At 43.4% G+C, this 288,358-nt stretch overlaps 3 protein-coding genes across 10 annotated transcripts in view; 1 reads left to right on the top strand and 2 right to left on the bottom strand.

Moving 5' to 3' along the window:
- The window catches only part of GNAI2 (G protein subunit alpha i2), a 124,515-nt gene extending 5,395 nt beyond the window's left edge, over positions 1 to 119,120 (top strand). The window contains exons 2-9 of the mRNA XM_028718643.2: positions 66,569 to 66,611; positions 69,885 to 70,026; positions 74,789 to 74,949; positions 102,937 to 103,065; positions 112,958 to 113,087; positions 113,269 to 113,422; positions 116,731 to 116,956; positions 117,949 to 119,120. Of these exons, the coding sequence (XP_028574476.1) occupies positions 66,569 to 66,611; positions 69,885 to 70,026; positions 74,789 to 74,949; positions 102,937 to 103,065; positions 112,958 to 113,087; positions 113,269 to 113,422; positions 116,731 to 116,921 (950 nt within the window). The 3' untranslated portion in view covers positions 116,922 to 116,956; positions 117,949 to 119,120. The remainder of the gene's footprint in view (positions 1 to 66,568; positions 66,612 to 69,884; positions 70,027 to 74,788; positions 74,950 to 102,936; positions 103,066 to 112,957; positions 113,088 to 113,268; positions 113,423 to 116,730; positions 116,957 to 117,948) is intronic.
- Positions 119,121 to 120,347: 1,227 nt separating this feature from the next.
- Positions 120,348 to 131,439, bottom strand: GNAT1 (G protein subunit alpha transducin 1). 2 transcript variants are annotated; one of them, XM_028718644.2, is made up of 9 exons: positions 131,113 to 131,439; positions 129,709 to 129,751; positions 128,637 to 128,778; positions 127,968 to 128,125; positions 126,854 to 126,982; positions 125,614 to 125,743; positions 124,590 to 124,743; positions 121,776 to 121,972; positions 120,348 to 121,175 (listed from the first exon to the last, which is right to left on the bottom strand). In XM_028718644.2, exons 1-8 carry the CDS (start codon positions 131,216 to 131,218, stop codon positions 121,782 to 121,784), a joined length of 1,053 nt encoding a protein of 350 aa, XP_028574477.1. In that variant the 5' UTR covers positions 131,219 to 131,439; the 3' UTR covers positions 120,348 to 121,175; positions 121,776 to 121,781. The 2 variants fall into 2 exon arrangements, with proteins under 2 accessions (XP_028574477.1, XP_028574479.1); XM_028718646.2 differs by lacking the exon at positions 120,348 to 121,175 and having other exon boundaries at positions 121,787 to 121,989.
- A 7,928-nt stretch (positions 131,440 to 139,367) lies between these two features.
- On the bottom strand, positions 139,368 to 262,345 carry SEMA3F (semaphorin 3F). 7 transcript variants are annotated; one of them, XM_028718636.2, is made up of 19 exons: positions 261,717 to 262,345; positions 250,887 to 251,046; positions 179,588 to 179,748; positions 177,865 to 177,927; positions 175,647 to 175,766; positions 173,836 to 173,925; positions 167,434 to 167,527; positions 164,152 to 164,271; positions 157,185 to 157,324; positions 155,830 to 155,944; positions 153,078 to 153,147; positions 152,085 to 152,229; positions 149,723 to 149,945; positions 146,578 to 146,666; positions 145,994 to 146,035; positions 145,447 to 145,604; positions 144,881 to 144,948; positions 143,947 to 144,080; positions 139,368 to 142,868 (listed from the first exon to the last, which is right to left on the bottom strand). In XM_028718636.2, the coding sequence occupies exons 2-19, from the start codon at positions 250,996 to 250,998 to the stop codon at positions 142,434 to 142,436; spliced, it is 2,379 nt and encodes a 792-aa protein (XP_028574469.1). In that variant the 5' UTR covers positions 250,999 to 251,046; positions 261,717 to 262,345; the 3' UTR covers positions 139,368 to 142,433. The 7 variants fall into 7 exon arrangements, with proteins under 7 accessions (XP_028574469.1, XP_028574470.1, XP_028574472.1 ...); XM_028718637.2 differs by lacking the exon at positions 261,717 to 262,345 and adding an exon at positions 261,551 to 261,680; XM_028718639.2 differs by lacking the exon at positions 261,717 to 262,345 and adding an exon at positions 260,495 to 260,719.
- Positions 262,346 to 288,358: the final 26,013 nt, after the last annotated feature.

The raw sequence follows: 288,358 nt of genomic DNA, 5'->3' as shown, positions 1-288,358 counted from the left end.
TGCCTGGATACTAATTGCGCACTTAATGTTAAAACAAAAACCCTGGGATTGCTTGTTAATTTCAAGTCATTACAAGAAAGCGCAGGAAATATGGCAAGTAAATTTTTTAAATAGACTTTTAAAACAGCAGCAACAGGGAAGCCGCTAAAGCCTTTGTCATGACTGGAGTGGTGCTCCATTAGTCTGTTTATCAGAAAGCCCTTGTTACGAGGCTGGCTTTCTCTGTTGAAAATGATAATTCTGCTCAGCTTTCAAAGCAGCTTTCCAACCAGAACAAAACCATCCAATGAAACCAGAAGCAAATACCATAAAACAGTGGCTTCCCCAACCTGGGCATTTGGACCACAGCACTGAAGCTTAGGAGAGTTGTCCTAAACATCTGGAGGGCACCAGGTTGGGGTCTAACCTTTCAATGTTTACAGCAGCACACTGCACAGCAAATGGCCAAAGCCCAAAGACTACTGTAGCTCATCAAAGCAGGAGCTTGGTGGACTTCTTTAGGAAACAGGTTCCACAAGAGGAGGGTGGGCTTGTTGCTAAGATAGCAGCAGCCTGCGATCATAATACAGTGGTGCTTCAGGTTACATACGCTTCAGGTTATAGAGTCCACTAACCCAGAAATAGTACCTCGGGTTAAGAACTTTGCTTCAACAAAAATCGTGGTCCTGCAGTGAGGCGGCAGCGGGAGGCCCCATTAGCTAAAGTGGTGCTTCAGGTTAAGAACAGTTTCAGGTTAAGAACGGACCTCCGAAACGAATTAAGTACTTAACCCGAGGTACCACTGTACATACATAATGGAAGGTTTGTATCAGGTATGCCTGAAGAAGTAGACATAACCTATGGCTATTATTATTTATAACAAAAGCTAGTGGGAGTGGAACTGCTCTAGCGCAGGGTTTCCCAAACTTGGGTCTCTAGCTGTTTTTGGACTACAGTTCCTATCATCCCTGACCATTGGTCCTGCTAGCTAGCAATGATGGGGGGTTGTAGTCAAACAACATCTGGAGACCCAAGTTTGGAAAACTCTGCTCTAGTGGAAGATGAGCATCAGCCAGTGATCAGCATTATCAAATGTGGGCCTTCAAACACAATATTGAAGTTTCTTAGGGTGGAGGGAAGTTTTGCTTTTTATATATACAAAGCAATCGGGTTTCTGGGCAGAGGACGGCAGTAGCTTGCTCAGCACAAGTATTATTTTTCCCTGTCGATGCACCTTGGCTGCTTTCAGGAAAGTAGCTGAAGTATTCAGATACTTGACTACAGCATTAGTTCCTTATTATCATGCTGGCAACTTTTTTTGTGGTGTTGCTTCAGAGGTGTTCTCAGCATATCCTCTTTCATATTAAAACTTTCCGATTTCTGATCCTCATGCATATTCAGCAGTCTTTTAAAAGGCTCTTATTGTCTTGATTTTTGCTGTTCTCAGACACATAGGGACCCTTGTGCTGCTAAGTAACCAACGTGTGATTTAAACCTTCCATTTCAGGACACTTTCTGCTCATCTGGTTTTAAACTATTTTTTAAAACAACAACCACCCTTCCATTTTTTACTTTGCATTATGTAGAATTCAGGCTTGTTCGTTATTAAACATATGGTATATGAAATTTATTAGTTTTGTAACAATCAATTCCAGCAGGGCCATATGTTAATACTGTATCCCCAAACTATTGCGGCTCAATAAATCAAACATTGTCTATTCAAATCGCTCACCTCCAGAATCTGGGGGAATATTGAAATTACCCATTTTTTTAAAAAAGGAACACAATGTACAGTAGAATGCATCTGTTATAAATTACCCCCCTCAATGATGCTGTGTTGGTGTGAAACTTTCCAGCTGTGTTGTGATAGCCTTAAGAAGATGTGTAGAACTGCTGAAGGATGTAATCTTTAAAGCACTTACTTCAAAGTAGTCACCTTGACTTCAGTGCAGTGACTCGTAATAAGTGGGTTGAGAATTGTGACCTTACAAGATAAAAATAACCAATGTCAAGGGTTGTGGGGGGGGGGGGGTTGTGGGTTTTTTTTGCCACATCAGAAATTCCTCTCCTGTCTTTCCCCCTCTCTGTTATTTATAATGTATGTTTGAAACAAAGAAAAGTGTCTATGAATGTCCTGGACCATGAAGCCTGTAGAAGGTTTTTTGCAAACAGCATTTCATAGTAGAAATTTCCTTTCCTTACTTGCTTCTTTCCCCTTGTGGCTTTTGTGTCTGAGCTCTTTTAATTTGGCTTGCCTCTTGGGGGTGAGTAAACAGCTTTTAAAAAATAATTGGCTTAGCCATTTCTGATGTGCTTGGTATGCTTCTATCTCTTGAGGACCCAAGATTTTTATATTGAAAAGAAAAATCTTGAATTCCGCTTAGCAGCCAAAAGAAAAACTACTGATGAGATGGGGAAGGCAAATGCACAGAGTATTCATTTTACTTAAGTTTTTATTTCCAGATTCATAGAAATCATTTTTCTGGCAACAAACTATGTAGAATCATTTCAGCCAAATTAATTTCTTGGATTGTAATTGAAATAGTCTTGTGATGGAAGAGGATTTGGCAACTTGTTAAATTTATATGTTCTTTTGCAATGCAAAGTGAGCAGCTCTCCAGATTTCTTCTCTCTCTCTCTCTCTCTCTCTCTCTCTCTCTGCGTGTGTGTGTGTATTTATTTCCTGAAAGCATCACCTAAAAGATATAGATCAGGCATAGGCAAACTCAGCCCTCCAGATGTTTTGGGACTACAATTCCCATCATCCCTGACCACTGGTCCTGTTAGCTAGGGATGATGGGAGTTGTAGTCCCAAAACATCTGGAGGGCCAAGTTTGCCTATGCCTAATATAGATATTATTGAAATGGGCTTTAAGGAGCAAAGTATTGAACAAAACTGGTATTGGAATTGTAAGTACATGAAGGTCCCACTATAGGAATGCTTGTGATCCAAAATCTCAGTTATGTGAACATAAACAATTATACCCAAATCTCACTACGCAAATGGCTGATTCAGATATCCAAACAGCCAGAGTTTGTCCATATCTTTGTTTGCGTTTTGTTGGTCAGCTGCAACCATTTTGGACAGAAACCATGGAGTGAGGGAGAAAAATCAGACAAATTGGAACAGGAGTACTCAAGCAAAGCAGTTTTTCCTTTGCCTTTTGCTGGTTGACTGCAACAGTTTCAGGCAGAAACAATGGAAGGGAGGGTGGAGAATGGGAGGGAAGAAAGGAGAGAGATGGGAGAAATCATGGATTAGAAGTTTCCCCATAGGAAGTAATGGAAATCGTCAGCTCGTTATGAGAACACTTGCCTAACAAATGATTTCCTGAAAAGGATTGTGTTCAGAAAGCAGGACCTGTGTGTACAGAGGCTAGGTTCCTGTGTACCACAAGGATGAACCACAGCCAGCTTCAGGGACATGTATTCTGCTTCTGTGGTTGTGAGACTGGAATCTTCCATTTTCATTTTAGGTTTGCCACGGTTTAGTGTTACATCTGAGCCCTAAACTGGTTGATTTTATTTTTATTTTTGAAACAAAGCAGTTTCATAAACCATGGTTTCAGTTTGGGTTTTTCCTCTAGCTAAGGCATTCTGCCTAGGTTCATTTAATCTAAAACAGAAAAACTTCCAAATTTCTCATGGCCACAACAGATCAGGGGTGGAGATTTGAGTATAAACATAGCCACACACTCTGTCACACATTCATTTCATATAAATAGGTGCTGCCAGTCTCTGCCTTGTTGGTGTTCCTGGAACATCAAACCACAACTGAGAGGGTCTGTAGTAATTTTGTGTGCATGATCTTAAGTGGTTGACACAGCATTGACATGATCAAGTTCAATGATATATTAATAGTTTCCCCCAAAATGAATATTATTGTTAAGACTTGGCAGTTATTGATTTATGTATTTTCTTAGTTATACAAGGTTTCTTAGAAACTAGGTCTGTAGCATTTTATTGTCAGTTGAAACATTTCGATTGACAAAAAAGGTGTCTTGTTTAATTGGACACTGACTTTAAAATGTGTTAAATTATTTTTTAATATTCATGAAAACTGTAGATGTGTTGAAGGGGAATACCTCTTCTAAGACATTTCTTGTTTCATTATCTAAAACCAAAGATGCTAATTCTAGTGCTTTTTCATTATAATTATTATTTTCCCCCCATTATGGAGATCTATCAAGTAAAACTCCTGTGACTAAATTTTTAAGGTTGAGTAAAACCTCATTCTCACTAACTATGCAAATATTAATGAGACGGTTTTGCATTTTGTCAGCTTCCAGATATATACATAATTCTTAGTTGCCACTTTCTCATAAAGACCCAATCTTTTAGGCTACAACCCTATGACCTTTCTCATAAAGACCCAATCTTTTAGGCTACAACCCTATGCACACTTCCTCGGGAGAAAGTCCCATTGAGCTTAGCAGAACTTTATTCTGAATAGGCCTACATAGGAGCGCATACTGCTAAGAACACAAGAGCAGCCCTGCTTTCTCAGACCAGTGGCATATCTAGTCTAGCATCGTCTTCTCACAGTGGCCAGCTAGATGACTGTGGGAAACCTGCAGCAGGACCTGAGCACAAGAGCTCTCTCCTCTCCCCATGGATTCAGGCAACTGGCATTGAGTATACTGCATCCAACTGCATCCTGTGGAGGGCAGAGCATAGCCATTAGGGTTAGTAGCTGTTGAGAGTCTTACACTCCATGAATTTGTCTAATCCTCTTTTAAACCCATCTAAGTTGTAGGCCATTGCTGCTTTCTGTGGCAGCAAGTCCCATAGCTTGTAATTTGCATACATATCGATCAGACATTCTTAGAAGCTATATAGTGGTACCTCGGGTTACATACGCTTCAGTCTACATACGCTTCGGGTTACAGACTCTGCTAACCCAGAAATAGTACCTCAGGTTAAGAACTTTTCTTCAGGATGAGAACAGAAATCATGCTCCAGTGGTACAGCAGCAGCAGAAGGCTCGATTAGCTAAAGTGGTGCTTCAGGTTAAGAACAGCTTCAGGTTAAGAACGGACCTCCAGAACGAATTGGTACTTAACCCGAGGTACCACTGTACAGCTATTTTTCTACTGCCTCAGATCTGTTGCAAATAATAGAGCATGTAATTATCTATGTGATGCTTCAACTTCCTCGAGCACTTACAGGCTTTGTGCATTGGTTTACTAGAAAGATTTTCCTGTTGACCATGGTATTGGTCTAAGCAATCTCTCTCCCTGCCCCATTTCTGAAAGTTTTGTTTTAGAAGATAAATTCTTTTTCGGGGTGTGGGGTATGGGACCTTTCCTCGTGTGAAGCAAATACATGTTGACTGCAGCACAGCTATCTTGAGCAGCTGCTTATTGCTTGGTGGAGTCTCTTCCAAAGAAAATAATCAAGAATGTGTTCAGTTAATGCCTTTTGTTTTTATCCGAGGGGAGTAGCGTTGGTTATGAAGCTGTTTTAGTCATAGGGGAGGGAAGCACAGTCTTGCTCTTGTTTGGCCCCCTCCTTAAACTGCCTTTGTCTGAGAGTGTGGTTGAAGCCGCATTTTCCTCTGCTAGGTAGGGGTGTCTTTAGAGGCTAAAACTAGGAGCTTGTAGCTTGCTCAGGCTTCAGGTCCTTGGGTTATAAATTCTTTTTCAGATTCTGGTTTCTTGTAATTAATACGTTCAGCAGAGCTACAGATTGCTGTAATAATCAACTTATTCCGAAATAGGCACCTAGTGTATTTCTACAGACAACCCCTCTTTATCTTTTTGTAAGCTGCTTGTTACAAGAATAATTCAATACCATTCTGTTCTGCTTTGGAGGCTTGAGCTCATGTCTGTCTACTGCACCAAAACTCACTTGGAGTTGGAGGCTATCCTAATTTCCTAAACTATGGGATATGCAGGGATAATACATGTTTTCTGCACAGTGTTTGAGGAGGGTTAATTTTCTGTTTTGGCCCTATGGGCCAAACATACACAAACTGGCAAACTAAGTAATACAAAGCAGGTTCTAAGGCTGGTTTACAAAGCAGAGGAGGAATTCACTATTAAAAAATCTATTCCAGTAGTTGTGGTCCCATCATAGCCATTGAGGAGAGTCTAAGGAATGAAGAGATCAGTGATGAAATTCTTTTCTGCCTTAGAACTCTATTGTTGTTTCCCCTCCAAATCTGATATCTGGGAACACAACAAACCATTTGACCTGTGCATTTGGTTTTGCTGAGTCCAGATGTTGCAACCGTCAGACCAAATTAGGCTTCAAAGTGAGGTTTTAGAAAACTGAAGTGTTTTTATAACCTTAAACCAATAAAAATGTTCCCATTAAAAACATGAAATGTTTCTTTTGAAATTGCTGTCGAACCTGCTGTTCTACATTTGGATGTGGAAAAATAGGAAAGGGGGGATACATACATACACCCCCCCAAAAAAACTGCTACTAAAGTAAACTTTTAGAATTCCATTTCCCTGGGATTTATGACACAAAGTTAGAGAGCAAAATGGAGACACATATGGGCAATTTTTCTCTGCACCCATATTGTAAATAGGTAGCTAAGGCTGCTTCCTGATAGCAGCTGCTCCCTGCAACCAGAGCACAAACACAGGAAACACAACCAGAAGTAATTCAAAGAACTTCTTGCTAGCTAGGGGTTTGATGCAGCAGTCACCGTGACAAGTGCTGTTAGTTAATGTGAGTCTTTTGCTTCTAGTCCATCTGGACCAGGAGTAATAAAAAGGGCATAATCCTTACCTAATATCTAAGTATTGGGCATGTTGAATAAGTCACTCACAAACTGCTCTGTTGAAAGCATCTTAAGAGCAAATAATCTTGGTGGTCTTGGTTCTATTAAGCAAAGACCTAAACAAAGTGGCTTCTGGGGCATATAATCTGGTGTTGCCCACCAGACCACTTGGAAGCCTAGGAATTGGTTTCATGGAATGTTTAATGAGTTTTCAAAATTCCCATTCAGATCAGGTTTGTGAGATTAATAGACTTTTTTTGTTTTTGTTTACCTTGTTTGGTTTTACACTCCTCTTGGATGGTTAAGAATATACCGGGCTAAATTACATTTTACTGCAGTGACACAATAGCATTTTGATAGATCGTAGGAGCTGAAGTCTCTTTGTGGAGGCCAGCAATAATAAATAGATTTGCAGGCATTTCTCTGTTAACCTTGGCACATGAGGCTTCTTACCAGCAATCATGTTGCACAAAACATTTAGCCACTGTTGTCATTCAGTCCTGTCAGTTTGAAGTACAGTGGTACCTTGGTTTAAGAACTTAATCTGTTCCGAAAGTCTCTTCTTAAACCAAAGCGTTCTTAAACCGAGGTGTGCTTTCCCATAGCAGTGGGGGACTCAGTTTACAAATGCAACACACACAACAGGAAGCGGAACATGTTCTGCTTCCAAGGCAAAGTTCACAAACCAAAACACCTACTTCTGGGTTTGCAGCGTTCTTAATCCAAGTTAATAAACTAAGCTGTTCTTAAACCAAGGTACCACTGTATTGGGGGAAAGGAGAAAAAGAAGCCGTCTATACTATCATGTCAAATGACATCCTGTTCTGAGAGGATTGGGCTTCTGTTGCTTGGATTGCCCTGTGTCCCACCTTTCTGGGGCAGGAACTGATCTAAAGTCCTGTTTGGGTGTATGTTCTCCTTGCATGTAAATGAACATGCAAGAGGGAGCAGGAGCACTTTGCCAAGCCCTGCCCAGGCAATCACCTTTACCCAGTTTAGAGACCTCCATGAGTTCTGGAATTCTGAAGCAGGGTGTCCACTTGTGGAGGCTCCCCATGAAAATTAGAAGAACCCCTGCGAACTAGGATTTTCAATTGATCCAGGAACATTTTGTGAGTCTGCGCCAGACTCATGGGGGCCTCTAAACTGGATAAAAGTGATGTGTTGGAGGAGGCAGGGCTTGACTTTGTGATCTTGCGCCCCTTCCTGTTTTTGTTCTCCTTGCATACAAATAAATGTCAAAATGGGGCTTAAAAGAGTTCAGCAAGAAATACCTTCATTTAGAGGGTTCATATTGACTGCACAGAATTCCACTTAATTAGGATCTTCTTTTGGGCCATGCATTTCGGAGGGTCTTCCTTATTAGCATCACGGTAATCGCTAGTATGAGTCTACGGCTGATGCCTCTTCCTTACTCTTGGTGGTGTGATGTATGCTTTTTATTCACAGAACGTTTTCCCCTATGGCTCTCTGTGAACTGTCTGAACCAACTGCTGTGGTGATAGAAGTTAATATAATTCATATATACTAACAATGTCAGTAACTATTCCCCAGGAATTGTGTATTTGAGGCCTTGCAGGAATTCTGTGAAGATGTTGACCCTGCCTTCTGGGAACTGTGTAGAGTTTTATCTAAGGAATGGCATTTAATATTAAAACTGTCAAATATAATTGCATTCTGAATATGTTGCAAGCAATGGCTCAAGATCCAAATACCCTTTCTCCCATGCGGTTAAGCAACATACTCTGAAGCCCTGAACATGTCTCCCCTTCAGTACCTACTAATATTGAATGTAAATATTTTAATTTACTGGGATTTTGTAATGCTGTTATCAGATGGCCAGTGGTGATCATAAGTCTCCTTCTGGTATATTATATTCCCCTGGACACTCACCTCTCTTTTCTCCCCACACACTGAGAGATTTTATTGGATGAGGAGGAGTCTCTCATTTTTAATGCCAGGTCTATGTGAGCTGAAGAATCTTGGGTGAGGTGTGGGCAGCTACCCCCAAAATGTTCATTTGCATAGCTGCTTTGTAATACAGTCTTACCTTGGATCCCAAACGCCTTGCAAGTCAAATGTTTTGGCTCCTGAACGCCACAAACTTGGAAGTGACTGTTCCGTTTTGCGAACATTCTCTGGAACCCAAATGTCTGACAGGGCTTCCATGGCTTCCGATTGGCTGCAGGAGCTTCCTACAGCCAATCAGAAGCCACACTTTGGTTTCCAAACGTTTTGGAAGTCGAACGGACTTCCAGAATGGATTCTATTCGACTTCCAAAGTAGGACTGTACTGAAAGCAGGGGAAGGGGGTAAACCCATGGTCAGCTGGAAATGCCCCCTGCTTGCTTTAGAGTGGCAAATCTTACAAAGTTCTTTGGAATCTCCTTCATAGCAGTTATTCGTGGCTTGTTATTTCTTGGTTGCTTGTTGCATTTCTGTCCTTCACCTGAAAAAAGGGATTGCATTATTGTCAGCTCAGGGCCTTTTCATTGGCTCTGCTATAAGAGCCCAGCTGAAATCAGGCTTCTCTCTCCACTGGCCTCTTCAGAAGCCATGCCATCAGACTGCAGGAGAGCAAGAGGGGTGGAGCAGCAGGGCCAAACCCACCAGCAACTTTTGACTCCTTTCCACAATTTCCTTCCATTCTGCCTGTTCATTACAAGATCTCTGTAAGTAAGGATTAGTGCCCTAGCTTGGGTTTTTTCCTTAGTACAGTACTTCCCAGCCCCAATTCTCTTGAATTGCGTGAGCCTGAGGGCAAGGAATGTCTTCTCATTGGATTTTGCAAGTTGCTCAGAGAGGCTTTTTTCCAGTTTAATGGTGGGATAAAAATGCTAATGGTGACAATTTTATATGTATCATACATAATTATCATGTGCATCATCATTTCCTCCTTTTGATAGCTTCCCAAGTCTCTTCTGCTTTCCCTTTTTTTTTTTTTGCCATGGAGACATGGTAGAGGATGGGCCTGTTTTTGTTTCTGGCTGTTGGCTCAGGTAATGCAATCTCAAGAGAAATGCTCTTTGAAGAATTTTTGTGTGCTCTGAAGGGGTTTCTCCTTGAGTTTTTCTTTGTATAGTACTCAGCTGGGAGTGCAAAGAGTTCTCACATGTAGGAACTTCAGTGCACACACTCAGTTCAGAAAAAAAGAGGCGTCTCTTTGTAGCTGTTGCAGCATTGTGGAAGAGAAGTAATAGCTGCACTTACTGCCTGGTTCGAGAATTTTGGCATGCGACATAATCATTAAAAGCTCCATTGCTAAATATTCTGCTAGATCTCTGCTTTTAGTGGCAGCGTATGCCACCTGGTCCCTGGCTTGTTGATGGTGACTTTTAATACCTCTCCACCTGCTGCAAAGGCTGGTTCAATGTAGACAGGGCCTAGGCCTCACGTTTCTGAGGGAGCCCTAGTCCTTGGATTCTTTTGGATTGTCTGTGACTCACACCTAGCTTCAGGCTGAAGTATGGCTTTTGAATGTGCAATTATTAATGCTGATAAGCTGCCCCCCCTTCTAGCTTTTTATTCAATGAAACGCTGGCTCCATTTCTGTTCAGACATGTTGTAAAAGGGGGAAGTCTTGGCCCATTTCCTCCATTTGAATAAACTGAATAAATTTGCGTGGATGTGTGGAAGCTTTGGAAAAGACACCAGTTGCTGCTTGTGAATAGAATAGGATGGGCAGAACAGGGTGTTCAGCATATGGAACTGGGAGTGGAGACCTGTTTTGCTTTGTTTTTTTTTTTTTTTTAAATGGTTTCAATCAATTTGGTGCAGTGGCAGTGTGCATCACCTGATTCCTGAACTGTAAATATTAAGGGGGTGGAAGAGAGGTGTTTTTACCTATCTTCTGCATGCATTGGTGGTCAGGATGTCAGATTAAAGGTTGCCTTACATTGATTTGGATCAGTGGTAGCCTTATCCATCAAGGATGACAACACTGAGCTATAATGCACAGAATTTACCTATGCCTGTTGCCTAATACTCTGTAACTGGAAATTGCACTGAATGAACCCAGGGCTTCCTGCCGACAGAACTGGAGCACTTCCCCTTGATAGACTGTCACTTTAAGACAACTGGCAGGTGTGTTGCTTTGCTTGCAGGGTCTAGGCACTGTGTGACTTAAAGCAGCAGCAGAAACACAACCATAGGTAGGCCGTCAGGTGCAAGACTACAGGCAGAAAGAGTCTGCCTTCATAATGTGAAGATGGAGATAGGGATAAAAAAAGGGTGGAGAATGCCAGTTGTTGCTGAAGGCAGTTTGCCTTCTACCAGTGGGAAGAGGAAGTTCTGTCTGTCTTCTTGTACTGTGCATCTCAGTGCAGCTATATATTTCCTTGTGGAATTTAAAAAAGAAGTCTTGCCTGCATGCACTCTTCCTGCCCTTAATCTCTGCGTTCAGCACCTAATGTGTCCTTTTATTAGCACCCCCCACCAATTTTAATTTCATGTTCCCTTCCTGATGGGAAGCAATATTTTACTGCAAAAGAGGAGCTTTGACGTGCTGCAAACATATCCAAAAGCATTGCTGGTGAACAGAGTTGTAAAGCAACTGCTCTTTCTTCATTTGTGACTGTGCCATTATTCTACAACAAAATGTTAAGAGCCGAGCCTGCTGAGCATGACTGAATGGTTTCCTGTCATCAGGCCTCTCATTATTACCCTCTCCGTCAGCTGAATCCGTCTGCAAGGGCAAGAGGCATTCAAATACTTAATAATTTCGCAGCTTGAGAAAACATTTCTCCTGTTGCATCTTGGTCTTTGCTTAATTCATTGTGTAATTCAGCTGGGTACAATAATTTTTATAGCGTCACTGAACTAATTCCCCTCCCCCTCCCAGTCCCAATCAGGTGTGTTTTTCAAATCTGATTTGTTTTAACTCTGGGTTTCAAACCCTGTGGCTCAGTCTATTTTTAATGCTTGGATCACTCATTCACTCCATGTGCACCATTGATTGCCTGAGAAATGTGCAACATACTCTTGTGAGTGTTGCAGCTTCAGGAAGCACTGGAAGTTTTTGTTGTTGTTCCTTTTGCAGCATACATATGAACCTTTTACCAGAGAATAAACATGATCCCAAAGTACAGCAAAACTCCCTTTAAACTTCTCAAATGCTCCTCTCTCTCTCTCTCTCTCTCTCTCTCTCTCTCTCTCTCGGACTCTGAATGTTAGTTTCACACATTTAGGTAAAAATAAGAAACTATTTGTTGTTGGACCACTACTTGATATTTTGAGGATTAAAAGAATGCTCTCCTTTTTTCTATGAAATGAATGCCTTCTACTTTATTTTGTAGAACTGGAATACATAAACTTTCAATCGTCTAATTTGATGCTGCTTGCAAAATAATCCTGACTCAAAGGCAGGCAGAGGTTGTCTGGTCTCCCATGATCTAACCAGTTTATAGCATCAGATGTGAATGTAACCTGACCCAAACCCTTGTTCAGCAGATCACACCATTACCTGTGTATTGTTTCCAGCTGGAGGAATGGAGTTCATTCAAGCCAATGAGATTACAGTCTCCTTAGCCTTGTGCCTCTAAATATCGTTTTCTGCCTGCCTTGGCTCAGCAATCTCATCAAGAAATGTCGGGACATCACATGCTCAAACACAGTATTTCTCTTACTATAATTTGTAGAAGCAAATGATCTGCAGCTCCAAAAATGTATAAAACAGCAGTTTACTATGTGTATAGCAACCTGTAGAATTCAGTTTTTTCAGTAAACCTCCGAAGAGGATACACTGCGCAGTTGTGCAGAAAGGGATGTGTAGTTTAATAAAAGTATAGTACTAATTGTTGGCCACCGTATTCTTGTCCCTCAACATGAAATGTGGACCTTCTTGTTGGTGCTGGGGAACTCTCTACATCCTCTTGCAGCTTGGATTTGCAGGCAGAGGAGCAACTGGAAGAGATTTAGTTTAGTCTTTACAGGCTAAATGCCTGAAGCGAGAATATGTAGGTGGGTGTGCTAATAACAAGTTATGTGGACTGCAAATGGCTGTTGAGTTGCCTGCTAGTAACCTTTATTTCCTTTTCTTAAGTAAGGGTGGTCAGGAGCAGGAACCAAGTTAAGATATGGTACATCTGAGTTTAGTTTCTATCATGAATCCTGCCATATCCCTAAAGTGCCTGGTGTAATTCTTGCCCTAGCACTGTTGCCTTAATGGTTGTTACTAGAACTTTACATCACAGTTGCTTGGCTAATCTATCCCCTTATTTCTTGTAATTTTCCTTAAAGACTTGTCTTTTATGCATCTCATAAAAATAGTGATTTATTATCATATATCTCAGAGCAATGCAATGTTCTCATCTTTATGTTGCTTATGTTGATCCCTTCCTCTTTGGATAAACAATCTTTTCTCCTCTTAACCCCGTGTTGAACAATGGAGACCTAAAATTGGAAAGGGGTGCTTCTGGGTTAATTGTTTTGTGACTGTTGTGTTATTTGCCCACGCATGAGGCCCAACTCCGTAACCCCACTAGGGCAGAGAGAAATGGAATTACAGTATTACCAACACAAGAAAAAGAACCGGTAGACAAAGATCAACAAATGCAAGAGTCAATAAAAAGGCAGAGGATGCAAAGGGATGCGACTGAGAGAACAAATCTTGAAAAAAAGGAGAGGAGAAAAACTTAGCTGGTGCAAATTAAAGGCAAACACAGGGAAACAATTTTATTGGTATTGCAAAAATCTAAAACAGAAGATGAAACTATGTTAAAAAAAATCCTGCTAATTGAATGATGATTTCTAACTGCATGCTTGGCTGTCCCAGCCCACACTCTGACGATGTGGTACAGCAACAAAGCTGAAAGCCAGTATTTCTGACTGGGGCTGATGGGAATCCAACAACATAATAGAGGTTTGCAGGTGCCCCATCCTTGCTCCAAACTGTACAAGTACACAATAGCAGAATTAATATATGCATGTTGTGTTGGGTTCTCATGTTTTGTTTGCTAAGCGGATTCCTCCCTCTCTGCTCTAGTTCCTTTATGGGGGTTATTTTCCTTTGCCTTCTATTCACATTTATTTCCCAACGTACTGCAGAAGTTGGTTAAGCAGTACTTCCTTTGTGGGTCCAGCCAAACACAGTTAACATGAGCTTCAACACTTAAAACAAACCCCACTCCCCCCACCCAAAACCCTGCAGTCATTCTCTTCAAGGTCTTAGTAAGAAGTCACAATAGCCAGACTAACTGCCCGCAGAATGTTGTGGTAGACAGCACAACATTTAGAAACAAATCATAAAAAAAAAGAAAAAGAATTACGGTAAGTGTTGAGGGGAAGGGATAAAGAGCATCTTCCTCTGGAGAGCCACAAAATCAGGGTTGGGCAACCTGTGGCTGTCTAGAACAGTGTTTCCCAACCTTGGGCCTCCAGCTGTTTTTGGACTACAACTCCCATCATCCCTAGCTAGCAAGACCAGTGGTCAGGGATGATGGGAATTGTAGTTCAAAAACAGCTGGAGGCCCAAGGTTGGGAAACACTGGTCTAGAAGTTGTTGGGCTGCTCCAGTCGCCCCGACAATTGGCCTGCTAAATAGATGTTGTATGGCTGCTGTAAGCAAGTAAATAGGAGGGCAACTTCAGTGGCTGCAAGAGCATAAGAAAAGCCTCTAGACCAGTATCCTGTTTTCAATGGTCATCCAGATGCTTGTGCAAAGTCCACAAGCAGGGCCTGAGCTCAGTAGGACTCTCCCTTCCTGCAGCTTCCAGCAGTGGGTGTTCAGAAGCATACCATCCCTGACAGCGGAGAAAGAACAATACCCATCAGGGTTAGTAGCCATTGCAGTAGCCTTAACTATGCAACTTCCTTTCCCTGGAGATGTTCCCGATTTCAGAAGCATTGTGCAGTGTTCTCATGTGGCTTAGCTTTTCCTGAAGTGGGGGCGACTTCTGTTATGGATGGAACATGTCTCTGTTTTGTGGAGTTGGGACTTCATTGTTTGCAGATACCTTTCTCAAAACCTCTTGCTGTCGTTGGAAAGGCATTACTTTACCACAGGAAGAAGAAAGAAGGGAGTTTCCTGCTGAGAGCTGAGCTCTTGCTCTTGACGCAAGCCTGCAGGAAACAGCTTGTGGACTGGCAGCAGTCACAAGATTCATGTCTAGTAACCATGAGCGTAAGTCATTGCAGATGCCTTGCAAGAGGTGGCTGTATATGCCTCACTTAATATCTTGAAAAGAACATGCTTGACTTTACAGTTTTTTAATAGCATTCTCTCCTAAGAGAAAATCTCCAAAGAGCTAACATGGTTCTCCAGAGAGGCACTTGGTTTGAGCTAATTATTTTTAAACTCACGTACTGGGTTTTTTGTCTTTATTTCACCAAGTCATTTGTGGAAGATCATTAGGATATCCTGCCCTCAACCCACCCATTCCTGGGCTGTGGCCTCTACACACTTATTAGGGAGTAAGGACTCCTAAATTCATAGGACTGGACTGCTAATCCTTCTCAGTGACCTTTAGTAATCAAAGTCCCTGCCATCTATGAAGATGTTTGCCCTACCGAGGAGGAATTGTCTACTGAAAGCAGCTTTCAGCCGTGGGCATTTGTTCATTGATTGCACAGGAAATAATTAATGCAGGAAGCCTGGGTGAGGCAGCGCTTTCTATTCCCCCACCCAAGCTTTAAATGAAGTTGTGCCAAACAGGCAGTACTCTTTGTATTTGTCAGAAATGGTTACAATTGAATGTAACCCTTGCAGCCCACTGTTTCCATTATCTGACGCTGAGCTTTTTAATTGCATTCTCTCATTATTTTATTAGTTGGAAATGCAGCTCCGTGTGGAGGAATCCCCTTTCTGAAAGCACCATGCAGCCTCCAGCATCAGGACTCCAGCTGCATGGTACTTCCACCAAGGGGATCCCATTCCATTGTGCTTTTCACAGTGGAGGGTGACATTTGACTCTGAGACTGAGGTTGGGTGTGGCCTGGGAAGAGGGGATGCGACCTGAAAAGAGAGAGAACAAGGGAGAAAGATAGAAAGAAAGGGAGTGTGCTGGAGGGTGACATTTGACTCTGAGCCTGGGGTCCCGTCCCCCCCATTAAGTGGGTAAAGTGGCTTGTGTTCGGGTGGGGGGGGGGGAAGTGGCTCAGTTTGAGGAGTAAGATGGATAGACCTGATAGGGCATGAGGAAGAGCAACAAGTTTAGAGGAGGCATATAATTCAACACAGATCCTGGGTAAGCACCTGGACCCCTAGAGTCTTGTACCACTCAGAGATTGGGAGGGGCATGTAACACTGGTGTGAGAAGTGGGATGAATAGAATTCTAGCTATGGCTGAAGTTCTAGCTGGGGTCCTTATACAGACTTGAGATGGTCCCAGCATGCACATATTCTGGGCATGTGAGCAGTTAGCCTTCAGTCCATCTTCTCTTTTTCTTCAGCGAGTATTTTTATTTATTTATTTAGAGAGGTTGCTATGGTTTTCTTTTGCAGATGAGCTGATTGGCTCTTTTTTTAAAAAGAGAGGAAGAGCAATGACCAAATGCCTCCAATCTGAGACAGGAAATTGTCTAATGGCTTTGCAAGCCTGTACTAGAATTGTTTTGGGGTTCTTTTTTCTTTCTCATCAGAGGAGGTTTTGTTCATCCTGTCCTCTTAGTTACCACCCCTCCCTGTTTTGTTTTTTGTTCTTGGCATAAGATGAGCATAGGCATCCAAGAACCAGAAAATATCAATAATCGTGGTGCAAACCCTCATGTAACGTTTTCATAATTTGCAATCCCATCAGAAAAGGGACCACAATCTACTGGGTACATTTCCTCATTGCTGCCTTGAATAATCTGTGCCAGTTTTGCTGGTATTTAAATTATTTAGTGGCCCTAGTATTGTTATTGTTCATTAACTTTCCAAGTTTGTGAAAACATTTATTTTTCATTTGAACAAAACAAAGTGCGTGTCCCTTCCTGAAAAGGAGAAATGTGCATTTTGATGGCTGTAAATATTACTAGTAATGAATGAGTCCCGTGGTTTCATATGTATAAAGATTTAAACAGAAGCAATTATTAACAGGGCAAAAGTTTCCTGCATTGCAGGGGGTTGGACTAGATGACCCTTGTGGTCCCTTCCAACTCTATAATTCTGTGAAATAAATGGATGGGATCCAGTGGTGGCACAGCCTCCTCCCTTTGCTTTTCAAAGGTGCTTCTCTCATGGCAAATTGAGTAACCTGATAAAATGCCATCCTTAGTAAACAAGGTGAGCAGCACGTGGGTGGCTAATACCAAATTTGGTTGTACATGTATCAGTATACAGTCAAAGTAGTCGTAAAAATAGTGACTTGTAGCCTGCCAGACGGAGTTTGAACTTACTGATGCAGAAATATGAATCCTTAAGTGACACTGATTTGAGTTGCAGGATTGCTCTTCATAAGGGGGTGAAGAAGAAGTCTGTCTTGTAGGATGTAGGGCTTTTCTCTGTGAATTGAGTAAGGTAAAGGTAAAGGGACCCCTGACCATTCGTGGCCGACTCTGGGGTTGCGGTGCTCATCTCGCTTTATTGGCCGAGGGAGCCGGTGTACAGCTTCCAGGTCATGTGGCCAGCATGACTAAGCCACTTCTGGCGAACCAGAGCAGCGCACGGAAATGCCATTTACCTTCCCGCTGGAGCTGTACCTATTTATCTACTTGCACTTTTGGCATGCTTTTGAACTGCTAGGTTGGCAGGAGCAGGGACTGAGCAACGGGAGCTCACCCTGTCGTGGGGATTCGAACGCCAGCCTTCTGATTTGGCAAGTCCTAGGCTCTTTGGTTTAACCCACAACTCCACCCGCGTCCCTTTTGAATTGAATTTTGAATTTCTTTCCCCATGGTACACAGGCAGTTATGGAAGCTATTCTGTAATTTACTATCCAATAATTGATTTTCTTATGCTAAATACTTGTTTTGCCGGATCAGAAAAAAATGGGCACTAGGACTCTTTGTAATATGCACTGCAAGTGCTACTTTTGATATTGTCTGCTTTTGTTTAAGAGATGGAATTCAGAAGTTGAAATGGAGGAAACGTCTCTCATTGGTGCATACAAATGCTAGGGAAACAGAATTGCATAACTGACGCAAGAAGGAAGAGCTGTGGTTAGACTGTCTTCACTCCACCTTAGTTCTCAGTAGTGAGCTCTGTAACAAGCAACATATGTAAATGAGCAGTTTCTCCTTTTTGTGTGGGCTAGGTAATATCTTCTTCAAAGGAGAGCACATTTTAACTGAGAACATTAAGCACAGCTTTAAAAGGAGACATAAAATGATGCTTTCATTTTAGCAGGGCTGTTCTGTATTTGATATGGAAGGTCTGTTTCGGGCACTGCATGTAACTGCTCAAGATATATCCTTCCCTTTGTCCTGAGTTAAGACACAGCATGGGAGGAGATACAGGTTACAGGAGTTTGGCTGTCTGTGATAGGAAAGAGCAGTTTCTGGAAGGGCAGGGCTTCCTGCGTCAGAAACAGGAAGTGATTTGGGGTCTACCTCTTTTCTGGGCGGCCAAACAACCATTTGTGTTTACTGGTTAGTCCTCCAGTTGTCTGCTTTTAAACTTCCTTTAATTAGTCAGAGAGTCTGGTATTTTGGCCGGTTGCATAATACCTTGTCTTTGTGTCAAACGGTTGCAGCTCAGCAGAAACAGATGTTCCACGCGTGTATACAAATAAGACCCTATGGAGCATAAGCTGTTAAGGAGGGAATTTTGTACATTTAAACGTAACCTTCATCAGCATAACCTCATCTTTTCTGTGAATAATATTTTGGCAAATGCAAAGCACAATACAGTTGGTGTCTAAAGTTAGCTGGCTGATTCACTGTAGGTTCCCTGAAGGGGTACTGCCACGAGTACGGGATGTTATTCGGCCAGTGCTGCTCCTATTTCTCCATTTTTTCATCCATTCCGGCTTGGAGGCCAATAAATGATGACTGTTAAAGTGTTAGCACAGCCGACCATGTCCTATTAACACCCTGTGCTGGTATTTCTCTCCCTCCCTCCCTCTCCACCACCTCTCTACCAGTTTACACACAGACGTGAGAGACGTTTTCTGATGAGTTTACGTGCTGTCCACATAGGTACTAAAATGCTTTCAGAGCAAACAACTTTGCTTGTCTGTCAGCCTAAAGTAATATCAGCCCAGGAGCAGCATAATCTATGTGCAACTTTTAAAAGAGATTCTTGGTTTCCTGTAGGTTGCGGAAACTTGCTCTCCAGATGTTACTGGATTGCAACCCCCATCAGCCCCAGCCAGCAACATCTGGAGGGCCCAGAGGTCTCTCCTTCCCTGCTGCCCACGGTAGAGGCAAAAGTTAATTGAGCTTGACTATATTGCTCATCGTTTGTGTTATAGATATATAGCTAGGTTATATATAACTTGGTTTTACATTAAGGGCAGTGTCGACTGGTGTTGACATTGGGAGCTGTGAGGAAGAGGGAGCGATTTGTTGATTTAGATGGAAATTTACCATGAAACATTTAGCAGTGATGTCTGCGGAGCTTTGGCACATTTCCATATCTGTTTTTTTAGACTCCAGAAAGTAAAGAAGATAAGAACAATTAGAGGTGGGGGAAGCTCTGGGAGATTCACCTGCAAATTGGTTCAGTGATTGGTATTGTCCATACTCCTAATTCTAAAGCGCTAGAGGGCCAAACATAAGATCCTCTTGAAACCTCCTCCTTTATTACAAGAATGTAAAGGGCCACAGGCACAGTTGTGTGTGTTTTTTTAAAGACTAGGCAGCCATTTTCCCCCTCTCACTGGTAGCATTATCAACTTTGCCTGTGTTACCATGGTCTCTTTGTAAACATTTGTGCTGATAATGTGAGAGTATTGTGTGTGTGGTAACTAGATAGTGATTTTGCTTTTCATTTCCTGAATGTCAGTGAATCCATGAAAGTTTGGGGGTGGCAGAGGTTGGTTTGATGAAATGTTTGGTTCAGTGAAGTTAGGGTATCGTTTTATTATGAGATTTTAGCATATGTATGTTCTCGGAAGGTCACTTTTTGCGATATAACGGATGAGAATTATGTATCGTGTTTGGTCAATATTTGAGAACAAGAAACTCTCTTTGCTGAATTCTAAGATCAACACTGTTGCAGAGTTTTTTTGTTTTAAATTCTACGAGGAGGAGAGGGAGCATGTAGCCAGACAGCCAGAGTTTTTATTTGAATTTCCTGCTCTGACTCTTGAAATGGCTACTTTTAAAATCACAGTGATATGAATTTAATGATGGAGAGGGGAAATTAAATACTGCCTGACTCAGCTGGATCACTCCAAATGGGTATCCTTGTAGCCTACCTGTTGTTTCTTCTTCAGACTAGCCCCATAGGAGAAAATTAGCATTATTCTCTATATATGGAGAGGGGGGTTTCTTTTTCTAGGCCACTTACTGAGAATTACTTCCCACATGCTTATTTCCTACACAGATACCACCATTTCTGTTCTTTCAATTTTTTCAATGTTTAAAATAAATCTCAATGTAGTCATGCTTCAGTGCATACTTGTTACTGGGGAAAATATGGAAATAATCTTGGAGTTTCTGTGTTGTAACTTTGGTTAGCAAATAAAGACTAATGGATTATCTCTGTGGCCTGATGTAATGGAAATATAAATACTTTATTTGGAGAGATGCACAATGCATCTCTGTCCATATTTACTTGGAAGTAAATACTACTTTGTTCAGTAGGACACTCACTTAAGTGAATGTGTGTTGGAACTGCAGCCTTGGGGAATAAATATGACTTACAGAAAAGCAATAGTGCCTTTTTGTGCTACTGCTGATTATTTTAATAAAGGTGCCATCTTTTTGCATTATTTGTGGTGCTTTTAAATTGGTGGCAGATATTTCAAAGCTTTATAAGTAACTGTAGACATTTGCTGTGTTATGAAAGGAGTTGAGGGAATATGATGTGTAGAGAACTCTACCCTTCACTTCTCTTTTAGTTGCAAGCTGTATGTTAAATGCAAATGTATGTAACAAAACCTTCAATTTTTTAGAAATGAAAAGCAGCCTCAGGCACCTGCTATTTTGAGCAGAGGAGAGAGTGCTCTGCATATGTGAATTTGTTTTCCCATTATAATTTTTCCTGCTCAGATTGTGCCCCCTCTTCCAGCTCCCTTGTAGGCTTCTAAGGGTCAGTGGGAAACTGGAACCCTGTGGAGAAAAGTGGCTAATGGAAGAATGATTGACTATGCTTCTCTCCAGCTTCAAAATAACAACCTCCTAAGGCTGCTTCTTGGTTGTTCAAAACAAAACAACTCTCTTGGGGCATCACTATACTCAGTTCCATGTAGTTTGCCCCACAGTCATTTTGGAATATGGTGGTCCTGTCAAACCTATTTCAGTTTTGCTTAATTTTGCTTTGCTTTGTTTTTGTTTAGCAATCCATCGGATATAGGGGGAAGATTAAAGTAAATTGTAGATACTTTGTATAAGTTGCCTCAACTCCATGAGACAGGCTTGAACATAAATATTATTATTATTCTTCATCATTTTAACAATAGTCTAAAGGCAGTGTACAACACAACAGCTGAAAAAAGGTTAAAATACAAAGACCAGCCACAAATTTAAAGCAAAACCAAAACAATACGAAATATTCACGGCAAAGTCCCATTCATCTAGCTGGGACAAAAACATCTTAATTGTTTCTGGAAAATGCAGATAGTGGGCACCTGTTGTATCTTGACAGGAACGCTATTCCACAAAACAGGAGCAACCCCACTAAAAGGTCTGCTCAGAGTTATTGTATGTTTTGGTTATGTAGTGTTCCCAAAGACTAACAATGAATGAATGAAAGAAAGATAGACAGATAGATAATGCATGTAACACGCTGGCCATTTAAAGACAAAAACTATGGATTCTATACCTGCATGGTTGGAATGTCATCAAACTGGACATGAGTTCATGCTTACAAGTCTACTACTGTATAAGAGAAATTAGTGTCCATATTAGAGAAGTTAGACTTCCATCCGCAGCTTGTGCTGCTGAATCACACCCCTGAATCTACCGGTAGTTTCCCCCAGTATGCATTGATACCTTCTTAGAGTTGGTCACTGATAACATGGTTGAACTGTTAACTGGTGCTACATGTAAAGACTTGAAAGTGCAGGGAACATTTAATCACTTCAAGGTATGCTCTTGCTTAAATTGGAAGATTGGAATCTTCTTTTAGCTAGCAGACTGGCTAGAACAATTAGCCACATAGTAATGGGCACTGCCCTTAGTGGGTGTTAAAATTTCATAGAAGCCCAAAATATATCACAACCCACTCTTCCATTTAAGGAATTTCATGACATTTCTAAGGACTTTTCAGACATGAGTAATTCTGTGAATAGGCAAAGGAATTGTCTCCTACCCCAAACACAACAGTTCTGCATGTATTTGAATGTTTTAGCACCTATAATCTTGTAGAAAAGGAACAACTTTGCTAGGCAACATACCACAAATGCTGAAGCTTTCAGTGGCAGTGTTATGCTTTATACGAATATGCACCCAGAGCTTGTTAGCAGATTAAATTCCAATCCTCTTCTGCAGTTATTTAGATATACAAACTGATTCTAAGTGCCAAAGAGAGCCTCAGATAATACAGAAATATATTTTTGGTAATTCCCTGCTGTCCCCCATCCCACTTAATGGAAACAGATGACTTTCAAAAATGATTAATGGGGGGGGGGGCGTTGTTGTTTTAAGCTTGTTAGCAACCCATGAAGGAATGATGGAAATGTCAGAAACAAACACAAGGAGATCATATCTTAACCCAGCCATCTGAAATACCCAATATGGAGTTATAACACTGCACTATAACCTGTGCTTGTTGATGATAAATAACTAGTATTTTCCATCTTTGCATGGCAAGCACTGGCATCTGTGTCTTGATTGTGAAGTGGTGTCATGCCAGGGAAAACATGACTGCGCCAGAAGGCAATCCAGAAAATAGTCTTTCCTCGTAGTCTTTCTGTGCGAGCTAACTGTTGCTGCTTCCTTTACTGCCATTAATTTGTTCTGTGACCTGTTACCTTAGCATTGCTGCATGCTCTATGTTACATAAAAAGCCAATGGGTAGCCTCTATAACCTGTTAAAATGTTTTACAAGACACTGACAACCTAACCTTTTAGACAGTCCTCCCTTATTCTCTCCACCGTGCTTTCAGTAGAGAGGAGTTCATCAAATAGCACCAGGGTGGGTTACATAAATAAGTCACAGTCTAAAACAGCAAATAACATAAACTTCAAGTAAAACATCAGTTAATATCAAATCAGCAGCAATAACAGTAATAGCAATATAGCAGAAGGGAGGCAGCATACACTTATCTGCTCCTCCACATGCAGCTGCTGGGTGAACTTGGGCTAGTCACACTTCTCTGAAGTCTCTCAGCCTCACTCACCTCACAGAGTGCTTGTTGTGGGGGAGGAAGGGAAAGGAGAATGTTAGCCGCTTTGAGGCTCTTTAGGGTAGTGGTAAAGTGGTAAAGTGGGATAGGGACGCGGGTGGTGCTGTGGGTAAAAGCCTCAGCGCCTAGGGCTTGCCAATCGAAAGGTCGGCAGTTCGAATCCCCGCGGTGGGGTGCACTCCCGTTGTTCGGTCCCAGCGCCTGCCAACCTAGCAGTTCGAAAGCACCCCCGGGTGCACGTAGATAAATAGGGACCGCTTACTAGCGGGAAGGTAAACGGCGTTTCCGTGTGCGGCTCTGGCTTGCCACGCTGGCCACATGACCCGGAAGTGTCTCCGGACAGCGCTGGCCCCCGGCCTCTTGAGTGAGATGGGCGCACAACCCTAGAGTCTGTCAAGACTGGCCCATACGGGCAGGGGTACCTTTACCTTTTAAAGTGGGATATCAAATCCAAAACTCCGCTGCTGCTGCTGCTGCTGCTGCTGCTGCTGCTGCTTCTTCTTCTTCTTCTTCTTCTTCTTCTTCTTCTTCTTCTTCTTCTTCTTCTTCTTCTCCTCCTCCTCCTCCTCCTCCTCCTCCTCTCCTTGGCTAATTCTTTACTTGCTCGTTTCACTGTTAAAATACAATAGGGTGATATCCGGCAGTGCCATCCAGTTGCAGAATGGACTTCCCTTCCTTTACTCTTTCCTACACCTCCCATGTGCCCAGTGGTTCTGCTTCAGAAGGTTGGAGGACCCCCTGGAGCAGATTTGGTGGCAGAGGTAGGGATGGAAAGAGAATTCCTTTCATGCCTCATTGCCTCTCTCCTACAAATTTATTTGCATCATAGTTTTAAGGTGGTGGCCTTTGATATCCATACTCTTTAGTGCTCTTTAGCCACACGCTGCTTTTCAGAATTGCAGCCCCAAGTAAATCCTATTGGTGTGCTTCCTAACTGTTTGCTGTAAATATCCAAATGTTGCAATTATATTCTGTATCTGTGTTGCACCTTTAAGCACGTTTTGCTGAATGTGCATCTAGTTACTTCAGTGCTACGCCAGTGTTATACTAGAGGATGTTTTCCCCAAGGTTCTTAACATGTTTTAAAAGTTTCTTATCTATTTCATTAACTCCATTCTTTAAAAAGGCTTGCATGTTTTCTGAAGCATCTGTTTTCCTTGTACATCATACTTCCTGTTCGTGCCTTTCGTTGCTCTGTGTCGCCTGTTACACGTTGTTCCCCTTTCTGTACCCTCTCCTGTTGTACTTCTGTATCCTCTTATTGGTCTTCTAAACAGTGCTTTCCATCCTGTTTCTGGCTCAAAGAATGGCTGCTTACTTCCTCTTCTGCAGCCATTCTTATTTCATAAACTTGGTGCATTGTTTCTCTTAACATCTTCTTCACAACTTTTCCATCTTTGATCTGTGACATGCACAGCTGATGTAATTTTGATTGCAAGCAGAGCAAAAACATGCCTGTGTAAAGGAGAGCAAAAGGTGCCATTGCCTCAGTTGAAAATGGCAAGTATGACACTTTTGATTGCAGTAGCTGCAACTTAGATGAGCGAAATCCAGTGTTGCAAGAGTAACTTCCCTGTCCCCTCTTCCTCCCTGCATGTGACCCAGATCTGCTCCAAATATTTCCCCAACCCTCCAGAGCAGATTTTAATTGGGGCTTTTTTAGTTTTAATTTCCCACTTCTTTGCTTTTAATCCTGAACCTTAATTTTGTGAAAAGTTGCTCATACTTTTTTTTTAAAAAAAGTATAACTAATTTTATATTTGCTTTGCATATTGAACATCACATTGTTGGTGCCAAATAATGGCCTAGAATTGTTCCTATGAGTAAAACGTGAAGGAATTGGAAGGTCTCTTACCATTCTATGGATTTTTAGAGTTCTATACTGTTCTGCTCCAGGGACAATGGTGCAGGAGATGAGTCCAAGCAGAAGTGTTATATTATGGTCTTCCACATGTTTACCCAGCAGTGAATCCAGATGATTTCAATGGATCTAGTCCACATGTGTGCAAAGGATTGTATCCCTTGCTGAATTTGGAATTACTGAACTTTTTTTATTCCTGAAAAAACAGTGTTTGATGAAAAGTTGAAAAAACAATTAATTTGATGTTACAAGCACAAGCTAGAAGAAGCAAGGAAGCCTCAATGAAGTAGAAGAATCTCTTTTAACTTTTTCAAGCAAGCATATGCAACACTTCCTACTATGGTAACAATTAACAGATTGTCTACTGTGTTGCAGTTCCTCTTTAACTTAGGTCAGGTGTATTTGACCGTCTTTCTATAAGCACCAAAGAGGCCTATCAACTATAATTGTAGACTGAGTGCCAAGTTGTTGCGTGGGGTAAAGAAATCAAATTATGAAAACAACCATTGGAAGTTTGGGGAATGCTGTTTAGCATATTGTAGCAAATAGGCAAACCCTAATTCTTTAAGCATGCAAACATTGATGCACTGAGCTACTAATTAGGTAGCCATAAAGGACTTTGGAAAAGAGCCGCTTTGAACAGAGTCTGGCCTTCTGCCATAGACTAGTGCTGGGTATACTTTTTAAATATTGCATTGGATGCCATAACTGTACACAGAACTCACTGCAGCTAAATAATTGAATTTGCTTGCAGAATGTTGTTAAAAGATTAGTGTTGCGTTTTAGATCAAACCATCTGTTCTTTCAAAATATACATCATACGGTTCTCATTACACTTTCAAAGGAGTAATGGCATTGGTGGTATTTTGAGGCATTCATGGTGTACGCTTTCCGATTTAGGAGATTGGTGCTTTATTGATGAACCTATGAAAACTAATGCACTATATGGCGATATTTCCTGAACATCATGGAAGCCCCTATGCTGCTTGGTAGTTAGAAGAGCAGCAAATAACCATAGCAAGGCTGGCCATAAAGTGAGTTAGTAACAACGGTGAAATGCCTTTAGTATTTCAATCCACGTTGAAATATTCATGTAGCCATTTCATTAATTACGGTATATTCCCTTTGTGGTTAAGTTTGTTCTAACAGCCTTAACGATTTCCATTTCTCCAAGTCTGCTTCTTAATTTAATGAACTGTGCTTTTGCAGCCTAGCTCTGTATTGAATGATGCAGTCAGTAGTGTGCATTTTCTTTGAGAGAGACAGACAGACAGACTTGCAGGGGGAAATGCGCTGCTGATCTCTGCGCATGAGCAGTTGGTAATAAGCCCTTACAGGTGTTGACTCTGAAGTCATGAAAAATTCTGCAGTGAAAGTTTTTTTTACTGTGATGGGGATTATCATGCCTACCATCCTTCAGGTGTGTTAACTGTACCAGATTTATTCCTAGCATGTATCTGAGCACTGAAAATAGGTAACGTGTGTGTGTGTGTGTGTGTGTGTGTGTGTGAGAGAGAGAGAGAGAGAGAGAGAGAGAGGTGTGTGTGACCTTGAATCCAAAGGTCCCTGTTAACTCACTATGCCCATGAATTGGGCCATCAGTGATGTCAATATTTTCCCTTCCATTGGTACCAGTGAGGAAAAGTAGTAAAGTTAAACAACAACAAAATGTTGGGAGGGAAAAGTCACCCACAGCTCATGGTCAGAGCAAACCAGCAGGACTCTGGATGTAGCTCCAGAGAGGATTTCCCCTCATGTATTCTTAGGATTGCTCTGACCCTCTTGAAAAGGTGAAGAGGCTAGCTCATGTCCAGTTGCTTCAGAGTAGTTCATTTAGCACATGACTCTCCTCCTGGCTGCCTTTCGTCAAAAATCTTGTGACTCCGGTTGGAGCTGTATAAACAAACTAGCATAAGATCAAATGTTAAGGCCATTAAGTTGACGCTGAAGGAAGTTGCTGGTGTTCCTTCTTTTTGCAGAACAAGGATAGAAGTACAGTCACACCTGATGTTACATTTGCTTCATGTTACGTTTTTTCAGGTTGCGTCCTGTGGCGACCCGGAAGTACCGGAAAGGGTTACTTCTGGGTTTTGCCGCTCGCGCATGTGCAGTAGCGCTAAATTGCACTTCACGCATACGCACAAGCTCCAAATCACGCCACGCACCTGCGCAGATACAGCACTTCAGGTTGCAGGCTTTTCACATTGCGAACGGGCTTCCGGAATGGATCCTGTTTGCAACCAGAGGTACCACTGATGATAAAAGAGAGCTTTATATTGCTGCCATTGGCCCCATTTTATAGATTTTCCCCATCTGGATCTGGATTTCACTGTTTACCTTGACTGTCATCTAAAGAATTGAGTCTGTCCTGCAGTCTGTATGATTAACCCAATGTCTGCATACTTATCATCTCTCAATCCAAGTAATGCAGCTACCAAAAATCACACCAGAGTAAACCAATTGGTCTCCAAGGTTCTTCAACAACCCTTTAAATCCATTTCCCCCTTGTAATTAAAGGTATAGCTTGATTCGTTAGATGCAGAGAAATGAGGAGACATTGTGGGGGGAGGCACCCTAGCTTTATGCTATCTTGGGATGGTTCATTCTCACCCTTAAGGGTGGACCTTGCTGATGGTGGTAGTCAGTAGTTAGCCAGGAAAAAAATGCATTCTTTCTTTATTGTGTTTGGACAGATAGATTCTAGAGATTCTAAATTAGGTTCTTTGAACTTGTAACCTTTTGTCCCTGCCCCACACCTGCACATAAAGAAAAATACGCAGGAAAAGGAAAATCCAGCTCAATGCAATTTCACCCTACAGCTGCTTAAAGGTTTTTCATCGGAAGTGTTTGTTTCTTCTTGATTTTAAGCTGCTCCGTATCAGGAAAGGCTCTCCCTTCCTTGCTGTATGGCTAGTTTCCAGGTAATTGTTACATTTGGAGAATGGATGCTGCTTATTACTTTCTGGGGATTTGGGCAGGTTTTGTTTTTTTTGCACGTCTTCATGTTTCCCCCTGCATAAAACAGGCCAGACGTTTTGCAGAAGCTTTGGGAATAGTGAAACAGCAGCTGGCCCAATCTCCTCTGTAGCTGGAGTCAGCAGTGGAAGAAAACCAACCTTCATTGTCCCTGATAACTGCAAGCACAGTATTTAGCAGTGTAGTCCCCCCAAGCTAGTATGTTTGAATTCTGCCCTCTGTGTAATTAAATGATCAGAAGTCAATATTTTATTACCATTCACAACAGATACAGTATTGAAATTAATGGGGTGGAAATCAGGGTGGCAGCGTTGATAGAGCAAGCGTTGGAATTGGACCTTGTTCAGATTCATGCTTGTTACATTATTGGGTGGTCCATCAACATATCCCACTTTGCAGGATGGTTGTGAGGATAGTGTCAGATAACTCCATGTACACCAGCCTACTTTGTTTGTTTGTTTGTTTTTTGAAGGTGGAGTGACATGCAGATGCGATGGGTAGAATAAGTAATCTCATTGCACAATAAAAGCAAACAAGATTTGCCATTTAGAATGGGACACTTGGTTAGGTTAATAGAACAATTGCCCTACTTGCTGTTTCACTTTTAAATCGCTTACCAAAGCGCAATAAATATTTAATGTAACAAATGAATAATGAGTGAGTCTAGTGCTCCATGGCCATGATTATAAGCAAAGTGGCATTGTAGTCATCTGTAGCACCTTCCATGCTATGCTCATGTCTTTCTGTGTTCCTTCTTATTTACAAGCAGTGGGCCTGTTGGTACGGCATGCTGTGTCACTGAGCCTTCCTTTGGCCTGTCCTGCAGAGTCTTGTCCTTGCTTCCTCGTCCTCTGACTTCACTTTTGTAATTTCCTCCCTGGCCTTCCGCTATGTCTGCTTTCTCCATATTCTTTGATGCCGTTTTCTGATTAAATCTGGTATCTCAGTGAGCCTTCTTTACCCTTGTAAGTGAACCATGTGCCTCTGAGACATTAAAGGACCTGATAAAGGCCCCAGATTGTTCTGTCCCACCCAACACACACAGTTGCCCAGCTGATACATGAGCTGATGGTTAAGGAATACATGGAAATGTGAGAATTTAATTCCAAGGCCAAGAAGCAACTGTTGCTAAATTAAGTATTTTTTATTCATTTCATTTTTATTCATTTCATGGAAATTCTTGCCCGAAATGGGCAGCGAAGGTCCACAGCAGTGACTCTTTATTTTTCATGATGTAAGGCTAATAGCAGATTGGAGATGGCAGAGGTTGTTAGACTACGACTCCCACAATCTCTGACCATTGACTGTGCTGCCTGGGACTGATGATGGAAGTTGGGAGTCCAGCAACATCCAGAGAACCACACACAGTTCACCTCATCCTTGGCTTAGGGGAAAGGGTTATGCTCGCCTTCCACCAGCACTGTGCTCAGATTCAAAGCCCTCCTCACTGGTGCTCTTGATTGAAAATAAAAACACGGAGAGAAATAACTCTGGGTCCCCTGCATCACTTTCACGTTGGCATGTTAAAGGCACACTGCCCATGCTTGTAGAACCACACATTTTGAGGGCTCGAGTTGCTTAATGCTTCTCCTTTTCTTACACAATTTCTTTGGAGAATTCTGAAAGTGAATTCTTTGGGGCCTGGATTGCGAGGGCACAGGTCCCTTGTCAGCTGGGGCTTCTCCTTGCACTTGCAGAGCTGGTCTCACTGTCGTCTCCTGTTAGACATCTGCGTACCCATTGGGCTGGACGGGCCTTTTCCAGGGGCGGATTTAGGGCAGCACAGCTGGTTCTGCTGCATTGGGCATCACAACTATGAATTGAACAGAAGGGAAGGCAAGAGGTGGTGTGTGTGTGTGTGTGTGTGTGTGTGTGTGTGTGTGTGTGTGTGTGTTTTAGCCTCTCACAGGGTGCCACTGAAATCTGAATGACCCATGTCCTCCCCTGCTTTTGCAGGCTCTTTGTATGCTCTCGTGAGATGTCTGTGCGTCACGAGTGCAGAGCTTCAGCACAGAGCAAGAGGGAGTGCCTTCCAGCAGTGGCAGCCTCTTCCAGAATTGCCATGCAGAGAGGAATGTGTTGTACTGTTGTTCAGTAGCAAAATGTACCAGATAAATTTATTCTAGGCTTCACAGCTGATTAACATAGATGCCTTAAATCGGGGGGGGGGGGGGCAGACCATACTACTCACCAAAACAGTCCTCCCGTGCAAGTCTCAGTGATGCACAGTGGAGTTTTCTGCTGCCGACTTTTCCAATCTGCCGATGTCTAATAGAAAGCCAAAGAGTGATCCATTGCAGCATCCCCCCCCCTTCCTCAAGGCCCCTATGAAGCACAGTGTGGCTGATTAAGATGTGAGTGACTTAACGCCTTTGGAATGTTGAGCTTCTCCAGCCTTTCAATGTTAAAGCAATCTCATGTTGCATCTCTCTGTGCAGAGCACATTAGATGCAAAGATGGGGGTGCGAGGGGAGAAGCTGTGATGGCTTGCTTTCCTAGAGGAGGAGGGCAATTGGGGAGTGGGAGATGAGTGTGTCGAAGCATTAGTACTAGCTGGGAACCTGATTTAGCCCATTTCTGCTCTGGCTTCTGAAACAATACATTTAACATTTTTAGGCTCACCAAAACAGAATAATACAATCATAGAATTGTGGAGTTGGAAGGGACTTTAAGTGTCATCTACTCCAATCCCTTGCAATGCAAGGGCTATCTATCCATCTCTCTATATGCAAACCCTTTCATATTTTGCAAACTTGCAAACCCTTTCATATTTTGCTTTTACTAGCTTTAGGGTAGAGCAATAAAATACGTACGGTAGGCATGGAAGTACTGGCTGCTGCTGGCATGGCACCCCCCCCCCACGTCAATTACCCCCACCTGAAGTGACCTCTGATACAACATACTCGGCTGCTTGGTAAGACTGTGTACAAAATCCTTTATCCTGAAAAAGAAGTCCATGTGTATGTGGTGCAATAGCTTTTCTCTTTTCGCATACTGCTTTGAGTCTTCTTCTTCTTCTTCTTCTTCTTCTTCTTCTTCTTCTTCTTCTTCTTCTTCTTTTTCTTCTTCTTTTTCTTCTTCTTCTTCAAGAAGCCATCTGAATAAGGGATAGTCTGTGATAATTCCAGATGCATAAATTGAGTGTGGCAGTTTCTCAGGGAAAACTCTAGCAATCTCACTTGCTCACCAAGTAAGCATATGACTGCTTCTGCTGCTGTTAATATTATCTATGAATAGTGTTTTCAGTTCAGAGATAAGCAGGTCTAGTCTGTTAGAAGGGTGATAAGGAAACGGTGGCCCTTGAAAAAAGTGCTTGATTCACATTCAGCAAACTACAGACAAAAATAGAACCTGGTCTGCAGATTCCTGATTTTGTATGCTTTCCAGTGTAGTAATGTTGCCCTCATGGTGAAGTGCAAGAGTGCTGCATTAGGAATGTTTGTACAGTGGTACTTCTAGTTGTGGACTTAACCTGTTTTGGGGTGCCTTTTGCACCCCAAAAAGTCCGCAACTAGAGCGCCTCTTCCGCGCATGTGCGCAGCGCAATCGAGCACTTCTCTGTGTGTGTGAAGCGTGCAGATCGTTTCTGCGCATGCACGGGCGGCAAACCTGGAAGTAAACACTTCCGGGTTTGCAGCGTTCGTAAGCTGAAAGTCCATAAGGAGAGCGGAATGCAATACGAAGTATGACTGTATAGTTAGGTGTATCAGACATGTGATGGAATTGCCTTGTTGGAATATTCATAACTCTTTCTGCAACCCCAGCCTATATTTCTAGGGCTCATTTGCACTTCCAACTCCCTTAGCTAGCGAAAGTGTATGTTTGAGCTGCCATTTTCTTAATATATTTCACCAAAGATTTCAGGATGATTTCCGGAGCTAGATTTCCAGATGGCTCTGGGGGGTTCCCCGGCTGATTTGACAGACTGCAATCATCATCCGAGGCCCTTCACTGTGTGCCTCAGAGGGTGGCAACATGAGAGCATTCCTTTTTCTGTGGTAGCTCCCCCTTTGTGCAATGTTCTCTCCAGGGAAGCTTGCCTGGTGCCTTCATTAGATATCTTTAGCTGCCAGATGAAAATGTTTCTCTTCAACCAGACCTTTGGGTTTGGCTGATTAACATTCTATGTCCTTTAAAATGTATTTGTGGGATGGGGGGTTTTTTTTTGTTTTTGTTACATATTTTGTGTTCTCATTTTGTATTTTTATGTTGTGAATCACTCTGTGATATTCAGAGAAAGGGCGGTATACAAAATTAATAATTAAATAACATAAATAAAAACATAAACATAATAGTTTTGTAAAAACAGCATTTAAATCTTAGTTCAAAACAGCAACAAGTCAAAATTCTGAAAAGTTTCAGAAGTTTTAAAAGGCCTTCAGCTTTGCTTGTTCTGGTTGCTAGTTTGATCCTTCTGGGATAGTCAGAGGAAATAGTCAGAGGAACGCCTCCGAAAACACCCACCCACTTTTAAAACTCTGGTTTTTGATTTTGATTTGCTGGTTAATCACAACCCACAGTTAATTCAGATATCATGCCCCAAACCACAGTTAAGCTTTCTTAACCATGGACTGGCATGATGACTGAATAATTAACCTATGGAATGAATTACCAAAAATAATTGTGTTTGGCCTGCAGCACAAATGGCTTTTAAAAAGGATTACAGAAGGTTGTGTACAATGGATCTAACCATAGCCATGATAAAAAAAGAAACCTACATGTTCAGAGATACTACTTACTTTGCCAGATGTTAGAGAATTGGGATGATAATCTTCACCACACTCCTTCCGAGCTTGCCAGGGGCATCTGGCTGGTGACTAATGGAGATGCAGAATTCTAGGCTAGACATATCTTGTTGTAATATCTCTTTATGTATTAAATCTTATTTTGCCAGTCATAGCATACTCTGTCCTGATTTTGCAGCTCTTTTCTTCTCCTCTGTTGTGTGGATGGAGATACTGGAGCTGATCAACGAGGGGCATGCAAGAGATGTCCCAGTGTGGGCAGGAGTATTTTGTTCAACCCAAACTAATGCAACTTGATTTATAAGGCAAATGAGACTATTTGAAAGGCAAATCAAAACAAAAGCTGCTTATTCAAACTGTGCTGTGGGTTTATTTTATGCACATGGTCCCTAAAGCAGCAGAATTTGTTAAAACGGTAATAGTTAATTAATTATAGTAGCATCCATAGTCAGCAGGATGATAGAAATTTGCAAACAGAGGGAACTGCCCTGAGGAGTTTACAGCCGTATGATTTAGGAAAAAAGCATGAAGCAGTTACTAAGAGTAACTGCAGAATTGTACACACAATAGCTGATTTATCCCAGCTGTTTATCATTGACTTGGGTTGCCACTTTGGCTTTAGTCCCAGTTTTGTAAGAAGGGCTATAAAGCTACCATGGAATGCAGGAGTTGTGGGGCTGTTCTGGGGGGCATATGTGTGAGAGTTACTTGGATGAGAATGACATTACTGAGAAGTGGTGCCTCATTTGCAACTGTCATGAATGACAAACTGGTAGGGCCGGTCCTGGCAGGATCTGCCAGAAGAAGAGGAGGAATGGGAGGAGATTACTGAGCAGGTTGATAGTCTGCTAGGTGACATCCCAGCAGAAGAGGCAAAGTCCAGCCTGATCCTGAGAGTGAGGTTGCTTTGGCAACCAGGGTGGCGCATAAGCCTGAGTCAGACAGTGGGCTAGCTGAACAGACTCAGGTCCTGATATGCTCCACCGGCTGCACTGGCCATAGCAGACTCACCTTACTCATGGGAGTGCCCACTTGCTTGCCCAAGTCTCATCACTTGGGATGAGAACTATGCAAATAACATTGCCTGCCCCAGCCTTCAGAAGGAGAACCAAAGGGATTGTTGAGTGAACAACCTATTGAGAGTGGCAGCCAGGGCACAAGCAGACAAGTAGCGGAACTGCATTGGCCAACCTCTGAGCTATCAGGTATTGGGTGGGCTGGAAGGAGCAGCTTGCAGGGGTGGGAGCCATTATCAGTTGGCCACCCATCTATACAGGAAGATACCAAGCTGATCTTGCTGCATTATTTATTTTACAAGATTTGTAGTTTGTTTCTGTTCAAATTATGCTCAAGTCTCATTACAGTATAATGAAATATGCACATGTGTGCACACATGCATGCATAAACCCTTGATAGACACAAACAAACATTCTTTGAATGGGGCGATAGTGGGCTGTCCTTCAGCTCTGCAGCCTCAGTTCTAAATCACAGGGGGCAAGGAGTGTTTTTGGACCCTTTTTTCGGTGGGGGGAGCCTTTTAGTAAGAGGCCGTGAACATCATACCTCTTAGTCTTGAACCTTAACGTACTACGTTGAATTTGAAGTTGCTTTTTATTGGCTCAGATTTTTCACTCTGCTACAAGCGTATATTTTCCTGCAGTAACTTGTAGCTGTACCTGTTGCTTTCACCCTCTGTTGAGTGCGTGCAAAATGAACTAAGAAACTAGAATTGAAGAACAATAATAATGTTTCACTCTGCATGTAATAGAACAGTGTAACGAAAGATCCCAGTGATAATGAAAGCTGTTTTTGGCCACCACTCGAGAACTTGGAGCCTGCAGTAAATAACAATGTGCAAACATGGATATAAAAATGTGTTACAGTTGTTGTTGGAACAAGTGTTGTCATTTGGAAATGGATTCAAGTAGATCCCGTGACACAGTGCCTTCTGATAACCAGAAGTCCATCATTAAAAGTTTAATGTTATTTTAAATTCCTCTCTAGCACAGTTTCCTCTTCGGGATCTATCAGTTGTGCTAGTAAAAAAAAAAAAGCAAGTTTCAAACATTCTGTCCTTGGTTTTCATGTGATTTTTTTTTAGCAATATTTTTTTATCTGTATTCTTTCCTCCTGAATTTATTATATACCTCTTCAGGTTTCTCATCATGGCTTGATTGCAAATGAGATCACTTGGCTAAAAATTGGCTGATGTGCGCTTGATCTGCCAGCTGTAAAGAAATCTGACAGTTGTGGGTGCATGGAGTAGTGTAACACAAAACTCTTATTTCTCCTTGTAGGTGATATAAGGTAGGTAGGCAAGGGGTCAGTCTTTATAACCTTGTGAAAACAGGTTTCCTTCATAATACAAAGAACTATAATAGTTGAATGCATTATTTCTCAATTGATGCCTTTTTAATAGTAACAGTGTACAAGCTTGGACTCTGGTTTGGTTTAAAAAAGGTGGATTTGGTGTGTGCATTCATGTTTTAGTGGGTGATGGATTTTATATGATCTAACATTCCTAATGTTGTTTTTTCATTCTGTCACTCTATTCAGAAAACCCACCACAGCTGGAAACAGCATCTCAAACTTGAAGGATGGGGAAATGTGCCGTGGGTTTGCATCCAGATACCCATCTCTATTTCTGGATAGAAAGCTAGTGTGGTGTAGTGGTTAAAATTTTAGACTAGGACCTGGGAGACCAGGGTTCTAGCCTCTACTTGACCATGAGGCCCACTGGGTGACCAATCTCATTCTCTCTGCTTAACGTACCTCATAGGGTTGTTGTGAGGATAAAATGGAGGGGGGAAAACTGTGTACCCCAGGTTGAGCTCCTCAGAGGAAGGGTGGGATATAAATGTAATCATATTTTATTAGCAAAACACCTTTCTGTCCCTTTTGTGAATGTGTGTTCCCCATCCATACTATTGATGGATGTTGCACTTTAATTCAACACGCAATCTCCTCAGGGTCACAGAGTCTGCTTAATTGACCTTGGAACACATTGAACCATTTCAGACACCATGTCCTCAAATGTGAGGGGTGTGGGGAGCGTTTTCTCTCTTGAGAGACACCATCCTCAAACCCCACATGCACACACTCACTCACATGCGCACAGAGAGCTCTTTGTTCTCTCCTGCTCAGCTGTTTCCAGTCAACAGGTTAGGGTAGGAGATTACCAGGAGGGGAATATTTAAAACTCTGAAACTGCTGCTTCAAGTGCTCCAGTTGCCTTAAGACATTTTATTTCAGTGGAGCTGGTTCCCCTCCCCTTCTCCCAAGGAGCACAAGCCCTCCACACCCTTCTTGAGCACACTTGCATGGCTGGAACGTGTCCTGAAATGATAGTAATGCCCCTTGCTTCCCTATATGGTGGTTTAGGTGTGTGGTTTATAAACCACTGGCTTTTGTGTGGCTGGAATGTAGCACACTGTGCAAAGAGTAATAGTCTACCTTCTGCCGATCCTGCTGTGCGCAAGAGTCCTTGGCTATTAAAGGTGCCTCCTAGCAACTGACCTTCTGTGTGAGCCAGCTTTTGCCTGGAAGGTTGTCCACAAGGCAACGAGGCCTTGGGCTGAAGAAGAAATCCCATCCCGGCTTGGCAGAATATTTTAATTACTTCCAATACCTCTCTCTGTTTCATCAGTAGGAAGCATTGTGTAATGTGTGCAAGTTGTAATCTGCAAAGATGGTAACTATGAGAAAATAACATGATGGCTTAAGGTTATGTTATTTATATTCTTAGGGTTGTGCTTTGCTCACCTATTTACATCTTGCCTTGATTGGCTGAAATGTTTATTCCCTGGTGTTACTTTTCACTAGTGAATAAGACATATTCTAAATGATGATGATGATTTAAATCCACTGTATTCATGGTCTTTAGGAGGCCTATGAAATTTTAGGAATGAGAGGAAATAGTGAGATTCTAGCTTTTGATCAATCTATTTTTGTTCCTTTGGGTTAATACATTTCTTTTCAGCCAAATGGCATCTTTACAGTTCTATTAAAAACATGTGCAATCTCAGTTCACTGGAGAAAGAGTCATATTTGAAGTAAGATGCTGCTTTGCACAAAGTAGTGGAAATAATTTTTGCTGCAGACACTTCTTGCAGTGGTCTGTAGGGGAAAATATATAGGAAGGAGCTGAGAATCCCCATAGAGTACTGGGTTGCCAAATGAAGCCAATATTCTACATCAGGTGCCAGAGCTGCAGAACAGTGTCTCCATATCTTTTGCCAAATGAAGTGGTTAAATCCAGGGGTCAGCAAACCTTTTCAGCAGGGGGCCGGTCTACTGTCCCTCAGACCTTGTGGAAGGCTGGACTATATTTTGGAAAAAAAAAAAAAAAAAGAACGAATTCCTATGCCCCACAAATCACCCAGAGATGCATTTTAAATAAAAGCACACATTCTACTCATGTAAAAACAAGCTTATTCCTGGACTGTCTGCAGGCCGGGTTTAGAAGGCGATTGGGCCGGATCCGGCCCCTAGGCCTTAGTTTGCCTACCCATGGAACTTTAATCAGTGGAAGCGCTAGCACAGCTAATGAGCAGCAGTTTTAACCAGTCTGCATGTTATTCTATTTGGAGCCTGCCTAGGTGGTGCTTAAACTGCTCCACATTGCCATTGATATTGGTGTATTCAAGAGGTAAAAGGCAGATGAAGAAAGAAGGAAATGTAGACCAGTTTAGCCAGTTGCATCTTAAGCAGCATTAAGTCTGCACAATGCAAATCCTGTGAGCTAATTGCAGCCCCCTAGCTGTCTGTGTGTGACTGAGTGAATTCCAATTTTCACCCATTTCCCACATATCAAAAGTAGCACTGCCATTGCTATTCTGGCATTGCTTCTGCAGTCCCACGGTTAAGAGATGCATGGTGGAGTTTGTGCCAGTTGTCCCAGTATGTCCCAGGCAGAATGCAGAGCCAGTTAGGATACACACTACTTACGCTCTGCCCACATGAGGGAAGAGGAGGAGTGCCAGCTCCCTGAAGCTCTACAACTTTATGAAATATTGCTCTGTGCATGCACAGAATCTATATGTGTGACTGTACAGAGACTTCCATAGGAAAGAGGGCTTAAGTGGAAAAATTTTAAAGAAGGGGTGGTGGTGTAGACTTGTAGTGGTGCAGAGAGAGAACTGATTATATGATGGGGAATGCAATGAAAGTAGAAGATAACAGTTAAAGAAACCTCCCAAGTTAGAATTACATTAAAACCGTGGTTAAAGATTTGATGCAGTCCTCTTGGTTTAGTTGAAAAAAGTGGCTTTTAGGATTACAATCTGCAATTACTTTACATTATACATTTTTATGGTTGGGAATAAAAGCATAATTATAAAAATATAAAAGTGGCATTTGGAGTGACGAGCTGTGTGCCCTTGGGCCTGTGGGTACGCAAGGCAATTGATACAAGTGAATCACTCTCCATGGGAGGAATATTGATCACATGGAATCTTGGAGACGGAGGCTATTTTTCAACAGTGTTTGGGCCATACCACATCGGACTGGGGGTGGGGGGTTGTATAGCGGAGTGCTCCTCTATACAAAGAAGGAGGTGTTTTGATGTATCATAGCCTTTTCTGTGTGAGTAGAGGAGCACTTTGTGTGGCCCCCCGCCCTGCAGTCTAAAGTGGTATAGCCCCCATCTGCTCCCACAGCTTTGTGTGTGTTCAGGGTCAAAGGATAAGAAATGTTCTCTCTTGTCTCTTTGGCACCCACCTCTTTCAACAACCCTTTAAAGTTGAAATCTTTCCCTGCCTGCATCTGTGATGGAATTGTGCTCATGATGTTTTAAAGATACATTTTATTGTTTTATCACTTCTTGTTTGCTGTCCTGGGCTCTTTTGGGAGGAAGACATAAAGGTCATAAGTAAAAAGTGAACTGTGGTGGAGAATGTTTTAGAAAGGAGGACTGGAAATTGATGGAATAGGAAGAAGTGTGTATGAAGAACTCAGGGCATAGAAGATGCTTGGAACGTAGACGCGTCTTTCTGAACAGAGGAAGTGTCAAAACCATTTTCAAGTACATGTGGGAAGAAAAGATGGAACAGCTTAACTCAAACATATGCTTCACACACAGTTGTGAAGAGAGTGGAAGTCACTGATAGCTTTTTCCAAAAAAGTGTGGCTTAGATAATGCCATGAAAAGTGTGAAGAGGATAGCTGCCTGAGGGGTGTGTGGTTGTTTTTTTTTTTTTTTTGGATGAATAGATCAGGAATCTTTCAGCAGTTCCAGAATATTTCATGACTAAAGAGTATTTTTTAAAATGTTGTCTTGCTGGAAAATGTGCTAATTCAGGCTTCCCTTGGTAACAATTTGAGGTAGGAGTGGAATGAATTTCTGCAGGGATGTATTATATTGTGAGTTGGCAACAGTTTTGACTAAAGGTAAAAGTAATTCTGTAAATTGCTGTGAAGGTAAGCTGCATATTAGACTTCTGTCAAATAATATGTTGAACCTTTCTAAAAATAATTTGGTTTAGCTTCATACTGACAGCACTGGACAGAATTAATGAAATAGTTCCATGCTTCAAGAAGCTTATAATAGAAAATATAGGAAGTGGGGTGGATAAGGATAATATGGGCAAAATAAGGCACAGAGAGCCTTCATGTACCAATGGCACTGAAAGGAGTGGAGAGGAACAAAGATCACATTCACCTTAAACAATTGTTTATTTCAAACCATAGTTTACAGTGATGTGTAAACCAGCGCACTCACTCTGTACTGGTTCCAAGGATGGTTTTGTGGTTTACGTGGTGTTTTGAGCTTCCCCTAGCCCGATGCTAACACTCTTAACCACACCTTGTCTTGTAACTTTCCTCTTACATGTCAGAAAATCATACTTCAGTGGACTCCCTCACTGACACATAATAAGCAAATTGCAAAGTAAGATGTGCCCCAACCCTGTCAGATAGGAACCTGATATTGGAGCTTTTGTAATTACACATACCCTTTGTGATAAAGAAATGGTAATAGCTACAGGTGACCCCACAAGCCCTTATATTATGCATTCATTACGTGTTCTCCAGGATTGATTGTGCTGGTGTGGTTTCATAACACTTCTTGGTGGAGTGGGCGTTCTTTATCAATAGGCCTAAAGTAGAGCTGCCATTAAGAGACTATTACTCTGAAAAAGCCCCGAGTGACAGAATTATTCTTTCTTCCTTTTTTATTATCCACTTTAAAATTAATTCTGAAGATGAGATGATCCACTGAAATTGGGATCTTTCGTTTAGTACAGATTTTCAATAGATTTCTCATTTAGCAGTGTATTAGGGATGAGGTGGGTTATTCACAGTTCGTGGTTTTATCTTATTGCTGCTGCTGTTGGCTTGCCTCTTCTTGCAAGGAGCATTACTGTTGTTCATGGGTAGGCAAACTAAGGCCTGGGGGCCGGATCCAGCCCAATCGCCTTCTAAATCTGGCCCACGGACGGTCCAGGAATCAGCGTGTTTTTACATGAGTAGAATGTGTGCTTTTATTTGAAACGCATCTCTGGATTATTTGTGGGGCATAGGAATTCGTTCATTCCCCCCCATATAGTCTTGCCCACCACAAGGTCTGAGGGACAGTGGGCCGGCCCTCTGCTGAAAAAGTTTGCTGACCCCTGCTGTTGTTTATCTTAATTTTTCAAATTGGAAAGTAGTGAAGCTTTTCTGAGAGGGCTGTGGCAAATTCAGGAGTTTTCATTATGGATATTTCTCACTGGACCATTTTTTGCTCTCTTTTAGTTGCTGCTGTGCACCTCCCTCTGTGCCATGCTCATCTTTATCTCAAAGCACTTACTTGGTTCTCAACTGCAAGTTCACTTGCATCTTCAAATTCACTTGCTTATACATGCATACATGTTCGTCACTTGACTTAGCATCAGTGTTATTTGTGAATGAGCTGTCTCGGGTTCTTCCCCACCATTAGAACTTGCATGTCACTCAGTGTACACCAAAACACAGTACTTTTTAATGTAGACAGAGCAGCTGAAGAATATATACATGACTACTAGCCCTGAGAGATATTAACTGTAAACACAAAATACAAAGGGTGGCAGTGGGAAGGACTTTTCGGTTTAATAGCTCCAGTGCAGTCATTTCCCCCTCCTGCCAAGGCAGTGAACAAAATGGTATCTGCTATTCATGAATAGTAGATCAATTCTAGATCTTGCTTGCTAATTCTCACACAGCCTCTCGCACGTGTGCATGGGTGCAAGATCGTATTTTGGAGCCCAAAGAGAAATTTCAGTCCTTGTCCAGGGGTGCAAAAACCTACCAACCAAAGAATCAAAGTGTGGAGGGGCATACATCTGCCAGCCCAGCTCTGAATGGTCCTGTGTATGCCCTGAGGGTGGAGCAGATGCACAGGAACATTCGAGGTTAGGTTCACATGCACTCCCTTGTCACTGCCTTCCTCAGTGTGTTCTTTTTGGCCACCTGAACGTGACTTCAGTCATGTGGATAATTGAGCTGGGAAACCAGTGAGGCAATATTCTGCACTGTGATTCAGAAGGAGCAGATGAAACTCAGCTTCAAATAGGTTTGGTATTGGGGAGCTAGCTTTTTGTGTAAATAGGTCCTATACCATTCCGCTGCCTGGCAAGATGAAAACCACTGTTTTGTGCCTCGGTCTTGATAGCTGCCCAGAAGGCTAGAGAACCAGGCTCTGTGACCAATCTTTTTCCTTGTTTTTTTCTCCCTGTCCCCTTTCTTGTGCTTATAACTTGGGTCTGAACAGCTTGTTCTTATTCAAGCAGCATTTAAGAAACAGCAATATTCTTTGTTTCCATCTCAAATTTTCCTCAGTGCTTCTGGCGTTTAGAAAAAGCTGGGCTTTTCACTTAGAATGTATCTAAATTAAAGCGTTTCTGAAGGCATTAAAAGGGATTAGCTTTGTGTATTAGTCATTCCTCAGTCTATGCATGCTGGGAAAATGGAAGATATCCACAAGATTAGTAGTGACCTGCAATCATCTGATAGACTTCAAATGCCAGTGCATGGTTTGGTAAACTGGAACAAGGGGTGGACCAAAGGCTCTAGAGATCCGTTACTTCGTGTGCTTGTTCTATTTATATAGGTAATATATGATAACTACTATGTTGCAGAATGTTCAGATCTTTGAAAAACAGCTGCTGTACTTTCTTTTCCTTTCCTTTCCTTGGGGTGGTGGAGGAATGTAGAGTGGTTTTCTTTTTTTCCAGTTCTGCAAATATAAGCAAATGAGGCTTACAGTTTGAACTGCTGTAGTGAAGGCCATCCAAAATGACAATTTGCAAGGGAAACGAAATGCTTCTAATTTGCCACAGCATGCAGATGTCTTCATAAGATGCTGATGGAATGTGGGATCTCAAGAGTGTTGAAATGGGCACTGAATCATAAGCGTCACCATCTAGGAAAAAAGTAATCTTTTGAGATGTAAAGTTTTCATGCATTGGAATCGCATATTACCTTACGTAGCAATAAAGAGAAAATTAAATGGTTCAACTCCTTTGTGGCTTGAAATTTTTCAAAGCAGAGCAGCTTTAACTGAATATTCCAGGATGATACAAGTGGCATAATTTGAAAAGTTAAAAATGAAAAATAAAAAAGCAATTGATACCAATAATAATAATAATAATAATTTATTATACCCCGACGATCTGGCCCACTCTGGGCGGCTTCCAACAAAACACTAAAATACAATAACCTATTAAACATTAAAAGCTCCCAATAATAATAATAATAATAATAATAATAATAATAATAATAATGTTATAAATCATTATTGAAGCATGAAATGGTAGCAAGTTAAAGAATATGTCATAAAATGGGCACAAAATATATTTCTGTGGAGATTTTGGAAAATCTTGGGAACAAAAATGATAAACTTTCTCTAAATATGGGAGCGGGAACTGTTACAAGGTCAAGATGAGATGGTAGATAACTCCACTTATAATAAGTAACAATTATTTAAAAATAATGTGTTGTAAAAACAAACAGGAGTTTTATTTTGTGAGAAAACCCTATGGCAAAAAGGTTGTAAGACTGGAGAATGATTAATAAAATCATTGAAAGAACACCAGCATACATAATCCCCTTCGCGCCCCCTTTTTAATCTCTTGCTCGTTTATGCAACAAATTAGGGGCAGGAAACAAAACCCACCATGAAGGATTAATTAGACGTGGGAGTCTTATTGAAATGTAATACACTATCAGGATAAAAGAAAAAAGGGACAAATTCATGGAAGATTTGTTTAGCTTTATTGACTATTGTAAACGTAATGCAATATTCCCAGATATATAATATTGTTTTTAATCAATTGGATTTTATAATTTAAAGAAGCTATGCCATAGAACAAAGTTCATGTTGTTGAAATGCTGCTTTTAAAAACTGGTTATTTTGTTCATACTTGTAAAATTAATTCAGCCGGCATTCTAGCATTGAGAAGGCTCTTCTGGGTTCTGTGGATTTTTTTTTTTTAAATAATGTTTATTAAAGATTTCCAAAAAAGTTAACAACCCAACAAAGAAAACCACAAGAAAAACAACAGCAAACAAACATAAAAAAATCTCAATAGAAAAAACACCCAAGAAAAAGAAAAATACAACAACAAAAAATTAGTGTAAAAAGAACACTCTTTCATTTTGATAACTTTCAATACCTTATTCTCATTTACTTCCACCCGCCTTCCCTTCTTGTATTCCAATTTAAAAATTAGTTCAGCAAGATGAGAAAATTAGTTCAGCAAGATGGGTTCTGTGGATTTAAAATAGTAGTAACCAGGAACATTGCACTTTGGATCATTAACACTTTTTAAATCCCATGCACTAAATTCTGCAGCTGCTAGTCATATGCCCTCAGAAGGGCAAGCAGAGCATGAAACTCCAGAAGGCTTGAATCCCATTATTAGTAAATGCTGCCTTTTGTGTTCTAAAAGCAAAAGTCACAGGGTGAAGACACGTTTCAACTCCCTAGTCTTCCTCAGTAGCATAAAGTTAGAGCTGTACAGTGGCACCTCGGGTTACAGACACTTCAGGTTACAGACTCCGCTGACCCAGAAATAGTACCTCGGGTTAAGAACTTTGCTTCAGGATGAGAACAGAAATTGCGCTGTGGCAGCACAGTGGCAGTGGGAGGCCCCATTAGCTAAGTGGTGCTTCAGGTTAAGAACAGTTACAGGTTAAGAATGGACCTCCAGAACGAATTAAGTTCTTAACCGAAGGTACCGCTGTACAAGAAATGAGTACCGAGTGCATCAGTTTTTCCATCTTGCATGCACAAATTCACCAGGCACTAGAAAACTCCAGAATTCCCTCTTTCCTCCCAGGGATGAATTTATGCCTAATCGCCCAACCCCTGCCACCCTACAAACTCATACTTTTGAGTACTTTCCCCAGAACTTCATGAGCTACATCTTTCCTGCTCTAATTGGACTCATTTCTAGTGTCTTTGAAGTTTATACTGCTGAGGATGACTAGCAGATTGAAACTTGTCTGGCGGCTATGGGTTGTTGTTGTTTTGCTTTTTATATGAAATCTCTGGTTATGAGAGCTGTATGCTCATAATTCTACCTCTATGTGTTTGCAATGTGATGAATGTGCACTTCATTCTACATGAGTAGAGCTGTGAACTAAACCCAAAGGTATTTTGGTTTTGCGGATGTGCAACCATTCTGCTGTAGTCTCTCTCTCTCTCTCTCTCTCTCTCTCTCTCTCTCTCTCTCTCTCTCTCTGAGAAACCTGTCTTGCATAACTTTGTGTTCTAACTCTGGAGCACAGGTAATTATTATAATTTTTTCACTAGTATTTATTGCATGGTGTGTGTGTTTTTTAAAAAAATCCTTTTGTAACCACATCTCGAGAGTCTCCACAGACAGTTCAGCAGAGGCTGTTGGTGGGTGTGTAGATATTCTGCTCTATCATTATCGTCATCTATTTAGAGAAAGTGCCCACGTTTTAGACATTAAAAAAAAAAAAGCACAGAATTTTAAATGATTTTATATCTACTGCTTTTTGTATTTTTACAGCTGCTCTGATAATTGCTTTTGTTTTTGATCTGTTTTACATTTGTTTTGTGGTTCCCTTTTGTAGGCTGTCTTGAAAATCTAGAATTAAGTGCCCACAGTTACTAGGCACTATACAACTATAAGGAACCAAAACACAGGACTTCACCCATAGTCTTACAGTCTTAAAATGACACATGATACCGGTGACCAGTATAGTGAATACAGTGGTACCTCGGATTAAGAATTTAATTTGTTCTGGAGGTCTGTTCTTAACCTGAAACTGTTCTTAACCTGAGGTACCACTTTAGCTAACAGGGCCTCCCACTGCCACTGCTGCGCGATTTCTGTTCTCATCCTGAAGCAAAGTTCTTAACCCGAGGTACTATTTCTGGGTTAGCGGAGTCTATAACCTGAAGCGTCTGTAACCCGAGGTACCACTGTAGTTCTTGCTCTTGCAGTGGTCGAGTGTTCAGCTTGGGGGAGGCAGTTTTCAGTAGAATCCCTGTGAGGTGCAACCTTTGCATCAACACCAGGGCTCACTTCTCACAAGGTGAGAAGAAATAGCTATGCCTCGCTTCCAGGCTTCCTCACCCCTCTCCTAAGAATGAAGTGACTCTCTCTATTGAACTGTGCAACTGGGTGATAGTGCTGCAACACCTTGGCAGGCAGAAAGACAAGGACCTGGGCGAGCTGTGAGATCCAGAATTGTTACCTGGGGGAAAAAATCATCATAGTCTGTTTCCTCCCCTTTGACTGATGTTCACAGTTAAACAACTGCCTGTATTTTGACAGGCTAATGTTAGTGTATTTCTTCTTCTTCCTTGTAATCTCTTCCCTCTCTGGGTGCATGTAAGGGAGAAGCCCTGCCATTAGACATTTGGAATCTATTTTAGAGCAGCACAAGAGCACTTTTAAACACAGGGTGCCAGCTCTGCATTTGACTTCAATCACAGTGCTAGAGGCTGCCATCTGGCAGAGTTGGCATTCCCATCCCCCCAGACTGCGCCACATGAAGTGTATTGCGCTGTGTTTACCTTGTGGCAGCTTTCCCCGAAAGTCAGAGGTGGCCATGAGAAGTTCCCAGAGGCCTTGAGCATCACTTTCAAAGGTGACAAACATCCACACCCTGTTTAACACTACACAGCCCTCCCTTCAAAATATTCAAAGGGTAAGTCTCCTGGAGTCATGCAACCCTGGTTTGAGGACATACTTACAGTGTACCGGAAAGACTCATAGCCGAGTAAGATTGTCTTCCATGAACACGGTCTTAACAGTGAGTCTGTAAGTGACTGTGGAAGCCAATTCTGTATCCACAGATCCTCCCGCAGTGGGGATATAGGTTTGCCCAGAGGATGAATGACTACTGGGAGGAGAGCAGAGAGAAGAAATGGCATGGTAGACCTGCAGCAGCAGAATCGGATGGCTTCATCTGCCCCAGCTGCAACAAAACATGTCTCTCCCAAATCTGTCTCTACAGCCACAGCAGGTGCTGTAACTCTCCAACAGTTTGACTTCACCCCCAAAGGTGTCTTCCATTGTCTCCCGAGATAGAGGGATGCCAACCACAACCAGACCTCCTCTTAATCATGTTTTAATTGAATTTAGCTAACCCTGTCTCACAGATCTGGCTTGTCCTATTCTGTCCCAGTACCATTGCAATAGGATTTGATTGAGCAACCCTATCTACATCCTTCCCTATCATGAACCTCCTGGGGCCTTAAGGAAGATGAGGCTCCCAAGGCTGGCTGACAGGCTTCCAACCTGCTTATGTGACATAGCAGGAGTGGGCAGTTGGCAGCCCTTGGCCCAATCTCTGGGAGAAACAAGGAGGGGAAATACTGAGGAAAGGGAGGCAGGAGAAAGAGAAAAGGGCTGGCAGGGGGGGAAGGGAAGTCACCCTGCACATCGCCAGCCTGTGTCCCCTGACAAAAGCATCCCAGAGGGCATGGTGCTATTGAGAGAGAACCTAAGAAGCTATCTGGTACAGAGTCACACCGTTGCTTCATTTTCCTCAGTATTGTCTTCACTGACTAGCAGCCATTCAGACGGGACATTTCTAGCCCTACTGGAGATAGCATGGGCTGAACCCAGAGGCCTTCTGCATGCAAGACATGTGCTGGGCACCCACTGAGCTATTTCCCTAAGATAAGTTCCCCACCCTAGCAGTGGAGAGTGGATTGTTGTAGTTGCTGCTGCAACAGCTTTGTTATACTTTCATCCTACCAGGTTTCCGCCCCATGATTCTGTGTGTCACTGCTGTTGTTTTTTAACCACTATTCTGTTTCCTTTCATGAGTGAATCTGTAGCACTACAGTGGTACCTCGGGTTACATATGCTTCAGGTTACAGACTCTGCTAACCCAGAAATAGTGCTTCAGGTTAAGAACTTTGCTTCAGGATGAGAACAGAAATCGTGCTCTGGCGGCGCAGCAGCAGCAGGAGGCCCCATTAGCTAAAGTGGTGCTTCAGGTTAAGAACAGTTTCAGGTTAAGTACGGACCTCCGGAACAAATTAAGTACTAAACCCGAGGTACCACTGTACTTCAGCGACAAGGCTGAAACCCTTCCAAACCGAAGGGTAAGTCCCAGTTCTTATGTCTTTGCTACTGGTTAGGGGAATGCTCCTGAAGACATACTACTTCTGTAACCTTTAAATAAGTGGTTCTTATACCTGAATTTAAACCCATGCTTGTTTAAAGAAAACTTGAAAAGTTTATCAGTAGTGCTTTGAAGCAGTACTCCTTTTTTTGCAATGGGAGTTGCTGAAATGCTTCACCTAGTTGAAAATGACCTTTTCTCTACCTTTTATATTGCAGCTGCAAGGAGTAAAGTAAACCCTATCGATTTCTGTCATGCATTAGGATAAAGCACAAGAGAGAGAGTTCCAATATGGCAGGCATATTAGCAAGTCTCTGTAAGCGCATACAGCTTTGGTTAACACTTCAAAAACCTCTAAGCATGCTTATCACTATGCAATCACTACATATAAGGTGTGCCATTTCTGGGCAATCTACAGGGTTGCCCCATAGCTACCTTTTAACTGGGCTGCATTTTTTTTCTCCTTCCAAGGTTTTAGTGCTGTCTTAACCCTGACTAAATTTATCCATGTACCTGTAAATTAGTGGCTGCAAGTGCCAGTTGTTAGCCAAGAATAATGTCATGTTGGCCTAAAGAACAAGAAGCAGCCACCGTTTTGTGGACAGAGAAAACAACGAGTGGCGAGAACGAGGGTGTGTACACTTGATGTGGGGATTAATGGATCAGGAACAGAAACCCAGGCATCCTGACCTCTCGTTCTTTGCTTATATTATAAAGCTGTTTGCTTGGTGAGTAAACAAGGGATACAGCTTTCTGGATTTTTGATTAAAGGACTGTAAGCCTTAAGGTTCTATGCAAATTTATCCCCGTCTGTGTTTGTTTGGCTGGTGGTTCCATGTCACTTGGCTGACTTGAACTTGGGAGCATCTGTCACTCATTTGGTAGAGCATGTGCTTTGCTTGCGGAGGGTCTCAAGTTCAATCCCTGGAAATTCCAGCTAAGAGGATTTCAAAAACTAGAGCTGGGAAGGAACTTCGCTTGAGACCCTGGAGAACTGCTGCCAATTGGAGGCAGTGTGGACAGTATTGGGCTACTTAGACAAATGGTGTGCTTCAGTAGGACAGCTTCTTAACCTTAACAGTGTTTTTAACAGTCCCAATTTCAGTGTAGAGTTGAAAACACTTTGAGTAGCCATACACAGTGTGCCCCGTGCAGTATGACAGTGGTAACTGTAACCTGAATTGCAAGGCCCAAGTTGCAGCTTCGATTGACAAAAGGGAAGGTACTTCTTCATACAGAATTTTCTGGGAATGGAATATAGTGATGGTCATCAACTTGCATGACTTTAAAAGGGGTTTAGACAAATTCATGAAGGATAAGGGTAGTCATGCTTGCTGTGTAATACCTCCAATCCCTGAATACCTGCTGGGATCCCTAGCAGGGAAAGTGCTTTTAAGCATGTGTCCTGCTCGTGGGTTTTCCATGGTGATCTGGTTGGCTGCTCTGAGAACAGGATGCTGGAGAGAATGGGCCTGTCTTCTGGTCCAGCAAGGCACTTCTTACAACCTTAACCTGCACTGAGTGATTGCAGTCAGCATTGTGCAGGTAACAGTTTAAAGTTTTGAAGTAACTAATGAGTGTGAGAGAGAAATGGGCATGCATTCCTTCGGCAATTTATACAGGGGTGTTTTTTGGCGGGGGGAAGGGAAATTGTACCTTTCAGATTATCCCAGTCTCCTCCTGTGGTGCAGGCAGTAAGCAGTAATGACAATGTTTGAAATGTGGTTTCGTGAAGTAGAAGAGAGCCTTTATGTAGGTTTGAAAATGACATTTCTTTTGTGTGTCTGCCACGCATTTGCCGCTATATATTTAAAGGGAAGTATTGCTATAGTAACTAAAAACTAAGTGCTGGAAATGCTCTGATGATCTACTGCTAAAATATTCTGCAACTAGTTTGCAGTCATCTTTCCTTCCAAACCGTTCTCTGGATTTTGAATTGAAAGAATTGCCTATAAATGTCAAAGATTAGCCTTAGGGGATAAATCCTTAAGGCTGCAGTCCTGTGCATTCATACCCGAGAGTAAGTCCCATTGAATTCAGTGGGGCTTGCTTCCAAGTAAACATGCAGAGTCTTGCATTGTAAAGCTCCTCTAATTGCAATCCCAGTTCCCATTCCATGTTAGCATATGTTCAAGATTGTAATGAGCTGTGTCACTGGATCTTCAATCACTGAAGTTGTCTAACTGTTGAATAGACATCACCATAGTGATGTGTGTGATTAGTAAATTATCCTATCTGATCTTCCAGATGCTTAGTACTATTCCAGTTTTTAGAAAGATGATACACAAATGCAGTGCATGGATTTTTGTTTTTGTTTTTAAAGTTTATAGTAGTTTTACCATTAAGTGGACCAATTTCAAATTTGTAACTAGGGTTACATTCAGAAGCTCAGTTTTTAAAAATGGTATGCATGATATGGAAAGCAGGTTGTTTGCAGGTAGAGTGTGTGTGTGTATTCTGTGGTTTTGTAATCCTGGAAATGGCCTCATGTTTTAAAGGAAAACACCTTGATGGTTTCTTTAAGTTTCTTCTATTGAAGTTAGCTACCTGCTTAATGAGGGTTTAATCTCCTTGGATCTGGGGAGTTTCAAAATAAGTTCAAAATCTCCTGCATTATGAGTTTTCTTCTCGCTGACAAGTCAGGGTGTTGGGGAGGCAAGACCTGGGTTGATTTTTCTCCATGAAGGAAAACTAGCCCTGAGAGGAGACTTTCTCTGCCCATAGGGTCCCATTCGCAGGCTGCTTTCCCTTTTGACACAATAGGCTACATTTTTCAAAGAAGCTACTGAAGGAGCTCAGTAAAATGGATGAAACTTCAATGCTCCAGTTAAACTGGCAGGATATTTTAGTGATTTTTTTTTTTTTTTACTTTTAACTGGGTTCAGGTAGCAATTAGACACATTGGCGTTTGTTGTCTTATTTGGACAGAGTGGGGAAGTGAACACTCTCCTCTATTCTCCTCCTTCCTGCTATGCCAGAGGAAATGCTAATGAGAATAAGGCTTCGCTGTGTCTGAAGTGCTGGGATGACATTTGCTTAGTAGCGCAGTCATGGGACCATTTGGTCATGATCCGTAACTGGTTGTTCCATAAGCAGCCCAAGTGATGGCTAGCTCCTGTTGCTTAAAGCAAAATCTGTATCCATCAAATAGATTCTCAGCTTGGTTTGCACAAGTATTTGTTTTCCATCTCAGTTTCCATTTCCTTCTAATTTCATCATTTGTAGCCTGTTGTTGTTGTTATCCCTCCCCCAGCCTCCTGTGAGAGCGTTGGCGAAATTGTCAACTGCAAATGCCTGGATACCATTACAATTAGAAGAACACACTGTGTTCTGTTTGAATCAGTCGAGTGTGTAATATATAGACTGTTCCCTCCCCCCTCCAGGTTTTTAACTCTACAATTAATACTTCAAGAAATGAAGTTTCTCCAGACTGTATCCCTAATTACTTTAGCAGCTGGTTTAGAGGAATTCCCTTAATGATTGTTCCCCTCCCCCCAATGTTTTTGTATGTTTACGTTTTATCTGTAAGCTGCCTTGGGGGGAGAGAGAGCGGGATATAAATAAATAAATAAATAAATTGTTCTAATGTGGCACTTGAACATTGACTCTTTCTTTAAAATGTGTATTTCTGTTTCGAACAGAGCTTCTTTTCGTAAATATGCATGAAATATGAAAGCTTGTGGTGGAAGGGAAATAGGTAAAGTTCAACGAGTTTGTGTTACAGCATCTCTGTTTTGTAAACGACTTCCAAGCCTTGTCAGTGCCATCTATAGCACAGATGAGAGGTACTGTCTCTGCCCAAAATTGCCTTCAAGCACTAGCCAAGAGGTTTAGCCTGCTCTGGTAACATTTTTATATGTCCCATCCCCCCAAAAAGGGGGGGGGGAGCTGTATGGCATATGGTGGTAAGCTGCAGGCTGCACATGGAAAGAAGAATTGATGCAGAGGAAAGAGCAGTTTTAGAATAAGAAGCCTGTTGCATCATCTCATATGCACTTTTCTTTCTTTCTTTCTTTCTTTCTTTCTTTCTTTCTTTCTTTCTTTCTTTCTTTCTAGCAATGACCTCTTGCACTTTTAGTTTAGTGCTCCAGATGTTCGGAGTGCTTATATGCAGAGACTGGTAAGGAATCCAGCTAGAATTCAGCTTAGCTGTGTAAACTGTACAGTCAGAGCTTGGAAACGATAGAAGGCGTAAACATGCATTTAGACAGAGACTTCATAGAAAGCTGTGCTGTCAGTCAGGCCAAGACCTGTGGTCCCTGGAGATGACTCTTGACATTGGTTTACATCTTGGCCTGTTTGATTTTTTGCTCTGTGGTGTATTTGTATATTTATGAGGGTTGCATAGCAGTATTCTTAATTACTGTCTTTGCCTAGGGAGAATGCACTTCCTAATTAGAACCTGGAGATCAGAATGCTGCTGTTATATTGGGAGGTGAAGGGGAAATGGAAGAATAAAAGTTGGCTATTAAATTCAGATGTGATGATGACCTGTTAATAAATCCAGGTGGTTGGTGCTCTGAGCACGCTGTGCACTCCTAAGCAGCTTCTATGGGAACAAGCTGTATCTTGTCGTCAGAGCAGCCTGGGCTATAATTGGCTGTTTTGGTTTGGGCCAGTTAGCCTTACAAGGGGGAGGCGGATGCACAGGAATAGCAGAAAGGCCTTTCAGTAGGTCTTTGTGGAGGAATAGAATGGAGAGAGAAGTATAAAATGGAGTATTTGCTGAAGTCTATTTGGGGTAAGTTGCCACATGGGAGTGCAGTAAACTGGTGCCTTCCAAATGTTTGCGACTACAAGCCTCATCGCCCCCAGCATGCACAGCAGCCTTCCTTAACCTGATGTCAATTGTTCTGCTGGCTGAAGCTGGTGAGAGTTGTAATTCAAAACATCTGGAGGGCACCAGGTTGGGAAAGGTTACAGTGAGGAAAATTCAAGAGGATATTTTCTTTTAACACAGGGCACAAAGGTTTTTAGAGACCTGTGCTCAGTGCTATTATTGAGAATATCCATATGTTTGATTTGGTTTTGATTTCTGAAACTTCATTCATTATTTCTGCATTCATTGGGTTGTAAACCAACAGGCACTGAAACAGCAAAAACAAGGTGGGGGAGAAGGATTTCTTCTCCCTTTTCTTGCACCCAATACAAATACCTGGCTGACTGAAAACTGAAGAAAGGGTGACAAGCAATCTGCTTTCAGTTTTTGGATTGTTGGTTTTCCCAAGTGACTGACTGAATAAACAATTATTCATTGCTTCTAGGTTTTGTTTCAAATTAAATTCTAAAAAAGGAAGGAGGGAATTGTTTCCTGCCTGATACAAGGGCCAGCCAGCCAGCGTTGCACACGATGTTATAAACTCAGATATATATAAGCTAATTGCCAAATGGCACCTTAAACCTAGGTTATGGTCGCCACAACAAAATGTCTAGGTACCCCTACCCCCTTCTCTGATGGGGTTTATTATTGTTATCATTATTCGTTTCAATTCTATACCTCTTTATATTTTTAAGGAAAAAAATCTCTCAGTGGTTTACAACACACATTAAAACATCAAATAAAACAATCCAGAATAAGACAAATTCAAGCTTCAAGGAAAATATTTCAGATCCTTCTCTGACATTTTTCTTTCCCCGTATTTATTTACCTTCTTAATTTATATAGCTGCCCCATGGCAGAAGTACTCCAGGAAACCAGTGTGGTGTAGTGGTGTCGGACCTAGGACCTGGGAGGCTAGGGTTCAAATCCCACTCAGTCATGAAGCTCAGTGGGTGACCGTGGGCCAGTCATAGCTTTTTAACCTACCTTATTGTATGAATTAACTGTGGAAGGGGTGAACCATGTATTCCCTGGAGAAAAAGGTGGCCTAGAAATGCAGTAAATAAGCCAGCGTGGTGTAGTGTTTAAGAGCGGTAGATTCGTAATCTGGGGAACCGGGTTCGCGTCCCTGCTCCCCCACATGGAGCTGCTGGGTGACCTTGGGCTAGTCACACTTCTTTGAAGTCTCTCAGCCTCACTCACCTCACAGAGTGTTTGTTGTTGGGGGAGGAAGGGAAAGGAGAATGTTAGCCACTTTGAGACTCCTTCGGGTAGTGATAAAGCGGGATATCAAATCCAAACTCTGCCGCTGCTGCTGGAGGGAACAGCCAGATGGAGATGTCGTTCACCAGCCTGGCATCCAGAGTTCTCTACACGGTTGTAAATGCGCCAGTCGCAAAATGCGCCTGGCTAATTTCAAACACTGTTGTGCACAGTGTGAGATTGGGGTGGGTGGGTGGGTGGGGACAGCTGCTTTATTTAATGGCCAGTAAGTGGTGTGCAAATCCAGCTTCAGAAAGCAAAAATTATCCTGAGCCCTGTCATGCACCCAAAGTGTTCATGTGCACTGCAGTTAAGGTGAATACATGTGTATGGTAAGCTCCCCATGGAATTTCAACACATACAAAAACAACTTGGGACCTAGTTACCTGAAGGAGGAGTGCCTTTGCCCATGCAAACCTGTCTGCTTAATGGGTTTTTAGGATGAGGCCTTCTTGGTTTTGTTGCAGCCTGAAGAAGTCTGGTGACAACTGGGGGAGAGCCACCTTTTCCCTTTTGGTGTCTAGATTGTGGAATTGTCTCCTTCCTGAAATGTTGATGATAATGATAATAAAAAATTAGGCACCAATTTTGCAGAGTTTTCACTGCCTCCTGAATGCAGACTTGTTCACCTAGGCCTTTCCTGATCAATGATACCAATTTTCAGTTTGTAAAGAAGAAACGATTTACAGGTTTGAGGTAAGCGCCTGTCTTTGGCACGTTGCTAAGGCAGCCTCATTAGAAAACCTGTCTTCCTTGAATTCGATGCCAGATTCACTTTAAATCACATAGTGAATCCATGTACTATGAACTAAATTGACTGAGAAACTGAAGAACTCTGTAGGAGCTTTAAAAGAGCACATGCATGACTATAAATTGTATACAGTATATTGATAGATCCTGATATTTAATATCAAAATTCCTTATCTATTGAGCAGAAGTCTCTGCGACATAATAAATACTTCAGTGAAGTGCCTTGTGCTCTGTTGAATTCTCGTGACTAATTAAAATGGTGTGTGTGTGTGTGTGTGTGTGTGTGTAGAAAACATATGGTCTGTTTCAATACGAATTGGTGGCATCTCATCTCTGGGGGATCAATTAAAACCCCATTTGTGACAGGCCTGATTTTATTGCTGCTTTTCTAGAAAGACCCTGGGCACTCTACTCTACATTGCTGGTACCATCTGTCCCTATAATAAAGACTTTCTACAAGATCTACCTGCTGTCCATACGCCCACTTCAAAATGCATGTCAACACACACACACACACACACACACACACACACACACACACACACAGAGTGTTGTTTGTTATTTCTGTAGGAAGGGGCTAAGTGGTGCTGCCAGCCAAACCAGGTACAGTTACTCACAATCTGGTGGCAATTCTTTACAAACACACAAAGCAATAACTTCATTGCTTCATCTGATGAAGGGCCTGATATGTGTAGCTTTTTATCCTAAGCATTTAGTTATTATTATTATTATTATTATTATTAGCAGCTATAGTCATAATAATAATAATGAAAATCCCAGCAGCATTTTATTTACTCTATATGAACAAGGGTGGATAACCTGTTTTGGGCCCAGGGCCACATTGACTCATCTTGGCCAACCCTTCTGGGGAAGTGGGGGTGGGATGTCAAAGCAGGGGTGTCAATTCTTTTGAAAAACACAGCAATCATGATCAATATTTGTGTGTGTTTGTCTGTGTCAGTAGGGCAGACATTGTGCAAGCAAACTAGGAACAGAGTGATGTGACTGTTAAGACACAACCATTTAATTTATTCATTCATTTCATTTATGCCCCATATTTCCTCCAAGGAGTTCAAGGAGGTGCGCATGATTATCCCTTTCTCAATACTATTCTCACCATATTTTTAATAGTTAAAGATCAATTTGTGCTTCAACAATGTACCCCTTCTGTCACTATGTTCTCCAAAATTATTTTCATTGCCTTCCACCTTGATAAATTTATGCTCCCTCCTTTTCCTATTTCCCCTAATTAATCAGCCCGTCAATTTATGCTCCATTACATAGATCAATTTCCCCACAACATTACCTTTATTTTCTTCTACCATCAAAAACTCCCCCTACTTTCCTCCACATTCATTCAGTCTTACATGCATTGCATTGCTGGCTGCCTATTTACTTAACAGCCTTGAGGAAGATCAAATAGCACTTTTGATTATTAAGCTGACTTACTCACTGGTAACCCCACCACAGCCACCTTTGAAAGTGTGAAGCAGCTTGCTGCAATGCTTCAGCTTGTCCAGGTGCTGGCTGCATGATATTTGCAGCAGCTCTCTGGACAAATTGTGCAGGCTTATCTTTCTCAGGGAAAGCATGACAGCCAACTGCGGAGCAGTGGTAGCCGAAACTGCTGAAGAAGTGAGTTATTCATGAGGGCTGCAGAAGCACTCTGAACACTGAAGTAAGCAACACTTAAAAGCAACTCAAATTGCTTTGGGCAGGGGAATGCTGGACAGAATGCACTGTGAATTATCTGAAAATAACATCAGGGCACTCACAATAGCAGTGGGAATTACAGGAGAAGGTAAAGAAAAGGGGTCAGAAATCAGGGGAATCCCCCCAAAAGCTGTTGCCACCACCTTCACATATCAAGGAGGGCCACATAAAGCCTTCAGCTGGTTGTATAAGGTCCACCCGTTAGCCATCACTGCTGCAGAAGATACCATCGGAAAAGGACACCTAAAAGGGTGTTCACTTAGTTTTAGGAAAACTGTTTCCATGGATTCAGAATTGCTTCTTCAGAATAAGGGTGTTATGTTTTAAGGTGTATTTAGTGCCCATTTCTTCTTACAGCTGATTTCTGAAGTTGTGTGTCCATTGTGGCCAGTGCAGCATTGTGTGCATAAGTTGCTTTCGTACGCTAGAGATCAAGTGTAGAAGAACTTGCGTTTGGGAAGCGCTGCATGAGTTTGCAGGAGAAGGGAGCTAAGCAGCAATATAATTGCTGCAACACAGTTTTCCCTCTGAGTGCTGATCACCTGTATCTTATGTGGTGAACTGCAAGAACTTCAGGATGAATTGTGCAAATTGTAGGCAGTGGCTCAGCAATCAGTCTGTGGAGATCACCCGCAAAGTACACACCGTTGCTGATAAATGCTGTGTGGTCCCAGCGGGATTCCAGTTAGAAGACTTCCCTGTATTTGTCATTGCTGGTGGCAAACTTCAAATGTCGAGAGAGTTTAATTTGTATGTTGTTTAGGAAGCGGCTTTGCTGTTGACTAGATAATTACAATATCAACATAATTATATAGCCAATTTTGTACATAACAAATGAAATATTGTTCAGGCAAGCGCCGTCTGGTAATTGAATCAGCACTTAGAAGAGCTCTTCCTTTGTGCAGCAAACAGGCATGTGACCACATCTCCTCTGTTAAAAGGAGTAGCCTTGCAGCTCATAATTTTATCAGGACTCCACGTAACAGAGGGGATACATGTTCAGAATCCACCAATCAGGTGATAAATACCCAATAATGTAATAATGTACCCCTCCCTATGTCAGAAATGCTTTGAGGCATATATCATTAACTACACCAGAAGCATAGCGGGTGATTAAAGTTTATATTATGATAAATAAATTTGGGGGGTGAGGCTGCTAGATTTCACTGTAAAACATATTAAAATCAATGTGGTCACAGCAGGCAGGATAAATTGACATCTTGCTTTCTGTAGCTACCTTTACAGTTTCTCTGTGCTTAGGACCTAAGACACAATTGATGCTAATTAGATGGTTAGTAGCGGTTGATCTCTTGTCAGGTAATGATTGGCAAAGCTAAACTTCTTCCTCTCTTGCAATTGGTTCATTTAGAAGCCTTGACCTCTTGGCCTTTTAGTTATTGCTCTGGGTATCTAAAAATGCGCACACCTTAGGTTATTAATGTGAATCTGGGTGTCTTGCCCACACCAGACGCTAATGCAAATAAAAAAAGGCATTCAACCGCTTCAGTAAATGATTATTTTGCTTCTCAAGTCTGGATGCAATCTTCTCTGTAAGCCATTTTTGTCACCTTGTTTTCTTATGGTTCTGTGTGCACTAGTAGATCTGTCATTAAAGGATCCAATTTTTTGTCTGTGTGTTTACATGTGTCTCTCCAGATCAAGCACCTGTGATCACTCATCAGGCTTAGCTTAAAAATGCATCGTTATCCAGTCATTGTGATAGGTCAGCACAATATGGCAGTCTGCAGTCTGAATCCTTGTTGGATTTCTGTGATTCTCTGCTGATAGGAGCAATTGCATTTGTTATCATTGGCAAAATCATAGTGAAGAAGTATACTGGGTGCAAGAGTACGAAGAGGGTTCTTAATGCAGAGCAGAAAACGGTGCCTGGCGGCTGCAGAAAACTGAACAGTAATAATGCTATGTGCTTTTCAAAAGAAGCTGTAAATACAGTACAGTGTAAAACTGATTTTGATAGTTTATTTTCAGATCGGTTTTCCTGTGTTAATTTCAATTGCAATGATTCGGTGAATGATTCTGAAAAATGGGAAGGCGACATAACATTTACATGAGCAAATTATGTGGGAGTTAAGAATATTACTTCTCTAGAAAGAAGCTTCCATGCTTCTTGTTTCTTCTTCACTCCAGTTTCTTTCCTGAGTATGAATCAGACATTCAGCTGCTGAGACTGTGTGGTTGTCTAACGCAGTGATATGACAACAGTGTTCAGGTGGGAAATTACTTGCTTGAAAGTGCCCCCTCCCCCGATTTTATACCACAACAAAATGTGTATGGCTTTTTCATACAGAGGCGTTTTCAATCAAATGTGAGAAAACCGTACCATTTAAGGATCCAAAATTTGGATTTGCCCTCAGTTTGAATGGTAGAGGAAGGCAAATAAGCCTCAAGGTTAATGCTCGATGTGAGCGTAACTTTAGGGAAGTAATTTTTAAAAACACTTTTTACCTTTGTCATATATCATTTTTATTAGTAACAGCATCAGTGGCCCAGCCCCCTTTAGATAACTTTGTTGCCATAGGGAGATAATGGTAATGGATGTAAAGGGAAGCTTAACTCCTATGTGTTTAGGGCTGGAATTCTGTGCACTCCCTCTTGAGATGAACAGCCTTGATAAACTCAATAGGATTTACTTCAGAGTAAATATGCATAGAATTGGGATTGTAAACACGAGCTGACTTTGAGCATATAGCTCCTTAATTGAAACTATAAATAAGACATCTTGTCTGGGGGAGGCACTTCAGTCTGTGGGGCCTGTGTTCCTCAGGCCATGGATTTGCTTGGTGAGTGATAAGATGCATTATAAATCTGAACACAAGATAAATTTAAATCTGTAGTGGTTGGAATTTGTACATAACAAATGAAAATGTCGTTCAGTTACAAATGTTCCATCTGCACAAACATTTCAGCTTGCCAGGTGGAATGATCCCCTCCCTGTGCTGTCCCAGGGTTCTCCTGACCTCCTCAGAGCCAATGGGGGGGGGGATTGTACAAGAACCCTGATAGGGTTCATTAGGTATGATTCCTACCAATGTGCTATTGAATGAATCTGTTCTATATCTACATGTGTACGTGATTTCATCTCTTACAGCCAGTTAAAAAAGAATAATAATAATAAACCTACAGGAACCCAATATCAATTTGTTCTCATGGTTTGGACAGCTTCTCTGTGCTTCATCACAGATTAGTACTAGTGAACAAACTAATGGAGTGGGAAGGAAAATCAAGAAGGAAAGCATTCTCCAATAATACCATTCCCTGTGTTTGGGGTTGTAGGCCTTGTCTTGCAGACATTTCAATAAAGCTTTACTGCAATTATTTTCTGTCCTCTTCTGGTTTGGGGCAGGCATCTTTTGGTGGTACAGTAAATATTTTCATGAAGCGTGGTCTTTAAAAGCCTTTTGTCCTATGCGTTTCAAAGCCAGTTGAGTATGGTGAAGAGTTAGCTTTTCCACTGGACTCATATTGCAACTGTCTTACCCCTGGTTCTGCTATTCTTGTTTCTGGCACTTGTTTCCTGGGGGAAAAGCACAACTGCTCTTAACAGCTTCCTCAAAAGATCAGACCAACGAGTTCCAGAATGAAATGGTTGTCTGAAATGGGGAATAGGAGAACGGTGGCCTTATGGGTCACTTTGACTTGCGCTCAGCTGGTTTGTATTAGGGGGATGTTTTCCTTTGTTGTACAAGACCTACTGATTTGTGGGCAACCTCAGGTCTCTGTCATTCTCTCTGTTCAGAAATGGCAAGTTCACTGTTCATTTGTGTTGGCTGTATCTTCTTGTTCTTTCATTTTGATTATCTTCCTGCTTGGCCACCCATGAATGAGCATGTGACACTTAGCACCTGGAAACGGACCAGGCCGTCTTAGCTGACCAGGCTCCAGGGCTTCTATTTGTGCTCTGCTTGGATGGAACCGGACGGTCATTTGTGGAATGCTGTTGCTTGCAAATTCCTGTGATTGAATAAGTTTCATGCATGGTCATTCCTCTCACTGGAAGAACTGCTAGCTTGGTGAGAAGATACAGTTTGCCCGAAGGCTGATTTATAATAATCAAGGGTGGAAAGCAACATCCTTGGGGAAGCAACTTCTATAACATACCTGTTTTCTAGCAAATGCTAGCAAATTAATGTCACAGCCACCTTTGTAGTTCTGAAGCTTCACATCCTTAATCTGGCAAATGTCATAATAAGAAACAAAACATGACAGATTGAGTCCAAATGAAACAACTTTGATCTTTTCGCTGGAAATGTTAGGAAGTTTGCTCGCTTTTATTTTCCTGCAACAGGCATTGCATAGACTGGCCTTCCCTAAGATGGAGGCCTCCAGCTCTTTTGCTCTTCAACTCCCATCAGTCCCAGCCAGCATAGCTGGTGATTGTAGTCAAAAACATCTGGAGGGCACCAGGTTGGGGAAGGCTAGTGTCAGCCAAGGCCTGCAAGTTAATAGTGGTCAGCTCCTGGGGCATGTCCTTTGGGAACAGTGGGCAGCCAAGTCCACTGGGATTCCCCTCTTCTCCTCCTGTCATGTGTCCTCTGCACCATCTGCTCTGGAATGTTTGGGGAAACCCTGAGTACATTTTGGAGAATGCAGGAAGAGGAGAAGGGGAGAACGTTCCTTTGCACAAGGAGGAATTCTTCTGCTGGTAATGATCTGCTTTAAAGCTATATTGAATACAACCCAGTGTCTTCCTCCCAGAAGCACAGTACATATATTAAAGGTAAAGGTAAAGGTACCCCTGCCCGTACGGGCCAGTCTTGACAGACTCTAGGGTTGTGCGCCCATCTCACTCAAGAGGCTGGGGGCCAGCGCTGTCCGCAGACACTTCCGGGTCACGTGGCCAGCGTGACAAGCTGCATCTGGCGAGCCAGCGCAGCACACGGAACGCCGTTTACCTTCCCGCTAGTAAGCGGTCCCTATTTATCTACTTGCACCCGGGGGTGCTTTCGAACTGCTAGGTTGGCAGGCGCTGGGACCGAGCAACTGGAGCGCACCCCGCCGCGGGGATTCGAACCACCGACCTTTCGATCGGCAAGTCCTAGGTGCTGAGGCTTTAACCCACAGCGCCACCCGCGTCCCAGTGTACATATATTACCATTTTGTTTTTGTGTTAGACACTATTCTCTCCTGTTTCGCTTTAAGCTGTTAAATTTTTTGTTTTACATTATGATGTCTGGATTTATGTTATGCACTTGTTGACATTAAGGCTATTTTTAATTGTTCTTAATACATTTTTTAAAAATGTATTTGTTTTTTTTTTTAATTTATGAGCCGCTTTGGGCACAATTTTGCGGTAAAGTGGCATACAAATAAGCTGGCAGCAACTTTTCCACTCACAAAATGGCATGCAAAGTGGCTCGCAGTATATAAAATGAAGGGCAAGAATAACAGTTTTTAAAAAAACCAACACATGTTGGAAGCAGCCCCACTCCTTGTACCAGTCAGTTTGACAGCAGGATGCCTGTGGGAGCATCTGGTGACCTTTGGCCTTGGTAGGGGTGAGGAGATTGCCGCTGGGGTGTCTAACCAAGATTAGAGACAATTGCTGTTCTTGAAAGGACTGGAGCAGCTGTGGTTCTGTGCTGGCCCCACTAGCAAGCCAGCTGGCTTGATCTTCAGAGCTGACACAGTGTGGTGGATAGTGTCTGCAGCATGTCCTCTGCTCATTATTTTGTATTGTGACAGGCACCAGTTCTACCCATAGATGCTGCCTGGGGAAGAGAGCACGGGTTCTCGCAAGCCAGCTCTTCATTTATTAAATGTAGTGTTATTGTTTTAGTGCTTGCTGCCTGAGAGACAGCTCTTGGTGCCCTCTGCCCCCACCCACCCTGACCAGGAGAGAGTGATGTTTATTCCTATGCATAAGTATCACGACACTCACTCACTTGCAATAACAGGTGAAAGCATGGGAAGCTCTTGTTTTCTAAGGTAAAGACATGCTATGAATGACAGTTTCCTGCATTTGGTATTAGTTTGTTTCCTAGGCCTGCCAAAATCTTTCCACTTCTGTGCAGCTAGGTCATCCATTCCACTGGACAGGTCTAGGCAAAGATGAGCACAAATTATTTGGGGAGCTGTCATCACAGGCCTTGCTGTCCCAAGGAGGAACAACTCCTCTCCTTAGTGAATAATCTTCCTGAGTTTAAAGAGTATTTTTTCCTCTCCAGATCATTGCAGAGTTGGCTCTTGAAGACCTTGCCAGCCTCTGAATAGCATGCTCAGATGCTTCTTACAGCTTGGGTGGCCAAGAAGACCCAAGCCAAGAATAAGAACGTATGAGTTCCTATTTTCAAAAAGTCAAAAGATGGCCCCTTTTCATTGGTAGGCATAAATCACATGGCTGAGGGGAATATATGACCTCATATCCTTTCTTCCATAAGAATCCCTTGGTGTTGGGATGATGCAAAAATTGCATCATGTTGGGGAAAACCATGCATATTTCAAATTCAGTGAGGTTACTAATGTTCATAGTAGCCCAGGGAGGAACTAGTTTAACATGCATGCCTTCCCCAAAGGAGTGTGTCAGATAATATTGCCCTGGCAGAGAACCTTCAGTTACCAGGCTGTTGGTGCTCATGTGCATTAGTGTTACTGGGAAATGGACTAAAATAGCACACCTTTTCCTACCAACAACAGGTTTTAAGCACAGCCAAGTGGGACGATTTAGTTTGACAGTTTTGAACCCATTGCAAACAGTGGCCATATGTTTGATAATAATAATAACAATGTCCAGGATAAACTGCTTTGTATCAAAAAAAAAATAAATCAAAAAAATCAGAGATTGCAAATAAGGAATCATAATTAGTTCTAACACTTGAATCAACTCACAGAAGAATTTAAAAGAAGAATTTGAGGAATGCTTCAATTTGCCCTCGCCACCTCTTCCTAGTGCATTATCTATCCGGCCCGTGTTTTCATCTCTGCAAAGCAAGGGTTAATCTGAAGCATAAATCCCCCTATTTTCTCTTGTGTCTCTGGGCTGTGTATAGCCAGGCTGCAGCTACTGAGGTTGTCTAAAAGCTTTCTGTTTAATGTTGAGTTCTCATGTGCTGGGCTTTCAGCTCTAAGCCTATTTCCACGGCTGAATGTTAACCCCCAGGGAACAATGCACACTGTGTTGTTGTGCGCTGGTCCTTGTCGCCGCATGTGCTTGTGGGTGCTGGAACGAATTGTCTTCAACAATCCGATTTGTTTGGGGGTTTGGCTGGCAATTGTAAGCGACTGAAGACAAGCAGCATGACTTGCTCATAGACTGAAAGCAGGGCTGATGGTAGTGAAACCTGGACATTTTTTACACTGTTGGCAAGTGGGAATTCTGGTTCAACTTCATGCTTCGTGTTGCAAAATGGTACCATGAAATATTTGGAAAGTTGTGCTTGTTGAAGTTGAAATTTGTCACTGGGTTGCCAAAGCATTTCCTCCATCAAGTTTAGAAGTAATTAACTGCAACCTGACCAGCTGGATTACTTCCCTGTCTGAGGGGCTGGGATTGAGAGATCTTGTGAAGCTTCTGAACAGCTGTGCCATTGCAAACACCAGCTTGCAGATCTGAGCTTGTTAGTGAACGTGTTAATAGGATGCACAGTAAGAAGATCCCTCCTGCTAATAGTGAGGCTTAACTGGGGCAGAGAGTGACCCCCCACAGAGCTTTAACGATCCGTACATAATATATGATTGTGTGGATGGATCTTAGTGAAGAAACCTTATCTGCTTTCCCAGATTTTCTTCTCTGAAGGCATCTAAGAATTTTATAGTTGCACAGGCTACATGGGACAGAGCAGCGGGTAATTGGCCCAGCTCTTTTCCAGTCATCTTGTGGCATTCTGCTGTATGGGACCAATTTCTAGAATATTTACATACCTTCCTGTTGTCAGAAATGTAATTACTGTGGGCATCAGTCCATGTCTGCATTCATGCCTTTTTAAAAAGTGTGTGTGTGTGTGTGTGTGTGTGTGTGTGTGTGTGTGTGTGTATCATGGGGGACTTTGTCAAAAGCCTTACTGAAAGTACGCTTTGATAGTGCACTTTTATACATACCTACTCAGAAGTAAGACCCATTGAGTTTAATGGGATTTACTCCCACCTGTATATAGGATTGCAGCATAAGTGGCATGCATGAATTCACAGCCTCTATGAAAGAGTACTTGCAGCTGATCATGCATCAATCACCATCTTGTCTTGTGACTACCTCATTAAGAGTTCCTTTTTGTCCTTAAGGCATTGAGTGTTGCTCACACTGTCTGTGCTATGTGTACGTTGGTACACCAGTCCCTAAAGTTGTGAGCCCTTATTATAAAAACTTTTCACCTTCTGACCTCTGACCCCTTATGGTTGGATTGAAGTTAAGATCTCATTCCTTTCTCCACTTCCATAAGGGCTTAGCACTTTTTTATGAGAAATAGAGATGAGAATGCAAATATTCAGGCCTGATCATAAAAACTATTAGATTGAAAGCAGCTTGCCAAAACCTTTGTGCCAGATGGGACGTCACTTTTGTACAGGGTGCAGATTTGTGACCTTTCTCCCTCTTGGATGAGAAATGGAATTGCTAATGGCTATATTTTAGAAATGGTTATGTATGGACAGAGCAAATCCCTTGAGCTTCTACATGCTCTTCTCAGACTTAAATAGGCATGTGGCATTTCCATTTGTGATATTTTTCTCTGCATCAGTAACCACTAGATTTCATAAAAGTCGGGATCCTGGAAAAATGGTTTTGCATTGCTAGAAAGAGCATTTTGTTACATTTCTTAATGGAGGACTGTTTTCTTAAAAGCTTTGTGCCTGTTTAACGCAGCTCTACAAATACCGGTAATTCTTTACTAGCCTACAAAAGTACTCACTATCTGGTCTGCCCACAGGTTGCTGCTTTTTGCTACCCTGGTGACACATCTTATTTCTTTCCTGTAAAACAACTTTTCTTCCTGATTACTTGGAAGTGATTTGCAACTTGTCACTAGGTGCAGTGGTTCGAGTGTTGGACCAAGACTTGGGAGAACAGGGTTCAAACCCACACACAGGCATGAAGCTAGTCACTGTCTTTTCTCAGCCTAGCCTACCTCACAGGGGTTGTTGTGGGGATAAAATGAGGAGGGCGGAAACCGTGTACGCCACCCTGAGCTCCGCTTGGAGGAAAAAGGTGGGATATATAAATGGAATCAATAACGTAAATCAATAAAATGCTTACAAGCCTGTATCTAATCTTTCATGGGCCATCTATATTTCTTAGAATTGCATTTTATCTTGCTACTTCTGCTTTCTCTTATGTATTAAATTTTCTGGCTCTCGAGGAACGTGGCTTCAAGCCAGATGGCATGAAACCTACCTGACGCTGCTGAAAGCAAATCTGTGCTGCTGTCTCTTTCTATTTTTCTAGGGGTGGAGGAAACTATAGCACTGCGTATTCCACCCCCCTGGAGCAGTGCACAGCATTGTATTTTAATAGGAGCCTATGAGGTAATTCAAGTAGAATGGTTGTTTGCTAGCCGCCACCAGGCTCTGCTGCCTGCACCAAAGCCGAAGCAGCTCTGAGCAGCACATGTAGCCCTACCTGATGACTGAGTCTCAGATTTCTGCAGCCTTTGGCCTTGTTGATTATGAGATATTGATACCACGGTGAAGAATCTGGCAGGCATCTACAGAACTGCTCTTGGGTGCCTGTGTGAACTTGGCAGGAATACAAATATTTATCATCTCCCCAGAGACTTTATCAGTCTCGTGAAGTTTTACACTATTTGGCTTACGTGTGGTCACTGGAAAGACAGGATGCTCAGTAGCACATGTAGTTCTGTGCTTTTCATTTGTTTTAAGTCCTTTTGTCTTGGTTGTTACTCAGGGTTTAGCCAAGGTGGGGACTGGCTAAATCAATTAAAAAAAACACACAAATCTGCTGGTTAAGACTAATGTGGCTTATGGTCACCAGATCTGTGGAATTAGGGATTTCCACTGTTGAAGTCCATCCTCTCCAATGTGCAGCATGTAATGCATTTTGTATATCAGAAATGGGTGTGGTGTTCACTGTCTGTGCAGTAAGTCCAGGAAACTACCTTGGCATTCTTGGTGGCTGTCTCTAATAGTGGATCTCCTGTCCTGAAACTGTGTTCTTTTCCTTTTTTGGAGCTTCGTAAGATAGTGGGTGCTTGGGACTACAGAGCCTAGGGCTTGCCAATCAGAAGGTCGGCACTTCGAATCCCTGCGACGGGGTGAGCTCCCGTTGCTCGGTCCCAGCTCCTGCCAACCTAGCAGTTTGAAAGCACGTCAAAGTGGAAGTAGATAAATAGGTACCGCTCCAGTGGGAAGGTAAACAGCGTTTCCGTGCACTGCTCTGGTTCACCAGAAGCGGCTTAGTCATGCTGGCCACATGACCCGGAAGCTGTACGCCGGCTCCCTCGGCCAATAAAGCGAGATGACCTAATGGTCAGGGGTCCCTTTACCCTTTTAAGATAGTGGAAGTAGGACTAAGGGTATGACATTTTGCTGTAGGCGTTGCACTGCTCTTGTCTTGTGCAAATTTATTTCACTCCACTATTTCCCCCTTGGGTTTGGCAACCATGTGACCATTGTGAACCATAACTTAAACGAATCCAGGTAACTATCCTAAACTATGTGGGAAGCCTTGGTTTAAAACTAGGTTCTCAGAACAAGCCTGCCAGAGCTAGCAATTATCAGACCTAATGTTGAATCTGAGTGCAGGAGGCTGGGGGAGGGGGGATTATACACTTGAATGCCAGAGTCAAAGGCCTGTATCTTACAAGTCTTCTTTATTTTCTACAGGTGCAGGAGAGTCTGGGAAGAGCACAATCGTAAAACAGATGAAGTAAGCATTCTTCTTCGTTCAAATATTGTAGGAGTTCTCTTTGATATGTTCACCGCTTTCTTGTGGTGATACTTCAGTGGCTGCTTCCTGCATTCTTAAACCTTAAATGAATGATAAGCATCATAATTAGCTGGTGGCCAACTGTAGCTTTGCACCATGGATGAGAAACCTGAGACTCTCCAGATGAGGCTACAGCTCCCATCATTCTTGATTAGTGACCATGTTGACTGTGGGCTGATGGGAGTTGTAGTCGAACAACATATGGAAGGTCACAGGTTCCCCATCCCTGTGTATACACCCACCCACCCACCAGAATAGACACAGATTTTTGCTATGCATACATAATACTATTTACTACTTTCTTTCCATGTTCCATAATTCCATGTTGGAATTATATTTTGCCTGTCTTATTTTTCTATAGAACAGAGAGAGCGAAGAGCCACTCTTAAAAATAAGTAGCAGCTACAAATGTGGTCTTTAATTGTACAGTATTGTTGTTGTTGTTGTTGCTGTTGTTAAATATTTATACCCCACCTTTTTCCTTGATGGGTCAATGCAACCTACAAATAAAAACAAGAGCCACTAAAAACATAGAAAAAACAAACAATTATACATGAATAGAATTAAAACTATATACATGTATACAGTCTGTTGAAAACATACAAACATTACAATAAAAACAGCACCTGCCCTTTAATTAAAAGCAGTCATTTCCCAAAAGCCTGTTGGAACAAGAAGGTGGTGGAAGGACACTTTTAGTAGCAGCAGCAGTACAGAATCCTTGTTGCATTTCCATTCAGCCTTTACCAACTTTCCATCGTGGCACTTATTCTCCATAAGATCAGGAGGTGAGAAAACAAAATGTACTTGCTGCCGTTTACAACTCAATTGCTGTTTAGATTGTGCCTAATTTTGGATATGTGGCACAAACTCCTCAACCTGTTGTATTTTGAGAAATATGTGAACTTTTCAAAGTGAAAATGTAAATCTCCTGATAGTTGAAGGGCAAGCTGCCTTTTAATATTTCAAGTAGATGAAGATATTTAAAAAATGCATGTACCCACATTTCTGAATGCCTCCTCCCACATTGACTTGTCTGGGTGTTAAGATCTGCTGGGGAGACCCTGTTGACACTGGAGAGACAGCTGACATAGAGAGCTTTGAATTCTGCCCCCTACTGACTTATCCTATAAACCTGGATCCCAGTTGGAACAGTTCCAGCAAGTAGGAAACTAAAGCATTAAACCAAGGGAAAGATTACCCTTTCAGTCAACTCACTGGGTGTTCTTGGGCATTGTCTAAAACCTTTCTCTGGCTGCGGAAAGAATAATTATTCCTTTGGCTGTCCATATAGATTAGCAAGAGACAACCCCTAATTTAAACACACACACACACACACACACACACACACACACACACTCCTCACTGTAAATGTATAATGCCAGCATATTGGGTCTTTGGCCTTTAGCAGTTACTGGAATTTCAAAAAGATAAACAGTCATCTGAACTGTTACATTTACAACGAACATTTTAATTTATATTTTCTGCTTCTGTTGGTCGTGGCTGGCAGAGGAATGAGACTAAGTCTATTAAGCTGGCCTCCTGTCATGGAATTGCGCTCAGCGTAGAGCAAGATGAGCTGGGAAGTTGTCTTTTCTGTCGCGCTGGGTTTTGCTGGTTTGAAGCATTTCTATGATGCTCGTCACAGCAGTATCCTAGAGCTGAGCCGGGCCAGTTGCAACTGGCCCCATTTCCCTGAGTAGATTCAGGCTTTGAACAATGTGGCCAGTTAGAAACTTTCTCTTTCACGCTGATTGAATTGAATTGTTGCCTCTGGCTAAATCGACAAGCAGATGGTCTATTTCTCAGCTGGTGTGCCTTTCAGAGCCTTCCTAGCAGCATTGCAGCCACAGCAGACCACAAGTCAATTTCAGCTCTGCTATTAGGAAAATAGCCCAGGGAGGCAAAAGCTTGATCTCAATCTGCTGCTATTGTGATGCCTGGGTTCCTAGCCTGGACTTGTATGATTGCCATAGTTGATTGTTTTCTGGCTGAGAGAGAGCTGCTCTCTTGTTGTTGTTGCTGCTCACAGCTGTATTCCCATATTTCAGTTAGTTGTGTCCAGGGCAGCTGGACAGCAGCAATAAATACCAAAATAATCAAATTCAGTAATAAAAAGCAATAAATATAAAGTGAGGTTAAAACACAGCAAAGGAGTAGATGAAATACTAATAAAACAATACAAATGGTGGTAGAAACAATATGCCAGAAAGAAAGAAAAATATGTATCTCGCATGGTTAAGGCCTGTCTGAACATACTACTGTGAAAAGCCATCAATGGAGAGGCAAGGCAGACATGTCTAGGGAGTGCATTTCACAATCTGGGAGCAGCCACAGAAAATGCCCCCCTCCATCCCCATGTGATACTCAGTGATACTCAGAAATTGGCTGGCACATGTGGGTTTTTTGTAAGGTATTTACTATTGAGCAGACATTCCTTCAGTTATCCTGTTCCTAAGCTTAGAGCTATTTAGGTCATAAACAGCAATTTTAGTTGTGTGTGGAAATGAACCAGAAACTAGTGTAGCTGTTTCAAGAAGGAAATTACACAATCTGGTTAACTGTCTGGCTTCCGCATTCTCCACCAGCTGAAGTTTCTGGACTCTTCAGAGGCAGTTAGCTCTCTGGATGGTTAGCGTGGGTGTGGTAAGCAGGAGCCGTTATCACAGTTCCAGCCAAGGAAAAGCATTCAAGGAGGTTTGGAGCAGGGCCAGTGAGAGGTGTTGCCTGCAGACATGTCCTGCGAAGCGTCCTCTGAGACTCAGGACACTTCTCCTGAGCCTGGGGTTCCCAACCCCTAACTTAACAGCGTAGTTGTCTCTATGCTACTATTAGTGAGCCCTTTCAGATAACCTGCTTGCATTATTTTATCATCACTGCCCTCTCCCACAAATAGGGGGAAGTAACCCCCAGAACCCACCCAGACACTTCTACAAATCGAAGGCAAAGCAAGTTTCTGAAATGGGTTGAGTTAGGAATTTGTCATGTAAGGGGAATGTGTCCTTCGGCATATTCTGAATTTAACTGAATTTTCCCTTCTCTACACTTGCTCTTATGCTGTAGTATTGTCGCATGGGGCACCCACTGCTAGGGACTTCTTTTAGCACAAATATTTTATGAGAAGGAATGCAGCAAAAAATTGAAATCCATTGCAGGCCTCTTGCATTTGACATGCTGACATTTTGGATCGTTCTCTGTTCTCTTCTTTTCCAGGATTATCCATGAGGATGGATACTCGGAAGAGGAGTGCCGACAGTACAAAGCAGTGGTTTACAGCAACACCATTCAGTCCATAATGGCTATCATCAAAGCGATGGGGAACCTGCAGATCGATTTTGGGGACCCTGCCAGAGCAGTGAGTTTCCTTCCCTCCCTCCTTCTTGCTAACTGGCTCTCTCTAATCATATTAGTAGACCTCAAAATCCTTCCTGACATCTTCACCCAGTACTAAATTTGAAAAGTGTGCTTGTTCCCTTCAAATGGGGCATCCCAGGGGTCCTTAGGTGTGAGGCATTCGTCCCCATCATCCCTCCCCTCTGTCTTTTTTAAAAAATCAAATCAGAGAATTAGTCAGAAGACACTTACTGTGCATACATGAGTTGACTGCTTCATTTGTGTTGCAGAATTTGACTTTTCACGCCCAGACATAGAACTTGGGTGACTTTGATGCAAAGTCCTCTGACAGTGTGTCAACACTTTGTTAAGTTGTTAACGTCTGGACTGAAGCATATTGGTTACAATGAAAATGTAGCCATGTTCGTCTGTTGCAGCAAGAGCAACAAAGAGTCTTGTGGCACCTTCTAACTCATTTATTAAGGCTTTTGTGGATTAGACACTACTTCATCAGATGCACAAATTGTCTTATCCTGAGTTCAGGTATATGGACACATGGTTACGCTCCACCCCACCCCCTCAAACTTTAGATAACATTTTGTGCATCTCATGAAGCTGAAGCTGGTCCACAAAAAAGCTTGTGCCATAATTAACTCATTCATCTTTAAAATGCGACAATACTCTGTTGCTTTTCACATTTGATTGGGTTCATCTGTCTGTGCTGTCAGAATGGCTCAAGTCAGCAGAGCTACAACAGAAACAATGCTGTTAATCAGCAGAAGGGGAAATGTAGCGAGTGTGGACATCTCATAAATAACTATAGATTACAGATCAGAATGGTGGAAAGCTAAAGTGAGCTTGTAACAACAGGCTGTGGGTCAACACCTCAATCCAGGCAAAACTCACATTGGGTGTCCTTTTGCATTTATCTTTGTACACGGACCACTTAGTCAGTCTAAAAGCAGCGAAGGGGAGCAACATAGCTCTTTGTGGTTCTGGACGACTTCCTAAGTATTAATCATAATGTACACAAGCAGAAAGCTGTTCATTGTCTGAATTCTGTTTTTTGCTCTCCCAAGCAATTCCCCACAGAATCCCCCTGGATAAGAAATTGTCCATAAACAATATGGAGGAAGGATGTGATGACACATCCTTTGAAAGGGGTGTGCGCGCACACATGATGTAATGTTGCAATTTTTAAAAGGTTATAGCAGTTTGCAACCGACCTGTAACCTAAGCAACTGAGTGGAGCCATGAGCAGCAGAGGGGAGGGGTGGATTCGCAGTGTGTTGACTGGAGTAGATGAGAGGAGAGGCCTTGGAATAGGGCTGCACTGTATATGCAGCTGAACGTTTGTGAGAGCTTGCTGCTGAAACTCTGTATATAAGGAGCCTTGAGAATCGGCTTGAATTCCTCTCCACAGTCGTTCTCAGGTCCAAAATGGTCGCAAGACTCTACTGCTCTAATGTTTCTTCTGAGTATGAAATGTTATATTCTCTCTCTCACCCCACCCCACCAAAAAACAAAAACCCTGTGGAATCTTGTCACAGTGGAAAACTGTATCTCAGCTCTTCATCAATAGCTGCCTGAGCGGTTTGGATTAAGACTTGCATGTACAGGGAGAAAAGCAAGCCAAATATTTTAATTGCACACTGCTTGTTTTTTAAAATAATTACAACATCTTCAGAGTTTTTGCAAACCTGCTAAGAGGAACCAGATTTATGCCCATCCAAAAGTGCTTCTGGCTGTTCACTATCAGCAGAAGTGGCATCTGTTTACATAAAATGGAACATACTGTTTGGTTCCTGCTATTCAATGAGGAAGAGCCATTCTGTCCCAGGGTTATTATACTTCGACCAAAAGATGTATTGCATTCAGAGTGCCATATATTTTGCAGATGGCATCTGCCTTTTTTTTTTTTACTTAGCCCAAATCTGATATGACCCTGGCATCCCACTGCCCTATCCCCTTTCCCAATGTGCATCCATGAGAAATCATAACAGTTGAGAGTGACTTTCAGTTGCAAGTGTGGGCTAGGTGTGAGTTTGAAAGAAAGGAAAATTAAACTTTGAGGGGAACTTTCACCACTAAGTTTAAAAATGGGAAGAAGGCTGAAGGCATAGGTTTGGGATGTTGCAACTAGGGGTACCAGCTTGACTGATGGCTGCCAATCAGGGACTGATCCAGACATTTGAGAAAAGCAAAACATTCTGACGGAGGATGGAAATCTTCTGAACTGGCGCAGAGCTGTTGGTGATAGTGGGGTGGGTGAGGTGAGCCATTAGTGTTGCTGCTATGAAGGTTGATGAACCCAGAATTTAAGTATCAGTATAAAAGCTAGACATATAGAAAGGATCCTTGGAGTAAAGGGATTAGCCAGTGTGGTATAGTGGTTAGAGTTGGACTAGGACCTGGGAGACCAGGGTTAAAATTGCCATTTGGCCATGAAGCTCACTGGGTGACCTTGGGTCAGTCATAGATTCATCCCCTTAATAGGAAGGGGACCTGATGGGTCATCTAGTCCAACCCCCTGCAATGCAGGAATCTCAGCTAATTTGCAGGGTTGTTGTGGGGATTAAATGAGGGAGGGGAGAACCGTGGACACTACTTTGAGCTCCTTGGAGAACAGGTGGGGTATAAATGCAATAATAAAAATAAAAGTTTATCAAAGAGAAAAGCGGGAGAAAATGCAGCAGAAGTACTTTTTTCTCTAGGTCAATGCTACCTAGCTGCAGAAACTGGCTGGTGCCAGATTGAATTTGTTAGAGGGTATAACAATGAGTTGTAAGAGAAATAAGGTTGATCTTTTGCCTAGAAACTAATTGGAGTGGATTGCCTTTAATCTATTGGTAGCAAGTTTCTTGTAGTCAATAAGGTGAATATCCGTAGCAGCTACTTTCTAAAATACTAGAACAACCATGTTTTTTATTATTAGTAAAATGAGCACGTCCATGCCACTAGTCAAATGGAATAAATATTCACACAGCAGGAAAGTACCTCATATATTCCTTTTCTTCTTCTTAAGAATCATAGAATTGCAGAGTTGGAAGGGACCCCCCACTGCCATGCAGGAATCATGACTAAATAATAATCCCTGGCAGTTGGCCATCCAACGTCTGCTTAAAAACCACCTTCCAAGGCAGTCCATTCTACTTCCTGTCATAAAATTCTTCCTAATATTTAGTTGGAATCTCCTCTATCTTGTAATTTGAATCCATTGGTTTGTGTCCTACCTTCGAGAGAAGGAGAAAACAGCCCTTCAGGTACAGTACTTGGACATGGCTATCAATCCTAGCTCACTCTTCTATTCTCCAGACTTATACCCAAGCAAGTCGTGTTTATAGAAGAAACCATAGGAAATTGGCTTGTACTGAGCCAGACCACTAGTCCATATAGCACAGTAATGTCTACACTGAATGGCAGTGGCTCTCCAGGATTTCAGAGAGGGTTTTCTCCCAGCCCAGCCTGGAGATGCTGGGGATTAAACCTGGAGCCTTCTGCGTGGAAGGTGGATGCTATACCACCGAGCTATGGGCTTTCCTCTTAAGGCTAAATTTAAGAATTTTGGTTCTCTGAGCACCATTCTAGGTTTGATAAGGAGAAACCTTTGTGACTTTGGACAGTGTGAGTGGTGCTTCCACAATGTGCATTTTCTGACCCTTAAAGCAGATGATGTAAAAGTGACCTTTTTACGGCAATAGCAGTAGACAGGATTCGCATTTGCACATCTCCATCAAGCAGAAGTACCTAATTCACACAGCATTCTCTGTTGCAGCCTTCCCCATCCTTTGGGCCCATGTGTTGTTCGGCTTCTGCCCCCAAAATGTTGCAGCTACCTTCAGTCAAGTCCATACAATAGTGTTGCCATGTTAGAGTCACGGAAGGCCATTCTGTTGCGGTTGGGCATCCTCAGTGTAAGCACGTTCCAACCTCATGGGATTTCGTCATTCATGTTGTTACTCCTACACCAGCAGCTGGATTTTCGTAAGGAGAGGCAGCGCTGGAGTGGGAATCAGCTGCTTGAACAGAGTGTTTGTGGGTGATCCCATCTTCCATTTGTCACCATGTCAGCATGTAAACAGGCCACAAGGGAGCAATTTTTCAGCAGTGCCACACCTCTACCGAGAGATCTGAATTGGGCTTAGACTCACGATAGTTTAATCATGGGTACTTTGTCTTTGTAATCGAATGAGCTGTTTTGACAAGAGACACATCTTTGAAATTCTTGCTTCTTGTTTCTGCTTTTAACTTTTGATTCTTAGTGTTTCCTGACCATTGCATTAAAGGCATTTGGCACCTTGATATTTTTGCCAGTTTGTCTTGCTTTTCTGTTTTGTGTCTTTGAGAAGGGAAAGTGGATAACACCAAATAAATTTCGCCTTTCCAGAGTAATCCTGCTCAGGTCCACCCGCTGTCAAGTTACCAGCAAATTCATGCTTCCACTAGGTGTTCCCTAGAGTTTCTGCAACCGAAGATAAGCTGTAATTGTGTTCCTGTATTGACCATCAAATTGTTTACCTGATGTCAGCTTTGTTTAGTGCTGTTAAATCAATAAAGTCTTTAAGCACTGGCTTCTTGCAGAGATGTTGACACATTTAGCACGGGCAACTGCTTTGCACCTAGGGAATGTTTTACTCCATTGCTCAGCACTAAAGCACACTTCCCCTGGGATGACCCTCTTGGGAGGGATGTGGGAGTGGAATGTGAGCTTCAGTGTAATGCTCTGCAGATGAGCCAAGGAGAGCTCAAGGGCCTAACCACCTGGGTTTTGTTATCCCCTGCAGGATGATGCCCGTCAGTTGTTTGCACTCTCTTGCACTGCAGAGGAGCAGGGGATCATGCCAGAGGACTTGTCCAACGTGATCAGGAGGCTGTGGTCAGACAACGGAGTCCAGGCCTGTTTTAATCGTTCCCGAGAGTACCAGCTGAATGACTCTGCTGCATAGTGAGTGACTTTTCCTTGGATATTTTATTTTTGCTGGGGTAAACGTATTCCGAACTTTAAATAGCATTTGAGCAATGACATTTTGCTCTGTGTGGGGAACTGGTGTGATATAGGGGGCAAGATGTAGCAGACTTGAGTGACTCTCCAAAGCCACTCAATCTGGCCTAAACTAAATGTGACAATTAACAGGCCTATGTACAGTGGTACCTCTAGATACGAATGGGATCTGTTCCGGAGCCCCGTTCGCATCTGGAAGCAAACGTAATTAGTGATGGCACGTCTGCGCACGTGCGCGTCACTTTTTGCCGTTTCTGCGCATGTGCGTGATGTCATTTTGAGCGCTTGTGCATGCGCAAGTGGTGAAACCCGGAAGTAATGCGCTCCGTTACTTCTGGGTTGCCACAGAGCGCAACTCAAACACGCTCAGCATGAAGCATATTCAACCCGAGGTATAACTGTATATTGGCTGAACTGCTATTCAAGATGAGCAGTGAGTTAATTATGCCTCCAGGATGCATAGCTCTTTAAAGCATGGTGGTAGCTGTACTTCCAGCTTTTATTTTGTGTGCCGTCATATTCCTCTTTGCTTCGGAAAATCCTCCTGCTAGAAGTCCATGTGCATGCATAAAACTCCCTTCCTAGTGTGACGGAAAGCATGGCTGAGCAGGGTGGCTGGCTCATGCATGAGATACCTGGGGGCCTTGTTACAGGGGCAAAGCTCATCCACATAGTTCCTGTGGGATTGTTGAGGTTGTGTGTCAAGAGTTGGAGGCATGCACGCTTTTCCAAGTTGTGGCCTCAGCCTGCAGCTAATGGAGGAAGGGAACATTCCGTTGATGAAACAGAGAAAGTGGGTGAAACGTTGGCTCTGTGTGGGCCTATTTTATTTTATTTTTTGTTTTCCAGAAATACTGCTGAGCAGTTCAGACTTTGATTATTTGTTGCCTTTTTACTCATTTGGAATGTCCCACATCTGCCTGTGGAATAGTTATTTAGATTTCGGCATCAAATGCCGTTTTGTGGCATACGAAAACATAAATATTGTGTCAAAACACAGATGGGCCTGCAGAAACGAGGGGTGTTAAAATGAAGAGAGCTATCCAGGCTTTCTGAACAATATATGTTTTCTAAGGGAAGAAAATTATGTTTTGAAATGTGCTTACGCAGCTCGTTAACTCTATAATGAGGCGCCTTTGCCAGTCTCGCAGCCATTGTTAAATGTGTCTACAATTCACTTGCTAAGTTAGCTATGAGCAATCCACTGTCTCCACAATATGCTGGTTTTGTTGCCAGCATACCACCATGTTAACAGTCGGAGGCTTCCATCACATATGTATACTTTGAAGGGTTCTTCTGTTCTGGATGTCATGCTTAGTGCGAGCACTAGGAGAAAACTTACTGGCTTTTTAAGACGAGCCATCTCAGCCGGTGAGGAAAAGTGTCTGTCTTTCCATTTCAATTGATAAAAGAGAGAGAGAGAGGAGAGAGGCAGCTGAAACCAGCACACCTGTTCCTTTAACAGTGTCTTGGTTTTTCCTCTCAGTTCAGCTTGCATTTCCCAAACACATGCTGTGGCACTCTGCTTTCTGCTTGTGAGTAATGTGGTGCTTTTATCCTAGGTTGTAAAGAGAGCCAAGAGGTCTCTTTTCTTGATGCAGGGTCGAGCAGGTCAACTTGTGTGTTTTTGGAGGGGAGTTTTGCAGAATCCCTGAGGACCTTCCCCTTCAGATAGTCTCTGCTTTCTGCTGCTTAAGGGAAGGCAGTTCGGCAAAGGTCAGAGTATTTATCTGTAGATGAGACTTCTGAGTCAAGTTTCTTAAAAGTCAGGTTAGGAGTAGAAAAATAGCATGCTTCCCACCCACTCCCAAACTAGTTTACGAAGCCTGAATGGATCACGCCGTCATGTAACTCTGTGACCCAAGCCTTTGCCACTACCTGTCCACACCACAGGCATTCTGCACCTGATTGCACTTTAGCCCCAGGCACAACGTGCTTGTTTTAAAGGCCTTTCCAGTGAAGGAAGTTCCCCTCTGCTTGTTAATTACTTGAGCTCCCCTCTGCCTTCCTTGGCAAAATGTGTGGTGCTAGAGTGTTGCTCTCTTGCAAAAAATAGACAGGGAACTTGAACTCTTGGTTTTTGTATTTATGCACATGTTTTTTGCTAGCGCAATATTTCCAACTGTATGGCTTTGATTACTATTGACTTGCTGCCCCCCCCCATTAGATTCTGAACTGTTCTTATAAGAAGATCAGGCAAATTTATGGAAGATAGGTTTATCAATGGCCATCAGTCGTCATAGCTAAATGGAACCTCCAAGTCCAGGTGCAGTGCTTCAGTTTTAGCTGCCATTAGCATGTAAGGCACACATGGCCTTATGAAGAGCCCTGCTAGACCAGACCAAGGGGGCTATCTAATCCAGCATTCTGTTTGGGCCTACCCACAGTCAGGGTGCGAAGGCAGCAACTGTCTCTCTTATTTGTTTCCCAGCCTGCTGTTTCTGTTCCTAGGACTGGGGTGCTGCTACACTGTCACTTAAGGTCTTGTTCACTAACAACCTCACTGCTTCTCTCAGTCAACTACCTTGGCCTTACAAGAATGAATATTAGGGGGAGGGCCATAGCCCAGTGGGAGAACATCCGCTTTGCACGCAGAAGGTCCCAGGTTCAGACCCCAGCATCTCCTGTAGGGCTTCATGGGAACCCCTGTTTGAAACCCTGGAGAGTCGTTGCCAGTCAGTGTAGTAAATACTAAGCTAGATGGACCAAATATATCTGACTCATTGTAAGGTAGCTTCCTATGCTCTCTGAGCGCCCCTTGGCAACATCCGAAGGCCCTGATCCACTAGGCGCTGGATTGCATCCTGCACCTTGCAAAGTCAGGCCCAGGCTGCTGCCGGGCCCAGCACTGGCAGCTGCCACAAGCAGCTTTGGCTGGCCCAGCCCTTCCCGTTGCCATCCCACCACTGCATGTACCTGACCTGAGGGTTGTGAATCGCGGGCTGTACTGGTCAAAACGGGAGCCTCAGCGATCGCGCTCTCCCACTGGAAACAAACCAAGACTACTCCAAGAAAATGTATTTGGCAAAAAGGAGTGTTAGGCCTTGGTGGGCTGCCCCCTTACATGCTTGTGATTGGCCAAGTGGATAGCCAGCCAGTCAAGATTTTTAAAAAACCTGCCCCCCCCAATTATTCACTTCTCACTTTCATCAGTGGCCCCCTAGCCTCATGTTTTGGCCCCCCATTTACATGATTTTCACCTGTTGCCCCTTTGGAATATTGTGGGGCCCCCAGTTGGGAAACACTGGACTTGATGACCCTTGGGGTCCATTCCAACTCTACAATTCTATAAGACAGACTAAAACCAGCATTGGACACATGGCCCAAGCATTCTAGCCCAACAGCCAACCCAAGGACATTCTTATTCTTTTTTAAGTTGCAGTTTGTAAGGTCCAAAAGGGGTGGGGGTGGAGGAGGTTGACTGCCTTGACCTCACAATGGTCAGCTGCTTAGCTATTGACACTCAGCCAGCTGGGGCTCTGCAAAGGCAAGCGAGAAGCAAGCATGACTGCTTCTTGGAAATCAGGATGTTTGGAGGGTGGGGTTTCCCCTCAAATGTGCCTCGTGCAATGTATCAGACAAAAGGGGACCATTGTAGAGCAAGGAATGGGGAAGCAGCCATGCAATCTTGTGGAAGACCATAGCTCAGTGGTAGATTGCATGCTTAGGCTGCAGAAGGTACCAAGTTCAGTTCTCAGGATTCTAGGTAGTCAGGCTGGAAGGACCTGTGTCTGGATCCTTGGAGAGCCATTGCCCTTCAACGTAGACAGAACTGGACCAGGAGCACCTGTGGCCAGACTCTGCCTAAGGCAGATTCCTCTGTTCACCACTGAATGCCAGTTGCCAGATGGAAGCAGCCGAAGAAAGTACCGTTGCCTTCCTATCCTACTGTTGGGTTTTCCAGGGATGTCTGGTTGGTACTGTGGGAGGCAGTATGCTGGGCTATCAGTGGACCTTTGATAGATAAGCAGGGCTGCCATTCATGTTCATAAATAAAGTTGGCAATCACACCTGATGTTCATAGCTTTTGCCAGTGATTGCTGGTGCCACTTGGGACTGGTAGGGCAGAAAGCAGTGAGGCCAACAGGATACAGAGCCAGAGCCAATGATGATACACAGAGACAACTGGATTTGTCCTTGCTGAGGTCCTACTAAGGAGTACTCACTGCTACTCTGTTTTTAAGAAAGAAGGGCAGCAGGTGGGGGCTGGTTGAAGTTGGTGGGCTCACCATTAATGACCAGCCTCCACTGGCTGTGGCTTTTAATTTGATCAGATAAGTGGTGTGGCCAAAGGCTAGGATGGACAGGGAGAGAGGGCACAGGATGCCAAGTAAGACTCAGTCAGAGGATATATGTTACTTAAACACTTGCTCTTCTTATCCCCCTTCCCTTCCCTTCCCCATGCCCCAGACTCCCCTCTTTACCATACTGTGATGTGTGGATATATTGATCTGAGAAGGGAAAGGGGATTTCCTTATAAAAGAGGCATTTGTTTTGCACTCCACAAAGAGCTGGCCTGTGAATCGGGTTTGTCCGCTTACATGTACATATCTTTCTTTTCTCCTTTTACTGTTTTCACCTGAGAAATGGCAGAGCAACAGGATGCCTGCTAGGCTAATCAGATGAGCTAAAAATGGGAAAGTTGCCTGGGCCTGAAGTATCCATGCAACCAAGCTAGAGTCCGTGATCAGCAGGGACTGTATGTGAACAGGAAATGTCAGACAAGGAGCCGGGGCTGATAAACAGTGCTGAGGAAACAACGGGGCTCTGTCTAACATCAGAGCTTTGGCTTCAGAGGTGGCAATACTGGGGACAGGACAAATAGAGACAAGTGAACAAAGCATGCAGATAAATGGCGCTTATCAATGGATTATCCCTAGCAAGGGATCATCTCATGACCTGATCAGAGTTAATCCGTTTCAGGCTGCAATCTTGTACCCACTTAGCCTGGGTTGCAATCTCCACTGTACTCCGTGAGCCCTACTTTTGAGTAGACGGGGTTAGTCTTCCACTGTTCCCCTTGTTACGGAGTTTTCAGCTATTTACTTAATGAGCACCTGTATTGATATTTATGTATATCGAAGGAAGGGCAATATTGAGAAGAACTTGCAGAGGCTAAAAATCCGAAAGTGCAAATTGAAGCAATTTCCTCAGCGGGAGACCTCTGGGAATCAGGATCAACCTTGTTAATTCTGTTGATTCTCCTACTTCCAACAAAAACAGAACACCATATGCCTGGGAGTAAATGGAATTTGGGGGAGGCAGGAAGGTGACTTGATCAAGATAAGATCCACAGTTGTATGAAAGGTAGGCTTTCACCATGTCCCTGGGGATAGCTTGGTAGGATGAGGGGCCTCCATTATCCAGATCTTCTTGTTTTGCAAACATGTTTACTTCCAAACTCCACATGTAGCAGAAGGATAATATCTCTTATATTTGCTATCATTATTCCGCATGCCCAATATGCAAAATGATTGAATACTTTTTGATCTTTATCATCCAGCTACCTACCCCCGTGAGGTTGTCAGTGGCATTCAATTTTAAAGATGGGGAGATTGAAGATAGGGGCCTCGTTCACATGTAAAGCTGGGATAGCTCAGTTGGTAGAGCATGAGACTCTTTATCTCAGGGTTGTGAGTTCAGGCCCCACATTGGACAGAACATTCTTGCATTGCAGGGCATTGGACTAGATGACCATTGTGGGCCCTTCCAACTCCACGTTTCCTTGAAATGGCATACATTCACACACAGCAACCTTGCTCCTTCATTCTTGTAAGCAATAAAGCAAGCCTGGGTTTAGCACTTAACCCGGTGCTTCCAGTTATGTGCAAATTGTGAAATGGAAGCCATTTCCCTTTTAAACCATGGATCCTGGCTTCGTTTGCTGCTTTTGCGTAGAGACGAGCAAACTGGCAGGAAAGGAGAAGCCTGTGGGTGATTGCCACTCATATACGTCCTGGCTTATCAAACCCAGAGATTTGGCTTAGCGTTATATGCAAATGCTGCCAATGACTCACCCAAGATGTTTGAGTTGTCTTCACTGACATCTGTAGAAATAGTAAAAAAAAAAATAAAAATAGAAAAATGTATCCAAATCTATTGCAGGCAACATTTATACAGCATGGTGTTGTTTTGGGGTGTGTGTGTGCATGTATGTACCTGTGCATGGATGCTTATGTATGTAGAGATAGTTGAGGAAAAAACAAAACCAAGTCACAACATTTCCTAGGAAGGACAAGGAGGGAGAGCTAGTTCTAAAGCACAGGAGGCTGATAGTGCTGGATGGTTGAAGACGATGCTTCTCCTTGTTTCTCTTATTTCTTCTGCTTAGAGCTGAGCTGAAATTTCCCAGAAGACATTTTGCTGAGTTTCTGAGATCTCTCCCCCACCCCACCCCGTCTCAAAAAATCTCTGCAGGATTGTCTTCAAACATTATTTGCCATGTTTCAGTGGCATTTGCCGTTCCCGCCCCAAACATACACACAGTGTCCCAGAAGAACACTAAATTTGAGGCATTGTGCAGGGTGCCACCACCCACACTTCCAGTGGTGCAAAAACAAAACAAAACAAAAAGAAACCTGGGGGGGGGGGAGAGGAGAAATAGAAAGAAGGTGTGCTGCTGCTGCTAACGCTAGCCTTAATGGTGAGCCCCACCCCCGATAAATCTCTCCTCCTGAAGAAATTTTGGTGGAAGAGTCTTCGCTGCTTTATCTGTGCGCTAGCAGGTTGACATAGAGAGTTTGGGGAGGCCTTTTGCTCACTGTTCCACTCTGCTAGTCAGGAGGAGGAGGATCCCAGAGGGGTGTTCTGTTTGCTTCCCTCTGTTTCCACTTGACTGAAAGAGAAAGTGCATCATTAACATCAGTGATGACATTTAAATATTGTGTGTGCGTGCACGTACATGCATGCGCGCGCACACACACACACACACACACACACACACACACGTGTTAGTCAACTGTTTGCTGCTTTTTAGAACGGCCACTTGGGGCATTTAAAATTTCTCATCTGATCCCTGGAATGAAAACGCCGTAGCTTTAATAAGCTATTATATTTGCTGACATCAGGGGGTACTGCTTTCTTTCCTAGGTGTGCACGTATTTAATAAGTTGCTCGTTTTCTAACCTGCTTTAGTTTTTAGTTTCAAGAGCTCCCTGTGTAACATGGCGCTGGGGAATCTTTTCCATGCGTGCACACACACTTCTTTTGTGATTACAGTGACAGATAGACTAATTTCATAGTAATAATTTGCTTCTTTTTATGAACTGGCATTTTGTGGTTCTTTCAGACTGATTGTGGCATGAGCTTTTTGTTCAGTACAGACCATTTCTTCTACATCAGGGTGGCGTGGGGACTTTTTCAGCCCAAGGGCCACATTCCTGTCTGGATGGGCTTCTGAGGGCCACATGCAGGGCCAGAGGCAGAAGCAGGCAGTGTAACCAGTGTAAATGGTACCTCATACAGTAGACTAGTGTACACACACAACCTTGCTTTTCTCCATCATGGAAGCCAAGGGCCATTGTCAGAATTTGAGATCACACATTCCAGGCAGGCACAAGGATGTAAGGAAGGATGTGAAGCAGCCACAGTGAGGGAGTTGGTCTGGGGAGGGGATTTGGTGAGGGGAGATTCCTGAGGGCTAGATAGAGATGTTTGGAGGACCTTATTTGGAGCGTGAAGTTCCCTACCCCTGCTATAGATGTATTAAGTGAATTGGGAAGATGTTATATTTGATAGGCAAGGAAGGTAGCACCACATACAGAAAGAGACAGACAGCAGGTTTGCTTCCTTGTAAATGTTGTTCTCCAGATGTGGTTTGAAACCAGTCACACTCTTTCACCCACCTTGAAGTTCTCAGCCCTGGTGTACTTTTTACTTCAGCACCTGGCTGTTTGCTTGGGGGTTTTTTGTGTGTGGTTTTTTTGTGGGTTTTTTTTTGCAAGAAGTTTTAAAATAATACAGAATCAAAAGTGCAAATAAGAAAGAACATAACCAAAATTACAAAACATGGGAGACATCTGCAAAAGTTGCTGATACAAAACAATAGGAGAGCAGGTAGTATATAAAAGCAAAAACACACTGTGATGCCGCAGATTCACAACTTGCCACGAGGAGAGAGTTTTTGTATATCTGAATTTGACACATAAGAAATAAAATCCCATCAAATGTTTTAAAAAGGTTCTGGGTCTTCCTTACCTTTAGAAACACCATGTGCTAGTTGTTTCTCTGCAATGGCCGCAGTTTCCACATATTTTGGTGCTGCAAAGAAAAGTACAAGTCCTGTGACGTCTTCCTTTTTGTGGGGTTTGAGTTTTGATCCGAGTTCTTGGATGTCTTGTCTCTCTGCCTGCCTATGGAAGGGCCTCTCTACTTCTTAAAATTTTGCACCCAGCTTGACAGCCTAGCCGACCAACCCACGTGTGTGTATTACTCTTGAAGAGGGTATGAGTAAGTGTTTCTCTGTTTTTCTCTACTTTTAGGTTTAGGAAAAAGAGGGCATCTCTCCAGAACACCAAAACAAACTCCCCCCCCCCCTTGCTTAAAACCCTGCTTTGGGGGTACTCTGGCCACAGCTTCCCCAAGATGTTTGTGAGCCAAGACTTAGTCTTTTAATAGGAGACCCGCAGTTGCCACCCCCTCAGTTCCTGTTGTTCTGCCTGTGAATAATGTTTCGTGTTCCCTGTTTAGCTGCTTAACAGTCAAATGCTGCCCTTGAAATTGCTGGTGAGAATGTTTTGTGTAGGCATTTCCACAGTCACTTATCTGTTCGTTTTAAAATAGGAGTAGGAAGGATTCGTTGTCTTCATATCCTCTTCCAAAAGAACTTGGATGAACTTACTCTGGCCAACAGCCACCCAGCTGGGCTAAGTTCCTCACAGAGGAAGAAGGGCCGTGAGCATAGAGCTCCTGCTACACACTTGTCAACAAATAAGTTGCTTCTGTGATTCTATCCTATGAATCAGTGCCAACTCCAGGGTATCAGGGGCCCTTGGACAAAATGCCCTCAAAGGGCTCTTTGCCGTAACTAACCCATCTCATGGCCGATTCCTGTTTGCTTGCCTTCTATGTGTGGGTGCATTCTGCACCATTGCTGATGGGACCAAGACCTACGGGGGTCGGTTTCCTTCCTCTCTGTTCTGGTCCAAGAATAGGCGGTTTTCAGGCTTGTGGGATGTCCTTTGTTTTGGACCAGAAACCTGAGAGCCACCAACCAGAGCCAGGAACATAAGTCATACACTTATAATTAAAGAATTTGGGGTCTGGAGGTTTCGGGGTAGATTTGAGTAGCAGGACTGAATAGAACTTGCAGTCCTTCCTCACAGAAATCCAATCCTGGTTATTGCCCCAAGCGCTCTTCATTTTGGCAGTATAGTTGGTGTTGCTGCTGCTGTTCAGCTGTTTGAATGGGATTCAGAAAGCCTTGCTCATCTACTGCGAATCATCCAGAGATCTATCAGTACATCCCAAAGGGCTCTGGGATTTGGCACTGGACCGTTGTTGGGCGTGTGGGCATTGACTGGTTCTCAGAAGTGCCAGTTCCTGACGTTACAGTGTCCACAATATCAAAAGTAGAATGCGATCTGCCTAGTCCAGTATTTTGTCTTTTGACACTAGCAGACAGTACCTTCATAGGTAGGTTCATAGAAAAGGTGTTCGAAAGCTAGAAAGAAATGCACAGTGCCTTTCTATCTATCTGATGTCATGAGCAGACCTTTCTATTAGGAGAAATGCTTGGACCCATGGACCTCACTATCTCCATGATTTTAAAAGTTTTGTATACTTTAATAGAAGGGATGTGGGTGGCGCTGTGGGTTAAACCACAGAGCCTAGGACTTGCCAATCAGAAGGTCGCGGTTGGAATCCCCGCAATGGGGTGAGCTCCCGTTGCTCGGTCCCTGCTCCTGCCAACCTAGCAATTCAAAAGCATGTCAAAGTGCAGGTAGATAAATAGGTACCGCTCTGGCGGGAAGGTAAACGGCATTTCCGTGTGCTGCTCTGGTTCACCAGAAGTGGCTTAGTCATGCTGGCCACATGACCTGGAAGCTGTACACCAGCTCCCCTAGCCGATAAAGCGAGATGAGTGCTGCAACCCCAGAGTCGGTCATGACGGGACCTAATAGTCAGGGGTACCTTTACCTTTACCTTTATACTTTAATAATATTTGCTGCATGTTGTCCCCACCCCAGCTCCCCAGCTTAGAAACAGATGTCAGAATGTAAAACACAAGTATTGGCTTTGTAGGGTCCATACATGTACAAGCCAGTGCTTTCTTCCTGTTTGTTCTCCCCCATTCAATATGCGTGTGAGTGGCAATGTGTGTGTGTGTGGGGGGGGATTGGTTGTTAATGTTTATGGATTTTTAAAGGGAAATTGGCAACTGTATGCACGATCACCCATTTTAATTGATGATGTCTGCTTGTGTTTTGTAATTGGGCATCTGTATTTGAATGCAGAGCATCTTGTAAGAAGCGGTCCTTCAGAGATGAAGGGGCTGATCTAAATTACTGGCACCCCGGGGGAAGCAAAGCATCTGGCGGCCTCAGCACATAGCTGGTGGGCTGTGTTCAGGTCGGTGCATCACAAGGTCTAGGCTTGTTCCATGTGCTCAAGACTATTTACATATATCATTTCACTAATCCTTATAAGAATCCTTTAAGCTTGGCCTGCGCTGTCTCTGCCATGCTACATAATGGAGTGGGCTGGGCTGGTAGACTGAAGTTACAGGGCTTTCCTGACCCTTCTTTTGTGGTGACTTCTGCATATTTAACTTGTGCATAACATCTGAATTTGCTCTTTCAGAAGTGAGACTTCTTTGCAGCTCTTCACAATTTGATCAGCCAAACCTTTGATTTAGGGGCCACTTTATAAAGTCCAATCTGATTTTGTTTCTTACACTCAGGTAGCCATTTGGTTTCATGCCAGTTGGAAGTGACCTCATTTGGTTACCTCCGTTCATGCAGCTTCTTATAAGAGACCACCACGACTTCCATCACAGTTTGAAGAGTTACAAATCAGATCGGCATTACATTGAGGTGCAATCAGGAGCCAATTTCGGTAGTGCGGTATACTAGCAGTAATAAACCTTTAAGTACCTCTTCAGCTGCAGTTCTCAAATGTTTCACTTGATTGATTGGAAAGTTTCTTGCCCAGAAGCATGCCTAAGACTAAAAGATATTTGTTACTCTTAGAGTCCTGGAGTTCTTTTCCTCTCTGTTCCTCAACCCACCCTACAAATGAAAAACCCAAGCGCTTTTCAGTTTTGCCATTCTGTCCTGATAACTGCGAGTACGTCTGCAAAAGAGCTTTCATTAATCCAGGGTGAAGCCAAAACAATGAAAGCTAATTTTATGACTTAAAACAACGGATGGGGAACTTGTGGCCCTCCAGATGTTCCAAATCCCATCCTTCCTGAAGACTGGCCATGTTCTAAGGCAAATAACATAAAGGTAAAGGTAAAGGTACCCCTGCCCGTACGGGCCAGTCTTGACAGACTCTAGGGTTGTGCGCCCATCTCACTCAAGAGGCCGGGGGCCAGCGCTGTCCGGAGACACTTCCGGGTCACGTGGCCAGCGTGACATCGCTGCTCTGGCGAGCCAGAGCCGCACACGGAAACGCCGTTTACCTTCCCGCTAGTAAGCGGTCCCTATTTATCTACTTGCACCCGGGGGTGCTTTCGAACTGCTAGGTTGGCAGGCGCTGGGACCGAACAACAGGAGCGCACCCCGCCGCGGGGATTCGAACCGCCGACCTTTCGATCGGCAAGCCCTAGGCGCTGAGGCTTTTACCCACAGCGCCACCCGTGTCCCGTGCAAATAACATACAAACTTTCAATTCATATGTAGATGAAATATTCATGAGATTGAAGAAAAGTGCATTTTTCTGCCTTCAAAAGCCAATTTTCTCACCCCCTTTTTTGACAGAATTGTCTTTTTCAGAGTGTCATTGTGCCTGTGGTACATCTCCCTAAGGTTGTCTTTTCCTCTCATTCTGATTTTTAAGTGAAATGAAGATTCATTGGTGTGTATAAAGCATGATGGACCAGTCCTCTTGGCAGAAGCCCACCCAGTGAGTTCCATTTGCACAGCTGGGTATCCCCCCCTGCCCCCCTCCAATGACTTGGGAAGGTAGGTCAGGAGAACTCCCAGAACAGTGCTAACGGAGGAGATGAGAGATGGTTCCACCAGGCAAGCAAGAAATGCTTCTGCTGATGGAGTGATCTCCTTAGGGCTATGTTGAATTCCTCCCATATTTCCTATACTCTTTCACGTCTCCCAGCTTCCTCTTCCAAGACTGTCATAAAAAATGGAGGACCATACAACCCTTAATTGATAGAAATACAGTCATCAAGATGCTTTAACATTCTGTCTAGTTCCCTTGGGCAGAATGAGGGGAGATTCACAGCCAAAACACCACCAGAATCTAACTGGTACATTTCCTTTTTTTTAAAGATACACCATCCAGAGTTCTACTTCATAGCAGGATTTAAGAATGATGTTTGGCATTTTTTCCCCCTTTCTGCTTTCCGAAAGACAAGTGGAAAGCACTGATTTCCTAGTTTTCATTTTGTTTGGCGTGTCTTAATTATTCAGATGTGTCAGTGTACGGTTGAATTGCTTTCAAATTTATTTTTTCAAAGCACTCCTCAGTGGAGATAGGGTGCCATTAGCAGTGTTGAATGCACGATGTGTTTGATAGTTAACTGCAACATCCTGATTCACCCAACGTTTCTCATCTTCAGCAGCAGAGACCTGACATTTTTGAAGGAAAAGAGATGTAAAAGGAATATGAAATGTCTTGGTCAAAACTGTTCAAACGATGCAAAGAAAAGCTGTGATTAGAAACAACAAACAAACAAACCATTCTCTTTTCAGGATATTTTAATAAATTAAACCGTGGGAAGAGGAGGGAGGGTGTACCCGTGCCATTATTCTGTTGTGTGCTGTGCAGTAATTGAGTGTAGCATCTGCTGCCTGAAAGTATCTGCAGTTACAGCAGCTACGTGCAGGGAGAAATCAAGCAAAAGGGCAGCTTGCAGATCACAAACCTCTAGCTCTTCTGCCAAGGAAAGGGAAGTTGGGGGGCTGCCATCCCCCTTTACATCTCTGTAAGATTTCTCAAGAATGGAAGGCTGATAGTCTGACTAGTTATGAAAGTTCCCATGCAGCTTATTTTAGTTGTCCAGGTTTCTCTTTCATACCACTATACAAGTCAGAGAAAGTTGACATTTGGCTTTCCTCCCCCTCCATCACCCTTTCCGCAGTAAATGCATCCAGGTTGTGTGCAGGCCAGAAGTGTTGCATTTGTCCATACAGAGTCAAAAAGCATTATTTTCCGTATTGCGTGATCTGAGCTACAGTCTGTTTTATGCCTCTGAGCTCTGCAAGTATAACAGTTTCCTGGGAGAGTTTTATTGTGATGGTGAGTGGCTTCACTGCTGCTCTTAATATCCTGACTAAATTATTCTGTCTGCCTTGGTACATTTGGAGGAAGTGGATCCAGGAGTGTAATGGTTTGGTCAGCTTCATCAAAGCTCTGAAATCTTTTTTGAGCTCTTTTTGCACACGCTGCTCAGACGGTTTGAATGTGTGGGCAAGCCCAGGAAGTGTGCCAATTTATGACGATCCGCTTTCCAGTTTGCTTCCTGAGCTAGCAAAGTCATTGTAACATAATGCTTTAGAAAGTGCGCCTATTCTTGCTCTTGCATTCTGCAAAAGCTCCCATATTGTGGGCCTTTTCAAGATTTGCAGCACAAATTCATTACTAAGAATCCAAAATCTCTTATGGATTGTGTAGTTTGGTCCTTCGAAATTGGATTTCCCAACTCTCCCAACAGCTGTTTATAGTTGCTTGGAAATAGTAATTGATTGGGTACGTAAAGGTTTGTATGTAAGTTGTTCACAGTTCAGGAGGGTCAGTTTGTTTTATTTTTGTCTGTTTTAGCCACAAAATTATAACCTGCATTTTGGTGGAGATTTCTCAAGGCGGAGCATTCCAATATAAGCATAATAATTGCAATAAAGTAGAGCTATTTTAAAACCCATTATATTACAGGTGACCCACTGTTCCCTACATAAATGCTTTTTATCTATTTTTGCCTATTAGAGATTAAGACTGCTCATTAAATGAAACAATATCTATAAAATAATAAAAAGGGGGGTAATTTAAAACTCAGCAAGAGTTTAAGTGAACTTGGGGGGTTTTCTTAGCTTTGTTTTGGGAAAATTTGGTGGAATAGGGCTGTTTACTGCACATATTTTTTGGGTTACCAATTTTTCACACTCCGTTTGTGCCCTTAATAACAGCATAAGATTAGGGAAATTAGCAGGTGAAGGTTTTATCGGCACAGGGATAAAATCATGCGAAAGGGTTCCCTCACTAAGTATCTGCATGTCAGGTATCTGTTTAAAGAAGGGGTGGCAAACCTGTGGGTATCAGGTATCCCTTCAGCCACAGTCAACATAGCCAGTGGTCAGACATTATGAACAATCTAGTCCTGCAACACCTTGAGCACCAAACGTTAGCTACTCCTGTGTTAAAGGCACAGGGCAGGGTCACTTTTTCAGTGGTGGTGGGGAATGGCACAAAGCTTTCATCACTTTAAATTTCTGTCCAGTAGTTAACATTTCCAGACTATTGCAAATCATTGGTAACTTGGCTCTTGAGAACCTTCGGCTGGCTGTATTTCCCAGCCTCCAGAGATGTGAGGATGGGGCATTTTCCTAGTTAATATCCTAGTTGTTGCAATTTTCAGGTGTTACAATCTGCAAACATAGGCTGTGGTAAATGCATAAATGATCCCACAACACCCTAAAAGATTATTCATGCCTTTAAGCCAGAGGTTTTCAACCTTTCTGAGTCCACAGCTCCCTTGACCAACTACGGTACATCCTTTCTGGAGCCTAGTTATGTTACACCTTGCCTGCAGAACTGGCAGCCTCTCACCCTTTTTCAAACACCCTTCCTTGTGGAGTGTTCCCTCAGGCTCCTCTCCTCAGGAGTACTCCAGGTGGCTGCCGCCACCCATGGTCTCTGAGCTGCCCCCCACCCCACTCCAAAGAGAGGTACCTCCCAAAGGCACCATTCACTTGCAGAGTTTATAGCCAGGGCTGCTGCAACAAACAGCTGCGCAAGCCTTTGGGAGGGAGGTGTAAGAGGGCATCAGAGGACGGAGGGAGGGAGGGAGGGAGGGAGAGAAAGAAAGAAAGAAAGAAAGAGGCCAGTGTTGCCCATGGTACCCCTGACCATCATTCAAGACACCCCAGGGTGCCATGGCAAACTGGTTGAGAACCACTGCTTAAAGCTATCATATCACCCAGGGTTCTTCTGGACTGCTTGTTTTAACAAAAATAGTAAGGAGGTGACTCATCACCTGTGCTGTTGGTCCCTCCACCAAAACGTGTGTGTACAAATTCTGCATAAGCTTTCACTGAGATAAGTAGGGGCTGCATTTTCCATTCCTTGTGAACATGTTTTTAGAAAGTTCCTGCTTTGAGCTCACTGCACATAAGTTGTTGTTGTTCTGCGGGAATCAGTTATATTTTCCAAGCTTGGAGGGAAAGCTGTAAAAACAGTGGTTGGGGTGCAGTGGAATTGTGGGGGGTGTTCTTAGCTTCCTCTTTAGAATGGGGGCAGGAAGGGAGAAGAAGAATGGCAGTGTGACAGGATAGCTTGACCCTGCCACAGCAGCCGCTGTTGCCAAAAGCAGAAGTAAAAACCTGTGCTGCTTAAAGTGACATATTCTTATAATTTGGGTTATTGCTGCTGCTGCTGCTGCTTCATCATCACCATCACCATCACCATCGCCTTCTTGGGATACAACTCTCAGTATACAAATGGTTCCAGTACAGCTTGTAGGTCACATGAATATTTTTTTAAACAAAGAAGGAAAGCAAAACCACAATAAAGAATAATAAACCCAAGCCTGAAGGAAAGGCGGTGTCTTAAATACTAGATGGAAAACTAGCGTGTCTGGAGAAGTGCCTGGCTAGGCAAGGACACCTTGGGAGCAATACACGCTCCCTCATCTCAGAAAGACCTCTGGAGAGAAGGGAGTTGATAGAAGTCAGGTGAGGTTGAGGTGTGGCTCCAGGTCAAAAGCTCCAGTGCTGGGCACTCTGCCTGCTCCTGGATTGACTATGCCAGGCTTCCTCAACCTCGGCCCTCCAGATGTTTTGAAACTACAATTCCTATCATCCCTGACCACTGGTCCTGCTAGCTAGGGATCATGGGAGTTGTAGACCAAAAACATCTGGAGGGCCGAGGTTGAGGAAGCCTGGCCTATGCTAAGCCAGACCATGGACTGCTCTGACCCTGCCTCTTGTCATGCACCCTGCCTGCTCAGACTCTGACCTTGGACTGGCCCTGGACCACATTTTCTACATTGGTGTGACTTCTGGCAAGTCCCCTGGTTACTCAGCTGTCCAGTGAGAGTAGGGCTGGAAGGGAGAAGCACAACTCTAAGAAAATGTGCATGCATGTCTTGTTGCGAAAGCCCATTGAGAAGGGAGCCTACATTGTGCCCTTGCGCTCCAGGTAACCACTTGGGGAGAAGTGTCCATGCGCATGTGTGAAGTGATAATGCACACATACCCCTCTCCTTTGCCTGGCTCTGTGATTTGTAATTGCATGTACTGGAAACTGAGAGAAAGCAGAGGGTTTGTCTGCTAACAGAAGCTTGTAAGCTCATTAGGGTAGACTTCACTGGTTTCCATGAGGTTTACTTGTTGTTGTTCAAAGGGTGTTTCTCTTCCCGCCGCCCCCGGCAACTCGCTTGCTTCATTCTAGATTCTACTGAGCTTAGAGACATTGCTTGCACTAGCTGAGATTTCTGAAGAACCTAAAAATAATCGGGCAGTCAGCTGCCTGATACTTGGCAATTTTCAGTGAGCTTTGGCAATGCAAGGAACACCTGAAGTGGGCATGTTTGGAGATGTCAGCTGATAGATCTTACTTACTAAATAGACAGGACAAAGAAGGTGTGGCATAGCAGAAAGCCTGGAATTCAACATCGTGCTGTGATGAAGCATTCAACTTACCCTGATGGAATGATCTCTATCCTCCAACACCCACAAACTGTTCTGGGGGTTCTCTCAATGCCCCCAGAGCGAGTTTCAGGGGGAGGTGGGGAAGCTGCATTCCACAAATGGAAGTCCTTGAAATGGGGCTTCCATTGATGAGGCTCCCTGGGTGAATCTCTCCTAGAGTTTATAATTCCTGGTTTGCCACTTGCAGGTTGCTGTGCTGCGGAATTTTGCAGCTGTTTGGCGCCCCTTTTGAGCACTTTTTTTTGGGGGGGGGACCAACCTGTCAGAACTAAGGAAGTTAGACCTTAATTTATTTTGGGGGGCATAATTTCATATGCTGGGCAGCTTTGGTGGGAGAAGAAAGAATGAGCTGCCCTTCAGTCTGCCTGTAAATGTAAAAAGATAGCCCTGTTTTCAAGTTCTGTCTTTCTTGCACGTTTTCCCCTCTTCTATGACCTCTTTTGTCACCTTTGCTCTCATCATGAGCTTTTGGGCAGGAACCTGTGCAATTCTTTCTTTAAATAGATATAAATATTAGTAATAATATTTTTAAACACTATGGTAATTAGTAACAACATATCCAATCAGTATACATTTGTGTCTTACAAAGCTTCAGAGTCAAAACAAGGAGAGCAGGTCCCTGTCCAAATGATAGCATGGTTTCCTCTTCCTTAATGTGACCGTGTATCTTGCTGATGGCAGCAGATGGCTGTTGTTGTTGTTGTTGTTGTTTATTGTTAAACTGTTATTTATTAAATTTATATGTCACCCTTCATCCAAAGATCAGAAGGTGGATTACACAAGAAAAACAAAATGCATAGCATAATAATAACAACACGCACACACACATTTAGAAGGTGATAGATTGTTCAATAGCCAAGGCCTAGCTGAAGAGGATATTTTTTCACCTGGGGCCTTCCTGGGGAGAGCGTTTCACAAATAGGGAGCCACTACAGAAAAGGCCCTTTCTCGTGTTGCCATCCTCCAAGGTACACAAAGAAGGGCCTCAGATGATGATTGTAGTTCATATGGGGAGAGGCATTCCTTGGGAGGCTACAGTTGCTGAGGTCCACAAGGATCCTCTGTTGAATCCAAACTAGCAAATATATACTTTTGATTCAAAGCGCTATTCAGTTTGAGCATACAAACAACCCCCTGTGACCCATCACGGCATGCTTCATAATAATATACAAGACTTTTAAGCTTTGCATATTTATGTTTGTGATTTGCAGAGCTTTGGGAAGCTGTGTTTACATGGAAATTGTCTTGTTGACACTTTAATAGAGCAGAGATTTGTGCTTCATAACATTAGTTAGGAAGCCTTTCTCATCTCTAAGCCATTTGCAAAGTGTTATTTGTCATCTCTTCTTTGCTTCTGAGCTAACCAGGATGAGAATTCTCACTGGAATGTAGTCCCGAATTGAAGGGGAGGGGAGAAGGGCTTGTGTTAGCTTGAAATTGAGAGAGACTGTACGCATGATCATGTACCCTAGCTGAAGAACTTATGCAATTCTCACCCTGCCTGTGGCTGTTGCTTCCTGTTTTTGCAATATGTGTAATCTCCAGCAGTCATATAACAGATGAATTAATGTGTGTGATACAATCAGATCTTTGGTTTAAAGGGGTTGCAGAATGAGCCCAGCCCAGTGAATTTTCTGACCAGAGTCATATTGGCAGAATTGGGTGTGAAGAACCCGCATCATCCCCCTCCAGCCACGCACCCGCCAAATTAAAACCTAGTAGTTAATCAATAAGGCTTCATTGATCTCCTTGCTGACAGAGACACATGGTGTCTTGAAAGCAGGTTTATTGTGGCATGAGCTTTCATGGGTAAGCGCTTACTCTGCAGCAGAGAATGTGGCCCTTTGTCATAATTGACATATTTCAGGCTTTAAGCCAGGCACCCCCAACTCAGCCCTCCAGATGTTTTGGGACTACAATTCCCATGATCCCTGGCCACTGGTCCTGTTAGCTAGGGATGATGGGATTTGTATTCCCTAAACATCTGGAGGGACGAGTTTGGGGATGCCTGCTTTAAGCTATCTCAGTAATGATTATTCCATAAGTTTATTTAAACTGATGAGATTTATATGCCACTTTCTACAGAAATCTTGGTTCACAGGATAAAAATAACAAGTTGAAAGTATAATACATTAGGAGTATAATACATTAAAATACAGCACAACCCTGTTGTGGCCAGGGTGTTCAGATCCTTTCCTATTCGTCATCTGTACAAAAGGGATCACAAAATGTTTGGCCATGCTCTGAATCAAGGGATTCAGGATCCATCCAGGCACACACACATACCCCAGGTGGTTTTAAAACCTTAAGCTGGTTTCTGATAAGTGTCCCACTTTTCATCAAGTAGAACTGCCTCACTTTGTGAATGCGCCCCCTTCCCTTCTACCGCATTGCATAGACCCTCATGTGCTCCATTAGTCAACAAAAGAGGTTTAAAGACTCTCTCAAGGCAAATCTTTAAAAAGTAGTATAAACACAGACAACTGGGAAACACTGGTTTGTGAGTGCTCAAATTGGAGAATAGCCTTTACCGAAGGTGTCGTGGGCTTTGAAGACGCTCAAACTCAGGACCAAAGGTTCTAAGAGGAAGGCACATTTGGCAAACCCATACCATGATCAACACCCATCTGGAAACCTATGTCTCCACTGTGGAAGGACGTGTGAATCCAGAACTGGCCTCCACAGTCACTTACGGACTCACTGTTAAGACCGTGTTCCTGGAAGACAATTTTACTCCTGGAAGACAATTTTACTCCCATAGTCCCTGTTGACCTTCTGTTTGGATTTTATGGTTGCAGAATTTGGCATTTTCAGTGCATAATTCTAGTCTGATCACTTTGCCAGTCTGCAACAGTAGCTTCAATACAGAGGGCCTTGCTAATGTTTTAAAGTGGGAGCACTGACTGGCTCACCATGTGCAAGATAGTGCTTCTTAAGAGAACCTATGCTCTCCATATTAACTTGCCAGCAGTTCTCTCCTTGCCAGGCAGACAAACTTGTATATGTAACGTTCTTATATGTTTCAAAACCTCTGAGGCCTCTGCATTTGAATTTTCACAGAAAACTCAGCAAGTTCAAAGTGCCCATCATTAAAGCATCCTCTGGTTTTGCAGCAATGGTACATTGCTTGAGTGCCTTTTCTGGCATGATAAGGAATGAACAAAAAGGATGCTGAAGCCACTCAAATCTGTTATATTTACTGCAATGGATTGTCAATATATAATGGTTTGTGCACTAGCACCCTTCATCTGTAGGCACCTAAGGCACATGACAACACTGCAGGTGCATGAAAACACTGAAGATCCCTGAATTGGACTGCTCTGGATCAAAACAAATCTGGAATGCTTTTCTTCTCATTCAACCTGCATTTGTAAGATACTTACTCTGCAGGGGCCACAGTCATTAGGGCCTTTTCCTGCTTTCTTCTTATTAATTCAAGCTGCTGGATCAACAGCCCTCTCCTCTTCAGTCTTCAAATTGAAGCTTTAAGGACTAATGTCATAGGAACCCCTTGTACTATAGGAAACCTTGTGGTGATCATTCTCCGTAACTGGTGTTCTGGGTAAAACATCATATAGTAAAGGTGCTGTGGTTGCTCTCAAGATTTCCCAGTTGGTGCTAGCATGCATCTTGGCCGTGGTTTTTCCTTCTTCTTTTGAAATGCCATATCTGAAATTCCTAATCGCTTCATACAGTGCAGATCTTGGTGGATTTCACCACTGCAAATTCCCTGATTTAGCATGGTTGTAATTTGCTTAAAAGATGCCTGTTTGTAATAATCCAATTAAGCAGTCTTAACTAGGGGGTAATGCATAGTGTTAGTGGATAGGACACCAGCGTGTCTGTCAGATGCCTCTAGCCTAGTGGTTATGATGCTGCTTTCTTAAAAAAAAGTTTCTTGCTTTTACTCTGTTTTGCTAAGTCCATAATGGCTGGTGTTTCCAAGACAGGGGAAAGGGGGTGGGGGACGGTCAGCATTTAAGTGGTGGTGGAAGATGAAAGTTTGAGAACATTTGAGAGAAGGTGGTTACAGTAAAAGAATGTCAGGTCATTGCACTGCTGTGTATGCAGAATACTTGCTGTGTAGTGCACCAGTGATCCTGCTGAGAAGGGCCAACTCTGACAGCATGCTGCCGAGCAGTACAAACATCCAGAGTCTTTACAATGTGCTGAGCAAAGCACCACATCTGTGATTGCAGAAGATTATTTAACATGGATGGATAAAGTTATTTGTACTCAATGAATAGCAATAATGGAAGGCAGTAAAAACCTTTAAAAAAGTGTCCATTTTTGTAACGCGTGTGTGTGTGTGTGTGTGTGTGTGTGTGTGTGTGTAGATATATATATATGGTCTGAAAAAATATTTGGTTTCAGAAAGAAGAGTTAAGACTCTTACAAATGAACACATGCCTCAGAAAGCGTAAATTTTTGCCTTAACTTTTGCACCATGTAAGCTATAAACACATTCTAAAATCTTGTATATTGTGCTTCCTTACGACTAAAACTCCATGTACCCACACTTTTCCCTTAGTCTTTTAGTTCCAATGCAAAAAAGAATAACTATAAGGTATGCTGTATGTCTGTAAAAATAATGATTCCAGCCATTAAAAAAACAAAACTTGTAACTCAACCATTTTTCATTCTATTTCACTGAGCACCAAGGTGATTTCCCATACTAAATTTCATGGGGATAGGATAATCATATTGGATGTACATAAGGAATGTACTTGTGCTTTCTAAGTGTGAAATTTTATACAGCTATTCCTTTTTTTTATTACACTGTAACCCACATTCAGGATCCAGAGTAGCCAAAGATACTGAGCTAATCTTTTATAAGTAAATCTCCACTGTAGCTAATAAGACAGCAAGATTTGGCAGGCATAAAAGGTGGTGCTACACATTACATGTAAATCTGTGTGTGACACATACTTCAGCCACTTACTTGTATTGGGGGGGGGGAATGGCTTCAAGAGGAGAGATTTGGGGAAGAGACACCTTGGAGAAAATGTGTTTAACCCTTCTTCTGCCTAATTCTTTTGCACCTTTCCTCAAGCCTCTTCCTCTTTCCTCCTGTAGAAGTCAAGTTTGGAAGGGTAAACAGACATCTGGAACCCTGAGGCTTTTGGGTGGGGTGGGGGTGGGGGAAGATCAATCTGCTTCTACACTCCAAATCACTTCCTTACAAAGCTAATTTCCCCTAATAGAAACAGCCATTGAGACATTGTGTGCATCTACGTACAGCGGTACCTCTGGTTAAGTACTTAATTTGTTCCGGAGGTCCGTTCTTAACCTGAAACTGTTCTTAACCTGAAGCACCACTTCTGGCCCCCTGCTGCTGCCGCGCTGCCAGAGCACAATTTCTGTTCTCATCCTGAAGCAAAGTTCTTAACCCGAGGTACTATTTCTGGGTTAATGGAGTCTGTAACCTGAAGTGTATGTAACCACAGCTATCACTTGTACAGGATGTTCCATTTTTACAATAATTATGTTGCCTTCCCCATCAGCTGATATAATTGCACAAATGGACCATTGCTGGTCAGTCCAATAATTAATTTGCCCGATTAGAATGGAGGACATTCCTCTGATATATTTGGGGAAGGGGGGGGCAGTCCTTAAATTCGTCTGATGGCTCCTTGTTTGTTTGTTTAGTCGTTTAGTCGTGTCCGACTCTTTGTGACCCCATGGACCAGAGCACGCCAGGCACTCCTGTCTTCCACTGCCTCCCGCAGTTTGGTCAGACTCATGTTTGTAGCTTCGAGAACACTGTCCAACCATCTCGTCCTCTGTCGTCCCCTTCTTCTTGTGCCCTCAACCTTTCCCAACATCAGGGTCTTTTCCAGGGAGTCTTCTCTTCTCATGAGGTGGCCAAAGTATTGGAGCCTCAGTTTCATGATCTGTCCTTCCAGTGAGCACTCAGGCTGATTTCCTTAAGAATGGATCGGTTTGATCTTCTTGCAGTCCATAGGACTCTCAAGAGTCTCCTCCAGCACCATAATTCAAAAGCATCAATTCTTTGGCGATCAACCTTCTTTATGGTCCAGCTCTCACTTCCATACATCACTACTGGGAAAACCATGGCTTTAACTATACGGACCTTTGTTGGTAAGGTGATGTCTCTGCTTTTTAAGATGCTGTCTAGGTTTGCCATCGCCTTTCTCCCAAGGAGCAGGCGTCTTTTAATTTCGTGACTGCTGTCACCATCTGCAGTGATCATGGAGCCCAAGAAAGTAAAATCCTCCATTTCTTCCCCTTCTATTTGCCAGGAGGTGATGGGCCCACTGGCCATGATCTTCGTTTTTTTTATGTTTAGCTTCAGACCATATTTTGCGCTCTCCTCTTTCACCCTCATTAAAAGGTTCTTTAATTCCTCCTCACTTTCTGCCATCAAGGTTGTGTCATCTGCATATCTGAGGTTGTTGATATTTCTTCTGGCAATCTTAATTCCGGCTTGGGATTCATCCAGCCCAGCCTTTCGCATGATGAATTTTGCATATAAGTTAAATAAGCAGGGAGACAATATACTGCCTTGCCGTACTCCTTTCCCAATTTTGAACCAATCAGTTGTTCCATATCCAGTTCTAACTGTAGCTTCTTGTCCCAAATAGAGATTTCTCAGGAGACAGATGAGGTGATCAGGCACTCCCATTTCTTTAAGAACTTGCCATAGTTTGCTGTGGTCGACACAGTCAAACGCTTTTGCATAGTCAATGAAGCAGAAGTAGATGTCTTTCTGGAACTCTCTAGCTTTCCCCATAATCCAGCGCATGTTTGCAATTTGGTCTCTGGTTCCTCTGCCCCTTCGAAATCCAGCTTGCACTTCTGGGAGTTCTCGGTCCACAAACTGCTTAAAGCCTGCCTTGTAGAATTTTAAGCATAACCTTGCTAGCGTGTGAAATGAGTGCAATTGTGCAGTAGTTGGAGCTTTCTTTGGCACTTCCCTTCTTTGGGATTGGGATGTAGACTGATCATCTCCAATCCTCTGGCCACTGCTGAGTTTTCCAATGGCTCCTTACTATCCTTAGTAATAAATATAATTTTGTTTTAGCCTATAGAACTCATTATGTGCACTGCTTAGGGATTATTTAAACCCTTTGTAATTTTTAAAAATAAATACAAGAATGGAAGAAGGATCCCCCCCCCCAACAATAGTTGTTTCTCAGCAGCCTGAGGGCTTCCTGTGCAGTTTGGTGCTGAACGGTGTGACAAGGCTGGGGGACGGAAGCATCCTTGAAATGCGCAGGGTTATCCCACAAGAAGTCGTCCCTAATAATCACTGAGTGAATGGGTGGCAGGTTTTCAGAAAGGGTGGTCATAACGACAGCACCTGGCAGTGATGTGCCATCCCTGTTTCTAGGTTTGAGTACCTTGTCACAGAAGAACCATGACAGGACATGGCTGCAGCAGCTTCCCTGGAGCTATGGAGACCTCCTGCTTCCCCTATTCTTGATTCCTCTTATTCACAGTGATTATTTTCTATGCTGGGATGTGGATCCTTGTGTGCCTGTACAGGAGCTGCTGTAATTGATAGCTTGTAGAAGTTGTCGTCTCGATTGTTCTGCCTGTTGCTTTCATGCCTCTGCTGTGAAAATACTGTACCCCAGCTCCGCAGGCAGAGCCTGTGTCCTTGCCAGGCTTTCAATGCTGAATCATCTTGCCGTTGTTAGCTAGCTGTGTAATCCCTCAGCTTGGCTCCCCTTCACTTTGTGGCTTTCTGCTGGAAAGATCAGGACAAAAATACACAAGATTTGCAGAGGAAATGAATGTCATTTGATCAGCCTGGCCTTCTGCTCAGAAATGGCCTTGTCCTCTGGTGACCAACTTCCTTTCTAAGGTAGAAACATGATAGATAGAAATTAGGCAGGAGTTGTGAGCCTGTTTTGGGCATAGTTTACCACAGAGATATTTTTTTGGGGGGCGGCGGGGGGGGGGGTTAAAGTATTAAATAATTAAATCATTTTGTTAATGTAAACAATAAGGTTGTAAATTAACATGTGGTCTTGGGTCAGATTTGCAGCACTGTTTAGGACAGGGGCCCTCCAGATGTCGCTGGACTCCAATTCCCATAATCACTGGCTAGGCTGATGAGCGTTGGAGTCCATCTGGAGGGCACCAGGCCCCTCACTTCCTGTTTATGAAATATGCAAAGAAATATCAATGGGAAACTTGGTCTAAACTGATTATTTAAATGGGCCTTTCGCCTTGCTAATTAAGACCATGGTTTAAATCTTCTTGTGTGCCATCCCCTCTTAATCTTAGAAGGATTGGCAAGGGAGGCCTTGCCAGGAAAGAATCGCAGGAGTCAGGTGTGGTGGTTGTCACCTGAAAAGCTGGCCGACAACTTCAGGAAAAGCCAGCTAGATGCTTGAGGATTAATGGAGCAGGTACATAGTAGCGGGTATGCAGCTTGGTGATACTTCTGGATCTTTTGCTGTCTCTAGAGGTTCAGGTGGCCTTGGTGGCTCGGGGTGCCTTCCATCAGCTTTGGCTGGTAGCCCAGCTGTGCCCCTATTTGGAAAGGGATAGCCTAATTTCTGTCATCTAACCTCTAGGTTAGATTACTGCAATGCATCACACATGGGGCTGCCTCTAAAGGTGGTTCAGAAACTTCAGCTGGTGCAGAATTCAGAAACCAGGGTGCTCACCAGTATAAGATGGTTTGAGCCTATTGCACCGATCCTGGCCCAACTTCACTGGCTTTCAATTTGTTTCTGGGCCCAATTCAAAGTGCTGGTTTTGACCTATAAGGCCTTAAATGGCTCAGGACCGCAATACCTCAAGGACTGCCTCTTCCTCCCTGGAATCGTCATCTGAGGCCCTTATTTGTGTGTCTCCTCCCCAAGAGGTCTGGAGAACAGGCAATATGAGAACAGACCTTTTCTGCAGTGGCTTCCCATTCGTGGGATACTCCCCCTGGGGAGGCTAGCCTGGCACTTTCATTACATATCTGTAGGTACCAAGTGAAGACATTTCTCTTTAAGCATGTCTTTGACTGATTAACCTTCTATGGCTTCTTAAATGTGTTTATGGAAGGGAGGTTATTGGTTTGTTTTTGTTTTATTATGTATTTGTGTTTTCATTTTTATGTTGTGAACTGCCTTGTGATCTTCAGATTAAGGGTGATATACAAATTTAATTAATAATGGAGGGCCTTTCCCAATGGTTGTGTTCTATGTTCCCATGTTGTGACTCCACCTGACTGTTCCTGCAAGGATTTATGTGTATTTCTCACACTGTAGCTTGCTTGTGTGTGTTCTAGTAGAAAAGACTCAACTCTCGTTTTTGGAAGGATGCCATTGCCATTCTCTCGATGACTCAATTTCTCACTTCACATTCATGGGTATATTAACTGTAAAGTGTATCCTGTGAGTTCTGCTCTGTGGCTCTGCTTTTCTCTTGACTTCACTGTGAGTTGAAGGAAGGAAGGAATCTGGCCAAACTGTGAAGGGTTTTCTGGCGTCTCCAACAGGGCCTGCCTTGTCCTGATGCTTTCTGCCTCAACCAGCACTGCAGACTGTCCCCTCCCTCCCCCCCCAAAGGCCCCCCTCTTCCTCCCAGGAAGGAGGGTTTTGTGTTTTGACTATAAATGGCATACCGCCATAAATCGTTTCTGCGCAGGCTCTCTCTGTCTCTGGTTTGTTGCCATAGTGATGAATACTTTCCTCTTCCCTGAGAGCAGCATTGTATTAATGTAACTGTGCAGCCGTGATTAACTTAAAATGACGACAGAGGGTGAGTGGGATACAGACCTGAGTGTGTGTCTCAGTAGCTTATCTGTTAAGAGCCAGGCACTTCACAGCCCTAAACACCACAGATAAAGACGTCTGTGGCTCAGAAGTGCATGATGGTGGCACAGTTCAGCCGTCCTGCATTTTGGGAAACAAGTTTTACGGCTGTAATACTCTGCTTGTTTACATGGATGTAATTCTGAGTGAACACAGTGGGACTTGTTTCCAAGTGAACTCACAGAAGACCAAAATGTGCATCAAATGACTTTTGTTAAAAGAACTTCTTCCTTATAAGCTAAAATGATAATTTCTGCTTGGTCTCTCGCAAGCTAGAAACGTATCAGATATATGTTTATAGATTGTTTGTGTTTCATTGATTCATAGAATTGTAGAGTTGGAAGGGGGAACCAAGGGTCATCTAGTCCCCCTCAGTTTTTACAGGCTTGTTACCCATAAGGCATGTTTGCTTCCTTGATACTCTATGGAGTATCACATACATGTTTGTTTCTTGCTTGAGAAACTTTGTTCTATACCAGTAGTCTTCAACTTTTCAGATCCCGGAGCCACCCTTAACCCAAACATTCATTTGGTGACCCATTTCTCATTTTCCTTCCATATATTTATATGGTGGTTAAGCTTCCGTTATGACCCACCTTACATCAGACCATGACCCAGCATTGAGTCCTGACCCATCATCAGTTGAAGACAAGTGGTCTAAACCATCTGGACTATTTTCTTCCACTTTACTAGATAGTGTGGGCCTACCACCATATCAAAATGTTTGGTCTTGAGGATTTTGCTTATTTCCAAGATGGTTGGAAAATATTTGTTCGTGGAACCTACAGTAGCATGAAAGAGGGAAGACTTGTGAACCTCTGGCAAATATACATGGTATATGAATGAGTGTGCACAACATGAAAAAAGGCACTTTTGCCTTTTCTTGTAATCTTAATCTTCTAAAGCAGGGTAGCCAACATGTTCTCCATCAGATGTTGCTGGACTACAACTCACATCAACCCCAGCCAGCATAACCAGTGGTCAGGGATGATGGGGGTCCAACAATATTTTGAGGGTACCATATTGACCACCTGTATTCTGAAGCAATTTACAAACTATTACGAGCCTCTTTTCTTACCACCCCCACTTCTTTCTCCCTGCAGCTACCTGAATGATTTGGAGAGGATAGCCAAAGTGGATTACATTCCAACCCAGCAAGATGTGCTGAGAACCAGAGTGAAGACCACAGGCATTGTAGAGACTCATTTTACCTTCAAAGACCTGCATTTCAAGTAAGTACATAAACTATATAGCTTCCTTTGGGGAAATAAGACTCAAGGTGTACCTAACATTCATTGCAGAACAGATAAAGTTGGATTTTAGCTATCAGTGTATTTGACACCAAGGTAGGCTTAGCAACATTATGCGCACTCTGCAGCAGAGGGCGCTCTTGTAACCTGCCGTGGAGATGGGCCTGGACATTCCAGCAGAGGGAGAGGGTGCTGCACATTCCCCTGATGTCACAGGGAAATGGATGAATCAGCAACAGTTGCATAGTGATCTGGGAAAAGCAATACAATAATATACATCAAAAAGAAATGCCAAATCAACGTGGGTGCCTGACCTCTGGAATTAGGCATTACCTATGTAGCATTTGGGACGCGGGTGGCGCTGTGGGTAAAAGCCTCAGCGCCTAGGGCTTGCCGATCGAAAGGTCGGCGGTTCGAATCCCCACGGCGGGGTGCGCTCCCGTTGTTCGGTCCCAGCACCTGCCAACCTAGCAGTTCGAAAGCACCTCCGAGTGCAAGTAGATAAATAGGGACCGCTTACTAGTGGGAAGGTAAACGGCGTTTCCGTGTGCGGCTCTGGCTCGCCAGAGCAGCGATGTCACGCTGGCCACGTGACCCGGAAGTGTCTCCGGACAGCGCTGGCCCTCGGTCTCTTGAGTGAGATGGGCGCACAACCCTAGAGTCTGTCAAGACTGGCCCGTACGGGCAGGGGTACCTTTACCTTTATGTAGCATTTTCACTTGTGCCTTTTTGCATATATTTTTTATCTAATCCTGCAGATCAGGGCGACTCCTAGGACTATGTGACCATTTGCTAGTAGGGAGACACATAGTTAACCATCAAGTGAAACACAATTGTGTCCATTACCTTCCAACACAGCAAGGATTATTCAGATTGCCTTGCCTTCACTGTCTCATGCTGCAATGATAGAAGCTCTGCTTTAAACACCCTGGATGTGGTCATTCTGAAAAGCTTTGCTTTTCCACAAATCCATTTGCTGAGTTGTCAGAAAGGAATGATGCATCCCAAAGCCAGAAGGGAGCCAGATTTACAGTTGGAACCAATTTCTCCTTAATCGGCTTATTTGGTGCCTTGACAAGCACCTGATTTTCTCCCTGGCCTGCATGCAGGAGAGATGTGCTTTTCTTTTCTTCCCTTTTCTTTTTGGCTTTCAAATGTGTTTGACTCTGGGTTGAATTAGAAAGGGAACATGCTGGCTTGCCTTTATCAGAGCATAAATGCATGACTCAGTAAACCAATAGGCCGAGCTGTAGGGTCTGGCATACAAATGTCCAGGCTGAGATGGTGCCAGTGTAATCTCCCCGCAGTTGTCGGCTCTGAATGCAGCATGAAGGCATCACTGTGGAAAGCCTTTGTATTCTAAGGATTAGACCACAAGAAACCAGAATTACAGCTTTCCTTCCGCACAACAGAAAGGCAGGCTGCTATGCCAATATACGGCCGATCAAAGTGCACATCTTCGTGGTATGGGGAAAATGTCTTTGGGTTTTGGGTGTACAAAATTTGACGTTCCAGATTATCTAGTAAGCTGGAAATACAGCTAGCAAAGGCAGGTTGTATTTGTACACCAATTGGCCAGCACACTGAGTTGCTGGAGCTGTTTAAAGAGTTCACTTCCTTGATGCATAGACCGTAGGCAGACTGGCTTATTACAACAAGTTGGCCCCAGGTGACACTTTTTAAAGTGCGTGTACACTGGAAAATGCTAAACATGATGGGGTGTGCTAGTTTAAAACAAAGACTGAAAACCTCCTTTCTAGGGGACTCTTATGATCCAATGGGTATTCAGTTCAAGGTAAGCACACATTCTGCACAAAGGAAAGATGGACTTTACTGGTCAGTGAACTCCACAGTTTGTGACAAGTTGAGCTAGAAATGTCACTGATTGAGATCCAGTTGAGGATCCCTGCACAGCCTTATCTGGTTACAATGAGCTTCAATGAAAATTTAAATGAAAGCAAGGCATGAATTGCAACACCAGCTGGGAGATTTGGGGTGAGAGGAGTCCGTCTAACGTGGTTCACACGTCACGTTAAACCAAGGTTAAAAAGTAATGGTGGGTTAATGAGAATGGGCAGCATGCTGGTGCACATGGCTAAAACGTTCTTAGTCTCCTCCTCCCCAACTCTTGAAACCTACCTGTTGGCTACAATTGAAGGCATCTTTCAAACATCAGTCACCAGTACTATGGGTTACAAGAATGAGTGCCATTTTTCAAAGTTAATGTAATGTCGATGGGCAAAACAGACTGCTGTGTTCCACTCCTGAGTCTATCAGTGTTATTTTCTCTTCTTTATTACTGTGAAATAGATGGAGGCAAAGAAGCAAACTTTCTAGTGAAGACTGGCTTGAAAGAGGAAGTGTGTTGTCAGTGACAAATACCACAGGAGATGTGATGACAGTTACTTTTGCATCTCAATAGATCTAGTTCTTTCTCTGTAGGATTGAGTGATACAGAATTGGTTTCCATATTCAAATGAATGCAGTGTGATTATGCAGTGTGAGATGCAAAAAGAAGAAGCTGTATTCTGGCTGTTTTGAGTTGCAGCTTCTAGTTGACCATTTAAATCCTGAAAAGTCAGTTGAAAAAGAATGAGTTGTGCCTTGCACTCCTGTGAACAAAAAATGCAACTCATCCAAATGTAAGATTATTCTGTTCAAAAACAGAACAAAACTGCACACATCCCACAGTTGCCATTGCCAACAGTTGTAAGGACCACAGGAGCACACTTAGGCCGCATTTGCATATAATGATAAGGCAGCATTCTGGCTCCATAAACTATGCTGTGCACAAGTTGTGAACTGATGCATGCAGCTGACTTACTCCTTCCCTGGCATAAGTGGGCAAACAAACCAGGAACAGTCAGGTCAGTGTTGTGTCCAGACCCAGGATTATGGTTTCTGCCTCCTTATCAAGACATAAACCAACAGGAAAAGATTGATCAAGCCAGCTAGTGCTCATGGTTGAAGGTGTAACACTAAACACTCCCCATTCCAGTTGTTTTGCCCATTTGCACCAGGGAATAGCAAATTGGGAGCGATGGAGCTATTTATACAATATTGTTTCTCAAGACAAGAACCTTGGCTTCCCCTTAAGTGCAATTGCAGCGTCTTAGTCAAACGCAGCTATACATTGATTTGCATAGCAATATTCAGACACCAAGTTTCTCCATTGGTGTCATTCATTTGACCAAGTATATGTGCTCTCATCTCACCACTGACTAGCAGGGCAGGGGCCCAGTCAGTACCTGAATATAACAGCACTGTTGCTGAGAAATAGCAAGTGCTTCTAGTGTTTAAAATACTTCTAGACTTCTCCCTTCATTGGGGCAGCATACTGTTTGAGAGTGGGAGTGCCACCTTCACTTGCAGGTATATAGAATTCCTCCTCCCATGTGCTTAGAATGTATTAGGAGGGTCACAACCTTGCTCCCTAGCATGGGATGATGGCACACATAAGTTAACGTGGCTACCTTTTTGTTTATGGCATGGCCCTGTTTCTCTAGTGGAGCATCTGGCAACTCAAGTGTGCAGTAAACCAGACTGGCTTCAGCTTCCCATCGCAGCCAAATTCTCTTACTTAAGCGAAGCGGTTCTGTTTCTCTTAGCGCAAGGGGCAGGTGCCCCGGTGATATGAATGCTCTGAGAACCGGAGTGGAGGCAAGTGTGAAGCACCCTGCTGCCCTTAGAGCCCAGCATTTGCTGTAATAAAAAGCTCCAATCTCAGTATATTGGATTTTCAGTAACATGGTTCTTTCTGGGTCATTGTTCTCCAGAGGGTAGTCTGCCTTCAAGCCAAATAAGATATTTCCAATCATTTTCCTTAGCACAGTTGCATGTGGAACTCAATTTATATGATTTCCAATAGAGTTTGTGCCCCTTCTTTCCCCTCTAGCTGCTGCTAATGACTTAATGACTATGGGGAGGGGAGGGGAGAGGAGAGAGGCTGCATTTTTCATTCCGTCTACTTTGTCCATGACAGAAATATACGTCCGCCAGTGTAGCTCAATAAGCTAAGAGTGAATGGTTTGTATGAATGCCTAACTATACTAGGCCTAAAAATAAAGGAAAATTTGGTTCATGTAATGAAAGGAGAATAAACACAGCAGTTGTTTCTTCCGTATGCCGATATGCCTGTTTGTTATGTTCGTTGGAGGTGGTCTTCTTGTGCTCTTGAGTTCTTAGGGGCCCTGTTGTCATAGGTCAGAAAAGGATTGTGGCTTCCCATCCCTCCGGCCTGGCCAGTGTGCGGGTTGCCTTTCCTTCCTGAACTTCCCGTCCTCATCTGGGAATGTCCTGAGGCTGCTGCCTCGTCAGAGAGAAGTATGTCTGCTGCATTAGAAAGCAACCTTGCAAGCTATTCCAAAAACGATTAGTCCATGGGCATTTTTACTAGCCCCCAGGTCCATATATCTCTATGTTAGCTGTTTATGCCGCAAGGAATTTATTGGTTGCTGAAGTTAATGACTGGAATTGGAGGGAAAGGGGAGCTCTCATGTATAAATATTATTACATCGTCATAGCAATACTTAAGAGTTTCCTCATAGTGGTTTGTTGAAATTTAGAAGGAATATCTCCCTCTTGATTATAATGTCATCCAGATCTCTTTCCCAAATGCATATTGACAATGCATAACTAAAAGTGCATCTTGATGAGCCCTCTTGTTAAATTTTATATAGCCCTTCACTATGTTCCGGGACTAATCTTAGCCTTTTTTCTTCCTTGTGCAAGCGCAGGCTTGGGTTTTCAACTCCCATTTCTTAATGAAGCAAGTTCTGTAGTATGTTTCTTAGCACTCGAGAATGTGGCCCAGCTTTTCATTGAGCTGCTGAGGCGTGCCTTTTCCTGGGGGTGGAAGGGCAGAGTTTGTTTACATGTCACGTCGGTTTCCTGTCTCCACTTTTCCTTGGGATGGAATTCCCACTCTGTTTCCTCTCATTGTCCAGCCGAGGGCTCAGCCTGCCCCGTGCGTTGGCAGCCTGTCTCCACAGCCCTTGTGTGGAAGGCTGGCAGCAAGCCAGGCCTAGAACTCTGCAAAGAATCCCCCCAGAAAGGGCGGGGGGGGGGGGGGGAGAGCTCTCCCATAGCACGGCTTCCCTGCCAACTCATAGGGCCACTTTGAATGTGTTTTTCCAGCACTGAGAAATAATCTCTCTGCAAAGTGTGTACTTAGTAGTGCTTGAAACCTATTTATGTTCTAACGGCATTTTTATCTTGCCCTTCTTTCAAGGAGCACAAGGCAGTGAGCTCACACCTACACACTCGCTTTCTTTGCCCCTTCTGAGGTAGGCTAGGCTAAGAGTGTTTTGGCCCAAGGTCACCCAATGAGCCGAGTGCAGATTTCAACCTATGAGTGTGTCCCCAAAGGGTCAGAGTCCCAACACCCAGCCCACCACACCAGCCTCTGCAACATCTCAAATGTTTGGGAAAAGGGGCCTGTTCAGTAGCCCTTAGTTCTGAGCTATCATTGTATGTCAGCAATGTAGCAGAAGGCTTAGAAAATATAGTTTAATCATTTACCATGAAGTTTCAGAGTCTTGTCTTGTTCCCAGCAAATACGTAACTGTGTTGCCCACAAGATTGTGCAGGCCAAGTAAAACATGCAGATTGAAGATGTGCAGTCCTCCTTCAACCACCAGGCAGAATTCAATCCTGAAATTGGGTCCTCCAATCTAGTGTGACAAATTTCCATGGATCTCTTTGGTTTTCAGACAGTCACTTTTGCTGTAGCTCCCCAAGTTACAGGTTCTGGATGTTTTCAGAAAAGTGTTTGTTTAGAGTTAAACTTTACCTTGGCTTTATAGATTTACGGTTGCATAAACAGTAGTGTAGCATGGCACTCAGAAATGAGCTTGGAAGCCGCTGTTCAAATCTTACTAAAGAACTTGAAGAGAACAATCTGGGGGGGGGGGGGGGTCCATGGGGGAAGAACAGCCTTATCCCAGGCCGGAGCAGACAGCAGGGTAGGAGTAGCTAGAAGAAAACTAAGTACAGTGGTGGGTTGGGTTAGGAACGCTGCAAACCCGGAAGTAGGTGTTTTGGTTTGTGAACTTTGCCTTGGAATAAGAACATGTTCCGTTTCTTGTTGAGTGTGTTCCATTTGTAAATTGAGTCCCCCGCTCCTATGGGAAAGCATGCCTTGGTTTAAGAATGGACTTCCAGAACGGATTACGTTTGTAAACCAAGGTACCACTGTACACTGGTTCCAGGGCTAGAGGAACAGCCCTTCCTTTTCTGTCTTTTAAAACAAGGAAGATTTATTTTTATTTATTTATTTTATTACACTTATATACATCTTTGTATGTAAAGTCGAGGGCTTTGTGTGCTCAGTTGCCTCAAAATGCTTGTTGATGGGGTGAGAGGGGGAGGAAAGCCAGAGGGAGGGGAAATGGGAAGGAGTATAGCAGAGGAAAGCAGGGTTGGCTTACTGCAAAAGTAAATGGGAGCAGCACTCCACACTGCAATGTTTTGTTGCAGGGCCCACGTGTTCCTTTCTGGGGCCTGGACTGGTGTGAGGGAGTGGCATATGGCTCTTTCCTATTCTGTGGCACCTGATGGTTCATTCATCCTGAACCTATTTCCCATTTCCATTCTCCCTTGAGCTCTTCTATAGGTATCCATGGTAGTTTGGCTTCTCCTAGGATTCACAATGATTTATGTTGGTAGATGCAGTGGCCATGTTTTAGCTGCATTTATTAGTAATTTTTGGAACATGACGATGCCTTCACATGGCCTTTGTTGGGAAGTCACCTGGTGTTTTAGAGCAGTTTCTAAGTACCACTAATGGCCTTGCTCAGGTCCTGCTGGGCAGCTAACCCATTATTATGCACTGCATGGGCCTTCAAATGACTTACGGCTCCATTAGCCAGATCAGATGTTCTTCTCCCCCCCCCCCCCACCTACCCCACGTCCCCCAAAGCAGAAAGTATGCCTAAGTTTACAGTCCTGTCCCACTGCGTTGCAGCCCACACACGTTTTTGCTCTTCCAGCACAGGCAGAATCATTTTTTTCCTTCCATCTGTCAGCAAATTGAGGCTGCAAGATAACAATCTGAATCCAGAGTGTACTTCAGGAAATTCTTGACTACCATTGCCAGGCAGTGACTAATGCTCATGTTCTCTCCTAGTGATATCAGGGTAAATTCTCAGGGGGATGACATTAGAGAAAGTATCTCACTCATATGCAGTGTTATATTAGCATTGTCTTCCTTTTTGCTGTCTTACTATGAATTCCAACCAAGATAATGTGTATATAGTCTAAAATGCATGGGGTTGAACAGATTTCCTCTAGGAGCAAGGCCTTTTCAGTCATGGGACCATTCTAGCCCAAGCCATAATGCTCTATGTTTTCAAATGTTGGTCTAAAACCTGTCCCTTTAAGCTGGACTTAGAGGATTCTGTTGCTCCTCGCCCTTCTGTATAGGTTTTATATTGTGTATTTGAGTTTCTGCTGAGATTAGTATGTCTGGTTGGGTTCACTACTTTTCAACTCTTGCTTTGGTTTTATTGTGCAGTTTGTTTTTTTGTTGCAATGTTTTTGATGTTAACTGCTTGGAGTAAATTAGTGGCAAGTGTCAGGCAGTGGCTGTCTCCTCTCACTAACTACCGTATTTTTCGCTCTATAACACGCACCTGACCATAACACGCACATCGTTTTTAGAGGAGGAAAACAAGGAAAAAAATTCTGAATGAAACAGTGGATGTATCATTTTTGTGCTTCATGCTGTGGCCACAGACATGTGATCTGATGGTGAATTTGGGGTAGCTCAATGCAAAGATCCTGAGGATCCATGTGGATCCATGCTTTGTAACTACATTTTAAGTGGGGAGTGAAGGAAAAACACAGAAGGGACAAGAGAGCGGTGTGCAGAGAAGCAGCTGGCTAAGAAAGCAGGAAAGGGATTTTACGGGAGGGAGGAAAGAAAGGCAAAAGTTTCCACAAACCGAAGCCAGCTTTCTCTCTCCTCCTGCATGTTTTCTGGCTGCCTGTGAGGAGCACGGAGAGGAATTAGAAGGAAAGACCTCTGCTTTCCCCTCTGCTTGCCTGGAGGGGAGGGGATTTGCCTGCTCTTTGTTCCGTTTGAGCAAACACAGCACAGCAACGAAACAGAGGAGGGTGGGCAGTAAGACCCTGAGGCAGAATGCAGGAAAGCAACCACTTCCTCTTTTCAGGTTTCCCTCTCCTACACAACGCACGATTGATTTTTGCTGATTTTTGTTCCTACGCTCCCCTAATCAGCTCCAGGGGACCCCCCCCACACACATTCGCTCCATAACACGCACAGACATTTCCCCTTCCTTTTTAGGAGAAAAAATCTGCGTGTAATAGAGAGAAAAATACGGTAACCTCTTTGGCCTGATATACTCTAAACTCTTAATGCTGGAAAACTGTTTGTGTCTGACTTCCAGGAATATTTTTTCTTGGGAGCTATGGCTCTTCTGAAACCACAAAAGTAGTTTTCCCTGGCAGGGCAGGAAGACACAACCCATGAAGCACATAGATGTTGTTGAACGCAGCAACTGTGCATGTCATTTATCCTCAGTAACTTGACAGTCAACCTCCTAACCTGATGCGGTAGTGCTGTGTTTCCCCACTCACAAGATAGGCAACATATTGTAGACATTAATAAGGGCAGAAGAGGGAGGATCAGTTATCACCATTTTTGTATGTCAGCCATAAGTTTAATGCGGTGGTGGTGGTGGTGGTAGTAGTAGTAATAATAATAATAATGATGATGATGATGATGATGATGATGTTTGGCTCCCAAACAAATCGGCTTCTGAACACTGCAAACCTGGAAGTGTTTGTTATGGTTTGGGAAAGTTTTTCGGAGGTCAAACATCTGATTGAGTGCAGGAAGCTCCTGCAGCCAATCGGAAGCCGCACCTTGGTTTTCCAACAGTTTTGGGAGTCAAACGGACTCCCGGAATGGATTAAGTTCGAGAACCAAGGCTCCACTCTAGAATATCACATGTAGAACCAGCCTCAGTGCCTATTACTTGGATTAGGGAAGATCATTGCCTTGTGCTGAACTGGTTGTACAGAAATCCTTATCCAGTGCTCTGGTTACTGTGGCCATCATGACAGCATCATCATGGTTGTATTATTACCATTTGAGTTCATTGTGTGTGTTCCTTAGTGCCACTGGCTTTGGCTATGCTGAGAGTCGCTTTGTTGATGCTGAGAATAGTGCATTCACCAAGTCCGTTGGTGTGACTCCCTTTCAGACACTTAGCAATTGGGCTCCAGGTTCCAAACAGAAGAAAGATGTACTTCTTAACCATGCAGCAGATGGCTCTGAGAGATGCAAGAACTTTCCTTCTTTCTTTACTTTTCATACAAGGAAGGGAAAGTCCAAGAATGTTTGTCTGAGGGAATCGGGACTGGGCAGCAGTCTGCTACTCAGTATACTCATATTTGCAGCATTCAGCAGGCAGGGAGGTTTGCCCTCCAAGCCATCTTGCAGACTTAAATCTCCACATTTTTCCATTGAGACAGTAAGGAACCAGACTCAGTGACTGCTTCAAAGTTATACAGTGGTACCTCAGGTTACATACGTTTCAGGTTACAGACTCCGCTAACCCAGAAATAGTACCTCGGGTTAAGAAATTTGCTTCAGGATGAGAACAGAAATTGTGCTCTGGCTGTGCGGCGGCAGCAGGAGGCACCATTAGCTAAAGTGGTGCTTCAGGTTAAGAACAGACCTCCGGAATGAATTAAGTACTTAACCCGAGGTACCACTGTACTTAGTTTCCAGGCTTGGTTAAGCCCATCTTTTCTTTTGGTTTCCAGCAATATGATGTTGCAATATGATGTTGCTGTAATTGCTGTCATGTCAGACCTCAGTAACATTGTGGGTTTTTCCCCCTCACAGGATGTTTGATGTGGGGGGACAGAGGTCCGAGAGAAAGAAGTGGATCCACTGCTTTGAAGGAGTGACTGCCATTATCTTCTGTGTTGCCCTTAGCGCATATGACTTGGTTCTGGCTGAAGATGAGGAGATGGTAAGGAAATATTCATCTTTGCAATAAAGCCTTCAAGGTGCCATGCTTGCTGTTTGGGACAGAAATTACTCGATTTTGTTTTCTTAGACTTCCATATACTCTTAATCCTTCAGCTCCTTTGCCCTTCCCCCTTCTTCCTCTAAGCACACTTCTTGGCTCAGCATATTTGTTGCCTTGACAGAATCGGATGCACGAGAGCATGAAGCTGTTTGACAGCATCTGTAACAACAAGTGGTTCACAGACACATCCATCATCCTCTTCCTCAACAAGAAGGATCTCTTTGAGGAGAAGATCATCCACAGCCCCTTGGCCATCTGCTTCCCGGAGTACACAGGTACGTGGCGCCATTTTTTATTTGAGAAATTAACTTCAAATCCCACATGTCCTTAATTACTCCTGTACTCTTTGGTCTGGAAACACTGTCCTTGGATTGGCGTTAGTGGCAGGCGAGGAACAAGTTTCTGTCTCACAATCTGCCCCTCCTTGTGCCCTACCATCTCTCTTTCTGTATCACTCCCAGTTTAGTTTAGAACTAAAATCTAGTGGGAGGTGGTGTACAGGCCAAATTTATTATAGGATTCTTCTAGGTCAGGGATGGGGAGCCTGTGGCCTTTCAGATGTTGTTGGGCTATCACTTCTATCACACCATGCTGCTGAGTCCGAAAAGATTTGCAATGCAACCCTTCCATGCATATAAAATAATATGAAATGTAGGCAATGCACACTTTTGCCAAATTCTGACAAAGCTTCCACTTTCAGAAGCAGAGGATTGTGGTGGAAATAATGTGGGGACCAGCTAAATTGCATATTTGATCAGTGCACACATTTTGTAATATATAAGGGACCAGGCATGTAAGGGTAAATATAGGCAGCCAAGTTTTCACATGGGAAGTGTGGGGCAGTTTTCCTATTGCTTTATTGTACACTCTGGTCTCTTTTCAACAACATATAAGTCGTACTATAAATCTCTGATATACATGCTATTTCTGTAAGCTAGGGGGCAGTAGCGTGTGGACCTGTGTAAACTTGTGCATGAAGACCTTGTTATTTATACAGTTCAGATCCTGAAAAGTAATCACAAACAGAAAGGGAAGAGGTAACACCTTAAAAATTGTAATATTTACCATGGCATATGCGCCGCAACCCCAGAGTCGGTCACGACTGGACCTAATGGTCAGGGGTCCCTTTACCTTTACTTTACCTTATACATCTTTGCTACTATAAATATGTTAGTCTTCAGAGTGCTACAAGACTCCCAGTTGAATGAAGTTCCTGTGATGATTAGATTTTTCTTGCAAGGGAGTGGAGCAGTTCAGTGACAGCACAAGCCCTGTGTCCTTAGAACAGTAGAAAGGAAGGGCATGGCCTTCTGGATAGACCAGGAGGAAATGAAATTCAGAAGACAACCAGTCTGCATTTTGCTCAACAAGCGTGGCTGTAGCTAATGAGTGAATGGTAAGTGCTGGATGTCAGGGGCCCAGTTATAAGACTTTGGCAGTGGAAAAGGGAGGTGTTCAACACTGCTTTTGTGCTTGTTGTGCACGGCAGGAAGTGTGGAATTTTCTTTTGCTGATAAGCTCATCAGCTGCAGCGTGTAGGGAAAGTGAGTAAAGGAACAAGGCCAAGGCAGCTTCTCTGACAAATTTAAGTGACGTGTTGCACCCCTGCTCACACTGCTTGCCATCCCCTTCCATTCCCCCCACATCAGCCCCTAGAGCTTCTTTTCCCCATCCCATGCAACTACAAAGCTCGCTTTTCACCTTCACCCCCATGTAGACGCCTCCTCCAACCCCTCCTTTTGTGCAGCTCCCCTTGCACAGAAACCCACCTCCTGGTAACCTCCTGCATCTTCCTCCTTCCACATATTGCAACTACAAAGCACCCTTTTCATATTCTGCCCCTTCTTTCTCCTCCTCCTTTCTTTTTTTGCAACCCCCTTTGCATTTTTTACATTCACTCCCTTCCTTCCCCCTCCATCCTCCTTTTCTCAATTCTCCCTTGCACACAGATCGCTCCGTTTCTGTTCTCCCTCCTTTCTTCTATTCTGCAGCCTCTTTACACACACATATCCCATTATATATATTACTGCATATATAAGATGAGTAGAATCTTAAGAACAAGGTGGTCAGCTAGCTTTTTCAGGTAGAGAAGGTTAAGTTCAGGTGATGCTGTGCACAGCTGGATGTTTGTTCCTTAAGAAAATATCTGTGCTAAATTACTGCATTGAATCTGGAACTTGGCGTCTGGAACTCATGGTATCAGAGTGAAATGCATTGTATTTAGGGATGGAGGGACACTGAGGGGTTGCTCTTTTTTGAAAGAAAGAAAGGAAACAATTTTAACAAAGAGAAATAGTTGAGATATACACACACAGAAGCAAACACAAAAAAACTAACACAACAGAGCCTTTCCCAACTCCTTTCTTACTGTACTCAAAGCTTGTTTTAAACTGCTGCTACCCCTCTGGGTTACCCTTCCCCCTGCTTGCTCTACTCAAACCTCTGCCATTGTTCAAAATTGACACCTTTTTTATTTTTTTACTCTCAGTATCTTTCCATCCCTGCGCCACTCAAACTTCTGCTGTTCAGCTGAACCACCATTCAGCTGTGATGAATATATAAAAATGGCCAAGAGTTAGAATTGCTTCTTTGGGAATCTGCAGGGAAGGATCTCTTCCCCTCCTTTTTCTTTTCTCAGTTTTTAAGCCTCCTCCTGACCAGAGAGGCATGGTATGCAAAGCACAGCTAGGGATGGAAGAACTTGCCAATTTCAGTTCTGTCTGTTTCTCTTGTTTCCAATCTTTCCTCATGAAAATTCAACAGCATTTTAGTTCTAATTTCTCCTAATAAATACATTTTATATGCAGTTTTGACTAAGGTGCCCATTATTGCAAAGCAATTTTTACTAATAACAATGCTGGGGAAACCCAGCCAGATGGGCGGGGTATAAATAATTGTTGTTGTTGTTGTTCTCACAAATTCATCCTAATGCATTTTTTTGGTGTTTTTGTCAACTATGGTTTGAGAACTGCACCACAAAATTCAGATAGGTGTGAATTTCAAAGAATGGCTGTGTTTCAGTTCTCATATTGCTTTGGAAAGTGTGAAACTGATCGTTTTGCAAAGTGACTTGAACACCTCCCCACCCCCGAAAAATGCACCGCTCTATTGCAACTGCTTGTGTCAGCATTGCAGCTTCCTGGTATGACTAAGCTGTGTGGCTCTTGAGTTTCATGAGCAGGAGCCGGTCAGCCAGTGTATTTCCCTTTGAATTTATTTAGTCAGTTTTGCTGTAAATTCATTCAGTTACTACTCAGTACTAGGCGGATGAGGAAATCAGAGCTTTTTCCGGGCCAGAATCTTCAACTCTGCCATACCACATTTCTACTATAAACTGCTCATGTATTAAAATAAGCTCAAGCTGTAGGTATCATGATTGTTCCCAGTATTGTTAGCAGCATATGTTGGCCTCTTTAAGGACTAGAGCAGGAGTTAATGCCTTGCTTTTCTGAACTACCAGCGTCTGATTCCATGGGTGTCATTTCGGGGGCAGAAATCTACATTGAGTTAGTGCACCCAGTCCTGTCCTGATATCATTCTGTGGATCTCTCTCTCATTCTCTTTCTTTCCTCCTCTTCCTTAGGGGCCAACAAGTATGATGAAGCTGCTGGCTACATCCAGAGCAAGTTTGAGGACCTGAACAAGAGGAAGGACACCAAGGAGATCTACACCCACTTCACCTGTGCCACTGATACCAAGAACGTGCAGTTTGTCTTCGATGCTGTCACTGATGTCATCATCAAAAATAACCTGAAGGACTGTGGGCTCTTCTAGCTCTCCAGGCGGCATCTACTGAGGAACACAGGAAGGTGAGGCATTGCACACACTCGTCCACGTGCCCGAAAGGGCATGCACTTCTGTTTCTTCCCAGGAAATAAATGTGTGAGCAAGACATGGCTGTCAATTCTGTGACATCTCTGTACATCTTAATATGCACCATTGTGTGTGGCTGTGTCTCAAAGGTAGTAGCAGAAGCGACTGTTTGAGATGCCAAAGGGCACTGAGAGCTGGCAGGGCGAAGGGGCAGAGGAGTGGTTTTGCCATTGCAGAAAGATGAAGCAGAATCATTGATGCCCTGTGAACTTGAGTTGATGGGAGCTGGAGGGCTTGGCTTGCTGGAGGAGAGAAATGCTAGCTTGTTTTCATGTGGGCTCCCTTCAGACTCAGTGGAGATGAAGCTCTTCAAAATCTGATGGGGATCAACTTGTTAAACTGCTCTGAACTAATCTTGAAATGCGTCTGGGCCCCTTGACATAATTCCAGGCTCAGAAAGATGGTCCATCAGAGATTAGTTCCCAGGCCTTTGGCTTTGTATTAAACTATCTCTGGCCTTTCAAATTTGGGGAGATGGAAGTATTCTTTTTATTTGTTATTGTATTTTTATATTGTAAACCGCCCTGTGATCCTCTGATGATGGGCAGTATACAAATTTTATGAATAATAAGTGGCCTGATCCAGCAGGCTCTCTTATGTGTTTAAGAAATGATGGGTGAAGCCTTCTTTCTCTGGGTATATTACAAACTAACATGCAGCTCACAGACTGGGGAGGTACTGAATCAATGGTTGCACATGTGGTGCAAGCTGCATGTTGCTTGGTTCCATCATGGCCACTGAAGTGAGCAATGTTTGTGTATATCTGTCCGACTCCTTCGGATAATTGACTTCCGTTCTGACAGATGTGCAGAAAATCAGAGGCAGCAGACTCCAAAAGCAGCTCCAGGGGTCCTGCCAATGCCTGTGGCCAGTGCACTCTTCTTCCAGCTTGAGCTGATTCACTTTTCTGTGCTCTCTCCTTTTGCAGGATTACTTGAACTGCTCCATATGAGGAAGAGGCTGGTTTTGATGAAGGGAGGACTGCACCATTTAATGACTTCTGCTTCTTACATTTTTGTTCCATTCCTTTTCATTTCCCTAATGATGAGACTTTGGAGTTTCTGCCTGTCCGAGGGACAGTTTCCATTGCTTCCCCTGCTCTGTGCTGTCCCAGGTGCCTCTTGCAGGCTGCTTGTATCCTATCCCTGTGCCCACAAAGCCTTACTGAAGCACCAATGATTGGTGGCCTGCCATAGCTGTAACATTTCCATGTATGTCCATTTTTATTTTTATTTTTTAAAGCTGAAGTGCAGAAGGTAACCGGTCAAGGGGGTTTGGACATGTTTTTAATTATTTTTCCTTTCCTTTTTTTTTTAAAGGCAAATGGTCCAAGCAAACCTCTGTCTGGCTCTGCCAAAGCAAACCACTGTCCATTTGTTTTTCACCTTCCAACAGGTGGAGCTCTTGCCATGGAGCAAGCTTCTCAGCTCCTACCTCCATGATTTGCACAGACTGGCAAGAAAACGAAAAAAACATTCCTCCAGAAGCCAACTTGTGCAGGAAAAGTTGACCTATTTTTTTTTAAACCATTTTTTAAAAAAGAAACCCTTATTTAAAATGTCATGTAGTAAACAGTTGAGTTGCCCAACATGAGCTCATCTTCTCTAGTAAATTTTGTGCCTTGAGGGTGTCTGTATGTTTACATCTGTTTCTTAGTTTGCTTCAATGTGCATTGTGTTTTAGATTAGCATAAAATGGACTCCCCCTTTCTCTTCCCCCCAGCCCTTTTCTCCCTTTCTGCTGTGGTCCAGGCCAAGCTTTTTATGAGGGGGCAGCGCCCATGGGTTTAAAACACCATTTCTTCCTGGCCACAGAATTAGGTTCCTAAGGGCTAAGATTCCACTAAGGACTTCTTTCCATTCCTTTGTGCCCCACCCCAGGGCCTGAGGTTGCTGTAATGTCAGGTCTATTTTAATGTATTTTCTTAGCTCTAACTGTAGTACCAGTTGAGGAAACACTGCTGTATGTTAAGCGGTCCTGCCTGCCGGGCAGTCGATGGGCACCAGGGCCATTAGTAACCGTCAAGACGCAGCCTAGCTTTTATCACAATGTTTTACCAAATTGTTCACACGGTTTGAAATAATAAAAAGTAGAAAGAAAGCCCTGTTTACTCTGCATTGCTTCTCTTGCACGCACCAGTGAGGACTTCTGCATTGCCAAATGGATTTCGCCAGACCATTTTGCTTTAAACCGGGGCCAACACAGCACCGAAGAGCTGGCTTTGCACATGGCTCTGAAAGGGGTTCCATCAGTCTGGCATCATCTGCACTTCAAGGTTTGCAAGTGGTTTGGTTTAGATAAAACTCAGGCACATGGCTTTGTTTAAGTTTATGATCAGCCACAACCCTTGGAAATCGCACTTCCCAGAACAAGCGTGAATGAGTAAAGTCTTAAGATAACACATGGGCGCCTGGCCTTTCTAGCAATGTCCAATGCAGCAGATCACCTGCCATTCCCAGCCCCCACAGCTGATTAGGGGCTTTCTGGTGGGGGATGTATGTAACCATTTGCTGCATGGTGTGGACTACACCACTGGCTTCCTCGCTTGGTTGGGAGGAAGCCAGAGACATATCATAGACAGCAAAGAAGAACCTTTCCTAACTTGAGCAACTCTGTGAAAGCCATCTCTCAAGGTTCCCATTAGAGACCTCTGCTTGGAAATACCATGAGGAACTATCTTTTCTTTTTTCTTCTTTTTTTTTTGGTGGTGCTGGGGTTGGGGCAGGGAGTGTGCACATAAACCAAATGTGCAGGGAAAGCAGTTGTTGTGCATATTCAGATGTGGAAAACGTGCACATAATAGAAAGGTGAAAAAGGAATTGTGTCCATTGTGCAGTCAATATGCCTGCTCTCTCAGGTTGTGTTCAATGTGTTATATAAATCTATGTTGACCTGTAAATTTTCAGTGTCCAAGTGAATACACTGATCAGAAAATGTGTGGAATTCCCTGTTTACTGAATCTGCACATGCCATTACATTATTTAGGAACTATGAACATTGACTGGCTGGGATCTGTGCATGGCTGGTGCGGCCTCCTTTTGCACAGTTCCTGTAGCCTCCAGCTAATGTACCTTCCCATTCAGCATGCTTTAAATAGCCCTTGGTTTTCAAGACAACCTCATGATTTTGTGTATATCTTTGCTGATGGTTAAAGAGGATCTTGATCTCTTCTTCTAGGATGAAACCATCCTAATTCATGAGTAATGGTTGGTAGTTAACACAAACACATGGACTTTGGGGTCTAAGAACTAGTAACTAAATACAGATCACTCCAAGCTAAAGAAAGAGTAATAGATAAATGATTCTAAGTACTAGAAACGAAAGAGATAAAGTATAAAGAAAAAATGTGCTTATTACTTTATTGATAAAACCAGCTATTTGTGATATTGTGAGGTCACTGTGTTTGGGCACATACTGTTGGTGCTGCTACAGATAATTACAGAGCCCCCCAGTGAAACAAAAAAAAGGCTTCACTAGAGAACCATGCTGAGAAAATGCCATTTAAGCAAAAATTAAAACTGAAATCTTGTATTAAGGATAGTTCTAGGATTTTGACTTGTGCCTTGGCCAGGAGTTTGGTTTTCAAGCTTTTGCACCTTGTGTAAAGGCTCGAATCTCTCTCCATCTACTCGTGCTACTGCAGCACCCTGTGTGCACAGGTGTGTTAGTGCCCTAGTACACCTATAAGAAGCCTAGCAAGTGCCCACTATTTACAAGAGCAGAAATCAAAGGGGACAGAAAGAAAAAGGTTTCCTAAACTGTCAGGACTCCGCAAACAAGCCCAATATGGGAGGAAACTCCACACATGCTTAACAACTCCCACACCACAGAGGTGGCTTAGGTAGAAAGTGAGTTACCAGAATGAAGCTCTTGCCTGCTTTTCCTGGGTGTCAATGAAGAGGTAGCGGTCAACACTCCTGGGGTGTATTTGGAAGCTGCCTAGTAATCTCAGAGTTCCATGACGGGATGGAGAATCTTTTGTCTGGCTTAGCTCAGATGAGGGAGAAACTCCTTTCCCCATCTGTGGGGATCACTATAGCCAGCCAGCATGCAAGAACGAATGTGAATGAGTGCATAAGCTCAGGTGAGGGGAAAGCTTCCCTTTCACACTGCTGAATTTGCAATGCTGCATTTCACCAGAAGGGCCAGGAATACCTAGAGAGAGAAAAGGTGTACAAAGTGAGGAACAAAGATCCCACTTAGCAACTAGTTTTCCTTGAAAGCCACTTTGGCCTACCCCATCCTAGCAACCGAATAGCTTTGCTGGCTCAGAGCAAGAATCCTGCTCTGCATATCGGCAAACCCAACTCCTCACAGATTCCCACAAGCAGGGCTTGGGCGCTTGCCCTCTGTTGTTGTTAAGGGACCATGGGAATTCATTGCTTACTAGGCCAAGTTGCTTGTCTAAAACTCATTTGTTCTCCCTGGAAGCAGTTCTTCAGGGCCTCAGACCAGCGTGGTTTCACATCACCTACTACCAAACTGGAGATGTCAGACACTGAACTGTGATCTTTGACCTTCTATGTGCAAGGTATTTATCATCCAATTTTGAGATACAGGCCTCCCACTCCCCCCCCCCCCCAAATGGTTCAGTGGTGATGCCAAGAGTCTGCCTTGCTCTGCTGCAAAAGGCTGCTTTACTTCTCATTGCACAATCAAATAATACAACAGGATCCGCCTGACCATTTGCACTAGGAAAGTGGGGTCTTGGCTTACCCACTGCATAGAGTTGACCAACCTGGGAGAAAAACCCACCTGCAGTCAGAAAAGGCCACAATCCTTCAGATTTTCTTTGATGATTATGTCAGTGACAGCATCAAAGACAAACTTGACATTCTGGGTGTCTGTGGCACAGGTCATGTGTGAGTAGATTTCCTTCACATCTTTCCTTATGTTCAGCTCCAGGAACTGCACCTTGATGTAGGCACCGGCATCCTCGTAGGTATTGGACCCTGTATAGACACGGATGCTGGGATGGTATCAGAGAGCAGCTTCACTTAGGAATTGGTTTTTAAAAATCTGCCTCTACACATTTCCACATGATACCTCCTGCCTTGGAATCATCCTCCATCCACAAATGAGGCAGGGCTCTAATTATTTATTGTGATATATGCCTCCTGGGGCAAGTTGAGATTGGACACAACTATGACGTGCTCCCTGTCCACGATGCTAAACCTGACACCTGCTGGACTTCAGGCTGCATAGAATTTATCCCAATCTCTGCCATGCAGAGCACGGCAGCTGCTGCAGCTTAATCACTTTGTTAGACATGATAGCAATAATTATAGCAAAAGTTCCTCTGTGGGAAGTGCTCTGTACCTCACATTTCTGTTGCTCACAGAACATCCCTTTCGATGTTCTGTAATTCCCCAGGTAACTTCTGATTCTGCATATCTTAGGGGCCCTCGTCCTTCATATAAACCTCATCTGACATTTGTAAGAGAGCTTCTTCCTAAAAACTTGCTCATTTGGTGAAAGGGGTGTGGGGCTTTCCAGTTTGTGCAGCTTTCCAGGGTTCTCTAGGCTTTCATATGGTACTTTAGAACTTTCTTGGATTCAAATAATCATGCTTTTTTATTAAAAAGTTTGATATTTTGATAACCCCAGGGTTTTCCAGATATTTTTCTTATTGGAACGACTATTGTGTCATATTTGGGCCTAAAATAATACAAATTTCACGCAAAGGGTAAAACTGGGTGTGACATCGGGTCTGTTTGTCAGTTCCAATCACATATACCAAGTAGGGAGCTGAGGCGCCAGTATTGAAAGCAGAAGTGGTGTGCAGATGAGGGGATCTAAACCTTCCCTCTAACCACCGAGTACTTCTCTTCCAGCTGAACTCACTGCTGCTACTCACTGCAGTAGCTGAGGAGAAAAGCATCTGTCAGGGAGGTAAGTGGGGCAGGGTTAGCCTAGACACATGCTTCCCTGCTAAAGGCTAGGCCAGTGTCCCCTGCTTTAGACAGGATTTGGACCAGAACCCAAGGTAAAGAGATGCTCTTATTGCTCCTAGTTTGGGCATCAGTCCCAACTCTTGACTTTTCCACTGTGGGTGAAAAGGCAGTTAGGGGCAATTTTGAGCAATTTTGAGCAAGAAAATGGCCAAAGGGGGATTGGTTAAGCCACCCTCCCTCTTCATTTGCAACATCCAATGGCTCCTTTAAAAAAAAAAAGGCAAGAGGAGTTTTGCATGCATTCAACTTTTTAACCATGACCACATCAAGCACACCACATTTGAAGGGCCTGCATTTGGTAGGAGCTGGAGGAATGCAATTTTAAAGACTAAAATAAGGAATAATAGGCAAGACAGAAGTGTGAAAACTAAAAAAAAAAAAGGTCTGTCTGTTACACAGCCCTTGGAAGATCACTGAAGATGCCGGGTTCTGGTTTACGTGGCAGAGGAGTGTCATGTTTCATAGAGCACCGAGGCCCCCTAGTGGCATCTTTCCCAAAACATGTTTGTTTTTGGGTTTTTCCACAAAAGGAACACCCACCTTCTCTCCCTGCAAGATAATATCCATAGATTACAGAAAGTAACTTGTTCCTTTTGCTCCAAGGGAGCAAATGAAATACTCCATCTATTTTCTCCTTGTAATAAAAGTTCAAGACAGCACCAAGCACACACAGCGCCAAGCTCTCCACTGGGGGCACAAAGGGCCAACTCTTCCCATTCCCGCCTGCAGCCCTCCCCATCCCCAGTCACATGATTAATGCAGCACCCACCCAAGAAAATAGAGGAGTGTTGTTAACAGCTCCACAAAATAATAGAAGTGGGTGTCATTCAGAAAGTCAACATGGCTGAACTCGTGAATTCTAACATGGTTAGGCCAGCTGCAAAAATAATGTGTTCCTTGGGCCATCTTTGTATGGTGTCAGTTGTACCGAATGCATTATTTGACCCTATAGATTGACAAGAGGGAGCCTTCGTGGAGATAAAGAAATTAAAACTTGCTTCATTGTGATATTATAGTCCTCATCTAGTACCACCATCTTTCTTGGAAAGGCGGGTGGGATGATGGTACAGCCCTTGGTCATTTATTTCTTCCTTACTTCATCTAAATGTATGCAATTTTCCATTTCTATCTTAATGCTTATTTGATAAAAATACCAGACCAGTCTGAAACTAGTCATCCTAGCTGGTGTTCAGCTTCTGAAGCCTTTTTCAGAATTAAAAGAGAAAACTCTCTTCCTGCATCTACCATACAGATTCCAGCATTTCTGCTCACTAGGAGACAAGGGATGGGACACCTGTGGCCCTCCAGATGCTCATAGAATTGTGGAGTTGGAAGGGACCCTGAGGATCATCAAGTCCAACCCCCTGCAATGCAGGAATATGCAGCTGTCCCATATGGGGATCGAACCAGCAACCTTGGTGTTATCAGCACCACACTCTAACCAACTGAGCTATCCAAGAGCTAGACTGCAACACCCGTAACCCTCCAACACTGGCCATGCTAGCTAGGGTTGATGGGAGTTAGAATCAAACAATCTGGGGGGCTGTCAGTGCCCCACCCCTGCTAGAAGATGCTGCAGCCACACCAATGTGGACGTTGCATGCTGGGAACTCACCATCGTAATCTGGAAAGCAGATGCTGAGGTGTGCCTTCTTGATCTTTTCCAGGAAAACGTCTTTCTTGTTGAGGAAAAGAACAATGGAGGTGGTGGCAAAGTAGCGGTGGTTGCAGATACTGTTGAAGAGGTGCAGGCTCTCATGCATGCGATTCTGGAAGGGAAGGCAGGGTTAGAAAGACCTTCAATTTCAACCATAGTCCTAAACCTGATTTTATCAGAAATTTTGCTCCTCTGCCTTTCAGTAGGCAAAAACTGTGTCCTAAATGCACAGAAGGTGCATTCTGTAACACTATCCTAATCCCCTTTAGGTCATTTCACCATGATATGCCACAGCCAGTTCAGTCTCGGCACCACTTACAATATTTTTCTATTTTTTGGGACCCCAAGTGGAGGGAAAATGCCAAGAGTTGTTCAGCTTTTTTGGGGGGATTGCCCAGAGTTGTTGAGCTATTTTGGGGGGGGGGGAATCGCTCACACGCTGGACCGCAGCTGCCAATCGCACGCCTCGCCAAAGCCACCAATCGTCTGGCCACTGGCCGCCAGCAACCGCCAATCACCAGCCCAATTGCTGGAGCAGCAGCCAATCGCCAACAGGCCTTGCCATAGCCACCAATCACCCTACCTATCGCCGCTGACAATCTCCTGTTCGTGGCCGCCACTAATTGCCCCCTCTGCACTATCCATGTGTAAGACAACCCCCAATTCTTAACATTTAATTATAATAAAAAAACATCGTCTTAAACACGGGAAAATGTGGTATGTCTTATTTATACACCATGTTTCCTTCTATGAGCACATGGCAGCTGTAGGGCATTGTCCCCTTCACACATCTTATTCTCACAACAACCCTTTGAGGTAGGTTAAGCAGAGTGACTTGCCCAGTGAGCTTCATGGCTTAGTGAGGATTTGAACACTGATCTCCCCAGTCTGACACTAACCATTCCAGCACACTACCTCTGCCACTAATCCACCACGCCTGTTTACAAATCCTGGCAGCCAAAGTCTAAACAGTCTTACTTACCACATCGTCGTCCTCCACCAGGACCATGTCATAGGCGCTGAGGGCAGCAATGAAGATGATGCAAGTGACTCCTTCAAAGCAGTGGATCCACTTCTTGCGCTCTGAGCGCTGGCCGCCCACGTCAAACATCCTGCCAGGAAGTTAAGACAGGCCCCTTCTGAACAGCCTTCCCCAGCAGTCCCCCAATGTGTTACAGCAAATTGATGGGGAAAGGTCTGCAGTGAGCCATAGGGGCCCCAAAATGTGGTCCTTAACAGCGAGGTGAATGAAGAGCTGACTGTCAAATTGGACGGGTGAGCATTTATTATCTCTGGGACTGAGTGAGAATGGGGAGGGGAGAAGCACAGCAGAGATGGCTTCCCAGAGTTTGAAGTGAGTGAAGTGATACACAGGACCACCTAAAGAGACACACAACTTCCGCCCCCTCTGGTAAGGTCACTGAGCCCAAAATCTAAAATCACCTAACTACACCATTGTGTATACCTATCAGTGTATACCTATCCATTACATGAATAACAGAGGTACAAGATATTTAAATTATGTACCTTTCTCTCTCTCTCCTTTTTCCCATTAAAGGAAACAAGAGTTTTCAACTTGCATTTTCTCCTTCCAACAGCCCTCTGGGGTACTTTCATCTGAACAATACAGACTTGCCCAAGGTCACCCAGTGAGATTCTTCTTCACTGAGTGGAGATTTTAACCTGGGACCATCCCCGCCCCCACCTCAGCTGGCTGCCTAACCACTGCACCTCACTGGCTCTCTTAAATAGATGGCAGCCCCTATTGCCATACTGATTTATTGTCCTTCGACCTTTGGTGTACAGAAAGGAAAGATTGAAAGTGTCCCCAGAATGATGTAAAATGGAGGAGAGGTTAACTAAATTACATCCCTCCACAGTGCACTAATAGTGATAATACTTGGTACTTATGGAATGATTTTTCCTAATTGCCCAAAGCCCTTCCGTACATTGGCACAGTGCTATAAAGCAGGTCAATATTATCATACTACAGGTGGAAGTGGGGAGGCCAGGAGGGAGCGGCTTGCCTAAAACCAATCAGCCCGTTCATGGCTGAATTGGGAGTTCCAGTGGTGGATTGGGAGGGGGAGTCAAAACTCATGCCTTTCATTACAATGCTGTACCAGTTGCTCCATGGCAACTGCTTCCACAGATGCATGATCCACCCTCTTTTGCAATCTTCCTTATTGGTCGGTTGTCCGCCAGCTACAGTCATACAATACCTGAAGTGGAGGTCCTTGAAGGAAAACTGGCTTTCAATTATGCCCGTGGTCTTAACCCTGGAGCGGAGAACATCCTGCTCTGTGGGGACATATCCAGGGGCCACTAGTCGTGGCAGGTCACTCAGGTAACTGTGAATAGAGAAAGGTACCGGGGTTAACATGTGAACTAGACCTGAGGGACCTCTGGTCTTCAGAGTGGGCAGTCACAATGGGGAAGGACCAGGGCTCAGGGGCAGAACACCTGCTCTGCATGCTGGCAGGCTCAAACTCTGGCATCTCTCCAAGAAGGGCTGGAAGAGACTCTTGCCTGAAGCCCTGAAGAGTCTCTGCAAGTCAGTGGAGACATTACTAAGTCTAGGCAATACTGAGCCCAATGGATCCATGGTCTAAGTATAAGGCAGCTTCCTGTGTTTCCTGTGGCCATGTGCGTTGGACAAGGTGAGTGGCAGGTTATATCAGAAAAAAATAACCTTGTTCTTAAAGAATCAGCAGCAGGAAAGTGGCTGCTAAGTACTCTGCTGTACTGCTCAGTTTCAGCAAAGCTGAAGTTTCCTTCTTGAATTACCTTTCAAGTTTCTGCTTCTTAGGGAAGCACTTTGCCAGTTGCAGCAGGTGAAGGCTGCCCAAGAGTGGCTGAGCATAAGGATGTTCTCTCCCCTGCATTTCTATGCTTGTTGGGCTTGCCTATGGAGCAGGCATATTCTCGGTCAGAGATGCACAAATATAGATGTCTTAAGAAAGTTCCCAGACATGCAACTATGTTAGTTGAGTGGGAAGAGATGTGTGACTCCAGGTGCACCCAGTCGTTGCCATCTCTGCTGCTTTTTCAGGGGCTGCTGAAGATGATTTCCTCTTTCAACAAGCCTTCTAAGAGGATTTTTAAAAAAAGCCTTAGTCATTATATGCATTCGATTTTAAATTTTGCCTCTGTGTGTATTGTTTTAACTGTTTTTGTATATGCAGTTGTTTTACTGATGTTTTTATTGCATTGTGAAATCATTTTGAGATGCTTCATAGGAAGCCATTCATAAATGAAATAAATAGAACTGCACTCCTGTGGTAACTTTGCCTCAAGGGGCCTTTGCCTCAAGGGGTGTAAGCAATGGGTTCCTACTAGCCAGCCGAGTCATTCAGCTGATACTCTGAGGCCCTCTCAAAGCAGGCTTGGATGCCGGTGTCCTCCCAGAGCCGGCAGATAATGTCGGACATCTCCTTCGACATGCAGCCTTCTTCAACGGTGTCTGCTAAGTGCTGCAGCTTCCGGGAATCATCCTGCAGTTGAGAAAGGAGGCAAACGTAAGTGCAATAAAGCACCCCAATGCCCTTCCCTTTAAATCAGCCTCTGATTATGATAACAATAAATAGATTAATTAATAGATGACTATTCCCATTGGGCGTTGTGGTTTAAACCACTGAGCCTAGGGCTTGCCGATCGGAAGGTCGGCAGTTTGAATCCCCACGATGAGGTGAGCTCCTGTTGCTCGGTCCCTGCTCCTGCCAACCTAGCAGTTCGAAAGCACGTCAAAGTGCAAGTAGATAAATAGGTACCGCTCCAGCGGGAAGGTAAACAACGTTTCTGTGCACTGCTCTGGTTTCGCCAGAAGCAGCTTAGTCATGCTGGCCACATGAACCAGAAAAACTGTGGACAAATGTTGGCTCCCTCAGCCAGTAAAGCGAGATGAGCGCCGCAACCCCAGAGTCGTTCGTGACTGGACTTAACTGTCAGGGGTCCTTTACCTTTTTTTATTCCCATTGGGAGAAAGTCCACTCCTCAGTGACTCACCTGCCTGGCTGAGTCTCCATACTGGATGTTGAGTGTGCCCATGGCCCTCACAATGGCCAACATGGACTGCAAAGTATTGCTGTAAATAATGGAGATGAACTCCAAGCATTCCTCTAATGAGTAACCATCCTGATGGATAATTCTGTGAAAGGTAAGGGCAGAAAATCAATCCAGCAGGTCTTGACTAGTGTGCTAAAGGATGTTGGGCAGGGAGGGAACTGCTGAGAGGCCAGCTAATGGGGCCAGAGGCCAGAGATGACAGACACTTAGCTTGGCATTGGAGCCGTTCCAGCACATGACTCTATACTGCAGTGTTTTAATGCTGTAACCTGCCCTGAGACTTCAGAGTGAAGGGTGGGTTGTTAATAACAACAACAACAAACAACAACAACAACAACAACTTTTCATTCTGCTGCATGTTTCAGACAGGCCTCTACCAGCTTAGGTCTCTCCAGGGCCATGAAAAGTTTAGCAGTACTGTCTGGTTAGACGGGAGTCAAGCAAATCCACCATGAAGAGCAAAGATTTTAGAAATGGCTTCAGAATATTTTGCCAGAAAAAAACCTTTGGAACAGTGTGTGTGGAGGAAATGTCTCTAGGTCTAGGGAAAGCTGCGGGTGGGAAGGTGACCAGCTAATTTCCCCTTCTTCCTATCCCAACTCTTAGAGGAAATTACCTACCATGGAGATAGAAACAATGCAGAAAACCAGCCAGCAGTTCTTTCCCATCATGTTTGACTGCATTCCCCTCCAGCTGCTGGCAACGAGTACACGCTTTACAGGGAGCAGTAATCCGCGCCTTGAAGGATGTACTTGTGTGTGCAAACATGTTTGTTGTGCACAAACACTGTGCTTTTAGGTGTTCACTTAAAACATCATGGGTGTGCACCTAAAAACATAGTATGTGAAGTGGCCTTGTAAGAAGGGGGGCAGTCTGCGCTTCTGCATTACCAGTCTCTTCCAGATGAGAATGCAATTGGGTATGCTAAGGAATTCCTATTAGTACAGTTTCACTATCACTCTTTAAGAGTTATTGTAGTGGGCAAGGAATAGCTGCCTGAGCACACACATACTTCATTTGCTTGACAATGGTGCTTTTCCCTGATTCTCCAGCTCCTGGTGAGGGAAAAATATAAAGGAAAAGAGATTATAATCTGTATTTGACTCAAAAACTTAATTCCATCTATGACACAAAATCTACAAGAAATGCTGGGAGGTTTATGGTGAGGTGAAGTGGGTGGGGCAGAGTGAAGGATGGGGGCAGCAGGGGTAGTTCCTCGGGTTGTTGCTCCCCACCCCAGGCCATTGTCCAATGTTGGGAGGACAGAGCTATATATGACACACAGCCTGTCCTGGATATGTTTAGAATACACAATCCAAACCTCCTGTGTTAGCTTTAGCAGCTGTAAGATGCATGAAGCATGTTAGCGGTTTTGCTTTTAATACACTTTGGGGATGAATACAACATTAAACAACCATAAGCAGGGAGAGGCCTTGAATCATCTAGGGCTGCCAGTTTCCAACCAGCCATTGTAGCTGGGACCTCCCTGCTGTGAAAAGCTTCAACTGCAGATTGAAGGGCACTTAAATGACCAGGAGCAGTCCAGGCTGGGGTTTGGGGTCAGTTGACAAGCCTATCTACCTCTTTTAGATTTTCCAAACTTTGATGGATACATGCCAAGTTTGGGGAAGGGAGGGGAAGAGCATGGTATGGTAGAAGGGGGAAAGAACTATTCCAAGTATGGTGACAGCAGGGCTGTCGTAATAGCTTTGCTGACTTGGGCTGCGAGATCATGGTGGCCCTGTGAGTGATCCAATTCACAGGGCATGTTTTTTCTTTCTTTCCTTATAATGAACTTCCCTCTAGACATGGATCTATGCTGGTGCTGCAGCAAGTGAGCTGTGGAGGATTACCTGGGCCCAAAGGCTTTGGTTAAGATTGCTTTAAGCACTGCTCACCTTTATGGCAGAGATAACATGATCTGGGCCATGGGCAGCTTAGCTGCAATGCTTCACAGAAAACAAGCGGTGCAGGTACACACAATGATGAGGGCATCACAGCTAAGGGCAGGAGACTCTGTGTGTGTGTGTGTGTGTGTGTGTGTGTGTGTGTGTGTGTGTGTGTGTACGTACTGCTACCTCCTTTCCTGTGCAGTGTTTGGACTCAGCCTTGCCTTGCCTCATAAGAACCAGACACCATGCCACTGGACAAAGCCCCACACTGAGATGGAAAAGGGGGATGGAGCGGTTGCAATAATGCCTTGGTGGCTATGTAGCACTGCCATTGGGCAGGTTCCTCAGAATTTGAGGATCCAAATAGCTGCTGTTGGAAAGGTACAGATTCATTCACCACCAACATCTGCAGCACCAGCTTTCAGATGTGCTAAGAAATGGGAGTATTGGGAGGGGGGTCAGTGAGGGGGGAGAAGTCACAACAAGAGCAAAGCCTTAGTGACTGCCTGTGGGGGTGGACTTACCAAGAAGCAGTAGCTTGACTGTCCTGGCATCCTTCTCAGCATCTTCCTTCAGTTTCTTCTCCAGCTCACGGGAGTGTTTTTCCTCTGCACTGGCGCCTGCACCCATCGTTGTTTTTGTTCAGCAAGAGAGGATCCCGACAAGCCTCCGTGGGACCTCCAGCACGTCCTGTTGTGGTTTGGCTTTTCTGTCCAGCCCAGAAGTATTCCACACAGAACCTTCCTAGTCTTGCACCCTTGAGATGTTTCAATATTGATGGCTGCTCCCGCCCCTTTCCAGCACCAGCCACTTTCTGCCTTGCAGGTGGGAGGACTTCGCCACCCAGTGGGGGGGGGGGGTCAGATGTTCAGTATTGGCCAATGTGAAGTGAGAACAGGTGAATAAGGGTCTGGAGCAATACACCCGCAGGACCTGCCTCTTAGTTTAATCTGACTTGCTTTGCTCAGCAGCTGCTCAAATCTATTCCTGAGATAAAGCCCCTCAAATCCCCCCGCATGCTAAACTCAGCAGTTTCCACTTTCTATCTGCTCTTGACCTGGAGGGAAGTATCAACACTGTCAAAGCAGACCCCTCCCTCCAAGTCACACCTCGCTCTTCCTGCTATAGTAGCATAGGGAGAGCTACAGTGGATTGGTTTCCAAATGGCCCTTTTGCTTCCATCTCACTCTGGCTTCTGAGTGAATTTTATCGCAGCTTGAAAGAGGACAGTTAGCTTGGTTGGGCCATTCCAACTCCCTACAAATGCCCCTCACAACCTCAAGATGGGGAGGCTAATAAAAACTGCTTGTAACATCACCCCAAACTATTAATAAATATGACACTTTAATTCTCATGAAAAGCACCCTGCAAATTAGATTTCTTTTGTGATTTACAGAAGTAGAAATGAGTGTGAGGGACAGTGTTATCTACATACAGTGAGTTCTTGACTAAGAACAGCATCCAGATCTCACACATTCGATTGCAGTGCTCTCCTACACCGGCTCTGCTAAAATGTGAGCGCTATTGACCTGTGAATATATACTGAAGTATGACCCAGTTATTTGTGGAATACTTGCAGGGAGTGCCTGGTGCTGCCTAATTCAAAGAACCATTCCACCCAACATGGTTTTTAAATGGTTTGTTTAATTTGTGAGTTTCTGCAGGTACATATGCACATGTAGATATATACTGATGTAACTGCAATTCAGGAAAGAAGAAGAGTTTTGGATTTGATATCCCGCTTTATCACTACCCTAAGGAGTCTCAAAGCGGCTAACAATCTCCTTTCCCTTCCTCCCCCACAACAAACACTCTGTGAGGTGAGTGGGGCTGAGAGACTTCAAAGAAGTGTGACTGACCCAAGGTCACCCAGCAGCTGCGTGTGGAGGAGCGGAGACGCGAACCCGGTCCCCCAGATTACGAGACTACCGCTCTTAACCACTACACCACACTGGCTCTCTGATGAAGTCCACCAAAGCTTATGGCATAATACTTTCATTAGTCTTTAAGGTGCCAAAAGACTCTTTCTTGTTTCTGCTGCAAGAGACTGATGTGGACATCTCTCTGGAAATTAATAATGGAATGTGTTTATAATGGACAGTAATGGTTAATTGGGTTTGCAATAGGATTAACCAATGAGAGGTGAGTGAGATCTATTTAGCCATTGTTCCTGGAACTGTTTGATCTAGATCTGCAAGGGAATATTAAAAGCTGTTACTCAGAACTCACCTTCCCTGCTCCCTTTCCTTCTGTTCTTCCTTCTTCCATTCCCCCCATCTTTTGTCTCTTATGAACTTGCTTATTCCCTCTTGGAAGTCTGTATATGTGGTTGAACTATATGTTATAGATGTTGGGTAGGGTAGGGCAGTGTTTCCCAACCTTTTTTGGGCAAAGGCACACTTCTTTCATGAAAAAAATCTCGAGGCACACCACCATTAGAAAATGTTAAAAAATTTAACTCTGTGCCTATATTGACTATATAAAAAGTACAGTGGTGCCTTGCAAGACAAAATTAATTCGTTCCGCAAGTCTCTTCGTCTTGCGAGTTTTTCGTCTTGCGATGCACGGTTTCCCATAGGAATGCATTGAAAATCAATTAATGCGTTCCTAGGGAAACCGCCTTCAGACCAGGTCCAGGGACAGTCTGTCCCCCGACCTCTTCTGAAGGCTGGGGCGGGGGGGGGGGGGACAAGGGCTTTTCTTCCCACTGCCAGCCTTCAGAAGGCTGTTCTGAAGGCTGGCGGTGGGAAGAAAAGCCCTTCTTCCCACCTCCCGCCCCGCAAGCTCCGGGGACAGGAGGGCTTTGCTGCCGACCGCCAGCATTTTAAAAGCCCCTGCTGTCCCGGGGCGATTTTAAAATGCTGGCGGGCGGGAGCGAAGTCTCCGCTGCCCCGAGATTTTAAAATGCTGGGGGTCGGCAGCGAACGCTTCGCTCCCGCCCGCCAGCATTTTAAGATCGCCCGGGGCAGCGGAGAAGTCTCCGCTGTCCCGGGAAGGCAGGCGGGGGGAGCAAAGACTTTTGCCCCCGCCTGCCTTCAGAAGAGGTCCAGGACCTCGTTCCGATGCCCGGCGGCGGGATGCAAGGTTCCCGCCCCACCGCCCGGCATCGGGGCATCGTTCCGATGCCGGGCGGCGGGGGGAGAGGTTCCCGCCCCACCGCCCGGCATCGGGGCATCGTTCCGATGCCCGACGGCGGGGTGTGAGGTTCCCGCCCCACCGCCCCGCTTCGGAGCACCGGGAGAAGCGATCTCCCCGCAGCCCCTTGCTTCAAAAGAGGTCCGGGGGCAGCGGGGAAGAAGCGCTGCGCTTCCCGCTGCCCCCGGACCTCTTTTGAAGCAAGGGGCTGCGGGGAGATCGCTTCTCCCCGCAAAGCCTTGCTTCAAAAGAGGTCCGGGGGCAGCGCGAAGCGCTTCCCGCTGTCCCCGGACCTCTTTTGAAGCAAGGGGCGGTGGGGAGAAGCGATCTCGGGCGCCGCGGCGCGCAGGCGCACTGCTCGCTCCTCTTTCCGCGCAGGCGCCTTCTCTCGCTCTTTCACCTCCTTTTCTTTCTCTCTCGATGGTCCGCCTACAAAGGAGCGAGGGAGGCGCCCGCCATGTTTGGATTTGCATCCAGCAGGAGATGCCGCCGCCGCCCCGCCTCCCCCGCCTCCCTCCCACGGCACACCAGGCAAGGTCTCACGGCACACCAGTGTGCCGCGGAACACCGGTTGGGAAACACTGGGGTAGGGTTATTTATAAAATATTTAGATAAAATATTTTATAAAATATTTAGATCATAAAAATATTTACGTGGTTTACACCTAGACTGTCTATATTCAATAAAAACACATTAAAAATAAAAATAAGAGACCATCAACTAACTGCTACAGAACAATGTCTTCTTTATCGCCTACAGAAGCTTGGCAGCAAAGGAAAAAAAATCAGTAGGTTTTTAAGGGATAAAACAAAAGGTCATTGTTGAGGCTGCAGAATCTACCTGCTATTTCCATGTTTTAAAAATGCACATGCAAAACTTTAAATATGAATTTAAGTAAACAAACTGGTTATATGGGAAGAAAACTTAAACATACTAACTTGCCTTGTTCCTGAGATAAGGTACTAATACTCTTGTGAAAAAAGATGAATGCCTTTGCCAAAAAACAGAGCTCGGGATCCATCTTCCAAACAAGGACAGACATCTGCAGAAGAAGCAGCACCCAATATCAGGGACTGGTAGGATGCTGACTAGTGTGCACTGAGGGAAGTGGGACTGGAGTTGACTCTGGAGAACGGGCAGTGAATTGTGAGGTACTGTTCCAGCCAGGAGGCAAGAGTTGGAGGCAGGGGAAACTTCAGAGCTGGAGGGTAGAGGAGAAATAGACAGGCTAGGCTAGGCAAGGGGAGGGCTGGGTGCTTCCGGGTGCCCCCCCCCGCACCACTGTCTCCTAGATCTGGGAGAGAACTGACGTGGGAAGCGCAGAGGCAGCTTCCACACAGGCACAGCCTCTGGCTGCGTGTGCATAGCTCACTGGGGGAAAACACATAAGCTAGTGGAGAGTGAGTGGCCCGTTGTTGCTGCAACTGCTCCATAGAGCACAGACCTGGGAAAAGCTGCCTAGATACTAAACGTGTTTGGGTGGTATTCAGAGTCAAGAAACTACTGTGTCAGCTTTGACAACAAAGCACTATCTGCTGTGTGCATTTCTTTGGCTAAGGAGCACCCTTGACACCTGCTGACTCCTGAATAGTTCCATACAGTTATTTTTCTTCATTTCATGCTAAGTCAGAGGTGCTTTTGCCTACAATGCTGCTTTTAAATGCAAAAAAACCCCAAAATCAGATTCCTCCTAGGTGGGTATTAGTAGTATGCATTTTCAGCATGCTTAGTATGTACAGAATGTTGAGTGTCAATTGGAAAAGAAATACAGAAAACCACAGTGGGTGGAGTGGGCAGAATACCCTGCTTGAGTTTGTTGCAGCAGATAATAATATCCTGAAGGAGGCCATTAGGGATGAAACCTGAACAAAAACACTCCTGTTTGGGGGGGGGGGAGGATAACAGGTGGAACTTATCTCTAAATGCCAGATTCTGGGGACATGTGCCTTGCATGTGGACTTTCTAGAGCATCTGGTTGTCCCATGTTGGAAACGGGATGCTGGGGGAGATGGACACTGAAACTGATCAAACACTATCATCTTACCAGTTCCAGCAAGATTTGGCCTCAGTCTGATTGGGAGGAGCTGCTGGAAAATGGATTTTAGAACACACTGAATGAGATGGAACAGCTGACTGGAATCCCCACAAGATATTGCTGCTTAGGAAACCCAAGCATAAAGACAGAGTTTCAGTATCTCATACTTTGACTTCTCCAGAAGAGATTCAGCAAATGACCAGTACAGAGAGCTTTGAATTCATTTGCCTTTCCAATCATAATAAAATGTCTTCTAGAAACCACAAAAGTGGTCTGCATCATGTCCCCACAGTTGAGGCAGAGACAAGAGACCTGTATTGATGGCAGGACAAACGTACAGTATGTTCTCTTCCTTAACCTCAAGTAACAATGTGACTTTCTGCCACTAGAGGGAGAACCATCACTACAAATGTGCTCCTTGCATGAGACTTTGCAAAATGACTTGTCCATTGCTAGCTTACTATTATTTCAGCCACCACAGCTCCCAAAGTGAGCCTTATGTCAGAGTGTTGATCTGTCAAATGCTGCCAATTTAGATAGGAAGGATCTGCTTTGAGATTACCTTCCAGAGTAACATTGAGGAGGATAAAATTCAAGGCAGTTCTGCTCTTGTCATTAGTTTTTAGTGCAGCAGTGCTCCCCCCATCCCACTCTCTCTCACGCACAACGTTTGGTCAGACAATGCCCCCTTAGCCCCTCTTGCTGGGTGACTCTATTTGGGCCCTCTGCCTCGAACTCCACCCCTCATCACCCAACTCATAGCAAGGCAAAGATCTGAAGACAGGAGCCTCCTTTGTGTGTGGAGGGTCCCCAAGTGACTTAGAGCTAGGGCTGCCGCCTTTGGTCAAGCAAAATAAAGGACAGCTCAGACAAAATACAGGTAGAATGGGGGGGCTAAAAATTACTTTACCTGATGCATAAATGACTTCAAAGCAATCCATTACTGTACAAAGGTACATGGTTTACAAAACCCTGCTCACGCTCTCCGACCCACCAGTCTCAGTCCACACAAAAACTCTCTTTCCCAATCTCCCCTGCTCTCCACCAGATTGATGGATGAGGTCTCTGCAAATCTCTTCTCCCTGCTCCCTGCCCATGAAAAAACTCTCTATCTGAAACTCCCCCTTCTCATCCCCACCCTCTGCCTACAGTGTTTTGAGGAGGAGGAGTTTGAATATGGGGAGAATGGTATCCTGTTTGAAGTCCAAATGGGACAGTGGACACTTTTCTAGGGATGGGTAGCAACACTACATAGAGCCCCAATAACACAGGGTGCTAAATCATGTGGGGAGTCTCCACAACAAGAGCGTCTCCACTTCAGACCTTTGGCCTACATGAGTTGGAGTGCGTGTGTGTACGTGCAAGCATAAAATTGCTAGAAGCACCATAATACATAAAAAGGAAGAAAATACAGAAATATATGAGAATCTGCATGAAAATCCATGTTAGAAGAATACCCAAATAGGGCTTCTTCCCTAGCTTTCTTTCTGTAGGACTTACCTTTCTGATGCCAGATCGCAACAACTCCATAAGAAGCTGCTGTTTTCAGCCTATGTAGGTGTTTTAAAGGTTTCAACTCTTAGCCATGAGAGAAGACACCCATTCAAGGTGGTTTCCACAGAAAACCTTTGGCCTGTTCAAGGAGTGCAAAAATTCTTCCCTTTTAAAAAAAGGAACAACCTGGAACTCAAGGGGGGGTTCTGAGGTAAATTTCATATCTGAGGAAAGTTCTTCAGATAAGAAAAGCACACAAGAGATATACCAAAAGCAGTCAACCTAAAAGCACTGAGAAAACAACTCACGCTTTTCAGCCTGGCCTACCTACCGGTACCTACTACTACCAGTTCAAAATCTGTCATGAAGTTTTGCCAGCTGACAGAATTTGAGTGTGGAGCAGATTATCCCTAAGCAGCCCCAAGAAACCATTCACTTATCCTTGAGCATTGTAACTCTTTCTCTCAAACATGTCTCTCAGTCACCCTTTTTAGGGTTCAGTTCTGAGGTATCAGTATCTAAGAAAAAAACATCAGGTGATAAAAGACTGCTAAGACCCCGAGACCCTCTTCAGGCTTGAGGAAGAACAAGCCCTGGGCCAGCAGTGAGGGACCTGTGTCATCCTTGCTTTAGTGGACACCACTCCACCCACCCACCCCTTAGCAACTTCCTCAGCCTAGGGGGGCAGGAAATGAGACCATGACCCTGATCCCCATTTCCCCGTGTGTTTGCTTAACCGGCTGCCTTAACACGCCCTTGGAGAGGTAGATTTCTCTCTCTTTTATGAAGCCAGCAGAACAAGGGGCCTTTGTTTGTGGGCTGCAGGACAAGGAGGGGCACTGCCAGGTCTAAGGAATCCAACACCTGCCCCCTTTCTCCCCTCCTGACCTGACTGCTCATAAAACAGGAGCAGCAGAAAATAATTTACCTGGTTGCTTCATAAGCAGGGGTATCTATGGCTCTGTAAATTAACAGGGAACAAGCTGTGGATAACTTTACATGCAGTGTCTATACCCCCGTCATTATAGCTTCCCCTAAGGCATATGTGGGATGCATGTTCCTGCCACCCCTGCATGCTGAATTTTAGCACTGATCTGGCCAGCTTCCAGCTGTTTATGGTCAGACATTGATTTACACAGGAACAATGACACGCACGGAGGGTGGCCTCTGCATGCTGGCCTACAAATCACAACCGTGCTCCACCGAGATGTTTGTCAGGCTGGGGGAAGTGCAATAGTGGTGGAGACCATGGCACATAGGGATGGCCCAACTGTGCACTATTATCCCCATGCCAATGGGAAAATCCTGCAAAAGAGCCGACGATATGGTGTTAACCTAGCACTCTAGTCACAGCACATCACCACCTGTATAGAAGCCCACAGAGAAAGATCAACTGGTGGGGCACCTGTAATAGGAGAATCAATCTTTTAGTGTGGCACTACACTTTGGAGCTCCCTGCCTATTGACATCAATCAAGCGCCTTTGCAATATCCTTTTCTGCACCTGCTTTAAATGTTTTTGTTTGTGCAGGCCAATCCAGATATGTAAAATGTTTTCTCGTTGCTACTGCCGATTTTAATAATATTTTGAGTAGGTCATGCACACTTATCAAGTTCCCAATGAAGAACTGTGGTGATGGGAAGTGGACACACAAAGAGGGTGCCGTGTACAAAGCAACCTGACTTCAGAACACAAAGAGGACCTTGAGTATATTGATAACTCTTCCCTGCCTCAGGACTCGACACACAAACACTCTTGCTCAGGACTTGGGTGCTGCCTAGTTCTTTCCATTTCTGGCATGTTGGGGTCATGATGAGGTGAAGATATCCCAGCTCGATCTGTGCAAACTGGCTGCCTCCAACTGCGAAAGGCATATGGGTGTTGCTTCCAGCACAATTCCAGATTGGTGGGCACTGGGATATGAAGATGGGGAAAGTATGTGTTATTTTTATGCCACTTCTGTATTGGAATAAATAGCCATTCTGGCAGTGAGCAATCCATAGAGGCGGTTGCAATCTGAAGCTGAACCAGTGGAATGTAGAAAAGAGTCCATCACTTCAGGAGGGAAATGAGGGCATCCTGAAGAGTGTGAGTCAAGGTGAAGGAGTCTTTGAGTTTTCAAAAACAAAGCCAGTGTTTATTAGCTTGTTCTATCCACAGGAATTTCACATTACAGGTGCGAAATGGCTCTGTGCTTGTATTCATCACAAGGAGCTACTAATCAAAATCTCCAGATCCCCAGTTTTTGTTACATTTTTGATTTACAACTATTTACAAGAGAAAGTACACGCGCATCACTCAGATTGCAAGGGGAAGGGGGTGTGCCTGCAAGGATTTTGTGTGTACAAATGAAGTGGGCTCAGGCTCAGGTGAATGGTGAGCTCTCTTTGTTAACAGCAGGAGGTACAGCACCAGAGACCAAAGGAAACACAGTGCAGGCTTCTGGTCTACTCCATCGAGACTGTCCTCTACTCTGCAGACAGAAGTGAGAAATCCAAGAAATAACCTACCTTCCATCCTAGCACACCTAGGCTACACATGTAGAGTGACACAACAGTCTTGGGCAAGTTCTTTGCCAATATGTCTTGGGCATGTTATTTACTACCCTCCATGACTGCAATCTCTATGGCAGAGCAGACCTGTTCCTTGCATCAGCGAACAGGTCACTACAATGGGAGATCCAAGTGTTGATATCTAGCAGATGTAAATCGGTGTTAATTCCACAGGCATTAGTGATGTGGATTAAGCCAAACTCAGAATTTGATTCTAATTCTTTGGAGGCATTAAACCTAAAAGCCATAACCGCACCAGTCTGAAAGAAGCACCCAAGAAACAAGCGAACTAAACCCTATGCAACAGTAGAACCTAAGGTGGAAGGCACAGTCACACATTTAGGAAATGCCAATGCCTTTTAAAAAAATGAAGGGAGAGGCAGAAAAAGGTCATTCAATAGATTTTGTTATAACCAGACAAGCTGAGGTGGGCTCGAGCCTTTCTCAGTCACCCTTTGACCCAGGAGCCCTTTCCAGTTCTGGGCATAGATACTCAGTGGTGAGGAACATGCATTCTGCCCATGCTCAGAGATACTCTGTTCTACCCTTTCATATTCCTGGCTTTCAAAATAGGTTCATGGGTTGACCAAGTCTGGCTCAGGTTAAGACCTGATTATATGTTTTATCATAATCATCTTCTCTGCATGCTAGATCATATTAATGAATTCCCAAGGTGCCCAAATTAGAATATCTATACACAGAACTCTGCCCTGCCCGCACCCCTCCTGTGGATTCAATTTTTTCTCCTGTGGTTCTCAGTTCTCTCATTGTCCCCTGGCTCTGATGGGTTTTCAACTACCATATCCTATCCCCACAAGGATTTCTGTGTATGCAACAGGACTTTCCCTCTTCTCCTTCCCCTGTGTCTGCCCCATGCCTTCCTCAAATCTGTTCCAGAGGGCTGGGGGAGTTCCTAGAACAGATTTAGGGGAGGGGGCGCGAGAGGGAGAGAATGCTTCATTGCACACGCAGAAATCCTTGCCCAGATGGAAGACTCAACCTCTCCCTCTGTATTTTTATTTTTTTTACATGGGATTAATTCCTAGAACAATTATTGGTCATATTCCCAATTACACCCATAAATCCTGAAGCCCATCTTAGTAATACAATTGCCTTCTTGACTTCATTTTTGAGCAGTGTTGTTACCACTGCTGTTCTATGCTCACCATTGTTTATCTCAGAACAAAATGGTGCGAGATAGGTAGGTAGGTAATGATCTCTGTCATGGGGGATACTGCATGCACTGAATGTTTACTAGTCCTTACTTAGCCCATGATATGTGGAATCCATCTTGAAATTAAGCAGAAAGATCACTCTTACTTCGATGTTTCTCTCTTTTTGCAAAGGATGCTCCACCCAACCTGCAGCGCATTGAAGTTGCTCATGTGGACTGATGCCAATTCCACAGGAATCCTGATGGGAATACTCAGGACCAGACTTTCCAACTTCCACATTGTGTAGATGGGTTGACTGGTGTTATCAAACTGAGGAACTGAATTCCTAGCGGGCAAATTAATATTATTTAAATAATAATAAATAACCAGGTTGGATGCCGATTGCTGCACTGGCCAGCTGAGCAGAAGCCCGGTGTCCTGATGGCTATCCAGTTGATGCCTAACCCTCTCTGCCACCTCCAATCCCATGCTGTCTTTGGCCTTGGAAGTCTCTGACACATGCACTATGGGAGAGTAGCTTTGGTTCATATATACATTACGTCTCCCTGGCATAGCCCACTTGGATGAGGCCTTCACATCCATCAAGTAAACTAGCTCAGAAAAGCTAGGTGGCTATGAGAATAGCCATATCCACCTTCCCAACAGCTCTTTTGGTTGTACCACAACTTTCACAGACAATATCTCTTGCAGATCATCAGCCAAACAGCACAAGCTGAATCATTATCACATCATAACATTGTTCCTATTGGTGGGATTAACTTGCTTCTGAAAGCAGTAGGAGCACTGCATGGAACCATGCATGGACATCCCTCGGTGAAGCACTTCCTCCTGCCTTAAATGATTCAGGCTCCTCAAGACATGAAGCCTCCATTGTACTTTACACGCAAGAGTGTCCTGCCAGAATATGCTTTGAGGCAGAGAAATGTACAGAGGAGAAGAAAGTGCTCAAGTCTTTGTAGGTGTAGCAGAGGCTTTTATACACTTCAGGGTAGGTATGCTTAGCGTCTGACAACAGACATTTTCCTCTCCTTTTTAACCAGGTAGAAATGTTTTCAGTGACAGTAGCACAACATTCTCAGACTTGCCCATGATGATCCAGTCTTGAAGGCTTCAGCTCCAACATTCTGGACCCACAGATTCCACACAAGACTGCCGTGTCCCACTGAGATCCTCCAGAGTGTCAGCTATTTTACAGTACCGCAGATAAAAGGGGAAAGGAAGAGCAAGCTGCCAGCGGGACGCCTCCAAACTCCTTGCTGTCACACACTGAGGTGAGACTGCATCACCCACATATTATGTACAACCTACAAATAAATATTGTCTTGAGGGGGAGCAGGGCGTGTTTTTGTGTGTGTGTATATATATATATATTTATATATATATTTATAGATATTTTAATATTAAAATGGAGGGGGGAAATATAGCACTGTCATTTCATAGTCCCTTGTCAAGTTTCATGTGTGCTGATCCATCTCTGGCTGATGGTTCCTGCGGTTTCGAGGCTTTTTCTGATCATGCAGCTCCTTGGCTTTGAGACCAGCCAGAGTCTCCTTATGGTTGGAGGCCACGTGCCGCCAATAGCCCTGGCAGTACTGGTTGATGAGTCCCATCTCAGGCTGGGTGAGCAGCTGCACCAGGTCATGGTAATGGGAGCTGAAAGTGCCTGGCAGGCCGGCTCGCATGGCTGCTGCAGAAGGGGCAGGGGCCTCTGACTGGAAGAGCACAGCATGGACCGTTTCACTGCTCAGTACATGCAGCTGCACTTTGGCCACCGTGTGCTTGAAGTTGTTCTCTGTGGCTGTGCAGGAATAGAGGCCCCCATCCGAGAGCTGCAAGGACCGCAACAGCAGCCCCTGCTCTGTCCTCAGCACCCTTCCTTCAGTGCGCAGCTAATGGAAAGAAACACATCGAGGAGGCATTGTTAGCACAGTTGGGAGTTGCCGGGCAGAGATACATTAGATCACACTGTGGGTGGAAAACAAGCCGCATATTCATTGCCTGAGTGCTTTCTGGCCCTCATCCTCCTAGCTTCTTAGTTCTCATTATTTCCTGTTCTGCAATTCCTAGACTTCTGAGTCCTGGCAAACAGCAAAGCATGATGAACGATCCAGCTTCCCATCCTTTTTCTCAGGAGCTCAGATGGAACTATTGGCTGGACAGAAGCAGGTTTGGGGCTGCTACCAATCAGATGGGCTGAGTAGGAAGGGCTTACAGAAAGTAAATCAACAAAGTTTAGCTTTAGCTCAAATGGGTCAGGGAGCTTTCAAGAGCTTGGTCATATAAGCTCAGAGATAGCACAGGAATGGGTGTTTCCCTGGGCTGTTTCCAGTGGCCTTGCTCAGGCGCCACAGTTCCTCAGAGCTTTAAAAAACCTATTTTGTGAGCTTCTGCACAGAGATCCTTCTAGTATCCAGGATGTGGATGAAAAATAGATGAAATGTCAGCAAGGTAGCTGAAAGCGGACCGAGAAACAAGTGCTTTTTAACATGATGAAAATAGAACAAAAGATTGGCCAGCTCAACTCTCTGTCACTTCCAGATGACCTGCTTATTGAGGAATCATCCTGATTTCTTTGTGCATTGTCTGCAGCTTATTTGAACATTCATTCTGATTTGTTTGCAAGGAGCTTATATAAGTTTCATCAAGCAATTGTTATCCAACACTTTCCAGTCAATTTTCACGTCACTTTCCTTATTGCAAAAGGTCTGTGTGCTTTTTGCAAGCAGGTTTGATGTGCACAAGTACCAAATCAATTCTAATTGTGCTACCTGAAGCTGTCAGTTTTTGACTGAATCCCACTTGAAAAGTAGAGATAGTCTTAGTACTTATTAAAACTTACGGTAGAAGCAAAAGGCAAGTTACTCTTCCTCGCTAAGCCACTAACTTTCATGCTAACTTCCCTCTGGCCTCCATTCCCCCCTTTTCCTCCAAATTCCATTCTGGAAATTCAGGACTGCCTGTTTGTACCTCTTTCCTTCGGTCACTGTTGTCCTTCTGGAGCAGCCATTTGATGGTGGCCTGAGGGGAGCGAGGCTGGCACTCCAGAAAGGCTGTGCTTCCCTCCACTCCATACTGGACAGCCTCTACAGTGTTCTTGCTGGCTGGAGGTGGATACATAGATACAAGATTATGATTTGCCAAGGGTCGCGTTTCAACTAATACATTCCCTGACAAAATATATTCCAAGAAGCTCCTACTCCTTTGCCAGAAGGAGGCTAGTCTCATTACTGCCAAGTTTATATAGCCACACTTGGCCAATCTGCAATCCATCATTCAGCATGTGGACCATTCAGGTTCCAGTTCTGGGTGCAGCCTGACCATGTGATTGAGGTATGTGACTGAGTTGGATGACTTATGTAAGAAATGAACTAAAGTGGAATAGTCTCCCTTGTGGACTCTCCTTCCTTGGAGGTTTTAAAGCAGAGGTTGGATGGCCATCTGTCATGGATGCTTTAGTTGAGATTCCTGCATTGCAGGGGTTGGACCAGATGACCATTGGGGTCCCTTCCAGCTCTACAGTTCTATGATAACAAAGAGGTACAATAGTACTGATCCTAATTCTTCAATCATGTCCCTTCATTTGCCCAGGGACACCCACCCACCTATCCAGTGAAAAAATGCCCCCTCCTATTCCACCCAATCCATGGCTACTCAACTTTATGTGCCAAGAAAGTCCATATTCCGCACCACATTGTGTACTCAAAAGTACCAGTTTGTTCACCTACTCTGCTGATCAAAAATCATGGTGTGAAGGGCAGCCAGGTTTTTTTTAAAGCAGACCTTCCATCTCAACACCCTCACTACACTCTTTTTGTGGGGGCAGAGAGGTAAGTAGGGACCACGAGACCAAGGAGAATGCTACTTCTGATCCCCCCATGCAATGGGTGAGTATGACACTCACCATTAGAATTGTAGCCTCTACACTGACGGATGGGGTTGCCATGCCGGACATCCTGACGCCTGCTCCGCCTGTGATAAGGAAAGAAGCAGCCAGGTGAGTGGTTGGAATTTTGGTCCTTCCAAGGAGCAAGATGATGAGCCATTCATAATCCTTTTGTCTTTCTGGCCAGCACTTGGCCAGTGAATCCTAGATTAATTCTGAGCCACCTACGGAAGATTCAAATTCCTGCCCAAGATCCATTTCATGTTTTGGAGCAATCATACACTTTAGCATTATCCAGATGCACTGCCTAGAATTCATTCAACATAACTTTTTCCTAAATTTCTCCTAGGACGCTGTATGATGTAAACCTTCCTTAGCCCACCCCTGAATTCCACTTTATATCAATAGAACTAGTTTCCTAGAATATTCCCTGTAAAGTTAATTCCAAGGCACTCCCAGAACTCTTGAAAATAACCTGCTTTGAACAATGACCCCACAGTCATTCTTTAAAGTCCCTTTACAGGGCATTCCCAACAAACAACAGTGGAACTCCAGTCCCTTCCACCCTCTCTGCCACACAGTACCTCTTGGAGGAAGCAGAATAGCGAGAGCAGGACTTCCCATCCCAGGCACAATAGGGGTCCCTGGCCAGGCAGCAGTCAGCGCAGGCTTCTCCATACACATCACAGCGGTGAAGAGCCAGGTGTGTTAGGCCAATGGCTGAGGACACGTACAGCTGTTGCTGTTGGGTAAGAGTAACAACCAGATGTCAATGAGAGGATAGGTAATTCTGCCCCCACAGTGTACTGGAGGTGGGAATGGAGTGAGGGATATGATTTCTTGAGGAAGTGTGGACAGAAAAGCCTCCCAAGTGCAACCATTCAGAACAGTTCTGCATTCCAACCCACCTCCCAGCCTCTAGAGTGAGCTCCTTGTAGCAGCAGATACTCAAGGGAAATGGGAGAACGACTAGAATGGAAGGAACTCCACATTGCTCCGTGTTCTGCAAAGATGGTACCAGTGACAAGCAGTCAGAGAATACTCTTTTGTTTCCTGAGCCATGGCTATTTCTGGCCTAGTATCTAGCGCAATAAGAGAGACATACTTCAGCCTTCATTTAGATATACTCACCCTTTTGGAAGATATGGTCATCGTCCTGATGGGAGCTGGAACCTATGAGGAAACCATATTGTGGTAATTAATCCGGTCTAAGAGGGTGGCTGCCCTCCCAAGGTCTTTGGGAGTAGTTTAAAGAGAACACAAAGGAAAGACTTAAGAATTGCAGTGGACAACACCGTTTTACAAGACAAAACACTTTCATCTGAGGAGCTGGGGTGGTGTGACAGTCCTGTGAGAGCAATTCTATCACCATCTTCAATTAATTCTCAGCATATAGGTAGAGGTATTTTATCTTAACAATCCTTGCAACACTACAGGAAGGTATTTATTTATTTATTTCATATTATTGAACTTCTATCCCACCCTTCCTTTCAAAGGAGCCCAGGATTATTAGCTCTGTACTGCATCTGACAGGGATGAGCCTCAGAGAATAACGGTCGTCCTAAGACCACAAACACGTTCTGCAGCTGAGAGCGAAATACGAACAAGGAACTTCACTGCTCACACTCTTCACTACTACACCACACCTATTCCCAAGCCATGTGCTTCATGAACAGCAAGTGATCATGTCTTTCGCAGGCTGTGCAGTGAATTACCTTGAACACTTCCACCTCTTCAAGCATCAGTTCTTCTGTTTCCATGTCATCTTTGGGCAGGACTATTACTTTCTGGACAGTGCCACGATCTGCAATATAAGGGAAGCACACAGAGGGGAATTAGCAACACTTGGGTCTTTGCTCTTCCTACTTTTTCTGGTATGCATCATGCTGTCGAAATGCTAGTATCAACGTTGTGGATACTCTTGAAACAGGATCTATGAAATGATGGTGGCTTGCTCCTGTGAGAGTGTGTGGCCCAGGTCTTATGCTTCTCCTCCAAAAGTTCTCCATAACAGAAATGGCTGGATGAACCTCCTTGGGGAAGTCTTCTGTAGTGATGGAGACACCTTACATGCTTTGTAAGAATTTACAACTGTTTGTATGTATGCATATTCCACATTAATATTTTATAATTCCCCAACCCACAGTCCTAAGAGGAGAGTGTGTGCATGGGGAGGAAACATAAGAAGCATATCATATAAACACATAAAAGGGGAAACTGAAGTAATGAAGTTAAAGTAAAGATGCTAGTGTAAATGTATTTTCCGTCTATAGTAGTGTGAGCATAACAAACTCAGTACTGTCAGAAATGGGAAATGAAAACAACTACATGGAAACCTCAGGACCACCTGGTGTATAAAAATAGTGTGAAAGGCATATGCTTTATCCATATGTCTTATCCATCTTAGAATGAGTGTTGCACCCAGTTGGGAACAGTATTGAAGCAAAAGCATGGCATTTAACTAACTCCTGTCAGATACCACCCAAAGAAAATAAGCATTTAAAAACCCCTGAATGAAATTTAATAAATCACTTAATTTATGTTATAAACAACCTTTTTTCAATTATTACCTAAAACTTCTCTCTCTGTTTAAACCTCTTATGTGCCATCTGTGTACTTTTTAGCCTCTAATGTATCAATCACAGTGTCATGTACTATGTGCCAGTAGTATAAACCCATGAACTTTATAGAGACCATGCCAGCACCTCTCTGAACCACAGCCCTATCCAGTTTGGATTTGAGAGTGGGTGTATGACAGTGCCTTCAGGACATGATGCATTTCACATTAGAGCGGGTTGCCATGTGCCTGAAATTTCCCAGACATGTCCAGGATTTAACCAGCGAAAATAGTATCCGGGGGGATTTTCCTTAAAAAAGCAGAACAACTTTTGTGTCTTGAATTTTACTTCTATAAATATGGCAACCCTACGTTAGAGGCACAGGTGCCATTTTAGGTTCTGAGACAAGTGTACCTGTGTATAGACTTCACTGTGTGGGGAGGGCAAGAAGAGATTTATAGCAAGGTTCAGAGTCCTGCACTTGCACATGAATAAAGTTTAGGGGTGTGTGTGTCTATCTTCATCTATCTCCAGAGTTATAGGTGCTTCTGAGGAATAACTGTATGTCCTCTGAAACACAGAATGGCAAACCATTCCTTTCTGCTCTTTCTGAATTGCTCCGCCAATAAGCTCAAGACTACCTTCTTTGGAATGGTGAGCATGCAGTTTGGTAAAATACCAGTTCATGTTGATGGAGAGGAAAATGAAAATAGGCACCTATTGCCCAGGCCACCACGTCACTCCCCTGTTTACAACTTGAACTGAATGCTGCACAAATTCCTGTGATCACACAACTTTATCTGCTTCTTTATGCAACAGGAAGCAACCAAGATCTAGAGATTTGTTACACCTATGACCAGAAAGAAAGAGGAAACTCCCTATAGGCAATAACAGGTGGCGGCAGCACTGTGCACAGCTGCCTGGGTGCTGAGCAGCTAACTTGGTAGGCCATGAAACAGCTGTGCAGAGACACAGCATTTACCAGCTAATGAGAACTTTCTGGGTCGTTAGCATTCCTGACCACCTGCTTTGAGTGCTGGCTGTGCTCCCTTGGCCTGCTGGGAGACAAGTAACTTGCCTCCAGCAGACTGGACCTAGCGCAGATGCTTTCTATCACCATTAGTTGGCTAGGCATGCTCTCCTCCCTGTGTTAGTTTTTCTACTGTTACACATCACTTCATCTAATCTGTACGCCTCTTTGTTCAAACTACTCAACCAACAATCCTACTGTATTCCAATTCAATGGAGTAAGTTTGCACAGAAGCAGAAAAGAGAGCAGCTGTGTCTGTGGTACCTACAATGGCTTCCTCCTGTGGGAACAGGAGTCATAAGAACATAAGGAGAGCCTGCTGCATCAGACCTATGGCCCATCTAGTCCAGCATCCTGTTCTCAGAGCAGCCAGCTGGTGTCTGCAGAAAACCTGCAAGCACAACCTGAGCACAAGAGCACTCTCCCCTCCTGCAGTTTCCAGTAACTAGTATTCAGAAACATATTGCCTCCAGCCATGGAGACACAGCATAGCCTCCATCCTGGCTAGTAGCAATTAACAGGCCTATCCTGCATGAATCTGTCTCTCTTTTAAATCCATCCTTGATGGTAGCCATCACTGCTTCCTGCAGGAGCAAGCTGCATAGTTAAAACTATATGCTGCATGTATCAATGTTACCTTGTGAGGAGTCCATCTGTTCTCAAGGCTGGGGGGTGAATGCTGATTCTACTAAAGAAAAAATGGTTTTCTTCCACTCATTTGCTTAGAGATATAAAGGCAAGGTTAGAGCTTCTGACTGGCTATTGTTGAAAACAAGAGGCTGGACTAGATGAGAGTCTATGACAAGGGAGTTCTTATGTGTTCCACATCACAGGTGCTCATGCAGGAGTTTATATTTGCTCAGTACCAAGAGACCACCTAGTCCTCGCATCTGGAATGGGTCTGTAGGCACCAATTAATAGGAAAAGAGGAATCAATTTTGGTTCTGGAATGTGACTTAGGAAGAAGTGGATCTCAGCCTGAATCCCTATATCTCCTCTTTGCATAGATCTTGCACCAAAAGGAATTCCAGATGTGCTCCTGCACTCCTGAAACCGTATCTCATGTGAATGGAACATTGAAAGCTGGACTCTCCAGTTCCCATCATTACCTTCCAACTTGCTGCCAAATCTTATCAGAGCTGAATATCCCTAGAAAGCTAGTCCCAGGTGGTTGCCCCAGCGAACCAACCCAAGTGCTATTTGTCCAGGCTAGGGGAATGTTGGTGGGTGGGAGGTGTTTGTGTATTCTCTTCAGTGCACATCAGTGGGTACCTGTGCCCAGGAAAAGCACCTCATAGCGCCCGTCAGCTGCATCCACCTGGTCCACGGCAATAGTTGTGAACTTGTAGTTGACGTTGGTCCTCACCACTAGTGGCTGGCGGTGTATGGGGTACACGCCATTGTACATCATGGGATGAGTGCGCATGAAGTTGATGACCTCATCTGGGTAGTCCTTGGTTGACTTCATCAAGGGTGTGAACGTCCCTCCTGGGCACTGAAAACCCAAGGCAGAAATACAGATTCAAATTGTGATATATGTTGCAGTCAACCACCCTACCAATGCATGAACTGCTCTTATAGCACTACTAAATGCCCATGCTACAAAACAGGAATAAATAACTTACTGTCTGCAAACTCAGTCTAGCCCACAGGTGCTTCCCATCAGCCTCCCAATAGAGCTTGATCCCAAGGGCCACCCCAATAAATATAAGAGCAGCCCTGCTGGTTCTGGCCAGTGGCCCACCTAGTCCAGCATTCTGTTCTCAAGTGGCCAACCCATGGGAAGGCTACAGCCTCATAAAATGACTTAAGGCTGCTTTTCACAGCTGGATTCTCTTGCATGTGAGTATGGGAGTTGGCTGCTGGGGTGCATCAGGAGACGTCCCTATCAGTGCCTATGTTGCTTTTCATTCTGTGGAGAAGAGGCACTTAAAGAACCTTCCACTTTTATCTTGTTTGGGTGGCAGAGAATGAGTCTTTGGATGGAACCAGGGTTGCCCAGTATACAGAATAGGATTGTAAGATCTCCACTTTGTGAACATCTCACCCAAGCTGACTTCAAATTCTTTAACATGCAGCTCAATACGGTACCCCTTGGATGTTTTCTAGGACTGAGGGATACACTTTTGAAAGGCTGTTACTTTTGCTGAAAGGGACATTATTCCTCAGTGTTTTTAGTAATGCTCACACAAACCTCTGAATCCTATATGACCCAGCTGCTGAGCAGTGAGAGCCAAACACAGCCTGTGCTTTGTGTTTTTGGAGGCCTCTCCATAGAACGGCCAAGGCTGTATCGGGCTCTTTTTGGCCCTGCAGGATGTATGAGCAAAAGAGACCAGAGAGCTGAATTCTCCCAGCCAGTAAAATGAAGCAATGAGTTCTCCTTATTTGTGGGTATTTTGCCAACAAGGAAGGGATGCCAGCAAATGAGTCCAGAGACCACCAACCTGGAGAGGAAACACTAATCAGCCTCCCACACCGTGGCCAAATGTCAAGCAGTGAGTGGGGCTGAAAAGCTGTTGGCTGCAGTGCACCAAAGGATATGGATACCAAAGGAGGCTGGAGGAAGGAAGGCAGAACAGTGCAGAGATGGAGAGGGAGAGGGAATCAGAGCAGGAGGAATGAGGAGGGGAATGATGGGCTAGGCAGAGACTGTGTTAAACAAGAAGAGCAGCCTAAGACTTCTCACCAGCAAACATCACCAGTAAGTTCCTTCATTGCAACCTTCAAAGGTGCAGAAGAGGAAGTACTCATGTACATATTGTGTTAATGCCACTGGATAAGCCAGCACAGTATGGTGTATACTGGTTGGCAGTGGTTCTCCAAGGCCTCTGGCAGTTGTACACTCTAGTCCTGCTAGCTAGAAATCCCTTTAGCTGGCAATAAAGGATCCCAGCGTGGCCCTTCTGCATGTGCTCTGCCACCAATCTATGGTTCCTCCCCAGGCCTACCATTCGATAAGTATGTTTTTTTCTGAATTATTATTAAATGACAAATATTACCTTACATGCATTCATTCATTTAAAACCGAACATCTGAAGCTTCTTTCTACAAAATCAGACCATTGTTCCACCAACTGTGGAGCCAAGCCCAACTTTTCTGGCTTAGAATAAATTTTCATTGCATGCAAAGTCCCCCGAGGAAGAAGCAATAGGTTCAAAATACACTGAATTTTGTTCTGTATGAATAAGCTCTTCTCTGCATTCAATTAAGTTCTGTGACTCATTGGCCTTTCTAAACTGGAACTCTTTGCTTCAACAGGCATCAGGTCTCCAGAGTCTCAGATGGAGGTATTTCTTAGACTTGCTTCTTAACATCCTTTAAGTAGAAATGCCAAGGAATGAACCTTCTGCCCGTAAAGCCTGTGTTCTGCCAATGAGCAATGGCTCAATGTGATTCCTTGCACCATACAGGAAGCTCACTAGCCAAAGATGCATGTAAAAGTGAGCAGTCTGTTTCACACGTACACTCTTCCAAACATCTTGACATTGCAACATTGAATGTATGGCATGCAACATTACCAGGGACAGATAAGCATTTACAAAACCTCTGGGCTTTGAATGTTGAAAAACATATTTGCACTGGAGTGGGGACAGTGCCCTAGTGATCATCTGAAGATCTCACCCATACTTACTGTGCCTGGACGTGGATAGGGCATTTTGCCTGTGTAAGGCATCCACTGGTAGTTGGGACCTTCCTTGTGGGCAAAAGGTCCATTGAAGACCATGCGGATGTCAGCCATGGAGTAGACACACACAGCAGACCCTTTAAACACAGACCTGTGCAAGGAAAGGGGTGGGGAGCTGTATTAGTCCAAAGGGTGGCTATGTCCTTCACATATAAAAGCTGGCTGCAATGTTCCATCCTTGCCTTCAGCAGATATTCTCAGGCATCCTGACCTCTTGGCTGTCACAGCTGCAAAGGGGAAACATGTTGTGCATCTCTGTTCAGCCTTGGCTGCTGGCAAGCCCTTGAAATGTCCTTAAACCTTTGTGAACATGTGCAACGACATAGACCCCAGAGAAACAGGGATTTCCTGCCTGGCACAGAGCACCAAGCCAGAAAAGAGGTGGGGGTGGGTAGGATAAGACAATGCAATTTTGGTGCTCTGGGGCCAGCCTCAAGCAGCTGCTGGAGAGTTATCAGGCCACGTCCCCAAGTTATAACATTCCAGGATTAGTTGTTCCAACCACAAGCACTGAGAAAAATGGCATTAGCTGCTGCTGCTTGCTGGTTTAACAAAGGACCTGACGCCCTCTTGACCCCGCAGAGGCGTAAATAGATCCTGGTGTGTGTGTATGTACGTACTCCACCTGCCTACCCCAGGGGATCAAGTCATCAACTACAGCTGCCATAGCTAAGTTTGTGGGAAAACCCCAAGCTTGGCAAGCAAGTGCTTCTGGGCTGTATTCCAGCTCTGCCAGAAAATTCCAAGGTGACCCTGTCTAAGACCACATTCCCTTCTTGGCTAGAAATGGAACATATCACCACAAGATGGAATGGTGTCTGCTTTTGGAACTTTTTCTGCTTCAGAGTTAAATCTGGGGTTTTGCCTTGTAAAGTTGTGAGCATGAACAGGCATGAACATGGAAGGAAGGTCTCCAAATTCTGTTCCCTGAGCACTCACCCAGAGGCAGCAAAAACAGCATAAATTATGGGGTTCTTCACATCCTGGGTCTGCTGGATGAAGACGTCCTCTTGAAGAGAAAGGAGAGAGTTAGCAACTCATGGCGTGTGTTTTTTGGGGGGGAGAGAGGGGAGTCTGAGTCTGAAAAGAAGAACTGAATACAGTGTTGCCTTGAGATAGTCAAAACAGAACCAATTCACCGAGGACAGAATTGGGCATGACAAAAGACACATGTCTGCTACTGCTGCTGCTCTGTGTCTCTTTCCTCCCCCTTTTTTTTGGTAATGTCTAATAGAACACACCATGTGGAGTGATGCCATTGGGCTGGGCATTTTCTTTCTGGCTATAGCCATTGAGATGAGGCAGGTGCAGATACACACGTTATGAAGATGCCAAGCTATACACTTTATGTTTCACCCGTGCTACTGGGAAGAAGGTGAAAAAACTTCTAACATCTAATTTCACCTTGAGTGAAGTGAGGCAAATAAATCAGGAAACTTGGCAAGGCAAGCTGGCCCAGCCCAGACCTTGGGTCAGGGTCAAGCAGATATAGGACCACAGTGGACTATGCCAGACATTAGTCAAGCCAGACGGTGGCCATAGTTAAGCCAGGTCAAGTTAATTTGTTATGACGTGCGTTCCAACTAATGTCCTTAATAGTAGCTAATAAAAACTTTTGTTCTTTCTAATAAAAAGAATGATAAGTCATGTCAGTAGGACTGAATTGCCTATTTATACGACTTTCATATCAGGCAGAGATGTGCTCAGGTTTCTTTCTCATTTAGATTCACATTGCGATTTCACAGTGAGGCCTGCACAAGAGTGTCCCATAGTTGTCACTTCTAATTCAGCCCCAGCTGTGGCAGAAGAGAACACTCTCACTCAGGCAAGAACAATGGCTATGGTGAGGCTCTGAGTTCATTCCCTCTCCAAGAGAAGTCAGGAAATCAAGGTATCCTGCAGACCATCTGGTAGTGATTTTGGGAAGCAAAGCAATTGTAGGGAAAGGGACAGTGCTAATTTGCTCTCTAGTAGGAGACAATCCATCAAAGGCCACTGAAGGTGATAAAAGCCTCACTGGGGTTGCTCGCAGAATGACCAGCAGCCATCTGTCTGGCCTGTGTTGAGAGAAAGCTGGCTGACAGCCTACTTGGAGGTGGGTCTGCTGCCTTTGCCAAGAATGGGATCCCCAAACTCAACTATGCCAATGTTGGATGCCTTCATTTTCTCCTACCCCCGAAAACAGCAAGACCAAGTCAAGCTGACTCCTTGTGTGAATGGGCTTCCACACAGCATTTGCACAGTGGGATCTCTCTCCCCATTTTTTGATAGTTGCTGAAAGCTTGTTAATGAAGCATCACAAAAGTACTTGTGATGGATCTCAGCTACAATTTCAAAATTCAGCTGAAAACCTTCTTTGGAATAAGGTTTTACAGCATTCCTAATATGCAAGGATATATTTTCTGCTTTTGTTTAAAAGTTTGTTTTAAGAAATGCAAAATTTGTTTGAAGGGCCTTTTTACAGAAGCATACTGCCCGACAAACCCTCATTCAAAAGAAAACGTTAATGAAAAAGACATTGCTGTTTCTTAACCTCTTCCTTTCTTCTTCTATCTCAGTCCTTCTACTTAAGCACATGTGGCTATCCTCCAAACTGCCTTTTACATTATCTCCAACCTGCTCAGATGCCACTGTTAGTTTTCCTACAGCTTTGGCTAAATGTCAATGTTTTACTTATCTGAACAAGTGCATCATATCAAGAAGCATATGGCTTTGAGAGCCTTGGGTATTATTTTCTCTGATTGTGGCACGCTGAAAATTAGCTGAATACTTTTCTATTATAATGGGAAATCTGCTAGGAACATTAGGGTTGTGGCAGATCCTTAGAGGACTATACTAGATAATTATGAAGATCTCTTCAAGCCATAAAAACCAGCTGCCTTCTCCACAAACATTGCAATTTTCCTATATACAGTGATCCGGAGGTCAAGTACTGGGCACCTTGTATTCCTTGTTCTGTCAAGCCCCAGGAGACTCTTAGTTAGAGATTTCTGCTATCAGCACCCCAGTAAGGTAGGTGAAATTTTCAATGCTACATTTGAGTCAAGTTTTTTCAGGGCTGGTCCCACTTAGTATCATCAGATTTAATCACATTTGAGTTTAGAGGGTAGGCTATTAGTTTAGAACGGATAACTTGCAGACATATATAAGCCCTGGTAATTCTTGATTTTTTAAAAAATAAGCATCAAGTACATTGGCCAACTTCTATATTCATTGAGGACCACTCTATTCTTCACAAGGAAGCCTGTGTGCCAGAAGTGTAGACTGCTGCACAGACCACCAGTATGAGTATTTGGGCTCTGTACTAACATTACCATCACTTACCAGGCAGGGCTTCACAATTATGTGCTTAGGAACAGCACTACATAGAAATATATACATGCAACATACACAGTCCACAGGAAATGTGTAATGCTGTGAAGTGTATTTCTATTCCTAACATTTGCGGGGGCAGGGGGATTCAGTGAAAATGGTGTGCAAACTTCTGACTGGACCTTGATTAAAATTTAGGGAGAGCTGATAGGGGCTCTGGAGAGTAGATCCAGCCCACAGGCGATTAGGTGGAGATCATTAAATGTCTATGCCTCCACTAGTCAGGGCCCCTATTAAGATGTCAGGTCCCTTAGCATTTAAAAGTCCTGTCTACCATACTCCCCTTCCCCCACAACGTCCCATTCCTCACTGTACTCACGGAGTTCATCAAAGTGTGTTTCAATCCCATCAGGCCCTGGCACAGAGCAGATGAGCCGTGCTTTCAGGAATGTGCTCCATTTATTCACCAGACAGCAGTGGCCTCCATCATCATTCTAAATAAAAGGAAAGCAGTGTTCTGGGATACAAAAAGTGTTATGGAAGCTACAGTGCTTTTGCCTGCAGCCACATCAGTGTTTGTAATGTGCACGGCTAGGATTGGGCTATCAGACACACAACTTTTATTCTGTACACTTCCGTACAGTGGGACACAACAGAAACAGGGCAAAGAGTAATGACCACAAAGGAATGCCCAGTTACTCCAGACTCCCAGCTATTCACATGCTATACCAAAGAGGACAATATAGGAAGGAAGCAGCAGAAACAGTGGCAGTGGAGGAACTCAGAGCAACAATGGCTTCTGCCATTCACAAGAGATGTTGGTGAACTACTATATATTTTGGAAAGTGGTTTGTCTGTCTATCCATTCATTCATTCTCTATACACTGACACCTTGTTTATTTGTTCTTTTGTTTATTTGTTCTCTATACAGACAGCTCTCAATATATTACAGTGGTGCCCCGCAAGACAAATGCCTCGCAAGACGAAAAACCTGCTAGACGAAAGGGTTTTCCGTTTTTGAGTTGCTTCGCAAGACGATTTTCCCTATGGGCTTGCTTCGCAAGACGAAAACGTCTTGCGATTTTTTTTTGCTCCCCCCCCTTTTTCTAAGCCGCTAAGCCGCTAATAGCCTTTTAGCCGCTAAGCCGCTAAGCCTTTAATAGCCGATAAGCCGCTAAACCGCTAATAGCGCTAATCCGCTAATAGGGTTGCTTCGCAAGGCGAAAAAACCGCTAGATGAAGAGACTCGCGGAACGGATTAATTTGTCTTGTGAGGCACCACTGTATTGCCAAACTTGACACAAGGATTTCTGAGGCAGAGGTGGGGGTCTAATTTGATGCTTGGGTGCCATGTGCCATTTTGAACCAAGATGGTGGACTTAAATGGGACTTCAGGATGACTGTGCTCATTTTTTACATAGGTTCGGCTGCCTCTTGAGATTTCATCATCAAACTTGGCACAAAGGTTACTGAGGTTGTTGTTGATTTTGGAGTGCTGGGTGCCAATTTTGATTCAAGATGGTGGACCAAAACATGACTTTACTCAGTTTTGGGGGTGAAGGAAGCAAATTCACAAATTACACTATTTAAAAATCACAGTATTTATTGGTTTCTAAAAATTCCTAGACAGTGCCAGGAACTCTTTGTTAATGGTATTATAGAGAAGGGTCCAAATACATGGAATTTATAGTAAACTCTCAACCAAACCTATGTTCATTCATCCTCAAGACCTACCAGGCAAATGCGACCAATGCGGGAGTAGACAACAGGACTCTGTGGGGAATCGGTAGATTTCTCTCGGAAGAAGAAATAGAGCTTGTCATCATTCCTCTCTGCGCTGTCTGGAATGAGCTGTGCATGGACAAACGCTGGGTCTGCAAAAAGTAGTTTAAACAGTAACATGGTCTGAAAGGGTGAATGTTCTTTCCAGACTCCAGCACCCAGAGCTTTTGTGCTATATGTGATTCCTCACCAGCCCATGGAGGAGGTCACCTGGCCATTGTTAGAAGAACCCTAACTGCCTTCAATTTAAAAATGGCAGCTTATACTTGAATCTGGGGGCTAAATAACTCAAATCTTAAAAAGGTTCCTTAGATGTGTACTCAGGTTGATGTATGCAGTAAACTCATGCAGCCACAATAATTCATCCCCATTGGAAGAGGTAGCACCTCATATCTAGATGCGTGAGTTTTCTTCCTCATGTCTCCCCTCCAATACTGCACTGGCAAAGATTTGAACTTATCTTATTGTTGTAGTGAAAAAAGCATATTGCCAGGTGACGACATTGGCTCAAGCCCCTATCACCTGACAGATGCTCCTAGCACATTACTCTGAAACATGTTGTTTACTTAGCAAAGTGCAGCAATTTGTCTCACACCCTGCACAGCTTTGTCTGAGAGATGTTTGTTTTTATTCAAGAGCAAATTATTCATTGAAAAGTGATATAGGGTGAGGACTGGCTCCATGCACAGGCTTGGGCCCACCCCTTTGAAGCACACATTTACTTCATAGAGCTCTACACTGACATATTGCGGCTCCTTCAAACAGCTCAAGTGGAGAGAACAGAATGTAGGTATCTGTCCTAAAAACCAAAATTCTATAGGTTTTTCTATTATAGTGGGTGCTGAACCCGATACCTAGTCTTCCCCAAAGCTTGGAGAAAGAGAGATTCAAAGAAAACAGAGTTTTCTGTTCTCAGTTGGTCAAAGAATAGAGCAAGTTTTAATAGCATAACGACAGCAAGATTTGCTAGTACAGTGGTACCTTGGTTCTCGAACAGCTTAGTTGTCGAACAAATCAGCTCCCAGATGCCGCAAACCTGGAAGTGTTCCGGTTTTTTGGAAGCCGAATGTCCGACACAGCTTCCGCTTGAGTGCAGGAAGCTCCTTTCCATTATTGTTTACCCACACAGATTTTGCTTTCAAAAGCTGCCATGTAAATTTTTGATGGGACCAACCTCATCCTAAAAGAGAGCTGAAATGTGGGTAGGGTGCAGTGGTATAATGGAGGGAGAACACCCCCTGGTACATTTTTCAGGGCAGGAGCAACAATGTCATCTGCCAGAGCACCAGGGTAACTGACAGACCTTCCTTGCTCTGGCAAGTGAATGAGGCAATATGTTTGTGAGGCTTTCAAGTTTGTCGTGTATCGCCATAAAGGAAGTCAGAGTATGAGGAAACTAATCAAGCAGATGGCATATACGTATTTTCTTTTCTTTGATGGAGTCCCTGCTTTCCTGTAAGATTGTCTGCATTTCTGGTAAAGCAAAAGATAGCCTTTCAGCTGGCTGAAGATCTTTTGCTAAAGCTCAATGCATTTAATGAACTGAAACTGTACCATTAGAAGTAATCCTCAGAGTTCAACATAGCTTACCCCCAGGAAATTATGTATAGGACTTTTTGGATTCTCCTTGTAGATGAGCTATAAGGGGTGTCAGGAGCTCCTGAACATTAAAATTCACGACTATGCCACTGGTTGAGTGGAAGAGTGAAAATCTGAACACGTGTAGTATGTGCCATGCAACTGTTACTTCACTGTGAGACTCAGGACTGATGCATCTGACAAAAAAAGGTCTGATCCAGGAAACCTATATAACAACAACTAAGGCTGCAATCCTATACACACCTACCTGGAAGTAAGTCCCAATGAACTCAATGGGACTTATTTCTGAGTAGACATGTTTAGACTTACACTGCAAGTTAAGATGCCATAGGCGTGTTGTTTTTCCTGCAACAGATTAATACATCTACCGCTTTCAAACAAGTCCTGATTGTTCAGTTCAGGGCTCACATTTTGCAGTACCTTTCCTGATCTGTTATGGAATCCTTTTGTGGTCACACAAAATAGTGTTAGCCGAGGTTGAAAATGAAGATTTACGGAATGCACTTAAGACGCAATCAAACAGCTTCTAGGCATTTCATCTCTGTCAACATTTGCTCAACTTGTGCATATATTATTCCATTTTATTTATTTTAAAACATAAGTCCCACCTTACAGCTGAAAAGCAAGTCTCAAGGTGGCTTACAAAAACATTAAACTACATAGTTATAAAAATAACTGTAAGAACAAAAGCTGCTTGTTTCTTCAGTCTATGGTGGCTCCTCCTGGCAGGCCAGCAGTTACTGATGTGGTTTATTGTGGCATGCAGACACTGCCACCTTGAATCACAACAAATGAGTCAAATGACCTGCTCAGATCAGAAGACCTGTGGAATGAGTCAGCAAGGAGCACACATGGGCCTAGTGGTTATACAGAGTTGTCCTAAATCAGCTCTTTGGCTCTCCTCTCTATCCAATCTTTCCAACTTAATTAACTGGTGTCAATCAGGTAGGGCCCGTGTTTTAAACCAGTAAATGTTCTACAACACTAGGGAAAGGACCACTTCTATAGATTAACACTTTCTTGAAATTCTGTTCAATGCCCCAAATAAAAGCTGTTTCTGAATAACTTCAGTCAATGCTTCACACTCTTAAGGCTTGTTATGATCCAAACTTCAGAAAAGAATTCTGAATCCGTTGCTGCCTTTGGTACTAAAATTCTTTTACTGGATGTGATGGTGGCTTGTCCTGTATCACAGGCCAAAACTAGGGAAGCAAATCTTCATGTCAGTGTAGAAAAGAAGTTGACATAAAGCTCAGTGAGTTAAGCAGCTGTTTGCTAGGCTGCTGCAGGAAACATGGCCATGTGATTGATTAACTAAGCCTTCTTAGTCTACAGTGCTGGAGTACTGAGCTCCATTCCTTGTATCACCTCATTTGTAATGCAAAATGAGGTAGTTTAAGAGTTCTTTACTTACACAGCTCAGCTTGAAAAGGGTGAATAGCAATTGAAATCACAGGCAGGGAAAATTGCTTTACTATGGCATCCCAAAACTGAGAGGCAGGTAGTGCTTCTCAACTTTTATGAAATGATACCCTCCCCCAAAAGTGACTAGTTCTTCTGCGTCCCCCAATGGCACAGTGATAAATTTTCAAGTGCAGGAGCTCATCATGACATCTGAAGGAGCGTCTCCACCCCCATCGTTCAGCCCGGACACTGAGATCCAGCGCCGAGGGCCTTCTGGCGGTTCCCTCATTGCGAGAAGTAAGGTTACAGGGAACCAGGCAGAGGGCCTTCTCGGTAGTGGCTCCTGCCCTGTGGAACGCCCTCCCAGCAGATGTCAAAGCAATAAACAACTATTTTACTTTTAAAAGTCATCTGAAGGCAGCCCTCTTTAGGGAAGTTTTTAATGTTTGATGCTGTACTGTTTTTAATATTCAGTTGGAAGCCGCCCAGAGTGGCTGGGGAAACCCAGCCAGATGGGCGGGGTATAAATAATAAATTATTATTATTATTATTATTATTATTATTATTATTATTATTATTATTATATGACAGACTCTGCAGTAACACACCCCCTGAGAGTCCAAAAGTGTGGCTGTGTTGATCCATGGATGCTGGTTGTGAAGACCTGCGTTCACATACCTGATTAGCCGTGAAGTTCACTGGGTGACCTTGGGCAAGTCACTCTTCTCAGCCTAGCCTACCACACAATGGGTGGGATTCATCTTCCCATCAGCAGAAGCCCTGTGCTAGGGCTTATGTTTGCATAGTGGAGCTTCCCTCCCCTGCCTCCCCTGCAATTGGCCCTGGGGGAGTCAGGATAACCCCCAGAACAGTGCATGAGGAAGGAAAGGAGGATCCTTCCATCAGGCATGCAGAGATGCTTGCTGTAATGGAAGCTCAACATAGCGCATTGTTGATTTCTTCCCAGGGTCATTATGAGGAGGAAATGAGATAACTCCCATACTTGCCACCACAAGCTCAGTGGAAGAATGCTTGTAGCAGTACTACTACTACTACTACTACTAGTAGTACCCCTCCCATCTGACTGGGTTGCCCCAGCCACTCTGGGCGGCTTCCAGCATATATAAAAACACAGTAAAACATTAAACCTTAATAACACCAAGCAAAATGTAATGCGCAGCCTTTTTATATGGTGCTGAGGTTCATTTTGAACTGTTTGTAACAGGCTGTGGGACAATTATGCTGCTTTCTAACATACGTTTAATGTAAAAAACAGATGCCCACTTTAAAACAGTGCAGGAAAGGCTCTTGCCAGGTAAATAAATGAATACAGCATGTCCTGCCTTCCAACCCCGCAAGCATACAGCACTGGCAAATCCCAGTCTTATGGATGACATCCTCTCTCCTACTGGGGAAAAAGTACTAGAGAAGTGCTGCCTGCCCCACACTACATGTCCCTCACTCATGTGGAAATCTCACCTGCCCAGCTTCTTTCACATCATCTTATTTCCCAGACAACCAGCTCATACTGTGATGGACAGGCCCTAGGTCTGCCTCCTAGTGACCCAGCAACCAGTGAGAGCTGGTGAGTCTATCAGAAAATCAGGAAAGAGAGTGTGGAGTTTAAGTTAGATGCTGACCGTTTTAGCAGAGATTTGACTCTCGGTGAAAGAAAAATTAAAAGCCAGTGTGGGCAGTTGCAGATGGTTAACTGTCTGAGAGGGGTTAGCCAGGCAGAGCAAACTGGTCTTGATTCCCTGAGGGGAAGTAAAATCCTAGAAGGGGCTGAGTGGGTGTTGCAGGTTAGAACACTGATAACCATTTTAAGTGGGAAAAGTCTACCTGAAACTTGAGCTGAAAAATAATGCTAAAAGTTTCTCTGTAAAGAAACATACAGTTTTGTTCCAGAAGTGCCTTATCCTCATCCTCTAGGTGGGGAGTGAGTAGGGCTGCCATACGTCCGGATTTCCCCAGACATTACCAGGATTTCAAATGCTGAATTGACACCCAGGGGGAACCTCTGAAAGGCGGCGGTGTCCTGGATCTTAGGAAAGTGAATTGAAAAATCATGTTTTCTTGGCGTTTTTGTAAAAAAACAAACAAAAAAACTCAACTTCCAGGGTGTCCTGGTTTTTATTTTTTGAAATACGGCAACCACAGGAGTAAGTGGACATTGGGCAGCCTTGACACAAGTGCAACGCCTTGCTGCTCTACTTAAATATAAACCCTACTATGAATAGTTAAGTCTAGGCCTCTCCTGTGTAAGAACAGGGGGAGTTTCATCTAGTGACACACCCATATTACCGGTCAAGTTACACCCATATTACTTTCTGTCACACATACACTACTGCTTTCTTACACACATACTACCACCAAATTCCTGCACCCACATAACATTGGTGTGCTGAGGTAACACCAACATAAGTTGTCAGGAACACAACTCTATGCATCCATCCAAGAGAAGCTGTGTACCATACTTTGAAAAACTCTGGGCCTGAGCTGTTCATAAGTCTAATGTCAGTAAACTTCATCATTAGTACCAAGCATTCCCTTGCTTTGGGGGGGGGGGGAGCTGTAAGATTTATGTGGCTGCAAGCACACCTGTCTGCCTTAAAAGCTTTTGTAAGAATATCTTGGAAGCTCTGCAATTTGGGGATATGTTGGTATTTTCTCTAGAGCCATCACTGCTAAAGAATTGCCATGGAAGGCAAATGGTCACCCTTATAATCCAGCATTTGCTTTCATAGATAGCTCTGTTCGGGTTACTAAAATGACATCTCCCTAAATTTGATTCCCAACCCCAGTTTACTCAGCTGTTTTTGCTGCTTCACAACAGCTGGAGGTGCAACCAAAAAGGAAGCTGAGACCTTCTCTCATTGGATCCCTTTCCATGATGCATGCTGGAGGAGAGAGGGCAGGAGATTAAATGCCCTGGATCAGTTATCAGAAATGACAAGAATACAAACCTGCCCTTCACCACCAACTGTGTGTAGAGAAATAATTCCAGGAGCAAAATGCTTTTAAACGCACAAAAGGGGACATATACCAGAGCCAAGGAATTAAGCAAAAAGAGAAACTAGTCAAATACCAATACACTCCTGAAATGACCAGATGTCTTAACTTAGCACATATATTTTCTTTATGGAAAGAAAATTATAGAAGACAATGACTTCTTCAGTGATGTGCTCTACAAAGCCCAAATGAAGTAGGAACACTTGCAGATTCTGTATTTCGTGTTCCACATAGATGGAGCATTTCATATCTATTAAGGCTGGCAAGGCATGAACAGGGCAGGAGAGCCCTATTCCTGGTGTCCTGGGAGCTAGACAGAAAGTACGGACAAGTGACAGTGCAAGGACAAGGCAACAGCAAACTCAAGTATCAAGGACCGAAAACAAGGGAGTACAGAAGAAGGGTATGATAGGTGTCATGGGGACACTGTAACAGCAAAGAAGACTCAAAGGGCACCAGGATGAGAAAGGGGGTCCAGAGAGCTAAATTAAGATTCCATCATCCACAACAAAGCCCACTGAGCTGGCTATATATGGACAGATAAAAGAAACCAATTGTAGGCAGCTGGTATGACTTGGCATGAAGCCCTCAGGAAGCCAGACTTGAGAAGTCACCATGGAACAGTGTGCACTCACAGAAGGAACTTGAAGACAAAGGGGAGGGGGGTTGTTGGTTAACGCTCCTGCTAGTATAATGTTTTCTTTACTAAAGCCTCTTTTTATTCACATTTTCTTTCTTACAATAATATTCTGAAACAGAGAGAGGAAAGAAGAGAGGGAAACTCTGTGCTCCAAGTCACAATTCCCACCATGTAGCATGGACATTGGACACGAAGATCATGAATGCAGCCTTGCTTTTTGTCCTCTGCACTTCAAACTCTGCAGTCTGCCCCCCTTTCACTCACCATTTAGCCAACGGGAGTTGTATTGGTCAGTCCTCATAGCAGTCTGCTTGCCCATGGTGCGGAAGATGGCGGCATCAGTGCCCATGAAGTCAATGTAGACACCAGCATAGAGTTCTTCATCTGTGGGCAACAGAGGGTAGGGGGAAGAAAATAAATTGAGAGTTTTGTTGAGGCAGGATTCCCAACCACTCACCCCACTGGTTCTGTGAAAGAGAGGGATGGGGGGAAATATATGAAATGCCTGGAATGGTTCACTTCTTAAATGATACCTACAGAAACAGGGAAGCTACTCACCGGCACTTTGAACAATGATGTGAAGACAAGTAGCTCAACCTTCTTCTTTTCCCACCTCCATCCACCCCCCCCCAAAAAAAAGTTGTGCACCAGGGGTTTGTACATCTCCATGTGAGAAAAGAATGCAAAGTTCTGTTTTGGGCATGGATGGCACAGACAGTATTGCCAGACTATGAAACAGGAACCATTGTCTCTCTTAGATCCTCAACGTTCATTCATTTGCTCTGAACTCTTAAATGGGTAGGAAAAAGAGAAACTCACCTCCTTCTGTAGTCCTTTCATTCTCAAACTCAATAAGAAAGCTCTGATTAGAGTTTTCTCCCTCTCCCTCTCTCACACACAACCTCTGAACACAGTGTTCAGAGGAGGGAGAATTTAACCAAGACCTTTTTCTTGTCTAAACTGCAGCCACTTCTACTATTTGCCTGATGGGGGAAAATAGTATTCAGGCAGCCATATATTTTCCCCCCTCAGCTTTGAGGGGAAATGTGATTTAGACTGGGAAATCCGTGTGTGTGTATGTGTAGGGGGGGGGGGGGAGAATTAATCCCTCCCCTAGTGCCACTGCCTCATTCCATTCAAGGGCCCCCGCAGCTGCTTTAAGAAAACCACCACCACCCAAAACCCAAGAAACTTCAAGAGAGCCAATCACAGATTTCCTGCATCTCATCTAGTTTGACCCTAGGTATATCAACTGCCCTTCACACCTAATATAGTTTAAATAGTTTAGGGTTACCCTGTTCTGTGCTCTTTTCCCCATCTTCTCCCTTGCAAAAACATGCAGCCTTTCCATGTCATACCACTCTGGTGGCATCACCAACAATTCTTACAGACAAACTTAGAAGTTAAGAGGAAAAGAAGTTCCCCGCCCCTAACTCAGATGCTTTAGGTGCTAATACTCAGGGGAATTCAGAAATCTGTAATTAAAACATGAAATAAAGAGTAAAGGGGGACTGTATCTCCTAATTCTTGTCCATGCACAATAATTATTGTATCGAGTAACACTGGATAAGAGATGTGGGGAAAGGAAAAGAGTGAAGCACCTGCACTTCCTGGTCTCCTGACTTCATTCAGGTCATGCCTGAAGCTGTTGTCAGCATGGAACGGCTATATATTTAAGGATGAATTAATTAAATGCTAGAATTTTTTTGGGGTGGTGGTGGTATGGTGATTCTATTTGGTAGTAAGTGTGAGATCAAACTTGGAATCTGCGTGAATTGTTCTTGGAGAGTGGGAATGAAAAGAAACGACAAGGGGAAAGCAAGGTCTCTGTAGAAGGGGCCCTTTCTTGTTGCTCTGACCTTTCATTGATAGAAGAAACCTCATAATGATCAAAGGCAGGGAAGAAAAGGATCAAGATTATTCGTCATGCACAACATATGAACTGTTAGGTGCCCTTCCATAGTTTCCCTACCGCTGCACTGAATCTCTTATACAGAAATTAGTAAGGCTTACAGAAATGAACCTAAGTTCATTAGCAAAGCTGCTAATCAGGTCCAGCACTCAGCCAGGAACCCACTGGTACAAGGGCACAATTCCCGCCTGTCTCAGGCCAGTGCTGCAGCTGCTTTCAGATTAATTAAGAAGTTTGGAGCTTGTCGTGTAAATGGATACTAATGCTTGGACAAGATCAGAGGCAGCCAGGCCATATCAAGGGGTTGGGGGATTTGCAGGAAGAAAGAACTTTGGCCAGCACTGGAACCGACTCTTAGGGGAGAGTGGTGCAGCTGTTGTGCCAGTAGTAGGCCCAGGGTCAGCAGGACAATGATACCACTCCTAATTATCTCCCTGCTGTGAAGTTTTGTAACCCCAGCCCTCCACATAGGGGAAAGCCCTGTGGAGCTTGAGCCACCATTTGAACTGGAGATGGAGGGGCCCTGCGGGAGATGGTATGGCCACACAGGACAAAGTTCAGAGGATGTCCATGCTTGAAATCAACCTGGGGTTGAGTGAAAAAAGGTGGGTCTATGTGGTGAGGGAAGGATATAAGAATCCAAGAAGATGAGAACATTCAAAGATATATTTATATACAGATATTAAAGGGCAAGAGTAAAATACAGTGGTACCTCGGGTTAAGTACTTAATTCGATCCAGAGGTCCGTTCTTAACCTGAAACTGTTCTTAACCTGAAGCACCACTTTAGCTAATGGGGCCTCCTGCTGCTGCTGCGCGATTTCTGTTCTCATCCTGAAGCAAAGTTCTTAATCCGAGGTGCTATTTCTGGGTTAGCGGAGTCTGTAACCTGAAGCGTATGTAACATGAAGCGTATGTAACCCGCGGTACCACTGAATACATTGGTAACTCTAGCACGACCAATGGAAAGGACCAGGTTTCTCAAGGGAAGCAGAGGGGTCTGCATGAAATTTGCAGCTGGCTTAAGTCAGAATATAGCTGACTATATGTGAATATAGCTGGCCACTCAGGCATTGTGCTGTTTTGGAATGCTAGGGCAGTGGGAGGAATAATCATGTCTGATGGATAAGTGGAAACGATTGGACCATAACAAAGTGACATAAATGTCATCTGTGAAATTTTGCCAAGGAACCTCTCAGAACTTTGCTATTCGCCAAAGCCCTATTCCTCCTCTTCTCCCACCAGATGGGACACTGCAGTTTAGTGAACAGTATGTCCTTTCTCTTCTTTATCAGCATCCGAGAGGCCATGATCTTTCCCCATTAACTCCGATGACATTTCCAGCTAACTCATCCATGCCTGAGGATGGCCAAAACCATTTCCTGACACAGAGCTGCTGTTGCGTTGCATGCTTATAAGTAGCATAGCCCCCCTCCCTCTTATCAATCCTGATATCGTTTTAGAACTCATAAAGAGGGAAATTTCTCAACAGAGGCTGGATGACCATCTGTCATGGATGTTTTAGTTGAGATTCCTGCATTGCAGAAGGTTGGACTAGATGGCCCTGGGGGTCCCTTCCAACTCTACAATTGTATGCCTATAGAATGACTGATGTTGCACAACCATGGAACTCACTTATTAATGCTGATACGGTGTCCACCTTTGGGTCATACGAGCATTTTCCTTTTCCTGACTCAAGCTTCTCTGGTTCCAGGTAGAATATGTAATCCTGGAAAGTAAGGCAACAGGTAGATCAATGATTTGCTTTACCACACACTATGACCTTAGGCCTTCACAACTCTTTTTAATCAGAGAGCATCTAAAAGTACATGGAATACAAGATGCTGAATACGTTAATCACACTGTCCAAACCGCATCTCTCTGGAGTGGAATTTTCGTCCAACAAGGTTATAAGCAGTGGAATGTAAGAAATCCTGGCATGTAATATTTCTACCCCATGGAAGCTGCTTTAAATCATTTTTCAATGGTGGCTGACTCACTGGTGAGTTCATTACCTCACCATGCAAAGCTATTTTTTCCATGCCACTACAGGCTTTATTTTGTTCAGAGACCCTGTGGAGGCATGGAGAAAAATCACCACCAAACATGTAGAAAGCTGGTGCAAACATCACCCTAGCAACTGCAGTACTGTATACATGCTACTCTTACAAGTTTTATATTAATTTCAAGTCAACCCTAAGAAATGTGGCAGCAGAGCCACTCTCTAAAGCTACTGCACTGACCGATTTACAGGAACATTCACTTTCTAATTCTTTGTAAACACCTCCCAAATATGTGTCCCATTTTAAAGTTGCAGAAGTAACATTTCTCCTCCTAAAGAAACCTGTACTGTAAATGAAAAAAACCAAAACACATTAATATAAAAATAGTGTATCCCACCATCTTTATCCGCATGGTGCTACTTTACAAACCCATTCCTAAAATTCATACTTCTGGACCTCTCCATCTCAAGAAACACTGGACGTAACATTCTAGCCAAAGATTCAACGTTTTCCCTGCAATGTTTGCACACAACATTACATTTTCAGACTTTTTCCACTGGGTAAGACCACTGGGTGAAGTGAAACAACTGTGTGCTGTAATGTGTGAACACTACAGGTAAGTGTCTAGTTACCACATATTATTACTAAGTAGTACCTAGACACTGATGAACTTCAGATTGCCTTCAAACACCCTGTGCTACAATCTCTTCTGAGTATGAAACAACAATAAATCACGGATGTCACATTTCCCCCCACGCCCTAGAGGACAACCAACAGCTACAAGCAGAGCAGATAGGATGCAGGCCTTAAATATTGCTGAGAAGTGCAGAGTGAGTGAATGCCATTTGAATCCCTCCTGTCATGAAACTAATGACTCATTACTCCAGTGACTCACAAGCGGTACACTGGGATCCACTTCTGGCCTTATAAGAGGGTTGCTAGGATGCTGGCAATGCTTGTAGGTGCCAATGCGGCAGAAGGAGCAGTGGAGAAGAGACTGCCAAGCCAGGGTGGTAGAATCAACATTTGGGAAAGAAATCCCACAAGTGGATCTTTTTAATGAAATGTTTGGAAATCACTGCTTTAGTGGGCTGGAAGCCATTTAGAAATTAAAGAAAAATGCTGTGAAAAGGTTTAAGAGGTTTCCTCCCACAAAATACCTCTTGTGGTTTGATAAAAACATTAAACCTAATCTGCCAATGTTAAGCACTATTAAATAGTGCCAGATTACCAAACAGGCGGAGAGTAGGCACTGACCTCTGGGCCTCATGCATTTTAGAGGCCCTGCAACAACGGATGAAAATAATATTGATTTGATCTGGAAGAAAATTACAATCAAGTTTTCTTAGTTCAATATTATCCCATTAGAGTGCATGCACAAGGGGGAAGGACAAGATTTCGACTGCCTAGGGGCCTCCACAGGGTTTAATATGGCACTGCTTTTAATTCCCATTTATTTTGATGGGAGTGGCTTAGGTTGCAGAACTTGACATACCTACTTGAGAGTAGGCCCCTGCTTCCAGACAGGAGTTTAATATGAAAACAGGTCATTGAGCTATTGCAAACAAGATTGTTGGCAACAGGTGGTATATATCAGATTTCCTCTAGAAAGGGTCTATGCAGATTAATTTGGAGTGAGGAGGATGTGGGCTAACATTTTGATGCTGACAATGTTATGTGAATGTGGCAATCAATCAATCAATAATCCCACAATAAACATCCAACTGAAAGTACCCTCAGTTGGACCTACTTCTGAGTAGACAAACATTGGCATGAACTGTTAAATAGCTTCTGTTAAATGAGATGTAAATTTTAGCTGGAACAGACTTATTTTTATATTATTGATTTATTGGGAAGTATACATATTTGTTCATATAATTTTACCCAAAATGTTTTTATTAAAATGTCACAAAAATGACTTCAGCATGTTTTTAAAGAAAACAAAAGTCTGTTAAAATATTTTATTATATCTGTATTGGCCATGAAAAATATTTACTACTGATACTGTCCCTTGTTTTTCTAAGCTAAACGTCTTCCTTTGTTGAATAGGGTCCAATTGGCTATTGTGCAGCTACTGTTCTAGAATTGTGGCTATTTATTAACAGATCATTCCTACAAAAATGTAAGTGAGAACTTTTCAGCCCCCCCCCCCCCATCCAGCGAATGGAAAGCAGAGCAGTTTAAAGGCTTTGTGTTTTAAGAATGGGGTGGTGTAAGGACTGAATAGATAAGGAGTGTGAGATACACGGTTCAAATATTTTTAACTCAGACTATTATTGAGTTCATTCTTTTGACAGCATTCACCCTATTGATCTTTGGTAAATGGTGCTGATGCTGTCTTCAAGATGGATTGGATTGGACAGAATAAACCCCTTTCTGTAGTTCATCTTTCACCTGAGGAATGGCTAAAGTCAGCTACTTTTAGCAGAATGGGCTGAGTCAGCAGCATAAGGAACTAGAGTTGGGATGAGTGAATGAGATAAAAGAACAGACATGAATATGAGCATAGGGAATTTGTGGTCCCAGCATACAGCTTCGTGGGGGCCAGAAATACCAGCTAATGCCAGCACAGACACATATCCAAAGAGTTCTCACTAGATACAGACACTTGAATAATGCCAGGTTTTTGTAAGAAAGTGCAGGGGTCTAACTGGCTTGGGACCAGGGTCCCAAAATAACCCCCTCCCTCCACATATGCCTACCCAGCCTCTACGTCCTTAGCCAGGGCTCAGTTCTAGTCAACTGAGGTGCAGCAGGTGGCTGTGGAGGAAAGGGCATTGATGTGGTGGTGCATCAAACCTGATGACATTTTAATGCCACACAAGCACCCTCTTATTTTGCAATTCCTTTCAATTTGTCTCAGCTCTAAATTTATTTTTTATTTTCACCAAATGATTTGATGCTGCATATATCTTACAGTTAATAAGTGCTTTCCCCACTATGCATTTAGGTGGGCATTATGAGCTTCCTGTGTTTGTATCTGGAACCTGACCTGAGCTAGCTTTGTCTGCATCTCTGTCTCTGATTCATAATTTGAGACTCCTGATTATTTTGCTAAAGCCTTTGACACTCTTGGGATTTCACTGGATGACTCTGAAAAGAGCACTAAATGTTGCAAGGATTCTTTATTAAAGTGGGGATAGGGACACCTGTCCATAGAAGTCCACTTGACTGGAGACAAGTGCAAATGCAGTTTATTTACATAGCATACAAATAAATGGAACATGACTGATATGTTTGGGATAAAACAGCTGTTTGAAGTTTAAGCACAACACAGTTTACAAGAGTTGTACTAATGGGAATGTCACAAATTGTATTATTTGGTGTCGTTATAGGTTTCATCCACAGGTGGTGGTTGGGATCTGCAATTTACCAAAAGATAGAGGAGGCTTGAAGGGTTCCAGACTGCAGAAGGATGTGACAAGTGTGTTTTCTACACCATTCCCTTTGCAACTTCTCATCATCTGATACATCCCACTCTCTTCCCCACCTCATTGTGCTAACAGCTTGGGAGGTCAACAGTGGCAGGATATCAGTGAAGACTTGCTTCCTTTTTCTAATGTATGTCAAACACATGGTGACAATGCCCAAGGGAGTGAGGAAACTAGGATGGCTCCTGACATTGTGCAATGCATTTTAACTGGCTAATAGCAATCAGTGATAATATAAATAGCACATCAAGTAGAAGCTGGAGATTCAAGCTACAAAGAGCAGGAAAATGAAAGCTGGCTTTTGAATGAGACTAAGTGTTGACACACAAAACTATAGTTCTAGTAAATCCTGCAGACAGCAGATGCAGGCGGCTAAGCAGCTATACCTACAGATAATTACACCTAGTTGTAGTTTAAGGTGTTGCCCTTAGAGGAACATGTCATACCATGCTGTTAAGTCAGCTTGAGAACTTCTTTTCCTACTAATAAATGCAATAAATAATAAAAGAACTGGAATGGAAGACTTTCAGTCTCTGTATAGAAACTGAGAATGGTGTGTGTGTGTGTGTGTGTGTGTGTGTGACATCTTCCCACAAGCAGTGTTGAGTGCCAACCTGTTTAGGAAACCCACTAGACATGCATTCTTTCTGGAAAGATGATTTTGCTTAGGAGTTGCACTTCCTGTTTATTTAGAGCTTTGGGCTCACGTGGGCAGACTGCTTTGGTGTCAAATGCCATTGTTCAGCACTGAGAAAAAGTGTGCTTCTTGTGGAAAATGCAAAAGTGATTGTGCCACTTGTGAGTTTTCTGTTTTGAAGTGTAAAATGGAACATTCAGTAAAGAAAAGAGAAAAAGAAAACCCAATGTTACTTATACACTGTGTAATAGTAGTAGTAGTAGTAGTAGTAGTAGTAGTAGTAGTAATAATAATAATAATAATGTCTTTGCCTGGCGTGCTCTGGTCCATGGGGTCACGAAGAGTCGGACACGACTAAACGACTAAACAACAACAATGTCTTTGACAATGACCTCGCTACAGCTCAGCAGCACAGAATAAGGCCCTGCAGATGAAAACAGCTACCAGGATGACTCCAGGGGTAAGACAAGGCATTATCAAAACTAGAGAATCCAACAGAAGGAAGAAAATGCTAAGAAATCAGAGCACTACATTTTAGGCTGTTCAGGGAAGTTTTTAATGTATGATATTTTAGTGTTTTTTGGTTTCTATGGAAGCCGCCCAGAGTGGCTGGAGAAACCCAGCCAGATGGGCGGGGTACAAATAATAAATTATTATTATTATTATTATTATTATTATTATTATTATTATTATAGGCTGATTCTCCAATTTACAATCAAGCAACACCAAAACCTTAAGGAAAGTTAAGATTCTCAAGATTAGGTTCAGTTGTTTTCTTGTGAAAGTTTCAAACACTCCAACCAAGACTATTCAGCCTTGACAAGAATAGCATATAGCATTTCCTGTCTTCTTTTTTTGTGCACCATCTTGAACACACATGGGAGAGTACCTACTGCTGAGTGAAAGGAGGCTTTAGTCCCATACAAATCCACATTAGGAGCTCAACCACTCAATCAATCTAATTATTCAGCACTACCCTGTAAATGGGGAAACATACCATCCTTAATACTATCTGACATAAAAAGGGTTCTGTTAATTAGGACCAATTCCTATGTTCACAGAGCAATGTAGGAATTGCCATATGGCTGGATTCCATGCTGCTTTGATAATGTTTCTTAGAGGGAAACCATACGAGCTGAGCAACTGAAATAGTTCATTCCCACACCAAAGTCTTTAGCCAATTGAAGGACCATGCCCACAAAGTTTCTACTAATAGAGACTAATGGAAATCTCATAATCTCCTCCCAACTAACGGTCGTCCTTATCAATTAAATGACAACAATGAGAAAACTGGAAAGGAAATTAATGGGATGGCTTCCTGCATTGGCTATGACTTGCAATAATCAGTAGAAGAAGCATACATTACATCCGATACACAAGTAAAACACATTTTCTCATCATTTTCTTTTTTTACATGATTTCTCAGCAAACATACTTACAAAAACTGTATGTAATCATTAATAAAGTCCACACTCCTTACAACAACTAAGCTTATACAATAGGCCCACCCCACCCGCTGCTCCCACAGTCATCACAACCTTGATTACCCCAATCTAGTTATTCATGCCACCTCATATCAAGCAAACCTTTGCTTGAAACAGCAAACCCATTTGTCTCAATGTCAAACAGTCAAGGACATGGTTCTATACTATATGTACTAAGGAACATCCTGAGAGTGTTCTTTCCTGGCACAAACCTTGTGCGAGCCTGGGGAAGAAGGAGTTAGTTCAAGTGAGGAGACGCAAGGAGAGGCGGTACAGGAAGCGCGCTCATTGCTAGATAGGAAGGGGGGTGAATTTAAGGGCCAGTCCTATTCCCATAGGTCTGGCCCCCTTCCCTTGTTAGTTAGTTGTTAGGTACATGCCAGTTGAAAATGAAAGTTAGAGTGCCCAGGCTCAGGCATGCTAAGAAAGGAGCCAGTTGTGTCCTTGGGGAAGAGCATGGCAGGGCAGAGCGCGATTCCCACCTTGCGTTCCACTGGAGACGGGTGGAGGGAGGAGTCAACTGCTCTACTTCCCCGTCCTCCCTGCTGGATGGACTGGTTCAGCTCAAAAGCCTGAGGAGAGGAGGAGCAGAGAGTTAGCGCTGGCAGGGTGACCTGCCAGAGAAGCAGGAATGGCAGGGTATGGCCAGAGAATGCAGCATGCAGAAGTCTTTTGTCTCTCTCAAATATACACACATACTTCTATGGAGATCAAAATCCCCTCGTCAAATATTTATGACCTGTATTTAGACTGAATGTGTATCTGCTTGTTGGGTTTGACTTTATGTACAACTATGCATTCGCTCCCAAAAACATATTGCCTCTGCTGCTAAAATTAGTGGGATGGGGTTGGGGGTGGGAAGGCAGAAATCAGTTTGGGGGCTAGAGAAGACCCTGAAATGAGGTTTAGCTACTCCTGCTAAACAAAATACTGTAAGAAGAGCATTTACAAAAGTGGTTTTCAATTGGTTTTCCTATTTTTAAGTTGTTGTCATAAAATATAATAAATGTGGAAAATATATTCACACCTATGCAAGCAGATTCTCCTTGTATTATTTTAAAGATTTGATGCTAACACTAGACAGTTTAAGCAAATATAATATAAGGAACACACGATGTTAGAGGTGTTGTAACAATAAGGCTAATTTCACACATATTTTGTGTGCGTCCCCCAAGGCATACTGGGCGGAAATGACTATGATAAACAATTCCATTAAAACCAGAGGTTATTTTACTTGTCTGTATTGAAAGATTCCGTAAACAAGTGCAATTATTAGCTAACTGGGAACATGTTAATGACAGCCAAAAATCTGGTTACCAGTAAATAAAAATCAGATAAGATTCCATAAATTTGGAAATGGTTCAGTAAAATATGGCATATTTCCAAGTTAGAGAACCCGTTAAAGTCTGACAAATTTTATGTGACATGGAGGGTCTTGCATGACATAATGGTTATCACAAATTAAGGCTACAATTCTATACATTTACTCCCATACTTAGGAGAAAGTCTCATTCTGCACAGTGGGGGATTACTAGGATTAGGCTTTATGTATTTAATGTGATTTAAATAATGCTTAATCATCAAAACCTCTAAGTGGTTTCCATAATATATATATTAAAATTACTGATAATATCAGACGTTTAAAACAATACATTTAAGTAATAACACAGTATGCTTCTTGTGACCTAGTTACAAATTACTTTATATATGATCCCAACACCTCATCTCTTCCTACGCTATTATTATTATTATTATTATTATTATTATTATTAGGGAAACACTATGTCTACATGTTTTATTTTGATATTTTCACTGTCCCCATTACCTTTTTCAAAACCTGGAGCTCCATCTCCTTGTCAGAATGTGTGTGTGTGTGTGTGTGTGTGTGTGTGTGTGTGTGTGAAGCCCTGTTGTGCAAAGTGGAATTCCTTGTGCAGGACTTCTGCTGACGGGGATGGTTAGGTGAATCCCTAAGAGCCTAACTTACCTTTCAGAATTGTTGGGATGATAAATGAGAGCCACGTAAAGGTGTGTGTGGGGGTGGAGATTCATGTATGCAGCCTTTGGCTCCCTTTGATGAGAAGTGGGATATGAATGGGCTGAACAAACATACAAACATAAGACAGTTGAGAAGATTCCACATCTCATTACCCAAGACTCGAATCTCAGTCCCTTATTGCTTGTTGAATGTTGCCAGAGGCTGCTTTCCTAGCATGGTCTAAGAGCAAGCCCATATGCTTCTCCAGCACTGATCTGGCTGCAGTCCCAGCCATATGCTCCTTCAGTACCTCACCTGTGCTTTACGGCCTCGATTGACAAAGGTGCAGACAGGATTGTATGCTCCAGTGCCACAAACATACAAGTGGGTTCGATTCCAGGGCTGGATAAGGCGGATGAAATTCCCACACTCGCCCTGGAAAACAAAGAGAGATGGCAAGTTAGTCCCAGCCTCCTATGAAATTGTATCTACTTTAAGGAGATTAGTCAGCCTATGGTAAATGGAGCAATTCTATCCTCTGTTCAGCATGGCCTAAGCAGTGATTTACACATATTTTGAAGCAATCAGGTAATTGCTTCAGCATTAAATGAAAGCTCCCTGAACACCCAGTAAGTCACAAAATCAGACCACATGGAATGGTCTGTGTATCAAATGGTCCTCTTCAACAACATTTGCTTCCAGTTAAAATTGAGGCAAGCTAGGTCTGGCGCACTTTGAAAATCCACAAATAAACCTTTTGGATCTACCCCTCCAACACCTTTTCCAGCAATGAGTTTTGGATGCACTTCAGAGACAATTTTCCTGCACTCCTTTTAAGTCATGTTCCTGTTGGAAGAGTTTTGAACTAAACCCCCTTCCGGAGCAAACATTCCTTGCTCACATCTTACACTGCAACATCTGTAGCTGATGTTAACGGTGCCGCTCAGAACTCCCAACTCACAGCCAATTTTTCTGAAAACTGAGAAAAGAATAACTGTAAGATTGCAATAATATATCTTGGTGTCAGGGTGGTAAATCCTGGACTCCCAGCCCATTCCTGCTTGTTTTCAAAAGCCAGAAAATAGTGCCCTGAATAACCAAAGCATAACCAACTAAGCAGAAGGGGAATCTCTGGACTTATCTATGCCAGGAAAGAAAATATATTAAGGTCAGCCTTTAGATTCCCACTCATTAAGAGGTAGTAAGAACTGATTGGCTACAGAAGGGTGGACTGAAAACTAATAGGTAAACGATAGCAGTGAGGCCCAGAGGGCAAGAAGAGCAATTCCCAGAATGTATGCAGGCCTGTGTTGTCAAGGCCTGAGTTCATTTACTGACTGGATTCTAGACTAGGCATGGAGCTCCATGCAGTGTGTCTGACTGTAGAGTCCAGTTTACTTCTCACATCTCATGTTTCCTCTTTGCCTCAAACCTCCAGTTAGGCAAATCAAAACAGTACTGGGCTGGGGCCATGATAACAGAGTTCAGTAGGATGGGGAAAATGCAAGCAAACAGTTTCCTTTACTAAGCCAGCTTAGCTGCTCTAAGACTGAGCCCCAAACAGTAGCAGCAGAGAAATCCCAAGAGGACAGAGTTCAAGGTCAGCTGGCCAAAGGCTGACTGTGCCTTGTAGGAAACAGCTTGGTAACCCTTTGACCTCTTGCTTCCTCCTACTGAAATTTAGTACACGTTACTGCTGATAGACTTAACTGGGGTTGGGCAAAACCCCCAGTTCCTTTAAAGTACTGCTGACGAGGCATCTTCACTTTCATGTGCCATACACATCAACATTCCATAACCCCCTAGAAGTGTTTAGCAGCCCTTGCCTTTAGAAAGATTGCACAAGACACAAGAGTTTGGCTAACTTGGCCATGATTATATCCTCTTGTAACAGAGGTTGGGAAGTGCAAGTTTACAGCTGCACTCAATTCCAGTGCTAAGCAGAACCCTGTGACCAAAAGATGACTTCATCACCAACTGCACTGCACTTTAGCTTCCAGAAACTAGCAAAGTTTTACAATGGTGATGTCATTTTCTTCAAAATCTTTCTATTTAATTCCGTCTTTGCTATTTTAGCTTTTCCAACTACAAACAGAGCACTGTCACTTCATCACATACTAAAATTTGTGTTGTATTTTAGGGTTTCTGAAACACCCACACAGACGTAAATGTTTCTGCTCAAATGCTGGAAACCTTTGTACAGGTACTCAAGGAATTATGACCATGGATTTAGCTTGTGTACATGAATGTGCAGCACAAGGAACCAGGGTTTTTGTGACTCAGGAGTAAACAGGAAGTGAGGAGGGCAGTCATAGGCAATAGGGCATCATCATTTGCTCATATTGCATATCCCTGAGGTGGTGTGAGCAATACAAATTGCCACTGCTTGGTGGCTTTCAGTCTTAAAGATCTTGGGAGGAAGGAAGCTTCAGAAGGACAGCTTTCATCATCCTACCACGTTACTAGCATTCCTTCGCCTCCACTCTTTTCCCACATCCTCTAAAAAACTGAAGACCATACAAGAAGTACTTACATTACTGTTCTTCCCTGAAAGAACGCACTCTTCTATCCTTTGTTGAGACGCAGGCCAGTGGATCTGCCAAAACAATACAAAACCTTCAGCCTTTTAATTATAATTCTCCGCAGAATCATGCTAAGAGAAATATTAAAAAGGGGTGGATGTATCTATCCCACTTCTAAATCTAATCCCAAACCATCAAGTTTTCTGGGAAGGTGGATTTTAATTTAAAGCACTGGTCACTAAGGACCTTTCAAAATTATCAATTTGTATGGCATCAAGCGTTCACTTGTCAGGTTCATTTGTGTTTTCTAAAGGTAACACTTTGGGTGAAGGGAGTATCACATTTCCCACAATATTTGTGAGAAACTAATTCACCCACCCTTTGATGTGACAAAAATGCATCAATTTTGTTACAAGATGCTGCATGGAAGTGTCACAGACACCTAGTGGATTGTTGCTTTGTAGCAACAGCAGTGATAGTGACTCCTTTTGCACCTTCATCATCTTGTTACTTTTAAGAAGATTAATTTTAATCTTTTTCTAAATAAAACTTTATTAAAAAATGCTCTTTAGAAATTAAGCACTCACTCTCAGGTATGTTCATGTAGCCCTGCAAGCCACTGCTCATGCTGACGATGTCTCTGCATTTTATTAATTTGTTGATAAGAGAAGTTATTTGAAGAGTGTTGTGTGCTTTCCCCTCTCCAGGACTGAACTGTATTTCTCCCATCAGATGAAAACAGAAGTGGCCATGATTCTCCTCAGCAAGGCTATCCCACCGCAGCATGGCTACTTCCACCCAACAATTACATGTGGACTCTGTATATCACACTTTTGCCTTTCCGCTGTGCCTTGCATAAATAGTGTTGCATAGCATGGTGTTATATGTTGCTTGGAGGCCTTTGGGTAGCAAGCAACTAAAATGTCTAATGAAGAATATTTATTCTGTAAAACTAACAGTTCTGTAAGAACTTTTATATATTTTGTGAGACCAAAATATAGTCAGGGTACACATTGACTAATCACCTGGATCAGCCCTAAAAAGAAATAGCAAGAGCATTTAACGTCTTCCATGAGAATCAGTGATGGGTCTGTTTTCCCTGTTTCTAGCTCTGGAGGGCATTGTGGGGGGTAGGCAGAGAAGAGACAACTGGGATGCCATCCCCACTTGCTCCATTGACTGCCTTCCTGCTGTTCCTTGAATTTGATTTAGAGTGGGGGAGGCGGTGGCAAAGGAGATACTTTCCCCACTTACCTTGAGACTTGTCTTCTTGTTTTTCTTGCTCTGAAGGGTGTATTTATTTTCATTTTCACAATAATATTCCCTAGGCAGCTCAAGGTGGCATACATAGTTCTACCCTTCATCGTTATATCCTCACAGAAATCCTGTGAGGCAGGGTTAGTCTGAGTGACTGGCCCAAAATCGCCCAGTGGACTTCATAACTAAGTGGTGATTTGAACCCTGGTCTCCCAGGTCAACCAATCAGTTGATGTTTTGATATATAGGAATATTCCCAGTATTCCCAATGTTGTGTCAAGCCACTCCCCCTGGCAGCAGCCATTTTATGACTGGTATCCATAGCATTCTCTCAAAACTAGAAATGTGCCCCTGAACCCACTCTACTAATCCATACTCATCACATGGAAATAGTTGGTCATTTTGCAGCCCTCCACCCCACAAAGCCTTCCAGATGTTCCTTGTCTGCTCCTGGTACAAAATGAGAAATACCCTTACAATCAGGGGCTCCCGGTTGATATCATGAAGATCCAGGGATAGGATGTAGTCTTTGCTCCCCACATACATGCGGTCGTGATCTTCATCTTTCAGTAGAATACGATAATCGGTTGAGTTGAGCAGGAAATTGAAGAAATGGGCAGTGCTGGTGGCTTTGAGCTCTGGTGGGAGGAAAAACACCAGGCAAGAGTTATATTAGATGGCTCATCCTGTGTTTCCTGGTGCAACATATACATCTCTATAAGTAACAAGCATGATTTGGAACTAACCATCAGGTTCCCCAAACACTGGAGCACATTTATCTCTTAGATGCAATTAAATACTTGCATGCAATCCATGTCAATAAATTACACACCTGGCAACTATCCTATTTCTTAATACAGTTTGGTTCATCAGACTACATTAGCTTAATCCTATGCATTTAGATGTGGCTGAACCCATTGAAAACCAATGAGTTTAGGTGCACTCATATTGGAATATAGGATCCATTTCTGAGGCCTGTAGTACATCAGCCTAACACTGATTGTGCCAAAGAATTAGCAAAGGTTTGAATGTAATCTGGAAGCTGCAACCACAACGCATAACAAGAACCCATCAAGCAGGAAATATGTATGTACTTAATTACAGAAGCTCTGGACCAAAGTAAGATTCTACAAAGCTGGGAATTGCAACTCCAGGAGCCCAGCTCTTCAATGTTAGCCATTTGTACTCTCAGAGTCTGACATTCTCATGTGTGAACTGTTGTGTACACATCACTCTGTCATGGGGCACTAATTATTTCAGGCAGTGCTTTTTTCTTAAAAAAAATGTTTAGGGGTACTCTCATTTCCCTACTCATATTGAAATACTGATCCTCAATGAGGCCAAACTTAGATTCACAAAATGTTTAGGGGTATGCGTACCCCTGCGTACTCCCCAGAAAAAAGCACTGATTTCAGGTGCCAAAAGAACTGAAAAAGATCCCTGGCAGGTAGAAAGGAAACTGTGTGATATCCCCCCCCTCCCACCCCCCTGGACAGGTTAACAAATGGCAATGACTAACATACAAGACTTCAATCTTGAGTCCACTTTCCCCACGGTTTTGCTCACTGAATGTTTCTCACCTGATGACTAGATTGAAAAGTAGAAGGGTTTAGGAAAAGGCCTAGTCTGAATTTATCAATTTGAGTCACACAGTGCACAAGTTTTTGCCCAATCTTAGGCAATGTATTAGACGTTTTGTTCCAGCCAATACAGGCCACCCTTGGCCAATTTTGCTCATAAACTGTGAAAGGGGAATTCCGTTTCATAGCAAGTGAGTTTACAGGTAAGAAGGCAGGATGGGGTTTCCATTATTTGTGCTCTAGTGCTCTTCTCACTCTTTTGTTCTGCATTCAAGGGTGCCATCCAGGCTCCAGTACTAGTCTGTCTAAGCATTGTCAACTGGTCCCAAGGGCTAGTCCTGATCCACAAACCCATGTTTGTTTTTCTGTTAATGTATTTACAAAAAATTTGTTTTGAAACTAATAGGTTTTTTAAATTAAAAAAGAAAGTAGTATCTCTGTCCATGCACAGAACCCACAAGATATCCACAAATAAGCACTCTTGAGTAATACTGCACCTATATCTTAAATCTGCAGTGTCCAAGAATTAGCCAGGCGGCACCTGACCTGCATATGGCACTGATCTCACACCTTCACTTTCAGCTGACATTCCACCATGCCTTTGGGGGGGGAGGCTCTCTTTCAACCAAAGCCAAAGTTCAGCAGATTGATCATTAACAACAATTGTTACAGTATAACTGCACTGAGTTCCAACTGATGGGTGTAAGGGCAGACTGATCAACACAGTATGGGGATAAACAAATTAATTCCATCTGAAAAGGCCCTTTCCTGAAATAAATAATCCAGAAAGTTGGCCTCCCTCCCAGCAAAGAAGAGAAGTGGGAGCAGCTTCACATGCAAAGTGACTTGAATTTTTTATCTAGCATATGCATACAGGGCGAGTCTTTTAAAAGAGGCCCCGTGGAACATGTGTATTCTGTATCCACGGGGCCTCTTTTAAAGGACTCACCCTGTACAACGGGTCATTATAATTTTCCTGTTTTCTTTGATATTGCATAAATTTACTACTACTACTACTACTACTACTAATAATAATAAATAATTAAATACATTATTCATGGTAACAATTTTTCTAAGCCACTGATGCGTCAATGACATTGCAAGGCCTAGGTTCCACCAAATCCTTAGACCCAGGTCCAACACATTACACACTAGACCACATGCCCTTTTGCTTGTGCAGGAGTGATGCCACTAGAGTGGCCATTTGCATGTTGCCAAAAAAGAGGACATGCTTTATCTAAAAAGAGGGCAGAAAGGACACAGATTTGCAGGGGAAAATGTGTATGCTAATTTATCTATCCAATTTTACAAACAACCACTCTAATTTAAACAGACCGTGACCATGTGATCTTTGTGTTTGCTCAGTAGGCTATGCAGAGACATAAATGTGGCTGGAGAACTTCAAGGTTACTAATTTATTTTTTACCTTAAAACTGGACTTAGACCACAACAGGCTCTAATATAGAACACATGTCCACCATCCTAGCATTTTCACTGGGAGGAGGGCATGCAGTAGGGCTGGAGTCATTTCTTGCCACTGTGAACTTCACAGGCAGGGAATATATACTTGTAGGGGATCTTTTCATATTAAATATAACAAGGGCTTGAACTGTTGCTTACTCAGACCTCTGTTTCCCCTTCCTCTTTGAGGATAAGGGAATACATTATCATTATCATCATCTTCAAGTTGTTGCCTTCCTTGCTCACCACTACAGAAAGTTGGAACTCAAAGGATAAAAGGATTTTAAAACAAATTCTAGACCAGCTATTAGTATTATCATCATCATGTACATCAGCAGAAAGAGTCTTCTGCTTGGTTTTTGAAATTGCTTACTCATCTACAGCAACAAGGATTACTTTGAAACCCACAGTGTTTCCTGGCAATCATTACGTGATTTAATTTAACAATAGTTTATTAGGGAAATTCCCTAATCCTGTTAATCCCCAAAACAGCTCTGCTGCTTAGGCTGCAGATGCCAGGCCCCTCTCTGACATCAGAGCAGCTAAGCACTGGCTGCCAACAGGCCATGACTCTTTAGCCTACAAAGCTATCCTGTAGCATCCGAACAGATCAGCCAGTGACATAAAGAGAAGGAGCTGAAAAGACACTATAAGAGTAAAAAGATCAGAGGACAAAGAAGGAAGTGTAGGACTGCAGGGGAAGAAGAAGAAGAAGAAGAAGAAGAAGAAGAAGAAGAAGAAGAAGAGTAGGAGTAGTAGTAGTAGTAGTAGTAGTAGTAGTAGTAGTAGTAGTAGTTTGGATTTGATATCCCGCCTTTCACTCCCTTTAAGGAGTCTCAAAGCGGCTAACATTCTCCTTTCCCTTCCTCTCCCACAACAAACACTCTGTGAGGTGAGTGGGGCTGAGAGACTTCAAAGAAGTGTGACTAGCCCAGGGTCACCCAGCAGCTGCATGTGGAGGAGCAGAGACGCGAACCCGCTTCCCCAGATTACGAGACTACCGCTCTTAACCACTACACTGGTTTTCCACACTGGAAAATTCCAGAGTCTCAAAGGTGCACTTTGTATGTTTCATCACTATGAGATTTTATGCACATGGTTACTATGACCTGTTCTGTACAAAACAGATTTGGACAACAAAAACAATCTGTTTATTGGAAGGATTTATTCGTGTATATTACCAGTATCTCCAATAAGATTTATTTTGGGATATATTGAGGATCTAGGTTTCTACAGTAAAATTCAGCCACTACCAAAAGAAACCCTCCATCCTCCATCCAAGCAAGGAAGAGGCATTGTCACAGTTCACAAATGCAGGTCGACCAGGCAAAAGCACCCAAGGAAGAGTGTGGAGAGAGGGGCCTGGGCCAGAGTGAGTCATGAAGGGCAGATAAAGAGGCCTGGAGAGAGACACTTATATATAGTGAAATAAACCACAATGGGATAAACAGGGAGGATGGCTAACAGACAACAAAAAACAGCTGTAATAAACCAATCAGAAAAGTTGTCATTATTTAAGTAACGTATCACTAAAGTAGACAGGAGATAAAAAATCCTTCCCAGAGAGTATATTTTCCACCAATCTGCAGAAAGATTCAAAATTTGTGCTTACAAATATGTCCTTTGGTCAGAAGTTCCAAAATCTGATGCCACTACTTAAAATTCCTTGCTCTGGATTCATGCAAATACTTCCCATAATGAGAGGAAAGAGAGCAGGGATGCCAAGTTGACTGGCTCCTTTGGGAGAGGCATCTTGAGTCCATGCAAACTTTTGTCATTATAAATTTGTTGGACTTTAATGTGGGTGGTACAAGAGTTTCTGTTCTTTCTTCTATAATAGACTAACATAGCTATTTCTCTGGAAATTGCTCTATAAAGTATCTTCAGGTGGCAGGAGAAAAGCCAGAAAAGTTGTGGGGGGCAGATATAACTATTATTGTTATTACCTAACATCTAAGTTATTACCTCATCTAAGTAAACAGCACCTTTTTAAGCCATGCCCTGGATGCATTGAAAACCTGCAGGGTCCCACCAGACATTACTGGCCTTCAACCCAAACCTCCCCAAAACTACTCATCTCTACCCCAGGCCAGGAGCTCTACTCCTATGTCCTGTCAATGCACCAGAAAATTTCATTTTAAAAGTTGAAGACTATCTGGGCTTAGAAGACAGACCAGAAGAACCCCATTACAAATGACAGGGGAAATATGGTACAAAGTATATAAAAAACCAAGAGGCGAAAACTGACAGCAGACTTGACACAAACCTCCAGATATGCAGGCTGGCCCTGGTAAGGGAGTCTGCTTTGGATCGCCAAAGAGTGTGACTGAGGACAGAACTACATATTACACTTATATGCGTATAATAAGTGCCCGACAGCTGTTGTTTCTAAGGTGATTTTTGAGGAGATGTTTAACTTTTTCCCACCTGTTGCTTCTTCACTCCAAATAGTTCACCCCTCCAAATGGGTCTTTGTGAACATAAACATACATGTGTGTGTGTTTAGCTCCATTCTCAAGTGTCCTGACAGAAGGAACTCACATTCTTCCTGCCTCTGGCCTCAAAAGAAAAGCAGAGGTGTGTGGCTCTTAGCCAATCTGTAGAACTAATCAAAAGTGATACCTTCTGTGCTGGGTGATTCCAGAGAAGCTGGCAAAGCTGCTTAAGAAGAGGTCTGGCTCCAGTTGTAACAAAAAAGGACTTTGTGAGGAAGTTAGGCAGCTACTAAGGGAATAGTTATGCAGCTGCTCTGTGCAGGGAGAAGAATATACTAACAATTAACCATCACAATTTAAATTACTGTATTGTGTCTATTTAATACAAGGCAGGTATTCAAAACTGGCTGCAACTGTTTGGTGCATGTCCCTAAAAATGTGTATGTTCCAGAATCTGCCCTGCAGAATCACAGGGTTGTATCCAACTACAGTGGTACCTTGGGTTACATACGCTTCAGGTTACAGACTCCGCTAACCCAGAAATAGTACCTCGGGTTAAGAACTTTGCTTCAGGATGAGAACAGAAATCGTGCTCTGGCGGCACGGTGGCAGCAGGAGGCCCCATTAGCTGAAGTGGTGTCTCGGGTTAAGAACAGTTTCAGGTTAAGAACGGACCTCCGGAACGAATTAAGTTCTTAACCCGAGGTACAGTATACTCAGAGAAGACCCACTGAAATCAATAGTTTAAAATTAGTCATTTCCATTAATTTCAAAGGTTCTACTCTGAGTAGGACTCTCATTGGCTACTACCCACAGTAATATTTTAATTTGTTAAAACGGCTAAGTGACAAAGAAGGTTAATTCTTCATAAGCAACGGCAGATTAACTCATTGTGTATCTAAGGATGTGCTTGGCTGTCTTTGTAGAAATTCTGGAATGTGTCTCTATCAGCAACACATGCTGCAGGTACATAGCTGAACTAAATTCAAATGAACTAAATAAAATAAATATTTAACAAATCTACAGACAAGATTATGGCACGTATTGGCTGAAGTCCCCTTCATTGCTACCTCATGCATGCATAAGGCCAAACAATTCATAAAGTCTCATCTGCTGAAGAAAACAATTCACTTAGCTTTGGGGGGATGGGGAGGTGAATCGGGGCAGGATGCTTGTGTTTGGAAACACGGAGATGAAGTTGGCCTCATACATTATTAATGAGTCCACAAAGCAGCAGCGGCTAAAGGGGAATTATGGGGCACCATTTTATTTGCACTTTCAAAAAGCCTTTGACAGAATCCCTCATAAGAGGCTGTGAAAAGAAGCTTAGTTGCCATGAGAGGGAACTAAGATTTGGTCATGGACCAGAGGTTGGCTATGGAAGGGGGAACAAAAAGCCGGATTAGCCCTGTGGCTTTCAGCAATGCATTGTTTCCAAAATGGCCTTGAATTCTGTGAACAGGTTCATTCACCAGATAAACTTCAGCATTTGTTGGCTTAACTAGTTTGCTTCTTCCTGGTGTCACCATCACCTCTGGAGCTGTATGATATCGTTTTTGCTGCTTGACTGAACTGCAAACTTTTTAAAGGCATGAGATATACACTGCAAAGAGTACCAATTATCCCATCAGTTCTAACCATTATTGTATCAATGCCACCTCTTCTTTGTTGCACATTGACCAACAAAATCGCCAAAAGAGGGAAACCATGTTCACAGGACAGAATTTCATACCTTCACTGCAACCAGCCACTAGCTGGAGACACAATTCCATGCTAAGCTATTTATAATTTCTCTTTCCCTTGCATCTATCCACCATAGCTGGAGGTTGCTGGAAACTTAGACTAGTGTAAACAAGCTCAGGTTTTCAGGTGTATCTAAGGAATGCTCTTACTCTCCCTGCACCTGAGACTCTCCCAATGTTACGTCCATATTTGTGTTTTCAAATCCCCAAAGACATCAGAAGGGTAAGATTTGATTATCAGAGTAGTATCTTGCAAATGTTCCAGAACCTTCTCTGAAGTTCATGTGGCCTGATTCATGATTTACCTTTGCAGCATTACAAGGATGCCTGATTTTCATACTGTAAACAGGGAAATAGGACACTGATATGTTCATTCGGACTGGGAGAGGTCTGTCTCCCAGTGAACAAACTATGAAGAGCTCTGGGTTCATGACAGGGCATTGCTGTGTTTTCCCTGGGACTAGAGACATGGCTGGTAAAAGCCTTGATTATCATGAGCCTCATGGAGACTTTTTGGCAAGGTTGGTTCAAGGAGAAGGAGGATTGGGAATAGTGCGTGGAGCCTGACGCTGAGAATGCTTGGATGCTTGGTAGGAGCTCAGTGGTTTGTCAAGAGAAAGCATGACCCTAGAGCCATCTGACACGGGTGGCGCTGTGGTCTAAACCACTGAGCCTCTTTGGCTTGCTGATCAGAAGGTCGGCAGGTTCGAAACCCCGCGACGGGGTGAGCTCCCGTTGCTCGGTCCCAGCTCCTCCCAACCTACCAGTTCGAAAGCACACCAGAAAGTGCAAGTAGACAAATAGGTACTGCTCCAGCGGGAAAGTAAACGGTGTTTCCATGCGCTGCTCTGGTTTCCGTGTTCTGCAGCTCCAGAAGCAGCTTAGTCATGCTGGCCACATGACCCAGAAAAACTGTGGACAAATGTCGGCCTGTAAAGTGAGATGAGCGTCGCAATCTGACCTTGTCTCCACCCCACCTTTGACTAGTGAAACACTTCCAGCTCCAGGTGAGGCATCTGATGCTAGGTTGGTCAGTGAACCAGCTGCACCAACCCTGACAACATCATCTAAGGGTTCACTGTCGGCTGGGCCACTGTAAGCAGACCCAGCTGACTTGCAGTAGTGCCCATTTGTTTGCCCACCCAGCCAAATGATTGTGCCCACCCTGCTCTTCAAAAGGAGAGCCAAGAGTGTGTCAAGTGTTGAGACAACATCTCAGCTTGCACCTAGCTATGTATCTTCAAGACCTGTGCACCTATAACTTGATCTATGTTTAGACTGTGTAGTGAACTTTGGAATAAAGCTTTTGACAATAATTGAGCTGAGAGTTCAAGTACTGCATCTACAAATCGGAGCCAGGAGACTGGGAGGAACTTACTTGCAACTCAGTGGTTAGTTGGGTTAGACTGCTCAAGATTAGAAAACATGAGAAAGAGTACAAACAGAAACTCACTTGTGCCAAAAGGAGTGAGGGGGAAGCAGAGCTGACCTGGTGTACCACAGGGGCACATAACATGTACCACCTGTTGTATCCAATTGGGCACAAAACAGCTTTTTTAACGTATTCCAGTATCTTAGACTTGTTGTTTGCAGAACAGCACTGATGAAAATTCCCAAATGGTATTATCTAGGCAGAGACATAACCTTTTTGGCAAAGCTTTGCAGGAAATTGTGCACTTGTCCTGTCTCTTTAACAGTGCTGGGCTCCGGAGCTGGTGAATATGTGATCTCCTTGGAATGTGCCCAAGCTGCTCACACCTCTCTCTCCTCCTTACTACCTGTCCCCTGCTTGGATCCTTGCCTGCTGTTGTCCTTGGCTTCAGGCCATTTAATAAAGACTCCTAGTATAAGGTTCCTGCTGAGAGCTCTTAGAAGGAAAGTATCCAAAAGAACGCTCTCCACACATAACCCCTGCAAGGCTCTCGTGCCTCTCTGGCACTGTGAGCCAGCTGCGTGTGCCTCACATAATTTAACAACATGTTTGACATGGGGATACAGCAAATGACATTGGCAACAAGCTAGGAACCCTCCCTGATCCTAACAGCAGCTGGGGAATGACACAATTCATGATAAAATGACACATCCAGTTAGTTTGCAAGGAGTATTGCCACACACAGTTTAACCTGTTATTAATTTAGAGGAGGAGGTTGACAGTATAGCTGACAAGTGCTGCAAATCTGAACTCTTATAAGTATGGACACATAGTTGGTGGTGCTGGTACACGTATGTGTTTTTGTGTGCACATGCGCATCACAGGGATATAATCCCTCTGTTTCTGAGCCTCTAGTGCACAGATGACAAATTCCCAGGGCTGTTGCATCCTGCTATAATTTGAACCTTCTGGTGTTAGATATTTATATTGAAAGGTGGCATATAACTTATTTAAACAAATAAATTATACCAACAGTTTTTGGGACAAGACACAGTTCTTAAAAGCACATCTGCTCCACCAATCTCAAAGGGTACGAACTTCACCACATTACTGCTTTCTTCTAGTTTTGAGACCGAATGGAAGAACAGAAAAAATCAGGTGGTGTAGTGAACCACACCAGAGTGTTATTTTTTAGTGTGATGCTCTTCAAGAGTGATGTACCCATCCAACAGCTAAGATATCTAAGAGTTAAGTGCCCTTCTCTTACATTATAAGAAACAGCTCATTGTTGTTTGTTGTTTAGTCGTTTAGTCGTGTCCGACTCTTCGTGACCCCATGGACCAGAGCACGCCAGGCACTCCTGTCTTCCACTGCCTCCCGCAGTTTGGTCAGGCTCATGTTTGTAGCTTCGAGAACACTATCCATCCATCTCATCCTCTGTCGTCCCCTTCTCCTTGTGCCCTCCATCTTTCCCAACATCAGGGTCTTTTCCAGGGAGTCTTCTCTTCTCATGAGGTGGCCAAAGTATTGGAGCCTCAACTTCACGATCTGTCCTTCCAGTGAGCACTCAGGTCTGATTTCCTTAAGAATGGATGCGTTTGATCTTCTTGCAGTCCATGGGACTCTCAAGAGTCTCCTCCAGCACCATAATTCAAAAGCATCAATTCTTCGGCGATCAGCCTTCTTTATGGTCCAGCTCTCACTTCCATACATCACTACTGGGAAAACCATGGCTTTAACTATACGGACCTTTGTTGGTAAGGTGATGTCTCTACTTTTTAAGATGTTGTCTAGATTTGCCATCGCCTTTCTCCCAAGGAGCAGGCGTCTTTTAATTTCGTGACTGCTGTCACCATCTGCAGTGATCATGGAGCCCAAGAAAATAAAATCTCTCACTGCCTCCATTTCTTCCCCTTCTATTTGCCAGGAGGTGATGGGACCAGTGGCCATGATCTTTGTTCATTGGGTCTAGCTAAATACAGTTTGATGCTTGGAACATAATATTCTAAGTGGTTCCTTCACCTTCAAGAAGATAACAATACTTATAGTTATTACAGCTTATAATTTCTTGCCCTGTAACAGCATCCAAAATTTTCTACTTGAGTAGGGTAGTTATATATCCTACTTTACAGAGGATACTCTTTAAGAATACATTTATTTCAGGAATGGGGAACCTGTGTCCCTCCTGATGTTGTTGGACTCCAGTTCATTATAATGGGATGCATTGCATTTCTATTTAAATTAGAGTGGTCATTTCTAGATTTGCACCAATACATATGAATCAGCATGTGCAATTGTTATGTAAATCTGTGTCTCCTTTTCTGGTGCTGTACACAAGTGGCCATCCTACACCTGAGGTAGATGCCCCAATCTTGCATCATGGAAAGGGACTACAACTCATAAAGTTTCAGTGGCCTCGAATTAGTCTACATGAACGGAGTTGCATTGAAATTAGTATTTTAAAGTTTTGGGCAAAAGCACAACTGAATAGTTTAAAAGTGCGTGTGAAGAAGCAATCACAGAAAGAAACATTTTTTGTTTAGAGGCCCTGAGACTGCATGCTCAGTGCTTCTGCTATTGCATTTGTCTTCTTGAAAAAATGAACAATGCAGATGTCATTCCTCAGGAATCCCCATAAGATATGCGACATTAGTTGCTTCACTGCTTGAGATGGCAGCTAGCCAACTCTATCAATCCACTCCTGCCGTCTGTCAGTTCTTAACTTACATGTATGTATCTTCCATTCTGTTACGTGCATTTCTCCCATCTCAAATCTTATTGGGGAAAATCAGGGGTTTGGGGGAGGGAGGGAATTGCTTTCAGCCCCTCTACAACGTTATCAGTAATAGTTATGGATAGTTATGGATGCAGTTAGAGGTAAAGGATTGATGGGGGAAACAAGGTAGAAAAGAAATTTACTAGGCAACACTATTGCCTAAAAAATAACCAGAACTAACAGGGTTTTCTTTTAAAGGGAGTATCTAATTCAAATTCTGAATGAAAATTTAAATAATTATGGTTATTCAACAACAAAAATATAACTTCAGGAGTTTTTCCAAATTTAAACTTTGTGCAAAATTTTATTTCAAGTCTGAACATCTTTCCTATACTTGCAGGAAGTTCCTAGAGACCACATGGTTCCCCTCATATCTGTAACAAGCTATAACAGTCTCTAATCACAGCCTCTTAAGAGACAGGCAAGTGCCCTCAATACAGCCTCTCTGAATGCTTGGGAGCTCAGTCAGGAAAGGAAGAAGAGGCAGAAAAAGGAGTGAAAGCACACAGAACCAGGATGAGAAGGACCATGTTGCCACTTGGACATTGTGGAGTGGTGGTAATACTTTTCATTTTGCAGACTCATTTGGGAGCCAAGGCTAGTAAGAAAAGGCTGCTTGTGATAACTAGAGGCTCCTATCTTAACCAGATTCTGGGTGCTTTATAGAATATAAAGGGGGCGACCCTCCCCCTTCCCCAAGTTATTTTTAGCTCCTCTGCTGGGGAAGTATTTGAAAGAGTTTAATGAGGGTCATGAATATTCAGTCACTAAATGAGGCACACAGATGGCAGCCAGGAGTGCTACAGATGCCTTGGGTGCAAGCCAGGGTTTCATTATCACCCTCAGTGTCACCAGAAATATAACAGGCTTTACTCTGTCTAGTTATACTCTCCATCTACTCCTGTTCTTACTCACCCTGCACTATCTTATCCCTCTTTCACCTGCCAGGCTCACTGAGGTCCCTCCTTTTTTCCCCCTGAAGCAAAAATTCAACAGGATTAGGGGTGGCTGCTGAATGATTAGGGGTGACATCAGAATTAAGACAGCTAATGTAGGGCAGTGGGTAGACTGTTCAACCTGGACTGATATCACTGAAGATCACTAAATGGCCCTGAGCAAATCACTGCTTCTTTCAATGATAAAAGAGTCTAACCCTAGATATATGTTGCTGTGAGCTCCTTAAAGGTAAGGCTTTAAGATCATTCATGTAGTCCATCCCTCAGAGGTACATTATTCATCTACAAAGGAAATGGCTCTCTTAATAATGGCACCCTGGTTGTGCTGGGGGGGCAGGTTTGCCTGGCACCAACTATGCAACAGTTTCAGTGCCAAGCAAAAAACATTTCTGTTTATCCAAGCATTTTAATCTGTGCAGATCTTAGTTTATTTTTAAAGATTTTAAATGTTATTTTGTAACCGCCATTCCAAATATGATGAACAGCAGTAATACATGTTTTAATAAATACAGAAATAAAATCTGACCAGATACAAACATGACAATAATATTTTATATTATGAAGGCAGGCTACATCCTCTTGAGGGGATACAGGGTGCACAATTGGGTTAACAGCTGGCACACATTTCATGTGTCGGCAATACTCAAAGCTACCTAATCATTCTCTTCTGAGAAAAACAGGGCTCTCAACAGCTGGCATGGTATTCTTATTCAATCTGGTGGAGGGCATACACTGGTTGATTTGACCACCTACCATCACCAGCCACATAGACTTTGCCTCCAAAATACTGGACTGGGTTGAGACACTCTCTTCTTTGAAAGTCTAACTCCCCTCTGCAGACATTTTTTTGTGGGGGGGGGGGGGAGCCCAGTGGAATGTGCCTATTTTGATTTCTCTGCTGAGTTGCTGTAATCTCAGCTATGCCAGTTATTGCTGAAATAATAAGCCTTTCAAGGTCATTCAAGTGCTTCCAGCAAGGAAGGGGGGGAGGAATCTCCAGAATATGCCCTAAGAGACTTTTGCTGTGCAGAATTCTTTCCATCTCCAGTTCCAGACCTTCCTGACAGAGGATATTACAGTGGTATCTCTGGTTAAGAACTTAATTCGTTCCAGAGGTCCGTTCTTAACCTGAAACCATTCTTAACCTGAGGTACCACTTTAGCTAATGGGGCCTCCCGCTGCCGCTGCGCGATTTCTGTTTTCATCCTGAAGTAAAGTTCTTAACCTGAGGTACTATTTCTGGGTTAGCAGAGTCTGGAACCCAAAGCGTATGTAACCCGAGGTACCACTATAGACGGAGTGGCAGGCAGGACAGCAATATAGCTGGCTGTTCCTGCATCACTGTTTCTGTTGACTGCAGTGAACCAGGCAGGAGATCTATATAACTCCTAGGGAACTTCTTCATAATACCCTTCCCACCTTCTCACAGAAGGGGATATTTGTGCTGCAGGAGGACCATGTAAATGACATATTTAAAAGACATACTGAGTAAGAAAAAGTTTTCCCAACATTTGGGAGTGGCCCAGGAAAGGACAGCCTGGTTTCAGTCAACAGAACTTGTGCAAGGATCAATAATTCATCACTACCGCATCACCTATCACAAGAATGTGCTTTTCGTCCATGAAGGCTTCTACAAAATAGCAACTAAGTTTCTTGAGAATGGGATTCAGCTGAGACCAAGACACTCAAGCTACACACAATATTAACTACATGCAGCTTGCTACTCCAAACTCCAGTTGTGTGTGTGTGTGTGTGTGTCTCCTAAATATATTTTATCCTGTGGTGTTAACCTGAGGGGCGGGAGGAATTCGATGGTAGAAAACTAGCAGAGAGGAAAGTGTTAGTGGGTGTGCATACATGGGTAAATATACTAGCCTACCATTATAGACTGCAGAAAAGAAACATCTACAAGTGAAGAGGAACCACACATGTGTACTTTGATCTAACGGGAATAAAAATATCCATCAACATCCTTCTTCACTCAGTCAAAATCTGTCTACCTGTAGGCAGCCCCACAGCCTTTATAATCAACATGTTTGCCAGAGGTACATTTTCCAATCCAAACAGCTTCCTGTGTTAAGATACAGTGTTATCTCATTATAGTACAGTACTTAGAATGTGACTGACTAAAAATATGGGGGGAGGAATAAGGAATTCCGAGCCTTTCATGGGTGTACAGTACACAATCAATCAAGGAGAGTGGGTCTCTATATGGCAGTGTGTGAACTTCACTGTATCAAAGACTGTGTTAACATCAATCCTCAGGCTGCTCCATCCATACAAGCCCTATTTATTTCAACATGGGTGAAACTGGCACAGCATTTTGAAGACTGGTAGTTATGTCATTTCAGTGGTCTTTGTTGGAACTATATCAGCATAGAATATATAAATGAGATCACTAGTATTCTAAGTGGCAGCACATGCAACATGTGTGTATTCTAATTCAAGACTGTGGATCAGAGGCTTTTCCAATAAAACATTTCTAAAACAATAAATGCGGCATTCTAAATTTGTTGCAGGAGATACAAATATCTTTCCTTGAAGTAGCATTTCTATTGCAGGGAATATCTCATTTCTACGGGACTCAAATGACAGAACACTGCCTCTGGAACAATGCAGCTTTCACTCCAGTTAGGGAATCTACTACAGTTTAGGCCAGCTCTGCCATACAGAACAGTGAGATGGCTGTCACAGGTGGTTGATGCTGGGGAGGGATTAAGGCAGCCCCTCTGCCAACAAGCTAACCTCCTGAGTCCTTTGGCCATTCCCATCCAAATGAGCTCGTACTGATTATGTTTGCTTGTTGCTGGTCTGTTTGTCTGTCTTGCCTAGATGCCCTTTCTCAGTGTGACACAGAAAGCACCACTGGGAAAGGATCCTGATTAAGCAAGCAAGCAAGCAAGCAAGCAAGCAAGCAAGCAAGCGGATAGGCATACACGTATAAGCATGCACTCCAAGAGTTATCATGTGTTGCTTGTCACATGATACATACTGGCACCACTGTTGCTGAACCGCAACATTTATTTGAAAAGACCAGAGCTTTCCAAACTTTTCAAGTTGGTGACACACTTTCTGGACATGCATAATTTCTCGACACGGTAATGCAGTTTTACGAGCAAACAGGAGGTTAAACGAGCCCTTTCCAGCCACAGGAGGAGTGCAGGGAGCGTTAGGGCAACATACCTACATACTGCAGCCAACACACTAATGTGTCGCAACACACAGTTTGAAAAGCTCTGGATAGACAGTGATCAGACACCAAGAGGAGCAGCAAGCAAGTGGCATCAAGCTGCTGATAGGGACAGATCTCTGGGTGTCATATGCCTAGCTTGTTGCTCTCAGGTACAGTGCAGGATTCAGCTGCCAGAGGGTCAGCTTCTATACATGAAATGGGAGGGATGTATCTTGTCCTTGGCCTCAGGCAACGCGATGCCTTAAGCCAGTCCTTGTGACTCCAGCATGGAATATGATTACATGAATGATAACGGTCCTTACTGGGTAGTTAAATGTACTCAGTTGTTTCAGTTTTCAAGCAATTTTCAAAACACCACCTTTAGAAGCCTTGTGCTTCTCTGTCATACCATTGCAGTGAAGAAGTCTGTATCTAACCTTTCAACCAATCAATTTTATACATATACAGGATTCTCTGAACCCTTGGACTTCTCTCCACCACCCACCTCTGTAGTTTCCATAATGCTTATTTTTATACTGCATCTTATAATATTATCCAAATTTATTTTCAAATTTCCATTTAAAACCACAGAATTATTACATTACAAGTGTTATATTAATCCTGCTAACATTTTTAACTGTGTACAGTGTTTGTTAAGGTAATCTATAAAAAAAAAATCCTTTCTCACATTGCTCTTTTTCTATAGCAGTGAAAGAAAAAGACTAACCTTCAGACCTACCAAGGGGGGGGGATATAGTTTTAAAGTATTTTGAAATAGCCTCATGTAATTATGGGTGTTTGTCTATGTGTTTGCTTGTATGCCTGTTGTGAATGCCCATGCATCACCAAATCTATGAAAAGAAGTATATGTGATGGTCACTAAACAAAACACGAACATGTCAACACAAATCTTCTCATTTTCTGAGACTCTGTGTGGCAGAAAATGTATGTGCAACCTTCAAGCAGCGTGGATGTTCAAATGTCAGCACAGGGGTGAGTCTGTATTTGTGTCTACACTCAACACAAACAAACATCTGGATGAAGCATCTGGCAGCAGCTCCAACATCTGTTTCTTCCTCAATTTGCCTGTCAGAACACTGAAGCTGGGCAGCAGTTTGGAGGGCCTCCCATACAGCAAGCAGGGGGGTTAATAGGGAAAGGGTGAGTAAGGCCAAAGCAGTATTAAACCTTGTTTAGGTTCTGCCTTTTTTGCCTCATCCCCAGCTGCTGCCTCCTCACAGGGAGGCAGAGGCCCCGGCGTTCTTCACATGCTTCTCCCTGCCCCCTGCCACTGGGCCTGCCTAATTTCATTTGTATCAATGAATAAATTGGATTTGCTACTGGCCCTGTAGCTCTCATTTGGCACACCAGTCCCCAATAGTGGCATGGAACCAGGATGTGGTTCACTGATGCACTTCTATGACATAACCTCTGCCTTCTGAGACAGGCTTGCATTACAGCAAGAGATGGGAATTGAGTTCAAGATTGCTATATGGCCCTAAATAGGCCTCCCTTTTCCCAGTAAAACATTAAAGAGGTAGCATAGTTGAACCTGTCAGGCTCTGGCTACTAATCACAATGACTAGAGCTCAAACAGGGATGGGAGTAGAGGCTGCTGTCATGGTTTGGACATAAGCCAAATCTTTAACCAAGAAGCGAATATTTTTGTTTGTTCAGAAATGCCAATGCCATGTGTAAAAGCTAGGGACCAACATATGATTTAAAGCATTCATAACTCAACCTTCATAGAACCAACCAACCAAATACAAAAGCTTTTTTCCTAGGTGAGTTTTTAAAAACTTGCCTAGTGCCCATGGTTTATCTAAACAAATCCCTACTTGGGTCCATATGTCTGAGAATTTTCTGCCCTTTTGCTGCAAAGTGCTTAAAGAGTCAACATGAAGCAAACTGCTTTGGAGTGTTGGAGCTGTGTCCATCTCCCCACCCCCACCTTTCAAACTTGCACATGCAAGTGGATGACTAGCCAGTGTATGCTTCTCTTCCCCGCCACAAATTTGGAAAATGAATAATGGAAATTCTCTTGACTACACTCCCAAATTACAGTGATCAAGGAGGGTGACTGACAGCATACCCATGTGACTTGTCAATCCACTGAATGGCAGCAGCTCACTGCATATTTTTTTCCCCTGAGACAGGCATAGTTCCTCATGCACAGCTACAGCTAAAAGTATCGTGGTGGTTATATATTATTTATATAGGTCCATCAATACACATGGTACCTTACAGAGTTATACAGCCAAAAAAAAAACCCCAGAACAATTTATTTAATCAACAGCTATGCCCTTCTGCAGCTTTGTCAGAAGTTGGAACATAGTTAGCTATTCACTCGAGTGAAATAAATAGGTCCCAGTAGTGGCTCCCTTCATAAGCAAATTACTTTTGTAACCAATGGCTTTTTCCACAATCCAGCAAAGTGCTACAAAATCATACTTACACTAACTAGTTCTGGAGCTGGGATTATAGAAACACAGAATCTGCCTAACTGTTCAATAGTCTAACACTAGCTCAGGCTCAGCTCCTAGACATGGCACAATCTTTCTTCAAAACAACAACAGCAACAATTTTAGTATTCACATTTACAAATTCTACACTCGTTATGCAGGGTAATATACAATCAAAACTCTCAGGGCTCATCCAAACTTACTTTTGCTCTGCGTTTCTAGGCATAGGTCTGGGCTGTCCGGGTCCCACAGCTTTTTTGTGTGTGTGTGTGCTCTGGTGTTTCCACCATGAAAACCTGCTCTTTGCTGCTGAATCTGAGCAAGCAGCAATCCACGGAAAACTGGAATTGCTGTTTGTTCTGATTCAGCAGTAAAGATTTTGTTTTCCTGGGGAATGCGGTGGGGCAAAAAAACATGGACTGGGACCTGTGGTCCTGTGTGGACCTGTGCCTAGAAAACTCACTGCAAAAGGTATATGTGGATGAGCCCTCAGACAGTTATTTGTATCAGTGGCATCCCTTGGTCTGATGAACCCCAAAGTCTTAGAGCCACAGGCTAAATTATGAGATTATTTGGTAGTTCATTGATTCACTGAATCTATGTTAGGATGGAACAACCTTTGTACAGCTCTATTCTGGAAAATATGTTTCAGGAGAATTCATATAGTTTGTATTTTCAGAAATCTGACTCCAACTGCTGTTTCAGAAGCACAGCACAAATGATATACAACATTATTAATGAACACCTTTTTCATCTGAAAACCAAGCCTCTAAGAGCTTAACATTTAGGAGGAACATGCTGCTTGCTCATAGAGGCAACTCTCCAGTGGAGGTAAAAATGGAAAGAAGGAAACAACACACTCTCACAACAAAAAATAAATCTTGTCTTGAATAACTGTGCCTCTCTTGATTAAATCTCAGATACGGCCACAACAGAACAGGGATGAAAAAGCTCCCATCTCGTAGAAGTTGTTAAACCAGTGTTTTTTCTATAAGTAGCCAACATTTTTTAAAAAGTATATAACATAGACAAACCTGGAGACACAGCATAGATAATTAAATCTTTTACTACAAAGCAGGGAAATAAAACTTGTATGGAGCAAATTTATTGCATCGTTTAGCCAAAGTTAGTCAATTAGATACAAGCATACATTTGATGTTCAATTATGATGAGTACAATGACTAACATTACTAGGAACATTTGCTGTAAAATGCTTAAGAAGTTTTATTACAATCAAGTAGTTCGTTAAATAAAAATAAACATTACTAGCATTATATATTCTTCTTCTTAAACTAAACTAGCATGCACACTATTCAGTCATGGCATTTACACTCAACAGTTCTGGGCTGTATATCCAAACATATAATACTGAAAAGTCACTATATATAGTTAAACAAAAAAAAAAAAAAAGACATTCAAAGCTGTGCAAAACCCATTTAAGATGTAGGGGGTTGGTGCTGTTCTACAGTTCAGTCACTCATATCTAGACAAGAAATAATTAGAGCAAATTAGCAGTAGCACAGAAACACAGATTGTTCTGCTCTCAAGTGAGCACTGTGTCAGTCAGTCTTTTCCCCATGTGCTGTAGGCCTGTCAGGGGCCTTGTGCAGGCTGCTGTCTCTTTGCATTAAAAATCCCATCAAGCAAAAAAAGAACACAGCAAAAAAAGGTAGCACCCAGTGCCTTGCAAATAACCCCAATGAAAGACATGGCAGGTTCTCATTAACTTTGGCGTCACAGCTGAACAATCTGTGTGTGAGCACAGAAAAGAAGGCAAGCCCAGACTGAGGGGGACTGCGCAACTGCTGGATAAGATATTGAGGAGTATGTCTTCCTAGACAAGAGGAACAGGGCAGGGGCTGCAGGAATGGAGATATTCATTTTTCCACAAGCTTCAATGTTTTCTGGAATAACTTAAATGGGCAGGAAGAATGGATAAAAGTACCCAACTCAGCGCCAACATGGCCTCTGATGCATGCACAGAATTGTTCTAGGCTAGCAAGTCAAGAGCTGACTTTGTGAAGGAGTCACCCAATTAAGTCCTTGGTATGGCAGCTTTGGTCTTATGTTTCTGGCTTTGGGTTCATCCATACTTCCACTTGTTCCATGCCTAGAAAGCACAGATCAAAGTGGTTTTCTGCTTGTTTCATGCTTTCTGGGCATGGGTTCAAGCAGTGTTGCCTTTGCCCCACCACTCCACCCTGGAAAACCTGCTCTTTAGTGCTAAATTGGAGCAACCATCAATCCGGAGAAAACCCAATTGACGTTTGCTCTGATTCAGCAGTATGTAGTGGGTTTTCCATGGGGGGAAACAGCAGGGAAAGTAAAACTGTGGATGAGCCCTATTTGAAATGAGGTTGCTGCTTTAGAAAAGAGATGAGTACACACCCTACTCTGAATTAGTTTTGGATGCTCAAAGCAGCTGAGTACCAAATGCTTTCATATCTACCTGGGCGAGCTAGAAGACAACTTTATTATCATTGAACTATACCACATCTAAAACTCTGGAGAGCTCCATGAGCTTATCTCAGAGATAGGGAACCCAAGGCCCTTAGATGTTGCTGGACTCCAAATCTTATCACCCCAGCCAGCACGGCCATCAGTCAGTGATGATGGGAGTTATAAGTCTAGTAACATCTGGAGGACCACAAGTGCCCCATCCCCACCCTCTGTGATATGTGGCCCATTTCATAATCTATCTCTGAGTAAAACTCCCCTATAATACTAAGCACACAGGTTCTAGGATGCCACTGAGGAGAGGGAGGCTAATGCATGCACCACCAACTCATTTAACTGTCCATAAGAGATTAAATAAAAATATAAAAGACAAAATGCAATATATGTTCCTGGATAAAGTGCTGGTAGGCTTGATACAGTATACATCTGAAGAAAGTGGGTGCCCCTTCTCAGGCAGATGAGTACAGAATGCCCACTCAAATATAAAGCAGTTATAGAGCTTGCTCAGATGTATCAGCTGTTGTGCCAAGAGCAACAACCCTGCAGGTAAACAGGTGCTGTGTGACTCAGAAGGAAGATCAGAACCAGGTAAGTAGATATGGCTGAGATATTTTCAGTCAAGAATAGAGTGTTTTCAGAGTAAATTGCAGAACAGAATTACACAGTCCACAGAATTATTCAGGTACAGTTTTATAGAAGGAAAATGTCTAGGACAAAGTTTACTATATGATGTTTAGTTTGCTATATGACATTGTATTGGTTCACACGTAATGCTAAGTCAAATTATGCCTTAGCATGAATGAGCAAGCGCGTTATCATGCAATTAGAAAATCATAGCTGCTTCACTCCTGTGAAATCATTCCTGTTGCACTAACGGGAGCTAAACCATGGTTTGGCTTAGACTACAGCCTAACCCAAGCTTGCAGTTTATCCTGCTCTAAACAAACCATGAGCAGTAACTCATGGACTTCACTCCAAATAGTGTGGCATCTACAGGAGCAGGGCAGAAGGAAGGTAGGCTTGGTGATTGAACTGTGTACCAGCACGCTTGCTTTTTCATGATTAGTCATGGTTTGGTTTAGTGTTACAAGTGAATGAGACTATTGTATATTCTCTTCTGTATCTTCCATCTGGAAGGATTCAAGCATGAATCAGGCCATGGAACTTTCAAAGATATGACACAACAGCCTTGTTAGCTGTTGGGATTACTGTAAACACATACACACACACACACACACACACACACACACACACACACACGATACCAACCGTGTAACCCACCCAGGGGGTCCGTGGCACTATTCACATAACAACAACTACCATGGAGCTATCAAAATTTTCAAAAGTAGGGGGTCCATGGCTTGCCTTTTGAAAAACAGAGGGTCCATAGTACTTAACTAATTGATAACCACTACTCTAGACAACGATGATATAGACTCAACTGGCAGCCAATGGATAAGCAAAAGTCTCAGCTAGATCTGTTCGGAGTTGTTGTCCATACCTATCATAGCATAAGCCAAAGCATTACTGAGGTGGTGCTTAAATCATTTACCAGGAACTGACTTGTTACCAGGAAGGGCTGAGTGGGAAATGAAGATGCTACAATACCACAACAATAAGTGTTGCTTCTTGGGTGACACCACTGCCAATGACACCTGCCCCCAGAGTTGCCTTCCTCGTTCCCCTGCACCACATGAACATACAAAAAGCATTCACCAATGAAACTTACAATTGCCTGGCCAATTCCCAAAGGTTGCAATGAGAGTTTGCCCATCACTAATTGTAGTACTGTGTGCTAGCTCAAATCAGCGGAGTTTAATGAAGCTTTAGTAAATTCAAGTTGCAATCCCATACTGACTAACTTAGAAGTGACTGTCACAGACATCATCAGCAGGGCCTTCTTGCACATGAGGTGGAGCGAAGCAACTGCCTCAGGTGGCAGAATCTTGCAGGGCAGTACCCCCATGGGTGCCCCACTCTCCCCCCACTGCCACTGGGATGGTGCAGCTTCCAGGAAGATCTCACTGGAAACCACCACCATACAACCCTAGTAAGCAAGGCTTCAGTGTGGGGGTGGGGTGAGGCCAGATTCTCATTTAGCCGCAGTAAGAGAAATGTGACGAGCCACCCCTGATCAATAAGACTTACTAGAAAACATATCTCTTGATCTCTCAAGAACACATCACTTTAAAAAAAGAAAAGAAAAAGAACTGGGATGGAGAGGAATTCCTGCTCACTGCAAGTCATCGCCAGTACATTTCTTGGGAGTATCCCTTCCTGATACAGCCCAGGCAGCGGGTGACTGGGCAAGTCCAGGAAGCAAGTACCCAGTAGCTCTTCTGTCATCTTTCTGGGTGACTCATCCCTCCTTTCAGCTTTTGATAATAAAGGAAAAGGTGGAGGGACAAAGGAGTAAGGTGAAGGCTGCAATCTCACAATGGAGCAGTGCCCAGGGAGTGCCTCAAACGGATGGAAATGGATTTGCGTATTGCTGGCTGAAATTCATCATGGAAGTGATTCATGGTTAGCTGGAAAATGGGTAGCAAAGCATAAGGACTTACTGGGCAGCTTCCATGCATTACACGGTCAAAGGCATGGGATACTTCCTGCTCCCCCTGCCATGCCAAGACTAACCTAGCTACAGGATGTGATGTCTCAGGATGTGAGATCAACAACCACCTTTGGCCTTGAACATCTCTCCCCCCCATCTCCTCCCTCCTCAGTTTCTCTGTGATTAGGTGATTTGTTTGCTTTCCCAAGAGTTCATGTTGCCCTAAAATGAGAAAAGGCTTTTTCCCCCTGACCTGGGGCAGAACAGCTCAGCTTTGGAGGATGATGTGTTCTCCAGAGGCCTTGGTGATGTATAGCTCAGTAATTAATGAATCTACATTTAGTTTATTCAGTGCAGCTGGCCAAGGAAACACAACTGGCAGCACACACACAGAGTGAGGGAGATCCGGAGGCCAGGCTGGGATTGTTTATGCCTTTATGATCTGTTTCCAATAAGGATGATGGATTGTTTGTTTGGGACAGATTTGTTGATATTGTTTGGGAGCTCAATGGATAATTATTTGATAAAGCAGGCCCCAGGTCAGCTGCCCCAAGAGTCAAGATAGCATCTCAAAATGTCCAGGGGACATACTAAGGGGCAAACCCAAGAGACCTCCAAAAAAGAGCCAACCTCGCAATATGATAATGGGTAAGAATGGACAATAGCAAATTCTTATAGCAGCTGTGAACTTTTCCAGTGATGCTCTTTTCCTAATACTACTGTCAGGCTAGGGATGGGCTGCTGAATCTGAACACAGAGGAAGAAGTTCATGTTAGGAAGTCATCTTAAGTCCTAGAAAATTTCTTCAAAGCAGTACTAGTTGCACAAAGCCTAAAATGCATACTTTTAACATATTAAGGCTATATGGTGTTGATCAGGGCCAAATTCCTTATTCCCATCTATCAGGTACAGAAATTGGAGTGGTTGCATTATGGAATTCCACCCGTTCGAGAATCATATGCAATGCAGTAATAAATAAAATAAATAATGCTTCTATCAGAAAAAGAGCCTAATTATCTAGCCTGCGCCAAGATTGATGTTCTTTACATAAACTTGCTCACTCCCACAAACTTCACTGCACTGAGAATAGTTTCCATCAGTATCACACTCATATAATCTGAGGGAAAGGAAATACAACACTTGTTAATTTTTAACTGCACCAAAAAGTCTGTGAACTGAAGGGAGGTATTTAAGTGTGTGTGTGAAATACACAAACTCAAGAAACTATGGAAATGCAAAGCAAGAAACTCTTAGGAACACAACTGCTGCAAAACATCAGCTTCCAAACACAATTTAAAGTGTTGGCCCTGACCTTGAAAACTCTATACAACTTAAGTCCCGTGCCCTTTAAGGACCACTTGCTTCTATCAGTGGTGTCCAAACTTTTTTTTCAAAGAGGGCCAGATTTGATGAAGTTGTTGACCTTTTTTGGGACTGAAGTTGTTGAGCTTTTTAAAGGATTTTTATCCCAGGAAATAAACTGCCACAGGGGCCAGATTAAACCACCCAGTGGGCCGGATTAGGCCCCCAAAACATGCCTGTACTACATGAAGCTGCTCAGACATCATTGAAATACTCTTCAGACACTCTCCTTTAGGTCCTCCTATCTTTTGAATTGAGGAGGGTGGTGACCCACAAGAGGGTGTTTTCAGGGGTGGTGCCCCATTTTTGGAATACCCTTCATACAGAGGTTTTTCTGGTGCCAGTTTTGATGTCTTTTTGGCTATAGACAAACACTTTCCATTTAACCAAGCTTTTAAGATATTGTTCTAATGTATATTCATATCCTGCTGGTTTTGGCTTATATGATTCACTGTTGTTGTTTGCTCTGCTATTTTAATTATGTTACTCACTACTTGATTTTGGTTCTTTTAAATGTTGTTAGCCAATCTGGGAACACTTTGAGATTAAAAAGCAGGGTATAAATCTCTAAGTAAACAGGTAGAATATGTATGTACATACTTATACTCTTGAGCTTCATCTATGTTTCCAATGACCAGTATGGTATATTGGCTCATATGCTGTGATCTGTCTCTGCAAATAGACCCTTCTAGGAGATCATAGATGCACAAGGGTTTGGATATCTTACTGATCTATGAAAAGGTTCATATAGCCAAAAGGAGGCCACATTAGGCTAAGTGGGAACAAAAGGAGGGGAAGTTCACACACTATGTTTACAACCCATACATATAGTGCACACTCTAAAATGTAACATGTTTATGAGACAGGTGGGTGTTTTGGAAGATGTAGAAAATGCACACATACCAGTGACTGGTTAGGGCTTCCTGACATATATTCACATCTTTAAAAAAATCTATCAATCAATCCAGTTGTCTCTCATAATGTATGAAGTCTTCTAAGCCAGAGGTGACATAGAGGATACCACAATCAGCAGGGGTGGAGAGGATGGAGTCACTCCTCCCTTATCTGGAATTCTTCCTTCCCCCAGGCTTTGTTTTTTTCAGGCTAATTCCTAGACAGGGAATTGTAATCTATGTAGCTCAGCAAGGTCTCTTATCACCCCTGCTGTTTTCTATCAGCTCATAGATTAAAACCTTTTGCAAGGAAATAACAACTGCACAACCCCTAGAAGCCAGGGGGGTTTGCTAATTACATCATTACTATCCTCTCCCACACAGCAAAGCCACTTGCCTTGTAACAAGGTGGCATCTGCCTTGTAGAGGATCCTAAGCAAGAGACAAAGGAGTTGGCACTAAACCTAGGATGGAATTGTTTTAAAAATCACATGCATTATAAACAAACACTTCTCCCCAATATCAACCCTCCTCAGAAGCTCTTTATAATGACTTACACTGTGATCTCAAGTTTGCACTTGAGCTATGAAAACAAGAGAAAGCCAAGTGCAGGTGTTGAATATCTTGAAGTGGATGGGCAGATGGATGGGTGGGTAGATGGGATGGGAAGAAAGAATAGTGCACAGATACCCATGAGGGAATAAAATGCTCCATGTGCCCAAACAAGTGGCAAGGTCCTAAAAAGACATTAACGCTGAAGCATTTTGCACAGAGAAATATATATGCTAGGCTACTGCTGCTGCAATAGGCATTTGGTTTACTGTTAAGATTAACTGGGCTGATTTTTATGCCACTATGGCAGGTCCTATCCTCAACCTAGGGATAGGTGCCCACAAAGGAATATGGTAGACTCTGATCTGCAGCTAAACTACCCCACTATTCTTGGGATATCAGCTCAGACTTGCTTTGGATTTTTCAGTCAGCCCAAACTCCAGCAGAGGAGCAAGGGACACTCCACCTGGCTAATCCAATCTCAAAGCGAGATTAAAGGAAAGAGAGACAGACGGGCTCCTCCTATCAGCCTGTCCTATCACCCCTTTTGCTCCTCAAGTCCATCTGGTAGCTTCCCAGGGTGCCGGCAGAAACCCTCCTCACCAGACTGGGTGGAGGCCAATCCTTTGTTTCATTTGGTTGATCTAATAGGATTATAAAACCTCTTCATAAACTCAGAAGAGGTTCAAGTTGCTAGCTGTTTTTCCATCCATCTATCCCCATAAATGCCCCTTCATCAGTCATTACTTTGTGCCATTTCCTTCTGCTTGTTGAAGACTCGTTGCTGTAGCACTTGAATCTATTTTTGTAGCAAATCTCCTTGAAAATTTTCAACCTGCTAGACAGGGATCATTGCTGACGAGTCTCTTTGGAGAAGGGATAATGTCTTCCCTGTAATAGTTCTGCACACATTCTACCAGTTTCCCACCCACGCCCTCTTCTTCCTGCTGAGCTGAGATTTGAGCTAACCTTTCCATTTTCCCTGTAGTGCTTAGAGGACTTTAATATATTAGCAGTCACCTTTTCCTTTTAGTGGATTTGGGCCTGGAGTGCAGGGTCTTCTTGCAATATAAAACAAAATGTTCAGGGACAAAAGAACAAGCACCTTAAAACCAAAGTGTAATGATGTTCAGAAATTGGGGTACTTAGTTGGGATGTCTATGACTGCAGTCCATGTTTTTTTCTATGTCACTTTATACAAGTGCATCTGAGGATGTGTCTATAGGTGTCATTGAATGTGAGATGTGTGGGGAGCTTCACTATGGGTCAACTTCCAGAGCATCTCAGAAACTGCTTTGCCCTTTCTTTTCCCTACTAAATATTTTTGTTCTAGGGCTATTACTTTATTTTTAATGCCACTATCTATATTTATTTGTAGCTGCTTTTCAGAACAGACAAAAGAACATATCTGTTATATGAGGCTAATCCATAAAGCTGTTTAATGCATTTTGCATCTGTTGCACTTACTGAGCTGCCTTGTGCTTGTCTGGGGAAAGCAAAGTCCTATTCTCTCCTTAAAGGCCTCTGTTCTGTGGGCTTTAATGGAACATAAGTACAGTGGTACCTCAGGTTAAGTACTTAATTTGTTCTGGAGGTCCCTTCTTAACCTGAAACTGTTCTTAACCTGAAGCACCACTTTAGCTAATGGGGCATCCCGCTGCCACCGCACTGCTGCTGCGCGATTTCTGTTCTCATCCTGAAGCAAAGTTCTTAACCCAAGGTACTATTTCTGGGTTAGCGGAGTCTGTAACCTGAAGCGTATGTAACCTGAAGCATCTGTAACCTGAGGTACCACTGTACCTGGTATCACCAATTAGAATGATTATTTGCAGATGATTTGAGAGAACTTTGTCTGAGACCCTGGAGGGATGCTGCCATTCAGAGATAATGCTGGGCTACATAGGTGAATGACTTCACTTGGTATAAAGCAGTTTCCTGTATTGAACATTGGACTTTAGTAGGTATAGAAAATCACTGGGTCTTACACTGCTGGTTTAGTCATTATTTGAGGACTATCCCTGCCTCTGGGTCTGGTCTTGTCCAGACGGATACTGGAATCAGCAAGGGATACCCACATAACCTGAAGATGCTGTTGTGCAATGCCAGGTCAATGATGAATAAGACCACTGCCATCCATGACTTGATCGTGGATGAAGGACTTGACCTGGCATGTGTAACAGAGATTTGGTTGGATGAAGCAGATGGGCCTGTCCTTGATGCTGCTTGTCCACCAGCTTTCTCTTACACACAGCAACCCAGGCCTTGTGGGCGGGAAGGGGGGTTGCAGTGATTTTTAGGAAGTCATTAGTTTGCACCAGGCGTCCTATTGGGAAGACCCAGTTCTCTGAGTGCATGTTCTGGAAGTTGTGCAATAGGGTCAGTACAGGATTCCTTTTGGTGTACCGACCTCCCCACTGCACCAAGGTTTCCCTGCCTGAGCTGCTTCAGGTCATGTCAGATGTTTTCCTGGAGACACCAAATTTGGTTGTCCTAGGGGATTTTAACTTCCACGCTGACACAAACTTACAAGGGAGCTGCCAGACTCGCTGAAAGAGGCGGTCAATAAACCGCTTCTTAAAAAAACATCTTTAGACTCAGCCAATATGGCCAACTATCGCCCAGTCTCAAATCTTCCATTCTTGGGCAAGGTGATTGAGCGAGTGGTTGCAGCCCATTAGCCACACTGAAATTGTTGCCTTAAGTGGTACAATAGGAAGGATTTGCTTGCCCTTGCCTGGCCAGACACTACCATTTTACACTCATTTCAAGTCATCAGTAGCACTCATTTTTCAATTGCCCTGCTGTTATGTTATTTGGTTAGATGTTTTGGCCTACTGGTGTTTATACTGGAATTGTTTTAAATGTGAACTGTATTCGGAACCTGTATGACTGAAAGCTAGTTTATAAATATAGTAAGTAGGTAATTTTTTTAAAAAAAAAACCTTCTAGTTTCAAAGCTTGTCTAGGGTGTGTGTGTTTGTGGGGAGAGAAAGAGAGGGAGAGAGAGAACACACAGATGCCAGTGCTGATCCTAAATTCAATGAATGTGTGTAAAATACTGTAAGCACAGATTGTAGAATAACATTATCAAAGCAAAGTTATATCAATTATAGAATTATGAGCTGATTCAGACTGCACCTTGCTGGGCATGGCTCAGGATGCCAGAAACTAGGGAGAAGCCTCATTCCAATTGCTGAGGAGAAGCAAACTGCAGTATTAAAAAACCAGACTGATTTGGAGTATCATAATTTAAAGTGCAATGACTGTAAGGGGATGTAGCAACTTGAACACACTTGAGGCTGACGTATGTTGCACTCACCACAGCACCCCACAGAATCAGGGCTCCAACAGGAACCAAATCCAACTACGTGAGGGGGAAATGAGCTCAAGGTGGAGAGACAATAGACACCAATTTTCCTCCCGGCAAACCTGGAAAGAATTTAAACCAGGTAAAAGGCAAAAATTCCCACAATTTAGAATGCCCAAATCTGCAGAGAGACCGTCTGATGCTTATGCAAGTCGGCCCCACAAAGAGAACAGAGAAAGGAATGGTTCTGTTAAAAATTGCAGTTAATTTTGAAAATGCAATAGAAATGCTGAAAATGGGAAGATGTGCAGTCTGCATAACTGGCAGGGTTGAAAAGCAGGGTTGTGTTTTGGGGTATGATGTCAAGGGTGGAGGAGAGATGCCTGCCTTTTCCCAGAGTATTTCCTTAACACCCTAACTTACAAGTTCTGAATATGACCTACACTAAGGGGTGCAAACCCTGCATGTGCACATGCGCACCCACACCCAGCACTGAATATTCAAGAATAAACCAAACTGCATAAACTAACTCTATTTTCATAACACTTCTTAGAAGCAGTGACAGGGAGAAACAGTTCCCAACCACAAATACATGCTTTGCTTTTTCTCACTTCCAAACAATGATAGTATACACTGGAGCAATGTCAGCAAATTGTTGCACAGCAGCCACCTTTAAAACAGCATGCAGTGTACCTGAACAATGTGCACAAAAGCAAATTGGATACTGCCCAGAAGAACCAACTACTAAGCACATCTTTACTCTACAGATGTTCATTAACAAACTAGAACAGAAAAAGCGGAATATATTTGTCTGTTTTTATAGACATTTAGAGAGCTACTTAAATAGCTGCAGAATGGAATCAATGGAAAAAGTTACAACATCATTAAAACTATGCATCAAAGGAGGCAGGATAAAAATAAGCAAAACACAAACAGAGAACATCAGGGGGGAATGAGAGATCAGGATTACAGTTAACCACAGTTGGAGCCTTTCAACATATTGTTAAGGATACCATCACCCAAAGGCACTGAGGACTATTTTGATATTATACTTCCCTGCTCAACTGTATCAAAAAATAATACATGTAAGAAAGCAGAGTGAAAATATCTGCAGACACCACAGCTTTGTAATGCCAGAAAAAGCAGTTCTGGGTTTGAAATGTTGAGTCTTGCAAGCTTCCAAACAATCATGGCAGCATTTTTCTTATTCTGGTCTTTCCAGCACTGCATAATGTGCATCTAAAGCCCTGTGGTGGTCTCATCCATCCCTACAGGTGCTTCCAAAACCATAATGTAGATTGGGGAATGGAACCTTTTAAATAAAGTAGCCTTACTAGATCTTTGCTCGTCCTTTGTAATTGCATACAGAATTTGGTGTGTGAGTGGTAAGATGTTTGGATTCCTGAAAATCTTGGCTTGTTTTAAGTTTCCAGCCCTCTTGGTTTTAGAGACACATACTGCAAATATTTAAGCACAAAGATACTGACAGTGGGACTCAATAATGAGTCCAACAGTGGAAACCAGTGCAAGTGCTCCCGCTAGGGCAACAGGGCTTCCTCCTCCTGTAACTGGCTCAGAGGGTTAGGAGAACCCCCAGAACTGGGGACAGGATGAGGAGAGAGAGGACTGCTCCATCTGGCAAAATGAAAACCTTGTGCTGACAATATGATTGCCATGTTGAATTCCTGCATAATTCTACCTGGCTTTCCTTCATAAGCTTGCGCCCTATCTGTAAACCCTCAATTCTCCAAGTTTTCATACCACAACTCTTGCCTGCTTGCTAATTCACCATAAAAACATTGTACAGAATCATGAATATTGGGTACAAAATGAAGCATGCACATTAAGAAGATTCTATAAGTGTGTGTGTCATTTATTTTGCGTCTCAAATTTGGACTTCTGAAACACAATATTAAGGACCATGGATACACTCAGATATACATCTCTAATTATGCAAGGTTCAGATAAAGGTTCGCTCATGGGGGGCGATGCTGAAAGATTCCCCCCCCCCCCTATTTTATTATTCTTGAGGGAGGAATAGTGTCAAATAGTATAACTATAATCAGTTCAGGGGACCAAACTGTTTCCTTGGAACCAGTCGGTATTAGACTCTCAGTTTGTATGAAATTTATGGTGCATCTATGTAAGGTCTGGTGTGCATGTTACAAAAACAAACATGATACAATATTAAAGCACATAAGTTTGCATCACTGATTTCTCCCTCGTCCACCCAGGAAGATTTACATAGAGAGGTACCTACCACACTTCATTACATGGAGGAACCTGGAGAAGGGATTGCAATGACAATCTCAACAACCAAGCAGCACACATGACAGAATATACACCAGGTCACCTGGTTTTAAGCCATTTAGGGCATTAGAGGTTAAAACCAACACTTTTAATTGGACACAGAAATAGACTGGGAGCACTGGTGTGATGTAATCATATTTATCAGTTCCCAATAATAATCTAGTTGCTCTGTTTTGGACCAGCTGAAGTTTCCAGATCATTTTCAAAGACAGCCTCATGTATAATGCATTGCAATAATGAGTAACCCAACTAGGATATTACCAGAGCGTGGATAATTGTTACAAGTTTAACTCTGTTCATGTATGGTCATAGTTGGTAGATCAGCCAAACCTGATAAAAGGCCCTCTGAGCCACTACGGCCAACTGAGCCCCACGTGATGCTGCTGGATCTGCAAACACCCCCAGATTATAAACATATTTGTTTAGGGGATTACAACCTCATCCAAAGTAGATTAATCACCACCTAAATGGGCAGATGAACCACCAACAATCCTCTCCCAGTGGCTGTAGAAGTTAAATAGAATGGACCACAGAATACAGACATGAGGCAGCCCACAGCATAAGTGCCAAAGGGCAAGGCAAGAGTCTTCCTGCACCCAGCCAGGAAGGGAGAATGGTATTCACCTAATGCTGAAAAGACAAAAGTGTATGGGCCAGGTATGCCTTACTTGAGAAGAATTTCACAGGTGGAGCACTACAACCAAGAAAGCCCTTTCCCCATTTGCTGTCAGACACCTTGAGAAGAGCTTCCAAAGATGCACAGAGGCACAGGTGGAAGTGGGTTCAGGTGTTCCTTCACATCCCTGCTAAAGGTCTAGCACTTGGTGAAGACCTTTTTTTATTTTATTTCAGCAAGCATTTAAAGTAAATTTTCCAGTTTTATGGTTAGTTTTAACTGATTTTATCTTTATTGTATCCCTTCAACCTTACTGTACACCACTTATAGAGACAATGGTGTTAAGCGGTTGAAGTAAATAATAAAGGAAGCACTGGCACTTTGACCTGTGCCCCAAACCAGACCAGGAGCCAATGAAGCTCTTGAAACACTGCTGTAACAACTTCTCAGAGACCAGTCCCAGTTAGTAATCAAGCTAATCAAAGGCACCATGTAAAACATATTATAGCATATAGGTAACTGTGGTCAAACTATCTCTATCCAGAAGAAGACACGGGTGGCGCCCCAACTTATGGAATACGTTCTGTGCCACTGAAGCCACTTGAGCTTTTAATGACAGAGCTAGATCTAGGAGCTTCCCAAGCCACAAGTCACATCTTTCAAGGGTGCAAACCCATCCAGAACAAATTAAGCTCCATTTTATTTAACAGATGAACCACCTACTCACAAACCTTAATTTTGTTCCAGAAAATGGGAACATAATTGTTATGACAAACAGAAAGTAAATGAATCAAATGTAATATACATTTCTTCTTCGTGATGTAAATGTAGTGTGGGTGACTTCTCCCCGCTTGTAATGCCACTCAGACATAGGTTCCTGTGTTGTCTCTGGGCACTACAGTGCTCAGCCAGAAACACAAAAAACACATCAGGGAAAGGAAGGTGAATGTTCCACTGGAACACATTTGTTTTTGCTGAAAGAAGTCATCCATGCATATGGCAGTACCCACACTGGTCCACACCAATCCCCATCAGCTGCAAGGACTAGTGCACAATAAAGTATCACAGTCGGCTTGTGGATATCTGATGCAATGAAACGGTGCACGCCTAAGCCCTGAAATCAGAGCCATCTGGATATATACCCTTGGTATTCATTTTCTTGAGTTGGGAATTCTTCCACAGCTTTTGTTCTCATCACATTAATAATACAACACCCTCATAATTTGCAAGGAAGAGCAGCCAACATGTCTTCAGCCCAAATTTTACTACTGATTCTTGTAAGCTGTTCTAGGAGCCTTTTCAGCTAGCATATGTGTGGGTAAAAATGCTTTAGACAGATAGGCAGATCCTGGCTAAGCAATTGATCCCCTTTGTGCTGCCCTTGCCTGTGCCAGCACTAGACCTTTGCTGAAAAGGACTTTGCAGGAATCTAGAAACTTGTTAAACCTCTTGCCACCTGTCTTTAAACCTCACACTCACTCTCCCCAGGACTCTTCTGTGAAAGGTTTGTTTGTCTCCAAAGCAGCTTTTCTAGGTTTTGTAAAATGTATTTCTTTCTGGTGACTGAATGAAACGAAGACACCATATAAAGGGCTCAATGGAACTGCAGCCCCTGCTGCTCCATGCAATTCACAGTTAAGCTTTTCAATGCACCCTCCTGCACTGAAAGTCAAACATCAACCAGCAGACAAAGCAAGCCTGAAAAGGCATCATGCCTGAGTGATCAGAGGTGGGTGAACACACCCACCCAGTTAAGGAGTCCACAAAGTTTAGGGGGTGGGGGGGAGAGACATAGCCTGGTAAATTCTGATAGACAGTTGTCACTCCCCCAGATTGCATGCCTAATTCACAGTGACAGCCACGGGATTGCTAATCGGACTTTTGAAAAGGTGATGGACAGGCAGCTGAGTCTACACAATGACCTCTGACCCCGCCTCCCAAGCCTAAATTCCCACAAAATGCTGACATCAGTGAGTAACACAGGAGGAGCAGTCACTGCCTAATCCATGCCTTTCAGTCAAATTGGAGGCAAGGGAAAGGAGGAGGAGCATGTGAGGATCTCATTATGGCCCAGAGAACCCACAATAGATAACTTGCATTCTTGCTGTTTTAAAAGGCCCTCTCAGGCTAGGTGGTGCTGGTTGGAAGGATATCTAAGCATGGGGCAATTTTCTGGCAACTTGCTAGGCTGACAAACTATATGGTAAAACTCTGGAGGCTGTGCAACAAAATGTTACAGTGTGGTCCTCTTCAGGGTTTCACAAGTTAATCACACACTCTTCTGTAATACTCCCTTCTATTTTCCCCACTCCTGATTTTCCATTCCCCTGCCCCCGATCACCACCAACAGTCAGTCAATATTCCATTATTGTTTACCATGCTTAGCCCACAAAGAACTGTTCTGGGATTCTTCCCCATTAGAGTTTCCTCCTTGCAGTTCCCCCAGGCCTCCCTCTTGTGTATATATAGTGCTATTTTGGATACACAAGGATAGGAAATCAGAGAATTAAATTCACTTTAAGTATATGTGATACTTGTAAAGTTAGTAAGAGAACAGAATACACCAAGAGGCTAGGCTACGGCACATACTCCCATCTAGAAAACCTGTCACTTCTTCTAAAACTCCACTTGTTTCCCCTCCTCATCTTTTTCTCATGTTAATAGTCCACCTTTGCCTCATCCCCTTTTCCATAAACAGTAACAAATGTGGAGTCTATTTGATATCACAACTGTCCTTGGAGGATGTTGGAAATGTAGACTGACAGCAGAAATCTAAAATCAAAATGCCAGAAGTACATTCTCTTCACTTGCCCTCAGGGGCGCCGGTCATAGGGGGCAGAAGGGGCTTCAGCGCCCTCAATATTTTGAGGCATGGGCCTGCCCCCCCCATTGAGGGCCCACCATCACTCCCCCCCCCCCCCGGCTTGTGCCGGCCCACCAGGTGGAGGCAGGAGACTTGGAGGAAAATTTTCACTCTCTGCGCCCACACCATAACCAGGAGGCTTGGAGTGTTCTGGAAAGTGTCCTTGGGGCAGGAGGCTTGGAGTGTCCTGGAAAGTGACCACGAAACCTGGCAGGCATGGGGTGGGGCGTTGTGCGTGTGACATCATGCACACATGACGACGCCCCCCCCCCCCCAATGTTGGGCCAAACTAGGCACACCTGCTTGTCACTGTTCTTTACAGAGGCAGCCCATCCATAAGGTGACGTAAAGCCATTTGCCTCGGGAAGCAGATCCACCCCCTATGCCTGGTGCTAGCCTGCTCGGCTTCACCTGCGCCCTTGCCACCACTGCATCATAGCAGCAGCACAAGCACAGCCACAGGAAAGGGCGCTGTTGTAGTGTTGGAGTCAGCAGCAGTGCAGGCACAACAGTGGGGGCAGGGATCTGGGGGGGCGGTGTATTGTCAGAGGCCAAAAGTCCTGGGCTGGCCCTGGTTCTTTGCATCCTCATCTTGCTATTTTGCATCAGCTTCTGTTCTCTTCCATTCAGAGTGTACACCCCATCTCACATTCCTACCTGTCAGTAGCAAAGGTATAGGCATCATGATCCAGGTGACCTGGAGTCTGGGAGTTTTCCAATCTTAACTGCCCTCATTTATGCAACCTAGCATTAGCCTTTTGAAGTGAACTGAGACCCTGTGAATACCCAAACCAATTTGTAACAAGGCTTTTTCATCCTCAACTCTTACAGCCTTCAACGAAATAAATATACTTTTCCTACACATGGTAAAAATAAGGCACAGGTTGTTAAAGCAAGTCTCTTAGACTGTCAAAGTCTCTCAAATTGCTGGTCTGTGATGAAGACTCTTCCCCAAGACTAAAAATCACCTCATTTGTGCAATGAACAAGCAATGAATTTGGGTGATGAATGTTTCACCAGAATTCCATATTTGTTTGGTACTCACTTCTATTCCCTCTCACTTTCATCACTGCCAGAGACACTAATGCCAAAATACAGTGGTACCTCAGGTTAAGTACTTAATTCGTTTCAGAGGTCTGTTCTTAACCTGAAACTGTTCTTAACCTGAAGCACCACTTTAGCTAATGGGGCCTCTCGCTGTGCCGCCGGAGCACGATTTCTGTTCTCGTCCTGAAGCAAAGTTTTTAACCCGAGATACTATTTCTGGGTTAGCGGAGTCTGTAACTTGAAGCGTATGTAACCCGAGGTACCACTGTACTGTAATCCATCAGCTTCAGTTGTGTGTTTGTCTTCAGATATATTTGAATACAGTCAGTCTGCTGAATGGGTATTCCACATATGTACAAAGCAACTCCATAGCATGCTGGCAGCTCTGGAGAGATAATGTTTTTCCTTCCTGAGAAAGTCAGAATTGACTTGGTCTCAATTCCGCTCCCAGGGTTTAAGAAATGCCTCTGTGCTCTCCCTGGAATCCTCGCTTTGAGAGAGATCCAGAGACTTGGTATCTCCACAGCACCCATGTTCCCAAATGAAACAAATTATTCAGCAGATAACAACTAATTAGAGAGACTGGTTTCCTAACAAAGTATCTTATCTTGCAATAGAGCAAGCAGCCCTTCACCAAAGCAGACCAACAAAACCACATTGCCATGGCTGGCTGACAGCCTAATCCTCTTTTAATTGGCTGTGGCTAGAAAATAATTCCGGAACTCCCAGACACTCTTGGCCAATCAATGAACACTCAGAACTCTGTTCTGGGCTAGAGAAAAAGATGGGGACTTCTCATCGATACCAAAAATGCTTTTTTCCGCAAAGAAAAAAAGAATAGGTTTTTCGATTCACAAACCTTTTAAACACTGCCTTGCCTTTACCAAAGTGTAATGGAATGAGATAAACACTGAAGTAATTGGTTAAAGATAAGAGATAAAGACAGGGACACCTACACAAAAGCATCTACTGTTACCACTTCCCAGAGACCCTGGTAGCTGCAACACCAGAAAACAAGAAGAGCCTTGCTGGATCATTTCCCAGGTGCACCAGTCCAGCACTCTGTTCTCACAGTGGTCAACCAGATGCCCTTGGGAAGACCACAAGTGGAACCTGGATGCAATAGTGCTCTCTCCACCTGTGATCACCTGCAACTAGTACTCAAAGGCAGACTGCTTCCAACAGTGGAGATAGTAAAATATACCTATGTTCGGTCTTTTACTTTAACTTGATGAAGCTTAGAACAAGAAAGAGTCTATGGAAGAAGTAGACTAGTTCTTAGGAAAATTGACTGACTGCTGAAACGTAGGTCTCCAAAACCAAGAGCAACTTTTGAAAGCTGTGTAGGGAAATTGCTAAGTAAAATCTACCTTCCAGCAGTACAACATGGAAGTCTTTAGCCTTTACACAATGCTTCCACTTCCTCCCTACAGAAAATTCACCTTACTGAATCAAACATATCAGCCCAATCTACTCATCTCACCTGGAAACCTATTTTAGGATTAGCCCAAGTCTTCAATCTAAAACCCACTAACTCCAAAATAGACCAGTTGAATTTATTAAGCTTTACAAAATATACACTGTGGGTCAAGCCAAAATGTGCATTAAATCTCTGCATTCAAAGCCCTACCCTCCTGGCTCATTCTTCTCTTAAATTCTCTATTTTTGCCTCCAAGGAAAGGCAGCTTCTACTCTCCTCCCACCCAACTCATAGCCAGTCCACACCTGCCCATATGTGCACAACATACAGATAACTCTGTGCTGCTCACACACAGCCAGGTGTGGACTTTCCAGTCTGAACTTCTGGAGCAGATCATGTTTCACCCCACAGCACAAAAATTAAATTACCTTTCTTATCTTTTCTCCACCAGCTATAAAAGACGCCAGTGATCATGAAAATATCCAGTCCTTTATCCATGTTCCCCACAGTGTAAGGGCTCAGTACTCAGTGCTGGCATGACATTCCACAGGCTGATTATAGGCTTCATAAAGCAGATCCTCCTATATCAATCCTAAAAATTTACAGCCTTTTAATTGCTTTTGGTGACTCTCTGTTATCGGGTTATGGGGAGAAATAACAGCTGGTTCACTTCCAGTGTTGTTTTTAGTTCAGAACAGCTCAGCCCAGCCTTGCTTTTCTATGGCCATTTTAACACAACAATACTCAAACTGGCCTTTGCATTTCCCACATGCAAAGTCTGTAATGATTAGAATGTACTGTCAAAATAAACCAGTTTCTACTGGAAATTGAAAACATTCATATTCCAGTTGTTCTGAACATCATTTGAGCACAGTCTACAAAGTAGCACTAACACATTCAGCATTGACGTCAATTCACCCGCTACTTGGGCTGGCTCTCAAAAATCAAAAGCATCCATCCTGATGGAAATTCTGCTACTTGAATAGGCACCTTAAGCATAGTCTGGCCAGGGCTTTCCCCTCACCTCCTTCATTTGTTTTCATCATCTATTGATATCATTCCCTGCTTGTGGGCTTCTGTCCACTGTGGGAACCAAATGCTGAACTAGTTGGACTTTAGGTCTGATGCAGCAGGGTCCTTTGTATGCATTTTCTGACTTATTTGTCATTTGTCTCATTCCCCCCACTTCTTTCTCTCAGACTGCTTCCAGTGCTTGGAACAGACTTCCCTGCTCCATGAGCTTTATTCAGTCATATCCCCCCTTACAGAATTGTTTCCTGAAGGAATCCTATAAGCTGCTGCATGTGGAAGTACTGTAAAGCAATAGTAACGTTCCCCAAATGACTCTGTGGACATGAGCCTGGGTTCCTCCTAATGGATTCAGTTATCTGGGCAACCAGATCCTGTGAAATACAGGTACAGGTTCATATAATCTCCTTAAAGAAGCCAATCCGAAAGTGCAAAACAACTATCAAGCTGTTCCCCTTTCCTATAAATCCCTCTTCAAAAGTTATTTTGAAGAGAGCCAGTGTAGTGCAGTGGTTAAGAGCGGTAATCTTGTAATCTGGGGAACCAGGTTCGTGTCTCCGCTCCTCCACATGGAGCTGCTGGGTGACCTTGGGCTAGTCACACTTCTTTGAAGTTTCTCAGCCCCACTCACCTCACAGAGTGTTTGTTGTGGGGGAGGAAGGGAAAGGAGAATGTTAGCCGCTTTGAGACTCCTTAAAGGGAGTGAAAGGCGGGATATCAAATCCAAACTCCTCTTCTTCTTCTTTATTTTGCTAGCAAAGCTTTTAGTTTCATGTATGTCATTAGAGCTGGTCTGACTACACAAACAACCCTAAGCAGTGACAATATTTTGTTAATATGGATGACAGTATTTTTAAGAGTGTCAGTGCCTCTGTATATAATTCAAGAAGCACAACTCAGTACAGAAGAAAGTTTGGAGGAGATCTTATTGGATCTTGCGGTGCTAAGGCTTGGAGTGACTAAATGTTCTCTGCTGGTCCAAAGTATCTTCAGTACCAGCCTTCATCAATGTAGTGTCCTCCAAATGGTTTGGACTACAATGCTCATCAAGGAGGTGTCCAACCAAGTAACCAGGTTGGCATAGTCTATTCTGTGCTACTTTGGCTTTCAATTTGTCAATCCCTCAGTTCCTGGGGTATTTACAAACTTTAAATAGATTGCAAATCTTTGGGAGGGGTTCATGTGCTTTCTCTGCCCTCCCGTACACCTCACATACTGATGGCATTAAATGAATGTAAACTTGTTCCTAGCGCTATATGTATCTTTTAGCACAGCCTTGACACCGAGAAATGAAAAACTGCATATCTTTGAATACATTCATATATGCAAATAAGTAGTAGGCATTTTTGAACAGCCGTGTTTTTTGTTTCTTTGTTTTGGTAAGGTTAAGAATCCAGTCATTATTTGAAATTCATGCTGTGAATCAGGAGTTCCCTGTCCCAGCATTAAATGGACACGAAACTACTTTGGCTTGACTTTCAGCTAAAACAAATAACTGTTCTGGATTTAGATCACAGGTAAAATGGTTTAATTAATGGTTAAATTCCTGCCGCAAGACACATCTGGGAGACACTTTTTTCAATAATTCAGCCAGTTTGTATTGATAAACAAAGTATGTTGATTTTTTAAAAAAACACACATGCACACACAGACACACACAGAGAGATACAGAGACACTCACAGAGAGACAGACCGGCAGTTCTGCTCTTTTGTTTTTAAAGGTATCTGCACACAGGAGACTGACACAGCAGACAACAGGAATTAATTCCCCCTTTGGACTATGAAGACTTCCCAGGTGCATCATGAGAATGTCCGCTATGCCAGCAAAACCAATTACATGTGCTCTCACCCAATTAGTTTCTAATTACGGCCTTGTAGCACATTCAACATAATTAACATGTAAATTACACAGTGTGTTTATATTCAATAACCACTTCCCAGTGTTCCTGTCAGCAGGAACTGTGCTGATTTGTGTGCGTGTGTGGGATGGGGTCGGCTTTCCTTTCCTTGTCTTTTCTTTTCTTTTCTAACCTGGGTGACTGAATTTAATTGAAATGCCAACAGAGTAACCAGTGCCATACTTCACAACTTGGAAGGCACACGTCCTTAATGGCAGCTTTCTCCTGAGGATTGGTTCAGATTATTGTTCCTATTTGAGTATCTTGCAGGGAAGTAAGGGGAAGTGCCAGACAGAGGTGAATAACTAAAGAAGAGACAAAAGATAATCAGCTTCATTAGGAAAGGCAGAAGATGCCTGAGAATGAATGAGAGAAACCAGAGGAAGGAACTAAGGGTCAGGTAGAGTGAGGCTGATAGAAGTCAAGAAATAAAACACTGAGATTATAGCAATTCTATGAATCTGCCCCAGTATTTCATTTGCAATATGAAAGGTATCTCAAATTTGCCTGTAACACATTCCTCCTCCCGCCCCTCACCCCAAATCCCAGGTGTATGGGAACTGTCAATCATTTAGCAACGTGCTTAAGTTTCTAAGCCAGGAAAGTACCATGGTGATACTGGGCCTTCATATACTATGTTTCTCTCAGAGTTCTATGCTGAAGATCAGCAGATGTGGCATGTTTCCTGAAAAAGCTCCTCAGGGCAGCAGGTTTTTTGCAGGGCATAGCAAGTCCCTGTGTATTTCTTTGTTGGGAGGCTAGAGCTGTACACATGGAAATGTTAATCACAGGGATTAACAGTCTATACTTTCTTGGGCTTTCAAGAAAGCAGTTTCTGTAATTGGAAAATATGAGTCTCTTTGTCCAGTGGAAACACCTGCTCTTAGTGAAAAACCATGCAACCTACCTACCTAATGTTTTTTATCCCTCAACTTCAGTGTTAGAACACCTTATCATAATGGGAGAGAGGAGAGGAAAAAAAACCACACACGCAGAGAGAGCGAGAGAGCCAGAGAGAGAGCACACTCTGCCCCCCACAAGTGCAATTCTCATTGACTTTGCAAGATAAGCATTGCAAAGTAGAATAGGGCCACAGGATAGGAAACTGCACGCGTTAAGCATCTCTAGTTTGAATGCTCTGTGTATTCAGTGTTGAGCCTTTTCATATAAAAACTGCAGCCACAGTAGCTGCATGCTGGGATCATGTGAGGGAGGCCAGGCTGGGGCCTGCCAAGTTGTTGGGGGGGGGGGTGTACAGCAGACAGGAAATGTGTCTCTTTCCTTTGAGATAACAAGTTTGCCACATAATGGGGATGAATGGACTGAAGCAGCTACTCTGTTATTGCAATTAAGAGCCCATCACCTCCCCCAGCTGAGGTTGATTAGGAGTCTACTGAAGACAGGAAGACCTACAAGGGGGAAATGCTAAGGAAAGTCTTACAGGGAGGGAAATATTAAGAAGAGCATGACAAATGAAGCCTGCCAAGACATGGACAGGAAAGAAAGCTGAAGATATGTCAACTGTAAGAAGAGAAAGCAACTACTAAGCCACAGAATTATGGAATGGGCAAGGAATTATGACTTCCCTTAGGAAAGCTGCATAACTGAGAATATTTCATCACATTCTAAAGATGTAAGAATGACAAAGATCCCTGTGATACCTATAAGACTCTTTGTTGTGGGAAGCTCACTTGGATTCTTGAGAAGAATTTTTTCCCAATGCCTAGTAATATATGTTTAAAATTTTGCTTCATGCTTTCTAGATCTTTCACTCCATGGCAGATGTGTAGAAGAAAGAGTATAGCTAATGTTTCACATCTAAGTGGCTAACTGCACTTAAAAGCACAGAATTGTGGAATAGGAAGGGACCACAAGGATAGTCTTATCCAACCCCATGCGACACAGGAATCTTTCGCCCAAAGTGAGGCTCAAACCCACGACCCTGAGATTAAGAGCCTCATGTTCTACCAGCTGAGCATAAACTTCCAATTCCTTTAAAATAAAATAAAAAGCTGCTTCAAGAGGAGGTCATTTAAACAACAACAACAACAGTGGGCAAGAAAATGGTTATGCGACATGCCCTTCTCTCAAGGCCTTCACTCCAAATTTCCCCCTCCTGAGGTGGTTTTTAAAAACCATGTGTCTGGGGGCTCACTTACATGTGCCTTTGTGTCACGTCTAGTTAGCCTCTGGCTACTACAGTGATTGAGAACCAGATTCTGCTGAGGACCACATTCCATTGGGGTAATCTGTCGTGGGCCATGGCCACAACCAAAAGTAGATGGGACCATCATTTTCCTTTTCCCCACCCCCTTTTCTCTCTCCCTCCACTACCCAGAGGGCTGTCACTGGAGGAAAGATCTCTCTTGCAACCAAAGGAATCATGGCACTGACATAACAATATCCATCCCTGGTCACAGGCCAAAGTAACAGACACTAAAAACTGGGGCTTTGTTTTACAATTGGCATGCTATAATAGCTGCACCCTACTACAGACTGAACAAAGGCTGCCATTTCAAAATTACTGGATAATGCTGAAGTGGTTTGCCTGGGCTATAGACAAATTGTTCAGACACTAAGGGCAGTCTATTAAAAATTCAGAAGCATACTAATAAAAGTGGATAATACTCAAACAGAACAATAAGATGCTTCCTCCATGTTCATCCAATAATGTAAGGCAGATGATTTTAACTCTTCTCTGGATACAGTGCACCTGATCTTTCCAGTATTCCTAAATATAGCAAGAGCCAAGAGTTCATAATTCTATAATGATATTGTAGCTAACTGCAAAGTGCTGTACTCAAGCGGCTTTACTCATGACACTGTTTCAATATGGGTATTTTTGGACACATGTATAGGTGACTCAGCTTGCAGAGCCATTACAAGTTCAACTTCAAGCCTGTAGGCTACCTAAAGGCTGGACTTTGCAGAGCTTTGCATATCCATGTAGCATAAAGATTTCTATGTCCAATACACTAGAGTTAGCTCAGAAAATGGAGGATCAGTCATATTTTGCCCTATTTCATTTAGGTTCTGGCAGATAGCATGACTCAGCCAAGGCTACACAAAATAATAATCAAACATAAGAATTCGAGTCCAGAATCAGTGCTGTGTGGGGTAGAATCTCCACTGCTACACTAGCCCACTTCCTGCTTGTCTATAGTGCAAAATTAGTAGGCACTGCCAGGAACAGCCCAACCAATGGACCAACACAATCCAAGTATGTAAAGTAATAATCTTGGATTGGGGGAGCAGTACCATTCAGTCTTGACCGATGTGCAGTCCAGTCTGCGTTTCCCAATGGCGACGGTTGTCATGGCAATGTAAAGGCTAGCAGTGCAATGCTCTTGTGGCATGATGGGCTTAAGGGGAACCTCAGTGTGCACTTCCTTTCTCAGGAAACAAAAATGCATGCAATGATTTTTAGAGTGGCAAAAACGAATGCAAAGGTTTCTATCAAGTTTCAGTCTAGCAGTACACAAGGATCTTCAATAGTCTGTTTTGGGGTAACTGAGTAGCACTGATACTCAGTTTGTCCCACAGAGACCTTGGCAACGATTCCGCAAGGAGGTCAACCTCTGCCCTTTGGTTTTGAGGATGCTTTGGGATATGGCAGCTTTTCTGAGAATATGGTCAGGTCCCCATGGTTCAAAAACTCATTTGCTGTTTGGTTGCTGACTCTTGGCTTTTAAACCTGGTATAAATTCACCTTGCCAACAAAGGTCCGTATAGTTAAAGCCATGGTTTTCCCAGTAGTGATGTATAGAAGTGAGAGCTGGACCATAAAGAAGGCTGATCGCCGAAGAATTGATGCTTTTGAATTATGGTGCTGGAGGAGACTCTTGAGAGTCCCATGGACTGCAAGAAGATCAAACGAACCCATTCTTAAGGAAATCAGCCCTGAGTGGTCACTGGAAGGACAGATCATGAAGCTGAGGCTCCAATACTTTGGCCACCTCATGAGAAGAGAAGACTCCCTGGAAAAGACCCTGATGTTGGGAAAGATTGAAGGCACAAGGAGAAGGGGATGACAGAGGACACGATGGTTGGACAGTGTTCTCGAAGCCACAAACATGAGTCTGACCAAACTGCGGGAGGCAGTGGAAGACAGGAATGCCTGGCGTGCTCTGGTCCATGGGGTCACGAAGAGTCGGACATGACTAAACGACTAAACAACAACAATAAATTCACAGTTTGATGAGCAAAAGTGTACCAAGACTATAAAATCAAGAGGTTTATCAGCTGAAGAATGGTAGTTGTGTTGGTAATGCTGATATGTGTGCGTTTTGCAAAGTATCTATAACAGCCTCTTAGTGTTACTTTTGCCTCTGCAATGGATTATATCTATTTGACCTTCTGATTGCAGATCAGTTTCTGTTTTTCCTTAAGAATCTAAGACTAGTCCTCACAAAAGAGTAGATGAAGTGATAAACCCCGTGCCTGGACTGTATCACTTCAGATTGCATGTGAGGGCTCATACAATGGAATGCTCTTTCATCCTCATAGAAAACTAGATGCCAGGCAGGAAGAAACTAACTTACTCTTCTCTTGACATGCTGTAGGTGAGGATATATTTATTTTATATGGAGGGACATTAAATGGTGCAGTCAGACAATATGCTGTCATGAGCCAGAGGATGAAAGATTGATGGGTGGTTGCTCCATCTCTGTTCAGGGCTGCCACTATAATAAGACAAGCTCAGATAACCGTCTTGGGCAGCAGTTGCCTAATTGCCTGCCTGCTTGCCAGCAACCAGCTGAACACCCAACCAGTGATGTTATTTCCCCTCTCCCCTGCCTCTCTGAGCAAGGGGTTCCTTTCTCATAGCAAGGTGTGGTGTGAGGTGTCCAGGAGAACACCTATTTAGCCACCATGATTAGACACCAAAGATAGAAGCCCATTAAAGGCATTAAAGGTAGTGCAAACACTCTCCTGGCCACCCCATCCAAAACCTATTTATTATTTAAGCAGGCTGTAATCACAATTGAACCAACCTGCACCCCGGACCAATGAGGACAAGTGGCTAGCTTTCATAATTCTTTATTGATGAAGGCACTTGGTTACATCAGCTCCTAACATACAAGTGATATACAATACAGCTCCTCACTAATTAGCTGTCTAAGCAAACTACAACTGGGGATCTGTGCCAGTCTCAGAAAGTTGGAGCAACAGAGTATTCATGCCCCCCATCTCTCCTTAAAACCCCTTGGTGGAAGGAGCTACAGCATGGGTAGGCAAACTAAGGCCTAGGGGCAGTATCCAGCCCAATAGCCTTCTAAATCCAGCCCGCAGACAGTCCAGGAATCAGTGTGTTTTTACATGAGTAGAATGTGTCCTTTTATTTAAAATGCATCTCTGAGTTATTTGTGGGGCATAGGAATATGTTTACCCCCCCCCCAAAAAAAATATAGTCTGGCCGCCCACAAGGTCTGAGGGACAGTGGAGGATCAGGGATCAGCAAACCTTTTCAGCAGGGGGCTGGTCCACAGTCCCTCAGACCTTGTGGGAGGCCGGACTATATTTTGGGGAAATAACCCCACAAATAACCCAGAGATGCATTTTAAATAAAAGCACACATTTTATTCATGTAACAACACACAGATTCTTGGACCGTCCGCAGGCCGGATTTAGAAGGAGAATGGGCCGGATCCGGCCACTGGGCCTTAGTTTGCTTACCCATGACCTACAGTATCTAGCAGATGTAGATGCTCTAGAAAGGAAGAATAGATAGAAATTACAGTGGTACCTCGAGTTAAGTACTTAATTCGTTCCGGAGGTCCGTTCTTAACCTGAAACTGTTCTTAACCTGAAGCACCACTTTAGCTAATGGGGGCTCCCACTGCCGCCGGGCCGCCGGTGCACGATTTCTGTTCTCATCCTGAATCAAAGTTCTTAACCCGGGGTACTATTTCTGGGTTAGCGGAGTCTGTAACCTGAAGCGTATGTAACCTGAAGCGTATGTAACCTGAGGTACCACTGTATAGCTAACAATTCATACTCTATTGTTAGGATCATAAGAGGAAAAATGTCACTTGGCTTCAAAATGCATTCAAACTGTGCAGCTTCCCAGAATACTTTTGTGTGTGTGTGTATCCATAATTATGCAATTACATCATTCAGATTTTACATGGGCCACAATCCAGCATCACGATTGTGCTGGTCTTCCACAGTTCAGCACAGATTTCAAATTGCTGCTGTACTGTGAAATAAGTCCGTTTTCAAAATGACAAAAACATTTAGGTATTTTACAGCCTTAGTGTTTTAGTAATTTTCTAAAAACAACCAACCTTCAATAATTTCAAGAGGGTTTGTATCATTATAAAGTGTTGAGATCCAATCTTGATCATTTGGGACTGACTTTTTAAAAATGTTAGAAATAATAATAAGAAGAAGAGTTTGGATTTGATATCCCGCCTTTCACTCCCTTTAAGGAGTCTCAAAGCGGCTAACATTCTCCTTTCCCTTCCTCCCCCACAACAAACACTCTGTGAGGTGAGTGGAGCTAAGAGACTTCAAAGAAGTGTGACTGGCCCAAGGTCACCCAGCAGCTGCATGTGGAGGAGCGGAGATGCGAACCCGGTTCCCCAGATTACGAGACTACCGCTCTTAACCACTGTGTGCTCCTGAACTTGGTGTCAACTGGGCATGCTTGTGGTAGCAGTGGCCAGGGATGCTTTTCATAATTCTGGTGACTATGCAATCTCAGTCTGTGAAACACATCTCTTTCAGTCATCTTCCAGGTATTTCAACAGTTGCCAAACACCAAGCACACTTTTGGTATCAGTTTACGTAAGTAAGTACCATTATAGATATTTATTAAAAGCATATTTTCTTGAAACTTACAGAAGTGTCTTGCCAGACCTCCAGCCACTAGGTTTGTATTGAAATGCTCCATAAGCAACCAAAGATGACCTCAGCAAACACTTCGGCTTGTCAATCAGACTACACAGAAGAAGGCTGGGCTACTTTCTTAGCTGACAACTAATCAAGTACAAGGTAAATAGGGAGGGAAGAGAAACAAATCAAGGAGTGATCAAAAACCTAGTAATTTTGTTCTCTTTCAATCTGACACAAGGATGCCAATAACATTTTTTAAAAAAATCAATAGACAAATAGTTTTTAATTTGTCACTCTCATAGAAGAGGTGTATTGTTACTGCTGTAAAAGGTGAAAAAATGTAAGTTTTTAAAGTTTACTTATAAATTTGCCACCCGCCAAGGATTTTACCAGCAGATGTTAAACCTTCATCAATGACAATTAGCCATTGATACAACTTCACCTGATGCCCACCTACAGTTATTGCAGAGTGGCTGAGATGCAAAAAATGTTTTTTAGAAATTGTTCAAAAACAACAAACAAAATTGGCGCACAAAATTGCAGGTAGCCTCAATGATCTCAAAATTAGCAACAGAAGGCCCAGCTAGCATCTGCTTGGAAACCCACTTTTGTGAATGTGATTACAAACCTAGAAATGCAAGGAATCCTGCAGCATGTACCCATATCAAAATAGCAAACATGTTTAAATGATTTGTTTTTAGATCCTAAACATTATAGAATGTAAGGTATGCTAAAAATGTGATGTGTAAAGCAAGTATTAGTGATCCACCATGTAGAAAACACAAACATAGAGTGTGTGTTTAGACCAATGAAAATATTTCTTGTGTTGAAATATGAATGCATGGAAGACTTCCTGCAGTTCATGGTCACATATAGGTTTCCTATGCATGAGCCATACACTTTTAAAAATAGAGAGTGCAGATCATATGAAAAGTGTCTATCCAAGTTTGTGTGTGCATGCAGGCCCCTGTGTCAACAGGAACTTGAATATGTGGAATTCAGGACCACTGGGCATGATGCCAATTCCAACTCTTCATGCATTATTTTTTACATGAAATTGAATGTCTTAATAAGGCTCATGTGGACTCTACATAGAGTGTCTCTCTCACACAGAGAGTGATCTGATTTTATTATTATTGTTTGCATTGTAGATCCCTTCCCGGAAGCTTTTAAACAGAAAAGCAGGATTTAAAATAAATATGCCTATTATACAGTTTGGTATATAGGTAACTGTTTATTTATAACCATGCACAGACAGATGCTGCAAGACCAAAATATAAATGAAAAAGGGTTTTGAAAAATGTTGAATTTTGTGAATGTTTTATATGTACTAGTCTATGATCTGGGGTCGGATATATCAGTGTTTCAAAGAGCATAGGACTTTGGAAAATAATTCAGGGGATTATGGATTAAAAAACTTAGGGGGGGTGCCTTTTTAAATGAGTGTGATATGAAGGACAGGGAGATTAAACCTGCACAGGCTATAGTTGAATGAAACATTTCAATAACTAAGGCAAGGAGGGAAATTGTGATGTTTACTCAAATCTTACAATTTCCACTCCTCATGCAACAAGATAAAAAGCGCCACCAGCTGTTAGCATTGCTTGCATGTGCACATAATGCTAAACCATAGTTTATTGTTATGAGGACAAACCACAGTGAGCCTTTTGACTTAAAATACTCCTCCTCCTCTTCCAGCACAGCTTTGATGTGGCATTCAGAAGCTTTGCTTCCACTTCAGATTTTTTCACAGCTTGTCATGATTTCTGAACCCAGATAAACTGTGGTTAATCTTAATTATGGTTAGTGGAAACAAGCAAACTTCAAACCATTTTTTATGAAGTTGGCTTGTTTTCACTGCCCATAGTTACGATTAACCATAGTTTTGTATTGAGACACAGCGTTAAATGGTGATAATCTAAAATGGAAGAAGTTTTCTGTCTCCTCCTTGCGGTTTCTCCAAAGAAGGGAAGGGAGAGTTGTGTGAGCCTGCGGTTTGCTGTGGTTATGTTTATGTATTTATATACTGCTTAATATTTCAAAAATCGCTAAGCAGTACAGAGTCTTAAAAAATATATATATTAAAACATAACAAAAACACAACCTAAAACCAGAACAGCAATATAAAACCGGATAAAACAGAAATTTAGACATATAAAACTGTCCAGTCTTATAGTTCAGGGAAAGCCTCATAACATTAAGCTATAGTTCTGCATTACAAACTAAGCCAATTATGGGCACATGAAGTCAGTAGCCAAAGTGAACATAGGCATTTATATACTTGTATATATTACGTCTTTCCTTCTCTTTGGAAACATACCATCTCCTTTACAGTCCAATAAATGTTTATAAATCATCTTATGGTTATAACACTGTTAGATAGAGTATTCTGACTCGCAGAAATATTTACAGTAAACATGCACAGAGATGCAAGAAACAATTATTGATTTAAAGAAAGGGGTTTTCTGAAGGATTCCATTGCTGACTAGAGCATTTGCTTGTTTCTTTAAAAATGTAGAGCTTCACAGATTTCCAGTTTTAGTATATGTACTGCAGAAGGGAGCACAGACCAGATTATTTACTGCCAAAAGGTCAGTCTATACTTCAGAGCCACAAACTCAAAAGAGTCTTTAAACCTGGAGTAAATGCATAATGTGTGAAATACAAATGAGCCCGTGAAAACACTTGCAGGGAGACATGCTGAGGGGCCATAAAGGGATGTATCAACTTTGTGTTTGGAAATACGTGTACCCTATTTAAACTTTTATTGTTTCTCATAATGCAAATAGGTTCTTAAACATGGTAAGAATGAAGAAAATCCAATGTACAGCACAGAAAAGACCCAGTTAGATCATACCAATGGTTCACCAATATTAACATTCTCAGTCTCTATAGGAATAGCCACTACCAGGTAAGAAAAGAAAAGAAAAATTAATTCCCATTCAGCAAGTGATTTCTTGCTCCAATAATAAGGTATTTTTAAAAGGCTGGCAACAACTTCTGGAAATCTACACATAAATTAACTCCAGCACCTATGAATCGGGTGTTGTGCGAAGACACAATACTTTTAAAAATATTGTTTTCTTGGAATCGCCTTACCTTTCACTCTGGAACAACAGATCCTCTCTAAAGCAAAAACCATCACTTCAAGAATGTACTGAAGCTAATGGAATACTTCCATCAGACTAAAGAGAGGCACCTCCAGCATGAAGCAAAGGTAGGGACTAGGAGACCCACGCTGTGACAGAGACAAAGGCCCATGCTGTGGGGTTGTCTCTTGCCCCATTTAGCTCATTTGTTGTTATTGGTTTGATCAAAGTGCCATGTGGGTTGTCTTATAAAAGCAGAATTGCTGATTTGTTTGAGCTTGGCTTCCTATCCCTTGATGGGCTATTTATGATGTAATTAAGCTAATTACAAGTAATGAGAGACCCACTGGCCCTGAGCCAAGCTCTTTTCCTATTTAACTAATTCACAGGTGGTAGGAAACCAAAGAACCTATTTGACTCTTTGCTCAAGTGTTTTCGAATGCAAACCACTTCTTATTCAAATAGAGGAACACTTTCTTCTGTGATCACCCAGCTCCCTCAAGGAAATTCAGAACAAATCAAGTCAGAGGTTGATTTTGAATCACAGTAGGAGCCAAATAGCTTATAGTGCTTGAGGAAAACTGGAGGAAGCTCTTTGCAGTGTCCTCAGGCGCATTTAGGGGTCTTTAAAACACACACATTCTAGATGTTTAGCTTGTTTAAGATAAAAACTAACCTTCATAAAACTCAAGTTCAATGAGAAATGCGAAGAAAACACAGAGCACATTATTTCCTGAAAAACTTCAGACTAAAGATGCAAAAACTATCTAGACTCAATCATCTTCATCCATCATGGAGCTCTGAACTCTCTAGGGCAAAGCACACTACCATGGCCCAAACACTTCAGTGGCTTCTTAAAAAGGTAAAGGTACCCCTGCCCGAAGGCCAGTCGTGTCCGACTCTAGGGTTGTGCGCCCATCTCACTTAAGAGGCCAGCGCTGTCCGCAGACACTTCCGGGTCACGTGGCCAGCGTGACAAGCTGCATCTGCCGAGCCAGCGCAGCACATGGAAACGCCGTTTACCTTCCCGCTAGTAAGCGGTAAGTGGTCCCTATTTATCTACTTGCACCCGGGGGTGCTTTTGAACTGCTAGGTTGACAGGCGCTGGGACCGAGCAACGGGAGCGCACCCCGCCGCGGGGATTCGAACCGCCGACCTGACGATCGGCAAGTCCTAGGCGCTGAGGTTTTACCCACAGCGCCACCCGCGTCCCTTCAGTGGCTTCTTACCAAATGAATAATCTTTGTAAAGGAAACCTTCATAAACTAATAGAATACAATGCCACAAAAACAACTTTAACATTCTATCTAGCATGTGTGTAATTAGACTGCTGGAGCTGGAAAATTAAGTATGAAAGAGGACTAGTTTCTAATGCTAGGTTTCTGAAGAGATATTAGGTTAGCAATGAAATCATATGCATTTTACTCAGGAGTAAGTTACACTGTTTCAACGGAGCTTACTCCCAGTAAGTGTGTACAGGACTGCAGGAATGATATTGCACTAGCAAGCCAATGGAATTCATTGCTGGGAAATCCAGTTGTTTGGGCCTAAGTTGTTTTGATTTTTGTTTCAGTGGGGTTGCCAAAAACAAATAAGCAAGGATTTGCACCTTATGAGGATGAACAAAGCAGAAAAATGCTTACAATATGAGCCTACAGAAACAGATCCCCTGGAAGCTCAACGTATATACCAGTGAATAATTTTTACACAATTTACGCAACATACCACACTCCACATTTTATTGTCCAGCCTGCCTTGATTACTGTGCTTTTCAGTTTCTTCATGTGAAGGTTTGTACCTCATTAATCAAGCACTAATCTTTCCAGAGTGTTCCTTCACTATTGTGTGAATAAATGTCTGTTGTGTTGGCCACTGTCTCACCCCTCCTCCTTCATTATCAGAGCCTTTTTCCTTTTAAAAATATGGGCTGATTATGCGCATATTTACCCACTCACCATGGACACCTTGCTAATTTCTTTTGCTGATTTCTTTTGGATTGGGGGAGAGTGGAAGGGGTTGCTTTTATTTTTGCAAAATCCTTGCCATTTCAAAATCTCAGACTTATCATGAGTTCCCAATCACTTTAAAATCACACACTGAATGACAGTTTCTTCAGGGATGCACAGCTGCCAGCCTTCTTAACGTAAAAGAAACAGTCCTGATCCCAGGATGTCTGTATGTACTGAAAATAAGCACTCAGGAGCATGGGAACATATCCAAACCCAACCCTGCAGGACCAAAACAAAGTTACTGTGGTCAGGTTATGCTCTTGATCCCGTAAGCACAAAGCACATTTTGATGACAGGTAGATGTGTGAAAATGCACAAAAGGCTTTCTCTGCCTTCTCTGTTCTAAGCGGTCTCAATGGCAGAGCCCTATGCAATCATTGCACCTAAGCTAAACAACCTGGCTACTTCAGACCAGTGCCTTTTTCAGCCTGAGTGCACCAAACCCAGTTCCAGCATCTCTCAGGTGGGTGCCATTGTGGGCCAGCACTCCCCCCACTTCTTAATAACTTAATTACTTCTGAGAAGCCCCAAACGACCATTTCAAGTCAAAATGGAAGCTGGCCAGGTTGTGCGAGTCTACACTTTCTTTAGATCTATGACTCCACGTAGCTCCTAGCCACTCCTAGCCATGATTGGTCAAGCAATGGGATGGGGCCAGTTTATATTTCCTTTTCTTCAGTCTGTCTCCTATGTAATGGTGGCAGGCTTTAAGCTTTCCAGACAGGCCTCTACCATTGCGTGCACGCACACACATTTGTGCAAGGGCCTTCCAACCTGCCCTAGCCATCTGTCTCAGTCTAAGAAAATAAGGGAGGTGGGTCGCATTACTTTGACTTGCACCAGAACCAGGGGTAACCTCCAAACCAGCTAGGGAGACAGCTTGCCATGTTTTTTAGCACCTCCATGAACGATGAACGCAGCTGTTGTCAAATGGGCACCTGTTCAGGGCTGCCACAAGTCGCCTGGCAACTTACTGTAACAACTTCATGGTGAGTTCTGGCACCTTTTTTATTTTTATTTTTAAGCACTGCTCCAGACTGTTTAAGACCAGCTTTCCAGACATCTCTCTCCACAACACCCAATACATATTAAAGCACATTTGGATGGTTTTGCATTTAAACCTAGTGCTACAAACTTAGTAGGGGTGTTGCTGGGTAATTAAAATACTTGGGGCACTGGTCTATGGCCAAAATTTGCCTCTGGGCACATTAAGATGATGGATGGATAGAGTCTTACTGACACAGCCCTTTGAGAACACCTAGCCAAACTATAAGAAAAAAAATTGTTGAAAAATGAAGGGACAGAAGAACCAGGTTCCAGTGCAAAAGACCAGGGCTCAAACCCCCTGAGTCATGCGTATGTCAAGTGGCACAGGGCTGGTGTTCAGCAGCTATTTATTTTGAATCACTATGACCTTGTACTGAATCAGATAAGTGGATGAATGTGTGTTTTCTTTTGCTTTTTATTTATATAAATTTTTTCATATTTTAGTGTAAATTTTCAATGCTACGGTGATTATTGTGAGCCTCTTTGAGCTCAACATTTGTTGTTGGAAAAGCAAAAAACAAATATTAAATTAAATCAAATAAAAATATCAGAGTTCAAGGACACATTCCCGCCAGGAAAAAACACTCAAGGTTGATGTGGAAATACTCAAGGAAGGTATGGCTGGGAAGAGTTCCAAGAGCCACACACACACAGCCAATTTTTGTGAGCCCTTTCCAAGTAACCTGCTTTTTGGGGGGTAATATTGTATGACACATAGTGAGTCAAAGGGATGGCACTCTTGAAAGGATCTTGGGCTGCAAATCCTAATCTATATACAGTCGTACCTCTTGTTATGTCAGTCTCCGGTTGCGTTTTTTCAGCATACGAACATGGAACATGAACACTTCCGGATTTCACCACACGCGCACGCATGCGCAGAAGCGGTGCTCTAGTTGTGGACTTTTTGGAGTGCGAACGGCACCCCGGAACGGATCGAGTCCGTAACTAGAGGTACCACTGTATTGAGGCCTTCCTCTTTTCATACGTTGTCCATTGGCCCCTTCAGGAAGGAACTCCTCACTGGGTATACACTATTATTTTGCCTAGAGAAAACAAATTCTCCATGCTTAATTGCCTTCAATAAATCACTCAGACATTTCCAGTATTTTCCACCAGTTTCTTCCCCTCCCAAATTTCCTTTCAACCCTTGAAAGCAAAAAAGAAACTGGCTTCCAGATAAACATGTTGTCCACTTCAGTCCCATGAGGAATTCAGATCCTGCAGAGTTTTTTGTTTGTTTTCTTGCTTGTTCCTAGCTTTAAGGCATATCCTTACAGATTTGACAAAAGTCAGGCTGGGAGGAAACACTCTTTCCCTAATATGGCACTTGAAAGACCATGAGAGAAGTAGGGCTTAAACTTCGGATTTTAAATTCCCTCCACTACAAATTGTTCTCATTGCTGTGGCTTATTACACTTGTACCTCACTCGTCCTCCAAAGATCCCAAAATAATATATTTGGGGTTCTTACTTCTTCATCACAGCAACCAGGTCAAGGAGGTAAGATTCAGTGGTTTCTCAAATAGGCTACACAATGAGCTTCATGGATAACTAGGGATTTTAACGTATGTTTCCCTAATACAAATCCAACACTAGCTGTCTTCCCCCATGCATTCAGTTAAGAGTAGGATCACATTCTCTGTGCCTTTAGGCAGAATGTGAGAACAGGTTTTACGCCCACACAGTTGAACAAGTGGAGAGCCCATTCTCATGTTCTGCCCAATGCACAGAGGTCAGGGTGGAGCCAATGGGTGCAGCCCCATTCCTTCTGTGCAGCACATGATCTAAAAGCACAAGAAGAGGGCTTCTATACATTTACACTACATTGGTTCCTTAGGTGCAGTATTTAAAAGGTAAAGGTAAAGGACTGTTAAGTCCAGTTGCAGACGACTCTGGGGTTGTGGCGCTCATCTCGCTTTACAGGCCGAGGGAGCCAGCGTTTGTCCACAGACAGTTTTTCCAGGTCATGTGGCCAGCATAACTAAGCTGCTTCTGGCGCAATGGAACACCGACACCCGAGCAGTGCACAGAAATGCCATTTACCTTCCTGCTGGAGCGGTACCTATTTATCTACTTGCACTTTTTGGGGTGCTTTCAAACTGGCTATAAGCTCCGCAGGCGAACTATGCCTCTGGGAGGCACCTCTCTTTGGGGCGTGGGGTGGCGCAGTTCAGAAACTAGGGATGGCAGCAGCAGCTGCCTGGAAGACTCCCAAGGAGAGGGGAGAGGAGACTGAGGAAACACTCCACAAGGGAGGGTGTTCAAAAAAGGGTGAGAGGCTGCAACTCTGCAGACAAGGGGTGACATAACTGGGCTCCTGAGCCCCACAGGGGTGCCACAGAAAGCATGTAGTTGGTTAAGAGAGCCGTGGACTCAAAAAGGTTGAAAACCTCTGACATAGAGGACGATATGATGACTACTTCTATTTCTACATTTCCAGGTTTCAGTGCTCAAGAAAAGTAGCTGTAGTGTTGTTGTGATGGTGCAATGTTGTAAACCATATCGCACACCTCTTTGCATGGTGGGAGTCATGCAGAAAATGTGAATGTGCAAAAGACACAGTCAGATTGCCAGGGAGATAACAACAAGAGGACAATCTGACCTCTAGTTCTATATTGTGCAGATCTGTCTGGAGCCTGCCTCTTTCTGGCATTGCAAAATGTGCATTTGTGGCCTTTGGCTCTTAAGTTTAAGCAAAGAAAGTATCTTCAAACAAACAAACATTTTCCAAAATACTTAGCTGTCAATATTTGAAAAATGCCTTTTAAGGCTGCAAGAATCAGTGCAATATAAACTCCAGCTGTTCCCAATGAATAGATACTAATTCAAAAGGGCAGGGCAGGCATTTCTGCATTCAATCTCTAGAAGAGTAGGGATGGACAGATAGCACAAAACTGGTTTGTTAACACTTCTGTGCATGAAGTTACCAGGATCAGCAGTTTAGCATTCACCACAACATGGGGGATTAAGACTATTGTTGGTGAATACTGGGCAGTGCTACAGAATACAGTGCATATGTTATGCAAAAAAAAAAACCCACTATCCTACTTGCTACTCTGTTTTCACACCTAGCCTACCGCACGGGGTTGTTGTGAATACTAAAAGCGAGAGAGGGAGGGGAAGACAATGTATGCTGCCTTGAGCTCCTGAGAAGAAAAGCAAGATACAAATATTTTTACAACTCATGTAAAGAAAAATAAATATGTACCCCACTCCACCCTGCTTTAGCTACAACACTGCACAATCTTGATATTTTACAAGAAAATACCAAAGCAAAACGAAGCAAGAAGCTTGCCAACACTGGAGTTATAATATACATATATATCACATAAAATATTTTATTGTCAAAACTAGTTGGTCATTGCAAAATAATGTTTTACAAATCAATATTAGTTTCCTGCCAAATAACAACAGTGATACCCAAGCAAGCCCTTCCTAATTGCTTTAAAAAATAGGGGTTGGGGGGGGGTAGATTAACAACATAATCCTGTATCTACTCAAAATTAAGTACCACTGATTTACAGCTCAAGTTTAACAATTTCTACTCAAAAGTAAATCCTATTGAATTCAATGGGGTTCACTCCCAGGTAAATAGAATTAGCACTGCAGCCTTATTGTCAAGGACGTGAGCACAGGAGGGTGGGAAGGACTAGATTCATAACAGGCTATGAATTACAGAAATAAATTGCCCTGTTCAGAGGCCCAGGAAAACTGAAAATTGCATAGCTCTTTATATTTTGAAAATAAGCACCAGCACATTTTAATGGCATCCTAAGCTCCAGGTACACTTTTATATTTCTATTCAAAAATTATTTGATAGCAAAGAATGGCATATTATACATTTTATCTAATAAAAATTACTATTTTTTAAAGCTGTATGTACACTTTTATTATCATAATTGAAATTGTTTAATCATGTGTATGCCTACCAAGATCCTGATACAACTGTGCTGCCTGTCCGTGCTTTGATTTTCTGGACTGTGTGCTGGATGTGCACAGAGAAAGAACAGTAGGCAGACAGGCAACTATATGAGCTGCTGCTGAAAACCATAGATTCACTCAATTCAAGTGACGTGAAACACACACACCTTTATATGCAATGCTTGGGCAGTGATAAGGTAGAAGTAGGAAGAAGCAGCTCTAAAAATTCCTAGCTCTACCTGGTGATGTGCAAAAAGGTCACTTGCCAATCATGGCTATGACTTCATTCAATGGCTAAAAATCTATAAGGTGCCGACTACCAAACAGGCTAGTTCGTTTTACAGAAATTCGAGGTGGAAGGAGCTTACATTTCTGCTTATAGCTTTTGATCTAGAGCTGCCTTCCCAAACATTGTGCTCTTCGCCTGTTTTAGACTACAACCCCTGCAACAATGGCCAATGGTGAGGAATAATCAGGGATTGTGGGAACTGCAGTCCAAAACGTTTCGACAGCACCAGGTTGGAGAAGGGTGATGTAGAAACCTGATGCAGAAACCTGTGTTTGAATGGAAGCTAAGAGTTCTGGGCCTAGCTGGCCCCCAAACTCAAACTCTTTCTACACTTCTCAAGAAACATGCTCAGAATAATGCCCTACTTGTGAGCTTCCGATAAGCATCTGACTGGCCCCTTTGAGAGCAGGATGCTGGACGAGATGGACCTTCAGTCTGATCCAGAAGGGCTCACCGTACGCTCTTAATGTTATCAAGAAAGCAACCCATCAAACAATTATTTGGATTTAAAATACAGTAGACACAATCCTACATTTATTATTTACTGAAATCTTTTGGTCCCCCCCCCCCTCTGCTCTTCTAAGCTACTGGATCATTAAAAAAACAAAACTAGTCACAACTTTCAGATTATTACATGGCAGAAAGGGGAAAAGCGATGAGTATGGAGAAGGAAAAAAGGAAACTCAGATATCAGTTCTTAAACTTCTCCTGGGATAGAAACAGTTCAAGTAGCCTGACAGAATGGCTGCAAACAACACACATATATGCATAATCAGTCTTATTGTGAAGCATCATGCTACATTCATTTCAGGCAGCAGATTCCAGGGGAGGTAACATTTTTCTGGGCTCAACCTCCATCCTGTGGGACATTTTTTTTAAAAAAAGAACATGGAAATTATACTGTAAGTTTTTGCTTCAAGTGCTAAAGAGGAATGCCAAGTCTAGTACTGAAGCCCAGTGATTTAAATGAAGGTAAGCATGCCCAACTCTGTGAGGGATTGTGGCCAGTTTTCCTACATTGAAAATCACTTATTTGCTTTACTATAGCAGCATGCTGTATCAAAAAATGTCAAAATTCATTGTTTTGAGACAGAAATCTCTGCATCATGTTTTTATTTCAAATGAACTGCATTTGTCAAAGAGCCAAGGCACCAACAAGAGATAATCAAGATATTTTCACATACATAGCTGTCTCCATCCAGCCATGGGAGAGATTCCACAGTTTTTAAAAGGCTTTTTTAAAAAAGCCACACTGTTTAAGAATGTCTTTATCAAAAGAAGGCATGCCAGAAAGCACTTTGTAGGATTCCTAAACCTATTCCACAAATGCAGTGTGTTGTTTTACTAAATTTGCATGCTGTAATGCAGAGTGACATATTACTTTTAACAAAAAGTAAACAACTTGTACCAAAGTTGTATGCCCTGGTTTTTCAAAGCTAAAATTCTGATTTTTCCCATGTCTTCCAGTGAGCTATTTCCCAAGAATAACAAATACATATATAGAAAAACTGGCTGGCGTTATGAAGTATTTCCAGAGGACTATGATATTAAGGGCATATAACTAACAACAACAGAAGGAGAAACTCTAACTCAGCCTTTACCAACCTGGTGCCCGTCAGAAATTTTGGACTGTAACTCTGATAAGCCTCTGTCAGCACATTATAGTCCAAAACATCTGGAGGTTGGTGCTGGGTTGGCAAAAGCAGCTATAGCGAAGTCATGATACAATGGGGGGTGGGGTGGAACACATTGCGTAGAAGAAAAATTAATGCAAGGGTATAACTGTAATAAAACTAAGGAGGACACAGGAAATTATTTCTGAAAACTCAGCAAGAGAATGAATGGTAATGGTTAAGAATGACCCCCTAGAATATATCATTATGAATCTGCATCAGTGCTTGCAAGCTCTTCAGAAGCAATGATGAAGACGATCAGTTTGTGCTTAAACGGCAATGGGCCAGAGGTGATGAGAAATAGCAATCTTCCCCTTTCAAATATAAGTGCTTCCCAGCCCATACAGTGCCACGAAACTCTTTGCTATTTTTACTGCAACAGACTCACACAGCTACTCTTTGAGAATTTATCCCTGCCAGTCTAACTCAATTTATTTCCTAAACAGGATAACAAGCTTAGTAGATAAAGGTAATAGACTTGCATTAGTGTATCTTGTGTTAGGTGAGGCATTTTGGAAATGGGATGGCTTTGGGAGTTAGTAAGTAATGAGATTACAGAGCCTTTCAGCTCTTGGTTATCACTTCCAGACAAGCTCAGAGCAGAGTGATTGACACCTGCTCCCATCTGTAGATAACCAGCAACTCTGGCAACTAATGGCTTGGAGGACCGAAACACACTGTGGATGTCTCTGTCCAGTTAAGAGACAGAGTCCAAGCAAAGTATGAATGTGTTCATATTGTTTCTTGCTCTGGGATTGTGTGAACAATGAAAAGTGGATTACAAATAAATAAAGTACTGTGCTCTTGTCCTTTTAACTCAACAGTTTTCCAGAATCCCCTAGGTCTTATGATGATCACTTCTGCGTGTGATACTTTGGAGTGTTCCCATCCAAAAGCAGCTTGTTTGTGCATGAGAACCTAACAGTCTTTGTCTCTGGTTTCCTGGGACACTTTGCCAACATTTTAAGTAGGCAATTATAATACTCAGTCATCATGCATTCCTTACTTTGATGCCAGATAACAACATTTAAGCAATAATTTTCTTTGACTTACACTGTCTGTCCCAAGATGCCCTGTCCTAGCTGTCTCATTGGCTGTATTTCTTTCTTTTTTTTCTTGCAGAATTTCCTCAACTTTAGTAGAAAGATCCTCCAAAATAAAAATCATTCCTAGGCAAAACTGCAATTCTGAGTCTAAAGGCAACTTAGATTTTCTTATTTATTAAATTATACAGCCTGATGCACTGCTAAGGTCCTTAGTGAGTAACCACTTCATACTTTCATTTTATAGGCACACACTTTACAGCTGAGAGGTAGGTTCTTGCCCTGTAATCCTATGATTGACTTGGCCTTTGAACTCAGACCTCTCAAGTGGTCTAGGTCAAGCGTTATGTTCACTGGGTGGAAACCACAATATATAACTCACACATTATGAAAGATGACCACACATTATTAAAGACATGGACCTGTGACAGGGAACCTTCTCCAATGATGGCTTTTTAGCACAAATATGTACTTATGTAAAATACTCAAGTTTTCAAAGTATTTCCCCCCTTCATACACCTGTTTTTAGAATGTCTAGAAATTGAAAGAGTTTGGCCTCTGAAATAACTTGTAGTCCAATCCTAACCATGAATGTTCAGAAATAAGTGCTATTCAATTCAATGAGGCTTATTCTCAAGGAAGTCAAGTTAGGGTCGCAGCCTTTGAGATCATGCTTTTGTTTATGTTTGATCATTATCTTTAATATCAACCAAGAATCCCTCTTGATTGTTCTAACAATGAAATGTGTCTGTACAGCAAGAACAGCTTCCCCACAGTAGTGGAGGAGTGGAGAATCTGTGGCCCTTGACTCCTAATTGCCATCAGCCCCAAACAACATGGTCAGTGGTCTGGGATGATGGGAGTTGCAGTCCCACAGCAGTTTGAAGGTGTCACAGGTTCCCTACCCTAGTCTACAAATACATCTAATTCTGAGCTAGCATGAGAGATCTTTTGGATTAGAATGAGTAGTTAATGAAGTTAAGCAACAGCAAGATAATTTTAAATACATTGTATCCAGTTTGTGTGCAGTTTGTTCTCAGAAGTCTCTTTAATTCAGCAAATGTTTCTGTGCATGGAAGAGGAGAAAGTTATTTTTGATAATTATTCCCCTTTACCTCTGCAGGTCCCCATACCACAACCCAAATCTGCTCCAGAGGATTGGGGAACTCTCTGGAATAGTATGGGAGGTACCTCAGGGGTCTGCAGGAAAAAAGGATTAATGAATATAATCTTCCCTGCCCTTCTGTTCACAAAAGTCTAGGCTAGACCAAACATTCTTCCATAAGCAGAGGACAATTGGATGCAACTCTATCAGGGCTGGTTACAGGGAGCATAGGACTCTTTTTACAACAGCTGCACTGGCTACCATTCTGTTTCCAGACACAATTCAAAGTGCTAGTTTTGACCTACATGGCTTTGGTCCAAGATATCTGAAAGACCTATTTCCCTCATATGAAACTGCCTGGGCTCTGAAATCTTTTGAGGGAGGCCCTTCTCTCAGTCTTGCCACTGCCAAAGGCACACGTGCTGGGGACATGGGAGACAGCCCTCTCAGTGCCTGCTCCCAGACTTTGGCACTCCCTTCCTAGAGAAGGTAGACTGGCTTCCTCCTTCTCCTTCTATCACAGGTGAAGACTTTCCTGCTCCATCCAGTTTTGGGGAACTGATTGTTTCTAAGGAAAGGGCTGGCACTATTTTTATTGTAATTATCTGTATCTCATATCTGTTGGTGTTTAATTGCTTTTAAGTTATTGCTTTTTCTGTTTTTAGCTGTTTCTATTTTATCTGTACACTGCCTTGAGTCCTGGTCTGGGAAAAAGGTATCATCTTTGGTTTCTCACCACATATGTATTTATTATATTCCTCCATAAATTACTAGGGATGGGATGGACCACATGTCAAATACATTTTGACATTAAGATTCCACCAGGCAGCCATGGAGTTTTAAAAGCTCCAGGCAGCTAACCACAATACAAGTACAGCATGGTCAGTGGCAGCTTTAGTATCTTCCATCTTTCCGTCTGAATGGCATTACACCATCATTTCAATTTGCATAATCTTTTCTGGGACACCCCAGAGAAAGACAGCAGAGGCACACAAAGAGATTGTGACACATTAGGAGCCAGGTTAATTTAAGACCACCAACTTGCTCTGCTCAGGACCTAAACCTCCCTGCTGGTAATGACTGCCTTGCTCTGTTGACCTTGAGGTGAAAGGTTCCATCTCCTTTTTCCAGGTCCCTGGGGCTAACTGTTCTACCCCTTCTATGGATTGCTTCGGCCATGGTCACATTTTTATGCATTTTCTTTTAGCGGACACACTGTGGCACAGAATAATTTGAACAGTGAAACAAATTCCAACTTAATGTTAACAGCTCAATCCTACAGTTGCTGTCATTTACCTCTTTCAGCACTTAGCTGCTGCTTCATTACTTGCTTTTAAGATTATTATCACTAGTGGTCGCCTTCCCTGCTTCTAATGTGGCAACAAGAATAAATAAGGGCAGTAATCACTCCACACATATAGGTTATATGCATGTCCTCCTGACTAGAAGAGTCAATGAACTCTACTTATCAGAGTCAGAGGAAACTTTGCTTTAAAAGTCATCAGGACTGCACTGGAGCAAAAAACCCCTAGCATAATCCCAGGTGTTCCGTCATGGAGGTACAGACAGCTGTATTGTTATTTTGATATGAAGTTGTCTTATATTATCATTGTCCATCCAACCTACTATTGCATAATCTTCTCCAGGCCTTCCTCCAGAGATCTTTTTAGGTGGAGATGGTTAAGAAATGAACCCAGGACCTTCTAAATACACAAAGTGAGGTTATTCTACTATTTATATTCTGCCTTCCTATAAAACACAGTATACATGACAGCATGTGGTCAAGCTTTCACATCTTTGGTCTCCTATGCCCAGCCATAAAAGTGACAGGTGTTCGAACAGCAGCAGTGAAATAATACTAGTCGTAAGTATTTTCTAATAAGTCACAAGTCACAGCCCTGTAAACACTTGAGAAATGGTAAAGAGGTTGCACAACTGTCCAGGATGTTATTTTGCTTTGAGGACATACTGAAGGAAAGCATATCAGAATTCACTCCCTGTCCTCCATGTGTGCTGGCTCTCCTAGCCCCACACAGTATACATTCAGACTTTGTGCTGGAGTTACACTGTAGATATAGACGTAAATTAGTGGTTTTTCCAGTCCAGGTCTGAAATCAGTGGTTCACAGAATACAGGCTATATTCTTGTTTTTACTATGCTTAATTTCATGCAAGCCAACAACAGAAATTAGATTCAAACATGCACATTCCTAACAAGCATACCACCCATAGATACCATGCTTATCTGTAAATATGGGGTTGTCAATCAGTCCCAACCTGCCAAATAAACAAAATAACATGATGTTCATACATAAGGAGAAGATTTTTAATAACTTTGTTAAGAATAGCCACCCTGTTTTTTTCTGAGAAGAATACTGAAAAAGATATATGCCTGTATGTGGGAAGTCACCAGCAAATGTCCAGGTTATATAAATAGATCTTCTCCCCCACCTCATCCTTCCTTGGGAAACAAGGATTGACAGCAAATGGAGGATTCAGGATGCTGCTTTCATTTTCCATCACTGCTCATTTCCCTCCTGGGAACATGTTCCCAACTCTTAGCACTGAGGGTAGGGAGTGGAGTAGAGAGGTTTTGATGCAGAATGCTAAATGGAGAACTACAACCCATCATGGCTTAGTTTTGCTTTCCTAACTTGGAAAAACTCCCACAAATATCAGTGCTACACAATGCGAACATAAGGTCCAAGCACGGGGGTTAACCAAAAACACCTGCTGTTCATGGAGAAGCAGAATAGGCTAGTCAAAGACTGAGCAATGAATGATACCCATAGCAAAGCCATTGTTCCAGAACATCACAATGACAATTGGAGTTCTATCACTAAGGAAGAAAGGCAAGACTTTGCCCTCCTGCAAAGCCTACAGACTTATCCGCATTGACAACACACACAATTTTGATAAATCTTGTAGCACTTGCAGGGGTGGTGATTCTTGATGCTCTTGCAATGGAATGAACTCTCTGAACCAGAGAAAATTGTATTTTCCAAAAATGGTATAATGATGTATGCCAAGATCATGGTGCCATTTCCATGTGATGAGGCCAATACAGAACTGCTAAAGAGAGCAGCAGATGAGAGGTTCTAATTATTATTCAGCAACAGTGGTCTGGGTGTTCCCACTGAATGTGAACATAAACACTGATACAAGCAGAACAATGGGCTTTGAACTGGCTGCAGCAGGAAGTGAATGGGGAAGCTGTTCATGGCTCTCTGGGTACTGCATTGTCTTACTGTCTATATGCAGAGACTAAGCAACACTACCCAGCTGGTGATCCATGTGAACTTCTCTGCTGGCAGCACTGCCACATCAGAGGCAATGCAGTCTGCTCTGTCATCAAACTGTTAACTCTGGGTAAGGGAACATAGGATTTGCCTTGTTGCATTATATGCAGATACATCTGAAAACTGAAAGACTGAATCATCCAATTGGTCATTCTATATCTAGAAGAGGTGTAGTGTGTGATGGAGTGAGCTCCCGTTGCTCGGTCCCTGCTCCTGCCAACCTAGCAGTTCAAAAGCACGTCAAAGTGCAAGTAGATAAATAGGTACCGCTCCAGTGGGAAGGTAAACGGGGTTTCCATGCGCTGCTCTGGTTCGCCAGAAGCAGCTTAGTCATGCTGGCCACATGACCCGGAAGCTGTCTGCGGAGAAAAGCCGGCTCCCTCGGCCAGTAAAGCGAGACAAGCGCTGCAACCCCAGAGTCGTCTGCGACTGGACTTAACGGTCAAGGGTCCCTTTTCCTTTACTTTGAAATAAGTGGGGGGTGCTTTGTCCCTGTCCTCTCTTGCTCCACTATATTAATATCTGGAACCTAAGGTAAGAAAGTTAGTGCTGCTACTTCTTGAAGATGGATAAATTAGTGCTGCTCCTTTGAAGAACTCCAAAGCCAAAAGCAATAGAAGTCCATCATTGCTGGCTTCCTAATCCAACTGCCTGCTCCTCCACTGCCTGCTTAATAAAATCCATCAGTGCTATTTTCTTTTAACCTCCAAGGACTAAGAGGAGTGGTGGTGGGAACACAACTTAGTGCTAGAATGAAACAGTTTATATGCAGCCTTGAAAAAGAATGTTTACCCTCACATGAATGCCCTATAGAAAAGCCTATATAAATGAATGGCTCTACCCCACACATGCACTCCACACAGAAGCTCATAATCTGCAATGACGTATAAACAGTGTACATGAGCCATGACACTTTTGTCTGAGGCTTCATGGGTTTGTCTGTTTTTAAATGTGATGCTAGAGCATTCTTTCTGAATGCCCCTGCAGTAAAAAAATCATGCAGAATCCTCAGTCTGGAACCTTACATGCCTGTCCCCAACCTCTTTCCTTCCTGCTCAAATATAGAATTATGGTCTGTTCCTGCTGTTTAATCTGCCAAGTAGAATGTGGGCCAAGTGGGAGGAGGTGTCAGGCGCATTAAATCTCTCACCTTTCTCTAAGCCCTGGCTGCAGTTTATTGGCAGAGTTGGTGGCCTGGGCCATGTTAACAGCCCACATTGATTAACTCTTCCTCCTCATGTTTCCCACTTTCCTAGCTGTGCTCTTCCCCACCCCCCACCCCCTTTCTATTCACCCACCACCTCACTAGAAAGAGAGGCACATAAAGACATACAAATTATCGACTCAGGGAAAAAACCTAATTAAAGACAGCTCAGTTTACAGCTCTGGTTTCCCAGCTGGCTTTTAGGCAAGGCTAGAGGTTAATTCTCATTAACTGGGAATAACTGAAATAGGGGTTCAAGGGAAATAAATGCATTGCAGAACAAAAAGAGAAACGTCAGTGATGGGCTGCAGAGGCTTGTTGGTGTTTTGCCAGCACCTTGCCCTTTAAGTAGCCCCCAGTCGCTACCACCAGGCAACAACCAGGCAACGACTCCTGTTTGGACATTGACTGGAAGCTCCACCTGTGGGAAAATCTTGTCCCCGTCGTCAAAGGGGGGGGAGACCACCCAAGTAACTGCCCACAAGGTACAACACAGTCAGTCAGGTGATTTGATATTTCCTCTAGAAGTTGCTAACCCACATGGTTTTATCCATTGTCATCCATTTGTCTCAAGAGACAATTGAGTGCTCCTTTGGGGGTGAAGTCAAACCTGCATTAGCAGCACCAAAGTATCCTCCCTGGGATGCAAGCCTGGGCAGTGTGTATGGAGGTTCTAGGCTACCCAGATGGCAAGACCTCGCTGATGTGGTCCAAAGGAAAGCAGAGCAATATGCTTGGCACCAGCTTGGCTGCAGGAGTTGCTAGGAGGCAGCATACAAAGGACCATCCAATAGTCTTAGGGCTTCCACTCCAAATTTGTGTAGGGTTCACTCCTGAGCCTTTTCTTGTCCCAAAGATATCCCGCAAGAGTGCAGAGGTTTGAGATCAGAGTTTTCCTTCTCCTAGATGAAAAACTCAGGTTTTTCCATCCAGCCCAGGTTGATGAGCCCTGCCTGCCCCCACTTCCTTTTACAGCATGTGCAGAAACTGCCTTCTTAACCATTAGACCCACTATTGTTCTCACTCAATCAGTCCACTGGTGCCTGTCATTGTATGCAGGGGAAGACCCAAACTCATTGAGGGTTTGAGACCCATTGGCTCTCCTCACCTGGTTTAGCTGGGCAGTTGAAGCCATTCCCGGGGTGTGGCTGTTGTCACATGCTGACAGCTTCTAGGAGCCACATGTGAGAACTAAGTGCAGAATGGAGATCAAAGATGGACAAACTACCCCAGAAGAAGCATGAAATGTCCCCCACCAGAGGTACTACCCCTCTGCTAACACCCCACATGGTTTTATCACCTATCATATATTTACAGTGTTCTGAATTTTTAAGAAGTCTAATTTTTGCCTTGCTTATTAAAAAGGATCTATTCCATTCCTTTTAGATTTATAGAGAAAACTTCATAGACCATGTAATCTAAGAGCTAACAAATATAGGTAAATATATGCATTTATTTATTATTAATGCGTAACAGTTGCTTTCTTTCTTCCGAATATACTTCAGACAACAAACAGCATCTAAAATAATTGAATTTAACATTTAAAAAACCAACAATAAGTTAAAATACCAGTTTCATCCAAAACAGCAACAGCAGACCAACAGTGCAAAACCTACACAGTATTTCACAACAAAGTCAGTCTAAAACTTATTTCCAATATAAAAATGTTTTCACGAGCTGCTCAGAGAGAATCAGGAAGAACAAATCTGCAAACATGTTAAGGGCATTAAGCCCAGGGCAACGGAGGACAGTGTGGATGGAACAAGAATTCAGCGAAAGGAGGAAGCGATTCCTTGGAAAAACATACTGTGGGGTGGATAGAAGTGCTGAACGCAGGGGAGAATGATCTCTTCAGTAGGAGGAATTGCAGATAGTCTTATTTGGAATTGCGGGAAGCAGTTACCTGCTTACTGAGAAAGATTTGATTTAATTTCCTTGGCTTTACGAATCAGGAAGCATTGTTTCCATGTTTATGTGCATAACTGTCAGCAAACTGCAGGTAAGTTCTTCCATCCCTTTCAATACCTTCACCATTCAATTCGTTTCCAAGCTGCCTTCCATTTCATTGCCAAGTCCCATGATTCATTATTATTTCTGCTTTTGTCAAAGCTTCAGGACCCCAGAGTCAAGTGATATGGGGCTGGGGGGGGGGGGGAGAAACCTTACTGGCAAAGGTAGAACTTTCCCAGCTTTTTTTATTGTAGAGTAACAGGAAACCAAATCCTCTTATAAAAAGGCTCAAAGACATTATCAAAGTGATTCATTTGAAACCCCCACCCCCAATTTCTAAGATACAGAAATCTTTCAATAGGCCCAAAGGAGGAACTCAAATGAGTACTTATACCATTAAAACATAAAGGTGGGATAGATTATATTTCTGTCTACCGCTTGTTCTCTGTTCATATTCCAAAGTTCTTGCTTGTAAAAGAGAAGGGCACTCAGGAGTGCAGTTCTAGCCAATCCAGAGCTCGAAGTAAAAAATGCATGGTGCTAGAGGAGAGAGGCTAAACCAGACTTGTTACTAAAAAAACTAACATAGTCAAATACTGTGACCTTCCATGTTCTTGACAACCTTACATTTTTCAGTCCCAGGCGGGCAGCAAAGGCAAAAAGAAGAGGTTTGTCAAGCCATAGGTAGGTCCCCACACATGGTCTGTGGCCTATGTTCAGTTTGGTGCATCACAGAAGTTGTGCAGAATCAATACTGGATAATTAACTCCAACTGCTGCCACAACAATCCTTACTATAACAGGGGCAGAGCTGGGCTAGACTTCCCCTGACAGTTTACTGAATGTGGTTAAGAAGCTTTACAGAATGAAGTACACAAAAATACAGAACAGCTAGGAAGAGGATATTATAATATCTGTATGAGTCTCAAGTATCACACTGAGTCAACATAACTGATTTCGTACCTGAGGTCAAGCATATCTCAACCCAGTGGCATATCAACTAGTCTAAATTGCCTCCAAAATCAATTAATCTATTTGTTACAGCTAAAAAATAATTCAAAGGAACAGGAGTAAAAGAGGACAGGGTGTCACAAGATGATTCACCCCTGCATGACAAACTGCACCTACCAAAAGTTCTTCCATGAAACTATTAGAGCACACAGTTCTTCCTTTTAACTTTGGCTACCCTTCATACAGTGAGTGCAGAACAAATCGTTTGCATTCGTAATTTAGCACTGTAAATTCCTAAATGAATGCTTGCTTAGAAAAATAATAAGATCTGAACATCAATTTCAAGTGTTCAGAGAGCCTCAAGTGTCCTATCAAGGTATAATCTTAACAGCCACCCTGTAAAGATATATCAGTATCCCCTCTATATATGAGTGGTACGGTTATTTCTGTTGATTTCTCTGCTAGAGAGAAGTATAAGAGACACTGGTGAAGTGTTCTAGACATACTTAGCAATCACTTTCATGCATCCCTGTGCTTGCAGGGCCAATGTGACTGTCAGACATCCTGCAGATTAGCTGCAATTACAGCTCATAGAGGCCAGAGGATGTTTCCTATTGAATCTAATAGCACATCTGTGCTCCTATCACCACTATTACCAAATCTGTGCTCCCATCACCACTATTACCAATCTCCTCCTGCCACTGCCAGTCCCCAAATCCTGCCAGTACAGTATGTGAATGTAACAGAAGCCTACTTACAAAAACACTGAAAACACAAAAATAGTCATACGGTTGCAGGGTAAGTGTCCACCTATCACCTCATAACTCACATCAATAAATATTCAAAAGATGATGGCTCTTAAAATGTGCAAACATGTTAAGCACAAGGTTCAGACTTACTGGTGATGAGCTACTGTGGGCTCCACATAACCTGTAATAAATACTCAAAGATAGACACAAATGATATTTTTGTCATTAAAATGACAACGTAATAAAACACATTTATTGACAGATCTTAAAAAGCAAACTTTTAAACACACACTATTCATCACATTCCCTGATCACCTCCCCTTGATCTGCAAATCTCTCACATTTTGTCATGTGCCCAACACATGCAATTTCATGCTGCAGAAATCTGAAGAGTAAAGGAGCAGCACAGTATGAAAATAGAGGCCTTCATGTCATATCCTGGCAAGAAGAAGTTGCAATCTATAAATACACCAGCCCTGAGATACACATTGATTCATTTCCCCTGATTATGGAAAAGGAAGAAACATTTGCAGGAAATTTGTACCTAAGCTACAGGCTTCCTTTGCTTTTAGTGGATAGTTACCTATAGATGCTACCCTGACCAGAGTCATACTCTTTCATTTTTGAGGCAGCACTTTGTATTTTGCACACTGTATGAAATACAGTGCTGTATTCCCCTTGTTTATAATGCAATTTCATGCTACATGCAACTTGAAAGTACAATGAAAAGTTCAAGTATCTTAAGTCATGTGTAGTGTATAGTCTTTTATATCACATCACTATAATTAGCTGCAAGCGCACAGGAAGTAGACACACTCACGCAAGGCGACAGTCTTGTGCACACAGAATTTGCTTTGCCTATTAGAGATCTTTTCTGCTATCTTTTAAGGTTTTTGTGAGTATGGTAAGTCGGAGAGCTTCTCTATTGACTTAAAACTAAAACGTAACCCCCAGGTCTGGATCTTGGTACTCTCCAAGACACATTCCAGATACAGAACTTTTAACAAAACATTAATTGCCAGAAACTGTGTGATGGTGACAAAAGGCATGGGGACAAGTCGGCGTTGCCAAGCCAAGTGTAGAAACAAAGGCAGCCAGCTATCTGAGACTTACAAGGTCTCCATCACACGCACCACCACATCTCCTTTCCCACCGCTGGTCCTCCACCTCCTGCAGTTCATAACATTCCCTGTCAACTCCCTCTTTCTTCTCTTCCCTTTAATGTGCTCTGCCTAATTTCCCCCTTACCAGTGCTATCCCCAGCAAGGTGAGCACTTCAGCCCTGCAACCAGCATCAATTCAGTGATACAACACAGAGAGAACACTATTTTCTAACCACTTATTTTGAAAGACAGAATTCGAACAAAGCAGTAGCACAAACAGATTTGTCCCTACCCACCAGAGGTTAAACATAGGATGGGAGAGGAAGGTGGGAGAAGGAGGTGCCAATCCAGTTCTGCAAGATTTAAGCCACTCTCACGGACAACCATAATAGCAGCACACAGTTAGTTCACTTGGAAATTCTCAGTAAAAGAAAAATGCATTAAGTTAAAAAGTCATCATAAAGTAGTCTGAAAAAAATCACAGGATGAAAAGGTTTTACTACAAGTTGGCGCATGTGTTGCTCTTCATTGAGCATGCAAGCAGAAGCAGTACGAGGACAAAAAGGCTAATGTAGATCAGACTCATAAGAGGCATCCTCCTCCCTGTGAGGTCAATTAATTAATTCAATGCAGTATCCTTCACAGGCGATCATTGCCGCATGCCAACTAGCTCTGAAGGTTTACAGACAGTCATCCCAACACCTGTCTCCTCCTCGGCATGGAAGATCCACATGCAGCACTGCAGTCCCTTCCTAGGAAGCTCATATGTGACTTGCTGCCAACTTCTCAGCACACATAGCAGCTTGGGTTCACTGAGCTGTCAATCTGCTGTCTGTACTGCCAGCTATGGTGCTTGACTCTAAAAAAATCTAAGGAAACTCCACAAGCTGCAAGGCCAGTTATCTCCAGATGGAGAGAGACACTGAAGTGCAATGCACTACATGTGTGATTGATGTAGGCTGCTAGCCCAGGGGCTTCTCAGAACCTATTCCAGAAAAAAGTGTTGCTCATTATCGTGGCTAGGATCCCAAGAAAATCTGCTGCTGGAAATAGCATTCTTGGAAAGATAGAGTGGCCACTCTAGCGAACCTGAAATTAAAACAGAACCTCCAGGTCTGGATCTTGGTGCCCTCAAGAGACGCATTCTGGATACAGAACTTTTATCAAGCCATTAATTGCCAGAAAACATAACACAAGGAAGACCACAACTATGCTATAACACTGATTTAACATAGTGACTGTGCCTTACCTTTGAAAGTGAGCTGCACTCTTGGAGTAGCAAAGAGGTAATCCTTGGAGTAGGATGGCCACCAGCCTACAATTAGTAAGGTTGCCCAAAGCAAAAAGCCAACGAGGGGCATAGTGGGAAGAGGTGTGAATCCAAAATCCAAGCAGAATTCTTAGGGAATCTATAAGAGATGGGAAAGTGAAGACAGAAACATTATTTCCCAGGACAGGTTATGAGACAGGAACTGAACTAAAATTCTCTGGTTAAAAGTCATTCTATTATTCTGCTCAACTCCACCCTTGGGAGGAGAAACTTGCAGGTTTAACAATTCACCAGTCTGTCCTTCAGAAGGCTAGCCCATTTCCCCAGGGCACAGTCTTTGTCAATCAACCTAATTGCAATTCTGAAATTAAGATTAGGTGAGAGAACATCTAATTTTGGAGTGGGGAGAAGAATACTGTTGCAGCAGTGAATACTGTATGGCCCAATCAAAATGGGCTCATAATATATTGTACCTCTCCCATACTCATTATATAGTGCAAGATGGCTATACTAAATCCAAAACGCAAAACTATGGCTGTGATTACCTATGCCAAGTTATACAGTGGTACCTCGGGTTAAGTACTTTATTCGTTCCACAGGTCCGTTCTTAACCTGAAACTGTTCTTAACCTGAAGCACCACTTTAGCTAATGGGGCCTTCCGCTGCTGCTGCCGCTGCGCCGCCAGAGCACGATTTCTGTTCTCATCCTGAAGGAAAGTTCTTAACCTGAAGCGCTATTTCTGGGTTAGTGGAGTCTGTAACCTGAAGCGTATGTAACCCGAGGTACCACTGTATTTCTCATTGTGAGAGAAAATAGTGAGAGAATCAGCCTCGCCCTATGACTAAGAGCTAATCTTTGGGGGTTCCTGGAGCACACAGGAACCTGAGCTTCAACTTTTTTGTTCTGCATTCCTTTAACATTATGGTTTTAGCTGGCCTTATACACTCCCCTATATTGAGGGTACTCTGGCACATGTCACACTTCAGAACATCTTCTACATAATTATTTGGATTAACTTTGCCTCTCTGTGTGTTTTGTGAACTTTTCATTTTAGGTTTCATGGAGCCTCTAGCCCTGAACCATTCTTAGCCTTTGATAAATATTTTTTGTCTTCAAGGTAACAGATAGAGGAAGAAAACAACAACTGCAGCACATGCCATAAAGAACTGATATATATTTGGAATGGAAAATTCTCCCTTCCTCTTCTGCCCACCTCTTCTTTTGAATGAAGGGGGGGGGGGGGAGTCCAGACACTGCTAGTTAGTGTGCAAGTTCCCAGAGGCATTTGTTACAGCAACTTTCTGTATTTGAATGCATAGAGAATAATTACATAATGCAAAGAATCCATCAATAACATTATCAGTATTTATGATTTAAGTAAGATTAATGTAAGCTTTTTGGGTTAGTTGCGGTACTCTTACGCACACTTTGACCGTGTGTGCCTTTTCACTGACTGAACTCTTAACCAGGGTCACTGTCTTTACCACCAGAACATCAGCTTTTCACAGTGTGGCTGGAGCAGTCTCCAGAAAGAATGAATACCAGACCGTATGAGCCCAACTACAATTAACAAGCTCACATGCTGCTCTCATTTGGTAAAGTAAACAAGGTTTGATTGAGGGGCAGTAATCAAGTCGTCTCCTCTCAGGAATGAAAAGAGTCCTTATAGGCCTATCCTATGGCAGTCAGAGCCAGCAGCCCACCCACTGGGGGCTTCTCCACCCCCACAAGAGTGCCCCTTCCCTACAGAGAGAAAGAGAGGAGGAAGGGGCTGCAGTCTTTATGATGTACTACCTCTGTACCCTCCTGCTGAGCACAGAAATGCAGTGAACCAGGGGGGAAGAGGACTTGTATGGTACATTCTCCACTTTCTAGTCAGGAGAAATCTGGACTTAATTATTTAAAACACACACACAAAGACAAAATGCATTTTTCTTAATAGTAGAATTAAAAAAAAAAAAGTTTGTGCGTACCACCAGCTGGGTTCCACTGTGCCTCTGAGCTGGAAAAGATTTGACAGACTTGCCTAAATAGAGTGCCAGGGGCCCCGTGAAACTAGCTAGCCAGAAATCAGATGGGACAGTGTATGTGGAATTTGCAATATTACCTTTATTCATCACAAAGTGTAAGTTACATACAGCTTTCTCCACTTCAGCTGACACCCCGCCCCCAAAATACACATACCACTTTCTAATACACAATGCACCTTTGCTGAGTCCCTCTGCATATGAACCAAAGATAGCTTCCTGGCCCTCTGTTTCTCTGGAGGAACTGTCTTTTATACCACTGGATAATGTCTATTCCGTCACATGATACAGCAACTGAACAGTTTTGATTTGTCTGCTTTCTGCACTTTCAGTTGCTTTATGCTTACAAAAGCAGTTCCTCTAGGGCATGGGTAGGTAAACTAAGGCCCAGGGGCTAGATCTGGCCCAAACGCCTTTTAAATCCGGCCTGCGGACGGTCCGGGAATTAGCGTGTTTTTACATGAGTAGAATGTGTCCTTTTATTTAAACTGCATCTCTGGGTTATTTGTGGGGCCTACCTGGTGTTTTTACATGAGTAGAATGTGTGCTTTTATTTAAAATGCATCTCTGGGTTATTTGTGGGGCATAGGAATTCGTTTGTTGTTGTTTTTTCAAAATATATTCCGGCCCCCCACAAGGTCTGAGGGACAGTGGACCGGCCCCCTGCTGAAAAAGTTTGCTGACCCCTGCTCTAGGACAACTGCAAACCATTCATGCACTGTTTTAGCATACTTAACTATATTCAGAGTAAATTAACACTTCACAAGAATTAGTTCACTGTTTGTTACACCGGAGAAATGGACAAAACACATAGAGCCCTAGATTGGCAATCAGAAGAACTGTTTCATCAGTAGAACTGCAGGCTTTTGGTGCAAACTACTTTCCCCAGAAGTCAATGTTAAAAGCTCTCATTAATTTTAATACAACAAAATATATATATTTTTAATGTCATTGAGAGGCATCCAGCTGGAAGACTTATTGTGTTGGGGAGCTGAATAAATATAGGGCAAATCACAGGAGTTGGCAGTCTACAGAGATGGAACAGGTGGAAAAGGCTAACAAGCAGAATAGAACAAAAGAAATACTGTAATATTGAGTGCAAAAGCTCCAACACACTATGCCATAGTGACTATGATGATAAGGTCTAGTCCATGCTCTCTTGGTGGTGTACTGTAGTTGAAGGGCATCCCTATATGCACATGGGTTAGTACTCATGAATGAACCACTCAGAATGTGCTTCCAGTCGTTGCAACAAATATCTGTTGGCTCTACCATCTCTTTTGGGCAACTGCATAGTGTTATCACAGGCAAGAGTTCAAATGACTACTAGGCATGGTTATATTCTACCTCCAGTTCTGGAAGTAGTTTGTCTCTGATTACCAGCTACTGAGAATCTCAAATGGAGAGTTCCTTGTTGCATTCAAAAATAGATGGGCCTTTGATCTGATCCAGGGGGACTTTTCACATATTTTTAAATTTGGATCTTCTTCCCCTCCACCCAGACAGTAGGTAACATTTTGTTTTTCTGAGCAGCTGAACCTGTGAAGTTTGCAAGATCCCTTGGATTCAGTATGTGGCATTCAACCACAGCCCTTGGAGTGGTACTGGACCCGCCCCCCAAAAAAATCCCTTTATTCTTGTTCAGTAAGAAGGAACCTGTCCTTTCCCAGCTCTTAAAATGCTCATTTGAATGGATCACAAGGATTTGAGTCCTTATTCCCCTACCACATCAGGAATATGATGGCAAGAGGCATGCATCAAAGGTCTCCTTCTCTTGTTCTGTTTCTATTGTACTAAGAGTACATATGGATGCAGTTATAAAGCATGCTAAAATTATTCAAACAATGTGTGTACATGTGAGCAGGCAAAACCCCTTTAAATATTTAGAGTTTCTCGCTTGCAATCAAGGTAACTGAAAACCTCAAACCTAATGTACTGCATACACATTATTAGCACTTCAGCCAGTTTCTTAAGAAATTCTTAAGAACAATTTGCAGTAAAATGTACATACACATACCACAACTAGGGAAAGGAAAACTGACCAAATGGCTCCCTATGGAAGCACTTCCCAGTGTGCTCCAAATTGATGAATGCTTGAGGGGGGGGGGTCAGGGAAGGTGGGGGCATAATTGCTACCAACACTGCCCCCTCTGGTTCGCTGGTGAGATGCAGGGAAGTGGTAGTTAATGACAGAAACAAACTTCAGGGATTTCACAGGAAAATCCTTGGAATCAGTCAAACAAATCCAGACTGGCTCTATGGACGTTTAGGGTAATTGATGGGCCCCCAGGAGAACACAGCTTTCTTCGGCTGTGGGCAATGCACCACAATTGCAGGAGTTAAAATTTCCCCAGGGGCAATATATCATAGCAATTTCCTTTGCACTAGGTAAATATTTGTATTATTTGCCTGTCTTTCCACACACATTCACACTTCCCCTTTTGGAGATTCTTCACTCAGCGCACACATCAGTTCTTTTTGGAACCAGAATGTCTAAAATCCAAATTACCCTGTGAAATAAAAGCTACAATCGGCTGCATTTAAATCAAACCCCCGCCGGCCTTGGGAAATAGTTCTGGCAAATACCAATATTGCATTTGGATGGTGCTGTGCATGCCATTGAGAGTGAGTGAGATGGCAAACAAAGGAAAAGAGCAGAGAAGGGGGGGGGGGAGCGGGAGAATGTAAGAAAAAGAAAGCAGAAAGGAGAAACAGAAAGCTGAGAGAGAAAAGCAAAGCGATCAGGAAAATACTGTACTGTTCTTGAGAAGTGTTCCCTGGCTCTAAAGTGTCAGTCTGTCTCCTGATGGAATGTGTCACTGTGCGGACTTAGGGAAAAGACAGTGTGTCATGCTTGGAGACCAGCGGTCCTTTTGCATATGAAGCTCAGCCACTTTTCAGTCACCATAAATAAACAAGAGATTATTCCAGCCACTTCTGAGCCGAGATCATAATGGAAGGAAAGGAAGATTGGGGACCCCTTCTGCTGGCTCCTAGTGCATCTGTTCAGGAAGAGAGGGGTCTCTGATCAGTTTCAGTTTATAAATGTCAGTGCATGCATCTGAGTCTCCTGAGAAAGGAACTTAAAGAACAGGAAATGTTTGGAGAAAGGCAGAAAGAAGAAGAAAAAATCAGGAATACAAGAGAAATTATTAATAACTCCATGACTAATGTGTGCATGCACACAACTGGAGAATGATGCCAGCAAAAGCTTCCATATCTGCTTGTCAGGGCACAGGGCTAATAACTTTACCAAACTACACTAAGCTGCAACTCTTTGATCCCCTCTGTGGCACCATAGCCCAATTTCTGTGTCTCCCTGGACCCAGGCATAGGCAAACTCGGTCCTCCAGATGTTTTTTGGGACTACAACTCCCATCATCCCTGACCACTGGTCCTGTTAGCTAGGGATGATGGGAGTTGTAGTCCCAAAACATCTGGAGGGCTGAGTTTGCCTATGCCTGCCCTGGACTATATGGAGACAGGCAGAATCCTCTTGGAATGTTTTATTCCTTCTAGCCCATTGTTGGGTTGGTATTCACAAGGTGCAGCAATCTAAGTACTTCCTCTTTTTCATGTTCACTTTCCCTTACCAAATTCATGTATAATTATGAGAATTCTAACAATTGTAGTAGACACAAAAGAGGGTCTATTAGACACCTATTCTTAAATTGCTGATTATAAAGCACGTAGACTTGTTTCATACTGAATCAGTCAATCAGTCCATTTAACCCAGTATTCTCTATTCTGACTGACAGCAGCTCTCCAAGTTCTCAGAAGGGGTCTTTCCTAGCCTTGTTAATTGAGATCATTTTAAGTCAGGGATGAGGAACCTGTGGCCCTTTAGTTGTTGTTGGATTCCAATTCCCATTAGTCCCAGCCAACATGACTGGTCACAGTCTCACGACATCTGAAGGGCTGAAGGTTTCCTATCCCTGCTTTAACTGGGGAACCAGATGTCTTTGCCTACCATGAGTTTATTAAGAATGGGGATATGCTGCTGGATTACCGTAAATTGAGGACTAGTTGGGAGTGGAAAAGGGAGCAAAATTCTCTTTCTTGTCTCTTTTTGCCTACATTAACAGTATTTTTCTCACCTAATGTTAAATTATTCTCAACTGTACAAGGAAATAGTAAAAATGTGTGACTAGTCCACTAGTTTAAAGTCAGACACACATTCCTACCTGCTTACATATGCATGTAGTATTTTCTTACATTGCCAAGCTCATCATGAATAAAGTAGCAGAAATGTGTTCTTTTGGGAGCAAGGCCACCTAGGTAATACATGTTTTTAGTTTTGTTTTTAAGAGAAAAATAAAAAGAGATTCACAATTAATAGGGGTTAAAATACTTGCTGATATATCTGGCTATATAAAAATCAAAATCTTATAAACTAGTCTGTGAATGTTATAGTATACAGAAAAGTACATTTGTTTGCTGTGCCTGTACTGCTCTACAAAAAGACCTCACACACACTTTGAAATGCAGGACAAAATAATATCAAATTGCATGATTACAGCCACATGATTAATAGTATTCTGAGGGACCCTCACTTCTCAAAGTTACTGGTCAGCAAGATACCCTTGGCTGATCTGCAAATTTGACAACACAATGCCATTTGTACATCTCTATTCCTGAAGACATGTGTAATTAAAAAAGCTAGCGCAAAAACGAATTCTGTAAGTTTAGTACATTATCCAACTGCAAATCCTTTCATAGACAAAATAGCACCACCTACCACAAGAGGGAGGTAGCAGCAGACTCAGGGGAACCTCAATGTTTGCAGAAGTACAAAAACCCTTTGGGGAGGAAAAATCATAAAGGGGTAACTCAAAACAGTCTAGTGAGGACTGAGCATGCTGAATGAACACAAAATGTTGAACTAATATTGAAGGGGGAGGGAAGAGAGACAAGCAAGGTGGATGGAGTATCCTGGAATGTAAGACTGGCTGAAAAGGAGCACTCCACACTGCAACACTTTGTTGCAAACTCCACTTATCAGTATAACTCAATATATTTTCTCTGACATAATTCAAATGCTTTTAGGATGTACTCATAAAAAACAATAGCATTATAGGATGGCCTATCATTTAGTGTTTGTTTCCTAAGTTATGTACTGGGAAGCAAAGTATACTCCATGACCATCTTGGCTTGTAGCTGTTTCTGGTCCTTGCATCTTCTATCTGACTAATCTTTCCTTGGAGACTGATTTATTCAAATGGCTGGCCCTCTAAGTGCTGTATCACAATAAGTTCCACAGGTTAACTGTACATTGTGCAGAAAAGTACTTCCTTTAAGTTCACATTCTGACACGTGACACTAAAAAATTTGCTCAAGCATTTCTTTCCTTATTTTTGCCAGATGTGAATGTTGTTAACATAGGATCTACTGCGTGAGAGAAATTGACAGTATAGTCAAACTGATGCAGGTTTTACATTTGCATTATAATAGAGCAATTTAACAGCGCACCAATTTAAGCCTCCCAAGTGAAAATACCCTGAATGTTGTTTGTGCAAGACAGAAAGCATAAGAGAACCAATTTTTTCAATTGCATGTTCTCGCTTTTGTAGGTTTTGAATTGCAGACCCAAGGAAATGCAAAATACACACACATAACAACAACCCCTGCCCTCCACTTACGGTAAGTCTTATTTGTCTTCTACCCAAACCACAGCGAGAAGTGAGGCTGCTCATGACAAGGGCAGAGCCAGAAAGCAGACACCTGCCTGGTTTCTCAAGTTTCCTTATTTGATTAGAGCTATACTGTTTAATTGATTTGATTGGCTGGATCAACCGATATATACCTTTTGACTAAAAAGGTACCCTTGGTTATCCGGCAACAGACTGCTATGTATTGCTTTTCGTGACACCTGGCAAACACCATCTTTAAAAGAGATACTTCCACTCTTCTCACAGCAGGAGAGGATGCCTCTTTCGTGATAGTGTCTCCTAGGGCATATTCATCAGCTAAACACAAAGAACATAAGCTCCTTTTTTTTTTTTTTTTTTTTGGCTTCAGAGCTGTTTTTCACCATATGTAAATTATGCCCATTTAATCAATTCATCAATCAACAGATAGCCTAAAAACTGCTAAGCTGGGTGGGCAGTAAAGTAAAGCTTCGGAAAGCAACTCTGCTCTAGTCGGTCCTGAAAGGTGGATATATAAAGCCTACGCTTGCCCAGAATGCTCATTCGCAGTACAAAAGCCGCCACCACCCCACCAATCTTCCACACGAGATACTATCGCGTGCCAAGCGCGAGAGGCCCGAGACTCACTCGCGACTTGTGAAAAGCGCTCCTCTTCTCGCACTTGCTGGCCCGGCGAAGGCGCGGGCGCTTGAAGCCGCAGGAAGTCATCGGCCCCCCAAAAATGAAGAGCGGAGCGTGTGTACCTTGGCTCCCTAGGAACGCGAGGGCCTCGAGCTCATTAATTAATTGCCCGCCAGTTGCGCGCGTTACGCGGGCACAAGAAGAAGCCGAGCGACGCTGAGGCTGGCAGAAGAGAGGGCCGAGCGAGTGAGCGAGGGAAGGAAGGAGGGGCAGGCCGGCCGGCCCACCAAACAACCTCGACGGCGGCCGCCTTCCAGTCTTCGCCCAGCGTTTTTACCTCAGGGAGAGTTGGCAGGAGCGGCGCGAGTCTCAGGGCCACGCCTACCGCCCTCCTAGCGGAGCTTCTGGTGCACCGGGAGGAGAGAAAAAGAAACCACCACGCGGCGGGAGGGGAGAGGGAGAAATAAAGGCGGGCCCGGGAGCGGAGCGCGCGCGTGAGCTTTCACCTCAGCAGTCCGTGCTGGGACGAGGGAGCGAGAGAGAGAGACCTTGGCTCGCAGACCGCTGGCGCGGCTGAGGAGCCGACTTTTCCTCTCCCAGTCTGGAGCCAAGGAAAACGTTTCCTCCCTCAAGTTTATGCCCTGCTAACCTCTCCAGCCCTGTGGTAAACTAAGCAAAACAAAAGACTTTTCACCGCATGTTCACACGCGAGGCTGAAATCGGTCTGCGAGGCGCGCTGGGTCAGCATAAAAAGCCTCGCCCCAGCGCACAGCCTTCATTTCTCACCTGCCGTTTCTGTCCCACACGAACAGTATTCCCACGGAGCACACAAATAAAAAGCAGCGAGTTAGGCTGGGGGCGGGACTCAATGGCGCGTTTATGCAGCCCGACCCTGCGGGGTTACTCTTAAGTAAAACCTGGGGGCGGGGGGTTCCGCGTGTGTCTTACTCCCAGGTAACTGTGCGCGTCACACGTGAAAACCACCAAAGTCTCTCCTCCCTTCCTCTGCACCCATCCCACAGACGCCAGCCGGACGACTGTGCTGGAGCGCTGCGTTAATCCTGCCCTGGGACAACAACGAAGGCAGTGGCAACTTTGAGCACGCCTAGGGATCCGGCCCCCGGCTAAGGCGGTGGACCCAGAATTAACGCTCGATTCACTAACCAGTAACCACCACTACAATTTCAACCAGTTTTGTAACATTTTTATACCAAAACGGCTGAACTTTGAAGCTTAAGATCCAGCCGGCTGGCTTGCACGCAAGTCGTTTTTAAACACGCGCAAACATACCAAGCAGGCTTCCAGCGCTTTGTGGAAGGCAAAGAGAGGGGTCCCGTGAAGACAGTCGGCTCCCATATCTGCTCTGGAGGAGGTTGGCGTCGCTTCTTCTCCAGGCGTCTCCCTGTACTTGCTCTCGGCTCCGGGCCTTTAAACCTGCCCGGCTGCCGACCCGTCCTCGAGGGCTGCCAGGCCGAGAGCAGACACGAAGGCAGCAGCAGAAGCGCCCTCTGGAAAGAGACTCGTGCCTGTTTAGGCGAGTCGCGAAGTCGGGAGCACCTTGGAGACCTCGCTCCCCGCAGACAACAGGGTTGTTATAACGGGGGCTTTTGTGCAAGGGGGGTGGGCATTTCTCCCTGGCGAAAGATAATTTCACCCGCATAAAAGCGGGCAGCGTTTTCCATTTTTCCCCTCTCTGCCCCCACCAACTCCCACTTTTCCGGATTACTGCTCAACTTTCCCATCACAGTGATGGAAAAAAGGATTGGACCGGCCGGCCGCTGTCACTTTCCGGATGCAGCGAGTGTGAAGGAGCCGCTGAAAGTTTGCTGCTTCCAACAGCTCCCCACCTCCGTCAGCTTTGATCATCAGCCTCCGTCCCCCCCCCCCCCTCTAACTGTACACACAATATCACCGCCTTCTACGCTCCATAGGTACCAACTCCCTGGGGCCCTGAGCACCCATAAAATTCCCCATGAAGGGGCCTGGCACCCACAAATTTTGCACGCTGCATAGCACCCCCGGCCCCGGGCACCACGGTCGTGGGGCCAAGTTGGCACTCCTGCTACGCTCCCATCAACAGGGAGGAAGCAGAGCAGCGCAGCAACGGCATGGAAAGTGGAACTGCTGCACCCGCCGCCCCGTGGGGCAAACCGAGCTTCTCTCCACCCGTCCATCTCGGCTCGATCCCTTCCATAGACGGGGCGACGTGACACCTTTGCTATAGCAGAGACCCAGAGGAGGTTGGCAGCTCCATTGACAGAACCGAACTCACTCTCTCCATTAATTCGGAGGCGCGTGGACAAACGGGGAGGGGGGAATGAACTCGCGTTGCGCACACGGACGTACCTTTTTGGGTGTAGGCAGAGCAGTTTAGCCGGTTCCCCAGAAAGGTCACGTCGCTGCTCGCCAGTAGGACCCGAGCACTTGGTCCCAGATCCAGAGTAAAAAAAAGGGGGGGGGATGGGAAGGAGCGAAAACCCTATCTATTGACACCAAAGAGGCATTTTCTCACCAGCTGTCCTGGTAGCGGCGTCCCACCGCCATCCCTCTCTCTCTCTCTCTTTGGTCAAAGTAAGCGGGCGGCCGCCGCCGCTCCTCCAATGTGGTCGGCAGCACCTTCCGGAATCCTGGACTTGGAATTCAGGACTCGAGTGGATTTCTCCGCCAATCCATAGAGACGCTCGACCCAAACCGGTTTCCAGAGGCAGCAGGCAAGCCGGATGGGACTTCCTTCGCACCCGCGGAGCGCAGCGGGCTCGACTTTTCGCGGCGCCTCTCGCCGCTTGTTCCGAGCGTAAATGCGCGGCTGTGTGCCCGCCCGCCCCGCGTCTGCACTCACTCGGTCCTTAAGTTCTCATTGCAGGCCCGGAGAGCAGGAGGCAGAAGGAGGAGGGAAGAAAGAAAAAGAAATAATAATAATGAAAGTGGCCTCCTGCCCGCAAAAAGAAAAATAAAGAAAATAAACCACCACCCTCCCCCTCCACACACACACACACACACACGCTCGAAATCCGCTCCTCTCACATTGAGCACCCAGACCCTATTCAGTCAATTGGCTTCTACCGCCTTTCATTTGCATAGCCCCGCCTCCCCGTCCCCACCTCCCCGGGCAGGGAAGCGGGGGCCGGACCCGCCGCCGTTCTCTCCTCCCCACCGCCTCCTCTTTTTTCCACCTGTGCTGCCCCTCCCCTCCCTCCCTCCCTCCCTCCTCTACCCCCCCCCCCAGCCTTGCTGCCCCGCTCGGCTGGGCTTGGCAAGGCAGAGGCGGGCGAGGGAGCGAGCGAGCCGCGGGATTCCTGCGCTCTCTCCGGGTATCAGGCGAGTCCGGCTCGCGCGACTGTTGACTTTCTCTCCTCCCTCCGGCTAAGGCTGAGTTTCAGCAAGTCCCCCCGCGGCTTCCCTATTCCATCAAGAGAATTGGGGGGGGGAGTGCCTTATCCGAAACAAGACTGATCACGCACCCCCCAAATTCGTGTATACATACACCTCTTGCCACCTAACTCTGTGCTTTTGTGGACGGGGATTCCCCTCTTCCCCCCCTCCCCACACTTAGAAAACCCAGAGAGAGGCAGACGAAACAGGCGCGGGGGGGGGGGGGGAGGAATGGGAAAGACAAATAAATAAATAAACCGACTCCTTTGTCTCTCTCTCTCTCTGACTGAGTTATTCGGTGGATTGCAAGGGAGTGTCTCGCATCCCGGGGGTGGAGGGCTGATGGGGGCGAGAGACAGAAGGGTGGGGTGGGGGGTTAGAGTGAGAGAAGGAGAGGGAAAAGATAGAAAAAGCAGGAGAAGAAAGAAGATCGGGGTGAGGGTGAATTGAATGGTGGGGAGCGAGCGGGGTGGGGTGGGGTGGGGAGAGGTGGAGAGGGGCCTTGCTTTGTAATGTTGCAAAATCCAACCAGACAGATCCTTCAACAAATATCCTGCAACAAAGAAAACTCGGGCGTAACTGACAGCGGGAGAGAGTGTTATCTCTCTCCCCCACCCCGCCCCACGTCTTCCCATCCCAGCGCCTTAGTCGTTTCAGCAGCTTAGGCAAACCAGGTTAACCCTTTGGTGGATGGGATTAGGCGGAAGACCTACCTCTTAGGTCTGTGGGTGGAGGGAAGTATTGGGGTCGGGGGGGGGGGCAGCGGGGCTGAGGTTAAGATGAAGAAAGTGTAGAAATGCTGCAGAGGGATCCCATTTCAAGTAGCGACCCCCTAACACGCTGTTCTGCATCAGATGGGAGTGTGAGCAGGTTCAAGCCTAGATCAATACCTCATCCTCAGTTAAGGTTTGCTCCACCTTTGAGTCAAAACAGTGGGAAACATGTTTGTATGGGGGGTGGAGTTTTACGTATTTAAAGTATATAAAGATCAATAAGGTCTGGCTTCACCGAAAGGAGATCCTTCTTTCCCAGGTCTGGCTGTATATCCTAGTGAGTGAGGGGGTTGTTGTGCCCTTTAAAAAGGCGGAAAAATATTCAATAGAATGATTTACAAATGTATAGGTATATGCTTATTGCTTTGTGCACATACTGAAGGCTGTTTAGCAATTTACATTTTTTCCCCTACACAGAGGTAATCTGCACACTGCACATGTTGGCTTTCTGACCTGTGCGCTCCTGGCAAAACAGATACTTGCATTCCATTTAGAAGTGCCAGCATACGCATCCCCCCTACGCTGGAGAGATTACTTCTATGCGGGGGGGGGGGGGGGGATATATGTGAATGCCCCTAAGAGTGAGCAAGTTTTGATGAGGTTGGGCATAGCTATGAGAGTCAGGAAACCTGACATTCATCACTCTAAGGACATACAATGATTGACCAGCCAAAAGTTCTGCACTGAAATCCAAATGACAGGTTCTGGCCTAAGGCTAAGCAAGGAAGGATGCATAATTCCTCTGCTGCCTCCACCTAGCCCCCCCCCCCCCCGGCAATCCCTTGTGTCTTTCACATTTATGTATAATTCATGAATGCATCTTTGGCACAAGGTATCTTCTTCTGTTGCACACGGGGAAAGCAAAAGCCGGAGTAACTTTTAGCAGCTGCTCTGTTTTGGGCTCTGTTAAGCAGCTGGAACATCACGCCACCAAAAAAACCCCTTAAAATATAGTATCCTTATTGCTTTCAAAGCAATTGGGATGCATCCCTGAATCAAAAACGTCTCAGGTAACTTATGTTTATAATCAGGAGGAATACTATCACTTCTCACTGCAGTCAAAAACTGTTTCAGATCTTCATAAAGTAAGCCTCTAGTGCCATGACCAGATGGAGAACTTGGCTAAGTTGTTTGGCTAGGTGGTCTCAATATTTTTAGGAAACTGACCCCGTACCTAATGGAATCAGCATGGTAGGATTTGTTTAAAAATGTGTGCAAATCAGAATACTTGTGATTTTCTACACAAGCAGTAGATTTAATAAAAAGCAGTAGATTTAAAAGGTTAAGTGACTGACATTGCAACCTCACAACAGTTACAGAAAACAAATACTGGGCCACTTCAAAATTTGATTATCACCCCTGACTTGCACAAATGACGATAAACCATGTAGACAACAATGTGTGACTGGCAGTACAGGTCTTTTTCACTTTGGGTATGCTGTGTGTGAGTTAGCTAATGCTCATCAGACGACTCCAAACCCCCAAACTCTCACACTCTCATAGCACTATTTATTTTTTGCAGGATGGTCAGCTGATCAAAGAAAGTCTAGTTTATGAAACACCTGACTTTTAACTGATCAATCAATTAATTGGTCTGGAAACCTAGCCTTATGAAGAATGGTTGAAGAAGTTAGGTGAGTTTACCCTAGAAAAGAGAAGAATGAGGGCTCTTCTCTACACTTTCGTTTGTCAAATGATTGCTAGGCACGGGCCTGAGAGGTTTTTCTTTTGTCCTGCTACTTTCTCCAAGGTAAACCCACAGGTTATTGCTGAATTGGAACGTCAGTTGGGTTTTCAAATATCTTCAAAAATCTAAGGGGCTGTCACATGGAGGATGCAGCGAGCTTGCTTTCTGCTGCTCCAGAGGGCAGGACCTGAACCAATGGATTCAAATTCCAAGAAAGGAGATTCCAACTAAACATCAGGAAAAACTTTCTGACTGTAAGAGCTGTTTGACAGTGGAACTGGCTACCTTCGAAGGTTGTGGACTCTGCTTGAATGGAGGTTTTTAAACAGAGGTAAGCTGGCCACCTGTCAGTAAATTTTAGGATTAACTGGGCTCACCTTTTAGTTTTTTTTTAAAATTATTAGGCATGTATATTAATTGTACATTTCAGTCTTAGTTGTAACAATTTCCAGAGGGGTAGCCATGCTAGTCGTTGTTGCAAAACCAACAAAAACTTTTGCTGTACCTTAAAGGCTGACACATGTTATTACAGCATAAGCTTCCATGGGCTAGAGTCCACCGTACAATTTGTAGAAGAAAGAATGCAGGAAGAGACCTAATGCTTTCCAGCTGTATTCTTCTTTATGATTTGGCCCCACCAACAGAATTGTTCTTTCTTCAAGAACTTCTTGTTGGCTTCAACCCCCTGAAATCCTTTCCCTCCATTTGGGAACTAAGGATGTAACTCTATACCCACTCACCTAGGTGTAAGCCCTACTGAACTCAATGGGACTCAATACTGTGCAGGCATGTATGGGATTGTGCCGTGAGAGGTGTTCCTGATAAGTATTGTGTTTGTTTCGAAACACAAGTGCACAAACACATGTTTTAAGGTGCACACAGACATCACATAGGATGAAGAACTTCTTATTTTGCAGCAAAAAAATTCCTTATCTTTCCAAACAGCTTTAGAGCTTTTGCAAAACACTCTTCTAATATTTGCCGTATAATAGACACACATAAAGCTCTCCCTAAGTGTACAGCCTTCTCGAGCTACAAGCTTGCACAGACACGCTTAAAAAATAATCCTTAAAGCATAAACTTGGATATCGCCAAAAGTTGTCTTTTATCAAATGAGATCACTGGTGCATCTAGCTCAATAATGTCTCTACACTCAATTGCAGCAGCTCCTCTTTCCCAGGGATTGAACCTGGAATCTTTTGCATACAAGATATGTAAATGTGTGCTCTAGTCTGAGCTGCAGCTCTTTTCCTGTTTTTTTGTTGCATATTTTTAAATTTACTGGCCATAGTTTTAGGAACAGACGATGATATGAATCTGCCTTATTCAGGGTCAGACCAGTAGTCTACCTAGTTCAATATTGTCTGCACTGACTGATTGGGACTTTCCAGGAATTAAAAAAGGGTTCCCTCCCCTGGTCCTACCTGGAGATGTCAGGGGCTGAACCTGAGATGTACAGCATGAAAAGCAGGTGCTCTACCAATGAGCTGCAATCCTCCTCCTTATGTGGTCATTCACCTTACGTCGTTGTGGATATTTGCCTTTATTTGATAATGTTCAGGTATTTGATTTACAGTATTTTATGCTAAGGATTGTTGTTTCATTCAACTATTCTGATAACCCTTCGGGGTTGAAGAGCAGGATATATATGTGTCATATGAATATTCTGAAAGCTTGTAATGCATAAAATGGGCAAACATTTTCTAAACAGCATTATTCACATTGAATAATTTCCATCTTGTACAAATCAAAAGCTTAAAGATCTTGGCACCACATTTATCACGACATTTCATAGGCCAGTGCCTACTTCATCAGAAGTGGTTCCCTAAGTGGATAAGATAAGCATACCATGAATTTAATTTGATTCTATATTATTTTGGGCTCAACTATCCCTTGCACTACTTGATTGTTTAGCCTGACTAGGAAAAACATACCAGCAAAACAATTGTGTCTTTTTATCTTCTCTGTGCTCAGGGCATATTGAGGAGACCATACATCTGATAAAGTGGGCTGACCCATAAAAACTTATGTTTTTAGCTTTTACAGTGCCACAATATTCTTTGTTATTTTTGCTGCAACAAATTAACATGCTCAACCCTCTGGAATCCAAAATAATTTTTGCAGTCATGTCACATACATAGGATAGCATTTTCTAATGCACCTTTTTTCCGTGGGTGAGAATACACTAGCCTTTCAGCAAGAACATAGTTCCTTTAAATCAAAAGCAATGTTTTTCACTCTAAATCCCAGTGGGAATTTCAAGTAAACATTGGAAGATTATGGGCATACTTTATAAAATACAAGCAGTTTTGCTGTGCACATGTAAAACATTGCCCATATAAATTGATTCTATGCATTAGCAGCAAGTCCCTTAGAGTTCCAAGAGTGCACAAGATTGTTGTTGTTTAGCACAATCCCAAGTATCAGTGGGATATACTTTCCTAGGAAGTCCACTTACGTTTACAGAAGTATTAGTAAGATTCCAGTGTGGCATATCCTATGTGTTGGGTTGTTAATACCAAAATAGTTTGTTTCCAATGCATATCATCACAAAAGTTTTCTGTGTGCAGCTTTTTGCTTTGAGAACTTTGGAATAAAGGCCCCATTGAAGTTTAGAGAACTATGAAACAAACTTTTCAGTGGCAATGATTTATGAAGTATCAGGGAAGCAACCAGAGAAATAGCCGCATAGTACCTCTTGGGTACATGCCAGTGGGTACCAGGATGGTTATTCACATGAAAGAGTGCCATCTATTGGCTCCCGACACGATTTCTTGTTATCTTTTCCACAGCTGTCCTGTTGTGGCACAGACCAGCTCTCAGTTAGGTTTCAAAACTTGGGTTGGGAAGGGGAAGGGAAGGATTAGGCAGCACTACAAGAACGTCTTCTTAAATACTGCAGCACCAAAGCTCTACCCCAGCCTAACTTGCACCTTCTTTGTACCTTCATTAGTATGTTCACCGTGTCTCTAGAACAGATAACAGTTGGGGGAAATATATATATATATAAGTTCTAGAGAAGGGCAATGAAAAGCTTCGGTGACATGAAAAGATTCCATAGAAGCAGAGATTAAAAATGCGAGGGCTAGGAAACAGGCAGCAGGAAGGATGAGAGAAGAATACCAAGTAAGAAGTGAGATAAGGAAGGCCAATCAGACATTCCAGTTTACCTTCCCCATAGCAGAAGTATTCAAAGGTGTCCCGGCAGGTGTCCATTCATGTTTTACCAATGATGAGAAGGATGAGGTGGAAGGAATAATAATGAGCACAGTCATGCATGTGCCGAATGCCGCAGAGTACAGTGTGGTGATGCGTAAGGACCAAGAAACCTGAGCTCTTGGGGTCTGGCTGCTCCAAAGTAACAGAAGGCTCAGAATTTACATGATCAATTTACATGAGGATGAGGATGGACGGCAATCTGTTTTTCTTTACCATACTTCTTGCATACCAATAGCATACAGGTGTTTTCTTAGACAACATATGAAAACTATGTTCTCCATTTCAAAAAGAAACAACTATTTTAGCAGATACTAACAGGAGCATGTACAAAAAAAACCCTGAATGTATTGTTGCAATGCATATAATTTGTGCATGGGATGCTTTCAAAATAAGAATGGTTAAGACTTGGGGCTTGTCGACACGGGAGTTTAATGTGGTTTTGAAGCTGCTTCAGTCTTGTGGAAGAAGCAGCTTTTCACATGAGTGACTCCTAATTCTTGACTTGGAGTGGCACACTTTAAAAAGCCTGCACTTTTGTGAAAATATGGTATATTTTATTATTTTTAAAATTTCTATACCGCTTTATATTTTTAATAAAAACCTCAAATAAATCAATCAATAAAACAATAGCTGGGAAATGTTCCTCTAGCCTCATGAGAAGCCTCTTCAGTAGGGCTGGTGAGTGTGGGCCTCGCCCCCTAGGCCAGGTGGAAAGGGCCTTGCAGGGAGCAGCCTTCATGCCTCATAGGCGGGTGATGCATTTTGATGATTATTATGATGATAGTTTTTAAAGGTAGACATGTACAGGTAAAAAAATACATATATGCATGTCCACAAAGGACCTGAGATTTCCTGGCTTGCAGCAGCAGACATGTTTAAAAATTATTATTTCTTACTCCTCTTTTGTGCAAATCTGGTATATTGAAAAGCATGTCTTTAGGTTTCTAGATCTTATGGTGGAGATGATACACAGCATGGATACATCTCATCAAGCACTGCTCACCAGTGTGAGCAGCAGTAGTTCACACACAAACACATGCATCAGCCTCCGTGTATTGCATGATGAAGCAAAGGAATGCTCTTTCAGTTTCACTTCTGATTAAACAAGATATTAACACACAAAATCAATGGAGCAAAAGCACTTTACACAGTATCATCAGCACACTGCCCTATTACGAAGTGGACCCATACAATAGGCAGAGATGGAGCTAGATGTTTTAGGGCTAGTCTGGATATTCAGAGCAGCTCTGGCTTGGGAAGCCACTTAAAATAGTTCGCTGGCTTAACTGATGCTTAAATCCTTCAAATAGTTTGAGCTCATTCACTGCTGCAAGGCATTATATTTAAAACTGCCCAAGAGAACTGCTCAAGAGCTTAAACTTCCAGCCCAACTCTGTTGAGGCTTTAAGGCATTATGGTAGTTTAAGAGTTAATGACAGCAGCTCCCCTTAAATTTCTTATGAGATTAGTCTGCAATGAGTCAAGCTATGTTCCTTGCTCAGGTTCCTTTCTGGGATCCAGTCCTTTTGTTAGCACTGAGCTTCTGATTCCAAAAATAGTGAGAAAGAGTCCCCTGCCTTTCCACCTTTGCACCATTGTAAAGTCACCCTCTTCTTTCATCTACATCTCCCTGGCTGCCAAGCAAGCCCATTATATCCTGTCCCAATTCACTAATGAGATGAATCGGTCCCTGTCCCTTTTCTTTCAAGCTCTTGAGTTTACAGAACTGAAGAGTTTGTCCACCCCCTTGTCCTCTTCTGTTTCCTTTCTCTGCCTTACTTTCCAAAGTTTGCACAGATACCAGAGCTATGCTGGAGATAAGGTAGGTTGAGGGGCATTCTTTGTGGCGTGGGTGGGCATTTGTGTGCATATGTGAGTGAGTTAATGTGGTGGTGGGGAACCTACATGCATCCAGCTGTATGGTTGCATCAAGCATATACCCTTCCCTACTTAAGACTATAAGGAAAGCCTGCTAAGGCAGGCCATTGCATCTTCTAGTCCATCCTGTTCTCTCAGTGGCCAACCAGATGCCTGCGGGAAGCTTGCAAATAGGACCTGAGCACAACAGCACTCTGCCCACCTACAGTTCCCAGCAGACTCTGGTTTTAGAAACAGTGTACCAGTTCCTGGGGAGCGTGAGTGGGAGGGTGCTATTGTGCTCATGTCCTGCTTGTGGGCTTCTCATCACATCTGGGTGGCCGATGGGAGAACAGGATGCTGGAGTAGATGCGCCTTTCAGGCTCTTCTTATGACTTGGTCATGCAGAGACAATGGGGCTTGTGCTTGCCTGGTTGCTTTCCCTGCCCATCATGGATGGGGCTTTAGCCTGAACTTGGCTAAGAGAGCCTGCAGTCTCTAGGGAAGTGTGGCTTGCTGACTGGGTGCGTGTGATGCCTTAAAAATGCCATAATCTACAGAGGAACACCAGAGTGAAGAAAGCCTGGCATCTTCTTCTGTTCCACCTCTAGTGCTAATAAAAGAATAGCCCATCCCACAGGGGTTCAGTGCAAGGTCTTTTTTTTTGCAGATGGAGATAGATTCCCCCCCTTCCTTATCCAGTCTTCTCGCCTTATTTTTGTGCCTGCTTGAGCCATATGCCCATGTAACGGCATCTTTGGTACTAGGAAATGTCAAACGGAAAAGGCATTAGAGTGGAGGCTGTTTTAGAGCGAACACATTCCTGTGGGAGATTCTCTCATGTTGTTCAAGAGACTTGTATGAGATATTATATTGCTTTTCTGCATTATTTTTGAAGACCTCCTCACGGTAGGATTTCTGAGCACAGGTATAACTATAACCATGAGAGCCAGTGTGGTATAGTGGATACGGAGAGAGCTGAGCTCTGGAATGACCTAGCTTCAAAGCCCTGCCCAGCTATTTTATTTATTTACTTAATGAATGAATGAATGAATAAAATTTATATACTGCTTGCTTGCAAAAAAAAAAAAAAAAAAAAAGAGGCCCCTAAGAGGGTTGCAACAATCTAACATAAAACATCAAAATTATTGATGTGAACAGGTATTAAATATATTCAAAAGCTGATTAAAATCAACAGCAGCCAAGTAGAGCAGCTTTGGATCAGTCACCATGTATTCCCATGCAGAATCAGTCTGTGGATTAAGTGAGGAAAAGCCCCATGTCTGACATCCTTTAGGGAAGGGCAAGAATCAAACCTATTAAACTGTACAGGACTGGCAACAGGGAGCACAAATGGGACTGCCTGCAACAAAATGTTGCATTATGGAATGGTCCATGTTCAGTATTCCAACCACTCCACTTCATTCCCGGCTCCGTTTTCCATTCTCAGCCTCCGCCACTCCCCTGCCGCCAGTCAGTATTCCATGACTGCTATACACACTCAGTCCTTATTTAACTGTGATTATTGTTTGCTTTGTTTGTTTTGGTGAGGTCGCTCTGTTAGGGTTCCCTCGCCCCCATTTTTTTTAAAAAAACGTCTGCTGCAAAGCTTGGGGTTCACCCAAGAGGCCTGTTCTTCTGGATGGGTGCTGCTGCTGTGACTACATAGGGAATGGGGTACCCACAGTCTAAAGATTGGAAAGAGAAGAAATTATGCACAAAGGAAGTGATCGCACATGCACACAGAGGTTCCATGCTATTCTCAGTTTTATAGACAGTAAAATGATCTTTAAAATAACGTTATCTTTTCTGCAAGGCTCTTATACAGCTTTTTTTTTAAAAAAATCATTGTGTAATATGTGTAGAATGAAGAAGAAAGTGATATCAGGGGAGTGTAGTAATGAAGGGACTGGGAACAAGGCCAGGGATCTCTTTCATCAGCTGGTGCCTTTCCAGGGTTTTTCTTTGGGTGGTGGGGAGTGTTTCTTGCTGTTTGATGTTAGGCAGACAGCAACTGGAAGCAGTTCTACCTCCCGCCACCAAGCATTGTTGTGGAATGCAAATGACACCAACAAACAAAGGGCTAAGTGTTCTTAAGCCTGTAGCACTGGAGACAGAATGATAGCCTCCCCCACCCCACCCCAAATGGAAGGTAGTATGATAGGAACATGGTTTCTTGTAGTGGGCATCCTACCGTTATCTCTATTTCCATTTTATGCAAGCCTTTCTAGTGTTTCCAAAGTCTTCCATATTTGCTTGACCTGAGATGACAGTGGGAGAAAAGGAATGAGTTTGCACAATATGGGAAATGATCCTTTTATCACACTACGTACATTCATTTTCTTCAAACCTGAGAGAGCCTGTGTTAAACCTAGGACTTCCTAGCGCACACAATATGCAGTTAGGGTTGTGGGAAATTGCAGTCAAACTTAACTATGCATAAGTGCTAGATAGTGCACAAAGGGGTTAAGACCAGAGACCTAGACTGCGCTAGGTCACACACCCTTGAAACCGCTTCTCTTCCTTTCTCTCACCCTCTTCCAGCTGTGTAACCAACCAAGGAAGGATGTGTCTTAACTTGTTCCAAAGTAAGACTGCATGTTTGAAACTGTAACCTGTGTTTTGCACCCAAGAGCATTCTACCTGTGTTCTCCTTGCTGCTACATGGAGTAATGCATGAACCAGACCTTTGGATTTAGTAAGCAAAACTTTGTAAACTTACTTAACAGCGTGTGGCATGTTCATTGCTAGAGGGGTAGAGAAAGTGGGCAAGCATTTTAAGGTCCAAGAAACAGGATATGCAAAAGGCTTTAACATCCTATATTCCACGCTATTCTACTGGTTAACTATGAGTATGTTTTTAACTCTGCTTGGGGCTCTCTTCCACTGGAGAGTATGCAAAGCCCCCTGTTTTGAACCTAGGTGTCCAGCTGATGGACACATCTATTTTCCCCACACAAGGATATTGGTCTATCTATCATTTCCAAATTTTGTAGCCCACTTTTCTATAAAAATACCCAAGGTGTCATGCCACACTTTTACAAAAACACATGTGTTTTAAACCTGTTTTCAAAATGGCCAAGTTAAAAATTAGTCCAAAAAGTCAGAGCCAGCTAGAATATATCAGTCTTAGCTGCCCATCAGAAAACAAACAAATCCAGGCAGACTTTATTTTACAATGTGTTCCAGTATCTTGGTGCCACAACAAAAAAGGCCCTGTTCCTTCTATGCACCCACTGTACTTCAGATAGCAGGGGAATCTGGAGTAGGGCCTTAGAAGTGGGTCACAGAGTTGGCTAGGCCTGGAAGTGAAGCTTGAGACCCTGTCTCAGGCCAATTACAGCTTTGAAGATCAAAACCATCACTCTGAATTGAGCACAGAAATGAATTGTTAATCAGTGTAATACAATATGGGTGGCACTATATGTTTTGATCTGCTTATTCCAGTTAACATCCCACAAGTCAGGTTCTGAACCAATTGGAGTATTCAAAGGCAGCCTCATTGAAGTAATCTAACCTGGAAGTGGCAAGACCAAATCTTTGGCACTCCAGGTGTTGTTAGACTCTAACTCCCACATGATCAGGGCAGATGGAAGTCGTAATCCAACATTTGGAGAGCCACAGGTTCTCAGCCCTAGCCACTAGGGTAGAAATGGGAAACTGGGTATGGCCAATGGACTGGCTCCTTCAAAGCAGGTGGCCCTGAGCTCTGATCAGCTGATGGGTGCTGGGAGTCATCGCCTTGGGAGTCAATTTATAAGTGTTTTGCAGCCATGTTTTCACTTGCTCGCCCTTGATGTTACATGTGATGCCAGGGGCAGATAGGTGTGGTTTGGGGGGAAAGGCATCACAGAACTAATTAGACCTGTGAGCTGGAGTCTGGAGGTTCTTCACTGCTGCACTAGGGCATAAATGACCAGGTCCAACTTCTTGGGGAAAGGGTGCAGCAAACATGCACACCAAGGCTCGTAAAAGGCACTCCCAGCCAACGCTACTACACGAGCATCCAGGAACTCCTCTAAACTGTGAACCTGATTTTCTAGAGAGGGCACAATTCAATCCAAGCAGATTTAACACCTACTGTTAAGAATGCCAGATATGGCCCCAACCAACACCTCCTCTACTTTATCCGCCTGCCAGTGGCGTCACAGCTACCCTCCAGTGTGGTTTCCAAAGTGGCAACTAACCTAGTCAGGGAGTGTGCAGAAGGAGTCTGCTAGTTTGCACTCTGCTGGGACTGAGCTTTTTCATGCCTCCGAGGCACAAATGCCATTGTGCTGTCATGCACATGGCAAAAGCAATATTGTGCAACGATATTAGTCTGAGCGCTCCCTGCTCTGTAGCTTGCAATTTTCTCCCTACTTGACTGCAGTTAGGAACAAGACTATTAGAGCCAGCTACTAAGAAATCAAGCTTTTTTTGATGCAGAATAGTGGGGTGCAATACCCTCCCAATGCTGCGCAGATGACCATTGTCCAAAATAGAACCTCTTCTAAATACTTTGCTTGATCTCTGTATGAGGACTTCATCAGAATTGCACAGAAAGCTTTTCTTTTTAGAACAACAATTACTGTCTGCTCTTCCAAGGTTAAACTGAAATCAAATAACATTCAGATCTTGCTCCGGGCCTTGCTCTCCAGAGGTAGGAAAATCATTAACTGCCTCGGCTCCCGGCAGCTTCCAGTATCTTGTGATTGCTCCACACCAGCAATTCAAAGGGGTAGCAAAGTAAATGCTGCATGCAGCTCCCCTCCTGATTTCCCCATCCTCTTCGGCTGTGTTATTATTACAGCTGGAAAGGAAATGACGCCATCCCTCCATTTCTTGATGGTTGGTGTTTTCTGTTTTGCTTCTTTTAAAAAAGGAAAGAGCATGTGTGAACTTTCAAAGAGTAACAGACTTAGGAGGCAGCAGCAAGGAACATGAGGTTAACATATCTGAGCTTGCCTAAGCCTGCCTTGAAAAGCTCTGATTATATTGCGTTCTGCCTTCCATTAATGTTGGACTCCAGCCCCAGACAACCACATTTCCCTTAGGACTTGTCCATTCTGGGCAGAGAGACACCAGTTATTACACAGTGCCATTCCACTGACCATCTGCTGAGCATTCACATATGCAGTGTTAGAAACTGAGATATGAAAGCTAGGAGCTATATGGCACCTTAAACCTAGGTTTTGGGCGCAACAACAGAATGTCTAGGCATGCTTTTTTTTATAACACAAATACAAAGCTGACAATGAATGAACTGCAGCTAAATATGTTCATTTTTCACATGGTCTAGTCTTTCCCCTGCCCACCCACCTAATATTCTTAAGAGGGTCTCTTCTCCAGTCTTCAAAGAATAGCTGGAAGTGGGGAGGGAGAAAAAGGTCCTCCTTTAATCTGAAATCTTGGGTGCAGTACTGCGTCCAGAGCTCAGAAACTGCTCACATTAATGAAATTCCCTGTCACAAAATGCACCCAGAATAATGGGAGTTTTGAACACTGCGCATATGCATTAGGTTGTAGCCAATCATTAGGCAAATTCCAGGGTCCCAGCACAGAGGCAAAGCACATCACCTTTGGGACCCCTTAAACATATTTTTCTGTCCCAGTACTTTGAGCAATTCCAGGTGGCTGCATCTAGTTGCCATTTCAATTTCCTCCAATGCCCCAATTGTAGCATCACTCTGGGGCATTATGAGACATTGAAATGGTCAATAGAGCCAGTCTTCTGGCACTGCTCATAGCACTACCACAGCTACTCACTGCCACCAGGTAACCCCACTGACAAAGGAGGGGGCCCACTGGAGAGCATTTTGCCCAGGGCCTGTTCAGAACTGGAGCTGGCCCAGCACACTTTGTATGTGTGTTCTTGTCCAAGAGTGTTGTTGTTGTTTTGTTTCTCTTGGCAGGGCAAGGCTGATGTAGGGCAAGGGGCATTTCTACATACAGAGTACCAAGGCTATTTCACATGTTGGATTGCGGTGTATCCAACGTTCTATGGTTCCCCAGCTATATAGAAACAACAGGGTATCAACCACTGGTATCCTATAAAACATGGATGATTTGAAATACTTGGAGCACTGCTACAAAGTTCCACTCATATGTAAGGCTAGGGGTTGCCTTCCTTGCTCACTCCAACCCCAGTTCCTCCCCACCTGGCCAATCTCTTCTGCCTTGGCACCTGACCAAACTCCCCTTCCCTTACACTTCACCACACCACACTGTTATAAGAATTCTATGGTCTCAAATATAAATTAAATGTTCATAAATGTACAAGGCAAACACATATATAATTACATAAGCCACGTGTCTGAAGTGGTACAGGAGAGCAATTCAGAAGCCATTTTGACTCTCCCAAGTTGACCTCAAATATTTCTCTGCAAGGAGGAAGGAAATGGGAAATCCTCCCCATTGTCTTTCGCTTACAAATCCTGTCTTGTGTAAGAATAGGGTGAGCCTGTGACCTGGATTCAGAAACTAACATATTAACCATCACAAAAGAATGGCCAGACTGTCCAGGTAATGCAATCAGTGACCATTATCAGGTATCCTGGCAGACAGGATTTCTGCTGTAGACCGCCTCCTCTGCTGTAGACTGCCTCCTTCTGTGATGGATGTATGATGTTTTAGGGGGGTGGTCTTGGGCTACAGGGCAGGCAATTTCAAAAATCGATATAAGGGCTTGCCCAACATTGTTCAGGGTTCTCCTCCCTCCTGCGTGTGGTGAGTGGGGACCCTATTGCAACAGCTTAATAAAGATCAGGCTTACTAGCTACTTTTCTTCTCAATATACTCTGGCTGGCCTCTGCCATTTCCTCCTACCGAAAGGGGACCCACTTAAGGTCTCTATACGGGCTCTTGGATACCCCATAAGGGAAAAGGAGCAGTTTCTTCTTATAACAAAACCTTTCCTATTTCCTCACAGCTTTGCCAAGCCTCCCTTCTCTGCTCACCCAACGCCTTCCTTTAGAGCTTGCACCAAACCCCTTCTCCTCCCCTCACAGTTCGCCCGAAACTACACCTCCTGCCTCACAGCTCACCTACTCTCCTTTAATCACCACTCCAGTGATATTTGGTGGAGGGGGGCAGGCGTTTCAGAGAGTAGTTTGCCAAGCAAGTGCCTCTCACTTTCCTTTAAACAGCTTGCCTGAGCTTCCTGCTACCCACACTGTTTTCTTGCTCACCTGCCTGCTGTTCTGTTGTCATGCTGGAGTTGTTATTACAGTATATGTTCTCTTGTCTTGGCTACCACATTAAAAGCACTTTTTGTCATGGATAAAGGTATCTTGGCTGATAGGCTATGCCATCATCCAGTTATTCTGTCTCGTTGAGTTGAAAGTAGGGTGTACAATTCCCCCTTGGCAACAGAAGATAGTCAACAGTTGGCCTTACACACATGTGCCTGTGGGAGCTTTTGGGTGGAGCAGCGTCACTAGGGGTACAACTCTAGAGAGGCTTGGTAGGCCTAATGGTGAAATGTGTGCTCCTCATCAACGCTCTTACTACTCGGGGCTCTTACTTCTGGAAAAATGGGGGTGCCAGCTGCATCAGGAAAAGTGCAGAAGTGTGATGACCCTCACATGGGATGCAACAGTGATTACCAAACCAACCCCAGGAGGCGGCACAACCGCAATAACAAGAGTTCTAAGACTTGCCCCTGCCTGCTTCCCTCAGGGCGGATGTCTGGCAAGCATTAACCTTGCAATAATAGGAAAGTGCCTGCTTTGCTTTTGTTTATAAAATAAACAGTTTTCCCTCTGCTGTTTTCCCAAGTGCCCTTGGGGGAGAGGTGCCCAGAAAGCCAGTGGGACTTGTTGTCCTGACATGGAACAGAGAGCACAAGCTGAGGTGAGGAGCCCCAGAAACAGGATGCTTGGGATTGCGATAGAACCATTTCCAGCAAGCTAGGAGTGACAACTGTCCAGAAACCAGGTTTAAGTAAACTGTCACCATCTTCCCTAGGCAGCTTTCCTGAGCGGAGTGAGCCTTGGAAATTAGCATGGGGCATTTTCTAACAAGCACTGTAGCAATAGAGTGAGCATTTTTGCCTGGATGGAGTGTGTCCTTCATGCCTCTTGCTTCTCCAAATGGAGGACAAAAAGTGTGTGTGTAGCAACTAGCCACTAGCTCTGCCCACTTTGGCCTCTGGCCCTGCCTACCATTATCATGTGGTCCTTGGAAATTGTCCAGAAGGGAATGAGGCCCTTGGGTTGAAGGTTCTGGACCCCCTTGCTGATGTAAATTTAGCAGGCTAGTTGGAACCTGACATTCAAGATGGCCCCGGCCTTGCTAATATACTTACAGCACATCCTTGTGCATGTTTTCTCATCAATCTCCACTGAGTTCAATGGACCTACATAGGTAAGCATGTAAAGCATAAGCATACCCTCTATGAGGAAGGCCAGTCACTGGCTCTGGAGCTTTGGGGTTAAGGCAGCAATGTTTTAAATTATCAGCAGCCATTTCAATTCCAGGGGCAGGTTCCCATAATTTCTGGCTTCCCCTGGTGCTCAGGCCTGAGCTTTGCTTTGCCTCTTGCTGCTTCTTAGATTAGCTTTCCTGGAGACAGGCTCAGGGGAACTAAAGGGGTTTTAAAAAAATATTACAAGGCATCTCAGCTTATCTCAATAGGTGATTGCTATTCAGCACTCAGAGCCAATCTGAGGCTTACTTCCGCACACTTGCAGAGCAAACTGTCTCTATAATTCTGACAGGGCCAGGTAGTTTAGAACGAAGCTCCTGCTGTCAGAGTTTACTCTCTGGATTCATTAGAATGGGCCGGGTAGTTTTGCAGGAAGACTTCTTGCCATGTTCTTCTGCTGAGATTGTGCCACTATGCAATTGCTTGATCAGAATCCTGCAGGAATGTTATCAGGCTGGTCTCAGCGGCTTTAAGTTCTGGATTTTATTGCCTGAGCGCCGTGTTCGCATCGTCACAGTACTTGGGCCTCCTGCTGGTTTGCAGGAATTGCCTTCAACCTCTTGCTGCTCTCAGAAACATTCCTGCTTTATTGCCCGGCTGCATCCAGATGACTCACAATTCTCTGCCTGTGGTTCTGGGTTGATTTCCCCTCAATCGTCTTTACTTCACATTTATTTGCTTTTGTGTTTCTGGTAAGCCCATCTGACCAACCTAGGATCAGCAGAGTGTCAGGTCTGTCAGGGAAGGAGAAGGGCAAGAGTGGGGCAAACTTCTTGGGACCACATCAGTGGTAGGTGGGGTGACAGGCAGCAGACCTAACTGTACAGTGTAAGCGACACAAAAGTCAGAGAATGCTACACACACACACCCCTCTCCATTCTCTATCCAGACAGGTAAAGGTGTTATCATAGTTCAAGAACACATTACAGCAGGTAAATGTATTGGAAGAGGCTGGTGACAGGTGGCATTGTCTGAGGAGACAGAGGCCTGGAGGGCCACAAATCCCCCCCCCCCCCGGGCCTGAGTTTCTCCATTCCTGGTGTATACCTCCATAAACTGCCAATAAATGCACTGTTTCTTGCATCTTACAATCTCTAGTTTCCTCTATTGTCCAGGCCAAATTTGTGACCCACTTGTGTTAGAAGGCTTCTTAACTTTTCTATCAAAACTAGGATTATGTTCAAGCCACATGGACGTAAACTTGTTATATTCCTCCAAGGAGCTTGAGGCAGTCTCCATTTTATCTTCACACCAGGTAGCTCAGGTTGAGAGATAATACTAAGTCGAGAGATAAAGTAGGTTAAGTCAAGAGATAATTCTGGCCCAAGGTCAGTCAGTGAACTTCATAGCTGACTGGGGATTTGAACTTGGGTCTCCCTAGTCCTGGTCTGATGCTCTAACCAGTACACAGCATGTATGGAGTAACCAGAGGTCTACTCTGAGTAAAACTTAGTTGAATAACACTGTGACCCAAATAGACAAGAGGATCTAATTGCTTCAGAATCCAGTTCAATAACAGGCAAGGTATCTTCTTTCTAGAGCTGCTATCTTCTAACAGTATAAGGTTGCTTTTAGTCATTTTGCAGATGGGGGAATTTCAGCAGGTACATTTTCCAGTTCTGTTCAACGCTATTATTTCCACTGCTGCTTCGGTGCTATCTATCCACACAGCTGCTTTTTCTTTCCCCTTCCTGCATTAATTATATGGGTTAAGCCACACTATCAGAGATCTTGTGGCATAAACCGGATGGCATCATGGATGATAGATAGCCCATCAGCGCTACAATTTCCAGAGTTCTTTGGGAAGAGGGATTGATTGTTAAACGTCTCTGGAAACTATGGCTCTGCGAGGGGAATAGAACTTTTCTAATAAGCAATGACTGTGTTTTAAATGTATGATGTGAGTGTGGCCACGGCCATATTTTATGTAGGATGTACATGACAAAATGGCAGCTTGGATGTGACCACACAGTGGATTTTTGGACAAGGAATGTCAACCTTGAAATAATCTATGCAATTTGTCTTTTTTGGTACAGGTTCATTGTTCAGTTTGTAGAATAACATGAAACACCTTTTATATGAAACCAGTTGCCTTTAGCCCTATTCAGATGTTTGAGGGTTAAAAGTGTGTAGAGGGGCACACAGGCAAGCCCTATCCCCTCCACCCAGACTCACTGGATCAGTAACCAACCAGTCATGGCTCTGGTTCCAAGCTCATTTCCTGTTCTCTCCCTCCCCTCCCTTCCCTGAATCTGCTCTGTGCTGTTTGCCATCTGCAGCAATTGCATAAGAGATGCTTCTCCTGGGTGCCACTTGCTTGAGTGGGGCCTTTTATTACAAGGTGAAGAGTAGTGTAATCCCAGATCTCTTTGGGCGTCCTTCATTCCAGGAGTGATGACAGGCCTGTAACTCTGCACTGCATCGCTCAGGCTTGGAACCTGAATTTCTGATACACGTTTTTCTTCACTGGCCTTGAGAAGTGCCATAGCAGGAGGGCAGAGGGAATGTCAGACAGTTAATTGCAAACATCTGGCTCTTTTACACTGTAGTTTTCCTTGGCGTGGAAGCACCGTTTTAACCAAGGCAGCAGGAAGGTGAAGGTTTGGTGTCTCACAGCTAGTATTTGAAAGCTTTCTTTTCCACTTAGCAGCAAGGAAACAAGAAAAGCACCAGTGGGTTGCTCAAAGAAAAATTGCTGTGACAGTGGCTCATTTCTGTGTGGTTAGGATCCTTCTTGGCTAATGTGAAATAATTAGACAAGTGAAGGGATCACTTTGAAAACTGAAATAAAGTCTGCATTCATAGTTAATACAACAAGATTTTCAATTTTCTGTTTGAACTGCAGAGGCTGCTTCGTTAGAGCAAATGGGGCACTGCCCCGCCAACCTCAATCTGCCCTCAGCCAGTCTCTACTTGCCTGCTTCTTACTTACAGTCTGGGGGATGTGGGGTAGTATTGTCTGTCAGCTTCCCTTCCTTAGTCTCAGTTTTACCTTTGAAGAGCTCAATAGGGAAGAGGATGGGGTCAAAACTAGAATTCATTGGCTCTGTCTGTCATTGTCTCTGGCTCTACCTACCATTGGGCTCCCTAATTTATGCCCCACCAGTTCAAATGGGCACCAGTCATCCCTATGGTTAATAACACTCCTGTTCAGGCTAGAGGAGGAAAGATGCAAAATTGATTGTAATGAGGCCTCTTGGAATACTGTCCTTCACTAGTATGCAAAGAGGTATTAACGGGGATGCTAAACAATGTTGTGTATGCAGTGGAGACTCTAAAGGGTGTTCATGGGTCTTTCTTAGGACATCATGGTCATTCTTCATGGTAGAAGGATGCAAAGAATGCTCTTGGCAACAGCTTACACCCAGATACAGATGGATTCAAAGCCACTCAACGTGGGGTTTTAACCTCTTTGAATGATATTCAGAAAGAGAGAGCACTTGAAAAGTCTGGCTCAGTTAATATATAATCTGGAAGCAGGTATGAACCATGCAGTTATTCATAGGAAAAGAATTAGGAGAGATAGCAAGGCAGGCAGAGTAATTCGAAAAGAGAAAGGGGCATCTAGAGAGTAGAATTGGCCAGGAAATAGAGCTTTCCTATTCTCATTCCCCTGATCAGGTAGGTAGGCTCCTGAGAAATGTTAGGCCTCAGGGAAAGTACTGTCCATGGCACCTATTTATTAGCTCCCTTTATCCCAGTAGTGGATAGCATGGTGGGGCAGTGGCGTTTCCTGTCCTTCTGACCACTGAGTCACTTATACTTACTAAGAAGGAGAGGGGCAAGGTGGTGGAGTGATCGCACTGCACCATCCTCTTTTATTATTGTTTCTTTTATTAGTTTACGATGTTAATTTACATTACCTTATCGGTATTGTTTTCTCCAATGTCATATGGTTTGGGTTTTGTTTGTTTGTTTACTTATTGATATTATGATGTTTCTATTTTTTCTAATTAAAAAAATTGTTTAACTTATTGTTCCTTGGATATGTTGTGAGCCACTTACGGCAAAATTTTGTGGGAAAGTGGCATATAAATAGATAATGATCTGCTTCTGAGCTCTCCAGAAGTGTTTGGCTGACTGGGCACTGTTGGGAGAGGGGTAGTGAACTAGAACTTCATAATTAACAGTTTTGCTATGGTCTGATCAAACAAAGCAGTTCTGATTTTTGTATAGAGTACATGTACATTTTAAAAAATGGCCCCTACTTTAATTTGTGAGAAATGCAAGTATTGGAGGCCAATCATCACACTCCTTCATCCACCTCCTTACTATGCCTGGAAAATTTATCAACTCTGGAAAAAAATAAAAAGTGATAAGTGGTTTATTATTTTTTCTATTGTTGTCAATGGAAAAGACAATTGCTTCAGCGAAGGCTTTGAGGTGACTCTCTCAGATCCAAGTCAAGTGTGATGCTGTTCCAAGTCTCTGAGCGAAGGTAACTGCCTATTCAAGTCTCCAACGCAAGTATTATTATTTTTCCTGTGCACAGTCCTGTTCCCAGTGTCAGGCGTGGGGAACCTTTGACCCTCCATATGTTGCTGAACTACAACTCTTGTCAGCCCTAATAATAATAATAATAATAATAATAATAATAATAATAATAATAATTTGTATCCCACCCATCTGGCTGGGTTACCCAACCACTCTGGGTGGCTTCTAGCATATATAAAAATGCAGTAAAACATTAAACCTAAAAAAGCTTCCCTATACTCGTCTGCCTTCAGGTGTTTCCTAAATGTTATATAATTACTCATCTCCTTAACGTCTGATGGGAGGGCCTTCCACAGGGTGGGTGCCACTACCGAGAAGGCCTTCTGCCTGATTCCCTGTAGCTTCACTTCTTGCAGTGTGGGAACCGCCAGAAGGCCCTTCGTTTTGGATCTCGGTGTCTGGGCTGAACAATGGGAGTGGAGATGCTCCTTCAGGTATACAGGACTGAGGCTATTTAGGGCTTTAAAGCACCAGCACTTTGAATTGTACTCGGAAACATACTGGGAGCCAATGTAGGTCTTTCAAGACCAGTGTTATATGGTCTTGGCGGCTGCTCCCAAACACCAGTCTAGCTGCTGCTTTCTGAATTAATTGTAATTTCTGAGTCACCTTCAAATGTAGCCCCACATAGAGCACATTGCGGTAGTCCAAGCGGGAGATAACCAGTGCATGTGGCCAGTGGCCACGGATGATGAAAGTTGCAGCAACATCGGGAGCACCAAAGGTTCCCTACACCTTCCCTATGTTGGGATAATCATAGTGATTCACTTTTCCCATCCACCAAATTAACAATGAGTAAAGGATGCTTCCCAGTTTAGAAACGATACTGAGGTACTTTCCAAAATGCATTCTTATCTCTCTTTGAATTATATACAGTAGTATCATATCATTTTTGCTAGTACAAATCCCCTCCAGCCTAATTCACATTTCACTTTTTAATTTTACCCCTTTGTTCCTGGGATGCTCCCTAACAAACTTTCCCACTTGCCTGAGGCTTCCTGAGATCACAGCTTGAAGATAGCGATGGGGAGTTTACCAGTTCCCATTAAGGCAGTGCTAGATTAACCTCCTCAGTTGCACCCATTCTTTTTATCCAGTCTTATCCTCCTCCCTTCTCCCAATTCTCAGTCAACATCAAATCTATCAGTTCTGTCAAGGAGTATTTTCGGTGTTAGCTTCACAGCAACATCCTGTAGGTTTCCAATCCCTTCCTGGCAGAGATGGCTGATGGGTCAACATCAAACAGCAGCCAAGACAAACACTGCAGTCGGAAGGACCTGACATGCCTGTTTAGCTGTCCAACCACCTCACGACATCTCCAGGTGATGGGCCAGTTTCAGTGCTAGGATTAAAGTGGATATAGAGTTTGGTAAAATAAGAAAATGTGAAGGGATAATTATGTCTTTGGGGAGTTGGGGAACTTGGCAGCAGCCCAGTACAGGGATTACAGGCTGATAAGGTCTCCTTCATTCTCACTCTCAAGCAATACATGAACTAGAAGGGGGAAAGTCTGTCTTTTCCATAGCAAGATATGGAGGAATACATGATGATGTGGAAGGGTGAAGGTGGGAGTCAAGAATTTCCAGCACTTCAGTGGTCTGCTTGCAAGAAAATCACAATAACAATAAGGACTGCTAAGTGTCAGCTTTCCACTGCAGAGGCATGTGGAGACAGCCTTGTGATATGTGCTGGAAGCTGAAATACTTTGCATATATCCACCACATATTGTCATGCAGAGATTCCAAAGCATAGCCTCTACAAAAGCAGACATGTTCCATGGCCTCTGTGTTCCAGATTGTGAGGGTCCTGGACAGGGCCGGCCCACCTATTAGGTGCGGTGAAGCTACCTCTTCAGGCAGCAGAAGCCCCTGAGGCAACGCCAATTTCTCATAAGATCTCACAAGATCTTGCTGAAATCACGTGAAACCTTGCAGAGGGCATGAGAGTTCACTGGAAATTGGCACCAATGCCAGTGCTGTTTCCCTGCCAGCGGTGGAGATGGCAGAGTGGGTAATGTTATGGCAGCAGTGGCAGGGCAGGGCAGCACTTTCTGTTTTTGGGACACATAGCCCCTAGTCCTAGACAGCCATATCACATCAATACAGTAGAGAAGGGATAATCAGCATAAAACACTATCTCACTCTGCTTTTCCAAAAGCTTTGGCAAACAGGTGTGTCTTGACCTGCCAACAAAAGAAATCTGATTGTGTCCAACTTCAGCACAATTCCTTTTTAAATATGCTCTTTCTGGGATTAGCGACATTGTTATGTAGCCAATCAGATTGGACTATGTGAAGATGGTACTACCGTCAAAGAAGCCTAACAACAACAACAGCATTAATAATAATAATAATAGAAGAAGAAATGTTTTTATTAAAGTTTTCACAATATAATTAAAAGAGCAAACTACTGTAATCTACAAGAAACAAAGAAAAGAAATTAAAGAAAGAAGAAGCAGAAACTACAAAATCCTCTTTCACCACTATATCTTAACTTTCATCCCCTACAGAAGAAGGTGTGCTCTCCTAGCTCCCACCTAGGTTCATTTCTCTCTTCTCACAGCCTCTCACCTTGTGAGATCTTCCTATACCCGCCTTTCACCCGGGTCCTCAAACTGTCCTTCCACTTCATCTATATTCAGTCCTTACCCAAATACAATGAGAGAAGCCAAGTTAGAGTGGGGATAAAACTTCACTTTAAGCATGCAAATAATTTCATGCTCTTTTGGATCAGCCTTGCGCAACAATCAATCCTTAGCAACAGCCTGAATCTTCTTCCTAAGCATATTAAGAATCAGAATAAGGTTTAAAGGGATTTGTAAAGTCCGCTTTCAGCTTCCTGATCTGGCTGTGACTGAGGACACATCCAAAAGATCCTTTTCATTTCCTATGTTGTTTTCTGTCTTCTTTGGTCATTAAATTGAAATGCATCACCCCTTCCCCATGGCTCCCAGTTTCTGTGCTTCTCAGTGTTTATTATGTCTAAACCATTATTATTAAATTCCTGGGTAGGGGATAGGGGGATGGGGTGGTGGTATAACCAGACTGTATAAAATAAGATACATTTATGGGAAATATAATCTAAGTAATACAAACAAGATTTCCATTCTAAAACCTGTATTTTCTTGTAACAGGATTTCTGATATTTACATGTAGTTAAGAATTCTTAGGCCTTTAGAGAGCAATGTCATAAGGGCTGGGTAAAAAACACAGCAGAGGCTGGAGTGGCAGCTGGGGTGAGAGTCCTGGGTCTTTTCGTGGTTCTGTTATAATAAACTCCTTTAAATTTGGGGTGCTGAGCCTTGTCAAAGCCTCACAATCTAGGATGATAGTAATGCTCATGTCAGATCTCAGGGCACTATATGGCTTGGCTTTAAACTCATACATGATGGCCGAGAAGGCAGGGCAAGGAATGGGTCTGCTGCTTTAGCAGCTTGGCTTGGGACATCTGACCTTGGCTCTCAGGAACCAGTTAGTTATTAATGATGTTTCCACCCTCCCCATTTGGGCATAAACATTAGAAAGCTGGGTAGAAATGCTTTCTGACTCTTACAATAACAAAAACTTATTATGAAGGCATTTGTCATTGCAGTGAAGAAGTGCTGGTCAGAAGAGAGCTAGTGTGGTGCAGTGCTTAGGGTAATGGACTTGCATCCTGGGAGACAAGAGTTCAAATTCCTGTTCAACCAGGAAGCTTGGGCCAGTTACCATCTCTCAGCTTAACTTACTTCATAGGGTTGTTGCGAGGGTAAAATGGGAAACAGGAGAACCATGTACATCATCACCTTGAGATCCTTGGGGGAAAGATAGGATATAAATGTAAAAATAAAAACAAACAAATAAAAAAGACACACGAGGCCACCATGTTACTGAAGCCAAACAGGTCTGGGCAGTGCCTGGATGAGTGACCTCCTGGGAACCACATGGGAACATTGGGTTTCATAACAGATGAAAGATGGGGATATATATGAAACAAATATAGATACTGTATGACTGGGATTGCCATGGGTTTTTTTACTTGATTTTTAATCAACACTACAAGGAATAGGCCATCAAGCAATAAAAAAAGCTTAGGCATTTAGGTAAATAAGTAAAAAGAACTGGGCAGGTGGCAGATCTTGATGTGGAGCTGTCAACTTTTCAGGGAGCAAAACCCTGGTTACCTGAAATAAAAGTTTCTAACAACAACAATTAATTTGTACCCCGCCCATCTGATTGGGTTGCCCCAGCCACTCTGGGCCAGCAGAGGTTTCTTACTTTACAAAGAGAGGTACAATTGCTGGGGATCTAAAGCAACACTTTCATTCACTTTTGCCTGAGGGCCAGCTCTTAAGTGGAAACACTGATACATGAAATTCATAGCAGACAAAGCTCCCCCCCCCCCCGCCTCCCAACAGAACAGAGAAAAGGCTAATTGTCAAGCCTTCTTGTGGTAGGTTCTGTGAATGACATAATCACAAGGTTTCAAGGTTTCAAACAAATGCCTGCCTCTTACATCACAAAACAGAGGTGTCACAGATGGGTTGCCATCTCAGCCACCCAAAGATCAGCTGGGGCTGATGGGATTTGTAATCCAAATTTCCTAAGGTCACTAGGACGGGGAAGGCTGTCATAGAAGAACTGGCTCACTTTATCCTGGGGAAAGCACTTCATTTGTACTGAGAAACATTACATTCCCCAAAGCCTGTTTCTGAATTCAATTTTTGTGCAATCGCTTTGCTGGACAAATAAGCTGACGCTGGGTTTATGATTATTTAACACATCAAAATCCCCAGTGCTGCTTCTTTACTCTCCCTCCCGGAAAAGAGCTATTTGATAGTGCATATTTACACATTCCCATTTTTCTTTTTTCCGGCGTGGAAGGAGCAACCAAATCTCTGTTTCCTTCTCTTATGCTGCAGCAGTCAGGAGAGAAGAAATATTTAGGAACTTGCCATACACAACCAGCAACATGATCCTGTCCCCCTGCTCCTCAAGTATGACTCTCCTGTAGATAAATATCATTGCTCCAGCAGGACATATAATTAAAGCTCTGGGTCTGACTCCAAACACCATGGACTGTCAAAAAAGGAAACCCACAGAGGCTACTTTGGCACAAGAGTTGTCCTGTAAAGCCTTTTCTTCAATGGGAATACCATTCTGAGAAAAACTTCACCTGTTGAAGTTTCCATTCCAACTGCAAAGCATGTAGATTTATATGTGTCACAAAGCTAAGCACATGAAATTTTGTCTCCACTTTTGCAAGTGGGGCAGAGGCCAATCCAGATGCAGTGTACTTGGACACAGAAAATCCTGATGGCAACCCCCCCCCCCTTAAAATGCTATTGATTGAATAAGGACTTAGTTC

This window comes from Podarcis muralis, chromosome 2 (genome assembly GCF_964188315.1).
Source record: "Podarcis muralis chromosome 2, rPodMur119.hap1.1, whole genome shotgun sequence".
In the NCBI taxonomy this organism is placed as follows: Eukaryota; Metazoa; Chordata; class Lepidosauria; order Squamata; family Lacertidae; genus Podarcis; species Podarcis muralis.
This window is presented reverse-complemented; position numbering and strand designations above follow the sequence as displayed.

What these genes read in the sequence shown, in the direction of transcription:
- SEMA3F (XM_028718636.2), bottom strand. Translation starts at nt 250,998, where the DNA reads ATGCCCCTCGTTGGCTTTTTGCTTTGGGCAACCTTACTAATTGTAGGC. An exon ending in AGTGCAGCTCACTTTCAAAG is followed by an intron (nt 179,749 to 250,886) that starts GTAAGGCACAGT and finishes TCCTCCCACCAG; the next exon opens with AGCTCAAAGCCACCAGCACT. An exon ending in GCATTGGTCGCATTTGCCTG is followed by an intron (nt 155,945 to 157,184) that starts GTAGGTCTTGAG and finishes CCTTTTATTTAG; the next exon opens with AATGATGATGGAGGCCACTG.
- GNAT1 (XM_028718644.2), bottom strand. Translation starts at nt 131,218, where the DNA reads ATGGGTGCAGGCGCCAGTGCAGAGGAAAAACACTCCCGTGAGCTGGAG. An exon ending in ACCATTGTCAAGCAAATGAA is followed by an intron (nt 128,779 to 129,708) that starts GTATGTGTGTGC and finishes TACCTTTCACAG; the next exon opens with AATTATCCATCAGGATGGTT. An exon ending in ATGGAGACTCAGCCAGGCAG is followed by an intron (nt 128,126 to 128,636) that starts GTGAGTCACTGA and finishes TCTCAACTGCAG; the next exon opens with GATGATTCCCGGAAGCTGCA.